General features: G+C 42.0%; 6 protein-coding genes across 14 annotated transcripts in view; 3 read left to right on the plus strand and 3 right to left on the minus strand.

The window, feature by feature from the left end:
• The window catches only part of csrp3 (cysteine and glycine-rich protein 3 (cardiac LIM protein)), a 7,422-nt gene extending 5,746 nt beyond the window's left edge, over positions 1-1,676 (plus strand). The window contains exon 6 of the mRNA XM_021585754.2: positions 1,502-1,676. Coding sequence (XP_021441429.1) covers positions 1,502-1,575 — 74 coding nt within the window. The 3' untranslated portion in view covers positions 1,576-1,676. The remainder of the gene's footprint in view (positions 1-1,501) is intronic.
• Positions 1,677-7,366: 5,690 nt separating this feature from the next.
• LOC110506292 (palmitoyltransferase ZDHHC13) lies at positions 7,367-37,678 on the minus strand. 5 transcript variants are annotated; one of them, XM_036963785.1, is made up of 18 exons: positions 37,243-37,522; positions 35,569-35,655; positions 29,404-29,624; positions 18,261-18,383; positions 17,773-17,850; positions 16,830-16,974; positions 16,609-16,673; positions 16,276-16,438; positions 15,887-16,012; positions 15,451-15,584; positions 12,816-12,916; positions 12,094-12,218; positions 11,860-11,922; positions 11,566-11,659; positions 11,188-11,271; positions 10,924-11,081; positions 10,275-10,372; positions 7,367-9,979 (listed from the first exon to the last, which is right to left on the minus strand). In XM_036963785.1, the coding sequence occupies exons 3-18, from the start codon at positions 29,538-29,540 to the stop codon at positions 9,844-9,846; spliced, it is 1,830 nt and encodes a 609-aa protein (XP_036819680.1). In that variant the 5' UTR covers positions 29,541-29,624; positions 35,569-35,655; positions 37,243-37,522; the 3' UTR covers positions 7,367-9,843. The 5 variants fall into 5 exon arrangements, 4 of the variants coding, with proteins under 4 accessions (XP_036819680.1, XP_036819681.1, XP_036819678.1 ...); XM_036963786.1 differs by lacking the exons at positions 35,569-35,655; positions 37,243-37,522 and adding an exon at positions 37,549-37,678; XM_036963783.1 differs by lacking the exons at positions 35,569-35,655; positions 37,243-37,522 and adding an exon at positions 37,529-37,659.
• Positions 37,679-53,353: 15,675 nt separating this feature from the next.
• On the plus strand, positions 53,354-164,236 carry LOC110506293 (tetraspanin-4). Of its 4 annotated transcripts, none has more exons than XM_021585758.2 (8): positions 53,354-53,633; positions 77,324-77,403; positions 125,454-125,645; positions 138,179-138,253; positions 151,543-151,644; positions 157,746-157,877; positions 159,923-160,006; positions 163,523-164,236. In XM_021585758.2, exons 2-8 carry the CDS (start codon positions 77,341-77,343, stop codon positions 163,589-163,591), a joined length of 717 nt encoding a protein of 238 aa, XP_021441433.1. In that variant the 5' UTR covers positions 53,354-53,633; positions 77,324-77,340; the 3' UTR covers positions 163,592-164,236. The 4 variants fall into 4 exon arrangements, with proteins under 4 accessions (XP_021441433.1, XP_021441434.1, XP_036819638.1 ...); XM_021585759.2 differs by lacking the exon at positions 53,354-53,633 and adding an exon at positions 55,624-55,770; XM_036963743.1 differs by lacking the exon at positions 53,354-53,633 and adding an exon at positions 74,833-75,018.
• Positions 164,237-178,875: 14,639 nt separating this feature from the next.
• LOC110506294 (DNA damage-binding protein 1) lies at positions 178,876-208,605 on the minus strand. 2 transcript variants are annotated; one of them, XM_021585760.2, is made up of 26 exons: positions 208,431-208,605; positions 207,343-207,491; positions 206,939-207,055; positions 206,561-206,782; positions 206,140-206,254; positions 205,801-205,898; positions 205,461-205,619; positions 204,918-205,001; positions 201,339-201,558; positions 197,331-197,406; positions 194,040-194,148; positions 192,523-192,701; positions 188,687-188,847; positions 187,678-187,785; positions 186,811-187,018; positions 186,425-186,520; positions 186,131-186,242; positions 185,454-185,577; positions 185,101-185,265; positions 184,494-184,588; positions 183,675-183,845; positions 183,187-183,296; positions 182,307-182,476; positions 181,361-181,463; positions 179,559-179,682; positions 178,876-179,343 (listed from the first exon to the last, which is right to left on the minus strand). In XM_021585760.2, exons 1-26 carry the CDS (start codon positions 208,489-208,491, stop codon positions 179,260-179,262), a joined length of 3,420 nt encoding a protein of 1,139 aa, XP_021441435.1. In that variant the 5' UTR covers positions 208,492-208,605; the 3' UTR covers positions 178,876-179,259. The 2 variants fall into 2 exon arrangements, with proteins under 2 accessions (XP_021441435.1, XP_036819304.1); XM_036963409.1 differs by lacking the exon at positions 208,431-208,605 and adding an exon at positions 208,014-208,033.
• Positions 208,606-209,883: 1,278 nt separating this feature from the next.
• Positions 209,884-219,905, minus strand: LOC110506295 (transmembrane protein 138). The gene is made up of 5 exons (XM_021585761.2): positions 219,749-219,905; positions 212,517-213,188; positions 212,108-212,279; positions 211,204-211,279; positions 209,884-210,818 (listed from the first exon to the last, which is right to left on the minus strand). Exons 2-5 carry the CDS (start codon positions 212,708-212,710, stop codon positions 210,700-210,702), a joined length of 561 nt encoding a protein of 186 aa, XP_021441436.1. The 5' UTR covers positions 212,711-213,188; positions 219,749-219,905; the 3' UTR covers positions 209,884-210,699.
• A 5,436-nt stretch (positions 219,906-225,341) lies between these two features.
• Positions 225,342-278,039, plus strand: LOC110506086 (CD151 antigen). The gene is made up of 8 exons (XM_036963963.1): positions 225,342-225,555; positions 235,307-235,403; positions 248,441-248,632; positions 270,707-270,781; positions 271,939-272,043; positions 272,481-272,639; positions 274,069-274,155; positions 276,010-278,039. Exons 2-8 carry the CDS (start codon positions 235,308-235,310, stop codon positions 276,067-276,069), a joined length of 774 nt encoding a protein of 257 aa, XP_036819858.1. The 5' UTR covers positions 225,342-225,555; position 235,307; the 3' UTR covers positions 276,070-278,039.
• Positions 278,040-288,358: the final 10,319 nt, after the last annotated feature.

Below are 288,358 nucleotides of genomic sequence, written 5' to 3' on the forward strand. Positions count from 1 at the left end.
ACCTACCAACCAGTAAGAATTCCGGCTCTCACAGACCTGTTAGTTTTTCTTTAAGAAGCCCTCCTGTTCTCCACTCATTATCGTTATTAACTGCACCTGTTTGAACTTGTTACCTGTATAAAAGACACCTGTCCATATACTCAATCAAACAGACTCCAACCTCTCCACAATGGCCAAGACCAGAGAGCTGTGTAAGGACCATCAGGGGTAAACTTGTAGACCTGCATAAGGCTGGGATGGGCTACAGGACAATAGGCAAGCAGCTTGGTGAGAAGGCAACAACTGTTGGCGCAATTATTAGAAAATGGAAGAAGTTCAAGATGACGGTCAATCACCCTCGGTCTGGGGCTCCATGCAAGATCTCACCTCGTGGGGTATCAATGATCATGAGGAAGGTGAGGGATCAGCCCAGAACTACACGGCAGGACCTGGTCAATGACCTGAAGAGAGCTGGGCCTACAGTCTCAAAGAAAACCATTAGTAACACCCTACGCCGTCATGGATTATAATCCTGCAGCGCACGCAAGGTCCCCCTGCTCAAGCCAGCGCATGTCCAGGCCCGTCTGAAGTTTGCCAATGACCATCTGGATGATCCAGAGGAGGAATGGGAGAAGGTCATGTAGTCTGATGAGACACAAATAGAGCTTTTTGGTCTAAACTCCACTCGCCGTGTTTGGAGGAAGAAGGATGAGTACAACCCCAAGAAAACCATCCCAACCGTGAAGCATGGAGGTGGAGACATCACTCTTTGGGGATGCTTTTTTGCAAAGGGGACGGGATGACTACACCGTATTGAGGCGAGGATGGATGGGGCCATGTATTGCGAGATCTTGGCCAACAACCTCCTTCCCTCAGTAAGAGCATTGAAGATGGGTCGTGGCTGGGTCCGAAACATACAGCCAGGGCAACTAAGGAGTGGCTCCGTTAGAAGCATCTCAAGATCCTGGAGTGGCCTAGCCAGTCTCCAGACCTGAACCCAATAGAACATCTATGGAGGGAGCTGAAAGTCCTGGTCAAGAACTACAGGAAACGTATGATCTCTGTAATTGCAAACAAAGGTTTCTGTACCAAATATTAAGTTCTGCTTTTCTGATGTATCAAATACTTATGTCATGCAATAAAATGCAAATGAATTACTTAAAAATCATACAGTGATTTTCTGGATTTTTGTTTTAGATTCTGTCTCTCACAGTTTAAGTGTACCTATGATAGAAATTACAGACCTCTACATGCTTTGTAAGTAGGAAAACCTGCAAAATCGGCAGTGTATCAAATACTTGTTCTCCCCACTCTATTTAGAGTTTTATCTAAAAAATTAAAACTTTAAATGTTTCACTATCTTAATTTTTATGAAATTCACTGAGGATGATGGTCCTCCCCTTCCTACTCCGAGGAGCCTCCATTGCTAGAAACTCAGTGACTCTCAGTCACCAGGAGCTCAGTATTGTATCTTTCGGTGTTTCATTATTTCTTAGTTGGTTTCTTCCCTCTGTCTTCGCAGTTTGCTACGCCAAGAACTTCGGGCCGAAAGGAAAAGGGCTGGGGAACATGGGAATGGTGGAAGATGGAGAATGAATTCCTTGTAATAGTTTGTGTGTGTTAGTTTTCTTTTCTTCAAATATAGAGCATTTTGAGCACTTATTGAAAATGTGTGTTAATAAAACATTTCACAATTAGCTTGTATACCACATTTCTTAACTTCTTTCTCTTGCCTTACAATTATATAAAAACACTTGACAATAGTAACCACATCACAGCATTTATCAACACAAACGATTGAGAGAGAAATGATGTCTATCTAGCTTGTATCAACTGCACCTCCCTTTCTTGTGTTCAAGGCAATGGATGAAACAGCACTGCTTCATTTGCATAAAAAGGACATTGTTGATCTAAGTGTCATCATATCAAAGTGAGCTGTATGCCAAATAACCTGGACCACCACACAGACCTGGGTACAATAGACGGTCGACCTATGGATGGTGTATAGGATGGGTAGACCTCAAATGACACGAATCAATTATAACCAGATGCTCTTCAAAATATATTGAAACTGACACACAATAGAATATAAGCACACCTCAAAAGAAATAGGAGGCTTCGAAGCAAAAACATTAAGCGTCAAACAAAAGCCAACAAAATATTTAGCTAAAAACATCGCTCCGCATTAAAAACAAATGAGCATGAAAACAAAAACAAAAGAGGGAAGGAAAACATAATTAAGTCATATTTCTATTCTGTGTTAATGTGCTGCCTGGCGAAGACAGCTACACTAACATGCTTCCAGCTGTTTTTTAAATTCATTATTAATAGGATTTCATCTGCGCTCATAAATACGCCCGTGTCATTTAAATTAACAAGGCAACGCTAATTACCAAACACATTTGCGTTAATCTATCCAAACGACTATGTCTTGGTGCCCAAGCGCCAGCTTTTTGTAATTACAAGTACTTAAGCTGCAGGAGGCTGATGAGGGTGTGTGTACATGGATTTAAAAAAAAAATGTTTTTACCTGTAATTTATTTTTTGTTGTTGTGTTTATTATGGAACTCCATTAGCTACTCTACTCTTCCTGGGTCCAGGCAAAATTAAGGCAGTTATACATATTTTAAAAACATTACAATCATTACAGAAGTCACAGCATATTAAGTGTGTGACCTCGAGCCCACACGCCACTACCACATATCTACAATGCAGAAATCCATGTGTGTGTGTATAGATGTGTATTTTGCGTATGTTATCATGTGTGTGTATGCATGTGTCTGTGCCTTTGTTTGTGTTACTTCACAGTCCCCGCTGTTCCATAAGGTGTATTTTTACCTGCTTTGAAAATCTGATTCTAGTGCTTGCATCAGTTACCTGATGTGGAATAGAGTTCCATGTAGTTATGGCCCTATGTCGTACTGTGCGCCTCCCATAATCTGTTCTGAACTTGGGGACTGTGAAGAGACTTCTGGTGGCATGTCTTGTTGGGCATGCAAAGGTGTCCGAGCTGTGTGCTAGTATTTTAAAACAGACAGCTCTTACAAAAACAAGTAATGATGAAGTCAATCTCTCTGCCATGAGATTGACATGCATGTCATTAATGTTAGCTCTCTGTGTACTTTTAAGGGCCAGCAGTGCTGCCCTGTTCTGAGCCAACTGCAATTTTCCGAAGTCCCTCTTTGTGGCACCTGACCACACGAATGAACAGTAGCCCAGGTGCGAAGAAAACCAGGGCCTGTAGGACCTGTCTTGTTTATAGTGTTGTTAAGAAGGCAGAGTAGCGCTTTATTATGGACAGACTTCTCGCCATCTTAGCTACTGTTGTTTCAATATGTTTTGACCATGACAGTTTACAGTCCAGCATTACTCTAAACAGTTAGGTCACCTCAACTTGCTCAATTTCCACATGATTAATTAGGAGATGTGCAGTTGAAGCCGGAAGTTTACATACACCTTAGCCAAATACATTTAAACTCAGTTTAACAATTACTGCCATTTAATCAGAGTAAAAAATGTATGTCTTAGGTCAGTTAGGATCACCACTTTATTTTAAGAATGTGAAATGTCAGAATAATAGTAGAGAGAATGATTTATTTCAGCTTTTATTTCTTTCATCACATTCCCAGTGGGTGAGAAGTTTCCATACACTCAATTAGTATTTGGTAGCATTGCCTTGACATTTTTTAACTTGGGTCAAACGTTTCAGGTAGCCTTCCACAAGCTTCCCACAATAAGTTGGGTGAATTTTGGCCCATTCCTTCTGACAGAGCTGTTGTAACTGAGTCAGGTTTGTAGGCCTCTTTGCTCGCACATGCTTTTTCAGGTCTGCCCACAAATTTTCTATGGGTTTGAGGTCAGGCCGTTGTGATGGCCACTCCAGTGCCTTGACTTTGTTGTCCTTAATTATGCCATTTTGCCACAACTTTGGAAGTATGCTTGGGGTCATTGTCCATTTGGAAGACCCATTTGCGACCACGCTTTAACTTCCTGACTGACGTCTTGAGATGTTGCTTCAAATATCCAGATAATTTTCAATTCCTCATGACGCCATCTATTTTGTGAAGTGCACCAGTCCCTCCTGCAGCAAAGCACCCCCACAACATGATGCTGCCACCCCCGTGCTTCACGGTTGGGATGGTGTTCTTCGGATATAGATACTTTTGTACCTGTTTCCTCCAACATCTTCACAAGGTCTTTTGCTGTTGTTCTGCGATTGATTTGCACTTTCGCACCAAAGTACGTTCATCTCTAGGAGTCAGAACGCGTCTCCTTCCTGAGCGGTATGACGGCTGCGTGGTCCTATAGTGTTTATACTTGCGTACTATTGTTTGTACAGATGAACGTGGTACCTTCATGTGTTTGGAAATTGCTCCCAAGGATGAACCAGACTTGTGGAGGTCTACAATTTGTTCTTGGCTGATTTCTTTTGATTTTCCCATGATGTCAAGCAAAGAGGCACTGAGTTTGAAGGTAGGCCTTGAAGTACATCCACAGGTACACCTCCAATTGACTCAAATGATGTCAATTAGCCTATCAGAAGCTTTTAAAGTCATGACATAATTTTCTGCAATTACCCAAGCTGTTTAAAGGCACAGTCAACTTAGTGTATGCAAACTTCTGACCCACTGGAATTGTGATACAGTGAATTATAAATCAAATCAAATCAAATTTTATTTGTCACATACACATGGTTAGCAGATGTTAATGCGAGTGTAGCGAAATGCTTGTGCTTCTAGTTCCGACAATGCAGTAATAACCAACAAGTAATCTAACTAACAATTCCAAAACTACTGTCTTGTACACAGTGTGAGGGGATAAAGAATATGTACATAAGGATATATGAATGAGTGATGGTACAGAGCAGCATAGGCAGATACAGTAGATGGTATTGAGTACAGTATATACATATGAGATGAGTATGTAAACAAAGTGGCATAGTTAAAGTGGCTAGTGATACATGTATTACATAAGGATACAGTCGATGATATAGAGTACAGTATATACGTATGCATATGAGATGAATAATGTAGGGTAAGTAACATTATATAAGGTAGCATTGTTTAAAGTGGCTAGTGATATATTTACATAATTTCCCATCAATTTCCATTATTAAAGTGGCTGGAGTTGAGTCAGTGTCAGTGTGTTGGCAGCAGCCACTCAATGTTAGTGGTGGCTGTTTAACAGTCTGATGGCCTTGAGATAGAAGCTGTTTTTCAGTCTCTCGGTCCCAGCTTTGATGCACCTGTACTGACCTCGCCTTCTGGATGATAGCGGGGTGAACAGGCAGTGGCTCGGGTGGTTGATGTCCTTGATGATCTTTATGGCCTTCCTGTGACATCGGGTGGTGTAGGTGTCCTGGAGGGTAGGTAGTTTGCCCCCGGTGATGCGTTGTGCAGACCTCACCACCCTCTGGAGAGCCTTACGGTTGAGGGCGGAGCAGTTGCCGTACCAGGCGGTGATACAGCCCGCCAGGATGCTCTCGATTGTGCATCTGTAGAAGTTTGTGAGTGCTTTTGGTGACAAGCCGAATTTCTTCAGCCTCCTGAGTTTGAAGAGGCGCTGCTGCGCCTTCTTCACAATGCTGTCTGTGTGAGTGGACCAATTCAGTTTGTCTGTGATGTGTACGCCGAGGAACTTAAAACTTGCTACCCTCTCCACTACTGTTCCATCGATGTGGATAGGGGGGTGTTCCCTCTGCTGTATAAGTGAAATAAACAATTGTTGGGAAAATGACTTGTGTCATGCACAAAGTTGATGTCCTAACCGATTTACCAAAATTATAGTTTGTCAACAAGAAATTTGTGGAGTTTTAATTGCTCCAACCTAAGTGCATGTAAACTTCTGACTTCAACTGTAGTTGAGGTTTAGTGAATGATTTGTCCCAAATACAATGCTTTTCATTTTGGAAATATTTAGTACTGACTTATTCCTTGTTACCCATTTCAAAACTAACTGCAGCTCTTTGTTAAGTGTTGTAGTCATTTCAGTATACTGTAGTAGTTCACGTGTGGCCTTACTCAAAGCATGTCATTAGTAAAGATTTTTTTTTAAATCAAGGGTCCTAAACAGCTACCCTCGGGAATTCCTGCTTCTGCCTGGATTATGTTTGAGAGGATTGCATTAAAGAACACCCTCTGTGTTCTGTTAGAAAAGTAGCTCTTTATCCACATTATAACAGGGGGTGCAAAGCCATAACACACACGTTTTTCCAGCAGCTGACTGATCGATAACGTCAAAAGATGCACTGAAGTCTAACAAGACAGCCCCACAATCATTTTATCATCAATTTCTCTCAGCTAATCATCAGTCATTTGTGTAAGTGCTGTGCTTGTTGACTGTCCTTCCCTATTAGCGTGCCGAAAGTCTGCTGTCAATTTGTTTACTGTAAAATAGCATTGTATCTGGTCAAAAACCATTTTTTCCAGAATTTTACTAAGAGTTGGTAACAGACTGATTGGTCGGCTATTTGAGCCAGTAAAGGGGGTTTTACTATTATTGGGTAGCGGAATGACTTTAGCTTCCCTCCAGGCCTGAGGGCACACACTTTCTAGTAGGTTTAAATTAAAGATGTGGCAAATAGCAGTGGCAATATCGTCTGCTATTATACTCAATCATTTTCCATCCAGATTGTCAGACTGGACAACAATTTTTTCACCTCTTCCACACTGACTTTACAGAATTAAAAAGTACAATTCTTATCTTTCCTAATTTGGTCTGATACACTTGGATGTGTAGCGTCAGTGTTTGTTGCTGGCATGTCATCCCTAAGTTTGCTTATCTTGCCAATGAAAAAAAATAATTCAAGTAGCTGGCTCACTGATATTGCCATCTGATTCAATGAGTGATGGAGCCGAGTTGGCTTTTTACCCAAAATGTCATTTAAGGTGCACCAAAGTGTTTTACTATCATTCTTTATATCACTTCTATTTGTTTCATAGTATAGTTTATTTTTTATTTAGCTTACTCACAATTTCTTAATTTGCAGTAATTTTGCCAATCAGTTGGGCTGCCAGACTTAATTGCCATACCTTTTGCCTCATCCCTCAACCATACAATTTTTCAATTCCTCATCAATCCAAGGGGATTTAACAGTCATTTTCTTAATGGGGGCTTACTAGTAACTGGAATAATTCATTTCATAAATGTGTCAAGTGCAGCGTCTGGTTGCGCCTCATTACACACCACAAGACCAGCAAATATTCTTTAAATCAACAACATATGAACCACTGCAAAACTTCTTGTATGACCTCTTATACACTATAAAGAAATTATGTCTTGAATGGTGTCTTTCTTTGGCTTCAATTAAAAGAGGTCTCGGTATGCCTCATTTGTTTCATTAAAATGTCTCCAGTGGTCTGGATAAAAAAGTCAATTGGGAGCCTGATTTAGGACAGGATTACCCCCAATATGAATACCAACTTATCAATTATAACAAAAGGTAAACAAGAGGATCATTAGGTTTACCATGTCTTCACTGGGCTATGCAAGATCGATTGAAACATGAAGATGCCAATCTCTCCCGAAACAGTCGTGAGCTTTGATTTATGTACCCACAGAGTATCTAAACTCAAAAGGCTTTGACACCATCGTAAATTTTTTTTAAAAATAAAATAAAATAACTTGCGTAGCTTTGTTGGAACATCCAGTGCAGTGAGTTACAATGGCACATTACTTCACATGGTAATGCAGAAAACAAAAACAACAAAAAGCAACATAGCTTGGATGCTTAATGTCACTGCAAAAAAAAAATGAAGTGTCCAGTGTCATTAAAGTCACACCCTGTAAGATGCGCATACCATCAGTGTGGCTTCAAACACAAATGAAAACAATGAATCAAATGCATACCGGAACATTTTCACAAGAAAATATCACTTGATTTCTAGCTGTGGGAACGATATTCCATGAGAACACAACTTGTCTCAGCATGACTTGTGGGAACGATATTCCATGAGAACACAACTTGTCTCAGCATGACTTGTGGGAACGATATTCCATGAGAACACAACTTGTCTCAGCATGACTTGTGGGAACGATATTCCATGAGAACACAACTTGTCTCAGCATGACTTGTGGGAACGATATTCCATGAGAACACAACTTGTCTCAGCATGACTTGTGGGAACGATATTCCATGAGAACACAACTTGTCTCAGCATGACTTGTGGGAACGATATTCCATGAGAACACAACTTGTCTCAGCATGACTTGTGGGAACGATATTCCATGAGAACACAACTTGTCTCAGCATGACTTGTGGGAACGATATTCCATGAGAACACAACTTGTCTCAGCATGACTTGTGGGAACGATATTCCATGAGAACACAACTTGTCTCAGCATGACTTGTGGGAACGATATTCCATGAGAACACAACTTGTCTCAGCATGACTTGTGGGAACGATATTCCATGAGAACACAACTTGTCTCAGCATGACTTGTGGGAACGATATTCCATGAGAACACAACTTGTCTCAGCATGACTTGTGGGAACGATATTCCATGAGAACACAACTTGTCTCAGCATGACTTGTGGGAACGATATTCCATGAGAACACAACTTGTCTCAGCATGACTTGTGGGAACGATATTCCATGAGAACACAACTTGTCTCAGCATGACTTGTGGGAACGATATTCCATGAGAACACAACTTGTCTCAGCATGACTTGTGGGAACGATATTCCATGAGAACACAACTTGTCTCAGCATGACTTGTGGGAACGATATTCCATGAGAACACAACTTGTCTCAGCATGACTTGTGGGAACGATATTCCATGAGAACACAACTTGTCTCAGCATGACTTGTGGGAACGATATTCCATGAGAACACAACTTGTCTCAGCATGACTTGGCGCTATACATTAGTTTACACAATGCTCCTAAAATAACAAAAAACATCTAATGGAGGAATAGGTATTTGGTTTTGGTTACGATAACACAAGACAGTTGGTCATTAATCGAAATGACTGGAAATCTCAGACTGTTGCTTTAAGGCTGAGAGAGAAGAGCATAGTGGATAGGATCGTGGATTGTTGAGTTATGGGAGATATGAGTCCTGATTCCTTGCCTTCTCCCAATAGTGAGCACTAGTTCGCCCTTAAATGGATGTAAAAACACTCCATTTGTGTAACAACTGCCAACAGTCCACCATATTTCTTCCACCTGTCCATTCCTTCTAAATCCACGAGGGGGAGTGAACGAGCGCACACTTATGGGAGAGGGAATCGGAAACGGCTATGTACTTGGGTGCGTGTCCACTGTCAAGAGAGCGGCTGGATAGAAAATCAGCATATTTAGAGGTACAGTACTACAAGACCAGTATTAGAACAAACTGCTCTAGAGAATGCACTGTATGCTCCAATAAAAATAGTTCAGTGACTGACAAACCAATGTGAGGCTTTGCTTAAACTGTCTACAGTGTCAGTCCTTTAAATCTAAAAACACTCACTTACAGCCTCTTGCAAACACTATAAAAACAGACACATTCAAAATATTAATTAAAAAAAACAGTCTTTATAAAAAAAAACCACATTGATCAAAATACAACTATTTATATTAAAAAGAAAACAATGACTAACTTAATATACAATTTAAGCCATAAAGGCGAATTCAACTTGGCACAAATGATCCATTTCAGATTTCAATTTTTTCCCCTCATTAATATATACCAGCGTAAGACAGCAGTAGTCTGTAGCAAAAGAAAACACATAAAATAAACTTCCTCCATGCTATTTCCCTTTATAGTGGTGTTTCTTCACAGGCAGTCCAAAATATATAAAATATATATATATTTTTAAATAAGCTTCATCCGTTTGGTCCAGAACGATAGTGGATCCAGGTCCTAGCTGCCCCCTGTGGGGTCAGACGATGTCGGGCTGGCCGAACATGTGGTCTCGGCCGGGTGGGTACTGCTGGGTCCAGTCGACCATGGCGGGCTTGAACAGCCCACAGCAACGCAGCTGGAAGAACGACACAAGGTTCCGCACCACACCCAAACTATGGAGGGAGAGAGAGAAATGAGAGTAACGGAGAAAGAGAGAAGCACTGGCCCACAATAGTAAATAGGTGGGAGGACATTTGTCTGTTTATTGCTTTTAGTCACCAAGTAAACGGAATCGGCAGGCTAGCCTATCTTGTCTCAAGGTCCACAATGGAAATAAGTCCCAGACTTTGTGTGTTATCCTCGATGATTTTACTCGCACGTATGGCTTTTTCAAGTTTTACGTGTGCTTGTTATTTCTTTTTATTTTTTTAAACGGTGAAATTAATAAACTAGAAGAGGACAACTTACTTGTAAGGGTTCTGTCTGAGAGAGATGGATTGTGGGAGTTTCCTCTGTCGAAGCACCAGGTTTGCCATCTCAGCGTTTGTCAGGCCGTAGAACGCAATCTGTTCAGACACACACATTCTAACTAAAACAGAAACGACACTATGCCTCCAAATGGTCACATTGGCTTACGAGTCACTGTCATTAAAAAAAAAGTATGATAAAACAACGATAACTAATGCCTCCGTTGAATATTTCCTCAAAAAGACAACAGAAATAGCAGCTCTCCTCCCAGCCCGGCATCATTAAGGCAGTGAGCAGCATGGGGGACTGCCCCGGGGAAGACACTGCAGCAAGACGCCGTCAACACAGAAGACAACACATCAATCATGAATAACACAAGCAGCGTTTGATTCGGAGCAAATCAAAAGAAAGACACAGCGAAAACGTTGGCAGCGCGAGCAAAACGAGGAAATCAAATAGGGTTTATAGCTCGAGTGCACGTAGTAATAAATGCGGTAGTTCTTTCAGCGCGTTTCAAGAAGTTATTCAAATACAACATGCCTACAGTTGTAGACGTGACGGTAGCATTGTAGCGTCATATAGCTACCACACACACACACACACACACACACACACACACACACACACACACACACACACACACAGTTACCTGGTAGAGCTGTATGACCAGTAGTATGGAAGCCCAGGAGGTATGGAAGAAAGCTAGACAGAAGACACCCAGTACCCAGGAAGAACAGCCCACCAGGGCAGAGATGGCACCCCACACACCCTCCTCTTGGTAGTGCAGCGGGCAGTGCTTTGACCAGTCTGGCAACACACACGAGAATGTCAGGCAGGAAGACAAGTGCATGCGTTAAGAATGTACACAAATAAAGTGCATTTGTCTATGTGATTAATTGAGGCAGTCACTCACACACGAGACATCCGTAGAACATCCACGCTCCCATCAGGCAGAGATAGAGGAGGAAGAGAACAAAGAAGTGGTGATTCCTGGCACCTGAAGAAAGTAAGAATGGGTGGGAGAAAGAGAAGACCCAAAACTTTTGTCATTAAAACGCAAAACTCTGGCGCTGACAAAGCGGCAAATGCCGCCTGTGTATTTGTGTCGGCTAAACTTAGACGAATACTGTGTTTCCAAGTGTTCAAATACTAGTCGACTGCCACGACAACGATTGCGTTCCACTACGCAACCCCTATTAGTACGTATTGAGGTTTCGTGTAGATTATCCTACAAACTGTATGTATAATTTAGGGTAGACAGAAAGATATACGCTCTGTTGGTTTTAGTCACCGATGCAGCCATTGATCCAGATGGAGTGATGGTCCTGTTTCGCCACGCAGGCGTCACAGGAGAAGCAGTGACTGGCCCTCATAGGCTTCTTCATCTGCATAACCGAAACAAACAACAACAAAACATCAACCAATCAGCATTTCTTCATATCACCACATTTCCTAACACGTGAAAGCTTGAGCAAAACATATTTGTTAATTGGGAGGTCATGAGTATCCCTCTATCTCGCGAATAGCGATGGTTGAGTAAACGCGTTGGAATGGAACTGGCCTACTTGTGGTCCTTGTGGCTTACCATACAGGAAGTGCAGAAGATACTGGGGTCCAAGCAGCCCGCCTCTGCCAGCAACACCACATTCTGGAGGCGACACAGAAGACCAACACGATCCATCACATCCATGTCATTGAAGTAGATTGGCAGCCATGTCACATGCCAACGACCCTTCCAGCCAGACCAGGGTAAATGTTGACCTGTCCATAATGGTTTTCAGTGATAGAACAACGCCTCTCCCGATGTCCTGCTCCTTACCATCTTTTTCTCTTCCTCAGTTGCCTTGACGATGCCGGGGTCAGTCCGACAGGAGCGGAGGTAGTAGTAGAGCAGAGCTGTGGCGTTGACAGTAAACAACACCTGTACCGTGGCACTGGGACCATGTAGGGAGACGGGTTGAGGACATAACATCGCACCACATACAGTAGGTGTAATCCAATCCTACCCTGGAAGTCATGTTCTACCTGATAATTCAATTGCACCCACCTAGTGTCCCAGGACTAAATAGGTCCCTGATTGGAGGGGAAGAATGAGAATAAATAAATAAATTGACTGTGGTCCAGATTAGAATTGTATGGGTATGAAACATTAACTACTTTAACACCTAAACCATGATACTGGACTGAGATGGACGTGGTACAAGAGCGCGGTGCAGCGGTAGTGCTGCAGCCTCATGGGTAGAAAATACCACCCGAACCCTATACTTTCGCGCTGTCTACCCTGCACCCGCCATCTGATAAAATACACAAGGAGGAAGGAGCTCCGGTTCTCCTTCAAACATTTTTTTTTACAAAAAAAGAAATGGACTTGGTTAGGCTGGACTAGAATGATCTGGACTGAACTAGATTAGGACAGTCAATGACAGGGGAGCTTTTTAGTGTTGATTCAGCACAGTGTTACATGCTGGGTAAGTACAGAATGTAGAGTGCTGCGCTGGGTTGGAGTGTGAGTGACAGTAGAGGCCCTGTGTTAAAGGATATCAGGCAGGAAGCACAGGCACCAGGTGACCAGCATCCAGAAGACTGATGCCATAAGAGTTGTAGCAGGAACCATCGACTGCAGGGCCGGACTCGCCAACTGCCTGTAAGTGTACACACACACACACCACACTTATTATTGTACACGTTATAATATTGTTTCAACTGTTTGCCCGAGTGGCGCAGCGGTCTAATTCACTGCATCTCAGTGCAAGAGTTGTCACTACAGTCCCTGGTTCGAATCCAGGCTGTGAAAATAAGAGAGCCGCACACTCTAGGAGCTCAGATGAAAAACTTTAATTACCAACTTTTCGACAGCCAAGCTGTCTTCATCAGGGTGTAATCACAAACACTGCGGGATGACTCGTTTATATAGCGTCAAAAAGACACAGGTGTCTGTAATCATGGCCAAGAGTGGCCTAATATCATTGGTTAATAATCAAATATTAAAATGTCATACAAAGAACAGCATACAAACAACAAATGGATAGCATACGATCATAGATTAATTTGACTACCCAAGCTTACAAACAATTACAATGGCAAAGTCACAATAATCACAAGAATGGCTTCAGATCAAAGTCTATGTTGAGACCGAAGGGCGCAAGGGTCTTTAAATTAAAGATCCAGGCAGCCTCTTGTTTTAACAATAAATTATCAAGGTCACCCCCTCTCCTAGGGAGGGTGACATGTTCGATGCCAATGTAACGCAGAGACGAAATCGAGTGGCCTGCCTACAAGAAGTGGGCCGCAACTGGATAAGTAAAGTTTTTACACCTAATGGTGCTACGATGCTCTGAGATACGTACTTTTAATTCACACTTTGTTTTACCTACATCATTTTTATCACAAGGACAAGTTATAAGATAAATAACTGCCTTAGTGGAGCACGTAATAACACCTTTGATTGGGATCGATTTCCCTGTTTGTGGGTGTTTGAAAGATCTACATTTATAAGTACCATTGCATTGAGCACAGCCATTACATTTGTAATTTCCATCAGTAGGGGCGCAAATAGACGTTGTTCAGGAATATCTTGGGGTGGTAAATCAGAGTTTACCAATTGGTCTCTGAGATTTCTGCCCCGCGAGAATACGACCAAGGGAAGGTCCGAAAACACATTACCGAGACTGTCATCAGATTTTAGGATGTGCCAATGTTTGTGAACGATTCCCTTAATTTGTTCAGAGCACTTTGAATAGCGGGTAGTTAGAACACAAGAATGTGTCTTTTTGTGAGACTGACCTTGAAAAAGGTCATGTTTTGTTTTGAATTTTCTCAATGGCAGTATTAATATGATCATTCTTGTAGCCCCTCTCCTTGAACTTTCTTTGCGTCTCAGCCATATTTCTGTCGAAATCTGATTGTTTTTTGCAAATTCTTTTGATTAGACAGAATTGGCTGTAGGGCAAACTATTTTTCAAGGGAAGTGGGTGACAACTATCAGCCCTCAAACTGTTACGATCAGTAGGCTTCCTGTAAAGATCAGTGTATAGAACATTATCTTCACACAAGATCAGAATATCAAGGAAACTGATTTGACATGTATCAGATTGCATAGTAAATCTCTAATGCTCAGAACAGGAGTTAAGAAAAACATGGAACGCCTGGAGCTGTTTTGCATCACCCCTCCATAGAACAAAAATATCATCAATATACCGTTTCCTTGATAATTTATTGTTAAAACGAGAGGCTGCCTGGATCTTTAATTTAAAGACCCTTGCGCCATTCGGTCTCAACGTAGACTTTGATCTGAAGCCATTCTTGTGATTATTGTGACTTTGCCATTGTAATTGTTTGTAAACTTGGGTAGTCAAATTAATCTATGATCGTATGCTATCCATTTGTTGTTTGTATGCTGTTCTTTGTATGACATTTTAATATTTGATTATTAACCAATGATATTAGGCCACTCTTGGCCATGATTACAGACACCTGTGTCTTTTGACACTATATAAACGAGTCATCCCGCAGTGTTTGTGATTATACCCTGATGAAGACAGCTTGGCTGTCGAAACGTTGGTAATTACATTTTTGCATCTGAGCTCCTAGAGTGTGCGGCTCTCTTTTATTTTCAAGTTTTCTACTCCGCTAGCCAGCACCTCGCCTAAATAGGTGTGCGTTTCTTTTTCTTCTAGATCGAATCCAGGCTGTATCACATCCGGCCGTGATTGGGAATCCCATAGGGCGGCGCACAATTGGCCAGTGTCGTCCGGGTTTAGCCGGGGTACGCCAAATAAGAATTTTTTCTTAACTGACTGTTACATTCAAAATTAAAATTTACAAAAAATATCAGTCTTGTATGAAAAATGAGTTTCCCCATAAGTGCTCCTAGAGAGTACATCTACTTAATGAGCAGTCACGTCAGCAAACAACTGCCCAGGGAGATTTGACAGAACCAAGCACGGACAGTATGACTAAAAGCAGGCTACTAGAGTCTGTACGTGAGCGCCATCTTGCGGAGGTCCCTAGTAATACCAACAGAGCTCTAGACATGGGGTGCACTGCGGATCTCTCAATGCATCTCAGTTAACTAGCAATTGAAGAACACTCATAACAGTTGATCAACCCTAACCACTGTGATGCCGCGTGGTCTTGTCTACTGGATTGACCACGGGCGGCCAACGTGCATTCTCACCGTTGAGCCAGGTTGACCACAGCCATCACACAGGCCAGCAGAAACCCTTTCAGCAGCCAGGATTCTGAGCTCAAGTCGGCTATCGCTCCCACACTGCCCAGCACAGCAACGCAGAACATAAACTGAAGACACACCTAGAGAGAGACAAGAGCAGAGAGAGAGAGAGAAGTAAATCACTTAAATAATCTTTACTGAAGAGAAATACAAAATATTAATTTCAACCACAATGTGAAGAAAACTGCAGCGTTGGCATCCGTTTTAAGCCAAGGTTAATTATTGTTCTCCCTCATGCTGTCGCACACCCCTCACGATACTGGAAATATGGGTCACAGATCTCTCATAGGCAATTGTTGAGTATATGAAAGTGTAGTGCCCCACACCCTGTGTGTGTTGAAGTAAGGTAGGCAGAGGAAAAGTGTGTGTGTGGTGTCCATACCCTGTACCGGTTAACTAGGCGCAGGCAGCGGGATTTGGAGCGTATCCTCTCCTGCTTGACGTGGTTGAGCATGTGGACGAGCAGGGGGCTGTGCACCTGGTGGGCCAGGTCTATGGGAGTGTGACCCTGAGGAGACAAACACAACAGTCACAGCATCACACTCACAATCCTTAGTGAACCTCACACACTATAGTCCATTGTATTCACGATAGAAAATAAATATGCACATGTTCATCTTTCTAATACGCCAACACGTGTATCTCAGAGACTTCTATGTTAGTAACATCCCGAGTATGATGCAAGCATCAATTTAGTCTATGCTTTTATAATCCCCCCCAGGAGCTCACATTTCTGATAGGATTAATTAGTGTGTGTATGGGAGATCTCACGTTGGCGTTCTCGGCATCCACGCTAGCCCCGGCCTCCAGCAGGATGTGGGCGGCGTCTACGTTTCCCGCCAGCACGGCACAGTGCAGCGGAGAGTTCCTGTCCACTTTGTCCACCGCACTCACCGACGCATTGCACTTCATCAGGAAGTTAGTGGGCTCGGGCCTGCATTCAATGATTGGTTTATTGACTTCAGATCTCCCCGCCCCTAACCATGACCTTTCTTAGTAGTACCTTACCAAAAAAAGCCTAATAGGCCAGTTATTGAGGACATATGTCATTGTAAGCATACATGGAAAAGAAACAAATAATCATTGGGTTGCAGGGAAACGTACCCAATGATTTTCTGTGCTGCCAACATCAGGGGTGTCTGCCCATTTGAGTCAGGAAGGTCAACTTCCTACAACAGCAAAAAATAATAAAATAAAAAAGGGCCCTGTTAGACTGAAGAGGGTGAATAAAGGAGAAAGGATGAGAGAGCACAAGAATAAAAAAAGAGAAGGAGAGTGTGTGGCTGAGAGAGGAAAAAGAGCGAGCAAGAGAGAAAGAGTCTCACTTGTCCCTTGGCCATGAGGTAGGCTGCTATGGGCATGTGTTGGAAGAGGATTGCCAGATGCAGGCTGCGGTAGCCCTCCCCGTCGGCCACAGATGGGTCGGCTCCGTACCGCAGCAGCTGGATCACCATGGAGAGGTGGCCTTGCCTGTCCACAGACAACCATACATTAAGTCACCAAGCCAAATATTGGCACCCTTACTTCTTCAATGGAGCTGAATGTTCTGCTTTTTTTCTTCTTTTCAAAAGTGGTTGAATTACTATTTTAACCCTGTAAGCACCTACAACTTACCACAATGAGATAAATAGAGCACCACGGTACGAGTCACAATACCCATAAAACCTTGCAGTCGACCATTCATTTTCCCATAGGGGTATTAGAAACACTTAAAATAAGGGCCGAGTTTCGTGTAGGCTCACCCTGGCGTGAAGTTTTGATAACCGTGTAAATCTCTCTAGGACGAGGTGACTTATCGATACATTCCGCCTGTATTTACCCCCCAAAATGAAATGCTGATTGGCTACTAATGGGGTTATCAAAACGTCACGCCGGGGTAAGCCTACACGAAACACAGCCCTTATATTAAGCGCTTCTAAAGTCCCATATGGGGAAAAATGAATGGTGGGAAAAACTAATTGGAACAATTTCCCTGTTTAGCTCTATTACACAGTAAATGAGATCACTTGCCTCCGACCAAATTAATTTGAAAAATTTAGTCCAGGCCATTTTTGACTTAAGTGAAAAATCATATTTTCTGTTTATTTTCTTGGTCGTATGCAGTTGTAAATCAAACAAATACACTTGTGAACGTCACAAGTTTTCTATTTAAACTTATCCGAGAAGAAATAGTAAATCATATAAGGGTGCCAATATATTTGACCGAAACTGTAAATGGTAGATAGAGAGCGAGAGAGGGGTGACCTTGCCTACCAACAAAGCAATTACCTTATGGCCCAATGCAAGGGTGTGGAGTTCAGGTCACCACCTAGTTGGTCTATGACGGCCCCTTTGGATATATAATACCTATGAAAGAGTATTGAAAGGACATCTTAAAAATACACCTACCAATGTCTTAGCACAGGAATATTCACGCTTAGCATGGGCTCCTCTTTGGGAATGACGTAGGATTTTTGTTTGTAAGGAAAAAAGTCAACATTCAAAATCTAAAACTACAGTCCTAACCAAATAAAATAGTATTGGTCACTTACAACAGTTAGAATACAGTATAGACATATTAGATGAGTAATGCAAGATATGTAAACATGATTAAAAAGTGACTAGTGCTCCATTTATTAAAGTGGCCAATGATTTCAAGTCTGTATGCCTGTAGGCAGCAGCCTCTCTGTGCTAGTGATGGATATTTAACAGTCTGATGGCCTTGAGATAGAAGCTGTGCTGCACAACCAGACACGTGTTTGATGTAGAGCCCTTACTTGACCACCTCTGCGTGGTTGTTGATGGCTGCCCAGTGTAGGAGGGAGACATTCTCCTTGTCAGGCTGCCTCACATTGTAACCAGCCTCCATCAGTTCCTTACATCGGTCCAGAATACCAAACCTAGAATCCAAGCACGGGGGTAAAAGATATTGAAAATCGATTTACTCGCAGAAAGAAAACATCTTTCTGTCCATCTCTGGAAGGTGCACTGGAATATAAACATGAATCAAAAGGAGAACCTTTTGAACAATAAACAAGGTTACCATTTTTCCAACTTGACACTAGGGGTCACTATCTAGTCCTGGTCATAAATTGATGCCATGGCTTTTCTGCATTTGGTCAGAAAAGTTATGCTTGTTATTATCATGCATGACTACAATTACATGGTCTGGTTGGAGAACAGAGATGTTGAGTTTGAGAGAGAAGTTGCTGGAGAGATTTGGTTGGTAGAGCATGGCGCTTCCAACGCCAGGGTTGTGGGTTCGATTCCCATGGGGGACCAGTATGACAATGTATGCACTCACTACTGTAAGTACACCAGAAAAATGTAGCTGTTTTATTCTGATTTAGCTGAGAATTACATTGATAAGGCATACATCTATCCCTTTTTCCTGTGCCATCCAAATGTTGTTAGCTAGCTGTCCAGGTAAATTGACTAAAGTAGGTCGTTTGTTATCAAACCAGAAACTCGTGGCTCGCTAGTAGTTTACAACGGCCCGCAACATGGCTTATAAAATGTGCGCCAATTCGCGTAGAAAGGGAAGATGGTACAGTAGCTCTGGAAATATAGAACACGTTTGAGTGGTTTGGGCTAGGAAAAAAAACAACAGTTTTAAGTTATGTAAAAGCGCAAGCATGACTGTCACGGTGCTCCGTTTTTCCTCTTTGGCCGTGGAATTTAGAGACTGCGTGACAGCGAAGTCAGACTGGCCCGTTTTTTAGTTTGCCTGTAAGAACAAAGTATCCACTTCGCACAACCGCTCCAATAATTAAGCAACTGGAACAGAAACCCCATCACTCTGCACACCGCAGCATGTAATCACGGCTAAATAACATTTTAAAACTGATGGAGGCGCGCAGAAACAACGGACGGAGAGAAGCAGCTGAGTAGCCAGTGTGGTTAGGGATGAAGCTGGCTTGCTCACAGCTGTCACACGTTATATATGATGGAGAACTCATTCTGAATGACATCACGCTCTGAACTCTGTTTGATATTCTATTTGTAGGACACATAAGGTTGCATTCTGTGCCCAGGTCATTCAGTTTTGATACGAGAAACACACCATAATTTGTTGTTATCAAGGAGATTCGATTAAGCCGACCCGGGTAGGCGTAGTTCGCACCGAGTGAAAAGTGATTGCATTCGTTTTGGAACTGGGCTACCTGCCATGAGCCGGGTGCCCTGTTCGACGGCAAAGTCGGCTTAAAACAAAAGTGATGTAGGTTAAGCACTAGCATTCTGTGTTGTCACATGCAAAAGTGATTGCTTTTGATAAAAACACCATCTGCCTTCCCAATAAAAACTAAACTAAACAAAAAGATAAACTCAACATGTAAAGTCCCATGTTTCAGACGCAGAAATAAAAGATTGCAGAAATGTTCCATACGCACAATTAACTTCAGGCACAACTGTGTTTACATCCCCGTTAGTGAGCATTTCTCCTTTGCCGAGATAATTCAGTCACCTGACAAGTGTGGCATATCAAGAAGCTGATTAAACAGCATGATGATTACATGACTGCTACTAAAATGTGCAGTTTTGTCAAACAAAGTTGAGGGAGCGTGCAATTGGCATGCTGACTGCAGGAATGTCCACCAGAGCTGTTGCCAGAGAATTGAATGTTAATTTCTCTACCATAAGCCACCCCCAACAACATTTTAGAGAATTTGGTATGAGCTACGGACCACATTTTTTGATGGCAATTTGAATGCACAAAGATACTGTGACGAGATCCTGAGGCCCATTGTCGTGCCATTCACCTCATGTTTCAGCATGATAATGCACGACCCCATGCCGGAAGGATCTGTACATAATTCCTGGAAGCTGAAAATGTCCCAGTTCTTCCATGGCCCGGATTCTCAGACATGTCACCCATTGAGCATGTTTGGGATGCTCTGGATTGACGTGTACGACAGCGTGAACCAGTTGGCGCCAATATCCAGCAACTTCACAGCCATTGAAGAGTGGGACAACATTCCACAGGCCACAATCAACAGCCTGATCAACTCTATGCGAAGGAGATGTCGGCTCTTTCGACTTATTTTGTTAACTTGAGTCAGTAATACCCATAGCACGCAGGACCCTTTACCGATGAACTGAAAACGAGAAAGAGTCGCTCTCGTTGACCATAGCGAGCTTATTAGAGCGGTCATTTGTGACAGACTTATAAAACGTCCCTTAAAACAACGTTTGTTGATTGTTAGTTATACAATTATTTCTTGATACCTTTCAAACGAGATCTAGTTGTGGGCGCAAACGGACTAGATTGTGAACGACTCTTCACGGAATGCATTACTTGACAGCCATGAGGGTGATAAGTAGCCTGACGACTCCAGCCCAACTCAATTTCTATTTTTTTTTAAAAATATATATAATATATTAATAATATATATATATATATATATATATTATATATAAAGCTAGCTATCTATATTTTATAGGCTCCTCACTAGGAGTCTGAGTCGCATTGGCAAAGAATGACGCTCAACGCTAAAATCAATGTCATCTATGTATATTTTTTTGCTAGCTAGCAAGCAAGCTAGCGTTTTAAGTTTGTCTCACATGCCGAATATGAAGCAGTGTTGATAAAATGACACTTCGCGGCCAACGGAGTTTGACACGCAACTACAATTTGCATTGAATTGTGGGTCATATCAACCCCGCAAATGATTAAATTACATTTTATTGGTCACGTGACCCAATTCAGGAAACTAGGCGTATGTCGCAAGTCACGACTTCACAGGAGCGCTGTTTGAACGTGCATTTTTTTTGTGCCAGAAATGCCTTTTAGAACATGTAAACTTTTGTGCCTTAATACCAAACTGTTGGCCATCTGTAAATACAAATAAAGTTGTTAAATTACAAGCCTAGTTGGTTTAGCCAAAGAAAAAGTAAGGAACCTTCCCGCTAGCCATGAGAAAATGAGTGGGCTGGACATGCTGAGAGAGGAGTTTCAGATTGGTCTTTGGTGTATCATCAGCTTCACCTCAGGCTGGAACTTTACTTCCTGATCCCAGTCCACACCAAGTTTGCCCCCGACTGGTGCGTTGGCCTAATCAAGCAGCGCTTCAGAAAGACTGGAGTGAACACTGTCAGATTGCTGGTGTTGTGAAGGAGAGCACTGTGACAGGGGTCAACATCCCACAGCTGATTGGACTGGAGGATGGTACGGTGCTGTCGGAAAGCTATGGCTGGCAACAACACCTAATTCCGTACTTCAGGCAGCTGCCACAGATCAAGCAGTACCAGCACATCAGGTGAATATCATTTTCATTGCAATAACAAATGAATATAAAATATACAAACAGAATATGAATTTAAATATTGGTACGTTATTCTTCTTACCTAAACTTGGGAGGTGAATTGATGTTGTGCAGGGTAGTAAATATCTTCAGATTTTTTTTATTTTATTCCCTGTTTTACAGCTTCGTGGCTCTGGGGCCTATTGTTGACATACTGCAACAATCTCATGTGACCGTATCAAGTGTCCCCCACATAAATATATGGTGCATGTATCTGTTTATGTATAGTACATGTGCACCTCACTCCAGGTTTCAACTCAGGTTGCATGGCCTTATCACATTGTATACTGTTACACACTTATGTATGGAATACTAAGTATGCTAATGCACTGTTGTGAAGGCATTTGGGCAGTGGTGTAAAGTACTTAGGTAGTACTTGAAAGTATTTTTTCTGAAGTATTTGTGTGCGGTATCTGTACTTTACTATTTATATTTTTGGCAAATTTACTTCACTACATTCCAAAAGAAAGTAATGTACTTTCTACTCCATACATTGTCCCGGACACCCAAAAGTACTCGTTACATTTTGACAGGAAAATTGTCCAATTCACACACATCAAGAGAACATCCCTGGTCATCCCTACTGCATCTGATCTGGCAGACCCACTAAACACAAATGCTTTGTTTGTAAATTATGTCTGAGTGCTGGAGTGTGCCCCAGTCTATCCGTCAATAAATAAAAAAAGACTAAATTGTGCCGTCTGGTTTAATATAAGGAATTTGACAATTTAGTACTTTTTCCCACCACTGGATGTGGCTGGGGGTTGTAGCATTTATTTCACATGACCCATTAATTTTAGACAAGTGTGTCTGGGTAAGCACCATCTAATATTTTTATCTGGACACTTTGTTTTCCTGGAATTTTCCCCTTATTGTAGGCTACTACTACTTTTAGTCTTAATCTTTACTACACTACTCACTGTTTAGCACATGACCTTCACATGTGAATCCTTAAAGAGATGGGTGGGGCTGTCTTAAGAGGGTGTGAACAATGCTTAAATGGTGTAGACAAAGGAGAACTCTCCAGTAGCTACGAAAACATTCCAAGGCCCTTTTCTCAAAAGTGAGTTTACAAGTTTATCAACTTTCAAATCAGAATTACTTCCCCATTGTTCCTAAAAAAATGCAGTGTGATACCATTTTGTAGCTGAGTCTCTACTTTTATCCAATGTAAAAAAAAAAAAAAAATTTTGCTACATAAGACCGATTTGAGCCGGTCAGTCACATATTTGATCAAAGTTGTTCACTCGCTAAATCGAGGGGGCAATGTTTGTAAATTGGACCACCACTTAAGATGGCAATCAAACTGCTTCTGGTTTAGACAGGGATTCCCCAGAGGGAAAGTGGCTAGCAAGAGGGCTGAGGGGGTAACGAAGGCAGACGGGGTAAAAATAACGGGATTAGACCAAAGACCCACAAATGATTTGTTCTCGAGTTCGAGTTAGTTGAGCAGAGGCTGTGCATATTTTGGTTCTACAAAGCTGTGTCCATCATAACATTCAATAATCAATTAATTGCAGTCATTCTTGCACCATGCAATCAATTATCAGTTCTAAACCAGTGGCGGCTCCTCAGAAGAAGGGGAGAACCATCTTCCTCAGCGAATTTCTTAAATATATATATATTTTAGATTAAACTATAAATATATTCACATCACCAAATAATTTATTAAAACACTTTTGCAATTAAGGGCTACAGTAGCCTCAACAGCACTCTGTAGGGTGGTACCATGGGGAGAGAGCAAGCTATATTTCATAGTATTTTTCCCCCTCACTTTCATTTACTTAGCTAGCGAATGCAGCCAGCTAGTTTAGCCTACTCAAACAGTTGAGATTTAGATCATTTAAAAGCTTACAAACAAGATTGTCAAACTATTTTACAATTTCTTAAATTAGACATTTACCTCAATGTCAGTTGTAGTATCCAAAAATGTGTGAACTTCTATTCGCATATGACCATTTAAAAGTTGACATTCAACATGCACCGTAATTGTGGTAGTAATTAGAAGTTAAAATGTCAATAATAAAAAAAAAAGTGTACCAGCTAAATTTCAGTGGTCTGCTAAATCCTATTTAAATAGGCAGGTTTCCATTGACACAGGTTTATGTGGCAAAGAAAAGCATCGCGACATGTGTAATGGAAACAGCAGATAGACTACACAATGCATTTGAAAAATATTCAGACCAAGACTTTTTCCACATTACAGCCTTATTCCAAAATGGATTAAATACAAATCCTCATGTGGGTAGATGAAGAAAAAAAAAATTAAATCAATTTTAGAATAAGGCTATAAGGTAATATAACAAAATGTGGAAAAAGTCAAGTGGTCTGAATACTTCCCGAAGTTCCACTCAACATTTAATTCTAAATGCCTACTGCTGCTAAATCCATTTTTCCAACTATAAAAATAATGTTTCTTTGCAGGACAAGTATTGTGCTGACTTTCAAGAATGCCTGTATTGCTTCGGGTTGCTTTTTTGGTTGTCTGGGAATTTTCACCATCCAATTATTTCAGAGTGCAAAGTTTCACCATGGCATGGAGCATTGTGATACGCTAGTAGATGAGAATTATTTGAATGTCAAATATTAGTAAATTATTGCATTTTGCGAGCTAACAGACAAGAAACAGATACAGTGCCTTCAGAAAGTATTCATACCCCTTGACTTAGTCCACATTGTTGTGATTTCAAATTTGATTTTTTTTTTTTCACCCATCTACACACAATACCCCAAAGTGCAAACATGTTTAGTCACACCCGACTCAATACTTTGTAGAAACACCTTTAGCAGCGATTACAGCTGTGAGTATTTCCGGGTAAGTCGAAGAGCTTTTCTCACCTGGATTGTGAAACTTTTCCCCTATATTCTTCTCAAAATTCTGTCAAATTGGTTGTTGATCATTGCTAGACAACCATTTTCAGGTCTTGCCATAGATTTAAGTCAAATGAACTCGGTCACTCAGGAACATTCACGGTCTTCTTTGTAAGTAGGCAACTGCAGCATAGATTTGGCCTTTTAGGTTATGGTCCTGCTGAAAGGTCAATTCATCTCCCAGTGTCTGGTGGAAAGCAGACTGAACCAGGTTTTCCTCTAGGATTTTGCCTGTGCTTAGCGCCATACCATTTCATCCTGAAAAACTTCAGTCCTTAACTATTACAAGCATACCCATAATATGATGCAGCCACTACTATGCTTAAAAATATGGAGAGTGGTACTCAGTAATGTGTTGTATTGGATTTGGCCCAAACATGTATTTTATTTAGGACAAAAAGTTAATTGCTTTGCTACATGTTTTGCAGTATTACTTTAGTGCCCTGTTGCAAACAGGATGCATGTTTTGGAATATTTGTATTCTGTATAGGCTCTCTTCTTTTTACTCTGTCAATTAGGTTAGTATTGTGGAGTAACTACAATCTTGTTGATCCATCCTCATTTCTATCACAGCCATTAAGCGCTGTAACTGTTTTAAAGTCACAATTGGCCTCATGGTGAAATCTCAGAGTGGTTTCCATCCACTCCCGAAACCGAGTTAGGAAGTACACCTGTATCTTCGTAGTGACTGGGTGTATTGATACACCATCCAAAGTGTAATTAATAACTTAACCATGCTCAAAGGGATATTCAATGTCTGCTTTTTATTTATAGGTTACCTTCTTTGCGAGGCATTGGAAAACCTCCCTGGTCTTTATGGTTGAATCAGTGTTTCAATTTCACTGCACAACTGAGGGACCTTACAGACAATTGTATGTGTGTGGTACAGAGATGAGGTAGTCATTCATGATAAACCCTATTATTGCACACAGAGCGAGCCTATGGAACTTACGAGTCCTGTTCAATGACTACAGCTCAGTTTAACACCATGGTGCCCTCAAAGCTCATCACTTAACTAAGGAACCTGGGACTAATTGCCTCCCAACTGGATCCTGGACTTCCTAATGGGCCGACCCCCAGGTGGTAAGGGTAAGCAACAACACATCTGCCACGCTGATCCTTAACACGGGGGCCCCCTCAGGGGTGCGTTCTTAGTCCCCTCCTGTACTCCCTGTTCACCCACGACTGCGTGGCCAAGCACGATTCCAACACCATCATTAAGTTTGCCGACGACAACAGTGGTAGGCCTGATCACCAACAATGATGAGACAGCCTATAGGGAGGTCAGAGACCTGGCAGTGTGGTGCAAGGACAACAACCTCTATCTCAACGTGACCAAGACAAAAGGAGCTGATTGTGAACTACAGGAAAAGGAGGGCTGAACAGGCCCCCATTAACATCAATGGGGCTGTAGTGGAGCAGGTCGAGAGCTTAAAAGTTCCTTGGTGTCCATATCATCAAAAAATGATCACGGTCCAAACACACCAAGAGTAGTAAAGAGGGCACAGCAACACCTATTCCCCCTCAGGAGACTGAAAAGACTTGGTATGGGTCCTCAGATCCTCAAACGGTTTTGCAGCTAGACCATCAAGAGCATGCTGACTGGTTGCATCGCCGCCTGGTATAGCAACTGCTCTGCATCCGACTGCAAGGCGCTACAGAGGGTAGTGGGTACAGCCCATTACGTCGCTGGGGCCAAGCTTCCTGCCATCCAGGACCTCTACACTAGGCAGCATCAGAGGAAGAACCAAAAAATTGTCAGACTCCAGCCACCCTAGACAGACTGTTCGCTCTGCTACCGCACGGCAAGCGGTACCGGAGCGCCAAGTCTAGGTCCAAAATGCTCCTTAACAGCTTCTACCCTCAAGCCATAAAACAGCTGAATAGTTCATTAAATGGCTACCTAGACTATTTGCATTTACACCCCCCACCCCACTACTCACAGCAGTTTATTATCTATGCAGTCACTTTACTCCCTACCTACACATACAACCTCAATTACTTTGACTGTGTACCGGTACCCCCTGTATATAGCCTCATTAAATGTTAGCGTTGTTTTTTTTTTTATTACTTTATTTAGTAAATATTTTCTTAACTTTTATTTTTCTTACAACTACATTTTTGTAAGCATTTCACAGTAAAGTCTACACCCGTTGTATTCGGCACATGTGACAAAACATTTGATTTGTTAAGCACATTTTTTTTTTTACTCCTGCGCTTATGTAGGCTTGCCATAACAAAGGGGTTGAATACTGAATTAAGACATTTCAGCTTTCCATTTGTTATTAATTTACACAATTATAAAAAGACAATACCACTGGCATTATGGGGTATTGTGTGTAGGCCAGTGACAAAACATCTCAATGTAATTCATTTTAAAATTCAGGATGTAACCCCAAAAAATGTTTTTAAAAAGTCAAGGGGTATGAATACTTTCTGAAGGCACTGTAGACGGGAGGGCATGCAGGCTGTCGCTAATTTATTAACGCGTAATTTGCCTAAATGAGTCATGGAAACACTTCAACCACTCCATTTTATTCAACATTGTAGGTTTTTGCTAAATAGTATTTTTTTTTGTAGGTTGTAAGAAATTACGGTCAACTGTTTTAATCAACACAGTCAATTTCCTGCTAGGGTGCATTTCCATTCATCACATCTATGCGAGCTTTCTAAATGTCAACAAAAAAAAAATGTGCACTGCACAAGTTAATGGAAACCGCTAATGATTGAAATGACACCCACCCTGTATTCAAGAGCATGCGTCTCAACCGATGGCGGGCACAACACACAAACCACAGATGAGGTGTTTATACATGTTCACACATTTTTATATAATTTATCTTAAGGTTAATGGCACAATTGTTCATTTTTTGGGTCATTTATTTTAAAATAATGACAGCCCTGTTTGTAGACTTTTAAATTATAATCAGACTATATTTTCCAGTGATGAAGACATGGATGTCTCATGGTATGGTGGGGTATGCAAAATGGGTCAACTTTGAGCACCTTGATCTCCTGAATGTTTTGGCCTTCAGGGCTAAAAAAGTCACTTTATGACCACTTCTACCACGGACAAACATGTCTGATAAGTTATGTTTTAAATTAAAAACAACAAAAAGGTATGCTGTAAAAAAATGATTGAATTAAAAATGGATTTACCCCATAGTTAATCTCGCGCTTCCTCCAATGCATATACAGTGCCTTGCGAAAGTATTCGGCCCCCTTGAACTTTGCGACCTTTTGCCATATCCATAAAAAGTGTCGTTTAAAGTTTGCCACAAGCCACCTGGGAGACACACCAAACATGTGGAAGAAGGTGCTCTGGTCAGATGAAACCAAAATTGAACTTTTTGGCAACAATGCAAAACGTTATGTTTGGCGTAAAAGCAACACAGCTGAACACACCATCCCCACTGTCAAACATGGTGGTGGCAGCATCATGGTTTGGGCCTGCTTTTCTTCAGCAGGGACAGGGAAGATGGTTAAAATTGATGGGAGGATGGATGGAGCCAAATACAGGACCATTCTGGAAGAAAACCTGATGGAGTCTGCAAAAGACCTGAGACTGGGACGGAGATTTGTCTTCCAACAAGACAATGATCCAAAACATAAAGCAAAATCTACAATGGAATGGTTCAAAAATAAACATATCCAGGTGTTAGAATGGCCAAGTCAAAGTCCAGACCTGAATCCAATCGAGAATCTGTGGAAAGAACTGAAAACTGCTGTTCACAAATGCTCTCCATCCAACCTCACTGAGCTCGAGCTGTTTTGCAAGGAGGAATGGGGAAAAAAATCAGTCTCTCGATGTGCAAAACTGATAGAGACATACCCCAAGCGACTTACAGCTGTAATCGCAGCAAAAGGTGGCGCTACAAAGTATTAACTTAAGGGGGCTGAATAATTTTGCACGCCCAATTTTTCAGTTTTTGATTTGTTAAAAAAGTTTGAAATATCCAATAAATGTCATTCCACTTCATGATTGTGTCCCACTTGTTGTTGATTCTTCACAAAAAAATACAGTTTTATATCTTTATGTTTGAAGCCTGAAATGTGGCAAAAGGTTGCAAAGTTCAAGGGGGCCGAATACTTTCGCAAGGCACTGTAAGTGTTCTGTGGATTATTACACAGATGTGAAGTAAACTGAGGAAAAATTCAATTAGCTGAGGCAAGCGGGTGGTAATGTTAGTTTGCCAACTTAAATGCTAACGTAGTTAGCTAGCTAAAGTCAGCTAGATAGCTAATATCAGGTAGCTAACGTTAATAACTTTTGTGTGTAATTTGCGCTATTGAAACATACATAACTCTAATGCATAATTTCGAATACAGGTTGCATTCCAAAATTCCCGGTAAGGAAACACGTTTGTTGTGTGGAGTGCGTGATGACAACCACCAGAGAAGGTAGTGATCACACAGGGAGAAGATCGGTTTGTGCGCGCCACCCCACCGCCCAAATTTTACGGAGCCACACGATTCACGTGGATGAATATCGCTGGAAGAGTGACGTGTTCACATCCCTGAAAGCTATTCAGTCCTCAGAATTGCCATTTAGCCTGAAGGCAAAGTAGTAAGCATAACAATCTGATCCCTACTGCTTTATGGATCTCCAGAGGGGGATTTCAAATGAAAATCTATTACCCATAAAGTGCACTAATTCTGACCTGAGGTATGGAGCTGGGAGCACAACAATTGTAATGTGTGGCCATTAATAGGGCTTTGTATGAGACACAACAGAGGTGAATCTTACTGTGTTGCCTTGACAATGTCCCAGCTGCTGCTGTCATCCATATGCGAACGTTTCTTGGGCTGCTGAGTGGGGTCTATCATCTGGCCAGCTCTTGGGCCAAACTGGCCATGGAAAGCAGGCATGAATCCGTGTGCCATCCTACTGCCGTGATCCCCGAATCCATGCACCGCAGGCACATGCGAGTGACCCCCGTGGCCATGGCAACTGTCATGGTTGTGACACTGTAAAAAAACACAAAGAGAGAATGGGCACATTATCAACTATGGATGGGAATTCTCAATTCTGGTGAGTTGCAAATAGATGGTATGCAGTGATTGACATTAAGGGTTGGCCTACTGCCTGGGGAAATTGAACTGAGCAGTCACGTAAATTGAGCCTGCTCTGAGGTTGACCCATTGGGCAGGTGATAAAACGACAAAATCGTGAAAACATCCAAACTGCCTAGAATTCCAGTAGCCTGATCTTTCGGGTTCCTCCCTATTGCTTACGTGAAAGACAGACAATTTATGGCATTAAGGCAATACCATGGTAACCAAATTACAGTGAGACTCAAAAAATGTATGCCAAACAAACATTGAAATCTCAGAATACACTCCGAATTAAGATTCAACGATGTTTGCAGAATGAAATCGGGCGTCAGCTGTGACATGACACATTAACTTTGAAAATAAAATCTATTTTGGTTATTTAACTACAGTAAGTGAAGTGGATTTACACTTCGTAACGGAATTGCGGTAACAGAATTTAATCATGGGTCCCTGATCTGTACTCCACAGAAATGCTTAATTATGTCACTCTTCATGGTAATGTATCCTAAATGCCATATCTTCCTTTGCATATGTGGGTATTATTCTACACACTAGCAATTAAAAAATGTTTTTATTTATTTAACTAGGCAAGTCAGTTAAGAACAAATTCTTATTTACAATGGCAATTATTTTAATGAGCTTTGCCCCCAAACAAGACCAAATAGGTTGGTCTGGACAAATCTGAACTAATCATAGACATCTATTTTTCACAAGTTTGGACATCAAAGTATAGCACAGTTTAGCTCAACATAGTACAGAGTTCAGTACAGTACATGAATGTACTCCACTACTGTGCTGTCCAAACTTGTGAACCCAACTGTGGTTTGACTACTAATCTCATTGTGGCAAATTCAATTGCAGTAATTCTGTTACCGATTTGGTAGCAGAATTTAGTTTGAAAAACACTTAATTCATAAACAAATTATAAATCAGTAAAAACACTAATTGATAGGTATACTTTGTTACTTCTGCAAAATGTCGTTATCCTCTCTCATGAGGGAGAGAAATAAAGAACCATCTTAAAAGATACAATAAGTGGGTTTTTGGTTAATAGAATCTCAAGGCACAAGGCAATGTTTCTTAAACTTACACAAGGCAAATAATTTGATCAAAACGAAATATAAGTGTTGATATTTGTTGCCAGGGGTCTTTTCTTCAACATTATTATGGTGTATTTCTAATACCTTCAGACTTTTTCTGGTAGATGTTTTCTAAAAAAATACCCCTTTTCCAGCTGTTTGACCAGCTCATTCCACACTTTTAGGATGGAAAATGGTAGAAACCTGTATATATGCCTTAATTTCGCAAACATACAGACTTAGCTTTCATTTGACATGCTACTATGAACTTCACATGTTGGTCTCATGGGTCCTTTTACATGGAAATGACCATTTATGGCAATCGGGCAAGTTGAGCTCGCTTGATTTTTTTTATATTTTTTTACTGAGAACCAAAATAAAATTATTCCGTTTGATTTTTCTGATTCCTCCCGTGTGAGTGCACTGGTGAAAGGCAGGCATTATGACACAGTGTAAATAGCTCATTTAGATTTTCAGGGCAAGTGATAATCTTCAGGCAACCAAAACATTTTTTTTAATTTTTTTTTTTTTTAAATACTCCTGACATGCCCGGTGGCATAAAGCCTTTCAGACTTTAATGTCAATCCCTGGTATGCACAATGTACCATCCTCCAAGTCACCAAACCAAGGGTTACTGATCTCTTAGTAGCTACAATACCAAGCCAATATACTAACATGGGTTATTAACCAAACTGGGCTTTGAACCTAACATCACTGATGAATTGGTCATCATTCAAGACATGTTTCTAACGAGACCTCTTGGCATAATGGAATACTGTACAAACTACCCAAAAAATTGGTGCAATATCTATAAAATAAGGCACAAACACAAACAAATATCCTCAGTTACTGTACGGAGTTGGACCACAAACAGCAGTGTGGACTCGAGTCGGATGACTTGGACTCGAGTCACAAATTTGCTGACTTGAGAGTCGACGTGATATAAAGTAACTGGAGACTCGACTTGAACTTGGAGCCTCAAGACTCGACTTGAGACTGATGACTTGATTATCTGGCCAAGTTTTGTAACAGTCTCTCCATGGATTGGCTAGTGAAACTCATACAGCTCTCTGATAGGAGCAGCAAACACGCTCAGGTCGGGTGAGCTAGCGCATGGGTTCTCAAATTGGGGAGGTTTTGGGGAGTTGCGAGTGGGAAAAAATACTTATTTTAATAGGCTACATAAAGCCTACCATCTGTATTTTTGTATACACACACACACGTATGTGGGCACCCCTTCAAATTAGTGGATTTGGCTATTTCAGACACACCCGTTGCTGACAGGTGTAAAAAAATTGAGCACACAGCCATGCAATCTCCATAGACAAACATTGGCAGCAGAATGGTCTTACTGAAGAGCTCAGTGACTTTCAGCGTGGCACTGTCATAGGATGCCACCTTTCCAACAAGTCAGTTCGTCAAATGTCTGCCCTGCTAGAACTGCCCCGGGCCAACTGTAAATGCTGTTATTGTGAAGTGGAAACGTCTAGGAGCAACAACGGCTCAGCCGCGAAGTGGTAGGCCACAAGCTCACAGAACGGGACCAACGAGTGCTGAAGCGCGTAAAAATCGTTGTCCTTGGTTGCAACACTACTACATAGTTCCAAACTGCTTCTGGAAGCAACATCAGCACAATAACTGTTTGTCGGGAGCTTCATGAAACGGGTTCCATTGCCGAGCAGCCGAACACAAGCCTAAGATCACCATGTGCAATGCCAAGCCTTGGCTGGAATGGTGTAAAGCTCGCCTCCATTGGACTCTGGAGCAGTGGAAACGTGTTCTATGAAATGATGAATCACACTTGACCCCCTAAGGAAAAAAAATGAAAGAGAATATACAATTCGAGGGGGATAGAAAGCAGTTGCTTCACAAGCCTTAAAATACATGATCTAAGTGATTGATAGTTGGTATTCAGCAGTCATAAAAGCATTCCATATTACCTCTGAAGAACTACTAAAATTGTGATTTTGTTAGACAGCAGCTCTATAGAGATGAGATGACTTGGAATGAAATAAATGTTTTAAAACAAGTATTTTAAAGTAATGTGAATAAGTGATAAGCAGTAATAGACAGTCACTACCATCATGAGACTTATTCATTGTATTATTCTGTGTCGTTAATACATTCAACTCACAATGCATTTCATGGCAAAAAATTATCGAAAACCGTGATTATTTTTTAATAACAAACAGAAACTGACCTGACCTCAAAGCACTAATACGCAGGTATACTCCGTAGGCACACTTTTTTTGGTAGGCATTGCGTATACTCACTTCTTAATACCCACAATGCGTATCTAAGTAGGCTAGTGTAGTGGAAGTAAACACCATATCAATTAATAAGGCTGATGGAACATATCAGAATATGTAGCTTAAAATGTTGAAAAAGTATTATTTCTTCGTAAGAGCAGGAACGCGCACACGGTAAGACATGACTGATAATGTGAAGTAAAAACATCCAGGTTTCAAACAATTAAGGAACAGGAAAAATATAGCAATGCTATTGATAGGCCTAACGGTCTTCTGGTAGATGGAGAGGCTATCCCAAAACCCTTCAATTAAATGTTAATAAACTCAGCAAAAAAATAAACGTCCTCTGTCAACTGCGTTCATTTTCCGCAAACTGAACATGAGTAAATATTTGTATGAACATAACAAGATTCAACAACTGAGACGTCACTGAACAAGTTCAGTGACTAACATAAATGGAATGTGTCCCTGAACAAAGGGGGGGGGGGTCAAAATCAAAAGTAACATTGAGTATCTGGCGTGGCCACCAGCTGCATTAAGTACTGCAGTGCATCTCCTCCTCATTGACTGCACAAATTCTTGCTGTGAGATGTTACCCCACTCTTCCCGGACATTTCTGGGGGGGAATGGCCCTAGCGCTCACCCTCCGATCCAACAGGTCTCAGACATGCTCAATAGGATTGAGATTCAGGCTCGTTGCTGGACATGGCAGAACAATGACATTCCTGTCTTGCAGGAAATCACGCACAGAACGAGCAGCATGACTGGTGGCATTGTCATGCTGGAGGGTCATGTCAGGATGAGCCTGCAGGAAGGGTACCACATGAGGGAGGACGATGTCTTCCCAGTAATGCACAGCGTTGAGATAGCCTGCAATGACAACAAGTTCAGGCTGAGGATGCTGTGACACACCACCCCAGACCATGATGGACCCTCCACCTCCAAATTGATTTTGCTCCAGAGTACAGGCCTTGGTGTAATGCCCATTCCTTTGACGATTAAACGCGAATCCGACCATCACCCCTGGTGAGACAAAACCATGACTCGTCCCAACGACGGTGGGTTTGTGCCCATAGGTGACGTTGTTGCCGGTGATGTCTGGTGAGGACCTGCCTTACAACAGGCCTACAAGCCCTCAGTCCAGCCTCTCTCAGCCTATTGCGGACAGTCTGAGCACTGATGGAGTGATTGTGCATTTCTGGTGTAACTCGGGGAGTTGTTGTTGCCATCCTGTACCTGTCCCGCAGGTGTGATGTTCGGATGTACCGATCCTGTGCAGGTGTTGTTACTCGTGGTCTGCCCCTGCGAGGACGATCAACTGTTCGTCCTGTCTCCCTGTAGCGCTGTCTTAGGCGTCTCTCAAATTGGACATTGCAATTTATTGCCCTGGCCATATCTGCAGTTCTCATGCCTCCTTGCAGCATGCCTAAGGAACATTCACACAGATGAGCAGGGATCCTGGGAATCTTTCTTTTGGGGTTTTTCCAGAGTCAGGAGAAAGGCCTCTTTAGTGTCACTAGTTTCCTTAACTGTGACCATAATTGCCTACCGTCTGATAACTGTTAGTGTCTTAACGACTGTTCCACAGGTGCATGTTCATTAATTGTTTATGGTTCATTGAACAAGCATGGGAAACTGTTAAAACCCTTTACAATGAAGATCTGTGAAGTTATTTGGATTTTTACAAATGATCTTTGAAAGTCAGGGTCCTGAAAATAGGACATTTCTTTTTTTGCTGAGTTTAGCTACAAAATTAGCCCATGCCTACCTTGCTGAATGATATCATGATTATTTGCATCAATCCAGTGGCCATTTGTTTTGCAACCTCCCTCTCATGTGTGCTACAGACACACTTAACCAAACAGTGCTAGGTGCCTGCACAGTTGAATTAAAGGGTAACTACACTCAAAAATACATTTCTTAGATTTTTTTCCAGACCTCAAAAGTGTTCTCCTGATGTGGTTTAAACATTGTTGTGGATTTAGAACATTCCGTTTAGTTATTTTGCTATTAAAAGAGTGTGACTGAATTTTGGGGTGAATAATCTGAAACCTGTGAATTTCAGTCTCATTTATCTATTTTAATAATAAGAGAAAGTGTTGAGTATACCCACTTTTCCAGGCATCACTAAACCACTGGCTCTAACATTGCACTGCCTTCAATATCATGGGATGAAGAAGTAACATAATCTGACATATTAATTGCAGTATTTGTGAGGAAGAAAAGGCCTCCCCAGTTGGCAATGAGCATTCCACAGGCAGGCAGCCTTCCAAAGTGATAGAGTGTGGTGCAGACAGACCATGCTTTCCTTCCGATCCTGCAATCTTCACTGCATACAGGTAGATGGGCCGTATGATTCTGCTTGCTCTGGACTCCAGAGAAGCGACATGGTATCCCTACTTGATATTGAATACTAACAATGACTGGATCGGGTGCCCAATTGTAGGGAGAGGATTACCGTAAATACATATTCAGCTCCAAAAATAGTTTGGTAATCAAAAATATAAATGGTTTACTTTGCAAACTCACCAGCAATGAGGCATCAAGCAGAGTATGTGAGTAGAGTTAAGCGGTCGGAAATCCCACTTAAAACTCCATTCCAACCGCTTGTAACATCTGCTCCATTCGTTTAAAAAAAAAATAATTAAATCACCATTTAACCAACACCCATCTATTTTTGTGACTACCTGGACCTACCATTTGGTTTTGAAGTATTAAAACCAGGCCATATGATTTTAATAAAAATGATTTTAACAAACATGAAAAGGTGACTAAGAAGCACTCATAATTTTAAACAGGCTACATGTCGTATTAAACAGCATATAAACACTAAATAGGTCAGGAGCCAGACCGGTAGCCAGAGAAGGAAGGAATATGAATTATTGAGGCTATATTTTTTTTGCCTATTTAAATTACTTCAAGGCTATAGCCTACAAATAAATACATTGTGAAGCATTTGCGAGTGCGACACACAAGGCTGGCAGGAACATTAAGCGCTCAGCATTTAACCATTTTGTTGTATGAAATGGTGCATACAGACTGACTTTGTTTATAATTACATAAAAATTAAACCTAAAATGATTAGGCTCAGCCAACAGTGACTTTGATTTCACTTTTAGAAACATGAGTTTGGACAGTCTGTAGATTCAGGCTCATGTGATGGTGCATGGAGAGCAGGCCAGCAGCGGAGAAAACCCTCTCACTGTTTGCAGAGCCACTGGGGATGGTGATGTGAGCGCTCCAGCTTTAGGGAAACTTGCTCTGCGCTCCAGTCAAATTGGGCTCACATACTCTGGCATCAAGCAATAATTACTAGCATTGGCCTAATGGTCTTTTGGTACGTCATTTAAAAAATAAAAATAAACTTATGAAACGTGCATTTGAAATGTCTTGGAAATTATTATTTTTTTAATCATTCTTACATAATCAAAATATGTTGTAGACAACATAATGAACAGGTCTGTGTGGTAGTTTGAAATAAATATAGTGCTGTTTCCCCTTGATTTTAGATATATATTTAAAAAAAACTTGACTGGACTCTACTCTCTCTAACAATACACGATTTGGCCTTGACTCGACCTGTTCTTCCTGGGACACGGACCTAGTGACTCGAACAATAGTGACTTGATCCCACCAGTTATCAAACCTAGCTAAACTAGTTACTGCAGCTTTGTTAGGAAGTCAGCTAACTAATACAGTTTCACAGTTCTACGACACACATATCCAGATATTAAAACAAATAAAATAATTAACTAGGCAAGTCAATTAAGAACATATTTGTATTTATAATGACGGCCTTCACCGGCAAAACCCGGACGACGCTGGGCCAATTGTGCGCCGCCCTATGGGACTCCCAATCACCGCCGAATGTGATACAGCTACCAAACCAACCTCGCTAGCTATACTAACGCCAGATGCATAGACTATGACAGTTGTCTGAAACGTCGTCGGTAATCTGACATTGCATGCCTACTGATCAGTGCCAGTTTAGTTATTTTAACGTTATTAGCAAGCTAACGTTAGCTCGCCTTGGCGTGCATGACTGCTGCCTCTTCTCAATGGCATTTCCACCAAACTTGCTGCCAGTTCAGGAAGCAGCTAACTATCAGTAGCTACACATGCTGGCTATTTCAGCAACGCTCTGAATATAAAACAATGATTCCCTTCCTCTTCAATCAAGAATCACTGTAAAGTTCAACTTACGCCAGTATCTCCCTTCCAATCCATTGTACAGCCAGAACTGTGACGAGAGGACAACGAAAACGTTTTATTTTGCTGGCGAACTTTCTTCCCCTTCGACCACAATTTCCTGTATATATTGGCCACAGTATACGTCCCGCCTACAATCCCTCAGTTTTATTTTATTCATCGGACTATAGACCCCTTTCTGTGTTTGCAAACATTGCGGCACAAGGGCGATGCGCGCAAATTGGTGGCAGAACAAGGGGAGTTATTAGAGAAAGCCAGCAAAAGAAAAGGCTATATTTACATCCCAGACGCGACACATACATCTCCCGACGTCCGCCTGACAGCGGTAGATCGTCCGCAGGATGGCTGCTGTGATTGTGGTCGAATGCAAATCGAAATGCATTGCGCGCTGCACAGGCCCACGGCCGCTCAGCATCACAGAGTCGGCCGTAAGATCGCGTAGACATCGAAATTGGGAAGAGTGTCTCAATGCATAATTCCTCACCTGCGGGGGGACAAGTTTCCCATATTTTAGGCATAGCCTACCCATGGACAGTCATAACATTTTCGGGTCATGGTTGTCAATCATTTTATCAGAAAATATGTATAAATATATGCATAAAAGCGCAGGTGTCCATTCGGCAAATCATAAACCAAGTGGCCACACATCTGCGCTGTGTAGAAGACGAGAAATCCAAAGAGATGAGTTGGCAATCACTCAATCATCCATCCACATTGCGTCTCATAACAGTGCTTAAACACTTTGGTGAAGTCCAGGGGTTCTCAAACTGGATTCTCAAACGAAAGACCACAGTCGACATCCACCAGTTGCACATTTTACTCATATACTTTTAAAAATTATCATGCAAATCTTAAAATTAATAAAATATGCTGTGATGCCAAAATGCTTAAAATAAATCGAACAAATCGATAAACGAGTAGGCTACATTCAGACACGAAATATTATGTTGTTCTCTATAATCTATAGGGGGATTGGGGTATAGGTCTACATGAGGGGATTTGATAGATGAAGAAATGTAATCAATAAATGGATAGATCTGGACTAGGATTAATGGAGCAATTTTACGAAATAGGCTTGAATTACAAACTGACCCAATATAGCATGCATGCAGCCACCACTTCAAATTGTCCAGTCATATAATTCCAATAAAATACATTAATGAAATAATTGAGTGTTATCTACAGGTAAATAGAAGACTATGAGAAAAATAGCAGTACAGCCATGATCAAAACTAGTGCGAGAGACTAACGACGTGACAAGGATCATAGCAGATCATAGCAAGCACCTGGTTTGCCAGTATTCATCTCTTTGAATTTCTCATCTTCTACACAACGCAGATATATATATGGCCACACATCTGCGCTGTGTAGAAGATGAGAAATCCAAAGAGATGAATACTGGCAAACCAGGTGCTTGCTATGATCTGCTATGATCCTTGTCACGTCGTTAGTCTCTCGCATTAGTCTCTCGCACTATATATGTATATTTATATTTATGTATTTATTTATAGCTGCAAATTAATTTAACGTTAGTTTGCTAGCTAGCTACCGTTAGCTATCGCACAGATTAGATTAAAATGCAATTACGTTGTAATTGTAACGTTAATTTAAGGACGTTAACTAGCTACTGTGGCTATCTAAAACTTTGGACTGGAGAACACTCACTCATTCATTGCTAGTTGCTTGAATTTTACTCACCATGCAGGTCCGACCGTATGACAAGCTCATATTTTGTAGTCGTTCATTCCATTGAATAGGTCATTTACATCTGCTTGGAAACCCCAAACAGATGAGACGACGAGTCTCCTGCTCACACAACATTATCCATCTGTGCAACAAGGGAAACATTACTGATGAGCCATATTATGTTTCTACCCTATTATCCGTATAGTAGACTATTTTTGATCAGGGCCCATAGGTTGCTGGTCTAAAGTAGTTTACTATGTAGGGAATAGGGTACCATTTGGGATGTAACCTCTATTCATGTAGTCTTCTGATGTAAGTGGTAGTAGCACACATGCAGAAGGGGTATTCAAAACTAGCCCTGCCTGCCACTCCATGGACTTTCACTGTGTCCTCTATATCATACCATTTCATGCTTTCCTTTAAACTAAAATCATTCAACCTCTGGCAGGATATATGCTTGCTTCCAATAAGTATTTTTTTCTATATGTATTCATGTGTCTCTCTCTCTTCTCTCCATTCCTTCAAGAAGCGACCAACATCCCTCTGACTCCAACCGTTGGTCATCCAGACCTGTTCCTGAGGGTATGTGGTGATGCGCGTGTGCCCACACACACCTCACCTGGCCGTCCATAGATCTGGAAACCATTTAACCTAATCTTCTCTGCTGTTTTGATCCCATATCTACCATGTTGCAACAGCGTGAACCCCTACACATCCACAGATACTTCAGAATTTCCTAATGGTTGTCAATATCGTCTTCAGGCTGAGAGACGACGGACGGGCAAGAGACGATGGATGTGTCGTGTCCGAGAGGTCATCTATATATAGGTGTATGCCAAATGCAAGGCATGGGATATTCAAGGAAATACTCTTGATGGACAAATTCTGAGTAGACCAGGTGTGCATTCAGTACAACTGAATAGTGTAGAGAGTTTATTTCAACGGCCACTGCACAACCACAGGACGATTGTGTATGGCGTGCTGAACATTTTTTTGCGATTTCGAATGACCACACCCATATTAATCAGGCCACACGTCGCCACACCCATCAAATGGGAGAAAAGCCAACCTCAAAAGCCTTTTTTTTGGAAATGTGTCTCCGTTACCGCATGGCCAAGTCTGTTTCAGAAGTTTGGACAGCACAGAAGTACACAAAGTAGAGTATAAAACAGTACAATATAGTTCTGTACAGTAGAACTTAGTACAGTGGCACACACTTAAGTAGAGCACAGTATCATTTACTGTATTCAACTGTACTATAGTTCACTACTGTATTAAACCTACTGTACTGAACTCTACTTTACTGTACCAAATTGTATTGTACAGTCCTGTACTGTACTGTGCCAAACTATACTGCACTGTGCTCTACTGTGCTGTACCATGTGGCAAACTTGTGATTGTGACTTCTGATTATCTGTGATTGGTCCGGTCCAGACCAAACAAAATATGTTGTTTGGGGGCAGGGCTCAATAGAATAATAGCCAGTGTGGAGAATAACCGTAAAAGCCTTGGTTTCATGCATGTTGTTAACATTAGAAGCCTCCTCCCAAAGTTTGTTTTATTCACTGCTTTAGCACACTCTGCCAACCCTGATGTCCTAGTCGTGTCTGAATCCTGACTTAGGAAGGCCACCAAAACCCCTGAAATTTCCATCCCTAACTATAAAATTTTCTGACAAGATAGAACTGCCGAAGGGGGTGGAGTTGCAATCTACTGCAGAGATAGCCAGCAGAGTTCTGTCTTACTATTCAGGTCTGTGCCCAAACAATTTGAACTTCTACTTTTAAAAATCCACCTTCCCAGAAACAAGTCTCTCACCATTGCTGCTTTCTATAGACCACCTTCTGCCCCCAACTGTGCCCTGGACACCATATGTAAATTGATTGCCCCCCATCTATCTTCAGAGCTCGTGCTGTTAGGTGACCTAAACTGGGACATGCTTAACACCCCGGCCATCCTACAATCTAAGCTTGATGTCCTCAATCTCACACAAATTATCAATGAACCTACCAGGTACAACCCCAAAACCGTAAACCCAGGTACCCTCATAGATATCATCCTAACCAACCTGCCCCCCCCCAAAAAACTGCTGTCTTCAACCATGATCTCAGCAATCACTGCCTCATTGCTTGCGTCCGTAATGGGTCTGTGGTCAAACGACCACCCGTCATCACTGTCAAACGCTCCCTAAAACACTTCAGTGAGCAGGCCTTTCTAATCGACCTGGCCCGGGTATCCTGGAAGGATATTGACCTCATTGTGTCAGTAGAAAATGCTTGGTTATTCTTTAAAAGTGCTTGCCTCACAATCTTAAATAAGCATGCCCCATTAAAAATAAATAAATTGAACCAGGAACAGATATAGCCCGTGGTTCACTCCAGACCTGACTGCCCTTGACCAGCACAAAAACATCCTGTGGCATACTGCATTGAATAGCCCACGCAATATCCAACTTTTCAGGGAAGTTAGGAACCAATATACTCAGGCAGTTAGGAAAGCAAAGGCTAGCTTTTTCAAACAGAAATTTGCATCCTGTAGCACAAACTCCAAAAAGTTCTGGGACACTGTAAAGTCCATGGAGAATAAGAGCACCTCCTCCCAGCTGCCTACTGCACTGAGACTAGGAACCATTGTCACCACCGATAAATCCATGATAATTGAGAATTTCAATAAGCATTTTTCTACATGCTTTCCACCTGGCCACCCCTACCCTGGTCAACAGCCCTGCACCCCTCACTTCAACTTGCCCAAGCCTCCCCATTTCCAGATGGCTGATGTTCTGAAAGAGCTGCAAAATCTGGACCCCTACAAATCAGCCGGGCTAGACAATCTGGACCCTCTCTTTCTAAAATTATCAGCCGAAATGGTTGCAACCACTATTACTAGCCTGTTCAAGCTCTCTTTCGTATCGTCTGAGATCCCCAAAGATTGAAAAGCTGCCGCTGTCACCCGCCTCTTCAAAGGGGGAGACACTCTAGACCCAAACTGTTACAGACCTACAGTTGAAGTCAGAAGTTTACATACACCCTAGCCAAATACATTTAAACTTCATTTTCACAATTCCTGACATTTAATCCTAGTAAATATTCCCTGTTTTAGGTCAGTTAGTATCACCACTTTATTTTAAGAATGTGAAATGTCAGAATAATAGTAGAGAGAATGATTTAATTCAGCTTTTGTTTCTTTCATCACATTCCCAGTGTGTGGGAAGTTTACATACACTCAATTAGTATTTGGTAGCATTGCCTTTAAATTGTTTAACTTGGGTCAAACGTTTCGGGTAGCCTTCCACAAGCATCCCACAATAAGTTGAGTGAATTTTGGCCCATTCCTCCTGACAGAGCTTGTGTAACTGAGTCAGGTGTGTAGGTCTCCTTGCTCGCACATGCTTTTTCAGGTCTGCCCACAAATTTTCTATGGGATTGAGGTGAGGACTTTGTGATGGGCACTCCAATACCTTGACTTTGTTGTCCTTAAGCCATTTTGCCACAATTTTGGAAGTATGCTTGGGGTAATTGTCCATTTGGAAGACCCATTTGCGACCAAGCTTTAACTTCCTGACTGATGTCTTGAAAGGTTGCTTCAAAATATCTACATCATTTTCAATTCCTCATGATGGCATCTATTTTGTGAAGTGCACCAGTCCCTCCTGCAGCAAAGCACCCCCACAACATGATGCTGCCACCCCAGTGCTTCACGGTTGGAATGGTGTTCTTCGGTTTATAAGCCTCCCCCTTTTTCCTCCAAACATAACAGTGGTCATTATGGCCAAACAGTTATATTTTTGTTTCATCAGACCAGAAGTTATTTCTCCAAAAAGTACAATCTCTGTCCCCATATGCAGTTGAAACCGTAGTCTGGCTTTTTTATGGCGGTTTTGGAGCCGTGGCTTCTTCCTTGCTGAATGGCCTTTCAGGTTATGTCGATATAGGACTCGTTTAACTGTGGATATAGATACTTTTGTATCTGTTTCCTCCAGCCTCTTCACAAGGTCCTTTGCTGTTTTTCTGGGATTGATTTACACTTTTCGCACACAAAGTACGTTCATCTCTAGGAGACAGTACGCGTCTCCTTCCTGAGCGGTATGACTGCTGCGTGGTCCCATATATTCATACTTGCGTACTATTGTTTGTACAAATGAACGTGGTACCTTCAGGCATTTGGACATTGCTCCCAAGGATGAACCAGACTTATGGAGGTCTACAATTGTTTTCTGAGGTCTTGGCAGATTTCTTTTGATTTTCCCATGATGTCAATCAAAGAGGCACTGAGTTTGAAGGTAGGCCTTGAAATACATCCACAGGTACACCTCCAATTGACTAAAATTATGTCAATTAGCGTATCAGAAGCTTCTAAAGCCATGACATAATTTTCCAAGCTGTTGAAAGGCACAGTCAACTTAGTGTATGTAAACCTCTGACCCACTGGAATTGTGATAAAGTGAATTATAAGGGAAATAATCTGTCTGTAAACAATTATTGAAAAAATGACTTGTCATGCACAAAGTAGATGTCCTAACCGACTTGCCAAAACTATAGTTTGTTAACAAGAAATTTGTGGAGGGGTTGAAAAACGAGTTTAATGACTCTAACCTAAGTGTACGTAAACTTCCGACTTCAAATGTATTTGGAGATAGGTTCCAAGACCAGCTCCTCCCCAGAGTCACTGCTGCTACAAGACTACTGTGGAGCAGTCAGGTATTTATCATCGCTCGGTTTCAAGTTTATTCACACACAGGGTTACTCCGTTACACATGGAACAACTTCACATGGATCCACAACCACAAGCAGTACTCTCCAGGGTCCATGCAGGTTGTCATCCATGGCCATTGGCAATCTGGTCCCTGACATGAAAGCAAAGCTGCATTGTGCCACATTCAAGTTAAGGTGGAGACTTAAATTCCTGACTTTTCCTGCATGTCTTCTTTAGGGAATAGACAAAGGACAGCCCTAGCAACATTTTACTTTATGTTTCTTTGATTTAGCATTGTTTTAATATATGTATTATGATATACACTGACAAATAGCTTATGACTGTAACTGCTAAAAAATGTCCAATCTAGAGTATCATGGGTCATGGGCTGCATACATGGAGTGTGTCTGAAAGTGGGCGTGTCAACAAAAGTGGGAGTATCAGCAGAAGTGGGTGTATGGAAAGTGAATCAGCTAATTGGGCAGATTTGTTGCCACTCAAGACAGTTTTGCGTGTCTGGGCTTCACTATGTGTAGATCGTTGACAACTGTAGCATTTTAGCTAAGCCTTAACTCTTTTCCAAACCTTAATAACCTAATTTTCCTAACCTGCCATGTTAATTATCCAAACCTGCTACGCATTTTAGCTAAGCCTAATCATTTTCCTAACCTTAACCTCATTCTCCTAACCTGCCACGTTCATTTTTCCAACCTGCCATGTTAATTCTCCTAGCCTGCTACATTTTTCTTTGGGATTTGGTTGGCGGATAGCATCCAATTTTTAGGTGCATACACCGCCACCTACTGTACTGGTGTGTGAGGCCATTCACGGCCTAACTACATGAAATTCTTTGATACAGTAATACAAAATTGTGAAAAATTCAAATTGCCCTGCTAACTATTAGACCTCTCAAAAAAAATATCACAAAATAATACAACACCCAATTCCACTATTTATTTCAATCTAGTCCTACTCCAGACCAACGGTCTGAGAGAACATAACACTACCACTCAACACCCCCTGTAGCTGTTATGCAGTAAATCTTTGCAATCTCAAGTACTTCTCTGCAGCTGCCACCGCTACCACTATTTTCTGTGACTTTCCATCCATTCCTGCAGTACAATTGACAACCATGGCTATACACACTAAAAAAGGTCCACCTTACTAAAGAACATATTCTTCCCATCACTCTCTCCTGCCTACTCACACGAATACTCTCAGGATCCATCACCCTGTACCCATCTTACTCTAACACTTTCTCACTGCTTTGGCATACAACACTTTCTGTACTACTCTGACCATGGAAACCTCAATTGGCCTTTCTCTCACCGGACACCTCCAATCTAACACACACCCCCACAACTAACACACAACTTTCTCCACAGATACCACACATTCCATCGTCTCATGCCCTCCTGCACACTTTTCACATTTAGGCATCTCCCTCCTACACATTGCTGCAACATACCCATACACTTGAAACCTAAAACCATAGTATTTTCTGAACAAAAGCTCTCACGGGATAACTAACATTTCCTACCTTGACCTTATCTGGCATATAAACTCAGCATGACAGATAATGCCTTTTCCGTTTCCCCACAATCTCCACCGGCTCTACGTCTCACCAAACGGCAGGTGTCACAGACACCGGGAATCTTCAGTTTCAACTGCTCCTCCTCAAAACTTAATGCCGACCCCGTTGTAAACACCTCTCATGCCTTGTTCCAGAGAGCTAAGCAAGTCACAATTCTTGTCCCTAATCTCGTAATCAGGAGCACCCGCTCCCTCTGAGTGGAGGAAACACAGTAAATCATCATGAGTCTACTCCGAGTTACCTTCACCAACTCAACAGTTCCCAACCTCTCCTCCACCCAGCCTGACACCACATATGGGCTCCCGAGTGGCGCAGTGGTCTAAGACACTGCATCTCATTGCAAGAGGTGTCACTACAGTCCCTGGTGTGAATCCAGGCTGTATCACATCCGGCCGTGATTGGGAGTCCCATAGGGGGGTACACAATCGGCCCAGCGTCGTCCAGGTTTGGCCGGGGTAGGCCGTCATTGTAAATAAGAATTTGTTCTTAACTGACTTGCCTAGTTAAATAAAGATTTTTAAAAAATATGTATCAGCCAAAATGCAAGGATCTATTCTCTCTACAAATCTTACTCCCACTGGGACTGAATCATCCTTATCATCCTCGGGATGAGGCCCGAACTCGGCGGTCCTCACCGCAGGTACTTCATCCTCACTCTCGCCAGGTTCCATCTCTGAAGTACTTGGGCGTGTATCCCTCTTTTTGCACTCAATGCCAAACTTCCTCAACATACTGCTTCCCTCTACACTCAACGTCTTCTCAGCAGTCATCACTGCAACTGCCACAGTTAATTCATCCTCACTCTCGTCACGTTAAACTTCCTCCTCAAAGTCTTCCACAAGCACTTAATCTTCCATTCACTCAAAACATATTCCACTTTTCTCCTTCTTTTCTTGTCCACCGTCTTCTCCTTTACCAGATCTCCCAGAAGGCTCGTGCAATCCCCTACTCCATATTTATACATAAAATGTTCCACTTTCTTCCTTTTTTTCTTGTTCACCATTTGCAGCATGTCCCAACCTGAGCAAACTCTTCTTCTTCAGCTGCTATCTTAGTTCTCTTAGCCTGCTATATAAACATTAAGCTGACCCCCGCTGCACCCTATGGTCAGTCTAAGCAACAATGGAACGCTGATGTTACACCCATCGCTGTTGCTCCACCCACTGATGTTACACCATTGCTGTTAATCTCCCCTTTTGCAACGCCCACTTTCAGACACACTCAAGGCACGGATAAAACAATGAGCCAGATATTTCACGGGATGTATAAATGTGAAACATCCTGTTGGCATTTCCACTCACTGCTAAATATGGTGATGAGAGGAAGCCCAGGGGCCGGCAAGTGGGAGAAGATGGAGAGAGATGGATTTTGGCCTACATTCTGCACATTTTCTCATCGATGAAACATTTGATCTCCATACAGTTTTCTGTTTCCTAAATTCTAATCTGAATGACTTTAAAATGTTTCGATATGCACTGTTGGACTCAGTTAACCAGTTACCCACCTGGAAGATGGGGTATTTTGCCGTAGGACCAAATTTTTTTCAAATTCCCAACTGTCGTATGGAAGGCTACTCTTTTGGTCAGTTGTTATAGGCCTAACGTTACACTTGGAACCAACTGTATTTACACCACTAACGTTATTTATAATATTATATAACTTACTTCCTCAGAATCTCCTCATTTTCATTGTTGTTGTAAAAAGGGCTTTATAAAATCAATTTGATTCATAGGATTAAGGAGATAGGCCTGGTCAGCTACTTGGAAATGACTAGGTCTAGCCTAACTTACTTCATTTAAGTGACTCTGGCTGTCACCCAGATAGATAGTTTAGTTGGTGTGAGATGGATGTAGATATAATGCCAGAGGAGGAGGAGGTGGAGATATCCCCAGTTATCATTTGGTCTGACACTTTGATGCAGGTTATTCATATGCTGAAAATTGGTACGACACAACAAAACAAAGCCTTATTTGTGGTCTGTTAGAAGATACAAAATCAAGTGATAGGGAGATTAAAACGAATTCAACAACTGTTGGTGCTCAACTTCAAACAGCTGTAAACGTCAGGGATGCAAACTAGTCACCTTTTGGCGACCTACGTGATTCGTGTAGATCCGATGAGAAAAGTTTTTTTGAGGGGGGCTTTGGATCACTATTGGCTGTAAGAGAACGAGTGATGCCGGTTTGGAGCAATACTGGCTGTATCCAAGGCTCAGCCAATCGTTCACATAACAACAGAATGCAGCATGTGACTGAAGAGAGAAGAGACAACCGATTTGCTACAGTAGTTACAGCAACATCGCATGCTCTTGAAAGACAGCAGAGTGGAAAGGCAGTTTTCCAGTTACAGCTGCGTGTCCCCAGAACAATAGTGAAGATGTAAGAGAGAAGCCTGGCCACGGAGATGAGGGTGAGAAGGTGATGAAGCGTACTTCATGAGCTGTAACCGAAAAACAACAGGCATTTAGAAAGTTTGAGGTGAGGGAGAAAGTAGCATTTTTAAGAAAAACATGTCACAAATTAAGAATTTTAAAAGTAAGTGTTTATAATACCTCTTGTGGCTAAACAATGCAAGAAAAAAGAAGCTACTCCACCTGCAAGATCGTCAAAAAGATTGGATTCGAAAAGGATACAAGAGTGTTACTGTAATTTAATTATGCCAATGTGCTTTCATCAATTGAAAGCCCTTAATCTATTTTATGAGAATTTCTAAGATTTCTTGTTTGCATAAAATAGATGCAGACCAGTCTTTCAATAATAGGTAATAGAATTAATTCTCGGAGCGCGCTCCCACTTAATCACGTGCAGCAGTTTATATACAGATCATGACGTCATTTCATTGCTTTAACAGAATCCCCTCCTCTCGACCGGGACAAAGTAAGGTGAAAAGTTCATTCTAACTTACTAACACACTCCCAGACAACTTTTGACCCCTCAACATTATCGATCACCACTGAACTGACAGTTTTAATTAACAGAAAACCTAGGAATGCACTCACTGCCTTATCTAAAAACCCCAGAGCTAACTTTCTGTAGGGTCAACCATAGGCTAACGACCTCATCTGTTTTCACAATCCACAACCTATTCGTTTTATTCCTAGTTGGAATGGTGTTCATTAACTTTTTATTACTCCTTGTCCGAGTATAAGTTTACTTAGTTGCAATTCTATTTAAAATGGGGATATTGTTTATTCATTTATCCATAATAAATCCAACAAAGAGGCAAATGATACAGAGGAGAAGATGGTTAGCAAGATCGGTTTGAAATATCTGGTCGTTGATGCAGGAACTGTATGGTCTCTGCATGCTGAAGAGACCACCTCTATCGAAACAGATGAAACAGCCAGGATAATGGACCCACTGACTTCTCCTTAAAGGTATTGGGACCGGTTCTGAAAAGAGATTTGAACAAATCCTCGCTGAATACAGATCAGACATCCTACCACTGATAGTTGAGAAACATGTTGCCTTTAGTTCCACTGAAAAGACAATGATGTCCCTTGTGAGTCAGCATTTCTGTGGCTTACATTTGATTGATGGCTTAGTTCACCAGGAAAAGAACGACTCTTGTAATTTGGGAGAATATGATTTTAGGAGATAAAGAAGTAGGAGTCCATAGCTCCCCTAACATTGGGACAACAGAGATGGATTTTTTCCCCCTCACTTTTTTGTATGACCATTGAATTTCCTACTTGAACAATCAACATAAATAGAAACAAGATGGAGAGCAAGGCTCGGAAAGTTGTCAACTTTCTTTTCCACTGTCAAAATGAGAGAATCACGCTTTATTTACATTTGTTATGCATTTTTTCATATTCATATTTTGGTCATCCATTTTTGAGAGCTTGTTTTATCTCTATATTTTTGTTGGAGATAGAGATGTTTTCATTAGGACAAATGCACACTGGACTGCAGTGCTTTTCTATCTGCTGCAGCATGCAACCTTGCACATTACTGTAGACTTCAGGAAGAACATGCTTTAATTTGCAAAAGGTGAGTGAGCTTCATTCACTTTGAAAACGATTCACTGTTATTTTTAGCTATTTTGTTAATTCAGGTTTCATTAAACATTTTTACCATGACTATGCATTCTGTCTTTCTGCAGGCTGAGTTCCAGGTTTGTGAATTCCACCATGAGAAATTCTTATTGAGGTTGAACCAGTGACTGTGAGTACTGTATTAGAGGTCTTCTCAGATCCAGAAATTGAAATCGGAACCGAATTGGATCTGTGAAATTCCCATCCCGACACAGGGCAGGGCGCACATTTTTTTGTGTGAAAATCAAAACCCCATCCGATTCAGGTCCGAGGTGGACCAGATCCGACTCAAAATATATCCGTGATGAGGGAGAATTGGATCCAAATCGGGTCAGGTCTGTATCGGGTATACCCATAGGTATCCGAAAGAAAAAAATGAAAAAAATGCAGCGCTTTATTGCAGCGCAACCCAGCAGAATTGTTTAGACTTACCAGGCAGTGAACATTAATGTTTCACATGCATTTTCTGTTGTAGGCTAAACTCTAAAAGTCTAAAATAATGCAGCTTTAATATTTTCATAAATGACATCCCTAATTTAAAATGTCAACACAATTTCTAGTGAAGGGGTGTGTGGCGAAGACGCACTAGTAGGCTGCCTCTCTCTAGAATGTGCTCTCTGTCTCCCTCTAAGAGGCTGACTACACCGCTCGCGAGTGTTGTAAAATAAATGTAGAAATCTATATTATTCAATTGTTGCACCCACAGCGCTCGCGCGCGCCAACGAGCGTCTGCGTTGCCAAGCGTTAAAATAGAAGTCAGTTCTATTTGTGACGCAGATCGCGCTGCAAGTCCTGCCTCTCCCATCTCCTCATCTCCGAAAGTCTCAACTTCACAGGAGAGTACATTTTTTACATTTTTTATAAAAATGTGTTTTTGGGCAGAAATGCCTTCTGGGACATGTGAACTTTCATGTGTCTTAATAACAAACTTGTATGCCATATGAATAAAATGGTTCAATTACGAGCCTTGTTGGTTAAGCCACAGAACAAGAGGCAACCTTCCCACTATCCATGATTGGCTGAGATAATGAGTGGGCTGGACATGCCGAGAGAGAAGTTTTTTGCCTGGTGTGAGACAGCTGATGTGTTGTGCACTGAAGTCCACAAGGAAAGTGAAAACACATAGATAGTTGTGAGAAGGAATTACATATACAACAAGGAAAGTGATTATGCTGTTTTTATCTGGTTGCTATGAAAATTAACTGTGTTTGCGTGTGATCAGGGATGTATTCATTCTACCGATTATGTTGAAAAACATTTCTTAAACGGAAGCAAATCCATAGATGCCAAGGGAAGCCAGGCTTCCACCCAAAATTGACCAATAAAATTGTTTAAATATTTATATTTAAAAAATGTATCGTTCGTCTCTCTGTGTCTCATAATTTTTCTTCAATTTGCAAGAGGCTGAATGCATCTCACAGGAGAAAACCTATAAGTGAGCGAAACAGCGCCCTCTGTCTCTACGTGTAGGCCATGTATCTGATGCTGTCTGGTCCAACGAGTACGACATTGTTGCCGCCGGTAACATTGAAGGCAAGAGAAGCCGGCAAGCATCTGGCGTCCCTTGACAAGAAAAGTATAAAATTAGCCAATCAGCTTTGAGCTAAACTAAGCGAGCGCAATTGTGAATGGTCCTGGAGCACAAAACAAAGTGACAAGTGAAGCCAGTTGGAATCCTATCAAATCCCATTGAGAACATACGTAAATTTACAGAAAAACTTGAATTGTTGCATCTCGTTGTGTTTTTGTCCTCCGAGGGCTAGATAGCCAGCTAGCTAAAAATGTCATTTTCCAAAATTAGCCATGGATGGAAATAGGGATTTGAACTTGTGGTTGTACTTAATTCTCCATACTAGCCAATGATTATAATTCCGATTCTGATCCAACCATTAATTCATACATTGCTGTGCCCCTGGCCTGAGTGGATGGAAGTTCAATATGTAGCTAGATGTAGAAGGCTAGTGTTAACGAGCTAACTAGCTAACATTTTAGCCCGGTAGCCTGTCACTGTGTGACAGTGGTAGGACGTTTCGTCAACATTAAAGAGAGGAGGATGGCATTGGCTTTTCTGTACAAGTAGGGTGAGTCAACATGTTTTCTACTTGCGTGAACGTGCATAATACACACACACACACAAACACACACACACACACACACACACACACACACACACACACACACACAGAAATCAGAACCATGGACAGCAACATCATATTTAGCTTACGTTGATTGGACTAAATTGTTTTTGGTATCTTTAAGTTGTCACTGTATTCGACTAAGCGTAGGTGATTTATTTGATGATGTTGAAATGGTGCTGGAATAGTGGAGGCAGCTCCTGTTTTCTTTGCGACTTGCTGTAACTCTCTGTGGTTCAAAATCAATAGTTGTTTAGTGGTCCGAAAATGTCAAACACATGAACTTGCTTGACCATGCTGTAGGTCATGTACCCGTCCGTTACTGTACGTGCAATATGCTTTGTGGATTTCACTGGAAAGAGGTTGCTATCTGGTTTTGTGATAAAACGAAGTTGTGGTATAAGAATTTATTCTGCCACTGTGTCTTCAAATTGTCTCTGCTTTAGGCCTATAATATATATCACGGTCGCAAGGCATATGAACTAACAGGTTATAGAGCAAACAACACAATTATCACAACACATAGGTTGTAATATGGGGGGCTTGACATCCCCAGTGATTTTACCCACGCACCTCTACTGCCAATAGAATCTCTCATTTATGACTGTTGGACTAATGATTGCACCCTAAATCAGCTAGATGCAGGCAAGAGTGTGCAAGGCGGTATTTAATGTGTCACTGTCTGTCACTTTGATTACTCAAAATTCTTTCAACCTGTCTACCTACGCTGTAAACTTTCATTCATGGGCTAGGTTGTAGCAACCTCATGATGGGTACAGGGAAAATGTAGTAGACTAAACCTATCAATGTTACACTGAGCTGTGCAAATGAACGACAGTTATCCAATATGCTGTGATAGAAATAAGGCCATGCTCGTAAAAAAAATAAAATAAATCATCCTCCCTCATTTTAAACGGCACCAACCACCACTGAGGTGCTTTGCATTGTGGACAATGTAATGGGTGGAGTAAAAGGCCAGCAACACTCCGCGTTATTATTGAAACGAAACCATATATAGATTCTACAAACCCTACTGAGTATTCCCCACCCCACTTTTTTACATCGGCACAAAGAATAGTTTTTCATGTACAGTGCTATATTTGTACCATATACTGTCCAGGCACCTCATTTGACCACAGTAAAAGCCCAGCAACACTTCCTATGACCTAGTTTTTTTTGTTCAAACTCATCTGATTTGTATTCTAGGGACTCTAGTGAGTAGACTGGACCTGAGTTTTATAGACACAGAATCTATTGTTTTTCCTGTACAGTGCAATTTGTTTGTGCAATACAACAAATATACAGTAAGACTTTTCATAAACATGACATTTCAAAATCGCATCCTTTAACAACAGCACCAGTAAATAAACGAGAATCATACAACGCAAATAATGATTATTAAAAAAAATATGAATTGCAGATTTTTTTTTACCAGTAGGCTTTTAGTATGCCATGATCACACCTACAGTGTTATTGCACAAAATGCTACACAACATCATCTTGATATGTGCAACAAAAGTTCAACATTCACCTTCTGCTACCATTTCTGTGTTCACATACAGTTTGACACATATGTTCGATAAATCCAACGTATGCACCACAGAGAACGCATTGCAACTGCCTCTGCAAAGCAATGATGCAAGGCAAACGCAGAGTTCCATCAGAAATTAATTTATTTCTGGTGTATCCAAAATATTAAACCCTGTCGGTGTGATCGAGGGGTACGGGTGTGTTCATACAGGAACCAATGTGGTGCACTTAGGTGTGGCGTTAATGCAGGAACCAATGGGATGCTATAGCATACACATAGTGTTTACAGCGTACTTTTATTTTGGAGGCTAAATTTGAAAACCGGAAGTATTAATGGTGATCCAGCTAGTGTTGCTACCATGACGTCAATCAACACTTCCTGGAACGGAGTCTAGAGTAAAACAGAGTAAAACAGGGAAACAGAAATGGTGTTACCGCCACCTTCTGTACTGGAGAAGGAGCGCAATGTAAACTGATTGAAATATAGCCTATCACCATTGCGGAGTTCCAGAAACGTGTTCGCCCAACGGGAATTCAAATGTGTAGGCTACTATTTCTACAGTACTGATATATTTTAAAGCGGTTCTAGTTTTACAACGGGAACCTCACGCACAAGAGAGACAACTAGAGAGAGGGAGAGAGAGAGACTGAAAGTTAGGCTACTCACCGAGTATCCTACAGGGAGGACCATTATTGACGAGAAAAGATAGAGGTAAGCCTACATTTCCCTGGCAATATTGCTATTTTCAGCCAATTCCCAGATTACAGACCTAGCTAACATACTAATTGATGCTAATGTGCTGGGCAAACTATGTTAATTTTATATTTTCTGACACACACACACAGATAATAACTATTTATTATTATGACTGCAACTTTAATACTTTTTGGGAAGTGTTTTGGATACATGGTCATGGCAACAAGCAATTTCTTATCACCATGGCAACATCTTCAAAAACCACACCAATATCCCTTAGGAGAGTTAGCATTATAGTGGTATCTTTCCTTCACATAGGCTACTTAGGGCTACTAATTTACTAAATCAATATTTATCCAATCCCATAGCAACCACGTGATGATTCAAATTTATCTCAGGTTTTGTTTTTTTCAAATCAAAATCAAATCACATGTTATTAGTCACATGTGCTGTATACAACAAGTGTAGACCTTACAGTAAAATGCTTACTTACAAGCCCTTAACCAACAGTGCAGTTTTAAGAAAATATTTAGCAAAAAAAAAAAAAGCACAATAATGAGAGTATAATATACAGTGGGTAGCTGTGGAGTGAGGAACAATAATGGGTGTCAGTGAGAAACTTTCCCCTGGTTCAGGATAAAATACAGAAATAAACTTTCCCTAGAGAAAGTTTACATTTCAACATTTCAGAATTCCAAGTATTCCTGGAGCTGTCACCTCCCTTGTATTGGCTTTCCTTCTTTTGGAAGAGGAACATTGAGCCCCACTGACTGCCCAACTCATACCCACAGATAAAGCCAGACTGATCAGCCCTACAGTACAATTTCATCATAGGATAAGAATACTTTATGTGGTCTTACAGGCTGGTATAGGAACTTTGGATTTTTTTCTATTACAAATGTGTTAACTTCAATTCTCTACAGTGTATTCGGAAAGTATTCAGAACCCTTGACTTTTTCCACATCTTGTTACGTTACAGCCTTATTCTAATATATATATATATATATATATATATATATATATTTAAAAAAAAAAAAAAATGTCCTCATCAATCTACCCACTGTACCCCATAATGACAAAGTGAAAACAGATTTCTAGAAACGTTTTCAAATGTATATAATTTTTTAAAATTTTAAATACCTTATTTACATAAGTATTCAGACCATTTGCTATGAGACTCTAAATTGAGGTCAGGTGCATCCTGTTTCCATTAATCATCCTTGAGATGTTCCTACAACTTGATTGGAGTCCACCTGTGGTAAATTCAATTGATTGGACATGATTTGGAAAGACACACACCTGTCTATATAAGGTCCCACAGTCGACAGTGCATGTCAGAGCAAAAACCAAGCCATGAGGTCGAAGGAATTGTCCATAGAGCTCTGAGACAGGATTTTGTCAATGCACAAATCTGGGGAAGGGTACCAAAACATTTCTGCAGCATTGAAGGTCCCGAAGAACACAGTGGCCTCCATCATTTTTAAATGGAAGAAGTTTGGAACCACCAAGACGCGTTCTAGAGTTGGCCATCTGTCAAACTGAGCAATCGGGGGAGAAGGGCCTTGGTCAGGGAGGTGACCAAGAACTCGATGGTCACTCTGACAGAGCTCCAGAGTTCCTCTGTGGAGATGGGAGAACCTTCCAGTAGAACAACCATCTCTGCAGCACTCCACCAATCAGGCCTTTATGTTGACCAGACTGAAGCCACTCCTCAGTAAAAGGCACATGACAGCCCGCTTGGAATGCCAAGCGTCACGTTTGGAGGAAACCTGGCACCATCCCTACGGTGAAGCGTAGAGGTGGCAGCATCATGCTGTGGGGATGTTTTTCAGCTGCAGGGACTGAGAGACTAGACAGAATTGAGGGAAAGATGAACGGAGCAAAGTACAGAAAGATCCATGATGAAAACCTGCTCCAGAGTGCTCAGGATTTCAGACTGGGGTGAAGGTTCACCTTCCAACAGGACAATGACCCTAAGCACACAGCCAACACACCGCTTCACGGCAGGTCTCTGAGTGGGCAAGCCAGGACTGAAACCCGATTGAACATCTCTGGAGTGACCTGAAATAGCTGTGCAGCGACACTCCCCATCCAACCTGACAGAGCTTGAGACGATCTGCAGAGAAGAATGGGAAATATTCCCCACATACAGGTGTGGCAAGCTTGTATCAATTATACCCTAGAATACGGTAATCATTGCCAACGAAGTACAAAAATGTCTAAAAACAGTTTTTTTTGGTTTGTCATTATAGGGTATTGTGTGTAGATTGATGAGGGGGGAAAAAACAATTTAATCAATTTTAGAATAAGTCGGTAATGTAACAAAATATCAAGGGGTCTGAATACTTTCCGAATGCACTGTGTGTTTTGACCAACCAACTGAGGACCATCAAAGTGACTTGTCATTCAAATCAATGGAACTCTTGTTGTTGATGTTGTATATTGCAGCAAAATGCTTAAGAACGTCGAGCTTGGTAAACGTAGTGAGGGCACAGACACCGCCTCCTCCATATGCACTCCCACGCTTCAACAGGCCAACGCGGGTGAACTGATGAACTCTGACTTCTCAGTTGGCTGTAGCCCACTGTTTACATTGACTTGCACGAGCCGAGAGCAAATGGAACAGGCATACCCCAAAGTTTTGGCCTTTTCTATTTAGCCATGTTTTTTTTCTCCTGTTGTGTTCCCTAACAAGGCCTGAACTGAAAATCAGTTTTTAACAGGAACGATAAAAAAAAGGGGAGGGGGGGGGGGTGGAGAAAGTAGAGGGAGTGTTTACGTTATGCTCCTGCAGCTGGTGTTGTTTTTGTCCTTGAGAGTTTTGTGGGCGACTTGTAGCTCTTGGTGTGCCAACATTCGGGTCGGGATAATTATCACAAACACTGGCTCCACTGAGGGTGAACATGCCAACCCAACTCTGTATAGTAGGAGTGTGTATGTGTGTAAAAGAGAGGGAGAAAGAGGTCATAATAAATAATACATGTTTTGTATCATCAGTTGCACACGAGGTCCAACCGAAACTTGGCTTGTGCTTTTAACCCAACCCCTCTGAATTGGAGATGTGCGGGGGGGCTTTTTGTTGTGGGGGGTTAACTGCCTTGCTCAAGAGTAGAACGACAGATGTTTCACCTCGGGATTTGAACCAGCAACCTTTTGGTTACAGGCCCAAAACTCTAACCACTAGGCTAAAGTGTGTGTGCGTGTGTGCCTGTGTGCGTGCGTGCGTGCGTGTGTGTGTGTGTTCCTGGACAATGCACAGAGAAGTCCTTTTAAGTGGAAGGAAAAATGTGTACATACAGGTGCTAGTACTAGACAGGCACTGTACTGCATACACACACTTCACAAAATGTACCATTGTGCCTCTTGTCAGGTTGGTTGTGAGATCAGATGCCGATGTGATCAAGGCCATGCTGGACCTATTTTGAAGTGTCTTTTGTTTGTTTCCTATTGTGTGGGAGAGTGCTGACGTTAAGTGGAGTGTAAAACCAAATGCCTCAACCACACACTCTTCCTCCCTCTCAGTCTCACCAACACACCCTTTACACAACAATAATCATTTGGGCAACAATGACAGCATCTGTCTCTTGCTCAGTCTCTCTTCTTTCACGCTCTCTCTCTCGTTTTCAATTATATTTATTTTTTATTTCAGTGAGACTACATTGATTTACTCTTTACTGCATTTCAAACGCTGTTGTCCAGAATGTCACGAATTAATGTTTTTTTGCCAAACATTCTGTGGGAAGTTCCCTCAAAAGGAGTACACTTTGCAATAGAAGGCTCATTAATATTTTGATGGTTTACATGGGGCTATTTAGACAGGGTATCAAGAGTTTATCTTGATACCCCGTAATCTGGCATAGTAGTGAGATTGAGTTCTTGTAAAGATGGTGGCTTCATTCAGTCCACAACTCAATACTCCGATGGTAAAACTCTGTCACACATGAATGTGTAATCAGCTAACTGAGGAGCTTTCTTGTAGATCTGATTGGTTTGATCAGGTGGTGTTGTGTATTCCTGGTGCATACTGTGATAATGCTCTTATGCTATATTGTATAGCGCCTTTTTAATGAGCAAAAAAACTCTTTACTGTGTGACATTAAGTATTATAACACTACAAAAAATGCTTAACACGCTGTTGTGAATTTGGGGGATAGAGCCAGGAGCTGGACTTGAACCAGGGACCTCATGCATGTCAACACAATCCACAAGCACTTTGTTGAAGAGCCTGCTCTTGATAGTCAGCAGGCCGCAGAGTGCTAGATTTAGCGACATGGTTGCTGCATTATCTATCTATTTATTGCAAATAAGTCCTTTTTAAAGACTCATTTTCCACTCCCCTTTTCACCTCATCCTCCCCACTGCTCTCCTCCAGTTTGCAAGTATTATAAATACAGCTGAAGTGTCACAGTGCAGCTAATATGACACTTCCTCATTGAACAAATATCCATTCCAGTTCAGGGTGTTTGATGTAATGATATCCTCAATTAGCTCCCAGTGTCTGTCGCACGTCATTCGCATTTAAGCATATTATACTGAACAAAAATATAAAAAACAACATGCAACAATTTCAAAGATTTTACTGAGTTACATTTCAATTGAAATAAATTCATTAGGCCCTAATCTATAGATTTCACATGACTGGGCAGGGGTGCAGCCATGGGTGGGCCTGGGAGGGAATAGGCCCAACCACTTGGTAGCCAGGCCCAGCCAATCAGAATTTGTTTTTTGTAGAAGCACCATTTAGGCGATTACAGCTTTTTTAAAATATTTTTTATTTATTTATTTATTTTCTCCCCAATTTCGTGGTATCCAATTGTTTAGTAGCTACTATCTTGTATCATCGCTACAACTCCAATACGGGCTCGGGAAAAAAAAGTTGAAAGTCATGCGTCCTCCGATACACAACCCAACCTAGCCGCACTGCTTCTTAACACAGTGCGCATCCAACCCGGAAGCCAGCCACACCAATGTGTCGGAGGAAACACCGTGCACCTGGCAACCTTGGTTAGCGTGCACTGCGCCCGGCCCGCCACAGGAGTCGCTGGTGCGCGATGAGTCAAGAATATCCCTACCGGCCAAGCCCTCCCTAACCCGGACGACGCTGGGCCAATTGTGCGTCGCACCAGGGACATCCCGGTCGCGGTCGGTTGCAACAGAGCCTGGATGCGAACCCAGAGTCTCTGCGCCACCCGGGAGGCCAGGCGATTACAGCTTTGAGTCATTATGGGAATGTCTGTATCAGACTTGCACATCTAGATTGGGGGATTTTCTCCCATATTTCCATGCAGATTTTCTTAAGATCTGTTAAATTAAGTGGGGAGCTGCGGTGAACAGCAATCTTCAAGTCTTTCCACAGATTTTCAATGGGTTTCAAGTCTGGGCTTTGGCTGGTCCAATCAAGGATTTCACATTCTTGTTTTGAAGTCATTCCAGCATTGCTTTGGCTGTATACTTGGGGTCATTGTCCTGTTGGAACACAAATCTTTGCCCCAATCTAAGGTCGTTTGCACTCTGAAGCAGGTTATTATCAATAATTTGCCTGTATTTGGCACCATTCATTGTTCCCTCTATCCTTACCAGTCTCACAGTCCCTGCCGCTGAAAAGCATCCCCATAGCATGATGCTGCCACCACCATGCTTCACGGTAGGGACGCTGTTAGACGGGTTTTCTCCAGACAGAGCACTTTGCATTCAGGCCAAAGAGTTACATTTTTGTCTTATCAGACCACAGATTATTTTGCCTTATGCTCTCAGAGGATTTCACTGGCCTTTTTGAAAACTCCAGGTATGCTGTCATGTGCCTTTTTCTCAGGAGTGGCTTCCGTATGGCCACTCTCCCATAAAGCCCAGATTGGTGAAGTGCTGTAGAGACTGTTCTCTGTCTGGCAGATTCTCCATCTCAGCCAAGGAACTCTGTTGTTCTGGCAGAGTGACCATTAGGTTCTTGGTCACCTCCCTGACCAAGGTCCTTCTTGCCTGGTTGGTCAGTTTGGTTGGATGGCCAGCTCTAGTCAGAGTCTGGGTAGAACCATACTTTTTAAATTTCCCAATGATGGAGACCCCTGTGCTCTTGGAAACGTTCAACACTATACATTGTTTTATACCCTTCCCCAGATATATGTCTCATCTCAGAGATCTACGGACAGTTCCTTGAACTTCGTGGTATAGTTTCTGCTCTGACATGCTCTGTCAACTGTGGGACCCTATAGACAGGTGTTTCTTACTAAATCATGTCCAAACAATTGAATTGGCCACAAGTGGACTCCTATCAAGATGTAGTGACATCTCAAGGATGATCAAAGGAAATTGGATGCACCTGAGCTCAATTTGGAGTGCCATAGCGAAGGGGTGTGAATACTTATGTAAATGAGATACAGTATGTGCTGTCTGTCATCTGGTGCTGAATTCCAAATGGCCCAGGCGCACAAGGAAGACACAACGGACAATTCCCAAGGATCAGTCAGCCCTTCCCCCCTCTAAGGGGCCAAAATATATATCTCTCTCTACAGTATCCAGAGGACCGATTTTAATGTGATATAATAATTCTACAGCAGCCATGTCTGGTATCTATCTAAACTTGTCCTCTGAGGATAACCTTTATGCCGTCCTATATGGATGTAGGATCTCTATGGTAACTTGTATCTGTACCCGGTGGAACTCTAAATGACTCTATACAAAGGGATTTTATTGTCTTCTCGGGAATTCTGACTTATTTACGTTGGTCTCATCCCGCCACACAAGCCTTTATATGCTGTGACACCCTGTGGAGATTGTGCCTGGGTGTTCAGGTTACTGTATACTTGGTATTGTTTGATTGGCCTTCAGATGTTATACATCGTTTGACCTTTAGATGTTACCAATGGAATTAAACACCTTTGTTCGGTCTCTTATACTATATCTAGTCCACGGAGGAAGGTTGTATGATCAATTCTAATTACCTAGGCCTCTGGCCTAGTGGGCATCTCTTTGTTCATGCTTTGTCTTGTCAGTTAACCTTAGGATATACAGTGCATTTGATAAGTATTCAGACCCCTTGACTTTTTCCACATGTTGTTACGTTACAGCCTTATTCTAAAATCGATTAATTAAAAAAAAAAACTCATCGATCTACACACTGTAATGACAAAGCGAAAACAGGTTTTTATCCATTTTTTCAAATTTATAAAAAATAAATACCTTATTTACATAAGCATTCAGACCTTTTGCTATTAGACTCAAAATTGAGCTCAGGTGCATCTATTTCTGTTGATCATCCTTAAGATGTTTCTACAACATGATTGGAGTCCACCTGTGGTAAATTCAATTGATTGGACATGATTTAGAAAGGCACACACATATGGTCCCACAATTGACACCTCAGGGAGGTGACCAAGAACCCGATGGTCACTTTGACAGAACTCCAGAGTTCCTCTGTGCAGATGGGAGAACCTTCCAGAAGGACAACCACCTCTGCAGCACTCCACCAATCATGCCTTTATGGTAGAATGGCCAGACGGAAGCCACTCCTCAGTAAACGGCACATGACAGCCATTAATTTTTGCAAAGTTAAAATACTTGCTTTGATATTCGTTTCTCATGACCATTCCTTGATCTTAGCCAGCTAAATGCATAATACTTAATTGCACACGGTTTTTCTAGAATGTTACATTTGGTCAGCTATTCAGTTTAATAGACTTTGTTGACATACACATTACATAGTCTTATCATTTAAAATGTTTTATTAGACCTTTATTTAACTGGGCAAGTCAGTTAAGAACAAATACTTATTGACAATGACGGCCTAGGAATAGTGGGTTAACTGCCTTGTTCAGAGGCAAAACGTCTTTTTTTTTTTTACCTTGTCAGCTCGTAGGTCGCATGTGAGGTATACAGTGCCTTCAGAAAGTATTCACACCCCTAGACTTATTCCACGTTGTTGTTTTACAGCCTCAATACAAAATTAATCAAATAGCTTTTTTTCCTCATCTATCTATACACAGAATCCCATTAATGACAATGTGAAAACATGTTTTTAGACATTATTTGCAAATGTATTGAAAGTGAAATACAGCATATGCCAATTACCAGACACTTTTATCCAAAGTGACTTATAGACTTAATGTCTACATTTTCATATGGGTGGCCTCAGTGGGAATCAAACCGACGATCACAACTCAGCCAGTGCCGCGCTTTTCCGTCTGAGCCACACCGGACTCTATGTAGGGTACATGCAGATCACCCATGGCGGGTGAATGCGTGTTTCATCTTGCGAAGAGTTGCTCGATGGTGATTTGCTGTCTTCATTGAGGCAAATAGAGATCCATGGTTGGAACAAGGAAGTACACTAAACGCAACAAATCAAATCAACCAAATGGAAACTTCTGTAAATGTGTTTGCGTCTATTAGTTTCACCCCTAACAAGGTCCTCCATTATATCATTAGCATGCATGGTCCCCCACACCACAGTCCACAGTGACTCGCTCCCTCATTGAGAAGTTCACAAGGTGCTGTTTTACTTGCTCAGCTCGGGGTTTAGTTGCCATGGCAACAAATCTGTTGGAAATCGGGAAGAGTGTGTTGATGCTGAAGCTGAAAGCTGGAGCTTTCTTTCGAAAATACGTTCTGGGTAAAGTTTGCGACACGGTTCACACAGCCATAGATTTTCCTAGATCAAGTATTCCCTCTGTTTTTGAAAAAATAGTGAGCCTGATCAGAGTCCCAGGGCAAAGTCTCTCTCTCCTACTCGGACTCTCTCTCTATCTACCTCTTACTCTCAGTACCTCTCCTGCTCTCTGTCTACCTCTTACTCTCAGTACCTCTCCTGCTCTCTCTGTCTACCTCTTACTCTCAGTACCTCTCCTGCTCTCTCTCTCTCTCTCCTTCTCAGTACCTCTCTCTCTCCTTCTCAGTACCTCTCTCTCCCTCTCTCTCTCTCTCTCCTCAGTACCTCTCTCTCCCTCTCTCTCTCTCTCTCTCCTTCTCAGTACCGCTCTCCCTCTCTCTCTCCTTCGCAGTACCTCTCTCTCCTTCGCAGTACCTCTCTCTCCTTCGCAGTGTCTGTCTGTCTGTCTGTCTGTCTGTCTGTCTGTCTTCGTTCGTTCTCAATTGTTTTCTGAACATTTAATAGATTAGCCTGATTCGATATTGTTAATCTGCAGTAGTTGACTGACTCTCATTGTTTTTTGTGCAGTTGAATTATTCTTCCTGGTGTCTTTGGAGAGAGTGAAGATGCAATTAGGGATAATGACATGCCGGCTGTCAAGCGTTCCTATGCTTGGAGAAGGAGGCAGGGGACGTTATTTATGAAACAGACACGTATATTTTGTGCTCACTCTGGCATTGTTTACTTCCTGGGTGACAGTGGTGTTATGGCTACTTTGATTTAAAAGCTGAATGAGGCCACAAAGGACTTACTGCATCAGCAGGTTTGACACTGTCGGGATATAGTGTAACGTTTCTGTGAGCGTGCAGGGTTTAAATTGACCACCAGTGGGAAAGATAGTCAAACAGAAGTGTGTCTCACCTCATCTAAACATTGTCAAGAAACATCATGGTAGTGTGTGTGAATGAACTAGTCTGAGGGATTGTGTGTTTGGTAGTTATTTAGTGTTTGGCCCTTTTTATCATTACATCAACTACTGGAGTTGGTTCCCTCGTCCCACAATTACCCTCTGTCGATCTCATTCCCCAAAACATAAATAGGTGTTCTACTCTACACTCCCCCTCTTTTCTCACCTCCTTTCATTTCCATATGTGCTCCAGTTTTCTTTCCTGCTATTTCTTTTCACCAGTCACCAGAACATTAGCATAAGTCAGATAGATATGCAGAAAAACGGGGGAAAAAAATAGACCGACCTGAGACAAATAAGCCAATTGGGATGTATTACGTATTATGACTATCAACATTCTGTTGTAGCAAATTGTCTGCCGATTAAATAAGTTGTCCATCCTCCCCACTTCTCCCAGCCACCACTGTTGTGTAGGCCTACTGTTTGACATCTTTGGTTTGGAGTCATGTTGGACAGCTATGTCCTGGGAAATGTTCTTGTTACTTACAACCTCATGCTTATCACATTAGCCTACGTTAGCTCAACTGTGGTTTTAAGTAACAAGAACATTTCCCAGGACATAGACATATCTGATATGGGCAGAAAGCTTAAATTCTTGTTAATCTAACTGCACTGTCCAATTTACAGTATCTATTGCAGTGAAATAATACCATGCTATTGTTTGAGGAGAGTGCACAGTTATGAACTTGAAAATGTATTAATAAACCAATTAGGCACATTTGGGCAGTCTTGATACAACATTTTGAACATAAATGCAATGGTTCATTGGATCAGTCTTAAACTGTGCACATACACTGCTGCCATCTAGTTGCCAAAATCTAAATTGCGCCTAACCTGAAATGACATTTTGGCCTTTCTCTTGCATTTCAAGGATGATAGACAAAAAAACAACAAAAAAACATGTTTTTTTTCCTTTGTAAACTCAGCAAAAAAAGAAATGTCCTCTCCCTGTCAACTGCATTTCTTTTCAGCAAACTTAATATGTGTAAATATTTGTATGAACATAACAAGATTCAACAACTGAGACATAAACTGAACAAGTTCCAAAGGCATGTGACTAACAGAAATTGAATAATGTGTCCCTGAACAAAGGGGGGTCAAAATCAAAAGTAACAGTCAGTATCTGGTGTGGCCACCAGCTGCATTATGTCCTGCAGTGCATCTCCTCCTCATGGACTGTACCAGATTTTCCAGTTCTTGCTGTGAGATGTTACCCCACTCTTCCACCAAGGCACCTGCAAGTTCCCGGACATTTCTGGGGGGGAATGGCCCTAGCCCTCACCCTCCAGTCCAACAGGTCCCAGACGTTCTCAATGGGATTGAGATCCGGGCTCTTCGCTGGCCATGGCAGAAGAATGACATTCCTGTCTTGCAGGAAATCACACACAGAACGAGCAGTATGGCTGGTGGCATTGTCATGCTGGAGGGTCATGTCAGGATGAGCCTGCAGGAAGGGTACCACATGAGGGAGGAGGATGTCTTCCCTGTTACGCACAGCATTGAGATTGTCTGCAATGACAACAAGCTCAGTCCTATGATGCTGTGACACAATGCCTCAGACCATGACGGACCCTCCACCTCCATATCGATCCCGCTCCAGAGTACAGGCCTCGGTGTAACGCTCATTCCTTCGACGATAAACGCGAATCTGACCATTACCCCTGGTGAGACAAATCCGCGACTCGTCAGCGAAGAGCACTTTTTGCCAGCCCTGTCTCGTCCAGTGATGGTGGGTTTCTGCCCATAGGCGACGTTGCCGGTGATGTCTGGTGAGGACCTGCCTTACAACAGGCCTACAAGCCCTCAGTCCAGCCTTTCTCAGCCTATTGCGGACAGTCTGAGCACTGATGAAGGGATTGTGCGTTCCTGGTGTAATTCGGGCAGTTGTTGTTGCCATCCTGTATCTGTCCCGCAGGTGTGATGTTCGGATGTACCGATCCTGTGCAGGTGTTGTTACACGTGGCCTGCCACTGCGAGGACGATCAGTTGTCCATCTTGTCTCCCTGTAGCGCTGTCTTACACGGAACCCAAACCGACTGCGCATGTGCGCCATCGTGCATAAATGGATTTTGTCCCCCCACACCAAACGCGTTCACGTCACGCAGGTTAAAATATCAAAACAAACTCTGAACCAATTACATTCATTTGGGAACAGGTCGAAAAGCATTTAACATTTTTTGGCAAATTAGCTAGCTAGCTTGCACTTGCTAGCTAATTTGTCCTATTTAGCTAGCTTGCTGTTGCTAGCTAATTTGTCCTGAGATATACACATTGAGTTGTTATTTTACCTGAAATGCACACTTTGACAATTAATCCACACATAAAACAGTTAACTGAATCATTTCTAGGCATCTCTCCTCCTTCCAGGCTTTTTCTTCTCTGGACTTTATATTGCGATTGGCAACTTTCATAAATTAGGTGCATCACCGCCACAGACCTCGTTCGTCTTTCAGTCACCCACGTGGGTATAACCAATGAGGAAATGGCACGTGGGTACCGGCTCCTATAAACCAATGAGGAGATGAGAGAGGCAGGACTTGCAGCATGATTTGCGTCACAAACAGAACTGACTTCCATTTGAACCTTTGGCAACGCAGACGCTCGTTGGCGCGCGCGAGCCGTGTGGGGGCAATAATTGAATAATATATATTTCTACATTTATTTTTCACCGCTCGCGTCGCTGTAGTCAGGGTATTAGGTGTCTCACAGTATGGACATTGCACTTTATTGCCCTGGCCACATCTGCCTCCTTGCAGCATGCCTAAGGCATGTTCAAGCAGATGAGCAGGGACCCTGGGAATCTTTCTTTTGGTGTTTTTCAGAATCAGTAGAAAGGACACTAAAGAGGCCTACGTTTTCATAACTGTGACCTTAATTGCCTACCGTCTGTAAGCTGTTAGTGTCTTAACGACCTTTCCTCAGGTGCATGTTCATTCATAGTTTGTGGTTAATTGAACAAGCATGGGAAACAGTGTTAAAACCCTTTACAATGAAGATCTGTGAAGTTATTTGGATTTTTTACGAATTATCTTTGAAAGACAGGGTCCTGAAAAGGGGACGTTTATTTTTTTGCTGAGTTGATCTTTTACCAGATCTAATGTGTTATATTCTCCTACATTAATGTCACATTTCCACAAACTTCAAAGTGTTTCCTTTCAAATGGTATCAAGAATATGCATATCCTTGCTTCAGGTTCTGAGCAATAGGGTTTTTTAACGCAACTCAGGCTGTGAAGATATGAGTTATCTCACAAGCTATAGACCTGCCGTGCAAAGAGGGAAGATCAATGTTGGACTCACCACTTTTTTTTGTATTATTTCAAACTGAATCGTACTCTTTTATATCACATAAAAATGTATACCATTTAGCAGATGCTTTTATCCAAAGCGACGTACGTGCATCATTTTTTTTTTACGGGTAAAGACAACATGACTGAAATGGTACTATATGTTTATTGGAAAAGATGTGTGGAGGAGTGGCCCACAATCTGTTGGAGTGCTTATCTCTCTATATTACTGTTCTTTCTATTTGATTGTTTTCCTATTGTTTATTATTATTATTATTAGTATTATTACGGTTCTGTGTGAGTCTACTAATTAGCATCCTCTTTCTCCATGCAAACAGTCCTCCACTAACTCCACCAACAGTAATTATGATTTTGATAATTATGTTCTCACAGGCTTTTGTCCCTGAAAGAATTCGTAAGAATATACCGCCACTGTTAACTAGTCTCAATTTCTTTGCTACTTAACAACTTCAGTGTTTCAATTAACATTTTAGGACATTAACTAAACATCCAACCCACTTGGCACAGACGTCAGTTCAACGTCTAGTTTTGATTTACATTTGGTTCGACGGGAAATTCAATGGGAAATTAACAAAAAAAATCACCATGTCATTGGATTTAGGTTAAAAGTTACATATTTTGTTTGTTTTTTAAATCCCTTATGTTGATTACTTTTTTTCAAAGATTGAACATCATCACATTAACTTTTCTTTTTTTGGGGGGGGGGACACACACTTTAATTCAACCTGTTTTTTTGCCCAGTGGGAAGTGTATTTGATTGTCTTCTGTGAGTAACTTTTTTCGGACTCCTTTGAGTTAGTCTATTTTGCTATATATTTTTTTGAAGCGAGCTAAATTGCAAACACTCGCTAACTGAAGTGAACATAATTAGGGCTGGATTCTATCAGACCAGTACTGCGAAACAAACATGGTGTGTTTCGACCAGTCACTCTGTTAGGAAATGTGGGGGAGCATATGCAGAGGACTATAATATAATTCATTCATTTCAAACATGAATTACTTACCAGCCGGTGTTTCAACTAGTAAACACGATCGTCCGGGTTACGGCACCGGAACTCTGTTATGTTCCCACAGCGGGGGTGTGAACTGCAGCAATAGAATGTCTAATTATATTTCTACGATTATTAATTCTATATGGTGAGAACCTCTGAGGAACTCTGCATTTCCCACTAACAGTTTTAACTCAATGTCTCTAAGATTGCACTGATTATGATTAGGCCAGCTTTACCACAGTTGAGCTACCCCTGCAGTGAGAGTTTGATTGAATTCTACACTCTTAGAAAAAGAAAGGAACTATCGACAACCTGAAGGGTGCTTTGGTTGTCCCAATAGAACCCTTTGAAGAACCCTTTTTGGCTCCAGGTAGAACCCTTTTCACAGAGGAACCAAGAGAAGCAAAAAGGGTTCTCCTATATTCTGAGAGTGTAGCCCTATGCCATTGGCCATGTTGTTTGGCCTTAGCTCACCAGCAACACTGTCTGCACCAGGAAAGGCCTGCTAAGCTGGTAGCTACCGTAATCAAACAACAGCATATTGGTTCTCATTCTTTATACTGCCAGGTTAAGTGGATGATTATATACCCTTGGGAACCGGGAATCCATTACACGTGAATGCAAGACAGATATGAGGCAGTAATGTGTTTGTATCTGCTGAACTATCTAGTGCAATCTAACGTGGAGAGGGTAATGAGGAATGATCCTTGGGAAGGAAATGGCTTTGGTTATAATCAAAGACGAAGTAACGCACAGTACACACACACACACACCTGACCTGACATGTGCCCCCAATACTCTCTGTCTTAATCTGCATTTACCACTCTCTTTTACCATTGTCACTTTCCCACTTTCCTTGCTTTCCCTCTTAATCAAGTTCTCTGGTTGTCGCCAACACCTGTCAGAGAAAGCTAGTGACGAGATTACTCATACTGCGATTTCAGTCCCTTCACCGTTATGCACCTGCTATACTGTGTTAACGCCATGATGTAAGTGAGCCCAGTGGCTTGTGTAGGTGTGTGTGGGGCTGTATGCATGCTTAGATGTGTGCCAGGTGCGTTCTGAATGGGCTTTCTGCATTTGTGTAAGATCCCTTTCATACCAAGATGTTTTTTTCTGCCAACTTTACCATACCGCCAACTTTTCCTTATATCTGAAGGGTATTGCCGGTATCAAAGCTGAAACTTTTATTTCGACCTAACAACCTAGTAATCATTTCAGTAAACTTCTGCTTAAGGCGTCCGAATACTTCCCATCTGAAATACACACACACACACACACAGTGGGGCAAAAAAAGTATTTAGTCAGCCACTAATTGTGCAAGTTCTCCCACTTAAAAAGATGAGAGGCCTGTAATTTTCATCATAGGTACACTTCAACCATGACAGACAAAATGAGGGGAAAAAAAATCCAGAAAATCACATTGTAGGATTTTTTATGAATTTATTTGCAAATTATGGTGGAAAATAAGTATTTGGTCAATAACAAAAGTTTATCTCAATACTTTGTCATTGCCAACAAAGGGTATAATAACAGAGGTCAAACGTTTTCTGTAATTCTTCACAAGGTTTTTACACACTGTTGCTGGTATTTTGGCCCATTCCTCCATGCAGATCTCCTCTAGAGCAGTGATGTTTTGGGGCTGTTGCTGGGCAACACGGACTTTCACCTCCCTCCAAAGATTTTCTATGGGGTTGAGATCTGGAGACTGGCTAGGCCACTCCAGGACCTTGAAATGTTTCTTACGAAGCTACTGCTTCGTTGCCCGGTCGGTGTGTTTGGGATCATTGTCATGCTGAAAGACCCAGCCATAGTTTCATCTTCAATGCCCTTGCTGATGGAATGAGGTTTTCACTCAAAATCTCATGATACATGGCCCCATTCATTCTTTCCTTTACACGGATTAGTCGTCCTGGTCCCTTTGCAGAAAAACAGCCCCAAAGCATGATGTTTCCACCCCCATACTTCACAGTTGGTATGGTGTTCTTTGGATGCAACTCAGCATTCTTTGTCCTCCAAACACAACAAGTTGAGTTTTTATCAAAAAGTTATATTTTGATTTCATCTGACCATATGACATTCTCCCAATCTTCTTCTGGATCATCCAAATGCTCTCTAGCAAACTTCAGACGGGCCTGGACATGTACTGGCTTAAGCAGGGGACACGTCTGGCACTGCAGGATTTGAGTCCCTGGCGGCGTAGTGTGTTACTGATGGTAGGCTTTGTTACTTTGGTCCCAGCTCTCTGCAGGTCATTCACTAGGTCCCCCCCCATGTGGTTCTGGGATTTTTGCTCACCGTTCTTGTGATCATTTTGACCCCACGGGGTGAGATCTTGCGTGGAGCCCCAGATCGAGGGAGATTATCAGTGGTCTTGTATGTCTTCCATTTCCTAATAATTGCTCCCACAGTTGATTTCTTCAAACCAAGCTGCTTACCTATTGCAGATTCAGTCTTCCCAGCCTGGTGCAGGTCTACAATTTAGTTTCTGGTGTCCTTTGACAGCTCTTTGGTCTTGGCCATAGTGGAGTTTGGAGTGTGACTGTTTGAGGTTGTGGACAGGTGTCTTTTATACTGATAACAAGTTCAAACAGGTGCCATTAATACAGGTAACGAGTGGAGGACAGAGGAGCCTCTTAAAGAAGAAGTTACAGGTTTGTGAGAGCCAGAAATCTTGCTTGTTTGTAGGTGACCAAATACTTATTTTCCACCAAAATTTGCAAATAAATTCATAAAAAATCATACAATGTCATTTTCTGGATTTTATTTATTCTCATTTTGTCTGTCATAGTTGAAGTGTACCTATGATGAAAATTACAGGCCTCTCTCATCTTTTTAAGTGGGAGAACTTGCACAATTGGTGGCTGACTAAATACTTTTTTGCCCCACTGTATATGTATATTGACTGTGATCGAGGCAGGTGTGCCTTGTCTGTTTTAATGAATAAAATAATTACAACTATTGATTTCATTCATTTGAATGTAACATAATTCAATTCAAAATATACCATGCGATTGTTTTAAAAAATACATTTTTATAATGTTTCTTAGCACCCACCTTAACAAGTGAATAATGGATTTACTTTTGATAATGTATATTCAATGGATTTATTCAAATAAACGCCCACCCACATCTGCGCACCACTACTACCACTTGTCACAGGCATGCCCACGGGAGGCATAAAGGCATATGCCGGGGAGAATGCGGTAAAAATGGGCCTGTTTGTAAGGGGGTCATATAAACATTGGCCAATTTTTTTTTATAGGCAAAATAACATAAATCCTATGTAAAAGCAGTATAAGTGTGCGTGTGTGTGTGTGCGTGCGTGTGTGTGTGTGGGGGAGGGATCTATGAGCGTGTGTATGTGTGATAGATGGATGATGTGCTACAATCCTTACACCCTGTCCTCAAAGGGGATTTTCTCCCCTAATCTCATCTAATTCCTCTTGAGATAATGGCTGCAGGATTAGACTTGCGATGAGTCAACACCTCCCCTAACCCCAGTTTTGTGTCCCTGTGTCAGTCTCACATACATCCTCTACTGTCACGCTCTGAACTTAGTTATTTTGTTGTCTTTGTTTTAGTATGGTTAGGGTGGGTTTCCTATGTTCTTTTTGCTATGATTTGGGATTTCTGTGTTTGGCCTGGTATGGTTCTCAATCAGAGGCAGCTGTCTATCGTTGTCCCTGATTGAGAACCATACTTAGGTAGCCTGGTTTCACTTTTGAGTTGTGGGTGATTATTTTCCGTGTCAGTGTTTGTTCCACACGGAACTGTTTCGGTTTTGTTATTTCACGTTGTCCTTCATTGTTTTGTTCAGTGTTCATTATTCTTATTAAACAATATGGACACTTACCAGGCTGCTTATTGGTCCTCCGATCCTTCCTACTACTCCTCTTCGTCAGAATCGTTACATCTACCCCTTCTCAACACCCATTCATTACAAACTCACTCATTCCCAGTAATGTTCGTAATCTGCATGTGCGGATGCACAAAGAAAGCATTCCTCGACTCTGCATAGAAATTGAGCGGGGAAGATTATTCTCCTATAACAGGGAAATAAATCTGATGTCGGTGAATATGGATTAGGCTCATAACATCACTGAGAGATCTGACAGATATGCATACATCCTGATTGTGGCGGATGAAGAGGTTTTCACAGGGGCTGTTAGAAGGTGTGACGAGATCAGCATCAGGCTGGCACCTTTTGACACTGTCCCCGGGCTGGGAAGTGTGATGGATGGATGGATGGCAGGTGCCCTCTCACATATCACTATAGTTTATTTAGGGCCGAGACCGATGTTCTGTTTTGATGTTTGTTTCACTATTAGCTGTAATTAAGATGAGATAATAGACAATGTGCTCACTTACAAATTATTCTTAAAAACAAAGTTGGGTGCTGGATCCACATTTGTTAAATCCATTTAGTGCCGTGCATGGTTTCCTGCAGTGTGGGTTTGATTGAATACCACCCGGTGTTGATATACAGTTGAAGTCGGAAGTTCACATACACTTAGGTTGGAGTCATTAACTCGTTTTTCAACAACTCCACAAATTTCTCGGTAATTTTCCCAACAATTGTTCGCAGACAGATTATTTCACTTCTAATTCACTGTATGACAATTCCAGTGGGTCAGAAGTTTACATACACTAAGTTGACTGTGCATTTAAACAGCTTGGAAAATTCCAGAAAATTATGTCATGGTTTTAGAAGCTTCTGAAAGGCTAATTGACAATATTTGAGTCAATTGGAGGTGTACCTGTGGATGTATTTCAAGGCCTACCTTCAAACTCAGTGCCTCTTTGCTTGACATCATGGGAAAATCAAAATAAATCAGGCAAGACCTCAGAAAAAAATTGTAGACCTCCACAAGTCTGGTTCATCCTTGGGAGCAATTTCCAAACGCCTGAAGGTACCACGTTCATCTGTACAAACAATAGTACGCAAGTATAAACACCAAGGGACCACGCAGCCGTCATACCGCTCAGGAAGGAGACACATTCTGTCTCTTTGGTGTGAAAAGTACAAATCAATCCCAGAACAACAGCAAAGGACCTTGTGAAGATGCTGGAGGAAACAGGTACAAAAGTATCTATATCCACAGTAAAACGAGTCCTATAATCGACATAACCTGAAAGGCCGCTCAGCAAGGAAGAAGCCACTGCTCCAAAACCACCATAAAAAAGCCAGACTATGGTTTGCAACCTCACATGGAGACTAAGATCGTACTTTGTGGAGAAATGTCATCTGGTCTGATGAAACGAAGATATAACTGTTTGGCCATAATGACCATCATTATGTTTGGAGGAAAAAGGGGGAGGCTTGCAAGCCGAAGAATACCATCCCAACCTTGAAGCACGGGGGTGGCAGCATCATGTTGTGGGGGTGCTTTGCTGCAGGAGGGACTGGTGCACTTCACAAAATAGATGGCGTCATGAGGCAGGAAGATGATGTGGATATATTGAAGCAACATCTCAAGACATCATTCAGGAAGTTAAAGCTTGGTCGCAAATGGGTCTTCCAAATGGATAATGACCCCAAGCATATTTCCGAAGTTGTGACAAAATGGCTTAAGGACAACAAAGTCAAGGTATTGGAGTGGCCATCACAATGACCTGATCTCAATCCTATAGAACATTTGTGGGCAGAACTGAAAAAGTGTGTGTGAGCAAGGAGGCCTACAAACCTGACTCCGTTACACCAGCTCTGTCAGGAGGAATGGGCCAAAATTCACCCAACTTATTGTGGGAAGCTTGTGGAAGGCTACCCGCAACGTTTGACCCAAGTTAAACAATTTAAAGGCAATGCTACCAAATACTAATTGAGTGTATGTAAACTTCTGACCAACTGGGAATGTAATGAAAGAAATAAAAGCTGAAATAAATCACTCTCTACTATTATTCTGACATTTCACATTCTTAAAATAAAGTGGTGATCCTAACTGACCTAAGACAGGGAATTTGTACTAGGATTAAATGTGAAAAACTGAGTTTAAATGTATTTGGCGAAGGTGTATGTAAACTTGCGACTTCAACTGTAAGTGTGGAACTGTGTTTAGATACGCACTGCCCAGTATGACTGCAAATCAAATACAAATCAGTTCCATGGAGGCTGTGTGTGTGGAGGCTTTGTGGTAGATTTGATGAATTATTAAAGTTCAATTTCCTTTGTCGTTTCACACTAAGAGAGGTAATCTACCTTTGCTCTTCAGAGGGGAACAAATATAGATGTCAACCGTTGTTTTTCTCTTGGTTTCTTTTACAGTGTTTGGTATCTGGTAATTGTACTGATCTCCGCTGTGTGGAAAGTCAATTTTCCCCTGCCTCCTTCCACAATAAAACCCTTGGATCTTCATCCAATTAACATTTTCCACTACATGAGACTCACCATATATTTTTGTGCAGCTGAAAAACAGAGGCAATAGAAAGATAATATGTAGTAAAATAAATGAATCTTTGATGGAAAATGTGGACATTTTAAGGACATCTTTTGGCCAGCTTGAAGGAATGAACTACATAGTCATATTTTATTTATTTAAATCCTCCAACCAACCTGTACTCCAGTCACGATCCACCACTGGGTCTCCGACCCACAGTTCGGGACCATTCATCTACATCCTATTGAGACCATTGACTTGGCCTCAGCATGAAAGTATTGATGTCACTCTACAACCATTAATTCACTTCACAAAATAATAATGTCACGTCCCAGCGGTATAGATTACTCTTCTTTTAAGTGTCCTCGTCTAGGACGTAGGGGGTCTGCTAATCTATGGTGACTACATTACAACGTAGCCTCACAGTCTTCTCCCCTACTTTAAGACTATTGTATTTCCTGGTCCTTTAGTCTGTTTTATTGAAAGTGGCTTCTAACAGTGTAGTGCATTTAACCACCTGCTGAGCCTCAGAGTTTCACTGTAAACTGTCAACGCGCCAACTGACCGACCAAGCCACATGTATAATAGCCTGGTACTCATTCATTCTCTGTGGGTCTGAAATAAAGCCAAGCCTACAATAGCAAGCGTATAGAGGTAGAACATGAATGTGTCTGTATGTGTATAGTATTTACATTAAATTATCCATATTGTCTGAATATGTTTTATGTGTTTTACCCAAATGTACAAAAGAGGTCAGTTTTCCCCTTCTCACCTGGACCAGCCTCCACTGCTATGTTAGTTTATCATTACATTGTCATAATGGCTTGGTTTTGTATTTGAGATGGGGCTACCAGGCATGGTTCTCTACGCCTGCAGAGGGGAGCTTATGCTGTAAACCTGTTGGACTGATACGCATATCTACAGGGAACTGTGCTACATTCCAGGACGTTTATGCCTTCCTTATTTTGTATGTTCAGCAATACGTGAGGATTTATGGAAAATCATTTTTGATAGGTATATTACACAGTATAGGAATGCTATGTTTTAGATGATCCACACAATTACTGAACATCAATAGCAAGCAATTATAGGCTTATCCGTAACTCGCCGCCTTGCAGTCTAACATGTGCGTCTAAGAACAAACGGAAAGTTCAATATTCTGCTACTGGCATGTTGGTGAGTAAAAACAAGTTCAATCATAATGGGCCTTTTTGTTATTAAAAACAAAGCCTTCGTCACAATTCATTGTTTTGACCCAGATGGTCGTCGGAGTTGTGGAGCGTGTTGTTGTTTTGTCTGATCGTCTGTCAGGTGCAGCAGTGTGAGGCAGTGCGTTTCCCATCTATATTAATGCTTTTGCACGTCTAGGGAGAGTTGCTTGCAGCATGGGATTCTAGCTGCACTGTGTGGGTATGTTTGGTCCTGTCGGGGGATAGAGGTTGAAAACACGACTGTAGTCAAGCGTATATAGAGTGCAGGTTTGAGTGAGAGAAGCACCGTGGAATGTGGAGTGAGATGGAGAGAAAGAGAGAGAGGGAGCACTAGCTTCTTGCTGGTATGTTATTAACCAAGGAGCAGGTCCTCTTTTGTGTGGGGTTAAGGCTCACGTGTTTGTGTGTGTCAGAGAGAGAGAGAGAGAGAACGAGAGAGAGATAGAGAGGGAGGATGGGATGCAGGAAGCGGATTGGCTCAGCTCTGTAGTAGGGTGTGGCTATAGGCTGTGAATGACTGCTCCAACCCATCTCACTGTCAGGATTTGGGGACAGTTATCAAGGAGTAGAAGGGGAGCGCTGAAATAGTGTGAGTGAATGCGAGACAGTAAGCGAGAGAGGGAGAGAGAGAGAGAGGTAGGGAGAGAGAAAGAGAGAGAGAGAGAGAGAGCTTTAGGCAGGCTGGACGGTTGCTATGACACTGCAGTCTTTTTTTTCCCTCCAAGGAATGTGTCTCTCTTCTTCTTCTTCTGGCCATGACCCTGGCGGATACTTTACTCTCGTTACCCACCCATAGAGAAAGAGGAGAAAACAAACAAACAGGCGCACAGAAGGGAGGGAGAAAAGAGGAGGAGAGGGAACCCTGCCCTAATACAACGCACTACTGGCTGGACTGTGGAAATTAAGGAAATGTGTCTACATCAGAACGGATAGACAGAAAGGGAGGGAGGCCGAGGTGAAGAAGGAGAGAGGCAGTGAGACAAGTAGCAAGTAGACCTGCAAAACAGCAGCTGCGGGAAGGGGGGACAGAGGAAAAGCAGAGAGGGGGAGTTAGAGAGGAGGAAAAAGAACGAACAGGAAAACCAGACAAGGAAAGTGGTAGAGCGCTCACCTAATGGAAACCAAAGAATGCTCTCCTCATTTCTCGTGCATCTTTCCCTTCACTCATCCCCACACATTCACCCTCAGTGTTGTCTCTTGGTCTGCACATCTTCTCTCTTTTGAACTTTTCTGCATGTGAGGGAAAGTGAAGCCAAGACAATGGGCACTGGTGAACATTCAGAATCAATTCCAACTGGATGGAGTACTAGCGTGCATTCTTAATGAAGAAGTGGTTCTGGTATAAAAGAGACTGATTGGCTGAAACACTGTCGTTGTCAACAGTAGCTGTTTTCTCTGCCTGAGCGCACCTGATCCGGAATTTCTAATGTTACCAGGTGTGACATATCACTCAGCCGACTGACCAGATTAGAGCAGTTCGAGTAGTGCCAAGCGCTCCTGCGATTATGTGCGTCCGATTGATCTAAGATTAGCAGGAATTGGAAAAACGAAAGCTTATTTTTCAAGTGATAGACAGTAGAGTACAGTACAGTAGTTGTGGGATTCAGGAAAGGAACATAATAACGAACAGGTGTTGTAAGATTAAGCAAAGGGAAACCGGAATATACAGGTGTTGTAAGATTAAGCAACGTAAGAAATTTGAGGTGATGTGTTTTAATCTTAGCTGGTCTATCACTGCAGGGGCACAGTTGGACTACATGCCTGATCGTGCTTCAGTTTCTGTGGTGAAAACACTGTAGGCTGGTTAGCTTAGAAACTATTGGGAACAGTTGCTGTTCCACATTACTGTCACCACAATTCTGAACATTTGTCCCCTGAGGACACGTTGTTTGGACTTTGTGTCTCTGTTCAGGTCTTAAGTGACTTTTTTTTGTGTGGGCTCTCAAAGACCACTTGAAGCTCTTGAAGGAAGGGGTTGAATTAAAACTTCAGCTGTCGCTAGCGTCTCACCTCCAGTTCGTCCATGAGGCGCTCGAGCACGGACGAGACGCCGTACCGGCGCAGTCCCTCACTGGACAGCAAGCCCGAGACGCCGCCCTTCACCTCGGGCTTCCACAGCTACAGTGGCGAGTACGAGTATAAACGTCCGCCCTTTGCGTTTGGCTTCCACACGGCGCCTGGGCCGCAGTCGGCTAAAGGCCGCTACAACACCTCGCAGGGGAAGAAGTATGTGGTGTTTTACCTGGACCTCTCCTTCATCTTCCTCCTAGAGCTGCGGCGCTGCAGGATGGCTGAGGGCTGCATGAGGGGCCTGCGTTACGGCATGGTCTTCTTCAACCTCCTCTTCTGGGTGAGTCCAGCTTTTTGGTATTTGGAGTGTGTGTGTGGTGGGGGTGTTTTTCAATGTGGCAAGTCTTGGTAAGTCCAGTGTGTGTGTGTGTATGCGTGTGTTTCTGTCTGACTGTGTCTGTCTGTCTGTATAGGTGTTATATGAGCGATTGTGTGGGTGTGCTTCATTAAATTTTGTTTTTGTATTTCTATGTGGGTATATTTCTGCCTGTTTGTGTTCAGAAAATGCATGCGGAAACCTGTTTGTATCGCAACTATCACTTTATTGACATAGTCACTCTCTAATTCGTTATCCCATCCATCTTACTCTTTTGCAAAAGTGGCTGCTGTGAACTCGGTCCGTCTACGACACGATCCTATCTTTTTACACTCGGGGGCTCTTGACTGTCTGTGTCTGTTTGACCGTGTCAGTCTCACGACGATAACGTCCGTCCCCTCACTCCTTTTTGACGCCTGCACAGCTCTCAAATGTGACCATTATGCTTCAAATGTACTGCTCTTTCTCTTCTTTAGCATTCTCTCTCTCTACTCGCCCTTCATGACTTTCCTTTATCCTTTTCTCTGCATGCCCTGGGAATTTGGGTCTCTACAACGTGCTGATTCTATGGTCCCCTTTGACTAAAACTGGCAGAGCTCTTCAACTGGAAATTGTTGGCCTTTGAAAGTCTGGAGCTAAATGACAGGGATGTTTGTTGTATTCTCTGTATATCCTCGTCCCCCCCGAACCCACACCAACACACAGCTTAAAAGGGGAAGTTCACCGGGAAAAAACATTCTAACACTTGCCTGGTCCTTTGTCAGTGCCCAGACTGTTTTTAGGCCCATTCCTTGAGTATTTAGATGTAGGTAATAAGCTGATTCTACCCCTCCTTCCCCATAGAAATCTCATGCAACGTCAAAGTCCATCATAAACACCTCCCAAAACACACTGCTCTGGCCGCTTTATTCATGAATTATGTTATTTTCGTATTGAAATCCAAGAAGTGGATTCATGCGAGTCGGGACCTAGGTCGGCGTGGCTGGAGGATGTAAAGCAATCCATTTTCTCTTCTCACTCCCTCACAGTATTTCCTGCCCTCGTCAAATTTGATTAGAGTAAAGAATGTCAGATTCGAGAACCAAGAGGAAATTGAAGACCTGCCTTATTTTCAGAATGGTACTGTAGTACCATATCGGTTTGAGCCGGAGTATACTGAGGCTGAGTTGTTCCGTTTGCGGGCTGACCGAGAGAAAAGAGAGAAACAAGTGGGACACAATCATGAAGTGGAACGACATTTATTGGATATTTCAAACCTTTTTAACAAATCAAAAACTGAAAAATTGGGCGTGCAAAATTATTCAGCCCCTTTACTTCAAGTGCAGCAAACTCTCTCCAGAAGTTCAGTGAGGATCTCTGAATGATCCAATGTTGACCTAAATGACTAATGATGATAAATACAATCCACCTGTGTGTAATTAAGTCTCCGTATAAATGCACCTGCACTGTGATAGTCTCAGAGGTCCGTTAAAAGCGCAGAGAGCATCATGAAGAACAAAGAACACACCAGGCAGGTCTGAGATACTGTTGTGAAGAAGTTTAAAGCCGAATTTGGATACAAAAAGATTTCCCAAGCTTTAAACATCCCAAGGAGCACTGTGCAAGCGATAATATTGAAATGGAAGGAGTATCAGACCCCTGCAAATCTACCAAGACCTGGCCGTCCCTCTAAACTTTCAGCTCATACAAGGAGAAGACTGATCAGAGATGCAGCCAAGAGGCCCATGATCACTCTGGCTGAACTGCAGAGATCTACAGCTGAGGTGGGAGACTCTGTCCATAGGACAACATATTGCACAAATCTGGCCTTTATGGAAGAGTGGCAAGAAGAAAGCCATTTCTTAAAGATATACATAAAAGGTGTCGTTTAAAGTTTGCCACAAGCCACCTGGGAGACACACCAAACATGTGGAAGAAGGTGCTCTGGTCAGATGAAACCAAAATTGAACTTTTTGGCAACAATGCAAAACGTTATGTTTGGCGTAAAAGCAACACAGCTGAACACACCATCCCCACTGTCAAACATGGTGGTGGCAGCATCATGGTTTGGGCCTGCTTCTCTTCAGCAGGGACAGGGAAGATGGTTAAAATTGATGGGAAGATGGATGGAGCCAAATACAGGACCATTCTGGAAGAAAACCTGATGGAGTCTGCAAAAGACCTGAGACTGGGACGGAGATTTGTCTTCCAACAAGACAATGATCCAAAACATAAAGCAAAATCTACAATGGAATGGTTCAAAAATAAACATATCCAGGTGTTAGAATGGCCAAGTCAAAGTCCAGACCTGAATCCAATCGAGAATCTGTGGAAAGAACTGAAAACTGCTGTTCACAAATGCTCTCCATCCAACCTCACTGAGCTCGAGCTGTTTTGCAAGGAGGAATGGGAAAAAATTTCAGTCTCTCGATGTGCAAAACTGATAGAGACATACCCCAAGCGACTTACAGCTGTAATCACAACAAAAGGTGGCGCTACAAAGTATTAACTTAAGGGGGCTGAATAATTTTGCACGCCCAATTTTTCAGTTTTTGATTTGTTAAAAAAGTTTGAAATATCCAATAAATGTTGTTCCACTTCATGATTGTGTCCCACTTGTTGTTGATTCTTCACAAAAAAATACAGTTTTATATCTTTATGTTTGAAGCCTGAAATGTGGCAAAAGGTTGCAAAGTTCAAGGGGGCCGAATACTTTCGCAAGGCACTGTATATTGCACTCTAAGATGAAAATAAATAGCTTTATTTTCGAGTATCCTGCCTACACCCCATAATGTAACTGCCTACTGTACTCCCCTTCAAGTTTGTCTGACAATGACGACATGCTGGCTAGGTAAACAGTGTCTACAACGAGTGGATGTGCGCTATAGAAAAATAATGTATGGGACACGCACTTCAGAATCTGGGTCTACATAAACATGAATGTATATTACGAAACAGTGTAATAAGTATAAAGATAATAGTGGTAGTAGAGGAGAACATGTTGCTTGCGATTGCCAGTCTAGCTTTTATACAGTGGGGCAAAAAAGTATTTAGTCAGCCACCAATTGTGCAAGTTCTCCCACTTAAAAATATGAGAGAGGCCTGTAATTTTCATCATAGGTACACTTCAACTATGACAGACAAAATAAGAAAACAAAATCCAGAAGGATTTTAGGATTTTTTATGAATTTATTTGCAAATTATGGTGGAAAATAAGTATTTGGTCACCTACAAACAAGCAAGATTTCTGGCTCTCACAGACCTGTAACTTCTTCTTTAAGAGGCTCCTCTGTTCTCCACTCGTTACCTGTATTAATGGCACCTGTTTGAACTTGTTATCAGTATAAAAGACACCTGTCCACAACCTCAAACAGTCACACTCCAAACTCCACTATGGCCAAGACCAAAGAGCTGTCAAAGGACACCAGAAACAAAATTATAGACCTGCACCAGGCTGGGAAGACTGGAATCAACTGTGGGAGCAATTATTAGGAAATGGAAGACATACAAGACCACTGATAATCTCCCGCGATCTGGGGCTCCACGCAAGATCTCACCCCGTGGGGTCAAAATGATCACAAGAATGGTGAGCAAAAATCCCAGAACCACACGGGGGGACCTAGTGAATGACCTGCAGAGAGCTGGGACCAAAGTAACAAAGCCTACCATCAGTAACACACTACGCCGCCAGGGACTCAAATCCTGCAGTGCCAGACGTGTCCCCCTGCTTAAGCCAGTACATGTCCAGGCCCGTCTGAAGTTTGCTAGAGAGCATTTGGATGATCCAGAAGAAGATTGGGAGAATGTCATATGGTCAGATTAAACCAAAATATAACTTTTTGGTAAAAACTGGAGGACAAAGATTCTTTGGAGGACAAAGAATGCTGAGTTGCATCCAAAGAACACCATACCAACTGTGAAGTATGGGGGTGGAAACATCATGCTTTGGGGCTGTTTTTCTGCAAAGGGACCAGGACGACTGATCCGTGTAAAGGAAAGAATGAATGGGGCCATGTATCATGAGCTTTTGAGTGAAAACCTCCTTCCATCAGCAAGGGCATTGAAGATGAAACTATGGCTGGGTCTTTCAGCATGACAATGATCCCAAACACACCGCCCGGGCAACGAAGGAGTGGCTTCATTAGAATCATTTCAAGGTCCTGGAGTGGCCTAGCCAATCTCCAGATCTCAACCCCATAGAAAATCTTTGGAGGGAGTTGAAAGTCCGTGTTGCCCAGCAACAGCCCCAAAACATCACTGCTCTAGAGGAGATCTGCATGGAGGAATGGGCCAAAATACCAGCAACAGTGTGTGAAAACCTTGTGAAGACTTACAGAAAACGTTTGACCTCTGTCATTGCCAACAAAGGGTATATAACAAAGTATTGAGATAAACTTGTGTTATTGACCAAATACTTATTTTCCACCATCATTTGCAAATAAATTCATTAAAAATCCTACAATGTGATTTGCTGGATACCAATAACATCCTAACTAGCCTGTAAACCCACAAACAAAAGGAAGACAAACAGCCTCACACTTGACCACTAACACCCTTTGAGCAGTGAGTTGGCTATACATTCTTCAAGTATACAAGACCAAGAGAGCCATCAATAGCATTGTGGCAGGTAGCCTTTCGGTTAGAGTTTTGGGCCAGTAACCGAAAGGTTGCTGGTTCGAATCCCAGAGCCGAGAAGATGAAAAATCTGTCTGTGCCCATGAGTATTGCTCTTAATCTTAACTGCTCCTGTTAGTCGCTCTGGATAAGAACGTCTGCTAAATTATGTAAATGTAAATATATCGTGCCATCATCAATACGGCTAATTATCCCTCGGCCTGTAATATTTTATGTTTTCTAGGCCTTAGGCCCATTTATTTTCTGAAATTCACTGAAGAGGATGGTCCTCCCTAGAGGAACCTCCACTGCTGCCTATCCATGTGGTAGGCCCACCATTTTGTTAAACAGGCTTGTTTGCATTGGCTTTTTTTTGTCCAGATTCCTGAGACTAATCAATTTTACTTTTTAAGCTATGATCAACTTGTCAAACTTGAAACCACTTATAATGACAATGGGATGAAACTCCTGGACAACAGTTGTGATTGTCTATTCTATACTGGCCATTTTACTTTGACCTGTCCTGTTTTTAGGACATGTTGTTTGTTAACATGACAGCACATTTTTTTATTTGATTGCGTGCCATTTAGATTAGGCTATTTGATCGGAGAAGCATGATGTTAGAAGTGTCCGTCTCATTACATTGTCATACATTTTATCTCCAGCCTCTAAGCTACAGAAAAGGCCACATACTCTTTCTACCATATCCTATATCTGCTACATGATTTATCATAGATATTATTTTTGACGGAACGTTGGTGGAGAGCCGCAGCGATGAGAGGAGTGCTGGGAATGGAGAAGCAAAATGTTTTGCGCCCCCTGCCTTTGACCAAGTGGGCAGTGCTTATCACAAGGCAGCATCAGCGCTCACCCAAAAAGTCCATTTGCCACTGGTTGAGAGAAATTGTCATTGTTTTTAGGAAAAATGATGTGAGGTTTTATGTGTTGTTGGAGGTGCGTCTTGGTCAGTTTAGCTCAGAAAACGCCGCCCTCGTCAATCTGCAGCCATGTGCAGATTGACAGGATAGGCAGTAGGACAGGATAACATAACGCTAAGGATTGGGTAGAGAAGAGTGTCTGAACTGAAGACGTTCAACTTTACAACCCGGTTGGTCCAGCAGGCTGTCAAGTGGCGGGAAGATTAACAGGTCATATACAAAGACCCATACTTCAAAGTTGACACACCAAACCTACCTCCCAACATCGCCCCGGTTGAAAAACCAGCCAAGGAGGAGCTGGTGGTAAAAACCGTTCAGCCTAACTTTAGCTAGCCTAATGATGGCAGTGTAATATTGTGGAACGCCATCAGTAACGTCATGCAATCATTGGAAAATTCCAGAAAATGATGTCATGGCTTTAGAAGCTTCTGAAAGGCTAATTGACATCATTTGAGTCAATTGGAGGTGTACCTGTGGATGTATTTCAAGGCCTACCTTCAAACTCAGTGCCTCTTTGCTTGACATCATGGGAAAATCAAAAGAAATCAAGACCTCAGAAAAAAAATTGTAGACCTCCACAAGTCTGGTTCATCCTTGGGAGCAATTTCCAAACGCCTGAAGTTACCACATTCATCTGTACAAACAATAGTACGCAAGTAAAAATACCAAGGGACCACACAGACATCATACCGCTCAGGAAGGAGACGCATTCTGTCTCCAAGATATGAACGTACTTTGGTGCAAAAAGTGCAAATCAATCCCAGAACAACAGCAAAGGACCTTGTGAAGATGCTGGAGGAAACAGTTACCAAGTATCTATATCCACAGTAAAATGAGTCCTATATCGATATAACCTGAAGGGACGCTCAGCAAGGAAGAAGCCACTGCTCCAAAACCACCATAAAAAGCCAGACTATGGTTTGCAACTGGACATGGGGACAAATATCGTACTTTTTGGAGAAATGTCTTCTGGTCTGATGATTCAAAATATAACTGTTTGGCCGTTATGTTTGGAGGAAACAGGGGGAGGCTTGCAAGCCGAAGAACACCATCCCAATCGTGAAGCACGGGAGTGGCAGAACCATGTTGTGGGGGTGCTTTGCTGCAGGAGGGACTGGTGCACTTCACAAAATAGATGGCATCATGAGGCAGGAAGATGATGTGGATATATTGAAGCAACATCTCAAGACATCAGTCAGGAAGTTAAAGCTTGGTCGCAAATGGGTCTTTCAAATGAACAATGACCCCAAGCATACTTCCAAAGTTGTGGCAAAATGGCGTAAGGACAACAAAGTCAAGGTATTGGAGTGCCCATCACAAAGTCCTGACCTCAATCCTATAGAAAATTTGTGGGCAGAACTGAAAAATTGTGTGTGAGCAAGGAGGCCTACACACCTGACTCAGTTACACCAGCCCTGTCAGGAGAAATGGGCATAAAATTACCCAACGTATTGTGGGAAGCTTGTGGAAGGCTACCTGAAACGTTTGACCCAAGTTAAACAATTTAAAGGCAATGCTACCAAATTCTAATTGAGTGTATGTAAACTTCTGACCCACTGGGAATGTGATGAAAGAAATAAAATCTGAAAGAAATCATTCTCTCTACTATTATTCTGTCATTTCACATTCTTAAAATAAAGTGGTGATCCTAACTGACCTAAGACATGGGAATTTTTACTAGGATTAAATGTCAGGAATTGTGAAATACTGAGTTTAAATTGATTTGGCTAAGGAGTATGTGAACTTCTGACTTCAACTGTATTTGGCAGTCTTATGGCTTGGGGGCAGAAGCTGTTTAGGGTCCTGTTGGTTCCAGACTTGGTACATCAGTACTGCTTGCTGTGCGTGATGCAATAATTTCCATGGTAATGTGAAATGTTCATTCAAATGATGCTAACTGATGTGGCTCATGCAAAGGAATGTATTTTCTGTCATTTCAGTTGAGTTGATTAAACAACCCACAGCACAGATTGATGGGTGCACTTCCTGCTTTTCCTTACCGCACGGCTCCTATGGGTACGTTTGCAATAGCCTGCAGTCCACCCATTATGACATCGTTGTCTTGAATGGGATCACCCGTTCTATTCAATGAGGGGATTAGATTAATCTGGCCCGGGCGCGTAGAATTCTGTGGGAAGATCTCAATTGCATACTCGTCTCTTTGTTTGGCAATTCAATGCGAGACACCAGTCATTGTTTATGTAATATTAAATACATCATTTTTTATGCATTTTAGTTCATTTCGGGAAATTCAGCATTTTGATATAAAAATACAGAAATCTAAATACTCAAACAATGGAACTAGAGACTGTCTGAGGTACTGACAAACAGCAAGGCAAGTGTTTTATAAAGGGCCCGTAAGTGTTTTGTGGTGAACTTCACCTTTAACGCCTGGCTGTTTGTTTATTACAACTGTCAACACTATAAACACACTTTCACAGACAAAAAGCATGCTTATTACCGGCAGACAGAAACTCAAACACACACACACGCACACATGCTTTCTCTCGCTCTCTCTCATATAAACACACACTGCACCTAATACATTCTTATGAAACATATTTTCCTCATACACAGACAATAAAAAAGGTCACAGCCAAGGTTATTATAGTTTGGGGTTTTTGTGTTCGTTTTTATTTCTACTAGTTTTAAGAGTTTTAGTTGAAATTCAGTTTAGTTTCAATTAGTCTTTTTCATAATTTCCATTAAGTAACATTTTTATAAAAACAAATGTATATTTCAATGTTATATTATTTAGTTTTTGTGTTAGGGACAGAAAGTAACCTATGCCTGTGAGGCTTTTGGGATGGATTTTGGGAGGATTTTGGGACATCACTTCTTGCCACTGTGGGGAAGTAATACATGAAGTGATGGGTCAGGTCATAGGTTAGGTTAAGATTTAAAGGTTTTATTAGAATTTTATTTAACCTGTTTACTGACTTGCCTTTCAGAGCCACTTTACTAGTTTCTATTTCGTTTTATAAAAACAAATGTATATTTCGAGTCATAAGTACAAAATCTTATTTACAATGACATCCTACTAGGGAACAGTGGGTTAACTGCCTTGTTCAGGGGCAGAACTACAGATTTGAACCTTGTCAGCTCGGTGATTCAATCCAGCAACCTTTCGGTTACTGGCCCGACGCTCTAACCACAAGGCTACCTGTCGCCCTAAAGGTAGACTCATGTAATGTAATGTATGAAGTTAACAGTGGTAGTGGTTCAATTTACCGCAACATCCAGGAGCGTTGAAGCGCGACTCTAAACTTCTCAGCTGTTTTGGTCCCGTAGCTACCACGTTGTAGCAGAATAAAGCGCACCCGATACTCTGTGTGACATCAACCCGACTGGGCACAAACTGGTTGAGTCAATGTTGTTTTAGCGTAATTTGTCAACGTATTGTGATGTGGAATCTATGCTGTAAAATACAATCAATGTAATTTCCACTATAAGAAAAAAACTATAGGCAGGGCAGCACCTACTACTGGAGAGTTTAACTATCTAACTATCTATCGACCGGTCACCAACCGGTCGATCACGACGGGTCAATCTCAAAGGCTTTCCTAGTTGATCACCAAACATTTCTGTAAAACAAACAGTCTTGCATTCCAATTGTTTTATATACGTTTTGCGCTGTTCGTGGTAGGTGCACTTGATTCAACAGCCCTAGCACCGGGAAGGCAAAGTGTTCCCAATTTGAACCATTTCATGTGTCTGAAAGTAGAACTCTGCCTACCCGGCAGACCCAGAGAGCAAATCAAGTGTACCTATAGGCCTACCACTGGCCAATCAGATAACTGTGCAGACACAAGCTTTCTTTAGCCATAGACTGCAAAAAGAAACCTCAAACGCACAGCAAAGTTGATACTGTAAGATTTCAAAACTTTTAAAACCATGACTAGAGAGTAAAAAGCGTCTGTTTTATGTGTAAGTTCATGTTTAAGTTGTTATCCAGCACTGTCAACACTTTGTTCAGCGTTTTTATAAGCCGTAAAATGCACATTCTCCCTACTTCGACACGCTACAACCAGCACTTCAGTGGCAGTGAATGAGTATAGCATGGTGTTAGCACAACTTTATGACCTTTGATCACATGAGTTTTGCTCATGCAGTCGACATGAGGTGCAAGTCGGACAATTGTCTTACCCACGATGCAACACACTTTTAAAGGCGGTCACCAACTTGAACGCACCCAAACTCAATGTGACCCACCAGATTCAGAAGCTTGAAAACCCCACTAAACCCATTAGGTTATTGTCCCCCCCCAAAACTAAACTGAACTCATGGTGATTTTCATTTATTTTTGGAATCAAAGATAGTTTTTCAAACAGGATTGTTAATTATTTTATTTCAGTGTACTAAATTGTTTTTTCATGATTTGTTTTAGTTTACTATTGTAAAAATATTTAAAGATAATTCACAACACATAGGACTAGAGGTCAATCGGGAATTAACAATCAATGGAAATAGTTGTTTTTAAGTTGTACATCTGTTTTAGAATCGGTGTAGGAGTTTCAGTCCTGGACTCATAGCTAGTTTTCATTGGTTCGAATGGTCTATACATTGACCTTGACGCAGGATACTTGTTATTTGGCCATTGGCCCAATTTTACTGCAAGGAATTCCAATTGGTCAACCACAGGCTAGGGTTGGGGGTTATAAATTGCATAATGTCGATTTGTTCTGTGGAGAATCACTGTGGACAGGGACAAATGAACATCTACAGTGCCTTGCGAAAGTATTCGGCCCCCTTGAACTTTGCGATCTTTTGCCACATTTCAGGCTTCAAACATAAAGATATAAAACTGTATTTTTTTTGTGAAGAATCAACAACAAGTGGGACACAATCATGAAGTGGAACGACATTTATTGGATATTTCAAACTTTTTTAACAAATCAAAAACTGAAAAATTGGGCGTGCAAAATTATTCAGCCCCCTTCAGTTAATACTTTGTAGCGCCACCTTTTGCTGCGATTACAGCTGTAAGTCGCTTGGGGTATGTCTCTATCAGTTTTGCACATCGAGAGACTGACATTTTTTCCCATTCCTCCTTGCAAAACAGCTCGAGCTCAGTGAGGTTGGATGGAGAGCATTTGTGAACAGCAGTTTTCAGTTCTTTCCACAGATTCTCGATTGGATTCAGGTCTGGACTTTGACTTGGCCATTCTAACACCTGGATATGTTTATTTTTGAACCATTCCATTGTAGATTTTGCTTTATGTTTTGGATCATTGTCTTGTTGGAAGACAAATCTCCATCCCAGTCTCAGGTCTTTTGCAGACTCAGGCATCAGGTTTTCTTCCAGAATGGTCCTGTATTTGGCTCCATCCATCTTCCCATCAATTTTAACCATCTTCCCTGTCCCTGCTGAAGAAAAGCAGGCCCAAACCATGATGCTGCCACCACCATGTTTGACAGTGGGGATGGTGTGTTCAGCTGTGTTGCTTTTATGCCAAACATAACGTTTTGCATTGTTGCCAAAAAGTTCAATTTTGGTTTCATCTGACCAGAGCACCTTCTTCCACATGTTTGGTGTGTCTCCCAGGTGGCTTGTGGCAAACTTTAAACGACACTTTTTATGGATATCTTTAAGAATTGGCTTTCTTCTTGCCACTCTTCCATAAAGGCCAGATTTGTGCAATATACGACTGATTGTTGTCCTATGGACAGAGTCTCCCACCTCAGCTGTAGATCTCTGCAGTTCATCCAGAGTGATCATGGGCCTCTTGGCTGCATCTCTGATCAGTCTTCTCCTTCGCCAAAAAGTTCAATTTTGGTTTCATCTGACCAGAGCACCTTCTTCCAACAACACTTTTTATGGATATCTTTAAGAAATGGCTTTCTTCTTGCCACTCTTCCATAAAGGCCAGATTTGTGCAATATACGACTGATTGTTGTCCTATGGACAGAGTCTCCCACCTCAGCTGTAGATCTCTGCAGTTCATCCAGAGTGATCATGGGCCTCTTGGCTGCATCTCTGATCAGTCTTCTCCTTGTATGAGCTGAAAGTTTAGAGGGACGGCCAGGTCTTGGTAGATTTGCAGTGGTCTGATACTCCTTCCATTTCAATATTATCGCTTGCACAGTGCTCCTTGGGATGTTTAAAGCTTGGGAAATCTTTTTGTATCCAAATCCGGCTTTAAACTTCTTCACAACAGTATCTCGGACCTGCCTGGTGTGTTCCTTGTTCTTCATGATGCTCTCTGCGCTTTTAACGGACCTCTGAGACTATCACAGTGCAGGTGCATTTATACGGAGACTTGATTACACACAGGTGGATTGTATTTATCATCATTAGTCATTTAGGTCAACATTGGATCATTCAGAGATCCTCACTGAACTTCTGGAGAGAGTTTGCTGCACTGAAAGTAAAGGGGCTGAATAATTTTGCACGCCCAATTTTTCAGTTTTGATTTGTTAAAAAAGTTTGAAATATCCAATAAATGTCGTTCCACTTCATGATTGTGTCCCACTTGTTGTTGATTCTTCACACAAAAAATACAGTTTTATATCTTTATGTTTGAAGCCTGAAATGTGGCAAAAGGTTGCAAAGTTCAAGGGGGCCGAATACTTTCGCAAGGCACTGTACTTCCCAGCATAACATCAGTGATTTGTTCTCTTTGAATAAACCTATATTTCTCCCCCTGATTTGCTTTGGGGTCTGTGTTATTGAAGAAAAACATCAACTGATAACACTTGGTACCATGACCCGGATTAATTGGTCGTGACCAACAACAAGGAACAACTCATCAGCTGTGTGTTGACCCTGGGTGAAAGAGAGAGGGATGAGCGTAACCCACCATGGGAGTCAAGTCTTAATCTCCTGATTGATGACATATCATATTCCTGGGTGAGTCTAGACCCATGTCATTTAAAAGAACCAAAGCAGATTAAAATGAGTGCATGCAATGAGTGATACGTATCTGTGATGTATAGGGGTTTGAGTCCTCTAATTAAAAGTTTGAGTCCTTTTATTAAAGGTTAGCCCTTTTCTCTATTGAAGGTTTGAGTGCTTTTGTTAAAGTTAAATAAGCCATAATTGATTAAGGGTGTGAAACCTTCCTGTTGCATAGAAGTGAGTTGCTATTTGAGTAGCAATTTTTACATGTGTGGGAAATGTAAGCCTTGTGAGCTTTTGAAGTGAACACAAGTTTTTATGGTTAACCAGGCCCTGCAGAAACAATTAGTGTTCTAGAAGATAAGAGGTTAGAGTCCTCAAGGGGTTGTATGTATGTAATATATATATATGAGGTTAAATAAATATATAAGATATATATTATACAACTTTTGAAGTTAATGTAATGCCATTTTTAAGTGAGAAAACCACTCTGGAGAAGGACGGAACGGCTGATACGGATGTGAATATAAAAGAGATTTTGAATTCACTGTCTAGTGATATAAAGAACCATTTCAAAGTAGAGGAGAGTAGGCACGAGAGAATAAATTGATATTCTGTCATTGTTGACAAAGATGGAATATGTCTGATATACAAAAAGCTTGGGGAAAAATACAGAGAATGTCTAACTCATTGACATTGCAGAGAGATATAGAGAGTTTGAGGGTTCTTGGTGAACAGATAAAAACCTTAAAAGGAGAAATTCAACTATTGTAGGAGGAGACACGGGTGAAAAAGTAAGACTTGACCCCCACCTGGGGGCTCTCTGTTCCCTCCATCTATTCCTCGCACTGAATTGCGCAAGGCAGATCAGGTTTCAAGCATCTGGTCAGCACTACCTGGCTTGGAGTCAACAGATTCTGACAGCGGTGACGAAACAATGTCTTAGGCCAACCAGAACACAGGCTGTAAAAAGGTACTAAAGACAAACCTCCAGTGACAGTAATCACACACAAATCAGCATCTCCAAAACAGTTGGATGAATGGTCAAAGACTGAAGCATCCACGAGACGTGGGTATGAAGACGTGGGACCATTTGAAGCAATATAAAACACTCTACAATCGATATCCTTATGGTGGGTTACAGTTATTAGGCTTTGTTTTGAGTAACCCTGAACATGGCGTACTTGAAGAAAAGGTTTATAGAGCAGAGGTGGTTAGACACAGTGGGTTACCTGACATGGAAGATGGAGATGCACTCAATCCCTCCAAAAATGGGGCAGTCACCCATCAGTTGATGCAATCCATACACGATGATTTGCGGAAAACAAATTGTTTCCACAACTACTGACTGGGAGAGACAAAACTATGGCAACTTCATTTACAGGCGGTCACGACTGGACAGGGACATAAATCAACATGATAAACAAGCTGTCATCAGAGTTGTGCAGGTTCCACGTGAAACCGACATTATTCGCTCAGCGGAAGAGAAACCCGGTGTATGTCATTATTGCGGGATTTCTGGTCACTGGCAACGAGATTGTTGGGAAAGGAAACCTGTCCTTATGAGGAATGGCCAGGAGAAGCAGAGGGAAAATCAGAAACAGAACAACAGCCCCAACGACACAATGCTAATGCAGAAATATAAGAAGCTCTTTCCGGCTCAGCAGCAGAGTTTGCTGGATGCCATGGAAGTAAACTAACAGACCCCCTCTTATATCCTATCTCAGATGGTGTACATATGAAATCGGATGGAATATATGTGAACATTATGGTTAACAACTTTTATGTTTGTTGTTGTAGATATGAGTGCCCATATCTTATGGAAAACATACAGTGCCTTGCGAAAGTATTCGGCCCCCTTGAACTTTGCGACCTTTTGCCACATTTCAGGCTTCAAACATAAAGATATAAAACTGTATTTTTTTGTGAAGAATCAACAACAAGTGGGACACAATCATGAAGTGGAACGACATTTATTGGATATTTCAAACTTTTTTAACAAATCAAAAACTGAAAAATTGGGCGTGCAAAATTATTCAGCCCCTTTACTTTCAGTGCAGCAAACTCTCTCCAGAAGTTCAGTGAGGATCTCTGAATGATCCAATGTTGACCTAAATGACTAATGATGATAAATACAATCCACCTGTGTTTAATCAAGTCTCCGTATAAATGCACCTGCACTGTGATAGTCTCAGAGGTCCGTTAAAAGCGCAGAGAGCATCATGAAGAACAAGGAACACACCAGGCAGGTCCGAGATACTGTTGTGAAGAAGTTTAAAGCCGGATTTGGATACAAAAAGACTTCCCAAGCTTTAAACATCCCAAGGAGCACTGTGCAAGCGATAATATTGAAATGGAAGGAGTATCAGACCACTGCAAATCTACCAAGACCTGGCCGTCCCTCTAAACTTTCAGCTCATACAAGGAGAAGACTGATCAGAGATGCAGCCAAGAGGCCCATGATCACTCTGGATGAACTGCAGAGATCTACAGCTGAGGTGGGAGACTCTGTCCATAGGACAACAATCAGTCGTATATTGCACAAATCTGGCCTTTATGGAAGAGTGGCAAGAAGAAAGCCATTTCTTAAAGATATCCATAAAAAGTGTTGTTTTAAAGTTTGCCACAAGCCACCTGTGAGACAGATATGAAACAGACCAAACCATTATACATTTCTATTGGTCCAATGAAGAATAATGCAGGGGTGTGGATAGGCTCCTTTGAACAACCTATTTTAGGCCTTAATGTTATAATGCAACTTGACTCTACACTGAACATCTCTGAAGGAAAGGTGATGTGGCAAATTAGACAACTGCAGGGCTCTACAGTTCAGAACCATCCTATTTGGACTGCGAAGAAAAACGAGTGTGGAACATTGGATATGGAACCAGTGTGCTTGACAGGTGTTGTCCCACCTTGCACAAAACAATATCCCATTAGCAAGGAAGCTATGGGCGCTACTAAAGTAGTGATTAAAGATCTATGGGACAGGGGTATAGTTGAAAAGACACATTCTGCCTCTAATAGCCCAGTATGGCCAGTGAAAATGAAGCCATCTCCTAGCTCACTCCACTGTTGGCTGACACCTCAACCATTGTTTTCCTCATTATCACCTGCTCACTCTGGGTTCTCAGTTATTGATATGGCTAATGGGTTCTGGTTGGTACTCTTACATCCAGAGGTCCGTCCATGGCTTGCCTTTTCTGTGGCTGGTCAACAGTATCAGTGGACTAGGACTCCTATGGGCCTTAATAATAGTCAGTTGATTTACCATCAGGCATTGCGGAGACATCTCCAAGATCTCCCTCAGATGTCATACAATATGTTGATATATTGTTGGCATCAGAAGATGAGGAAACGCATGTTAAAATCACTGTTAGACCACTTGCATGCCAAAGGCCATAAAGCTGGCCCTAAGAAGGCCCAACTCATGCAATCACAGGTTATCTACCTTGGTCAACTGGTCTCACAGGGAAAGAGAGAGATGACACAAAGTTGTACGGCTGCCATACAAGCTGCCAAGGAGCCCACTACTATTAAAGAACTTCGCTCCTTCATGGGAATGTGCAACTATAACAGATGCTGGGTGGACACCTTCGCCAAAAATTGCACAACCCCTTAATGACCTCCTCAAGGGAGGCCCTGATTCAAAAGACTCTGTAGCCTTCAAGGAAGAACAGCAAAAGGTTTTTGGCAAGTTTAAACTAGCTCTGTCATCAGTGCCGGTTGTAGGCATTCCGGACTCAGGCCAACCGTTCACCCTCTTTGTTCCTGAAAAAGATGGCCACATGACCTCAGTGCTGACACAAGACCACAGTGATTGTCAGAATCCTGTAGGCTAGTATTCGAAGAAGCTGGATGTTGTGTGTTTGGGAAGGGGTCTCAGAGCTATGCAGGCTACTTGCGTCACTGTGTCGATGGTGGCATCGCTTGTTCTCCACCACCATCTTACTATCAAGTGTCCACATGCTGTTCATACTCTTTTGACAATGAATCGAGCTGCACAGGTCACAGCTGCTCGTTGGAACAAACGGTCAATTGTGTTGGAGTCTCCTAACATCCTCATCCAACGTGGCACACCATGTAATCCAGCTCCACTGATGCTTCCTCCAGATGCCACATTACATTGAACACGACTGAGTCGGTTTTGGATCAGCTCTCTGACGGGTTTATTAAGAATCTTCCGTTGGAAAACCCTGAGTTGATCTTATACACAGACTGTTCAAGCGTTGTGGAGGTGGGTGTGAAGAAACTAGGCTGGGCAACGGACAATGGGATAGTGACAGGCACATTAGCTGCAGGAACATCAACACAGGTGGCGGAACTGGTGGCTTTGACAGAAGCACGCAAAACAGGCGGAAGGAAAAAACAGCTAATATCTACACAGACTCAAAGTATGCTTTCAGGAGTTACCCATGATGGTAAAACAAATATGTAACAGGCACACTAGGTCCAAAATGGGAAGGTCCTCCAAGTTTTGCTCATAACGAGGGTTGGCATATTAGGGAAATCTGTGAAATATCAATTTCTCTTGAAACGCGGATATGTTACTTTCACTTTTTTGTTTCCTTTGTTACAGATGATGAGAATCTACTGTTTGAATGCTGAAGCAATGTCCCTTAACCCAGGGACTGTACTTAAAACGATACAAGATCACTGGTGAAGTGTTCATTGGAGACATCCTCATCAACCAGTGGAACAGAAGAAGAATTCCTCACTACCGGCAGACTGTCAGAATATAATTTCTAATAGTTATCTATGTGGGACTGATACCAGTTTGGAAGAGCTGGTCACTTTTAAAGGACTATGTGAATGATTACCTTGACAATAGGACGATTGAATGTTATTGTCTCGCAGACAAGTGAAAGATGTTTGAAATTATTTTCCTTGTGAGTTTTCTCCTAAGACAGGATGTGGGTGGTGTTTCCAATTCTAACACAGAGATGCATCAGCAGGATGAGGGACACTCGGGCGTCAGTACGTTTCGAGCTCTTTCTCTACACTATGCCGCAAGTAAACATGTGGTACATGTGCTGAATGCTGTACTTACATTCCTGATAATTCTGAGGAAATAACTGACCTAATCCAAAAGATCAGGACTGAGGTCGCTAAACATCATTACAATACAGATGATCTAGGCTTTAGTCGTGGTTGTCTTCCACATTCGGCACATGGGGAAGTTTTTTGGTGAGCATGATACTTCCAATAGCGGGACTTGTGTTTATTTTTCTTACCCTCATCCAGGTTATCAAGTGTGCTATTGCCCGATGTTTGTCTGCTTAAAATCCAACGGTTACGTGACAGGGGATACCATAAGATTCATCAACCGTCTGCGTTATTGAAGAATAAAATCAACTGCTACCATTATAATAACATCCTTGGTTACAGCGAGGATTTTTGTCCTTTTGATGTTGAAAGCATGTTTAAAAGGGGATTGTGTCAGGTGTGTGTCAAAGAGGGAGTGTATAAGAGAGACTTTGTGTGTGTGTGTGGCCTTTCTGGCACTAAGACACTCCACTCAAATTGAAATCCAATAAGCGTTCACTTACTCCGGGGCTAAATTCAGTTATCCTTATGTTAATCTTCCCCATTACCTTAACTGACTGAAATAAGCTTAATACATTCTCATTCTACCCTGGACTATTAGCGTCTTCTGAACTGCAGCGAGGCACAAGGGGTATATCAGTCCTTCCCAGACAAGCTGTAGAAAAGACAGGGAAAAAAGCGACCAGCCCCCAAATGTTGCCAAAATGACTTCACAGAAGAATTACAATAACAGTGGGCCTCCCAAAATACGCCAGGATGCACGGCGCTAATCATATAGCTTTCGGCAGCCTCAGCGCACTTGAGCCACAAAGGGCGCACACACACACACACACACACACGCACACACGTACAATTTGACTGTTTAGGTTTACTTTCAATGTTAATTACTACCAACAACAAAAAAAAAATTCACCGCACAGCTGGATGGAATTTAGCTAACGTTAACAGATAGTTAGGTAGCTGATAGCATGGATATTAGAAAGCACAACGGCAGCATCGGATCAAAGCGGCGAGGAGAAGGAGAAGCCTGCCACAGAGACCAAGGCCGCTGAGCCGACGCTAATCACCTAGGCCAAGACCGCTGAGCCGACGCTAATCACCTAGGCCAAGGCCGTCAAGCCCAGCAGCAAAGGCACCTGCACAACCGTCTTGCAGCCTGGTGACACAGGAGGTAACCAACCCAAGGAGGGGCCTGCAAATCTCCAAGATACCCAAACCACCTGTACTGTGGGAAAAAACTGGCATTTTGTAACGCGTGGTTTAAAGGCAGAGAGTGGCTGGAATATTCCTGCAAGGAAATACAAGCACACGGACACCCCCGCTCCAAGCAAATGGCAAAGAATAGTGAGCAGTAGTCTGAAAGAATATGTGGTCGAAAACAACAATGGGCCAGCAAGAAGAGGATAATGAGAGGGAGTGCAAAAGACTGTTTTTCAGCACTCTGGATGCTGTACTGGGAGAAATGTCAGCGAGATTTAACAAACGAAACAGCCAACTTGTTGAGGCCCTGTGTGCCTTGCACCCAGAGAATGAATCCTTTATGGATGTGGAAAAGGTGAGACCACTGCTGGACTTCATCTCTGGAGATTTTGTGGCAATTGAGTTTACTGTCGCACGCCAGTTTCTACAGACTGAAATAGCCCAATCTGGAGAATAAAATTGGACTAACATTATGCAGAGCATTTTGGATAGATACCCTGGGCCTCTAACAGCTATGCTTACTATGATGATGGCATTGAAGCTGGGATTAACATTTGGAGCATCCACAGCAATTTGCGAGCTCTTTTTCAACGTTGAAAAAATGTATTCAGTGAGCACAGACGGAGCATGTTGCACAGGAGGAAAGCACATGCTGATTCAACTGGCATTTTGAGAGGGATCTTGCAGGCAAATTCCCTGGGGAGTGGAACGAGAGATTTCTGAGGAGGTTGAACACAGCACCAAGGAGGCTGCAAATATTTTGAATCTGGGTAAGAACAGGCAGAACAGACAGAACTAGCTTTTGGAAAAGTGTGGCAAATGTCGGAGGCGTAGACGTGATTTTCTTTATTGGCAGGTCTACTGCTTGGTTTCTGTGACGTGATAGGATTGGAAATGTTTGGTTTGTAATATAACGGGGTTGTTTTTAATGTTTGTATATAGTAGAAGAGGTGCTCTGCATTACATTGATGAGGGTAGGCAGACCTTGACCAATGGTTGAGTAACAATGTAGCCATAGTGTTGCTATAAACAACTCGTTGCTATAGAATACACATTTCTCTTATCATACGCAGCATAGTACGGCACTCTTGTGGGAAGACAGCTTGGTACTTGTGTCCAAGCTCCATTGTACTGATAAATTGTGGTAGTGCATTGTACATTATTGTTTGCTTTCTGCGATTGGAAATACATTGTATTGGCATGTGGAAGTGTTATTGCTGCAATTAGCAACTGTTTTGCATTGCATTGATGGGTATCGTGCGCGTAGCGTTGTCGTAACTTGCCGTCTCTCGAGACGGTTATGCATTTTTGTATGTTTGTGAAGCGGTGCAGTGTCCTGTATTCTTGTGACTAGACAGCCGTGCGTGGCTGCAAATACATTGTACTCTCGATTATTATCCATCCTGTGTTACCCAAATGGAGAGGAAGACAGAAAGAGAAAATGAGTATGGGAAAACGAAAAAAGAGAGGGATTGAAGTTCCTAGTACTCAAAAGTTTTTTTGTTTTTTTTGCCTGTGTTATGTAGGTCAGAACCCAGCAGTCTACAGGATCCATAGGCTCCCAATTCCTGAAGTTCTGTAGTTCTTAGCTCCACTCTGTCTTCCTTGATTTAGTCAGATCAATGGGAATTTCCCTGCCTTGTGAGCTGAGTTTCCCCTGGCCTCCTCCAGACCATCGATCATATTCAGTAGGAACATACAGTAACTTGCATTGTAGCTCAGGCTTATAGACCGCAGTTTGCTGCTTTGGTGGAGGTTGGTATGTGTGATGTATGCATCTGCAGCTGTATGTGTTTTAAGCCAGTCTCATGAGAAGTAAGACGAGACATCTCCTGGGTTGCATTTGTAAAGTGGAAATGTAAAAAATGTATAGCGATTGAGTGCATGTTGCAACTGTGGCTGATTTGACATTTTCATGTATCACTTATGCTATTGGCAAACCTGGTCTTCCTGTCCCTAGTCTACTTATACATTTGTTAACATGCACACTCACATGGTATACCAGGTGTGGTTCCCTAGCGCATGAGAACTGTAAATAACAGGGTATTTGCACATTCTACATCACATTAAATGCTAGATTGTTTACAGCAGACAATAATGTCTTTGACTCGTGCTGCCGCATCACAATATAGTTGATCGTATGGTCTTGGATACTGCACTACCACTCGACAACTCTGGCTGGTACCAGAATCTGGTTTTTGCACAGATCAGAGTACCAAATGTTACTACACAGAAAAAAAAAATACGCAACATGCAACAATTTATACGATTTTACTGAATTACCGTTCATATAAGGAAATCAGTCAAATAAAATAAATTATTCCCTAATCTATGGATTTCACATGACTGGGAACACAGATATGCATCTCTTGGTCACAGATGCCTTTATCTCCTTCACATAGAGTTGATCAGGCTGTTGATTGTGAGCTGTGGAATGTTGTCCCACTCCTTTTCAATTGCTGTGCGAAGTTGCTGGATATCAAATCAATTCAAATATTATTGGTCACATACACACGGTTAGCAGATGTTATTGCGAGTGTAGCAAAATGCTTGTTATTGGCGGGAACTGGAACACGCTGTGGTACAATGTCGATCCAGAGCATCCCAAACATGCTGAATGGGTGACATGTCTAGTGAGTATGCAGGCCATGAAATAACTGGGACATTTTCAGCTTCCAGGAATTGTGTAAAGATCCTTGCGACACGGCATTATGGTGAAACATGAGGTGATGGCAGTAGATAAAGGGCCCGACAATGGCCTCAGGATCTGGTCACGCTATCTCTGTGGATTAAAATTGCCACTGATAAAATGCAATTGTGTTCATTGTCCATAGCTTATGCCTGCCCATACCATAACCCCACCGCCACCATAGGGCGTTCACAACGTTGACAGAAGCAAACCGCTCACCCACACAACACCAAACACGCTGTCTGCCATCTGCCCGGTACGGTTGAAACTGGGATTCAGCCATGAAGAGCACACTTCTTCAGCGTGCCTGCGGCCATCGAAGGTGAGCATTTGGCCACTGAAGTCGGTTCATGATGCCAAACTGTAGTCAGGTCAAGACTCTGGTGAGGACGACGAGCACGCAGATGAGCTTTCACAGTTTTTTCAGAAATTCTTCTGTTGTGCAAACACAGTTTCATCAGCTGTCCGGGTGGCTGGTCGTATAGACAATCCCACAGGTGAAGAAGCCGGATGTAGAGGTCCTGGGCTGGCGTGGTTACATGTGGTCTGCGGTTGTGAGGTTGGTTGGACATACTGCCAAATTTTCTAAAATGCCATTGGTAGAGAAATTAACATTAAATTCTCTGGCAACAGCTCTGGTGGACATTCCTGCAGTCAGCATGCCAATTTCATGCTCCCTCAATTTGAGACATTTGTGGCATTGTGTTGTGACAAATCTGCACATTTTCAAAATGATTTTTATTATTCCTAGCACAAGGTGCACCTGTGTAATGATCATGCTGTTTAATCAGCTTCTTGATGTACCACACCTGTCAGGTGGATGGATTAGCTTGGCAACGGAGAAATGGTCACTAACAGGGATGTTAAAACATTTGTGTACAACATTTAAGAGAAATAAGCTTATTGTGCATATTGACAATTTCTGGGATCTTTTATTTCAGCTCATGTAAAGTGTTGGTTCCATGTTTCACGTTGCGTTTTATATTTTTGTTCAGTATAGATCTGAATCAGGTGGGATATGTATATGCCGTACGGTACAACTCGCTAACAGAAACTAGTCCTTCGGATTGATTGCCTTAGTTTGTCAGGCAACATTATGTCAAACCTCATGTTTCCTCCTGTTGACTTAGAACAGTGACCTGGGTCCCAAAAGGATGCACATTTGTTTCCCCCCCCCCCCTAGCGTTACACACCTGATCCCACTCATCAACTCCTCATCAAACCACTGATTGTACTGCACCATATGAATCTCTGGATGTCCAAACGAACAAGCCATGGAGTGAAAGTTAATTTGAAGAGAAATTAGACACCTGTTCCAACACACTCGTTCATCTTTGGACACGTAAAGGCAGACTCGTTTTACGTTGACATTTCTCACCCCATGTCGCTTTCCATTACCGCCGGTAGAGAAATTGTGTCTCGAACTCTTGCAATTTTTTTATTTTTTAGATCAATTGTTTTATTATATGTTCAAGCAATAGGCAGAATAAACATAATTGGACAAATATCAATTGGCTTGTCAGCGAACGTCCAACACGTGCTCACATCATAATCCATAATGCGGTATATTCATAGTACATGCACAGACCTACCACTCTTGGTGAGCAAGGGGGTTTACTCCACCCAAAATCTGTCTACGTTAAGCAAATCATTAATTATTAAGCAAGTGAGGAGTTTTTCTACGGGAGGCAATGAGAGCGTGTCGAATTTAGTCATGATAAAAATGAATTGCTCTTTTGATACACAAGGCTTATTTGATATAATAGAAATGTATTCATTAAGTTGTTACGGATGTACTGCGTATACAAAACATTTGGAACACCTTCCTAATATTGAGTCGCACCCCCCTTTTGCCATCAGAACAGCCTCAATTTGTCAGGGCATGCTGGCCCATGTTGAATCCAGTGCTTCCCACAGTTGTGTCAAGTTGGCTGGATGTCCTTTGGGTGGTGGAGCATTCTTGACACACACGGGAAACTGCTGAGTGTGAAAAATCCAGCATCGTTCCAGTTAACCCTCTGAATGGAACAAACACAATCCATGTCTCAATTGTCTCAAGGCTTAGAAATCCTTATTTAACCCGTCTCCTCCCCCTTTATCTACAATGATTTGAAGTGGATTTATCTAGTGACATCAATAAGGGATCATAGCTTTCACCTGGTCAGTCTATGTCATGGAAAGAGCGGGTGTTCTTAATGTTTTGTATACTCAGTGTAACATCCCGGGCCACTTTGAGAAAAAACATTTTATATCGGAGTTGTCGCTATTGAAATTTGTGACTGTCTACACTCTTAGGAAAAAAAGTTGTTATCTCTAACCTAAGAGTGTATGCATATTCTTGAGGCTAGCATCTCACTCTCCGTTGAATACAGGCATTTGACATCAACACCCCTCATCGAATATTCAAACAGGTATTCAAATAATGAGATGTATCCACTAATCCAAAGAGAGGAATAGGTGGGAGCTTGAGAGCATGGCGTTCGGCTCTGTCGCCATTGTTAGGGAGCAGACACAAGCAATAATACCAACAATAATACGGTATATTCATAGTACATGCACAGACCTACCATGCACAGACCTACCATGCACAGACCTACCATGCACAGACCTACCATGCACAGACCTACCACTCTTGGTTTGTCTCCCATTCTAAATACATCTGGACTCTGGAAGTTGTGGTTTAGGGCTTATTCAGTGGGACTGGTTTCAATGTTTCACATAGAAAGGTAAATGGATAGAGTGGATGCAAATCTCCATTCTACACAACAGAGAATCATGGCTGGTCTAGACAATACATCTCTATCTGATCTTTCTATAACCTTCCACTCTGCTGAATAAGTACTATGGTTTGATTTGCTAATGTTAATCACACATTTACAGCCTGAGAAAGGTTCTTTGTCACCGGCGGTTTCTGAACAAACCTTCACCGTTGTCAAGAAAATACCTCAACCATAATTGAATTATGCGAACGACATTCACCTCATGATTACATCCATCCAGCACCTGCCACGGTTGAGCTAGTCTCGTATCGCTCCAGAATCACAGTGCTTTGGAGTCATAATGGAGTGAATAGGCAAAACTGGGATGCAGTGCCTAACTTTGTACTTTTTAAGGCCCTATGGACAGAACATTTTCTTATATAATGATTGCCCAGCAAGAATGATTACCCCCCCCCAAAAATGGAATATATTTCTTGAAGGAACTCAGTCCGGCTTTCAACTTACTCTTGAAAGTTGTAATAGTAGAAATTGTTGTAGTGCATCATCAGTTTTCCTCTTGTCACGGCAGTCACCTTAGAGAGCTATTTCTTTGCCCATAGATTTTGTTGTAATGTTTGAGTCACTCAAATATCACATCAATAAACATTGGACATGGCAAAATGTATAGAATTGCGAGACAATTAGCTTTTAAACTGCAACATTTTCTCTGTAACCCCATGACAAAATGTGTATAATTGCAGGAAACCTACAAAAAGTGTATCTCCGCCAACAAGAGGAGTGTGAACAGTTTGTGTCATGAACAGTGCTTGTGCCCATATAAATAGTTGTGGCGTGCAGGGTGGTGCGGGATGTTCCCCAATGCTAGAAGGGGAGCCTGAGTGGAAAAAGTTTGGGAACCCCAAACTTAATGGGTAGTCGTTTAGAATGCACTGTGGTTTGTAGATCGGCTAGTCTGCCAAGTGTCTTGCTCAGGCATACCCTCTCGAACACGTTTGATTACCTTACTGGGTTTAACAGATGCCAACCAGGTGATGACATATGTTGTGCATGAGGCAAAGACTGCTAGTGGTTTGGTTGTAGGGTAGAGCATATATTTGAGCAGCTTAGAGTTGTCAGAGCGTAGTGAAGAATCAGGCTTCTAATCAAGCAGGGAGTAGGATCGTCTGCTGAGCTTTGGAACATACTGTACAGTACCAGTTAATAGTTAAGGGGTTTTCTTTATTTTTACTATTTTCTACATTGTAGAATAATAATGAAGACATCAAAACTATGAAATAACACATGGAATCATGTAGTAACCAAAAAAGTGTTAAACAAATCAAAATATACTTTAGATTCTTCAAAGTAGCCATCTTTTGCCTTGATGACAGCTTTGCACACTCTTGGCATTATCTTAACCAGCTTCACTTGGAATGCATTTCCAACAGTCTTGAAGGAGTTCCCACATATGCTGAACACTTGTTGCCTGCTTTTCCTTCACTCTGTGGTCCAACTCATTCCAAACCATCTCAATTGGGTTGAGTTTGGGTGATTGTGGAGGCCAGGTCATCTGATGCAGCTCTCCATCACTCTCCTTCTTGGTCAAATAGCCCTTACATAGCCTGGAGGTGTGTTTTGAGTCATTGTCCTGTTGAAAAACAAATGATGGCCCCACTAAGCGCAAACCAGATAGGATGGCGTATCGCTGCATAATGCTGTGGTAGCCATGCTGGTTAAGTGGGCCTTGGATTCTAAGTGTCACCAGCAAAGCACCATCACACCTCCTCCTCCATGCTTCACGGTGGGAACCACACATACCGAGATCATCCGTTTACCTACTCTGCATCTCATAAAGACACAGCAGTTGGAACCAAAAATCTCAAATTTGGACTCATCAGTCCAAATAACAGATTTCCACCAGTCTGTGTTTCTTGGCCCAAGCAAGTCTTTTCTTATTATTGGTCTCCTTTAGTAGTGGTTTCTTTGCAGCAATTCAACCATGAAGGCCTGATTCACGCAGTCTCCTCTGAACAGTTGATGTTGAGATGTGTCTGTTATTTGAACTCTGTGAAGCATTTATTTGGGCTGCAATTTCAAAGGCTGGAAAATCTAATGAACTTATCCTCTGGAGCAGCGGTAACTCTGGGTCTTCCTTTCCTGTGGCGCTCCTCATGAGAGCCAGTTTCATTATAGCGGTTGATGGTTTTTGCGACTGCACTTGAAGAAACTTTCAAAGTTCTTGAAATGTTCTGGATTGACTGACCTTTATGTCTTCAAGTAACAATGGACTGTTATTTCTCTTTTCTTATTTGAGCTGTACTTGCCATAATATGGACTTTTGTCTTTTAACAAATAGGGCTATCTTCTGTATACCATCCCTACTTTGTCACAACACAACTGATTGGCTCCAATGCATTAAGAAGGAAAGAAATTCCACAAATGAACCTTTAACCATGCACACCTGTTAACTTCTTAGGGCTGCAATCCCGTTAACGGGATTAATATGACAACAGCCAGTGAAAGTGCAGAGCGCCAAATTCAAACAGAAATCTCATAATTAAAATTCCTCAAACCTACATGTATCTTATACCATTTTAAAGGTAATCTTGTTGTTAATCCCACCAAAGTGTCCGATTTCAAATAGGCTTTACAGCGAAAGCACCACAAACTATTATGTTAGGTCACCGCCAAATCACAGAAAAATTCAGCCATTTTTCCAGCCAAAGAGAGGAGTCACAAAAAGCACAAAGAGATAAAATGAATCACTAACCTTTGATGATCTTCATCAGATGACACTCATAAGACTTCATGTTACACAATACATATGTTTTGTTCGATAAAGTGCATATTTTGATAAAATCTCAGTATACATTGGCACGTTATGTTCAGTAGTTCCAAAAACATTAGGTGATATTGCAGAGAGCCACATAATTTTACAGAAATACTCATTATAAATGTTGATGAAAATACAATTGTTAGACATGGAAATACAGTGCCTTGCGAAAGTATTCGGCCCCCTTGAACTTTGCGACCTTTTGCCACATTTCAGGCTTCAAACATAAAGATATAAAACTGTATTTTTTTGTGAAGAATCAACAACAAGTGGGACACAATCATGAAGTGGACTGACATTTATTGGATATTTCAAACTTTTTTAACAAAATCAAAAACTGAAAAATTGGGCGTGCAAAATTATTCAGCCCCTTTACTTTCAGTGCAGCAAACTCTCTCCAGAAGTTCAGTGAGGATCTCTGAATGATCCAATGTTGACCTAAATGACTAATGATGATAAATACAATCCACCTGTGTGTAATCAAGTCTCCGTATAAATGCACCTGCACTGTGATAGTCTCAGAGGTTCGTTAAAAGCGCAGAGAGCATCATGAAGAACAAGGAACACACCAGGCAGGTCCGAGATACTGTTGTGAAGAAGTTTAAAGCTGGATTTGGATACAAAAAGATTTCCCAAGCTTTAAACATCCCAAGGAGCACCGTGCAAGCGATAATATTGAAATGGAAGGAGTATCAGACCACTGCAAATCTACCAAGACCTGGCCGTCCATCTAAACTTTCAGCTCATACAAGGAGAAGACTGATCAGAGATGCAGCCAAGAGGCCCATGATCACTCTGGATGAACTGCAGAGATCTACAGCTGAGGTGGGAGACTCTGTCCATAGGACAACAATCAGTCGTATATTGCACAAATCTGGCCTTTATGGAAGAGTGGCAAGAAGAAAGCCAATTCTTAAAGATATCCATAAAAAGTGTCGTTTAAAGTTTGCCACAAGCCACCTGGGAGACACACCAAACATGTGGAAGAAGGTGCTCTGGTCAGATGAAACCAAAATTGAACTTTTTGGCAACAATGCAAAACGTTATGTTTGGCATAAAAGCAACACAGCTGAACACACCATCCCCACTGTCAAACATGGTGGTGGCAGCATCATGGTTTGGGCCTGCTTTTCTTCAGCAGGGACAGGGAAGATGGTTAAAATTGATGGGAAGATGGATGGAGCCAAATACAGGACCATTCTGGAAGAAAACCTGATGGAGTCTGCAAAAGACCTGAGACTGGGATGGAGATTTGTCTTCCAACAAGACAATGATCCAAAACATAAAGCAAAATCTACAATGGAATGGTTCAAAAATAAACATATCCAGGTGTTAGAATGGCCAAGTCAAAGTCCAGACCTGAATCCAATCGAGAATCTGTGGAAAGAACTGAAAACTGCTGTTCACAAATGCTCTCCATCCAACCTCACTGAGCTCGAGCTGTTTTGCAAGGAGGAATGGGAAAAAATTTCAGTCTCTCGATGTGCAAAACTGATAGAGACATACCCCAAGCGACAGCTGTAATCGCAGCAAAAGGTGGCGCTACAAAGTATTAACTTAAGGGGGCTGAATAATTTTGCACGCCCAATTTTTCAGTTTTTGATTTGTTAAAAACGTTTGAAATATCCAATAAATGTCGTTCCACTTCATGATTGTGTCCCACTTGTTGTTGATTCTTCACAAAAAAATACAGTTTTATATCTTTATGTTTGAAGCCTGAAATGTGGCAAAAGGTCGCAAAGTCCAAGGGGGCCGAATACTTTCGCAAGGCACTGTATACATACACTTCTCCTTAATGCAACCGCTGTGTCAGATTTCAAAAAAGCTTTACGGAAAAAGCAAACCATGCAATAATCTGAGAACGGCGCTCAGAAAACAGAGATATCCGCCATGTTGGAGTCAACAGAAATCAGAAATAACATTAGAAATATTCACTTACCTTTGATGATCTTCATCAGAATGCACTCCCAGGAATCCCAGTTCCACATTAAATGTTTGATTTGTTCGATAATGTCCATCATTTATGTCCAAAGACCTACTTTTCTTAGCACGTTTGGTAAACAAATCCAAAGTCATGAAGCGCTTTCCCTAGTTGCAGACGAAATATCAAAAAGTTCCGTTACAGTCCGTAGAAACGTCAAACGATCTATAAAATCAATCTTTAGGAGGATTTTAACATAAAACTTAAATAATATTCCAACCGGAGAATTCCTTTGTCTTCAAAAATGCAAAGGAACGGGAGATACCTCATGTGAAATGCGCATGACCAGCGCGTTACTGCTGGCAGACCTCTGACCCATTTGGTCCCATTTCACAGCAGAATCCTCAAACAAGTTTCTAAAGACGGTTGACATCTAGTGGAAGCCTTAGGAAGTGTAACATAACCAATATCCCACTGTGTATGCAGTAGGGGCTGGGTTGAAAATCGACCAACCTCAGATTTCCCACTTCCTGTTCGGGTTTCTTCTCAGGTTTTTGAGCCATATGAGTTCTGTTATACTCACAGACATCATTCAAACAGTTTTAGAAACTTCCGAGTGTTTTCTATCCAATACGAATAATAATAATATGCATATATTAGCAACTGGGACTGAGGAGCAGGCAGTTTACTCTGGGCACCTCTGGGCACCTTTTCATCCAAGCTACTCAATACTGCCCCTGCAGCCATAAGAAGTTAATTGAAATGCATTCCAGGTGATTACCTCATGAAGCTGGTTGAGAGAATGCCAAGAGTGTGCAAAGGTTTCATCAGGGCAAAGGGTGGATACTTAATATTGTTACGTTCGTCGATGGAAGGATCGGACCAAGGTGCAGTGTGGTAGGCGAACATTTAAATTTATTAAATGAACACCAAAAAAAAACGAAACGTAACGTAACATCGAGTAGGGCTCAACAGCACAGTACCAAAAACAAGATCCCACAAACTACAGGTGGAAAAATGCTGCTTAAAGTATGATCTCCAATCAGAGACAACGATAGACAGCTGCCTCTGATTGGGAACCATACCCGGCCAACAAAGAAATAGATAACATAGATTGTCCACCCTAGTGACAAATATATTTAGATTTGTTTAACACTTTTTTTGGTTACTACATGATGTGTTATTTCATAGTTTTGATGTCTTCACTATTATTCTACAATGTAGAAAATAGTTACAATTATGAAAAACTCTTGAATGAGTAGGTGTGTCCAGACTTTGACTGGTACTGTAGATATTTGTGTATCTTGCTAGCCTTTTCCCCTCTTGCTTTATTTTGTATCTCGCTTTCTCAAAACTCGCGTGCACACACACACACACACACACACTGGCAGAAGACATGGACCCTAATCCCCTGCCAGGCTATAAAAATAGAGGGTTTATTAACACAGATAAAAATTCATCTTCTTATCGACAAAGGAAATTGAGAGAGAGAGTGTTTCCGGAAAGAAATAAGAGGGGCAGGGAGAGGGGAAAACAGAAAGAGAGAGGAAAGCTGGAGCGGAGGGAGAGGGGAAGCAAGTAGGCATTAAAGTTTTATCCCAAGCAGGGGGAAAATGATAAAGAAAGAGCAGGGGATCAGGGATGTAGTTGGGAAGTGACTCAGCGTGGAGTGGGCTCTCAGCTCTGCGATTCTCCTGCCCTTGAGAGAGACAAAGCATGGTTTTTGTCCCTAATGCCCTTGTTCAGTAATTGAGCCAGCCTGGTTCTGCAGAGCAGAAGTCCACAGAAAGCTGCCTTACTTCCTGAGCAGTAAACACTGAGACGGACAGCCCAGCTCGTGGGAGAAAGGTGCCTCATATTAGAAAGACAAACACTAAGCACACAGTGGCATAAATAGGACGACCCAAGCTATATAACGATAATGCATTAGGTTCAGCAGGGAGTCCTAATGGCATCGATATAGAAAGAGCAAATCTGTAAACACTGCGGGGCCAGTGAGCGGAATACCAGGCCGACTGCCTCGGGAAGAAGGCAAAGAAGAGGGTGGAGACGAGGGACGAGAGAAGGATGTAGGGATGCATATCGGTGGGTCGAGGGAACAGGTGGAGTAACAGCAGGAGGCGTAGGGGGAGGGGAACATTATGGAAAGGGTCAGGCCAACTGATTCATAAACCACCTTGATGATCATGTAAGGACCGGAATGAGCTTGTTAATGGAAAATGAGCTCCATGCTGTAATAAATAGAAGCAGACTCAATATGGATACAGATTTCTGTAGCAGTTCACACCAGTCCATCCTAATAGCCGAAGGCCTGTGTTATTCACAATTAGTTGATGCGTCTATTGATCAGTATATCTAGTAGCGCAGGTATGAAATAATAGACAAGTATTTTGGTCTGATTTATTATTTATTAAAACCCATGTTATATTGATACAATTATACACTTAATAATATGACCTTGCTGGCTGTCACATAGGGAAGGTTTCTAATATTTAATGGTCCCCTCCTAAGTTATGCACGGTATCTTTTTTGCTCATTGGGAAGCCTCCCTTTCCTCCCGAGATCTGTCTGTTTCTGCTGACATGGATGGGGCTCTGTCTGGCCTTTACAGTAATGTGCTTCAATGTCGGAGATAAAGAAACGCGCTTTTCAAGGAGACTGGTCGATTTGAATCATGACACATTCTTTTGAGATCCTATGATTTTCAGGATGCTTTAGTCACATTACTGAAAATACACCTCCTTTGTGGTTATCACAATGAAACGGTCAAGTGTCGCCTCTTTTCCAAAATCAATATTTTGGTGGAGGAACATAAGAGGAGAATACAACTGAGTCTGCACCGGAGCGAGATAATTACAGGGGTCAGCCACAATGCAGCAGCTTTGGAGCGATGGACGGTGGACGTTTACACCTCGGCCAAATACATTTAAACTCAGTTTTTCACAGTTCCTGACATTTAATCCTAGTAAAAAATTCCCTGTCTTAGGTCCGTTAGGATCACCACTTTATTGTAAGAATGTAAAATGCCAAGAATAATAGTGGAGAGAGTGATGTATTTCAGCTTTTATTTATTTTATCACATTGCCAGTGGGTCAGAAGTTTCATCGTTTTCTTGAATTGTCCAAGCTGTTTAAAGGCACAGTCAACTTAGTGTGTGCAAACGTCTGACCCACTGGAATTGTGATACAGTGATTTATAAGTGAAATAATCTGTCTGTAAACAATTGTTGGAAAAAATTACTTGTGTCTCATGCACAAAGTAGATGTCCTAACCAACTTGCCAAAACTATAGTTTGTTAACAAGAAATTTGTGGAGTGGTTGAAAAATGAGTTTCAGCCTAAGTGCATGTAAACATCCGACTTCAACTGTACATGTCCATTGGGGTGGAGGCAGAGTAAAGACAGTTGACGGGGTGGGGTGGAATGACCATTGGGGGAGCAACAGCATGACCACTGAGTGAAATGAAACAAACAAAAAAGTAATAATATGCATATTAACAACTGCAACAGTGATGAATGTCATTGGAAATTTGTGGAGTGGTTGAAAAAACTAGTTTTAATGACTCCAAACTAAGTGTATGTAAACTTCCGACTTCAACTGCAGGTGTTAGCCTAAGTCATTTAGGTGTTGAGTGCCTAATGGCAGTAGGCGGTAGGCTTTCTAAGATTCAGATTCTGATATTTGTAGTCTTTTGCTTTTTCCCAACCCCAGTCCGGGCTAGAAAGACACCCATGTGTTGGTTGGAATCACAGGGTCAGCAACAGTGCAGTGCCACATAAGCAATTTAGGTGTTAAGTGCCTTGCCTAAGGGCAACAGATGTACTGTACATGGTAACAGCAACCATCAGCTTGCCACTTCATGTCTCATTCCCACTGTTGCCAGGCCTGACATTCAACTGGCAACCCTCTGACTCTGGTTCATATGTCTAACCTCTAGCCTAGGCCTTGTTTGTGTGTGTTTTTAAATAGAGAATAAATACAGGATAATTCAATCTTGAAAGGCCACACCATCTACCAATGTAGAGTAGTCACTAGTGGCTTCCTTTTCTCTCTTCAAAATATTTGCTAGCGAGTCGCTGGCATACACTAGCAGAGAGGATACTGCCAAGTATATTCCCTCAGCCTTGACTGCCAGTCAAATGACGTGTACCCGAAGCATGCGTGGACCAACTGTCAAGTGTCTTCATGGACATTTTCAACTTCTCCCTGACCGAGTCTGTAATACCTACATGTTTCAAGCAGACCACCATAGTCCCTGTGCCCAAGGAAGCGAAGGTAACCTGCCTAAATGATTACCGCCCCGTGGCACTCACGTCGGTAGCCATGAAGTGCTTTGAAAGGCTGGTCATGGCTCACATCAACAGCATCCTCCCGGACACCCTAGACCCACTCCAATTTGCGTACCGCCACAACAGATCCACAGATGACGCAATCTCAGTCGCACTCCACACTGCCCTTTCTCACCTGGACAAAAGGAACACCTATGTGAGAATGCTGTTCATTGACTACAGCTCACCCATTCAACACCATAGCTCATGACTAAGCTAAGGACTCTGGGACTAAACACCTCCCACTGCAACTGGCAACAGCTTGGCATCTGATCGTCAGCCGCTACAGAGGGTAATGCGAACGGCCCAGTACATCACGGGGGCCAAGCTTCCTGCCATCCAGGACCTATATAATAGGTGGTGTCAGAGGAAAGCCCATAAAATAGTCAGAGACTCCAGTCACCCAAGTTATAGGCTGTTCTATTGGCTACCGCACGGCAAGCCTTACCGGAGCGCCAATTCTAGGACCAAAAGTCCCCTCAACAGCTTCTACCCACAAGCCATAAGACTGCTGAACAATTCATAAAATCACCACCGGACAATTTACATTGATCCCCTCCCCTCCCTTTTGTACACTGCTGCTACTCGCTGTTTGTTTGTTGCCTATGCATAGTCACTTCACCAACACCTACATGTACAGATTACCTCAACTAGCCCGTACCCCTGCACACTGACTCGGTGCTGATGCCACCCTGTATATAGCCTCGCTATTCTTATTGTGTTACTTTTTATTATTACTTTTTATTTTAGTCTACATGGTAAATCTTTTCTTCTTCTTGAACTGCACTCTTTGATTTGATTTGAAATGAACTGGGCTCTTCTGCGGCTAGCCAGCTAGTTGATGCAGGGTGGCATCAGCACCGAGTCAGTGTGCAGGGGTACGGGCTAGTTGAGGTAATCTGCACATGTAGCACATGTAGCTGGTGATAGGACTGTTAATTATGTATGGCTTATGTATTTTCTAAATGCTTAGCAAAGTAAGCAGGCCAATGGCGTGGCAACTGATTGTAAGTCAGACTCCAGCAGCCCACGTCCCCTCCCTAAGCAGTCTCTACTCACCCACGGGGTAGCCAATGACGCGTCATTGTGACGGCCTTAAGCTGTGACCCGTGACAATGTGGATTGTTTTGTGCTGTTTTAGATCAGCTCATAAATGATGCTAGCTAAGCCAACCACCTGCCATTCCCCTTTAATAATGACTAGGTATTCTATCATGATAGCCCTAGTGTAGCTCTTATGATGGTGGCTATAAGTGAAGTGTTATTTTACCATGGTTATTTTAAGTGAAGACAGTACTATTGAGACATCAGTCATTACAGTTCCGCCAAGAGCCACGTGCCGCTCCTGTGTATGATCAGGTCACATCTTCCGATGCACTTGTTATGTTCCTTAGCAGATACAAAGTTGTTTGACAAAGGGGAATTACAACCCCTCCTTTGCCATTTTGCTCCCACCTCATTCCGTTTGACGCTGAACCCTGTTGAAATGTTCGACACTAACTAACTTTCCCACTAGCCTGAAACCCCTTCTATAGTAATCCTCAAATGTGCTCTTCCCATGCCACTGTCTTCAGAGCAGCATTGGCTGGTTGAGATGCCCCTGCTACTTTTATAAGCTATTCACCCAGGGTAGATTTGCCATTTGGAGAGAAGAAAAAAAATGTGTGAACGTGGGATGATTAAGGCTGCAGTGGGAAATATGGACTACCATAGGGTGGACGAGAGAAAGGAAGGGAGGGAGGGGGAGAGAGGGAGGAATGGAGAGAAAGAGAGAGAGGGGAACAGGAGGAGGAAGGAAGGACAAGGGAATTGTGTCCAGTCTCACTCAAATTGAGTGTTAACACACACACACACTCCGAGATTGAACTAGGGAAGTCTGCACGCACGAAAACAGACACACACACACAGTGAGGTGTCGTGGTCGGGGGTGTTTGATTGCTAGCTTATGAGTTGGAACACATTTTGATAAATGATTTTCTTAGGCGCAGAGATTTAGTGCCTCCATGGAAGGGGCCCTTGGGGGAGTGCATCCGTTAACTGTAAAACGTAGGGAAATTGACCCATTTCAGGATAAGTCACCAGCCTAATGAAACTCCAATGTGTGCTCTTCAGATTCGCTGAGTCCATTTTTCCTCCCATCTTAACTCGCTCTCTAGCTTCCTCGAGTTGAGCCTATTCTTTTCTTCCCCTGTTCCTTCTGTGTTGCACCTGCTCTCTCTTAATCTTCTTCCTTCCTCCTTCCCTTCCTCTCACAGATTTGTTATGCTGCTACCGCCAGGCTATTGTATAGTTCTCACGGGTCACTGTTTGCTTCTATGTCTCTTTTGCTCTCGCTCGCGCTCTTCTTCCTCCCTCCATTATTAATGTGTTATGCAACTGCCATTCTGCAGTACACTTCTCGTTGCCAGTGGCGTGTATTCATTGATGCCAAGGGAAGCCAGGTTCCCACAAAACATTTACCAAGAAAAAAAAACAACATACAATTACTTGATTTAGTCTTTGTGTTTTCATCATTTTCCTTTGAGTTTGGGTCCCTGTGCATCCCCCCAAAAAAGTGTCAAGGGAAACCAGTTTGGATTTTGGCTTCACACCAATTACATCACATCAAAAGCAAAAAGTCATTTGAATTGTTGCATATCATTGTGTTGTTGTCCTCCAGTGGATAGCTAGCTAACTAAAATTGTCCCTTTCCTAAATTAGCCATAGATGGAGATAAGAGATTTGGACTTGTGGTTTTACTTAATTCTCCGTACTGGCCAATGATTATAATGGAGATTCTGATCCAACCATTAAGTCATACATTGCTGTGCCCCCTGGCCTGAGAGGATGGAAGTTCAATATGTAGCTAGATGTAGGCTACCATGGACAGCAACATCATATTTAGCTTACGTTGATTGGACTAAATCGTTTTTGGTATCTTTTAGTTGTCACTGTATTAGACTAAGCAGAGGTGATTTGATGATGTTTCAGTTGAAATGGTGCTGGAATAGTGGAGGCAGCTCCTGTTTCCTTTGCGACTTGCGGTAACTCTCAGTGGTTCAAAATCAGTAGTTGTTTTGTAGTCCAAAAATGTTGGAAACATGAACTTGCTTGACCATTCTGTAGGTCATGCATCTGTTTGTTACGTGCAATATGCTTTGTGGACTTCACCAGACAGATATTTCTCTCCGGTTTTGGGATGAAACCAAGGTGTGGTTGAATTTATTCAGCCAGTGTCTTCTTTCAATCTCGGCCTTAGGTCTATATACAGTGGTGAAAGTAGAATACATGTCTTCCCGGTGCGATTACATATACTGTAGAACCCCTATTCATTCAATAGGTTCTCTGTGGGCCTAGTCATAAAGGTTTGTCATTAAAACGTTTAAAATATATATTGTATCATATAAACACAAACAGTCATGATATTTTCATCTGACTGTCAATCACTTCAAAGGGCTCCTTTACTAGGCGGCACGCGCACGTTCATCCACTCGCAACATATTCCCAGTCTCCAAACAGTGATGAATGGATAGAGACATCTGTTACACAAAAACACCACAAAGGTGTCGTCATTAGGCCAGAATGTATGCGTTCACTGCTGTCTGCGCGCGTCTCGGTGTCGACTCATCTCTGCCTTTTCCTGTGTTCTCCACGAACCACATCACATTTTAGAGCGTTGGCCATACCACCCGTTTTGAAGTCCATTCGCTCATTTTTCATGCCTCTGACAATGCGGTGATGATAAAAAAAAAAAGAGGCGTAAAAGCCGACAGTTTAATTGGCATTTTGTTTTAGTTGTTGTGATAGGCTCGTGTTTTTTCTTTTGCCGGGACGCCGTACTGGACCGCCTTACCTTCACCCCTGCCTACATCACGATGGCAAGGCATATGAACTCGCAGGTAATGGGGCAAACAACACAATTATTGTAATATGGCTTTTTTTTCCCCCTTCCTAGCTTTCCCAATGATTTCCCCACGCCCCGCTACTGCTTCATTGGTCATAGTTATAACTAACAGCCTGACGTGTCCAATGGGAGCAAATGAATCATAGCGGGCAGAGCAAAGCATGAGGTAGCAAAAGCGCATTGGTATTTGCATTGTTTCCGTTAGGGAATGCCTCCTCTGTGGAGTTGCGCATGTGCCATAACGACATGTACCCTGTCACTCCTTCTAAACAATGCAATTCTTTGAAACTTTGGCAACGGGTAAAGTCTACAAAACTTCATCCACTCTGTTTGTAACAGATTCTCGTTTTGGAAACAGAAAACTGTATCGAGTTCAAAATGTTTTATCGATGAGGAAATTTGCAGAATGTCGGACAAAAAATCCGTCTTGCTCCATCATCTCCCACTTCCAGCTACGGGTTCCTCTCACCGCCATATTTGGTAGTGAGTGGAAACGGCAACCAGATGATTCACATTTACACATTCGGGGAAATGTCTGACTCATTGTTCTATCTGTGCTGTTGCTTCTTTCTTTCTTTCTTCCCCTGCTGTTTGATCTCATACACTCATTGTTGGCTCAACCCTGAGAAAATCTCATCCCCCGTCATGTCACTAATGTGTGTCATCCATGATGCCTTTATCTCTCAGGCACACAGAGAGTACGTCTGAGTCCGGGCCATATGGAACCCTTATCGAAGAGGATGAAAGAAATCTGGAAAGAAAAGAGTGTCACATTTGTGTTTGAAATTTGATTGGCAAGTACAGTAAATAGCTTCTGATGTTACTTTTTTTAAAGGTTGTGTGGTAGACTTTTTGTAGACATTCTTACCAGGCGGTGTCAGAGGAAGGCCCTAAAAATTGTCAAAAACCCCAGACACCCTAGTCATAGACTGTTCTCTCTGCTACGGCAATGGCAAGCTGTACCGGAGCGCCAAGTCTAGGTCCAAAAGGCTTCTTAACAGCTTCTACCCCCAAGCCATAAGACTCTTGAACAGCTGGTCAAAGGGCTATCCAGACCCCTCTTCTACGCTGGTGCTACTCTCTGTTTATTATCTATGCATAGCCACTTTAACTCTACCTACATGTACATATTACCTCAATTATCCCGACTAACCGGTGCCTCCGCACATTGGATCTCTACCAGTACCCCTTGTATATAGCATCACTATTGTTATTTTACTGCTACTTTTATTTTCTATTTTTCCTTATCTTTTTTTTCCTTAACACTTTTTTTTTTCTTAACTTTTTAAAGCATTGTTGGTTAAGTGCTTGTAAGTGAGCATTTCACTGTAAGATCTACACCTTTTGTATTCGGCGCATGTGACAAGTACATTTTGATTTGATTTGACATCAGGAATGCCCACCAGATCTGTTGCCAGATAATTGAATGTTAATTTCTCTACCATAAGCCGCCTCCAACGTCGTTTTAGAGCATTTGGGAGTACGTCCAACCGGCCTCACAACTGCAGACCACCTGTAACCACGCAGCCTAGGACCTCCACATCCGTCTTCTTCTGAGACCAGCCGCCAGTACAGCTGATAAAACTGTGGGTTTGCACAACCAATGATTCTGACAGTTTGTGCAGCAATTCTGTCTCTGGGAAGCTCACCTGCGTGCTCGTTGTCCTGCGTGCTCGTTGTTCTCACCGGGGTCTTGACCGGACTGCAGTTTGGCGTCGTAACCGACTTCCGTGTGCAAATGCAAAACCTTCGAATGCACAGAAATACCGTGACGAGATCCTGAGGCCCATTGTCGTGCCATTCACCCGCCACAATGACCTCATGTTACAGCATGATAATGCACGGCCCCCATGTCGCAAGGATCTGTACGCAATTCCTGGAAGCTGAAAATGTTCCAGGCCTGCCTACTCACCAGACATGTGTACGACAGCATGTTCCAGTTCCTGCCATTATCCAGCAACTTCACACAGCCATTGAAGTGGAGGGGGTCAACATTCCACAGGCCACAATCAACAGCCGGATCAACTCTATGTGAAGGAGATGTGTCGCGCCGCATGGGGCAAATGGTCCTACCTTTTTGTTGTTGTTGGTATCTATGACCAACAAAGGCATAACTATATACCCAGTCATGTGAAATCCATAGATTAGGGCCTAATTAATTTATTTAAATGGACTGGTTTCCTCATATGAGCTGTAACTCATTGCAACATTGCAACATTGAAATTGTTGCATTTGGCATTTATATTCTTGTTCAGTGTATTTCCAATGGTTTACGAGCTAGCTTAAACACAATGTTAGCAAAATTATCCTAGCATATTAATGCCAGAGACCCGGGCCTTTGCTGAGTGACATGAACAGAGTTGATTGCTGTTAAGGGGGAGTGTGACAAGGTCTGACGAACTTGGCAGCTACCACAACAAATCACTGTTCTCTCCAAGCAGAGTCGATAGAATGAGCCTAGACTCTGGGGTACCTGTGTGTGAGCCTTGTGGGTGTGAGTGTGTGCTTTTGCCGTGTGTACAGTACATGCTATTGTGTGTGTGTGAGCCGTGATTGTGCATGTGTGAGCCATGTGTGTTTGTGTATGGTACCTGCTATTGGAACAAGGGGATAGGAGTAGGAAGTAGAGGAGGAACAAGGGAGAATCCCCTAGAGATGAGAGCATTATTGATTACCATTTGCGTGCTTCTTTCTTTCTCAACCCTCCCCTCCCCTCTCTCTTTCCTCCTTTCCCTCCCTCGCTCTCTTTCTTTCCCTTCCCATCTCTCTCTCCATCTTTCTTCCTCTCAATCTCTATTTCATCCTCGCTCCCTCTTTCTAACAGCCACAGTTTATTTATAGGGTTTTGCAGGGGCTGTGTTATTTTGTTTGGTGCCGTGCTCCAAAAGAGACAATCGTACCCCGCCTTCTGTAAACCATGCTTGTTGGAGCTCTTCCCATCTGCCGAGATCACAGCATCAGTGTGAAGAGATGAGCTTTCTTCTCTAATAGGCCTACAACCTACAACTGCATCAACTCAAGAAGCTGTGGAACTCGGTGGAATTTCATCAGAGGCTTGACACATATTATGCACCACCGCTGTGTACTTGTGTTCACAGAACCTGAAATGGTCTAACCACATGTACACCATAGTGAAGAAGGCATGACACCGACTCTTCAACCTCAGGATGATGAAGAAATGTGGCCTGTCCCCTAGGGCCCTCACAGTGTTCTACAGGAGCTCCATCTAGGGCATACTATCGGGCTGCACCGGAGCCTGATGCGGCAACTCCACCGCCGCGGACCGCAAGGCTCTTCACAGGGTGATACGTGCAGCACCATTGGGTGCACAGTGCTTGCCCTACAGGACACCTACATCACCAGGTTTCACAGGAAGGCCAAGAAGATCATCAAGGACCCCAGCCACCTAAGCCATGACCTGTTCTCCCAGCTTCAATCACTCAGACGCACACAGTACAAGAGCATCAAAACTGAAAGACTGGCCAATAGTTTATCACATCCGGCTGTGATTGGGAGTTCCATAGGGCGGCGCACAGTTGGCCCAGCGTCGTCCGGGTTTGGCCAGGATAGGCCGTCATTGCAAATAAGAATTTGTTCTTCATTGACTTGCCTAGTTAAAGGTTACATTACATTTCATAAAATTCAAACCTCAGACCATCAGGCTGCTGAATAGTCATCTACCCTCCCCCTGCTACTCCCCCCCCATGTACATCCCCCACTATTCCCCCCAATGGACATCCCCCCCCCACACACACCCTCAATTCTCACTTACAACAACAGAAAAAGACCTTGTGAAGATGCTAGAGGAAACCGGTACAAAAGTATCTACAGTGGGGCAAAAAAATATTTAGTCAGCCACCAATTGTGCAAGTTCTCCCACTTAAAAAGATGAGAGAAGCCTGTAATTTTCATCATAGGTACGTACACTTCAACTATGACAGACAAAATGAGAAAACAAATCCAGAAATCACATTGTAGGGTTTTTTATGAATTTATTTGCAAATAATGGTGGAAAATAAGTTTGATGAAACAAAAATATAACTATTTGGCCTTAATGACCATCATTATGTTTGGAGGAAACAAGGGGAAGCTTGCAAGCCGAAGAACACCATCCCAACCGTGAAGCACATTATCATGTTGTGGGGGTGCTTTGCTGAAGGAGAGCCTGGTGCACTTCACAAAATAGATGGCGTCATGAGGGAGGAAAATTGTGGATATGTTGAAGCAAGACATCAGTTAGGAAGTTAAAGCTTGATAACAAATGGATCTTCCAAATGGACAATGGCCCCAAGCATACTTCCAAAGTTGTGGCAACATGGCTTAAGGACAACAAGGTCAAGGTATTGGAGTGGCCAACACAAAGCTCTGACTTCAACCCTATAGAACATTTGTGGGCAGAACTGAAAAAGTGTGTGCGAGCAAGGAGGCCTACAAACCTGACTCAGTTACACCAGCTCTGTCAGGGGGGAATAAATGATTCCCTCTACTATTATTCTGACATTTCACATTCTTAAAATAAAGTGGTGATCTAACTGACCTAAGACTAGGTTTAAATGACAGGAATTGTGAAAAACTGAGTTTAAATGTATTTGATTAAGGTGTATGTAAACTTCTGACTTCAATTGTATTTGGTCATCACTGCCACAGTTACTATTAAGTATATAGTGCTATTTCTATTGTTGTGTATGACCATTTTCATTATTTTATTTCACTAGTCCTGCATGTTGGAGCTCGAAGCCTAAGCTTTTCTCTGTCTGCTGCAATCACACCTGCCACCTTGTGACTATTAAACACTCTCAATCAGTTTCAAACCCCCACTTGGCTATACTTCTGAAAAAGCTATGGTCTCAAGATGCAATGCATCCTCCTCCTCCTGGATTGTGTTCTTGTTAAAGACAAGCGTTTAGATTTAGATTGAATTGGGCCCTCAGTCTTGAACGAACCGCCGACCTGAGTGATAAATTGCATTTTTACGTTCGACCAAGGTCTCAGAACGCTCTACATTGTATGTGAGGTGAATGACCTCCTCCACCGCCAATGTGTAGCCCCCACTGGAATATGGTAATGAGGAGGCTAGCTACCAGCTGAGAGCTCTCTATTCAACATGAAGGGGAAACATTATAGTACTGGGGATGAGAGCATCTTAATATTCAAGACCCTTTAGCTTTTCAAGACAGTACTAGGGGGATGTAAGCAAGCTCACTAGCACTACCAGGAGGTGTTCAAGAGCTCCACTGGCTCTCAGGCTGTGTTTTCATCAGATGATCTCCTGTGTGCCTCCATTTTTTATTTTTTTTGGGGGGGGGGGGGGGGGGTATTAATATTATAGAGTATTATTTTTATGAACCTTGGCTCTACTCTACAGGGAGATTACTGTATATTGCTTTGCATCGGCTGCAGAGTCCATATAGTCATTGTTTTTTGTTTAAAACATTAAAATGCTGAGAGCTTTACTGGCTTTGCTTTCTTCTGGCATAAATTACCACCACACTTTTACATTTTTTATGACGACACCAAATCACATCCTGAAACACGTGCTCCTTTGGTGCTTTCTTACATTGCTTGAGAATAGGAGTGTCTCAATTCCAATATCTGAGACCTGGATTTAAATGGCAGATTTACCCACTAGCACAACAAACCATAGATGCAGACTTGAAAGCATTTTCCCTTTATCTATTCTAACTCCCACATATACAAGCAGATTGTGGGAGATGTCACAGAGCGGAGGGCAACATTTGACAGATAATACAGCATTACTGTGGGGACTCCTGGATAGAGATCTATAACACAACATCTGGAGGATAGAGATGATGTTATGATTACTGATATGTAAGAAGATACAAATCAGTAGCCTGGTCCCAGATCCGATTGTGCGGTCTTGCCAACTTCTATGGTGATTGTCATATCATTGTCAGATTTAGGAAGAGGCTAAAAAAACAGTTTGTTTGGCCCAAGTTTTAGCTATAGACACCAGAAGGCCTCGGAGCGAGTCAGCTCCCTCTTCCAACCCACTTAACAAAGAATGAACAATCTGCTCACTCACTCACTAATCATTTTGGTGTTGGTGTTGAACCAACTCACTGCTGGTGAGAGATTCAATAGGATGAGTCCCTTACTGATTTGATAAATTTGTCCAATTAATCACCGGTAATTATGCAGAAGTTCTCCATAATTACATTTGCAATATTTTCCATGCCGAATAAACAATTAGTTTTAATACACATCTAAATCCGATTATAAGTGTACTGGGTTTATGTTGAAGTTCCAGGACTGCTGAGATGTAGCCTATAGCCTTTAAGTATGGTGAATTGTTCTTAGCTGCTGACAAGAAACGACTTCCGGTGATCAACAACTTTGACGTTTCATCAAGTTCAGATTGAACCTGATGATGCGGGATGCAACCTGTCCAGAATTGAATAGTCAATAAAAACCTTGATGTCATCTCGCAAGGAGGCCTACAAACCTGACTCAGTTACACCAGCTCTGTCAGGGCTTGTTGAAGGCTACCTGAAACATTTTACCCAAGTTAAACAATGTAAAGGCAATGCTACAAAATACTGATTGTGTGTATGTAAACTTCTGACCCACTGGGAATGTGATGAAAGAAATAAAAACTATTATTCTGACATTTCACATTCTTACAATAAAGTGGTGATCCTAACTGACCTAAGACAGGGAATTTTTACTTGGATTAAATGTCAGGAATTGTGAAAAACGGAGTTTAAATGTTTTTGACTAAGGTGTATGTAAACTTCCGACTTCAACTGTATCTCCCTCACTAACTTGAAGCGTCAGCTGTCAGAACAGCTTACCGATCGCTGCAGCTGTACACAGCCCATCTGTAAATAGTCCATCCAACTACCTACTTCTTCCCCATATTTGTTTTTCTGCTCTTTTGCACACCAGTATTTCTACTTGCACATCCTCATCTGCACATATATCACTCCAGTGTAAATTGCTAAATTGTAATTACTTCGCCACTATTGGCCTATTTATTGCCTTACCTCCTTACTTCATTTGCACTCACTGATTTTTCTATTGTGTTATTGATTGTATGTTTACCTTTCCCATCTGTACCTCTGTGTTGTTTTTGTCGCACTGCTTTGCTTTATTTTGGCCAGGTCGCAGTTGTTAATGAGAACTTGTTCTCAACTAGCCTACCTGGTTAAATAAAGATGACATTTAAAAAAATGTTTTAGGGAAGACCCAGATGCAAACAAAAGTGTATTACTAGAACAGGGGGCAGGCAAAATGACAGGGCAAGCAAAACGACAGGTCAAGGGCAGGCAGAGGTCAGTAATCGAGTGTGGTGTGTCAAGGTACAGGATGGCAGGTAGAATGGTCAAAAACAGGAACTATAGAAAAGACAGGAGGCAGCGGAAAACCACTGGTAGACTTAACAAACAAAACAAACTGGCAACAGACAAACAGAGAACACAGGTATAAATACATTGGGGATAATGAGGGGAGATGGGAGACACCTGGTGGGGGGTGGAGACAAGCACAAAGGCAGGTGAAACAGATCAGGGTGTGACAATTTCTACACCACTAAGACATAGACTGGCAGATTATATTCCAGGCAATAAAATAACCAGTTGAAAGTAATTTTGTGTTGTGTTCATGATGCCATGCCCTTATCAAAACTTGAGTTGGCACAGCTCATCTGCTGGCTAAAATATGTCATAATGAAGGTTTCATCATTATACTTTCTGTCAAGCATGTGCTTTTCAATTTAAAAGATGGTAGGCTACATTGACATTGTTTGGAAATAGATATAGAACTGCCATCGTTTACTTTTGATAGTTACTTTTTTGTTGCTTTTTCCCATTTTACCACAAGGACATCAGACATCATAACACTGTCGTCAGCAGACCAATTTAACAAAAGTAAGTGCTCAAGTATAACCAACACACTGTATTATACTCATCTATTGAAAGGGACGGCAGTCTGGCTTCACAATGAATAGACTAGAGCCTTGGAGAGTTTTCTTTTTCTCAGCAAATAAACTCTTAAAAGGATTACGGCACTGAGGTTGCATCGCAAATGGCACCCTGTTCCCTATGTAGTGCACTACTTTTGACCTGGTCACATAGAGCACTGGTCAAAAGTAGTGCACTATATAGGGAATAGGGTGCCATTTGGGATACAAGACGTGTCTCACATAGAACACCATGGATTCATGAACCATGAAAAGAGGGAAGTGTAGTCTCAAGGAGGGCAGACGGGAGTTCTTCGAAGACTCCCGAGATAAGGAAATTATCAACCCTGTGGCGCTGACTGGCGTTCTGATCTGTACATCTCTCTAGTCTCTCCGTCACAGTTCAGGGTTAGAGGGCAGCCCACATACTGTAGATGTCAGTATGAGGCCCTCTCAGCAAAAGCATGTTATGGAGATGTTGTACTAACTGAGGCACAGAACATGCGATATTTTAAGTAGATTAATTAGGGACGATTTTAAGTTTTTTTTTTTCATAACAATCGGTAATCTGCATTTTTGGACACCGATTGTGGCCAATTTCTTTTTACATTTTAATATTATTTTTAAAAAATCTATTTTTAACTAGGCAAGTCAGTTAAGAACAGATTCTTATTTTCAATGACGGCCTAGGAATGGTGGGTTCGGGGGCAGAACGACAGATTTTTACCTTGTCAGCTCGGCGATTCAATCTTACAACCGTCCGGTTACTAGTCCAACGCTCTAACCACCTGCCTTACATTGCACTCCATGAGGAGCCTGTGTGGCAGACTGACTACCTGTTACGCGAGTGCAGCAAGAAGCCAAGGTAAATTGCTAGCTAGCATTAAACTTATCTCATAAAAAAACAATCAACCTTAACACAATCACTTCATTAACTACACATGGTTGATGATATTACTTGTTTATCTAGCGTGTCCTGCATTGCATATAATCGATGCGGTGCCTGTTAATTTCTCATTGAATCACAGCCTACTTCTCCAAACGGGTGATGATTTAACAAGCGTATTTGTGAAACTAGCACTATCGTTGCACCAATGTGTACCTAACCATAAACATCAATGCCTTTCTTTAAAATCAATACACAAGTATATATTTTTAAACCTGCATATTTAGTTAATATTGCCTGCTAACATGACTTTCTTTTAACTGGGGAAATTGTGTCACTTCTCTTGCGTTCCGTGCAAGCAGTCAGGGTATAGGCAGCAGTTTGGGCCACCTGGCTCGTTGTGAACTGTGTGAAGACCATTTCTTCCTAACAAAGACCGTAATTCATTTGCCAGAATTGTACATAATTATGACATAACATTGAAGGTTGTACAATGTAACAGCAATATTTATTTCCATATTTCACAAAGAATAAATGTTTTGTTTTCGAAATGATAGTTTCCGGGTTTGACCATATTAATGACCTAAGGCTCGTATTTCTGTGTGTTATTATGTTATAATTAAGTCTATGATTTGATATTTGATAGAGCAGTCTGACTGAGCGGTGGTAGGCAGCAGCAGGCTCGTAAGCATTCATTCAAACAGCACTTTCGTGGATTTGCCTGCAGCTCTTCGCAATGTATGACTTCAAGCCTATCAACTCCCGAGATTAGGCTGGTGTAACTGATGTGAAATGGCTAGCTAGTTAGCGGGGTGCGCGCTAATAGCGTTTCAAACGTCACTCGCTCTGAGACCTTGAAGTAGTTGCTCTGCAAGGGCCGTGGCTTTTATGGCGCGATGGGTAATGATGCTTCGAGGGTGGCTGTTTTCGATGTGTTCCTGGTTTCAGCCCAGGTAGGGGCGAGGAGAGGGACGGAAGCTATACTGTTACACTGGCAATACTAAAGTGCCTATAAGAACATCCACTAGTCAAAGGTATATGAAGTACAAATGGTATAGAGATAAATAATCCTATAATTCCTATAATAACTACAACCTAAAACTTCTTACCTTGGAATATTGAAGACTCATGTTAAAAGGAACCACCAGCTTTCATATGTTCTCATGTTCTGAGCAAGGAACTTAAACGTTAGCTTTTTTACATGGCACATACTGCACTTTTACTTTCTTCTCCGACACTTTGTTTTTGTATTATTTAAACCAAATTGAACATGTTTCATTATTTATTTGAGGCTAAATTGATTTTATTGATGTATTATATTAAGTTAAAATAAAAGTGTTCATTCAGTATTGTTGTAATTGTCATTATTACAAATAATAAATAAATTGGCCGATTAATCGGTATCAGCTTTTTTTGGTCGTCCAATAATCGGTATCAGTGTTGAAAAATCGTAATCGGTTGACCTCTAATTTTAAGTATGACATTGTATCGACTGAGGCACAGAGCATGTGGTATGTACGTATATAAAGCGCTATGTGTCAATAAAATAGGGCATTGGAGCATGTATCATATCTGTTTTACCTTGTCATTGTTATTTCATGTACATTACTGCAGTACCCTTGTCTGTCTGTCTGTCTCTGTGTCTATCAATTTCCTTGTCCTCTCTCTCTCTCTCTCTCTCTCTCTCTCTCTCTCTCTCTCTCTCTCTCTCTCTCTCTCTCTCTCTCTCATTCCCTTCTGACTTCTCTCTCAGGGGTATGATGATAGGCTTGTATGAGGAGAGACAGCAGTATAATCATCCTCTAATTTCTAGCTGTTCTAGTATTCTGATCATGGTGGAGGGTGATGGATGACTTGCACCAACCTGTCTAAGTGATTGGAGCGGCAGTACACCGTGCTTCAGAGCAGTTTTATTCATGACCTGCCCTACTTTGACCTCGAGCTGATTTAAAACCGATCTGGTGTGGTTGTACAGTTGGGATAGAAGTTAGGGAGAAAAACAATAATCACATATTTAACCACGCAAATCGAGTCTCCCTGTCTTGGTTGAGCATGCCGGGCAATGCATTTCCTGGCATCACCTTGGGATTCGTGTGTGTTGTGTTGTGTGTAAATGTATATGTGTGCACCAAATAATCCCAAAGTATTTTATGTTGTGTGTTTTTTTTTATATGCTACTCACTTTTTCTATTTTGTCTTTCCTTCTTCTTTTGTCTATCTCTATCTCATTCTTTCTCTGACAGTTGGGGGGTTGTGGAATACTGGGCGTGGGGGTATGGCTGTCAGTGACCCAGGGCAACTTTGCCACACTCTCCTCATCCCTCCCATCCCTCTCAGCAGCCAATCTACTCATTGTGGTAGGGACCATCATCATGGTGATTGGTTGCCTCGGCTGTGTCGGAGCTGTCAAAGAAAGTCGTCCGCTGTTGCTGAGCGTGAGTATCTGCCACTCTTGATGACAAAAATACCCTTGATAATTAGTATATAAACATTCACATTTCTGCTGTAAGCATCATGTTATATTCACACTTTTACAATTTAGCAGATGCTTTTATCCAAAGCAACATACAAATGTCAACCTCAACAGACAGTGACACATTGTGTATATTTGTCAAGTCTCAGGAGAAGACCCAGATTCAGACAGTTTTAAAGTAACAAAGTTGTATTACAAAAACAGGGGGCCAGGCAAATGACAGGTCAAGAGCAGGCAGAGGTCAGTAGTCCAGAGCAGAGTCCGAAAAGTACAGAACGGCAGGCAGGCTCAGTGTCAGTAATCCAGGGTGGTGTCACAAGGTACAGAACAACAGGCAGGGTCAGGGCAGGCAGAATGGTCAAAAACCGGGAAAGTTAGAAAACAGGAACTAGAAAAAGACAGGAGCGTGGGAAAAACGTGTGACGAAATTGCAACAGACAGAGAACACAGGTATAAATACACTGTGGATAATGAGGGGAGATACCTGGTGGGGAGTGGAGACGAGCACACAGACGGGTGAAACAGATCAGGGTATGACGACATTCAGTATATGCGGCCGTGCGGGAATCAAACCCACAACCAGCACCATGCTTCAACCCAGTCATTGGAACCACACATTCATAACTCCAAACTCCATCTTCCCATTTAAAAACACTATTTCAAGTCAAAATTGTCTCTGGTTGATAAGAACAAGTCTCACATCGTATAACAAACCATATCATTTTATTTACTTCAAACAACTGTCTGTTAATTTAGCCTTTAAACCTAGGTTTTAAATAAAGTTTATGACACCAGCGCAGCAGGTGGGTCAATTACTGGCCCCATGGGACCGACCATCAAACGTATCGCAGAGCAAAAGCCCATCATTAGTATCAGCCTTGACATTCTTCCAGAACGCCTAGCCGGTTGAACCACTGTGTCGATGTGATTGGAAGACGAAAAGGCTTTTTCGCAGCGACTGACGAATCATCTTGAGCCTTCACATCGATTTCAAAAGAGACAGCTCTAACCCTCTGCTTTCATTACAAAAACAATTAGGGGCTTCCCGAGTGGCGCAGTGGTCTAAGGCACTACATCGCAATGCTAGCTGTGCCACTAGAGATTCTGGGTTCGAGTCCAGGCTCGTCCGCGACCGGGAGACCAATGGGGCAGCGCACAATTGACCCAGTGTCATCAGGATTAGGGGAGGGTTTGGCCGGCAGGGATGTCCTTGTTCCATCGAGCACTAGTGACTCCTGTGGCGGACCGGGTGCAGTGCACGCTGAGTCGGTAGCCAGGTGCACAGTGTGTCCTCCGACACGTTGGTGCAACTTCCGGGTTAAGTGGGCATTGTGTCAAGAAGCAGTGCAGTTTGGCTTGGGTTGGGTTGTATTTCGGAGGCTCTCGACCTTCGACTCTTCCTGATCCGTACGGGAGTTGCAGCGATGAGACAAGACTGTAACTACCAATTGTATACCATGAAATTGGGGAGAAAACAGGGTAAAAAAACAATTAGAGATTTGATAACTGAACTGATCATTGAGGGGAAAATAGATCAAGATTTGACAGTGCTAATTGCTGTGGTGTTTCGTGCCTGATATGTGTTGAAATTCTAAGTAATAAGGTTGAGTGGTAATTTGTAACATGGCAATAACTTACAACAAAAACGTCTTGTACTTGTATTAGTACTTGTATTAGTGAGGTTATGTTTTTTCATGTTTTATTCTATTATCTCCATGAGATTCATTGGAGAATACAAAGCATTTTTCCAATAGCCACACTAGCATATCACAAAAATATGTCATAATGAAGGTTTCATCATTATACTTTCTGTCAAGCATGTGCTTTTCAATTTAAAAGATGGTAGGCTACATTGACATTGTTTGGAAAAATATATAGAACTGCCATCGTTTACTTTTGATAGTTACTTTTTTTGCTGCTTTTGTTAGTTTTCATTTTACCACAAGGACATCAGACATAGCATAACACACATCAGCAGACCAATTTAACAAAAGTAAGTGCTCAAGTATAACCAACACACTTTATTATACTCATCTATTGAAAGGTGACGGCAGCCTGGCCTCACAATGAATAGACTAGAGCCTTGGAGAGTTTTATTTTTCTCAGCAAATAAACTCTTGAAAGGATTACGACACTGAGGCTGCATTGCAAATTGCACCCTGTTCCCTAAATCAAATCAAATGTTATTTGTCACATACACATGGTTAGCAGATGTTAATGCAAGTGTAACGAAATGCTTGTGCTTCTAGTTCCAACCGTGCAGTAATATCTAACAAGTAATCTAACATTTTCACAACAACTACCTTATACACACAAGTGTAAAGGAATGAATAAGAATATGTACATAAAAAGATATGGATGAGCGATGGCTGAACGGCATAGGCAAGATGCAGTAGATGGTATAGAGTACAGTATATACATATGAGAGGAGTAATGTAGGGTATGTAAACATTATATAAAGTGCCATTGTTTAAAGTGGCTGGTGATACATTTATTACATCCAATTTTTTATTATTAAAGTGGCTAGAGATGAGTCAGTATTTTGGTCAGCAGCCACACAGTGTTAGTGATGGCTATTTAACAGTCTGATGACCTTGAGATAGAAGCTGTTTTTCAGTCTCTTGGGCCCCGCTTTGATGCACCTGTACTGACCTCGCCTTCTGGATGATAGCGGAGTGAACAGGCAGTGGCTCAGGTGGTTGTTATCCTTGATGATCTTTTTGGCCTTCCTGTGACATCGGGTGGTGTAGGTGTCCTGGAGGGCAGGTAGTTTGCCCCCGGTGATGTGTTGTGCAGACCTCATTACCCTCTGGAGAGCCTTATGGTTGTGGGCGGAGCAGTTGCCGTACCAGGTGGTGATACAGCCCGACAGGATGCTCTCGATTGTGCACCTGTAAAAGTTTGTGAGTGTTTTTGGTGACAAGCCAAATTTCTTCAGCCTCCTGAGGTTGAAGAGGCGCTGCTGCGCCTTCTTCACCACGCTGTCTGTGTGGGTAGACCATTTCAGTTTGTCCGTGATGTGTATGCTGAGGAACTTAAAACTTTCCACCTTCTCCACTACTGTCCCATCGATGTGGATAGGGGGCTGCTCCCTCTGCTGTTTCCTGAAGTCCACGATCATCTCCTTTGTTTTGTTCACATTGAGTGTGAGGATAACTTGATGATTGAGTTGGAGGCGTGCATGGCCACGCAGTCATGGGTGAACAGGGAGTACAGGAGAGGGCTGGGAGCGCACCCTTGTGGGGCCCCAGTGTTGAGGATCAGCGGGGTGGAGATGTTGTTTCCTAACCTCACCACCTAGGGGCGGCCCGTCAGGAAGTCCAGGACCCAGTCGCACAGGGTGGGGTTGAGACCCAGGGTCTTGAGCTTAATGACGAGTTTGGAGGGTACTATGGTGTTAAATGCTGAGCTGGAGTCGATGAACAGCATTCTTACATAGGTATTCCTCTTGTCCAGATGGGTTAGGGCAGTGTGCAGTGTGATTGCGATTGCGTCGTCTGTAGACCTATTTGGGCGGTAAGCAAATTGGAGTGGGTCTAGGGTGTCGGGTAGGGTGGAGGTGATATGGTCCTTGACTAGTCTCTCAAAGCACTTCATGATGATGGAAGTGAGTGCTACGGGGCGATAGTAATTTAGCTCAGTTACATTTCTTGAGAACAGGAACAATGGTGGCCCCCTTGAAGCATGTGGGCACAGCACACTGGGATAAGGACTGATTGAATATGTCCGTAAATACACCAGCCAGCTGGTCTGCGCATGCTCTGAGGACGCGGCTAGGGATGCCGTCTGGGCCGGCAGTCTTGCGAGGGTTAACACGTTTAAATGTTTTACTGACGTTGGCTGCAGTGAAGGAGAGCCCACAGGCTTTGGTAGAGGGCCGTGTCGGTGGCACTGTATTGACCTCAAAGCGAGCAAAGAAGTTGTTTAGTCTGCCTGGGAGCAAGACATCGTGGTCTGCGACGGGGCTGTTTTTCTTTTTGTGGTCCGTGATTGACTGTAGACCCTGCCACATACCTCTCGTGTCTGAGCCGTTGAATTGCGATTCTACTTTTTCTCTATATTGACGCATAGCTTGTTTGATTGCCTTGCGGAGGGAATAGCTACACTGTTTGTATTCGGTCATGTTTCCGGTCGCCTTGCCCGGATTAAAAGCAGTGGTTCGCGCTTTCAGTTTTGCGCAAATGCTGCCATCAATCCATGGTTTCTGGTTGGGGAAGGTTTTAATAGACGCTGTGGGTACAACATCACCGATGCACTAGCTAATAAACTCGCACACCAAATCAGCATATTCATCAATGTTATTGTCCGACGCTATATGGAACATATCCCAGTCCACGTGGTCGAAGCAATCTTGAAGCTTGGAAATCCGATTGGTCGGACCAGCGTTCAACAGACCTGAGCACGGGCGTTTCCTGTTTTAGTTTCGGTCTATAGGCTTGGAGCAACAAAATGGAGTCATGGTCAAATCTTCCGAAAGGAGGGCGGGGGAGGGCTTTGTATGCATCGCAGAAGTTAGAATAACAATGATCCAGTGTTTTGCCAGCCCGGGTCGCGCATTCAATATGCTGATAAAATTTAGGGAGCCTTGTTTTCAGATTAACGTTGTTAAACTCCCCAGCTACAATAAATGTAGCCTCAGGATATGTGGTTTCCAGTTTCCATAGAGCCCAATGAAGTTATTTCAGGGCCATTGATGTGTCTGCTTTGGGGGGATATACACGACTGTGATTATGATTGACGTGAATTCTCTTGGTAGATAATGCGGTCGGCATTATATTGTAAGGAATTCTAGGTCAGGTGAACAAAAGGACTTGAGTTCCTGTATGATGTTGTTATGTTCACACCACGTCTCGTTAATCATAAGGCATACACCCCCACCCTTCTTCTTACCAGAGAGATGTTTGTTTCTGTCGGATCGATGCATGAAGAAACCAGGTGGCTGTACCAACTCTGATAACGTATCCCGAGTGAGCCATGTTGCTGTGTACCAAAGAATGTTACAATCTCTGATGTCTCTCTGGATGGCAACACCTGCTCATATTTTATCTACCTTGTTGTCAAGAGACTGGACATTGGCAAGTAGTATGCTCGGGAGCGGTGCGCGATGTGCCTGTCTACAGAGCCTGACCAGAAGACCACTCTGTCTGCCCCTTCTGCGACGCCGTTGTTTTGGGTCGCTGGCTGGGATCCAATCCATTGTCCTGGGTGGTGGACCAAACAGAAGATCCGGTTCGGGAAAGTCGTATTCCTGGTCGTAATGGTAGTGAGTTGACGTTGCTCTTATATCCAATAGTTCCTCCCGGCTGTATGTAATAAAACCTAAGATTTCCAGGGGTAACAATGTAAAAAATAACACATAAAAAAACGAAATACTGCATAGTTTCCTAGGAACGCGAAGCGAGGCGGCCATCTCTGTCGGTGCCTGACATGAATGTTTTATCTACAGTGGGGCAAAAAGGTATTTAGTCAGCCACCAATTGTGCAAGTTCTCCCACTTAAAATGATGAGAGAGGCCTGAAATTTTCATCATAGGTACACTTCAACTATGACAGACAAAATGAGGAAATAAATCCAGAAAATCACATTCTAGGATTTTTTATGAATTTATTTGCAAATTATGGTGGAAAATAAGTATTTGGTCAATAACAACAGTTTATCTCAATACTTTGTTATATACCCTTTGTTGGCAATGACAGAGGTCAAACGTTTTCTGTAAGTCTTCACAAGGTTTTCACACACTGTTGCTGGTATTTTGGCCCATTCCTCCATGCAGATCTCCTCTAGAGCAGTGATGTTTTGGGGCTGTTGCTGGGCAACACGGACTTTCAACTCCCTCCAAAGATTTTCTATGGGGTTGAGATCTGGAGACTGGTTAGGCCACTCCAGGAACTTGAAATGCTTCTTACGAAGCCACTCCTTCGTTGCCCGGGCAGTGTGTTTGGGATCATTGTCATGCTGAAAGACCCAGCCATGCTTCATCTTCAATGCCCTTGCTGATGGAAGGAGGTTTTCACTCAAATCTCACGATACATGGCCCCATTCATTCTTTCCTTTACACGGATCAGTCGTCCTGGTCCCTTTGCAGAAAAACATCCCCAAAGCATGATGTTTCCACCCCCATGCTTCACAGTAGGTATGGTGTTCTTTGGATGCAACTCAGCATTCTTTGTCCTCCAAACACGACGAGTTGAATTTTTACCAAAACGTTATATTTTGGTTTCATCTGACCATATGACATTCTCCCAGTCTTCTTCTGGATCATCCAAATGATCTCTATCTCTAGCAAATTTCAGACGGGCCTGGACATGTACTGGCTTAAGCAGGGGGACACGTCTGGCACTGCATGATTTGAGTCGCTGGCGGCGTAGTGTGTTACTGATAGTAGGCTTTGTTAATTTGGTCCCAGCTCTCTGCAGGTCATTCACTAGGCCCCCCCGTGTGGTTCTGGGATTTTTGCTCACCGTTCTTGTGATCATTTTGACCCCACGGGGTGAGATCTTGCGTGGAGCCCCAGATCGAGGGAGGTTATCAGTGGTCTTGTATGTCTTCCATTTCCTAATAATTGCTCCCACAGTTGATTTCTTCAAACCAAGCTGCTTACCTATTGCAGATTCAGTCTTCCCAGCCTGGTGCAGGTCTACAATTTAGTTTCTGGTGTCCTTTGACAGCTCTTTGGTCTTGGCCATAGTGGAGTTTGGAGTGTGACTGTTTGAGGTTGTGGACAGGTGTCTTTTATACTGATAACAAGTTCAAACAGGTGCCATTAATACAGGTAACGAGTGGAGGACAGAGGAGCCTCTTAAAGAAGAAGTTACAGGCCTGTGAGAGCCAGAAATCTTGCTTGTTTGCAGGTGACCAAATACTTATTTTCCACCATAATTTGCAAATAAATTCATTAAAAATTCTACAATGTGATTTTCTGGATATTTTTCTCTCATTTTGTCTGTCATAGTTGAAGTGTACCTATGATAAATTACAGGCCTCTCTCATATTTTTAAGTGGGAGAACTTGCACAATTGGTGGCTGACTAAATACTTTTTTGCCCCACTGTATGTAGTGCACTACGTTTGACCTGGTCACATAGCACTCAAGACAACTGGGAATTCGGAAAAAAAACAGGGTCAAATCATGATGATGTCAGTGATCTTCAGGTCGGAGCTCTAGAAAGAAACCCGAGTTCCCGATTTGCAATTCCGAGATGACCGTTCAAAGCTTATTTTCCCCGTCTGAGTTTTTTTTCCCAGTTTCCAGTTGTCTTGAACTCACTGAAATCTGATTTCCCAGTTCTGAGTTTCCAGTTGTTTTCAGCGCGACAACAAACATGCTGGATTGACACAATGGCCAATTTTTTATGTTTATCCTTTTAAGCCTGGAAAAGAGACTTGGGACCACACACACACTTCACTGAATAGCTGGCTAGTGATTGCTTTGCAATGCTTGCAGTTAGCCACCGATTACTTTCAAACCACACATTGCTGAATTTGTGATTTCCAACTTGTTGTGTGATGTTTATGGCCGATGAGCACCGATACGTTTTATCTATAATTTATTTTCATTAAAAAGGATTTGCAAGTAGATTGTCGACTTAATTCATGATGACTGCTAGCTTGCAACTTAAGATTTCGAAAGTATGACGTTGACATGATCAGTGCAATCAAAGCTGCTATAGATAAAACGTAATTTGACCTGTGGCCAATGACCTTGAGCCTTCTTGGATGTGCACTTCTAATGTAACTATGGCAGCATCCAAGGGGCTTGAATTTTCGAGCTCTACCCTTAGATTGGATGGTGACGTAGTGTCCCCATGAGTAACATAACACTGAGCCAATCACGGTGCAACTAGAGAACATTACCAACCCCTATGCTCCGTATTTTCCGCTGGCTACCCCACCACCACAGAAAGCACTGAGCTAGGCTGAAACACATGCATTTTGGAGCTGCTTTACTCAAGAAAGCACAAAAAAAAGACCATGTTTGTATGCGACTTTATGAACTAAATGTATTTTTAATTTTTTACATTGTTTGCAAACTGATATGTGACACGTATTAATGCCAAAATAGCATGCAAAACAGGCTAGAAAGGTGGGGCTCAAAACAGGCTCTGCCCCACCTGCCCTGAATGATGTGTCACCACTGAGCCTTGCCCTTGTGCACACATTTCAAGTGGTTTGCTTGTATGCATGCATACAGCATGCATATGCATGCTCTGAAGTGGTCTTGTAGGGACAAATTTCAGATCCGATAATACATTTCAGTCCATTTGAACCAGGTCGCTCTAAACTGCGTTCCATTATGGTTAACCTGCAACCAGGGCTCTAAATGACATTTTTCATTGGTAGCACCAGAATATTAGATTTCTTTAATTCATTGAGATACAGCCTATAAGAATTCTAGCTACTTTAAGCACGTTGTTCCCTAGAAAGAAGAAACTATCCACTGGGCACACTGGTTGAATCAACATTGTTTCCACGTCATTGCAATGAAATGACGTGGAATAGATGTTGAATTGAGGTCTGTGCCCAGTGGGTAATATGTGACACTGTAAAGGCATTTGTTTATTATAAAAGCTCAAATTTTTATACGAATACCTGTCATTGATATTACAAAGTTGTTTGTGGAATAATCGGTTTCTGCGTTGTGTAAAAGCACTGTTTTCCTATTGAGATGCATTACATTGAAAATTGTGCACTGTCTCTTTAAAAACGTCAGGTTGGTGACGAAGACATGCAAGAGATCTGTAATTTATTCATTGCTATGACCTTTTCCTTTCTGTCTGTGGCCCCAAATGTTTGGAGATACTGGTCATGTTACCAGGTTGTTAGCTAGCTAGCTAGCCAATGAGATGAAATGACTGAACAAAGTGTAAATGACGCGCGAGTAGTTTTAGTAATGCCCAAGACATGGCTAAGGAATGTAAAATGTGGTCTCTGCGATCCATTATAGGTAGATAAAAATATTGTGCCGGGAATATGGGTCGGACCTTTTGACCTAGTTGGGCTATAAGCAAGCCGTTTTCGCTGTAGTAATGGTGCAACCACGACGCTATCGAATCTGCACTCACCTTATTATTACAACAATTGTTATCTGGGAGATTTTTTCCTAGGGGCACAGTGCTCCCAAAATAAAACAGAAAAATATTTTGTTGCATATGGAAACAAATTGGTCGCACTTTAGAGCCCTGCCTCCAGCTAAAAACAACTCACTGCATTAAGTCACAGTCCAGGAGTTAAATCTCCACTAAATCTCTATGGGTGTAAAATGACACGTGCAAGACTGGCCCGAGATCAAAGGTGATGAGCTGGAGGTTGGCTTTTAGTTAGTGCACCAAGGCCAGATTCCGGCCCAATCTTTAAAAACATCACCACATTGCTTTCGCCTAGCCAGTCCTTTCAGATCAGTGGCTACAGAACAAATCAAAAAGGGGCTGCCATTTGAGAGTAATTTGGGAGCTAGCACAGTTGTAACCTCCCCGCCACCCCAAGTTAGTTCGTTACCGGTCCGACGCAGCTGAATTCCTCAAGGTATTGATTTGGGAGGCACCGTCTAACAGTGGCACGCCTTCAGTTTCTCCCTTGTCCGTCTATCAACAAAGAGCCTCGGTAGCTTTCATGCTGAATGGGAATCACAGAGAGTCGATAAACCCCCTCCCCCGAGATCAATGGCAGACCAGCAGTTTGATTATAGTTCTCCTCATCGCTCTCCCTGACAAGGCATTGATCTCCACTAAACTGGGATATCAGCAAAGCCTGACGAGGGGAGAAACAAGTCATAACATAAATAACAGGGCTGGTTTGGCTACTGTAGTGGGGGGCTTCCCTCACAGCCATGTACATGTGCGCGCACAGTACCAGTCAAAAGTTGACACAGCTACTCATTCCAGGGTTTTTATTTATTTTGACTATTTTCTGTAGACTAATAGTGAAAACAACAAAACTATGAAATAACACATATGGAATCATGTAGTAACCAAAAAAGTGTTAAACAAGTGAAAATATATGAGATTCTTCAAAGTATCCACCCTTTGCCTTGATGACAGCTCTGCACACTCTTGGCATTCTCTCAATCAGCTAGGCTACCTGCCACTCCATTTTCCTTTCCCTCTATGACCCCTTCAGCCTTGTGTTTTTAAAATGATCGTTTTCCCACACGATTGCATAACGGTAATGCAGCATTTCCACAACTCTGTCCCGGGGTCCCTAGTACTACACGGCTGATTGAAATAATCAAAGCTTGATGATTAGTTGATTATTTGAATCAGCTGTGTAGCGCTAGGACAACAAACAAGACGGGGTCCCGAGGACTGAGTTTGGGAGACACTGAAGTAATGCATTAATAAAGCCGGCACACGCAGCCGGTGTGTCTGGAAACAAAGGACAAGCTCATAGAACAGCTTCTTCCTGGTTGAGTCGAGGAGAGAGCAGAGGCAAGGTCTTCACTAAGTCAGCCATTTTTTATATTATAGAGTTGTTGTTTTTTTTTATCCTCCCTGCTTTGGTCTCCCATTCAAACAAGCTCTGCCGAGCAGTCCTTGAAGGCGACGTCCTCCCAAACCTGACGAGGACTGTGAGAACCACTCTAACTAGCTTTTCACACTTAGAAAGGCCTGAAAATGACGCTTTAGCAGTTAGAAAAGACAAATGCACCATACACCACGACTGCAGTAAACCAAAGTATTGTCTTCACAGACTTGTGCGCTGTCACACTCGTTTAGAGATGGATTGGACCAAGGTGCAATGTGGTACAAGTACATCTTTCTTTATTTTAAATGACACCGAAAAACAACAAAATACAAAACGAACGTAAAGTTACATGCAGTGCAGAAAGCAACTTCACACAAACAAGATCCCACAAACTAAAGGTGGAAAAAAGGCTGCCTAAGTATGATCCCCAATCAGAGACAACGATAGACAGCCGCCTCTGATTGGGAACCATACCCCGCCAACAAAGAAATAGAAAAACTAGAATGCCCACCCAAATCACACCCTGACCTAACCAAATAGAGAAATACAAAGTCTCTCTAAGGTCAGGGCGTGACAGTCGCACTCGTAAACTCACACTTTCACTCCCTTGACATTCGAAAACTCGCTGTCATTCCATCACCCTCCCATGTTCTCTCCTTTCCTCTCCGTTTGAGATTAGTCAAGTATTTTTCTGCGAGAGGGACGGAACGATTGCTTTGCGGGGGTAGGATGTATCGGGTGGTAACCTTTTCGAGCGCTCGCGTGAGGCCTGTAGGGGGGAAACAGTTTCTGAGTAATACATCTAATCTAGCAAACGATCAAGAAGGTAGGGTTTGTTGATTTAAAATATGTGAGCATTTCCAAATATGAAAGGCATACAGGTTAGGTTATATATCACGTAAAATATTGGGACAGGACATTTTTTGTTTGTGTTTTGGTTCTGTACTCCAGCACTTTAGATTTGAGATAATCAATGACTATGAGATTAAAGTGCAGACTGGCATCTTTAATTTGAAAGTATTTTCATCCGTACCGAGTGAACCGTTTAGAAATTAAAGCGCTTTTTGCACATAGTCCCTTCATTTTAGGGGACCAAAAGTAATGACAAATTCACTTGTGTATTTAAAGTAGTAAAAAGTGAAGTATTTAGTCCCATATTCATAGCACGCAATGACTACGTCGAGCTTGTGACTCTACAAATTTGTTGGATGCATTTGCTGTTTCGGTTGTGATTTAGATTATTTTGTGCCCAATAGAAATGAATGGTAAATAATGTGTTGTTTCATTTTGGAGTCACATTTGTTGTAAATAAGAATAGAACGTGTTTCTAAACACCTCTACATGAGTGTGGATGCTAACATGATTACGGACAATCCTAAGTGAATAATGATGAGTGGGAAAGTTGCAGATGCACAAATATACACCCAAGACATGTTAACCTCTCACCATTACAATAACAGGGGAAGTTAGCATTATTCGGGGGAGTCACATGATGTAGTCTTTGCGTATTTACTTCAAGTACACATAAGTGAATTTGTCCCAATACTTTTGGTCCCCTAAAATGGGGGTACTATGTACAAAATGTGCTCTAATTTCTAAACGGTTCAACCGATATGGATGACAATTCCCTCAAATTAAAGCGAACAGTCTGCACTTTAACCTCATAGTCTTTGGATCAATTGAAAGTGCTGGGGTACAGAGCCAAAACAATAATACATGTGTCACTGTCCCAATACATTTGTATCACGGCCCAACCTGTCTCTCTGAGTATTACTGTCCCACTCCTCTCCTTCTCTGTCAGTCATAAATAAATACATATATATTTATATATACATATATATTTATATACAGTATATATATATATATATATAAGGCGGAATGATCCAAAGGGGTTGGATCTCCCATGTATCTTCAACTCACTATTCCTGACACTTTTGTCTCTCCCGCTCTTTGTTTCTCAAGTTAAAGTTCTAATGCACTCTCTCTCCATCTCTCTCTCCTCTCTCTCTCTCTCTCCCTCTCTCTCTCTCCACAGTTCTTCATCCTCCTCCTTCTGATCTTCTTCTTGGAGATTCTGTCCATCACGCTCTTCTTTGTTTACCAAGACCAGGTAAGGCGACGTCTCGCTCTTATTTCTTTTACTGTGGTCGATTCCGGTACAGTTTTTAAGTATCACAGAATAATAACATAATATATATTGATTTAAACTAATCCAATATGCTTTTTTCCCCCCTGTACAATAAGCAAGTCTGATTGAAAGGCAGAGGAGCAATGGCTTTTCAACATAAATCAATCTCTACACATCAGAGCATTTCCGACTTGGGAAGGTATTAATAATGCATTTCGCGCACACACACACATCCTGCTCCTACATACGCACGCATACGCTGGCACGCACAGACACAGTAATACAATTCACGGCATTCCAAATTCAATCCGTCTAAAGAAGCGTTGCTCCAATGACGGGACACCCTCCAATTTATCGACCACGCCACTCCATTATGCATGACTTGTGGCGTCCTCGCTACCCCGGGGGCCAGGACAAAGGCCGTTGGTGTCTAAAGTCTCTTTCTGTACCTTTTTAGTAAATAATGATCCTATCCTTTTGATATTTTTCTCCACCCTCTTTATTTCCTTTGAGTGTATTACATTTTCCCCCACTCTCGTACTGTGTATAGCCTTTTATCTGTGGTTATGTAATAAAACCCATACAGGCTCTGTTAAATCGGAATCCTCCGCCCCACAGCCATTATAATCCTTTGGTTTGTCTCACTCGCTGTGTAATTCTAGAAGAGTTCCTGGATTGGTAGCATCTTCCTGGGCTCTCAGCCACTACATCCCATCCGTTATGAATGTTAACTTACGTCCGTCCCCACCCTAGTCCCTATGTCTAGCATTCCCCTGTTTCCCTATCCTCCATTCCGTGTCTGAATGATTTTGTTTCAGTTCTTAACTGTTCTACACAAAGCAGTGCAACGAGAAACTGAGTAAACGAGCGGAGCACTGTAAGAGTCAGGCGTACTGTAGATGTACTGTAGGACTTGTTAGGAAGGAAGACAAAGGGGGAATGGTCCTCTAGTGGCTATTTTAAATGGACTCTACGTTGTTCTTGAATAGCAGGGAGTCATTCCACATGTACATAAGAGCTATATGTTAATGTTATTGTTGTGAAGGCTATTTTTTTTTAAAGTGTTTTCCATTCCGAGTACTGGAAGGGAGATGTGTGTGTGCTGGCTTTTATGGCAGCCCAGCACTAACACACATGATTAAGCACGGTCTTGGTGATCAGATGAGTTGGTAAGTGACGTTAACGGTTATGTCAACTTGCGTTATAGCCAAATGTATCAGTTCCCACTGCAAATCTGTTACATTAAAACAGCGTACAGTATGTTGTTGCCTTTTTCAGAAATATTCAACCTACCAGCAACATTGATTCAACATGATTGAGAAGGTACGAAATAACGAGGAAACTCTGCCCAGAGAGCTGATTCCCTGATCCCTCATCAGTATTCTGTTGCCGGGTCTCATCCCCACAACTCTGCTGCTCCACTGATGGCCTGGAACACTCCCAGCTGTCTCATCACCACATCACCCCGTGGCACCTAATGCCAGCCTACAGCTGCCAACCTTGCCATCTTTGACTGACTTCAATCCCTGTAACTCCAGGCAGTCATGCCAGTACCACCTAGTCCAGTGTTTCCCAATCGAATTGTTTGTTCCCAATTGTTTTTGCCCTAGCATTACACACCTGATTCAAATAATCAACTTATCATCAAGCTTTTTTGATTATTTATTTGTTTATTTTTTTATTTTATTTATTTTTTACCCCTTTTTCTCCCCAATTTCGTGGTATCCAATTGTTGTAGTAGCTACTATCTTGTCTCATTGCTACAACTCCCGTACGGGAGAGACGAAGGTTGAATGTCATGCGTCCTCCGATACACAACCCAACCAGCCGTACTGCTTCTTAACACAGCGCTCATCCAACCCGGAAGCCAGCCGCACCAATGTGTCGGAGGCCCACCTGGCAACCTTGGCTAGCGCGCACTGCGCCCGGCCCGCCACAGGAGTCGCTGGTGCGCGATGAGACAAGGAGATCCCTACCGACCAATCCCTCCCTAACCCGGACGACACTAGGCCAATTGTGCGTCGCCCCACGGACCTCCCGGTCGCGGCCGGTTACGACTGAGCCTGGGCGCGAACCCAGGGACTCTGATGGCACAGCTGGCGCTGCAGTACAGCGCCCTTAACCACTGCGCCACCCGGGAGGCCCCTTTTGATTATTTTAATCAGGTGTGTAGTGCTAGCTTTGGGGAAAAAACGAAAATGTGCTCCCCTCAGGGGTCCCCAAGACCAGGATCGAGAAACGCTAACCTAGTCTCATCACCAGCTAGTCACATAACCACCTAATCAAATAGGGTCACTAAAAAACAGTTACGGCAGCCAGGCAGGGTTTCCTTTCCAACTAGGAAACCCTGTCAGTCAAACCAATTAAGTTACTGTAGGAAAAGGGTGATCCGTCCGGTGTCCATAAACACGTCTGTTTCTCAAACTAGACACTAGTTCAAGATGGCGGCAGGGCAGCTTTGCCGAGCGTGTTGTGTCACACTGTTTGTTTGTTTGTTTCAAGTGTTACAAGTTTTTAATTACTTAGCACAACCATTATAGGCTGCATTAAACAACAGGCAGAATCTCAAATCCTACAGGATCAAAGCAATTAAGGCGTTAAATTGACATCTGCTGTTTTCTACATGAGGAGATAAAGCCGGTGTGGTGCCCTCCCTGAAAGCCGAGAGAGGATACATCTGTGCTGTGACTGATGGTCTCGACATGTTGAGCCGACTAGCCTTGGACACTCCTCGACGGTCAGGTTTTTATCGGTGTTTCGACATTCTACCGGAGTCTCCTGGGCTTCCTAGCCCAGTATACCCCTGCCGGGTGGACTAGCAACCAGTGATTAGCTGGTCTACTGGGCCCGCTCTGCCTCACTGTGCGGTAGCCTACTGCTAGGTGATTGGGTGCATTGACCAGACCCACACACTGGGCAAAATCCCCTGTCAGTACATTCCTGCAGCGGTTGTTGAACGCGCTGACCGCTCTAACTAAGGCAACAACGCTCAAAAACAAATCTCATCTCCCTAACCCAGAGATACCTCTAAACCCTACTTTGACTGATAGTATAGCAGCTTTTATCTTTCAGAGGGATCAGATTGTGTTACCATTTGACTCTTACTGTGACAGGCACATAAAACCTTCTCATCTACAGGGTTTGGTCTGGCTAGAAACTGTTTGCTGTATCAGATGACTGTAGTTTGGATTATTTTAAATCATCTGAGTGCAGAGAGATTTTAGGAAGAAACAAATTGAGGTGTTTTATTATTCTTCTGCTTTTGGTGTCAGGAAACATTCACCCAAACCCAGGCCCATTGGCTATGGATCAGGAAACATTCACCCAAACCCAGGCCCATTGGCTATGGATCAGGAAACATTCACCCAAACCCAGGCCCATTGGCTATGGATCAGGAAACATTCACCCAAACCCAGGCCCATTGGCTATGGATCAGGAAACATTCACCCAAACCCAGGCCCATTGGCTATGGATCAGGAAACATTCACCCAAACCCAGGCCCATTGGCTATGGATCAGGAAACATTCACCCAAACCCAGGCCCATTGGCTATTGATCAGGAAACATTCACCCAAACCCAGGCCCATTGGCTATGGATCAGGAAACATTCACCCAAACCCAGGCCCATTGGCTATTGATCAGGAAACATTCACCCAAACCCAGGCCCATTGGCTATGGATCAGGAAACATTCACCCAAACCCAGGCCCATTGGCTATGGATCAGGAAACATTCACCCAAACCCAAGCCCATTGGCTATGGATCAGGAAACATTCACCCAAACCCAGGACCATTGGCTATGGATCAGGAAACATTCACCCAAACCCAGGCCCATTGGCTATGGATCAGGAAACATTCACCCAAACCCAGGACCATTGGCTATGGATGAACTTCCCACTCCAAATGATTTTAAAACTAGATCAGGGTTGGGACTGATGCATATTAATGTGAGGAGTTTGATGCTGAAATTGGACATGATAAAAGTCTGGGTTCACACTGCTGACCCAGATGTCTTAGTACTGTCCGAGACCCGGTTTCAGAAATCTGTTCTAAATCAGTCTATAGGCTTGGATGGTTCTAATGTTTAGCGATGTGACCGACAAAGTAATTGGGGGGGGGGGGGGGGTTTAGCCATCTATATTAATGCCATATGTGGTTCTTGAACTAAGGTCTTTATCTAAACCAAAACAGTTTGAGTTTTTAGCATTGAAGCTGCAGTTATCGAAAGCTGTGAACTTAGATTTGATAGGGTGTTATAGACCTCCATCTGCAAAAGTGGATTCTCTGGCTGAACTGATCCGTGGTTGGGGGGGGTGAAATGGTCCTTATGGGCGATTTTAAGTTGGGATTGGTTATCTCCAAACTCTGAGGCCATAAGAGGACTGTGCAATACATTTCATTTTACTCAAATGATGAATGAGGTTACAAGACTCAATCCCAAAGACATCTCTAAGTCAACACGTATTGATGTTATTCTAACAAACAATCTGCATAAATAATCGGCCGTTGGGATTTTCGCTAATGATTTTAAGTGATCATTGTGCAGTTGCTTGCATTAAAGACACCAAAATCCCCAAAGTGCCCTCTCTTTTCATATTCAAACAACATTTTAGGCAGTTCTGTAAGCATGCTTTCCTGCATGAACTTTATGCATATACAACTGGGACAGGATTGCACTTATTCCAGATATCGAAGAGGCATTCTCCTATTTTCATTCTATGTTTTCTACTATCTGTGATAAATATGCCCCTCTCAAAAAGTACCGGGCAAGGGATAGACAATCCCTGGTTTACAGAGTTATCTGATTTGATCCAAAAACAAAATACACAGTGGGCCAAAGCCAGGAAGGGTAATTCCCAGACTGAATGACAGTTATTCAGGGCACTGAGAAATAAGTGCACCTTGTTAATATGGAAATGCAAATCTAGCTTTTATTATGAATATACCAAGGAACAACCTCAATAACCCGACAAAATTATGGAAAACCATTAAATCCATGAATGTTAACACAAACTCCTCTGGACTTCTGCTGAAATTGACCTCAAATTCAATGGATGAGACTAACAAGAATGAACTGCTTGACATGTTTAATGAGCATTTTGCTAAAGCTGGGCATTTATTTGGTAATGAACTCCTTCCGAACATCTCAAATGAGGTTGTGAATGAAACTGCCGCATGCCGGCCGGTCTACGGTTCATTTATTTCATTTTACAGAGATTGAGCTTTCAGGAGTTGTAAAGGAACTCAAATCTAATGATATTAAGAAAGCAGCTGGCCCAGATGAATTAAACCCATCTTTTCTAAAAAACAATAAAATGGTGCAGAGATCATTGCTGCCCCTCTCACTCATATATTACATCTTTAATTGGTGAGTAATACCATTCCAAGAGTCTGGAAAGCAGCCTATGTCACGCCTTCACAGAAAGGTGTATATCCGTCCCAGTTGGAGAACTATCAGTCTAAACTGTCTGCGCTGGCAAAAGTTTTGGAAAACTTGGTGACCTCACAGTTCAAAGACTTTCTTTATAATAACTCAGTTTATCTCAATTCCAGACGGGATTTAGAGCCGAGCATAGTACAATTACTGCTGTAAGTAAGATTGTAGGTGAAGGAGAATCACTGTTTCACTTTTTGACTTATCGAAGGCCTTCGACACTGTTGACCATGCCGTGCTGTTGTATAGACTAAAAAAGGTTGGTTTAAGTGTTGATGCATTGGATTGGTTCCAAAACTACTTTTCTGACAGAACACAGTGTGTAACTCAGGAGGGTATGAAATCTTCGAAGACTTACAAAAGGAGTTCCCCAGGGCTCAATTTTTTAGGTCTGATCCTTTTTACACTGTATATAAATGATTTAGGGAAGACTGTTGACTCTGCAAATCTCCATCTTTATGCTGATGACACAATTATTTATTCTAGCGCGTGTAATATTGAGAAGGCTGTTCAGGACTTACAGTTGGCCTTTGATGTTATTCAAAGGCAACTTTTCAAATTGAAACTTTTGCTTAATGAAAGGAAAACAAAGATTATGGTTCTCTCTTCCCTGAAATTAAACAGATGGAGTCACGTGCAGATTTTAACTATAAAACATCTTTATCTTTGGATTTGATTACACGAAAAGTTGAATATTAAACAGCACATTGATACCTTGACCAAGAAACTGAAGTTGAAATTTGGTTTCTATTACGGGAACAAATCTTGCTTTTCAATGTTAGTCAGAAAATATCTTGTTCAAAGCACTTCAAAAAAAAAACCATATGTGCTGGATTATGGGGATATTGTCTATATGCAGGCCTCAGCAAGTACCTTAAACTCTGGACACAGTGTATCATGATGCTTTAAGATCTATTGCAAATGCTAGATCCCTCACCCATCACTGTGATTTGTATGCTATGGTGAAAGGGACCTCTCACTCCACCAGGAGGCTAAAGCACTGGTACACTTGTGTACAAAGCATTGATGGGACAACTCCCTTTGTATCTCTTGTTCTTTACTGGCCAGATCAGTCTTTCAATATAGTCTTCGTTCACAGTCGCTGCTGACTTTGTCTGTTCCTAAGTCTAGAACCGAGATGGGGAAGAAAAAAGAAAAAAAATCCCATAATGCCTTCATCCTGGAACATGCTTCAGAAGATCTAAAAGTTAGGGGAGTTAGTGTCTTTGCCTGTTTTTAAGACTCTGATCGACAACTGCAGTTGTTTCTGATCTTCAGTTGTATCTTTAACTTGTGACACTGTCTTTTGTGTGCATTCTGTATTTTTCTGTCATGTTTTATGGACTCGCTGCTATTTCCCTGTTTTGCTTTCTTGCCAGGTCACCCTTGCAAAATAGGTTTTTAACCTCAATGGGTTTTACCTGGTTAAATAAAGGTTAAATACATAAAAAAAAAAAAAAATAGGACAGACTTACTTCAATGGAAGTTGTCAGTCATTTTCAGTTAGTTTACACATTATAAAATAAATGAATTATACATCCAATTGCTCAATTCACTGAGACACCTGTCAATATTATTCTCATATTTTTTACAATATGATTAATTAATTAATATTTGTAAAAGCTTAAATGATGACAACATCAGAATGTGACTTAAATGAAAGACAGTGATGTTTTCTTCAATGTCACTGTTTCTTTCAAGAACTGACGTTGGCATAACTCAGTTTGTTGTATTTAATCTTAGCATGAATCATATTTCTTAGATAAACAAGGTGCACATTTTACCTCAGCAACATGGGACTTCTGAGGTTCAATGTAGCAATTTGAAATTGAGTCATGTAACCCACTGCCTGAATGAATTTCAAGCATGGAAAAGTTTCATTTCACGCTGAGAGAAATGTTTCATTGGTAAAACGCACCACTAATCATATTGATTTACCCATTAAATGAATGGAAACATGAAATGACTCATTAATTGGACTACCCACAAAACATGTCAAATGTTCTGCTCTTTATGTGAAAAGGAGGAACCCATTGGTGAAATCCTGTAGTGGTGTTGACAGTTAAAAACAACAACACCTGGGTTCAAATGGAATTTGTTTTGTTTCAAAAGCTTTAGCTGGACTTCTGGCAGGATTAACTGGCAGGCAGGCTCAACCAAACACGCAAAGTACAAAAACTAGCCTATTTGAACCCACGTCTGGGAAAAGTATCTGTTGATTCGAACTTCATAGGCACAATTGTTTTTTATTTTACTAGGCAAGTCAGTTAAGAACAAATTCTTATTTACAATGACGGCCTACACCGGCCAAACCTGGACAACGCTGAGCCAATTGTGCACCGCCCTACGAGACTCCCAATCACGGCCTGTTGTGATACAGCCTGGATTCGAACCAGGGTGTCTGTAGTGACGCCTCTAGCACTGAGATGCAGTGCCCTAGACCGCTGCACCACACGGGAGCCCCATAAGCCAGAAGGAGAGTCGTGTACAAACCGTCGGGTAGGAAAACAGTCTAATTCAATATTGCAATCAGGTTGAGATAAAACCATAATACAAGAACTAGAAAGGAGCAAAGCAGCATTGAGGAAAATAGGCTGTGGATAACAAAACGTGAACAGCTTCTGTCAATGTTTTCCTATGAATACATATGAATACATTTGAATGAACATACGGAATTAAGGGGAATGACTCCAGAGAGAATAGAATCCAAAAAAAGGCCCCATTTTGACACTATTCACCCCTTGCAGGGAGCTATCACAGACGAGCATAGATAAGCAGTTTGCCATTTTGGGACGATGCACAGAGCCTTTCCCGTCTCTTCATATTTCCTGATTCCTTGTCCAATAAACATGTCTTAAGTACAGTGCATTCGGAAAGTATTCAGACCCCTAGACTTTTTCCACATTTTGTTACATTTGAGCCTTATTCTAAAATGTATTAAATAGACATCCCCCCCCCCCCCCCCCCCCATCAATCTACCCACAATACCCCATAATGACAAAGAGAAAACAGGTTTAGAAATGTTAGCTCATTTATTAAAATAAAAACAGAAATAACTTACTAAGTATTCAAACCCTTTGCTATGAGACTCGAAATTGAGCTCAGGGGCATCCTGTTTCCATTGATCATCCTTGAGATGTTTCGACAACTTGATTGAAGTCCACCTAAGGTAAATGCAATTGATTGGACATGATTTGGAAAGGCACACACCTGTCTAGAAAGGTCCCACAGTTGACAGTGCATGTCAGAGTAAAAACCAAGCCATGAGTTCAAAGGAATTGTCCGGAGAGCTCCGAGACAGAATTGTGTCGAGGCACAGATCTGGGGAAGTGAACCAAAATATTTCTGCAGCATTGAAGGTCCCCAAGAACACAGTGGCCTCCATTCTTTAAAAAAAAAAAATTACCCCCTTTTTCATGGTATCCAATTGTTTTAGTAGCTACTATCTTGTCTCATCGAGAGACAAAGGTTGAAAGTCATGCGTCCTCCGATACACAACCCAACCAAGCCGCACTGCTTCTTAACGCAGCGCGCATCCAACCCAGAAGCCAGCCGCACCAATGTGTCGGAGGAAACACCGTGCACCTGGCAACCTTGGTTAGCGTGCACTGCGCCCGGCCCGCCACAGGAGTCGCTGGTGCGCGATGAGTCAAGGATATCCCTACCGGCTGAGCCCTCCCTAACCCGGACGGCGCTGGGCCGGACGAAACTGAGCAATCAGGGGAGAAGGGCCTTGGTCAGGGAGGTGACCAAGAACCCGATGGCCACTCTGACAGAGCTCCAGAGTTTCTCTTTGGAGATGGGAGAACCTTCCAGAAAGACAGCTATCTCTGCAGCACTCCACTAATCAGGCGTTTATGGTAGTGGCCAGACGTAAGCCACTCCTCAGCAAACAGCACACGACAGCTCTTTAGGTGCCAAAAGGCACCTAAAGGGCTCTCAGACCATGAGAAACAAAATGATCTGGTCTGATGAAACCAAGATTGAACTCATGGGCCTGAATGCCAAGCGTCACGTCTGGAGGAAACCTGGCACCATCCATACGGTGAAGCATGGTGCAGCAGGTAGCCTAGTGGTTAGAGTGTTGGACTAGTAACTGAAAGGTTGCAAGATCAAATCCCCGAGCTGACAAGGTAAAAATCTGTTGTTAACGGTTAACCCACTGTTCCTAGGACGTCATTGAAAATAAGAATCTGTTCTTAACTGACTTGCATAGTAAAATAAATAAATAAATGGTGGTGGCAGCATCATGCTGTGGGGATGTTTTTCAGCTGCAGTGACTGAGAGAATAGTCAGGATAAAGGGAAATATTAACGGAGCAAAGTACAGAGATCCTTGTTGAAAACCTGCTCAGGGCCTCAGACTGGGGCGAAGGTTCACCTTCCAACAGGACAATGACCCTAAGCACACAGCCAAGATAACGCAGGAGTGGCTTCGGGACAAGTCTCTGAATGTCCTTGAGTGGCCCAGCCAGAACATCTCTGGAGAGACCTGAAAATAGCTGTGCAGCGATGCTCCCCATCCAACCTGACAGAGCTTGAGAGGATCTGCAGAGAAGAATGGTAGAAACTCCCCAAATACAAGTGTGCCAGGCTTGTAGCGTCATACCCAAGACGACTCCAGACTGTAATTCCCCGAGGTAATTCTTACCAAAGGGGCTTCAACAAAGTACTGAGCTCTGTCAGGGTATGAATACTTTTTATTCATACCCTTTTTATATTATTTTTAAGTTTTTTTTTCTGACAACCTGTTTTTTCTTTACGGGGTATTGTGTGTAGATTGAGAAGTGGGACAAAACAATTGAATCAATTTTAGAAAATGGCTGTAACGTAACAAAATATGAAAAAAGTCAAGGGGTGTGAATATTTTCTGAATATAATGTCTGAAATAAAACTTTGTTTTCTCCTCTCCCCTCACTGCACTGACTGGAAAAGCTTTGCCAGTTGCTGAAAAATGATTCAAAATCCTTCCTTGAATCTCTAATCTTATATGGCAGGTTTAGCTGTCTTGTGGTGACCCGGCATATTATGAGTCAGTGTGTTCCAAGGCAATACACAGAGGATATGCTCATGTCTCTCCCCCTACTGTATTTAAAGCCCCCTTTCCTTTCAATTATCTCTCACTTTCTATGTTTCTTCCTGACTTGAGAGAAAATGTATATGTTTGTCTGTAGTGCTGGTTTCACTGGAAAGATACTTCTTTCACAAGTTCTCTCCTTCTGTTGACCTGATGCCATGAATGACGTCATTTGAGCGTTTTTTCTTTTTATTGAAATGGAATTTACCCCGCCTACGACAATGCGTTTTCTACCCACATAATGTAAACTTTGTTTATGTTTAATTTCAGGTCGCAGCTGCAAAAGCAGTGAATTATGGTCTTCCGTATTGTTTTGGGGGATTTTTTGTGTACCTTATCTTATGCTGCCTCTGCTATTAAAACTTCTTATGGCTGAGATCCCGCTAACGGGATTGATATGACAACAGCCAGTGATAGTGCAGGGCGCCAAATTCAAATAACAGAAATATCATAATTAAAATTCCTCAAAACATACAAGTATTTTACACCATTTTAAAAGATCCACTTCTTGTTAATCCCACCACAGTGTCCGATTTCAAATAGGCTTTACAGCGAAAGCACCACAAACGATTGTTAGGTGAGTGCCTATTCACAGAAAAACACAGCCATTTTTCCAGCCAAAGAGAGGAGTCACAAAAAGCACAAATAGTGAGAAATTAATCACTAACCTTTGATGATCTTCATCAGATGACACTCATAGGACTTCATGTTACACAATACATGTATGTTTTGTTCGATAAAGTTCATATTTATATAAAACAATCTCAGTATAAATTGGCGTGTTATGTTCAGTAGTTCCAAAAACATCCAGTGATTTTGCAGAGAGCCACATCAATTTACAGAAATACTCATCATAAATGTTGATGAAAATACAAGTATTACACATGGAACTTTAGGTAAACTTCTCCTTAATGCAACCGCTGTGTCAGATTTCAAAAAAGCTTTATCGAAAAAGCAAACCATGCAATAATCTGAGTACGGCGCTCAGAGACCAAAACAAGCCAAACAGATATCCGCCATGTTGTGTAGTCAACAGAAGTCAGAAATAGCGTTATAAATATTAACTTACCTTTGATGATCTTCATCAGAATGCACTCCCAGGAATCACACAATAAATGTTTGATTTGTTCGATAAAGTTCATAATTTATGTCCAAATGCCTCCTTTATGTTAGCACGTTCAGCCCAGTAATCCAAATTCATGACACGCAAGCAGATGAGCAGACGAAAAGTCAAAAAGTTCCATTACAGTCCGTAGAAACATGTCAAACGATGCATAGAATCAATCTTTAGGATGTTTTTAACATAAATCTTCAATAATGTTCCAACCGGAGAATTCCTTTGTCTGTAGAAATGCAATGGAACAGAGCTCGCTCTCACGTGAACGAGCGTCACCAGCTCGTGGCTCTCTGGCAGACCTCTGACTCATTCCCCTCTCATTCGCCCCCATGTCACAGTACAAGCCTCAAACAAGGTTCTAAAGACTGTTGACATCTAGTGGAAGCCTTAGGAAGTGCAATATGACCAATTTCCCACTGTATCCCACTGTTCCAACCAGATTTCCCACTTCCTGGTGGATTTTTTCTCAGGTTTTTGCCTGCCATATGAGTTCTGTTATACTCAGACATCATTCAAACAGTTTTAGAAACTTCAGAGTGTTATCTATCCAAATATACTAATAATATGCATATCTTAGCTTCTGGGCCTGAGTAGCAGGCCATTTACTCCGGGCACCTTATTCATCCAAGCTACTCAATACTGCCCCCCAGCCATAAGAAGTTAATTTATTTCCTGCTCTCTCTCCCATTCTCTCTCCCTCTTTTCTCTCTATCCCATTATCTTGCTCTCTCTGCGCTTCACCTATGCTCTCTCTCTCTCCTTCTAAGTAATTGATGCCTCCCTCCTTACCTTGCCTGGTGTAGTCAAGGAGGCGACGGCAGTCCCAAGGTCAACATTGATACCGAGCTAACAGTGAAACAGCAGTTCACACTCCCTACTAATGAGAGTCTATTAGGCTCAGCTTGAAAAGTCAAACTTTGAGTAGAAGTTTAAAAAAATATCAGATTTCACCAGACATATTTGATCATGCATTTTTTTAAAGTTACAGCAGTGTCATCAGAGGCATGATTGGAAGTCTGAGACAGTATCTGCTCAGGGCCATATTCTGACTTGAGATAGCACTAAACTCAAATTTGTCTCCCATTAACGTCAATTAATGACACAAAAGTCAGAGTTAAGTTGCTCCTGTTATTTTCAGAAAGGGAATACAAGACAAGTACAAAGCTAAACTAATGACATTGTTTTTTAGTAACTTCCCCTGAAGGCCTTACCCATGCTCTTTGATCCTTTGTGTTACCTTTGTGTTTTACATTGTACCAGTATATTATATTGCTCAGAAAAATATCAGGTGTAGAGTCTATTACTCATGCTACATTGTGGCTGTGTTGAAACGGATGTAAACAGATGTGATTTAGTCGAGTGGGAAAACCCCTTTGACAGTGGGTTGAACAGACCACTGAGGGTATCAGCCTGTAGCCCTCTACACAAACATGCCAAAAGACTACATTACTCTCCTGGCACAGTTTTTGAGAGAGCAATGGCGATCAATCAGATTGATATCTTGTTTGTTGACTGTCTGAATGTGTAAATAAGGTTAAGTCATGTGTTTCGGAGACAGAGCCAGAATTTGTGTGTGTGTGTGTGTGTTTTGCATGAGTAAGAAGGTTTATGTCTTCACCTTGATGTCTTTGTGTGTCTTGTATCCAGATTGATCACTATGCCCAGAGGGATTTGAAGAGGGGACTCCAGCTCTTTGGCACCGAGGGCAACGTGGGCTTGACCAACGCTTGGATGATCGTACAAACGGATGTAAGTCCTTAAGCAGAGTGTTTGTGTGTGTGTGTATGTACACAAGATGGCACCGATAGAGATGCAGTTTTGTTTCTAGTCCTTAGGAAACTGTACAGTATTTCGTTTTTTAAATGTATTATTTTCATACATTGTTAGCACAGAAAACTCTCAGCTTTCACGCTTCAAGATTGCTTCAATCACGTAGACTGGAATATGTTCCGGGTAGCCTCAGAAAATAACATTGACGTACATGCGGACTCAGTGAGCAAGTTTATAAGGAAGTGGATAGGAGATGAAAGCACGTACCACCGCATTTAATCATGGCAAGGTGACTGGAAACATGGCCGAATACAAACAATGTAGTTATTCCCTCAGGAAGGCAATCAAAACAAGCAAAGTATCAGTATAGAGACAAAGTGGAGTCACAATTCAATGGCTCAAACACGAGACGTATGTGGCAGGGTCTACAGACAATCACGTATTACAAAAAGGATACCAGCCCCATCGCGGATATCGACGTCTTGCTTACAGACAAATTAAACAACTTCTTTGGGCGCTTTGAGTGTATTACAGTGCCACCAACGCGGCCCGCTACCAAAGACCTTGGGCTCTCCTCCTCCGTGGCCGACGTGAAAAAAACATTTAAACGTGTTAACCCTTGCAGGGCTGCCGGCCCAGACGGCATCCCTTGCCGCGTCCTAAATGCATGCACAGACATATTAAATCAATCCCTGTCTGCTGTCCCTACATGCTTAAAGATGGCCACCATTGTTCCTGTTCCCAAGAAAGCGAAGGTAACTGAACTAAATGACCATCATGAAGTGCTTTGAGACTAGTTAAGGATCATATCACCTCCACCCTACCTGTCACCCTAGACCCACTCCAATTTGCTTAACGCCCCAATAGGTCCACAGACGATGAAATCACCATCACACTGCACACTGCACTAACCCATCTGGACAAGAGGAATACCTATGTACGGATGCTGTTCATTGACTACCGTTTAGCATTCAACACCATAGTACATGCCAAACTCATCCTTTAAGCTTGAGACCCTGGGCCTCAACCCCGTCCTGTGCAATTGGGTCCTGGACTTCCTGACGGGCTGCCCCCAGGTGGTGAAGGTAGGAAACAACATCTCCACTCCGCTGATCCTTAACACTGGGGCCCCACAAGGGTACGTTCTCAGCCCTCCTGTACTCCCTGTTCACCCACAACTACGTGGCCATGCACAACTCCAACTCAATAATCAAGTTGCAGACGACACAACAGTAGTGGGCTTGATTACCAACAACGACGAGGTGAGGTCCATCGGACTGTGGTGTCTGGAAAATAACCTCTCACTCAATGTCAGCAAAACAAAAGAGATGTTTGTGGACTTCAGGAAACAGCAAAGGGACCCTATCCACATCGATGGGACGGCAGTGGAAATTTTAAGTTTCTCGTGTACATATCACCAAGAAACTGAAATGGTCTACGCACACAGATAGTGTGGTGAAGGCGCAACAGCGCCTCTTCAACCTCAGGAGGCGGAAAAAATGTGGCTTGTTACTGAAAACCCTCACTAACTTTTACAGGTGCACAATAGAGAGCATCCTGTTGAGCTGCATCAACGCCTGGTATGGCAAAAGCACCACCCACAACCGCAGGGTTCTCCAGAGGGTGGTGCGATCTGCACAACGCATCACCGGGGGCAAACTACCTGCCCTCCAGGACACCTACAACACCCGACGTCACTGGAAGGCCAAAAAGACAATCAAGGACAATAACCACCCGAGCCACTGTCTGTTCACCCCACTTCCATCCAGAAGGTGAGGTCAGTACAGGTGCATCAAAGCTGGGACAGAGAGATTGAAAAACAGCTTCTATCTCAAGGCTATCATATTGTTAAACAGCCACCACAAGCACAGCGGCGGCTGCCTACCTACAGACTTGAAATCATTGGTCAGTTAAATAATGCCACTTGAAGAATGTTTACATATCTCTCCTTACTCATCTTATATGTACAGTTGAAGTCGGAAGTTTACATACACTTAGGTTGGAGTCATTAAAACTCGTTTTTCAACCACTCCACAAATTTCTTGTTAACAAACTATAGTTTTGGCAAGTCGGTTAGGACATCTACTTTGTGCATGACGTAAGTCATTTTTCCAACAATTGTTTACAGACAGATTATTTCACTTATAATTCACTGTATCACAAGTTTACATACACTAAATTGACTGTGCCTTTAAACAGCTTGGAAAACACCATGGGACCACGCGCCGTCATACCGCTCAGGAAAGAGACGCGTTCTGCCTCCTAGAGATGAACGTACTTTGGTGCGAAAAGTGCAAATCAATCCCAGGACAACAGCAAAGGACCTTGTGAAGATGCTGGAGGATACAGGCACATAATTATATACAGTGCATTGCGAAAGTATTCGACCTTTTGCCACATTTCAGGCTTCAAACATAAAGATATAAAACTGTATTTTGCGCCACCTTTTGCTGCGATTACAGCTGTAAGTCGCTTTATGGTATGTCTCTATCAGTTTTGCACATCGAGAGACTGACATTTTTTCCCATTCCTCCTTGCAAAACAGCTCGAGCTCAGTGAGGTTGGATGGAGAGCATTTGTGAACAGCAGTTTTCAGTTCTTTCCACAGATTCTCAATTGGATTCAGGTCTGGACTTTGACTTGGCCATTCTAACACCTGGATATGTTTATTTTTGAACCATTCCATTGTAGATTTTGCTTTATGTTTTGGATCATTGTCTTGTTGGAAGACAAATCTCCGTCCCAGTCTCAGGTCTTTTGCAGACTCCATCAGGTTTTCTTCCAGAATGGTCCTGTATTTGGCTCCATCCATCTTCCCATCAATTTTAACCATATTCCCTGTCCCTGCTGAAGAAAAGCAGGCCCAAACCATGATGCTGCCACCACCATGTTTGACAGTGGGGATGGTGTGTTCAGGGTGATGAGCTGTGTTGCTTTTACGCCAAACATAACGTTTTGCATTGTTGCCAAAAAGTTCAATTTTGATTTCATCTGACCAGAGCACCTTCTTCCACATGTTTGGTGTGTCTCCCAGGTGGCTTGTGGCAAACTTTAAACAACACTTTTTATGGATATCTTTAAGAAATGTCTTTCTTCTTGCCACTCTTCCATAAAGGCCAGATTTGTGCAATATACAACTGATTGTTGTCCTATGGACAGAGTCTCCCACCTCAGCTGTAGATCTCTGCAGTTCATCCAGAGTGATCATGGGCCTCTTGGCTGCATCTCTGATCAGTCTTCTCCTTGTATGAGCTGAAAGTTTAGAGGGACGGCCAGGTCTTGGTAGATTTGCAGTGGTCTGATACTCCTTCCATTTCAATATTATCGCTTGCACAGTGCTCCTTGGGATGTTTAAAGCTTGGGAAATCTTTTTGTATCCAAATCCGGCTTTAAACTTCTTCACAACAGTATATCGGACCTGCCTGGTGTGTTCCTTGTTCTTCATGATGCTCTCTGCGCTTTTAACGGACCTCTGAGACTATCACAGTGCAGGTGCATTTATACGGAGACTTGATTACACACAGGTGGATTGTATTTATCATCATTAGTCATTTAGGTCAACATTGGATCATTCAGAGATCCTCACTGAACTTCTGGAGAGTTTGCTGCACTGAAAGTAAAGGGGCTGAATAATTTTGCACGCCCAATTTTTCAGTTTTTGATTTGTTAAAAAAGTTTGAAATATCCAATAAATGTCGTTCCACTTCATGATTGTGTCCCACTTGTTGTTGATTCTTCACAAAAAAATACAGTTTTATATCTTTATGTTTGAAGCCTGAAATGTGGCAAAAGGGGCCGAATACTTTCACAAGGCCCTGTATATCCACAGTCCTATATCGACATAAGCTGAAAGGCCACTCAGCAAGGAACCACTGCTCCAAAACCACCATAAAAAAGCCAGACTACAGTTTGCAACTGCACATGGGGACAAAGATCATACATTTTGGAGAAATGTCTGATGAAACAAAATATAACTGTTTGGCCATAATGACCATAGTTATGTTTGGAGGAAAAAGGGGGAGACTTGCAAGCCGAAGAACATCATCCCAATCGTGAAGCACGGGGGTGGCAGCATCATGTTGTGGGGGTGCTTTGCTGCAGGAGGGACTGGTGCTCTTCACCAAATAGATGGCATCATGAGGTAGAAAAATGATGTGAATATATTAAAGCAACATCATTCAGGAAGTTAAAGCTTGGTCGCAAATGGGTCTTCCAAATGGACAATGGCCCCAGGCATACTTCCAAAGTTGTGGAAAATGGCTTAAGGACAACAAAGTTAAGGTATTGGAGTGGCCATCACAAAGCTCTGACCTCAATCCTATATAACATTTGTGGGCGGAACTGAAAAACCGTGTGCGAGCAAGGAGGCTTACAAACCTGACTCAGTTACATCAGCTCTGTCAGGAGGAATGGGCCAAAATTCACCCAACTTATTGTGGGAAGCTTGTGGAAGGCTACCCAAAACGTTTGACCCAAGTTAAACAATTTAAAGGCAATTCTACCAAATACTAATTGAGTGTATGTAAATGTCTGACCCACTGGGAATGTGATGAAAGAAATAAAAGCTGAAATAAATCACTCTACTATTATTCTGACATTTTACATTCTTAAAATAAAGTGGTGATCCTAACTGGCCTAAGACAGGGAATTTTTACTAGGATTAAATGTCAGGAATTGTGAAAAACTGAGTTTAAATGTATTTTTCTAAGGTGTATGTACATTTCCGACTTCAACTGTATATGCTGTATACTGTATCCTTCACTATTTATTCTTTACTATCTATTGCATCTTAACCGCTCTGTCACTGCTCATCCATATATTTTGTACTTATATATTCCCATTCCTTTACTAGATTGTGTGTATTAGGTTTTGTGGAATTTGTTAGATATTAGGTTTTGTTGTGGAATTGTTCAATATTACTTGTTAGATACTGCTCTTCTGTCGGATCTAGAAGCATAGGCATTTCGTTACACTCGCAATAACATCTGCTAACCATGTGTATGTGACCAATAAAATGTTATTTTATTTGAATAATAACCATAGTTATGTTTGGAGGAAAAAGGGGGAGACTTGCAAGCCGAAGAATGTCAAATGTAAGTCAGCTTGTCCTGCTTAGACTGCCCCATGGTGGTCAACAGTAGAACATTACAGTCTTAAATTAGTCTGGTCCTAGATCGGTTTATGACACTGAATGACAATGGCCATAGGAGTTAGCAAGACAGCACAATCAGATCTGGGGCCAGGCTAGTGTTAAAACCGTTCAAGCTTGGAGAAATACAGTACTGCAGGCTAATTACATTATCATATGTACCACTTCATAGGGACAAGGGATTATACAATCAAACCTGATTCTAACCAATAAGAACAGCCTTCGATTCTTTAAATAGGCTGTCAATCAGTAAGAGGAATGCAAATTGGACTGCACGGCTCCCCGAAGAACAACACTGTTTGTTTCCACACTGACTTTGATGTGCTCGGCTTTGTATTATTCATGACCAAAAATCCAATGCTCAAATCATGGGCAAAGGAAAGTAGGAAACACAAGGTGAGGAAAGTTTATAGAGGAAAGGTTGAACAAAAGGAGCTAATAAAAATGCTGCTGGTGAAAGCTGCCGATAGACTTCAAAAGATACACGATATCAGACTTTGGGCTGTTTATCACAGAAGGGGCCACTTTTACATTACAGAGTCCAGTTTGATTGTTTGTAGTGTGCATTAGTTGTGTGTGTGAGTGTGAGTGAGAGAGACCATGTGTTCAACGTGAAATTCTAGATTGAGTCAAATGTCAAAACCGCAGCAAGAAACGTTCTCATTCCATAAAACCAAGCTGACCCTCTCCACACCCCACTGAATACATTACCACACTGCACAATGTTAATCTAGTTCCAATTCAGTAATGGCCCATTTGGAGTGATGCGGGAGAACTATCTAAAAAATAAAAAAGATGTGACATATGTTTAACATGTCAGTGCCTGAGAACGATCTCCGTTTATGAATCATGCAGAATGGTTTTAGTGTGTAGCATGTTCGGTTTTCCTCTCTGTTCTGTCATTGACATGCAGTGTCCTTGTGTGGTGTAGTTCCGCTGCTGTGGCGTGACCAACCATACGGACTGGTTTGATGTGTACAACGCCAGCCGTGTGCCCGACTCCTGCTGTCTGGAGTACAGCGACAACTGTGGCCTCGAGAACCCAGGGACCTGGTGGACTGCGGTAAGATGCACAGGATAAAAACATGCACGAACAAACACATATGCACACACACACTCTGTCTCTCTGAAATTAATACACACGCGCATGCACACTAGTTCGTTCCCAAATGTTATTCTGTAGTTTTTGGTGCCCAAATGTTTAGAAAAAATTGTCTAAAAGCCTCCCTTGTGACCAACCAGCTAAGCAAAACATTATACTTCGAAAAATCTCAGACAATCCACACAGTCCAGAGGTTTTGTTAAAACCCTACCCACGCTTTGGGAAACACTGCTGTGCTGAGGAGAACTACCTGTTCTCATATTCCTTATGCCTGGGGTAAAAGGCATATTCAAATGTAAGGGGTATTTAATCCCTAAAAGTGTGTGGGGGGGTCTTTGCTGCACAAGTAATAGCACACTTTTAAATGGCAAAACAGACAGTCAAAAATGTATCATAAAGAATAAGGTTTACATCTAGGAGAAAGCTCAGGAATAATTGCATATTTTTTGGGGGGACACATTTAACCCCTTTTTTTGGGGGCACAAAACTACTTCCATACATTCATTCATTTTTTAAACTGGTCCCGGGTTACCTTTAGACTAGTCCCGTGACACTTGTGGGAGTCGTATGGGGGGAAAAAACGGAGAACACCATAGTGGGGTCATAGACCGATTCTCAGGATGCTTCCTGGTCTGACAAACTGAGTAGTATTTCCACAGATATATCTCTAGACAGATTTTGATGTGGATTTGTTTATGTTAATCAACTCTGCGTCTGCGTTGCCACGGGCTAAAATAGAAATCCGTTCTATTTCTGAAGCAGATTGCGCTGCAAGTCCTGCCTCTCCCATCTCCTTATTGGTTTGTAGAAGCAGGTACCCACGTGCCGTCTCCTCATTGGTTATACCCACGTGGGTGACTGAAAGACGAACAAGGTCGGTGGCGGTGATGCACCTAATTTATGAAAGTTGCCAATCGCAATATAAAGTCAAGAGAAGAAAAAGCCTGGAAGGAAGAGAGAACTAGAAACGATTCGGTTGACCGTTTTATGTGTGAATTAATTGTCGGAGTAGAGGACCTTGTGCATTTCAGGTAAAATAACAACTCAACGTTTATATCCCAGGACAAATTAGCAAGCAACAGCAAACTAGCTAAATAGGACAAATTAGCTAGCAAGTGCCCAAATGAACATAATTGGTTCAGAGTTTGTTCTGATATTTTAACCTGCGTGTCGTGATTGCGTTTGGTGTGGGGGGATAAAATACATTTATGTACAATGGTGCATGCGTGCAGCCGGTTTGGGTTCCCTTGTAAGGCGTAAATTATTTCTGCTGTGTACCATGCCAGGCTCATGCACTCTGTGCCAGTCCCATCACTGTCTGCCATTGACTATGCCACTATCTTGAATTATTACAACAACCACTTTGAGGATATATAAACTATTCAAAATTTTTTTTACATTAGGACTTGTAGTTGTCTAGTGGTCCATCATCCTTTTCACTGTGTTACACGTAATGAATGTTGGAAAGGGAGAGTCGGAGAAAGTTTGGTTGACGTCGCCTATGTGTATATCCCGTTCGTGTTGGCCATGAAAAATTCAGCTCACTCACTTGTTTAAATGTTGTCCCAGCACAGAGTGATGGTATCTGCAAGTCACTCCCATCCTTCCGTCCATCGCACTAGATAGGGATGTTATCCCAGGGAACAACAGAGCAGAGTTGGGCGAAATGTGGAAGGCAAGGGACCCACTTAGCTAACATGACAAGGAGATGATTTTCAGAGGAAAAGGCGTGTGTGGGATGCGACACTGTGCTGGCCAGTGTATAAAAGAGTCTGTGGGCCAATACTCTTGTAAGTCTACCAAGACTAGCACCAGATGGAGTGAATGAGGAAACACATTAAAATGTTAGTTTTTGTTTTCTCTAACCTTTCGAGTAAAATCACTTTTTTCTATGGCTGTTCTATTGGCTGAAATGGAATTGATCCCAACCCTGCTGTAGGCTACACTTCGGGGTTTTGTATAATGTGCTTTCAAATATTTGTTTCCATTCTTGTGTGTCTCCACAGCCATGCTACGAACGGGTGAAGGATTGGCTACAAGAGAATCTGGTGGCCCTGTGGATCTTTGCTCTGTGTACGGCACTCACACAGGTACAGACACTGGTGACACCATTGTACGGTTTACAAGCATTTCACTACACCCCCATTAACATCTGCTAAACACGTGTACATTTTATAGAGAGATGTCTATTGACAGGGAACCACAGCATCTTAGCTTGGCACCAGAAGATCGGCATTTTGCTTTTCCGACTTTGACCATTGGTTGTCATTGCTATACACAGACCCCATTCCAAATATCTGCGCATCTGAACGTTTTACGGTAGCTTGCATTGGGGTCAGACAATGGCATGACGACAAAAGTCAGAGGAGTTGGTTAAAAGCACATATTGTATAGATCTGGAACCAGGCTAATATCACTAACAATTGATAAGAAATTAGATGATTTGAAAGTAAGCCACTATTGTTAACTATTACAGTGAATTCCAATTCATGAGGTTGTACCTTTTTATTCTCAATGGAGACTGGCCGTATCTGAATACCCATACTAGCTTATTATGTACTTAAACTGCATGCTGTGTACTCATCGTCGCATAGTAAAAAGTATACAGTATGCCGCGACCGCAACGTAGTGGTGGATCCTGACTGACTGGCTGAGTATTGAACTTCCATCCTCTCAGGCCAGGGGGCACAGCAATGTATGACTTAATGGTTGGATCAGAATCCCCATTATAATCATTGGCCAGTACAGAGAATTAGGTAAAACCACAAGTCCAAATCCCTATTTCCATCTATGGCTAATTTAGGAAAGGGACAATTTTAGTTAGCTAGCTATCCACTGGAGGACAACACAATGATATGCAACAATTCAAGTTTTTCTGTCAATGACGCAAGTTCTCAATGGGATTTGATAGCAGTGATGCCAAGGTGGCTTCCTTTGACACTTTTTTTGGGGGGGGGGGCTTACCTTCGCATTCATGAATACAAGCCACTGAATTAACCAGCCTGATAATTTCCAATTTGATTAATTTCTCTACACTACATAGGCCTACTCAGGCTGGTTTTTGGCAGACTATCACATTTGACCTATACCGTAGCCCATATAGCCATTCTATCCTATTTCAAAGGGACTGAAGACTGAAACAAATAATTTGGTCCCATTTCAACATATTTCTTAGTGAAACCAAAGTGCTGTATCGTATACATTAGCCTAGTACACACACCAAAACTTTTCAAATCAAAAGGCTATTGCACAGAAAAACGCGGACAGATGGGCGCATCGCAAATTCAGAACCGCTGGACAGCAACATAATGAACTAAAGCACTGATCATTGGGAAGGAGTTAAGGCTTGATCCATACATTAAATAATGAAACAGGTAGCCTACAAAACCTAAACAATCCATATGTTCAAAACAAAAAGCCTGATTAACATGACATCAATAACGCAGCCACATCCTGAGCCCGACACACTCAGAAATCAACATGTTTCAGTATTTAGTTTAAAAGCTCTGACGAAGGCCCAGAGAACAAGAAACACTTTATGAGAAAACAGAAATCCATGTTGGGTAAAAAACAATTTTTTAAAAGTTTTTAAATGATGTAGCCTACGATGCAATATTCGTGAACACCACCGCAGTAGCTTCGCTATCGGCATCTTCCAAATTAAGTAGCATAGTTTTGTTGTTTGGTTACTTGACGAGAACTTGGGCTCGTCACTCACAGCGCCCCTCTTCCAATGCATTGTGGGAAAGTGTGCATCGAATTCTACTAGATGATGAGCTGAAATTAGTATAAACATCCTAGATTTTCTTAAATGTACACTACCTACTCCTTCCAGGGTTTTTCTTTATTTTTACTATTTTTGACATTGTAGAATAATAGTGAAGACAATAAATCACAGACAGTGTCACCAACAAAGCACCCCCACACCATCACACCTCCTATGAAACAACACATATGGAATCATGTAGTAACCAAAAAAGTGTTAAACAAATCAAAATATTTTATATTTAAGATTCTTCAAATATCCACCCTTTGCCTTGACAGCTTTGCACACTTGGCATTCTCTCAACCAGCTTCACCTGGAATGCTTTTCCAACAGTCTTGAAGGAGTTCCAACACATGCTGAGCAGTAGTTGGCTGCTTCTACTTCACTTAATTGGGTTGAGGTCAGGTGATTGTGGAGGCCAGGTCATCTGATGCAGCTCTCCATCACTCTCATTATTGGTAAAATAGCCCTTACACAGCCTGGAGGTGTGTTGGAAAACAAATGATAGTCCCACCAAGTGCAAACCAGCACAAACCAGCTGTATTGCTGCAGAATGCTGTGGTAGCCATGCTGGTTAAGTGTGCCTTGAATTCTAAATAAATCACAGACAGTGTCACCAACAAAGCACCCCCACACCATCACACCTCCTTAATGCTTCCCAGTGGGAAATATACATGCCGAGATCATCCGTTCATCCACACCGCGTCTCACAAAGACATGGCAGTTGGAACCAAAAATGTAATGTTCATTGCTTGTGTTTCTTGGCCCAAGCAAGTCTCTTGTTATTATTGGTGTCCTTTAGTAGTGGTTTCTTTGCAGCAATTCGACCATGAAGGCCTGATTTACAGTCTCCTCTGAACAGTTGATGTTGAGGTGCCTGCTACTTGAGCTCTGAAGCATTTATTTTGGCTGCAATTTCTGAAGCTGGTAACTAATGAACTTATCCTCTGTAGCAGAGGTAACTCTGGGTCTTCCATTCCTGTGGCGGTCCTCATGAGAGGCAGTTTCATCATAGCACTTGATGGTTTTTGCGACTGCACTCGAAGAAACCTTCAAAGTTCTTGAAATGTTCCATATTGACTGACCTTCATGTCTTAAAGTAATGATGGACTGTTGTTCCTCTTTGCTTATTTGAGCTGTTCTTGCCATAATATGGACTTAGTCTTTTAACAAATAGGGCTATCTTCTGTATACGACCCCTACCATGTCACAACATAACTGATTGGCTCAAACGCATTAATTGGCTCAAACGCACAAATTAACTTAACAAGACACACCTGTTAATTGAAATGCATTCCAGGTGACTACCTCATGAAGCTGGTTGAGAAAATGCCAAGAGTGTGCAAAGCTGTCATCAAAGCAAAGGGTGGCTATTTGAAAAACCTTAAATATAAAATATATTTTGATTTGTTGAACACTTTTCCGATTACTACATGATTCCATATGTGTTATTTCATAGTTCTGATGTCTTCACTATTATTCTACAATGTAGAAAATAGTACAAATAAAGAAAAACCCTTGAACGAGTAGGTGTTCTAAAACTTTTGACCAGTAGTGTATATACTATAAAACTTTCTATTTCCGCATACTGAGAATGCGTCTGTTCATTTATGTAGCAAATCCCCATAGCTGATTATCAGCTGTTGTCAAAGCCAAAATGAGTATGACATCCGGGCATTTAAAGTAAACTAGATTTCCTGCTATAAAATGTAAAAACATTTGCGTACTCAAACGGCCTACTATTTAGGACGCAAGTACGGGTATTTGGACACGGGCCACTTTATTGATGATGTAGTTGTCTCACACTGATTTTGGTTGTGTATGTCATCCCTTTGTGTAGATTCTGGGTTTGGTGTTCTCTATGACGATGTTCTGCCATGCAGTCAAAGTGGAGACCTTCTACGCCTAGCTTTGCCCCCAAAGGACCCTGGGAATGAGGGCGGCACACACACCCCTCCCACAGACCCTGTCCCTCTACTCTTTCTCAGCGACACCCTCGCAGACCAATCCTCATGTCACATCTTCACAACAACCTGTACTGTTAAACAGCCACAATGCCATATCGGGAGCCGGTGGATGGTTTTTGCTCAATTAAATGTTATTCGCTCATTTTGTGCTCAACGTGTACATGTAATATGTAGAAATACGCATAGAGATGTAATCCTTTTTTTTTTTTTAAAGATGTTTTAAATTATTTTGAATCACTCTATAATCTAAGTGTTTTGAAACGAGAGGAGAGCTAAGGAATGCAGGTCGGGAGTGCATTTAGTTAAACAGGCCATGCAAGTACGAAAGTGCATGGCTCTTATAGTGGTGTTTACTGAATGTTTGGCTTGTCCAAATCGACTTATCCTTGAGGTTTTTTTTCTTCCACCATCAAGAAATACAGTAAATTAGAATCCATTGTAACAGTGAATTCATAATAACTTATTTCATGAACTAGTTAATCTGGAGGGATTTATTACATATAAAGGAATATAAGTATAGCAACTTCAATACTAAGAATGTCTGGATGTTCACAAAACCCATTAAATTAGACAATGGTCCCAAGGCCCATCTCGAGTGTTGCACAGAACAAAACCAACGAGTCATCCTAGGTACTAAAATGTCTCGATCTCGCTGTCACAGACTCTGTCAAGATCCTCGTCAACGTCTCCCTGCTGTGGCCTAGGGGCATTTCTTTTTCACAGTTCTCATCAATGTTATTACTTTCACATTGACCCTAACTTCTGTGTGACCCCATGAATAACCATTCCTTTTTTCCCCATGTCTACAGTCATTTAGCTATTTCTAGCTTGGTAGATCAGTCTTCCATACCAAATGCATGAGAACATCAGAAAACTCCAAAAACAACGTATGATTAGAAATGTGTTTGTGGTCACAACCGGCCGTGATCGGGACAATTGGCCTAGCGTCTCAACGTCAACAGTGAAGAGGCAACTCCGGGATGCTGGCCTTCTAGGCAGAGTTCCTCTGTCCCGTGTCTGTGTTAATCTTTTCTTTTTATTGGCCAGTCTGAGATATGGCTTTTTCTTTGCAACTCTGCCTAGAAAGCCAGCATCCCGGAGTCGCCTCTTCACTGTTGACGTTGAGACTGGTGTTTTGCGGGTACCATTTAATGAAGCTGCCAGTTGAGGACTTGTGAGGCGTCTTTCTCAAACTAGACACTCTAATGTACTTGTCCTCTTGCTCAGTTGTGCACCGGGGCCTCCCACTGCTCTTTCTATTCTGGTTACAGACAAGTTTGTGTTGTTCTGTGAAGGGAGTAGTACACAGCGTTATACCAGATCTTCAGTTTCTTGTCAATTTCTAGCATGGAATAGCCTTCATTTCTCAGAACAAGAACAGACTGAGTTTCAGAAGAAAGTCTTTGTTTCTGGCCATTTTGAGCCTGTACCCACATGCTGACACTCCAGATACTTAACTAGTCTTAAGAAGACCAGTTTCATTGCTTCTTTAACAACAGTGTTCAGCTGTGCTAATATAATTACAAAAGGGTTTTCTAATGACCAATTAGCCTGTTAGCTAATCCAAGTTTAGCATTTTAAATGTGGCATTGGATGCTGATAATGGGCCTCTGTACGTAGATATTCCATTAAAAGTCAGCCGTTTCCAGCTACAATACAACATTAACAATGTCTACACTGCATTTCTGATCAATTTGATGTTAAGGGACCAAATGTTTTGCTTTTCTTTCAAAAACAAGGACATTTCTAAGTTTTATATATATATATATATATATATATAAAAATCTCACACACACACACACACACAAACAAAACAAGTATATGGGGGATTGGAAATGATGCAGACAATTACATTGATGGAAGCTACAATATTAAACCTGATCTACCCCCCCCCCAAAAAAAAACTACAACAAAAAATGGGAAAACCTCCTACGTCTTCAGATGCTACAGTTAAATACTAGCCAGTGGAAGGTAACAGGTCTATTTCCTGTCCACCTCAACATTTTTGACTGGACAGGCGTGCACGCACACACACACGCATGCATGCACACACACGTAGGGGAGAAAATATTAGAGTTAGAATATTTTTTTTAGCAACATACATATCTCTACATTTCCAGGGGTTAACTATAACAATGTCTTCAATGGTAAAAATTAATAGACAAATTAATATAGCCTATTTTATATTAGCATTCAAAAGTATGAATTATAATTTTTTCCCCCTCATTTTTCTAAGGTATTATTTATACATAATTTTGCAGAATGAAATTAGGTGCACCATCTCATGTTAAGGTGTCCAAATAAAATAAACAAAAAACAATACTTTGTAACAATAATAGTAAGGCAACTTAACGTAATTTAAAACCTAAATAGCATAAAAATGTTATGTACAACTACTAACAGGCCTAAAACAAATAAAAAAATACTGCTAAACTACTAATAAAATGAATAAACTTAAGTACCTATAATATATAGCCTACATGCAAACATATTTATAAATATCTTATCTAGGGTGTAGTAAGTTATAACACGCTTTGGTGATTACATTTCACTTCCTTAAGTTAAACTATATTTTCGTTCAAATTAAACAAAAAAACTAAAAGTGAGTTACAATTCAATTAAATCTGTCAATTAAAATAAATTCATTAGGCACTAATCTATGGATTCCACGACTGGGTATACAGATATGCATCTGTTGGTCAAAGATACTGTACCTTAAAAAAAAGGTGGATCCGAAAACCAGTCAGTATCTGTGACCACAATTTGCCTCATTCAGCGCAACGTCTCCTTTGCATAGTGTTGATCAGGCTGTTGATTGTGACCTGTGGAATGTTGTCCCACTCCTCTTCAATGGCAAAGTTGCTGGATATTGGCAGGAACTGGAACACGCTGTCATACATGGCAATCCAGAGCATCCCAAACATGCTCAATGGGTGACATGTCTGGTGAGTATGCAGGCCATGGAAGAACTGGGAAATGTTCAGCTTCTAGGAATTGTGTACAGGTCCTTGCGATGTGGTGCCGTGCATTATGCTGAAACATGAGGTGATGGCGGCGGATGAATGGCACGACTATGGGCCTCAGGATCTCATCACAGTATCTCTGTGCATTAAAATTGCCATTGCTCATGAAATCAACACTTTACATTTTGCTTTTATATTTTTGTTCAGTATACACTGCATGACCACCAAACTGCAGCACGCTTAAACCTCCCCCAGTCACTACAGGCACCCTAAAGGTTATACTAAAATGTTTCACATATCAAAAGGGCTGTATGTTATTTCCTTTGAACAAATGTCCACACATGCTTTTCTCCCCCCTACTCTCGCCACCTTTTGGAGACCTCCGCTATTGCGCCTCGAGTTCATCATAGACCTACTTTCTGCAAACCTCTCCCTCCACTCAGCGGATCCATAATTCATTCCCATGTTCGCTTGCGTTCTCCTTTCCCGCACTTGACCAATAAAACATACACGTGCGCTCGCGGTCATTCTCTTTCACCTCTCCACTCCCTCGTTTTTGCGTCTCTGAAGCCGCTGACAGTTAATGAAACATTAAAGACGGAGAGCTGACTCGGAGTGCAAACACGACAATGGTTGAACTGGAGATATTTCACAGATATTTCACAGTCTACGAAGATGTGTCTGTACGAAGATGATTGGCCTGGGAGTACATCCGTGGTATTGTCCTGGAGACTGAGGTCATCTAGTAGAGTTGCTTTCTCAATTGTTTTGTCATTATTCGTTAATTACAACTACTTAATTTGTAAAAATGTAGTATAGCCCTAAACTACACAGCTCTGTTCCTGCTGCATGCAGATTTCCATCATTGATTTTTATAGGGACTGATTTCCACATTGGAAACAGTGGTGCACACTCTCCGGCCAATCACAATACAGTACCAATTAAGTACCAGATAGAAACTAAAGTCAGGTGCACGTTCAGCAGGACTCACAATTTTGGAAGATAGACATATGTTATCTAGGACAAACATGCCTCTGACACGACGAGGAATCATGTCGGCTCTATTCGTGGCATTTCTATCGACAACGTTTGGCAACTGAACGTGGTGCAGCCCTTGTTGGACTTAAGGGCCTGAGTTCTGCACCCCTGCTATAGAATAATGACATTTCCAAATTAAGGCTTTAACCGGCAGATTATCTTATTGTCAAAATGTATATATTGCCATGGCTGAATTTCTGTAGTTTAATGCTTCCCTTGTCTCCCCCTTCTGGCTCTTGGGATAAAATCCAGAGTGTGGTTTCAAAATGTATATGGCAAGGTAAGCGAAATCAAATTAACAAACTTACAAAGAGGGAAATACATAGGAGGACTATCCATACCAAACGTTCAATTGTATTTCCAGGCACTAGCATTTTGTCCCATCCTAAATGTGTTTCGACATGATTCTTCTGCCCCCCACTGGCTTGAGTATGGAGAGAAATATGATGTCTCTCCTATTGCAATGGATATATCCCTAAAACAATGTTAACCTACATTTTGGTCCTATTATTGCTCACACAATTTCTATTTGGCACAAAATAGCAAAACAATGTAACTGGGAAACGAAATGGCATGCCCATATTCAATAATGCTTTGCAATGTGGAAGGCAGCCTTTTGCACCCCCCCCCCCCCCCCCCCCCCCCCCATTTATCTGGGCTTCCAAAAGGACTGATCACTATTATATATATATATATTTATATTTTTTAAGTTTGGAAAGCTCATATTCTGAGCTAGCCATTAAAAAAGTATGATCCACAGATTAAGTGAATCCAAACAACTCTTTAACTGGAACAGAATATGGAGAAATATGACCTTGGCATCCCGTAATCCGAACCGTTAACCTTATACATTTTAAGTTAGTTCATATCCTGTATTTAACACCAAGCAAACGTTTTAGGATGAAAATGGCCCCAACACCCAACTGTTCACTGTGTCCCCTAAATCAGTTAGCCAGACTCCTTCATATGATGTGATTGTGCCATGAAGTTAAATGCTTGTGGGAAAAAGCTCCCAAATTCATTTCAAAGTGCATGAATGTAAATATTCAATGCGTTGCATCTACTGTGTTACTTAAGATGATAGCTCCTTGAATCTCTCGATCAGAGACGATGATCAGAGATCATTACTACTGGCAGGCAGCGCTGACACAAAAAAAGATGTTGGCTCTTAGATCAAGGAACTAGTTAAGGAACAATTTAGACCTGGACAAATATACTTGACTCTGTAAAGAATAATCTCAGCTAAAGCCCAATACATTCAAATAAACAATCTACACTGACGCAAAATATACACGCAAAATATAAACGCAACATAAAGTGTTGGTCCCATGTTTCATGAGCTGAAATAAAAAATCCCAGAAATGTTCCATACTTACAAAAACTTTATTTCTTTCATAATTTTGTGCACAAATGTGTTAGCATCCCTGTTAGTGAAGATTTCTCCTTCACCAAATAATCTTGACAGGTGTGGCATATCAAGACGCTGATTAAACAGCATGAGCATTACACAGGTGCACCTTGTGCTGGGGACAATAAAAGGCCACTTTAAAATGTGCAGTTTTGTCACACAATACAATGCCACAGATGTCTCACCTTTTGAGGGAGCCATGCAATTTGCATGCTGACTGCAGGAATGTCCAACAGAGCTTTTTCCAGTGAATGAAATGTTCATTTCTCTACCATAAGCAGCCTCCAATGTTGTTTTACAGAATTTGGCTGTACGTCCAACCTGCCTCACAACCGCAGAACACCTCCACATCCGGCTTCTTCACCCGCGGGATCGTCTCGGGGGGGGAGGGGGGGGGGCTTAGCCATAGATTAATGCCTAATTCATTTATTTAAATTTACTGATTTCCTTCTAAGAACTGTAACTCAGTAAAATCTTTGAAATTGCTTCATGTTTCCGTTTCTTTTCACTTTCACCCAACACATACAGTGCCTTCTGAAAGTATTCATACCACTTGACTTATTCCACATTTTGCTGTCACAGCCTGAAATCAAAATAGATTTCTCTACCATCTACACACAATACCACAGAATGACAAATTGAAAATGTGTTTTGACATTTTTGAAAATTTATTGAAAATGAAATACAGAAATTTCTAATTTACATAAGTATTCACACCACTGAGTCAATACATGTTAGTCACCTTTAGCAGCGATCACACCTGTCTTTCTGGATATGTCTCTTAAGAGATTTTCACACCTGTACTGTACAAAATGTGCACATTATTTTTAAAATTCTTTAAGCTCTGACAAGTTGGTAATCGTCATTGCTAGACAGACATTTTTAAGTCTTTCCGTAGATTTTTAAATCGATTTCAATCCAAACTGTATCTAGGCCACTAAGGAACATTCAAGGTTGTCTTGGTAAGCAACTCCAGTATATACTTGGCCTTGTTATTGTCCTGCTGAAAGATGAATTTGTCTCCTAGTGTCTGTTGGAAAGCAGACTGAACCAGATTTTCCTCTATGATTTTGCCTGTGCTTAGCACTATTTTCTTCATTTGTATCAACAACAACAAAAAACTCCCTAGTCTTTGTCAATGTCAAGCATATCCATAACATGATGCAGCCACCACCATGCTTTAAAATATGAAGAGTGGTGCTCAGTGATGTGTTGTGTTGGCTTTGCCCCCATTTCTTTGTACTTTAGTGCCTTGTTGCATGTTTTGGAATATTTGTATTCTTTCAATTATCTTAGTATTGTTGTTGATCCATGCTCAGTTTTCTCCTATCACAGCCATTAAACTCTGTAACTGTTTTAAAGTCACCATTGGCCTCATGGTGAAATCCCTGAGTGGTTTCCTTCCTCTCCGGCAACTGAGTCAATAAGGACGCCTGTATCTTTGTAGTCCCCCATATTATTGTTTGTATGTATCAGTCAAACGTTTGGACACACCTACTACAGCATGTAGTAACCAAAAAGGTGTTAAACAAATCAAAATATGCTTTATATTTGAGATTCTTCAAAGTACTCACCCTTTGCCTTGATGACAGCTTTGCACATGTGTTATTTCATAGTGTTGATGTCATCACTATTATTCTACAATGTAGAAAATAGTACAAATAAAACATTGAATGAGTAGGTGCGTCCAAACTTTGGACTGTTACTGTATATAGTGACTGAAGAATGTATTTACACCCCTTTTACTAATAAGTCAAGGGCTATGAACACTTTCTGAAGGCACTGTATACATTGTTTTAATTTCTTTGCTTTCAGGCCCACAGGAAAGGGGTGTTATGGGGAGGATTTTCTCTGGTTGCCTGGATAGGGTTACAGGAGGGAGGATCTATGTACCTTTAAATATTATTGCCCGTCTGTGATCTGAAAAATAATCATAATAATAATATAATAATCAAAAGCTGTTAACAACAAAAAATAGTTTTTCACCTAGGAGAACATAGGGACTTTAGGTTTAATAAAACTATACCGACAGTTGATGTGCCAGCTTGTGAGGATTAAAATAGCCCACAGAATGCTGCTATTTTAACACATACAGTTGAAGTCGGAAGTTTTACATTCACCTTAGCCACATACATTAAAACTCAGTTATTCACATTTCCTGACATTTCATTCTAGTAAAAATTCCCTGTCTTAGTTCAGTTAGGATCACCACTTTATTTTGAGAATGTGAAATGTCAGAATAATAGGAGAGAATGATATATTTCAGGTTTTATTTCTTTCATCACATTCACAGTGGGTCAGAAGTTTACATACACTCAATTAATATTTGGTAGCATTTCCTTTAAATTGTTTAACTTTGGTCAAACGTTTCGAGTAGCCTTCCACAAACTTCCCACAATAAGTTGGGTGAATTTTGGCCCATTCCTCCTGACAGAGCTGGTGTAACCGAGTCAGGTTTGTAGGCATCCTTGCTCGCACACGCCTTTTCAGTTCTGCCCAAAAATGTTCTATAGGATTGAGGTCAAGGCTTTGCGATGGCCACTCCAATACCTTGACTTTGTTGTCCTTAAGCCATTTTGCCCCAACTTTGGAAGTATGCTTGGGGTCAATGTCCATTTGGAAGACCCATTTGCGACCAATCTTAAACTTCCTAACTGATGTCTTGAGATGTTCCTTGAATATATCCACATAATTTTCCTACCTCATGATGCCATCTATTTTGTGAAGTGCACCAGTCCCTCCTGCAGCAAAGCACCCCCACAACATGATGCTGCCACCCCCGTATTTGCACTTTTCGCACCAAAGTATGTTCATCTCTAGGAGACAGAACGCGTCTCCTTCCTGAGTGGTATGACGGCTGCGTGGTCCCATGGTGTTAATACTTGCGTACTATTGTTTGTACAGATGAACGTGGGACCTTCAGGCATTTGGAATTTGCTCCCAAGGATGAACCAGACTTGTTGAGGTCTGCATTTTTCTTTTCTGAGGTCTTGGCTGATTTCTTTTGATTTTCCCATGATGTCAAGCAAAGAGGCACTGAGTTTAAAGGTAGGCCTTGATATACATCCACAAGAACACCTCCAATTGACTCAAATATTGTCAATTAGCCTATCAGAAGCTTCTAATGCCATGACATCATTTTCTGGAATTTTCCAAGCTGTTTAACAGCACAGTCAACTTAGTGTATGTAAACTTCTGACCCACTGGAATTGTGACAGTGAATTATAAGTGAAATAATCTGTCTGTAAACAATTGTTGGAAAAATTACTTGTGTCATGCACAAAGTAGATGTCCTAACCGACTTGCCAAAAATATAGTTTGTTAACAAGAAATTTGTGGAGTGGTTGAAAAACGAGTTTTAATGACTCCAACCTAAGTCTATGTAATCTTCCGACTTCAACTGTAGCTGCTGAAACCCATCTGTGGTCACATCTACAAAGACATTTGGGGTGGTGAGTGTTAATATCTCAGTGTATTACATAGAACAGTAGTTAGTGAGTGCATTTAATTGTGCTTCAAAGTTATCAAGGTTGCATTTTTATTTTATTTATTTTTCATTTAACTAGGCAAGCCAGTTAATTGAAGACGGGTCTATCTGTTTTCAGTACAGGACAACAACAAACTAACGCTACTTTTCTAGTCTTGCCCAACTCTCAACAGTGTTACACTGTTTCAAGATGGCCGTACTTCTTCATTTCACAAAGGAATAACCTCAACCATTTTCCAAAGACTGGTGACATCCAGTGGAAGCGGTAGGAACGCCAAACAAGTGCCTTAGAAATCTAGTTCCCCAATGAAAGCTCAAATCTGAATGGTTAGTCCTCAGGGTTTTGCCTGCTACATAAGTTCTGTTATACTTACAAACATGATTCAAACAGTTTCAGAAACGTCAGTGTTTTCTATCCAAATCTACTAATAATATGCATATCTTATATTCTTGGCATGAGTAGCAGGAAGTTGAAATTGGGCACGCTATTTATCCAAAAGTGAAAATGCTGCCCCCTATCCCAAAGAGGATAATTATTAAAGGGATAGTGAGGGAGGAATGGATGGATAGATGGAGGAACTGATTTGAACCTTTTGTGTAGCCAGATAAGTCTGTGTAGGTTAAGAACAAATTCTTATTTACAATGGCGGCCTACCGAAAGACCAAAGGCCTCCAGCCGGGACGGGGGCTGGGATAAAAAAAATATTTATATCTAAGACAAAACATACATCACAACAAGAGAGACAACGCAACACTACATAAGGAGAGACCAAAGCCAACAACATAGCAAGGCAGCAACACATGACAACACAACATGACAGCTGCATAACATGGTAGCAGCACAAAACATGGTACAAACTAGAGGTCGACCGATTAATTGGAATGGCCGATTTCAAGTTTTGATAACAATCGGTAATCGGCATTTATGGACACCGATCATGGCCGATTACATTGTACTCCACGAGGAGACTGCGTGGCAGGCTGACTACCTGTGATGCGAGTGTAGCAAGGAGCCAAGGTAAGGTGCTAACTAGCATTAAACGTATCTTATAAAAAAACAATCAATCTTAACATAATCACTAGTTAACTACACATGGTTGATGATATTACTAGTTTAACTAGCTTGTCCTGCGTTGCATATAATCAATGTGGTGGCTGTTAATTTATCACTGAATCACAGCCTACGTCACCAAATGGGTGATTTAACAAGCGCATTCGCGAAAAAAGCACTGTCGTTGCACCAATGTGTACCTAACTATAAACATCAACGCCTTCTTTAAAATCAATACACATAAGTATATTTTTAAACCTGCATATTTAGTTCAAATAAACTAATGTTAGCAGGCAATATTAAACTAGGGAAATTGTGTCACTTCTCTTGCGTTCATTGCACGCAGAGTCAGGGTATATGCAACAGTTTGGGCCACCTGGCTCGATGTGAACTAATTTGCCAGAATTCTATGTAATTATGACATAACATTGGAGGTTGTGCAATGTAACAGGAATATTTAGACTTATGGATGTCATCCGTTTGATAAAATACGGAATGGTTCCGTATTTCACTGAAATAATATTTAGTTTTATTTTCGAAATGATAGTTTCCGGGTTTGACCATATTAATGACCTAAGGCTCGTATTTGTGCGTTATTATGTTATAATTAAGTCTATGATTTTATATTTGATAGAGCAGTCTGACTGAGCGGTGGTAGGCAGCAGCAGGCTCGTAAGCATCCATTCCAACAGCACTTTTGTGCATTTGCCAGCAGCTCTTTGCAATGTATGACTTCAAGCCTATCAACTCCCGAGATTAGGCTGGTGTAACCGATGTGAAATGGCTAGGTAGTTCGATGGGTAACAATGCTTTGAGGGTGGCTGTTGTCAATGTGTTCCTGGTTCGAGCCCAGGTAGGGGCGAGGAGAGGGACGGAAGCTATACTGTTACACTGGCAATACTAAAGTGCCTATAAGAACATCCAATAGTCAAAGGTATATGAAATACAAACGGTATAGAGAGAAATAGTCCTATAATTCCCTCAACCTAAAACTTCTTACCTGGGAATATTGAAGAATCACGTTAAAAGGAACCACCAGCTTTCATATGTTCCTAATGTTCTGAGCGTTAGCTTTCTTACATGGCACATATTGCACTTTTACTTTCTTCTCCAACACTTTGTTTTTGCATTATTTAAACCAAATTGAACATGTTTCATGATTTATTTGAGGCTAAATTGATTTGATTGATGTATTATATTAAGTTAAAATAAAAGTGTTGTAATTGTCATTATTACAAATAAATAAATAAATACACATTTTATCGTCCGATTAATCGGTATCGGCTTTTTTTCGTCATCTAATAATCGGAAATCAGTTTCGGCGTTGAAAAATCATAATCCGGCGACCTCTAGTACAAACATCATTGGGCACAGACAACAGCACAAAGGACAAGAAGGTAGAGACAACAATACATCACGCAAAGCAGCCACAACTGTCAGTAAGAGTGTCCATGATTTTGAGTCTTTGAATGAAGAGATTGAGATAAAACTGTCCAGTTTGGGAGTTTGTTACAGCTCGTTCCAGTCGCTAGCTGCAGCGAACTGAAAAGATGAGCGACCCAGGGATGTGTGTGCTTTGGGGACCGAATCAGGGTTAGTTTGGTAGCTGGGATGAAAGAGGAGCGATTACGATAAAGGAAACCAAGTCTAGATTTAACTTGAGCCTGTAGCTTTGATATGTGCTGAGAGAAGGACAGTGCACCGTCTAGCCATACTCCCAAGCACTTGTATGAGGTGACGACATCAAGCTCTAAACCCACAGAGGTAGTACCTTTGGGGAGAGGGGCATTCTTCTTACCAAACCACATTACCTTTGTTTTGGAGGTGTTAAGGGCAGAGAAAGGTTGTTGGACATTAAGAAATCTTTGTTTTAGAGCGTTTAACACAAAATCCAGTGTCATGTCTTTGGCTATGCCGGATTAAGTGATATGACATGCTATTCTATAAAATAATTTATCCGTAATTAATATCACCTGATTGAGCTAATCATGTAAATGTAATTAACTAGAGAGTCGGGGCACCACAAAATAATATTTATAGAGCTGTTATCTTCCGAATAAACTCTTAAAGACCTAGTAATATTTTACATCAATAGCTGTCAATATTAATTGTCATCTTAATTTTGTCTCATCTGAAAGTTGTAAATTCTTGGTTATCTTCACGAACCCTGGCTAACAAGTTGAATCAGCAATAGAAAATTGGGTTTAATTATTTATTTACTAAATACCTAACTAATCACACAGAATTACACATACAAATAATTAATCATAACTTGATTACAAATTACATCATAAAGGAAAAAGTCCCTAGCGTGCAGAACAGGTATGACAGCTTGTTACACAAAAGAAAAGGGGCTGGGTTTAAGTGAAAGAGCGGGAAGACTGAGTAACAAAGGAAGAAGCTGTGCTATCGTAAATACAGTATCTTATGCATTCTAAATTACCGCCCATTTGGAAAAGGAAAATGCAATAAATATTTATACGTTGTAGTAATGTCGTTGTGTGATAGACGGGATACTCTGTCTGTTCCTTCCTAACCCTCGTTTGCAGCTGCTTTTGCTAACTCAACGGCTAGGAGGTATCACTTCTGTAGTGAATAAGAGTTCAAAGTTCATACTATTCGCAATCAAAGCTCACGCTGATGTTGGCTTCGTTCTGTAGTTATTATCTGAACCATTCTGACATCGGACCGTCGTCCTCACATCCTCGGAACAGGAGGTTACATTTTCGTCAAGGCTTTATATAGTGGAGCGAGAAGGGTGTGTCTGAAAAGTTTTATAACCCATGACTCTTCACAGGGGCGGGCCAATTCTCACATTTTAGAAGCTAAAATCCCATTTTATCCCATCACGAATAATTTCAATTTCAAACATTTAAATTGAACAACAATTCCATGTGAATCCGATAACTCTGATGTGTAGACTTTCCACTGTAGAGTTTGTCATCTTCTCATTGATGAGAATGTCTGGTCGGATTACCAGAATATAGTTCATTTCCCCCCACCTTTTGATGTTCCCAGAATCTCTATGTTAACCAAGGGGTTTGCAAATGTAACATCAGTAGGGTAGAGAGAGGAAAAAGGGGGGAAGAGGTATTTATGACTGTCATAAACCTACCTTCAGGCCAACTTCATGACACCGGGAAGAGGCCAGCTGAGTATAAGACTGTATCATCTGCATATAAATGGATATTCCATCCACTTTTTGTTTTTATGGTTATGTGGAATAACTATCAGACCCTAAAACTCAGCCTGACTATAAGGACAAGCTTATTCCATCAGTAATCCTCCCTCATGCCACCAAATGTAATATTTAAAGCAATTGACAAAGCAGGCCGTCACTGAATATTTTATGTGGCTATTCACAAAACATCCAAGCTAATTATGACAATGACTTGTAGTCAAATTTGATATTTGCTGTATGTACCTCGACCCTCAGAACAGTACATGTAATATTCACAAACATTTTTTATTTAACTAGGCAAGTCAGTTAAGAACAAATTCTTATTTACAATGACAGTCTAGGAAGAGTGGGTAGAACGACAGATTTTTACCTTGTCAGCTCAGGGATTCGATCTAGCAACCTTTCGGTTACTGGCACAACGCTCAAACCATTAGGCTACCTGCCGACCCAAAACATTAACCCTTAGTCATCTACTGGAAGCTGAACAACACAACACAGTCCCAATTAACGTAGAGTTAATTTCTTAAAACTGAAGATCGCAACTCAGCTCACATTGTTGAATATAAGGCCATATTTACAGTGCATTCTGAAAGTATTAAGACCCCTTGACTTTTTCCACATTTTGTTGTTACGGCCTTACTGTAAAAAAAAAAAGTATTATCAATCTTCACACGATACCCCATAATGACAAAGAAAACATGTTTATTAGAGGTCAACAGATTTGGTCAACAGATTTGTCACCTAGTCGTTTCGGGGGATTCGAACATTTCAGCTACTGACCCAACGCTCTTAACCATTAGGCTACCTGCCACCCGATATGGATGAAAATACCCTCAAATTAAAGATGAGTCTGCACTTTAACCTCATAGTCACTATCATTTCAAAGCCAAAGGGCTGCAATACCTCAATCAAAATTGATAAATTCCCATCGCTTTCATTGGATGATAGACACAACAAGGCTAGGATCACCCACTCAGCTGCTGTAACGCATGTTCGCCATCAATACAAAGCACTGACAGACAAGGGAGAACCTGCCTAGAGAGAAAATAAATGAGGCATGCTGTTAAATTTAACAACGAGGTTTGGTCCTGGCGGAGGATGTTACTGACGTTCTGGTGTACAGTTGACGTCGGCAGATAATGCCTCTCTGAGGTTTCTTAAGAGCCCGTGTAACTACATATACACTTCAGCACCTCTGTTCAGATACAGTGGACATGTGGTCCAGTTTCCTCTCGTGTCGGCAGTAGTGCTTCTCTGTTCTAGGGCATCAGTTGGTTGCGGGCAGTCTGGCACCACCATCTTAGTAGATGTAATTCCGTCAAGGGTCTAGCTTACATCAGGGACCGTATGTAATATCAAGCGTCGGAGTGCTGATTTAGGATCCGTTTTTCCTTTTAGACTACATCAAAAATAGATGAGCCGAAATGCTAAATGAATACGGGCCCAGTGCTATTCAATTCCAGCCTTCTCCCCGGCAGTTAATTAATCATTGGATTGACCAGAGTTACAACCTGGTAGCACAGAAACGCTGTAGATAACTGTCATGTAATAATTATAGCTAAGTACTTATCTCAAAGCCCAAGCATAGCTCATTCTGGTTCCTTTGGAATTCTGAGGTCTCTGCACACTGTCACAATATGCACCATGACTAACTACAAATACTCTTGACTTAGATTTATTAGCATTCACCCCTTTCTTATGCCATACGTGTCCCCATAGTCAAAATAGAGTTAAGAGAATAATTCCTCTACAGGAGACAATGCAACAACAAAAAAGTTCATAGTGCATTGTAGTAGTAATTTATCACAAAGGACCATTACTGCACTCAGTGACATCGTTTAAGTCACGCAGTGATACATTTGTCATTTAGCAGATGCTCTAATCCAGAGCTATTTACAGTAGTGAGTGCATACATATTCAATAAAAGAATGTCACGGTTGGTTGGCATGTGCGCTTCTATAAATTGCTTTTGAAATTATACTGTGGTGTAGGACTCTGGACATACTTTCTTTGAAACCGACTTAAGTTAATGCTCAGAAGTGAAAATTAAATGAATATCGTCAGTCTGTGGAAAGATTGGAGACCTGAACTCAAGAGGTACACAGTACTAAAGCAACCTTTATTAAAAGAAACATGGAGAAACGTCAATGACAAAATAGCGAAGGTATCGTTATCCTACTTTAGTGGATCCCTGTCAAATCCATGAGTCATCTTTCCTCGTCCTCGCACTGCAGTGATTTGCCCCCCTCCCCCCATACCCTTTCTAACCAGTCCATTTGCCTGTCATCGTTATGGTCGACAGACCATTTTTGTTTATCGAAGTATTGATGTGGGATCGGATTTAAAAAACATTGTCAATTAATTTGAAGTCCGGAGGACGGTCATGCAAACACCTTTTTATTTATTTATAAGTATTTACAGAGCCCTAGTCACCCCTCCACCCGACTCCCCTCCATAATGGCCGGAGTCTGAGTGGGAGGGGCTAGTGGATTCTTGTCAGCTCCTCCACAATCTTTATGACCTCGTCCACGGTGGCCTCGCGCTTCATTCCGCTGCCGTCGTCAATCTGCAATGCAGAAGAGGGTGTTGTCAGCTCACTGTCCCAGTAGTTTGCATTAATCCGCACAGCTATGGGACACGTGCATCTAAGTGGTACCTTTATCAAGCGTTATTGCAGTCCAAGAAGTGTGAGAGAACTTGTGTGTGTGTGTGTGTGTGTGTGTGTTTGACAGAGTGTGAACGAGTGTGTGTTTCTGTGTGAGAGTGTATGCGTGTCCGTACCTGTAGCGTGCTGATCACCTCTTGCATCTTGGCGCGGCCCAGGTCCAGGAAGCTCTCGATGAGGTCCCCGTCGATGAAGCCCGTGGCCTGCTCAGTCTTACGCTCCGTATGGAAGGACCTCCAGGTGCCAGAGTCAAGGAAGACAAATAACACACACACACACCCCTACAGCAAAGCCAGTCCTCTTACCAAGAACTCTGTCCTTTTGAGTACCAGAACCTGCATTTTTGGGGGTTTGAGTACTCATAGAATGTTCACTCTAAAATATGAGCACCTGGTACTGAATAATTTAAATGAGTAGCAGCCCCTGAAATGAGAACTGGCACCTTTTTCAAAGGAAAGTACAGTGCAAGTGATTTTAGACCACTATAAGAGTCTCTCAAACGTGTGATTCTTAGGGCTGGCACAATTAGTGTATGACTGTGAAACTGACGGTTATGGATGAAGACTGTCTTGAAAATAAAACGACAGCCGGGAATTTGTGCGGTTGAGTCCGTTTCTAACATGATGAAACTTTGTTGCTCCTTCCTGAAACAAGCGTTGTAGCAAACAAGTCTTTGGTTGCCTAGGCAACAGCTCCTCCCTGCAGCAGCACATAAATTGTGAACGGAAGTCAATAGAAGGGGATTGGAAGCTCTAACCCTTGCAATTTGACTGGTAAAATGATGGGTACACGCAATGGCTGCCTGGTATTCTTTTCTGTAAGCTTTCAGTGAGCTTACAGCACCGGGTATTCCCAGGCGGTCTCCCATCCAAGTACAATCCGGGCCTGAACCTGCTTAGCTACTGAGATCAGGTGTGTTCGGGGTGGTATTGTTTTTTACTCTATTTTCTCTCCTCTTCGTTGGCTCATCGCTGCAACTCCTAAATGAGCCCGGGAGAGGCGAAGGTTGAGTCATGCATCTTCCAAAACATGACCTGTACTTATCACACAAACCTGAAGTCAGCTGCACCAATGTTTTGGGGAACACCGTTTGACTGACAACTGAAGTCGGCTTGCAGGTGCCCGGCCCTGCCACAAGGAGTCACTCGAGCGCGATGAGCCAAGGAAGGCCCTCCGGCAAAACCTTCCCCTACCCCAGTCAGCTCTGAGCCAATTGCACACTGTCCTATAGGGCTCCCGGTCACGGGATCGAACCGAAGGCTGCAATTCAGTGCTTTTGACCGCTGCGCCACTCACTGGTATTGTGATGCAATAATTTCCATGGTAATGAAGAATGTTGATTTAAATTATGTTAACTGATGTGGCTCATGGAATAGAATGTCGTTTTTGTAATGTCAGTTCAGTTGAGTTTAAATCAACAAATCACAGCACATATTGATGGCTACACTTCCTGCTTTGCGCCTCGCAATGGCCACCCATTATGCGATCATAGACTTGAATTGGGACGCCCGTTCTATTCATTCTATTTTTATGGCAGCACATGCAGTCAGGAGCGAAGGAGTGCCTATTTGAATGGTTATTACAGTGACAGCAGTCATTTGGCCGGCCAATTACCGTGATCCAAAATCCCAAGGCCGTCAACCCTATTGTTACTTCCCCGTATCACCTACACACGGCTACTTGTCAACTTCAGGCCATCGCTTCATTCACGCATGACACGGTAAAACACGGGGCCTTGTCATGCATTCATTTACGGGCTTAGGCATGTTATGACAACCATTACCATTCTGACAGCACACGTCGAGGTCGGTGGTACCAAGTTTTGCCACCCATGACAGTGGTGCTCACCGGTTCTGAAAAGGCACTTTCAGTGTGATTACATAGGGGCAGGTCCACACACACCAGAAGGAAAGGATATAAGCTGTGCTCGATCTTGCCCACGCTCTTGATGACCTTGTTGAGTCGGTTCTGCAGGTCCAGCAGCAGGCTGTACCAGCCCTCAGACAGAGAGGTCACAAGACCTAGAGACATAAGACAGGTGGCTTGTCATTTATGGGAGAAAATAAAAAAGAGGAACCGAAATAGATATGTGCAGATCTGTACGCTCGTGGTGCTCGCCACTCATACCTAGTGAAGGAGAAAAGATGGAAGATGAGAGGGAATTTGAGAGTGGGTTGTCTGACTGAGGGAAGGTGACATTTTATGCCGCTACAATTTGTGCCTACTGAATATGTTGTTGGCCACAAACACAAATGCCTTGTGCAGCTTTTTGCGGGGGGGGAATAGTCATTGCAGAACTTCGGTGAACACTCCAATCATCATTCCCCTTTCTTTATGACCACAGCTATGAAAGAAATTGAGAAAGTAAATTGACTTTGATTTTGGAAGTCACATGGAAATGACTGGCAGATGCGTCGTCTCCACTACCCCCCCCACCTCTCATCCTGAAGATGGGTGCTTATGTAGTTGAGGAAAATCTGTACAGCGTCGCTGTAACTGTACATAGCCTAAAAAATATCATTAAAAGACACGGGGGAATTCGGGACCTTGAAATTGGCATCAGTACAGTCGGCACCAGAAAAACAACATTTTGAAACCCAAGTGCTGCTACAGCAACATGTCCAATAAGAACACAGATCTCTCTTGCGGTCTCAAACTGTTTTGTGCTAATACATACTCTACGACCCTGGGGTGTATTCATTACGGCAAACTAACAAACCATAGCTAAATGTTTTGCAATGGGAAAAAAAAGTGTTTCTTATTGTACAAATACAGGTTAGGCCCTCCCGGTTTCATCCAATTTGCTTTCATTTTTGTTTCTAGTGAATACAGCCCTGGCATGTGGCACTGGGGGGGGGCATTACCGATCATGCCGTTGACGGTGCCGAAGAGCACGGAGCCCTGCGTGGGGGTGGAGCTCTCGCCCAAGTTCTGCAGCACCAGTGACCCATGGGAGAAGACGTTGACAAACTCCCCCAGGTGGAACACGCCAACCTCCTGCAGGTGTTGTCGCTCCTCGTCTGTCGTGGCCGCGCTGCCAAGGGAGAGAGAGGGGGAAAGAGCTCAACTTCTATTTTGGTCCTAATTATTTCATGCTTTGGCAATGTGTACCCATTCACTTCATTCTAAAAAAAAGCTACATTTCAGAGAGAGAGTCAAAAATATATTTTTAAAAAGTGCTAATTATTGTACCCATTTATCTACACATTTCTGCTTTGGCAATGGGTACCCCTTTATTTCGTACCAATAAAGTAGCATTGAATTTATTATGATTGAGAGAAAGTGATGCGAGAAAGAGATAGAGCGACTGATACAGAGGCAGGCAGAACAATATAAAAATGGGGAAAAGCAACAGCAGCAGATGTAGAGGAGTGGCAATGAGTAAGAAACAAACGAGCGCTTGAGGGAAGAGGTAGTAAGAAATAAGATGGTGACAAACAGAATTATGACCACCAAAAGCAAAACAGCACAGGAGGAAGAACGAGGGAGAGAAGACAGAAACGGTGGCAGCAACAAACACGTGAGAGAAAGACAAAAGGTCAATGGAATTCAGTGAACATGGATGATTAACTTGAGGGCTTATGGATGATGGCGGTGAGAGTGTGAGGACGTCTAGGCCCGGGCTCCATCTCAATTAGTCTTTCTGCGATTCTACCGCATACTACTTATTTGCCTCCTTAACCGTATTAGAGGTCTCTTCCTTCGGAGGCGAGAGGATTCCAGAAAGAGGTCAAGACACCGCACCTGTCTTTTTGACACACAAAGAGGTTGAAGGCATTCTCCGCCCCCAGGAAGTTGTCATCGTCCAGGATCTCCACAGCACTCATCCAGTTGGGATTGAAGTCACGGGCGATCTGAGAAGAGTGACAGGTGAAAAGCAGGCTTATCACCAGTGCCTCAATTCAATTACATTCAATACACTTTATTCACCCAAGAGGTGCAATTATTGACAACAAACAAATGGTTCCAACTCATCACTCAAGTTCTTATTCATTGCAAGTGTTTGGTGTTGAATCCTCCTTGATAAAGCCCATGAGAAATGAGGGCGACAAAATAAAAGCATTCAAATCTATATTTTGGAGAATGCTGTATCCAAGGGGGGAAAAACAGTTTTTGAGCAAAACCAAACAAATCGCCATTTAGACCTTGAAGTGTGGCGTTGAGCACATCCACCATCCTCTTAAGGAAAAAGGGTGGACACCGGCAGGGCCTCTCTTAGTATCGTTCCTTACCTCCTCAAAGTTGCCCTCCATGGGTTTATAGGCCAGCAGCAGCACAGACCTCATCAGGTCTCCCACCAGGATGAAGTCACCTTTGGTCTTTAGGTAGAGTGCCATGATGTTGTTGTAGTGGTTACACTCGGTCCTCAGCTCCTTCTCAGCGGTCCACTCGTACAGACGCACCTGGGGGGGCGTGTGCACATTGACGATGCGTTGATATTGACATGCACAATTGTCGAGGAGCAGAGTCCGGACGCTGCAGTGTAGTTTCGGAGTAACAAGGACTCGAAAGCACAGAGGTTGTTTTTGTAGGAGACATGCATATCATACAACTACAAGAAATACACCCTTCAATGTTCCTTTAGATTCCAACGTTCCACTGAAAAGAAAACTACTGGATAGACATAAATTATCCCTAACACCCTTTCACAGTATGGTTGTGGGCCCCATAACTAGTTTCACCGCAGCAGCCATTACGGGTCAGTACGGGTCATTGTAGAGGAAGCACTGAATTTGACAAGGCAGCAACACCAAGGTGTTTTCAACTCAGGATTGAGAAATAAAACTGAAACCGCGGAATGTCTCCTTTAATTTTCTTTGTTTTATTTTTATTTTTTATTGCCAAGTACCATGGGGCGAATCCTAACTTTCACTTAAATCAAATATTCACTTAGTGATGCATTAATGGCAACGAGAGACATCGTGAAAGTTTTAATTTAAGTGGAGGTAAACATTTCCCCCTCCATGCGAGTGTCTACAACTGTAGCCTGTGAAATAGGAGCTGGCCTTGAAAAACATCTACTGTCAAACCATCAAAAGTGAAATGCTCACTGTGCTGTTGATGCTGGCCAGCAGTTTGCCATTGAACTCCACCATGGAGTAGACGGCTCCCTTCACCTCCTTCTCTGCAACCGTCTGCAGCTTACCTACACACAAGAAGAAGAAATAACAGTCTGGGTCAGAGCCGGTGCTGCAGTAGCCTGGAATCCAAACGGATACGTTTTGTTTAACCATTTGTTTCACTGTGAAAGAAAGGTGAAACTGAGCATAATGGTTTGGATTCCAGGCAATTATTTTAAACAAATGGAGAAAAGTAGCACATCAGTTTGGTTTTCAGGCTCGTGTTATAGCTCTCTGATACAGTATTTTCACAGCATCTGTTCACTCGGAGTCATTCATCTTCGTGACTGAGATGATTATCGATAGGAAGGTGCCATCAGGCACTATCAAGGGAGGAAGAGGCATGGAACGAGTGAGGAAAAAGGTGAGAGGGAATGAGTGAGAAAAAGACGAGGGGAAGAAAAAGACTGTGGAAGAAAGTGAGAGAGAGCGCGAGCAAAAAAAGATGAGGGGGGTGAGAAAGAATTACAAGGGAAGAATGATGGGAACGAGAGAGCGAGAACAATGAGGATGGAAGAAAGAAGAAGTCAGCCCTCACCGTCAGTGTAGTGGAAGACGATGATGCGGCCTTGCTTGGGCTCCGCCTCCTCTGGGTAGACCATTGCTGTGCCAACGATAAAGTAGACCGAGAGGTCCCTGCCCAGGCGGCAGGACACCATGCTGAGGGCGTACTCACTCTGGAGGAACTGGTGGGCGTGGAGCACTGGGAGGACGAACACACGTGTGAAAATCACGCATTTGAGGACAAATCACCACAAAAAAAGTGAGAATTTGGTGTGCTCCTCCAAGAGTACAATCACCAGCTTATCAATCACCAGCACAATCACCATTAACTCACTTGAAAATGTTTTCTTTAGTCAAGAAGTTTTAAGGGGGGGGGGGGGGTCTTACCTTCGAAGGTGTGTTGGTCGACCACCAGGAGGCTGTGCACCTCCACCTCCTCCCCGAAGGAGGTCTCGTGTGGGGAGGTGCTGCTGGGGAACAGCTTACTGGAGCTCACGCTGCTAGACAGAGCCTGGGGGAGAGGTTGGGAGAGAGGGAGGGAGAAAGTGGGAAAATATGAAAACCCAGACTATGCACACCCACAAGGCCAGGGGAAAAAGGGAGTAGGTTCTTCCTCATCTACAAGTTTTTCTTGTAAATAATGATTTCTCTCTCTTTTCTTGTTTTTTGTGCAATAAACCTAGACTAAACTAAGTCATCTGGACACATTGTCAGCCAAGCGATGTGCACCACTACCATTCAAGGCCCCCCCCCAGAAAAAAACATAATTGCACTAAAACTGCTAAATAAAATACAGTAACTCTCTGAAAGCTGATGCTTTAGTTCATATAGAGCGAAGTTCACAGATATTTCCGGACGGTTCTTCTACAAAACACGCAGTTGCACTTAAGTCACGATGCATCATGAAAACGCTGTTGAATAAGGGAAACGAGGCTCACAGCTCATATGAAAAAAGGTCTTAATCCGTGATCAGCACTCCTACCCTGAGAATATTTACGACTACGGGGCCCAGAACAGGAGATCCTGGCAGTGGTACACTGAAATACCAGATGGTGTGCAGCTACCTGAGTGCTAGCGCTGGGGCGCACCGCTGCCGTGGTCCCGCTGGCGTCCTGCATCTCCACGCGGCTGGACAGCACCCCGAAACACTGAGACACTTCCTGGTAACAGATCCTCCTGAGAGGGAGGGAGCGAGAATAAAGTGGAGATAGGGAGGGGGGGGAGTGCGTGAATGACAGAGAGCGAAAGACTAAAAAAGAAACAAATCAATATTTCACTCTTGATTTACTCAAGGGGTAAATCCATTGGATAGATATACTTCTACTCTAACTAGTTGTACGGGTCTTGCTCCCTCTTACCTGGGAGACTCGTAGAGGGGAACCGTGCGAATGTGGAGCTTCTGGATCTCGTCGATGGTCCCGATGGTGAGAGTGCTGTTGTTGGCCAGCGCCAGACTGCCAAAGACACAGAAGCGCAGGTTACAACCACACACCAACAACAGGTACGTTACATATTTATGTCTAGCTTTGCTATCATTCCTGTTCTTTCTTTAGAGTCGTTGAATGAGAAAAATAATCAACGCACGACTCCGTCTCCTCTCCAACACTTGCACTGGTCTGAAAACACAGGACAGATGACAGGGGGAAAAAAGGTTTCTGTTGAATTCGTCCCCACATCAGTCCAAACGGAGAAGAAGTGCTAAGGATGCCACTTTGGACTATTGAGACGAGCGGGACTGACTAACCTGTCGGGGTAGCCCTCGGAGTTGAGCGGACACATGTAGTTGACCTCCTTGAGGTTGACATTGGAGAAGACCAGCTTGTGGTTGGAGGAGTAGATGACGGTGGGCCGGTCGGAGCAGGCAAACACGTTGGAGGTGGACAGGGAGCGGAAGGTCCTCAGCACCGTGGGCTGGGTGCCCAGAGTCACCTTCTTCCGCTCGCTCAGCACGCCTGTTGGCAACACAACGGGGTCAATGCCAACAGTTTAACAATACGTTTGCAACCCTGCCAGGGGGTAAGTGCACTTTCAATTCAGTCTGTTCAGGAGATAACCGGCAATTCCAATCCAAAACCCTTTCCATTTTTAATATACACCGAGTGTCAATAACATTGGGAACATCTGCTCTTTCCATGACATACACTGACCAGGTGAATCTCTTATTGACGTCACATGTTAAATCCACTTTAATCAGCGCACATGAAAGGGGATGTGTATTTGTCCCATTCAGAGGGTGGTGTCAACATGGGCCAGCAACCCTGTGGAATGCTTGACACCTTGTGGAGTCCATGCACTGACCAATCGAGGCTGTTCTGAGGGCAAAAGCAGGTGCAACTCAATATTAGGAAGGTGTTCCTAATGTTTTGTACACTCAATTGTATTTCCAATGAAGAGTTTGACATTCTCAAGACATTTTCAGAATTCTGAAACAGAATCGAACTGCAGCTGTGAAGACAAATGAACGGGCCTACGAACAGCCTCCTATTTGACACATCTTAACCTAATTTGTTCTATCAATGAATTAGATGATGGTGCAGTTAACTGTCTGGAATCTTTATAAAAATGTTGACTCGAAAGGCAACAGAAGTAGGTGTTTCTCCAGCAGCCTGACCTGTCGTCAGGTCCAGGCCGAAGTAGAAGAGCGCTCCGTCTCCCAGGGCACACAGCAGATAGTAGCTGGCCTCGAACGTCGTCATCAGGATGGAGCGAGGGATAATTTCTGTACACACACACACACACACAGAGAATCTCGTCAAATGTGTGAAAAGCTTCAGAATAGCAGCAGAATTCCACTGTCAATTCAAAAACAACTTATTATTCATCCTCCGAGAACAAATAAGAAGGCATCGACAGCTAGGTCTCACAATAACATCTTCCACGTGGTTGTGCAACAGTGCAAAAATGGATCGAGGACGTGTGAAACCAGCAGTAGAGTGCTTTTGTCCCTTAGGATTCCCTCCCCTTTCACGGCCAAGTTACATAAGGTTTTCAATAGGAGGGGTATATAAACACATCCAAAAATAATAACAGAAGGACAAAGAGAATGTCCAATACAGTAAAGAAAAAAAGAGAGAATGTGTGGCCAATTCTTCACTGCTCCCAATCATGATATCTTTATAAAAATGTTGATATTTGAGAAGCTTTATTAAAATACCATAGTCGGGAGCAACAAAACAGAACAGTGGACATTAGGGACGGGCATTTGAAAGAATGTCTGGGTTCGAGTACTCTGGAAAATAAATGTTGCATACTGGCATGTTAGCGTGAAATGGGGCAGCAATCACAGTTGCTCCAATTACTGGTTGTTCTGATACTCAACTGAAAACTAAACTAATATTTTCAATGACAGAATCCAAACAACAAACACATCTTAGCATTAGAAATGTTGTCAGTGCTTATGAATTGAACCTGCTAAATAATTACATTTATTAAAATGTTGTCAATTAATAGTTACCAAATACAAAATCTGGAACCGAGTACTAGTACCCATCCCCAGTGGGAAATGGGCTTTTTCTCAAAGTTACACAGACTTACCTGGCTACACAATAGGTTAAAATCAGTTCCTCCATCTATCCATCCCTCACTATCCCTTTAAGTACACAGTTGAATCTCCATCTCACCTCCTCCGAGCATCTCCTTGTGCAGGGCGGTGAAGCAGGGCAGCTTGAGGACCCGGGCCGATATGTCCGTCCACAGGCCCACGGCGCAGAGGGGCGACTCTCCGCCCTCCCCCAGGGGAGTGATGTCTAGGCAGGCCACCTCATGCTCCATCTCCACCGTGCTGAGGGGGGACAGAGAGAAGGGATTGGATTCATTTTTCTATTCAATTAGTTCAAACAACAACAAAAATGACTATAGCTAATATTTATATTTTTGACTCCAAATACAAAATAACTTAGACACACAAAAACAACGACTACATCTCACCTGGCCAGACATTATACACCTTAAATTGTACCACTTAGTTTTCCTTCCGTCTCCCATGCGATTTCAATAATAAATCATTGGATTTTTCCATAGTGTTAATGACGGCGGATTGATTTAAACGTTTTTTCAAGATGAGTGATGAAGAGAATAGTCCATTGGGTATCTCACTACATCCTCATATGGGATAGGATTTATGAAGTGCTTTTATAGGTGCTCAAAGCACTTTAATCTTGTGTAGCTGAGTTTGACTTCATTGGATATTTGTTTTGCCCCAGTGTGTTGGTACAGCCCTCTCTCAAAAAGGAACGGCTTTTGCTACAGCTCAGCATTAACAGTGATTGCTGGACCAGACCACATTGGTAGAGCCTTCCTTGGCCAGCAGGGTAAGACTGTCCTCAGGCATGGTGATGGCCTGTAGAGCTGACTCCATCTGGGTTCAAAGTGGTGTGTGTGTGTGTGTGTGTGTGTGTGTGTGTACATACAGAGCATTCGGGAAAGTAATCAGACCACTTCAATTTTTCTACATTTTGCTACGTTACAGCCTTATTCTAAAATGAATCAAATAAATATCAATCTACAAACAATACCCCATAATGACAAAGCAAAAACAGGTTTTTAGAAATGTTGGCAAAAAAAAATAAAGGAAATATCATAAATATTCAGACCCTTTACTCAGTACTTTGTTGAAGCACCTTCGGCTGCAATTACAGCCTCGAGTCCGCTTAGGTATAACACTACAAGCTTGGCAAACTTGTATTTGGGGAGTTTCTCCCATTCTTCTCTGCAGTTCCCTTCAAGTTCTGTCAAGTTGGATCGGGAGTGTCGCTGTAGAGCTATTTTCAGGTCTCTCTAGAGATGTTCGATTTGGTTCATGTCCAGGCTCTGGCTAAGCCACTCAAGGACATTCAGAGACATGTCCTGAAGCAACTCCTGTGTTGTCTTGGCTGTAAGCTTAGGGTCATTGTTCTGTTGGAAGGTGAACCTTCACCCCAGCCTGAGGTACTGAGCGCTCTGGAGCAGGTTTCTCATCAATGATCTCCCTGTACTTTACTCCATTCATCTTTGCCTCGATACTGACTAGTCACCCAGTCCCTGCCGCTGAAAAACATCCCCACAGCATAATGCTGCCACCACCAACATGATTCACCGTAGGGATGGTATTGACCAGGTGATGAGCGGTGCCTGGTTTCCTCCAGATGTGACACTTGGTATTCAGGCCAAAGAGTTCAATCTTGGTTTCAAAGAGTAGAGAATCTTGTTTCTCGTGGTCAGTCGTTTAGGTGCATTTTGGCTCTAACTCTAAGCGGGCTTTCATGTGCCTTTTACTGAGGAGTGGGTTCCATCTGGCCAGTCTACCATAAAGACCTGATTGGTGGAGTGTTGCAGAGATGGTTGTCCTTCTGGAAGGTTCTCCCATATCCACAGAGGAACTCTGGAGCTCTGCCAGAGTGACCATCGGGTTCTTGCTCACCTCCCTGACCTTCTCCACCCATTGCTTAGTTTGGCCTGGCGGCCAGCTCTAGGAAGAGACTTGGTGGTTTCAAACTTCTTCCATTTAAGAATGATGGAAACCACTGTGTTCTTGTGGACCTTCAATGCAGCAGAATGTTTTTGCTACCCTTCCCCAGGTCTGTGCCTCGACACAATACTGTCTCGGAGATCTACAGACAATTCCTTTGACCTCATGGCTTGATTTTTGATCTGACATGCACTGTCAACTGTGGAACCTTATATAAACAGGTGTGTGGCTTTCCAAATCATGTCCAATCAATTGCATTTACCACAGGTGGACAACAATCAAGTTGTAAAAACATCTCAAGGATGATCAATGTTAACAGGATGGACCTGACCTCAATTTAGAGTCTCATAGCAAAGGGTCTGAATACTTCTGTAAATAAGCTTTTTTTTTTTTTTTATTCTAAAAAACAGTTTTTTCGCTTTGTCATTATGGGGTAGTGTGTCGATTGATGAGGAAAAACATTTATTTAATACAGTTTAAATATATTTTAAATTGTATTTCCAGGCACTAGCATTTCGTCTGGCTGAGTATGGAGAGAAATATGATGTCTCCTATTGCACTGGAAGTGGAGGTCTTAACTGACATATCCCTTAAACAATGTTAAACTACGCTTTATTATTGCTCACACAATTTCTCTTTAGCAGAAACTTGAAAAACAATGTAACTGGTAATCGAAATGGCATGCTCATAGTCAATAATGCCTTGCGATTTGGAGGGCAGCATTTTGCACCCCCCCCCCCCCCCCCCATGTTTCACATGTGGAATCCGTACCCTTGCAGATATACGGATAGCAATGGTTTGAGAACATTCAAAGGTTTGTAAGACAACACATTACCAGGTAACCCCCCCCACATATTTTAAACTTTAGTCAGCTATGTTGGCCTATGGAGTCCCTTGGGAAACCCAACTACTGGCCTATCCAATTATGGAATATATAAATAATTGAACTAGGCTCCCGAAAGGACCGATCACTATAATATATGTTTTAAAAAACTTTTGGAAAGCTCATATGCTGAGCTAGCCAATAAAAAAAAGTATGATCCACAGATAAGTGATTCTGAACAACTCTTTAACTGGAACAGAATATGGAGAAATACGACCTTGGCATCCCGTAATACAAACCATTCATATTTTTTTTTAAAGTTTGTTCCCTGACCGTATTTAACACCAAGGAAAAGTTTTAGGATGAAAATGGTCCCAACTCCCAACTGTTCACTGTGTCCCCTAAATCAGGGATACAGACTCCTTCATATGATGTGAGAGTGGGCGGCAGTTAAACGCTTCTGGGACAAAGTTACAAAATTCATTTCAATTGAGTGAATGTAAATATTCAATCTGCTGTGCTACTTAAGATGAAAGCTCCTTGAATCCTTGAATAACCTAAAACCCAAGGCCAGCTCTACACTGGAGTTGATTACCAAGAACACTGTGAATGTTCCTGAGTGGCCAAGTTACAGTTTGGACTTAAATCTACTTGAAAATCTATGACAAGACCTGAACATTTTTGTCGAGCAATGATCAACAACCAATCTGACAGAGCTTGAAGAATTTAGAAAATAATAAACGGACAGATGTTGCTCAATCCAGGTGTGGAAAGCTAGAGATTTACCCAGAAAGACTCACAGCCGTAATCACTGCCAAAGGTGCTTCTACAAACTATCGACTCAGGGTTGTGAATGACTTTTACTTACTTATATTTCATTTTCAATACATTTGTAAAATAATTATACAGAAATGTTTTACTGTCATTATAGGGGTATTGTGTGTCGATCAATTTACACACACACACACACACACACACACACTACCCCATTAATTTAAATGATTTTGAATTCAGGCTGTAATAAAATGTAGAGTAAGTCAAAGGGTATGAATACTTTCTGAAGGCACTGTCATTTCTTCTGTTGATTCACACGTATTTACAATTCAGTTGGTATGGGGCTTACCAAGTCTCTGGTGCTGCTTAACAACACTGTCAATAAAGTCTGAATGGATTTGAGTTGTGTGTACCTGATCTGTTTGAGTTCCCCAGAGAGGATCTGGAGATAGTAGAGGGCGCGGCCCACAGCCAGCACCACCTGGGAGGAGTTACATGCGGCCAAGCTGATGTTCCGGCCCTGCGGCTCCTTCCACTCAGACACCAGGGCCTTGCTGTCCTGCATTACCAGACGCACACCACCTGACGTGATCTGAATGACACACACACACACACACACGTACATAAATATATCAGCACCTTTGTACGATTCACTATTTGAAAACTTTGTTCACACGTGTATTTGTTTGATTTACAACAGCACATAAAAAATAGATAATTAGATTATTCAAAGTAAAAAAATGGTGTGGATTAAATTATTCAAAATTCTAATTAATTTGGTTTATGGCAAGTGATTCTTGTTTATGTGTAATTTCTCACTTGTGGTAAGTGTCAGGTGCCTCTTGGGTAAAAAAAAAATAGCCATTCAATCAGTTTTGCAGAGAAAACAGAAGATTCTGCCCCAAAGAAAAATTGCAAGGGTGCCCTTGCATTTGTGTGTGTGCGTGTCTGTGGCAGATGCACATGATGGAGCAGTGACTGTCTGATGAAGAACGGGCTGTCTTACCGTAGTGAGCTAAGTTATAGGCCTTCATCATGGGCTGGATAGAAGCAGTCTGCAGTACTAGATAACAATTGCTGAATTTGCCTCAAAATAATAGAACAATAAATAATATTGTTTGTCCCATCTCTCATAAATCTGTGATTGAGAATAGCCTATTCCTAGGCTGAGGCAATCGACTTTCATTCTTGTTATTTTTGAACGCCACAACTTTAGGACATCTTGTTTCGAATATTTGGGAGATAAGCTACTGTTCGTAACGATCAAATCTTTTACGATAGGCCTAGTAGGAGGATAGGTTATTGGCCATTTGGTTTTCAACCTCTCGTGGAGGAATTTTCCCGGCCAGCATGGAGCCCAAATCCAGATGTGCAAAGCTGATAGACATACCCGAGACGACTCAAAGCTTTAAATGCCACCAAAGGTGCTTCTACAAAGTAATGACTCAGGAGTGTGAATACTTATGTAAATTAAGATATTTCTGTAATTCATTTTCAATGAATTAGACCCAGAAATGTAAAACATGTTTTCACTTGTCCTTATGGGGTATTGTGTGTAGCTGGGTGAGAAAAACAATCAATTTAATCAAATTTGAATTCAGGCTGTAACAACATAATATGGAATAAGTCCTGGGGTATAAATATTTTCTAGGCACTGTATTGCGAATCAATACTGCGATTGTATTTCATTTCGATGTTCCAAACATATTGCTCCACCATACGTCTGCCTCAGAGGGATAAGAGAGCAATGAGAAAAGTTTTGATCAGTCATGGAAATAGGAGTTTGTGCAGGTACAGCCAATTAGCGAAAAAATTATATTACGAGTCAAAATTATACCATATATTGTCAAAAATAGTACCCCAATATGTAGCTAGCAATTTTTTTGCCCTCATAATTAGTGTGCGTGTGTGTGTGTGTGTGTGTATAAACCTGGATGAGTTGCTGGTGGGCCACGTTGCCACAGTAGAAGGTCTGCAGGTTGTCCACAAAGCCAGGCAGCTCAGTCTCCTCCACCTCCTCCCCGTTTAGCATCAGCACCCTGAGGACACACAAACACAGAACAACTTATTATATACTGAACCAAAATATAAAAAAGTGTTGGTACCATGTTTCATGAGGTGAAATAAAAGATCCCAGAAATGTTCCATATGCACAAAAAGTTTATTTCTCTCAAATTTTGTGCACAAATTTGGATTGTCCACCAGAGCTATTGCCAGAGAATTTAACGTTAATTTATCTACCATAAGCCGCCTCCAATGTCATTTTAGAGAATTTGGTAGTACGTTCAACCGACCTCACAACTGCAGACTACGTGTGACCACGTCAGCCCAGAACCTCTATATCCGGCTTCGTCACCTGCGGGATGGTCTGAGACGAGCTACCCAGACAGCTGATGGGTTTGCACAACAGAATAATTTCTGCAGACTGTCAGAAACGGTCTCAGGGAAGTTAATCTGCGTGTCCATCGTCCTCACCACGGTCTTGACTGCAGTTCGGTGTCGTAACGGACTTCAGTGGGCAATGCTCACAGTCGATGGCCACTGGCACGCTGGAGAAGTGTGCTCTTCACCGATTAATCACGGTTCAACTGTACCGGGCAGACCGCGTGTATGGCGTCATGTGGTTGAGCGGTTTGCGGATGTCAACTTTGTGAACTGAGTGCCCCATGGTGGCAGTGGGGTTATGACATGGGCAGGCATAAGCTACAGACAATGAACACAATTGCATTTAATCAATGGCAATTTGAATGCACAGAGATACTCTGACGAGATCCTGAGGGTCATTGTCCTGCCATTAACTTTTTTTTGTCACCTGTCCTTTGGACAAGTAGGACATATTTTTTACTTGTCCGAAAGCTGAAGTCACTTGACCCAACAACGGTCCGTAACACCATCGGCCAAAGGGGTGACTGAAAATGAGTGAAGTACAAAAGATGAAGCTCGTAGATGGAGCGAGTGTCACAGTCAAAGTGCCTGGCTAGCTGTGCAGTCCTGTGCTGGGTTTTAAATCATCGTGGGCTGTAGAGCAACTCTGCTGTCCTCAGAACTTGATAATTATAAACTAACTCACATTTGTACCCCATCCTCCTCTCTTATTAGGCCTAGACTACTTATATGTGCTGTTGTAGATTGCACATTGCTAGAATAACACGGAAATCGGCATCGGCCAACTATGCATTTCTTTCATTAGCATTCCTCAGCTGTTGCCTAAGTTTCCTTTTGACTCCTCATTTGATTTCTCCATCGTGTTATTGTCTGCTCAATTTCACTTCTTGTGGCCTAAAATATTTGTCACTCAAAATAAATATGAGAATAGTATAGACTCCAAATTTCATAATAATTCACATTTAAAAGCTGCAAACTTTAGGACATTAAACACTTTTAGAATAATTCAGAAAATACTACTCATAACTTTAATTTGTCTTAATTGCTTTATGATATTTCAGTTAGTAGGATTAGGCTTTTGTTCATGTCACATCTATATTATTATCTTGCTTTGTGTAAATATAACATTAATTAAAATGGGGTATAGCAAATAGGAATATAGGCAATTTACTCAGAATGCCGAGCACGCACTGTCCTGTGGCAGTGCCGCCGCCTGATCCGATTATGGTCAGAGTAATTGTTTGATGTTGTGATTTTTTAAAACTGAAATCTACATTCTGGTTGTCCGACTATTTATTTGATTTACCACGGACAAGCGGACAAAGCTTAATGTCGAGCCCTGCATTCAACCGCTGCCATCACCTCATGTTTCAGCGTGATAATGCACGGCCTCATGTCGCAAGGATCGGTAAACCATTTCTGGAAGCTGAATATGGTCTGCACAACTCACCAGATATGTCACCCATTGAACATGTTTGGGATGCCCTGGATTGACGTGTATGCCAGCGTTTTCCAGTTCCTGCTAACATCCATCAGCTTTGCATAGCCATTGAAGAGGAGTGGGACAACATTCCATAAGCCATAATCAACAGCCTGATCAACTCCATGCAAAGGAGATGTGTCGCACTGCATGAGGCAAATGGTGGTCACACCAGATCCGGATGGATTTTCTGATCTACATTGCTACTTTTTATTTGTTAAAGGCATCTGTGTTCCCAGTCATGTGAAATCGATAGATTTGGGCCTAATTCATTCATTTCAACTGACTGATTGTTGAATGAACGGTAACTCTTTGAAATTGTTGCATGATGCATTTATATTGTTATTCAGTGGAAATAAGCAATTTACATTGTAAAAATGGCTGGCTCACTCAATATGATTATTTGGCTTTTCTAACCAATAAGGATGCTTGGACGCAATGCAGGGCTCCGCCCTAGACACCTCATGTTAGAAAGTGTTTACATGCCGTTGCAAGAAAGAGGAAGTGCTGAGCAACTGTTCACATGCTGTTTCCTAACTAAGTGTTGTGTGCGTCCATTGCAATAAGAGTGGTTTTGTTATTATTATTGTCACAAGTGTGTTTATTGAGTGCAACTAGCATTTTCATTAGTATTAGCAATGTTAATATTATATGCATACTACCGCTGCAATATGTTTATATCTGCAATATATTTAGCCTTGTGTTACTTGTGTATTAGCCGGTACCATTCTACAGATTCTAGAAGTTTCCAGCTCTTTCTGTGCCCCAGCACATGCGCAGTATTGAATTCATTCATATGTTTATATTATGCCACAGTTTGCTCATCTGCTTATTGTTATATTGCATAGGTATTTTAGTATCTTCTAATTGTATTGTTTCCCCTTTTAGAATCGTCTGTGTTTGTGTGGTGGTGACAAAGTGTTCCGTATGGGCCCCAACATGTTCTGACCAGACAGCACTATAGTGCGAAGATCTTAGTGAATCAGTTTAAGTGTAATAGTAAGTGAGGACATTCACAGTCGACCGCTCAGACAAGATCCAGCTGCCCGATTTTTCATGGTCCTTGTCGTCGCCGGATTTAGCGACCAACAGCTTCTTCATGCAATTTTGATCATTTCAACCTTGGTAAACTTCTTTGTTATAATTGGTATAAAAATAAATCCATCCATGTCAATGTCTGACGCTCGAAATTAAATACATGTTTTGTCTGTCTATTCTCCCTTTTGTTATAATAGGTGTCAAATCAACAACAAGATCATATAAACAAGATATGTTGGCATTAGGCTAGGCTTCACCAGATTGGACAGGGAGTGATTGCATTGTGGCCAACACGAGCAGAACCACTGGTCGTCTCACCTTGTCTGGCCGACGAAAGACAGGACCAGCATGTCGTCTGTCTCCCTCCCAGCCTCTGAGCGAAGGGGCCACAAACCTGGGAGGACAACAAAATAAATATGGAGGAAAATAAATGTCAAGTGTTGCACTGAACTAGAATACAAACAGCATTCTATTATCTAGGTGGTGTTTCATTAGGGCAAACAACAGAAAATGTTTCAAAGTATTTTGCAACAGAAAACAAGAATGAGTTTCTTATTTGGACTACTATTGGATTAAGTCCAGGTAGTCCCTCCCGGTTTTAGTCGGTTTTCTTCCATTTAGGTGCCAAGTAAACAGGAACCTGAACTAGAAAGGAGTCAACGCTGTAGCTTAATTGATAGTTTCTTAAGGGTTTTGTTCTCTATCTGGGCCTCATTGATTGCCCAAGTAAACGATTTGCGTCTCATAATCGTGTTCACGAGTAAGAGGACGATAAAATAAAAAAAACTACGGCAATCAAAAATGGCAAAGATTAGACAGATGCAAACAATATGGAGAAAATCCCACTGAGGCCCCATTTCCATTGGCACTTTGAAGTCTACCCAGGTTGGGGTGGCCTTGGTGGGTTAGCTCAAATTGCATTTTCACTGCCTGCAGAAATGAGAAATGTCATGTTGCCAGGTAGCCAATATGTGATTGCAGCTGGCTTCGCTAATGTTGCTAGCTAGCAAGACATTAAAGAATTTAATTCAGCCTCACCATGCTGTAACTCACATTATCCCATACGCCTGACAGTGCCAGCCAGACTCAGAGCCATGTATTTAGCTTGCTGATGTTAGCTAAACGGTTAGTGTCTTCTCTAGCATAACAGGCTAGCCTCTTAGACGTAATGGGAAAATGTAGATTTCTGCATAAATCGACATACCCAAAAGTAACTGCTATTCATGTGTAACTACATGATTCTGACGAGCCAAATCGTGGTGTATTTGGAAAAAAGACAGCTGGGAGATTGAGGAAATTATCAGAAGATAGGAATTATAGTTCAGAATATACAAGATCAAGCACAAACACACAAAAAAATGTAATTGTTTTTTTATTTTGAAACAAATCTTTCATTGACAAGCTATAAGTGTTTTGATGCCCAGACCTGGAAAAACAACACATGGCTTCCAAAACATTTGAACAATATCAGAAGGAAATGGGATTGATAGACCTAACAACTAGAAATGGCCAGATATCTTAGTAAGTGGTGTCAGGTGTGGTCATAGGACATTTCCAAGTGTCCATAAACCTCTCCAAAGTGGCATATGTCTGTAAATTAGATAATTCCAGTGCTATTACATATTTGCAATCCCTAAATGCTATTTGTGAAGTATAAAACCACAATTGCTACTGTATCAACCTCACTCAAACATTGTGGTGGTGTTATTGGGTATCAAGGGTACAAGTGTCCGAATGTGGTAATTTGACTTTTTTTGGCACACTGGATGTTCCTAAAAGTGATTGTTCACTATAAAAAACTACATTTTTAGAACAGAAACCTCTCTCAAACATTGTGGTGGTGTCAAGGGACATACAGAGGATATCCAAGTGTTCATCATATTTTTCATAAACAAAGATAGTCACTCGGACATTCGATGTTGCCATTAGGTCAAACATCATCAGATACCATTCGCAATAGGCTAGAATTGTTCCTACCAACCTAAGGATGAATGTCATAACCCCCAAGTAGCTAAGGCTCAAACACAGACCAAATCGAAGCTTATCTTGTAAGACGTTTGCCTTTTGGTGAAAATGTTGTGTAAAATAAACATTTTGTCTCTCGGGGCTGGTGATCAATAACGGTAGGTCACAGGCAGACAAATAAGACATCCTCGTGATCTGTGGAGTCCCAGCCTTCGGTGTGAATCAACACGTTTCGTGTCTATTTCGTTAATGCTTCACAACGCTAACCGGTGTCATGACGTTGGCCTGGGGGATAGGTTTATGACAGATTTATGACAGTCATAAATACCTCTTCCCCCCTTTTTCCTCTCTACCCTACTGATGTTACATTTGCAAAACCCTTGGTTAACATAGAGATTCTGGGAACATCAGAAGGTGGGATGTGATGGGATGAAATGTGATTTTAGCTTCTAAAATGTGATATTTGGGTTTTCATAAGATAGGGCTGCTCAATCAGTGCCCCGCCCCTGTGAAGGGACATGGACTATAAAACTTTTCAAACACGCCCTCCTCTCCCTTCCTATATAAAGCCTTGACGACAATGTAACCTCCTGTTCCGAGGACAACGGTCCGATGTCAGAATGGTTCAGATAATAACTACAGAACGAAGCCAACATCAGCGTGAGCTTTGGTTGCGAATGGTATGAACTTTGAACTCTTATTCACTACAGAAGTGATACCTCCTAGCCGTTGAGTTAGCAACAGCCGCTGCAAACGAGGGTTAGGAAGAAAAAGACAGGGTATCTCGTCTACCACACAACGACGTTACTACAACGTATTCAATAAACCAGCAGAGACATTCTTCAAAGGACAAAGGACTCGGTTGGGCAACACGGCCTTCCATCTACCACCAACCTACTGAAGCTCAGAGTAAATATTTATTGCATTTTCCTTTTCCAAATGGGAGGTAATTTAGAATGCATAAGATACTGTATTTACGATAGCACAGCTTCGCCCTTTGTTCCTCAGTCTTCCCCTTCTTTCACTCAAACCCAGCCCCTTTTATTTTGTGTAGCCAGCTGTCATATCTGTTCCGCCCACTAGGGACGTTTTCCTTTATGAAGTAATTTGTAATCAAGTTATGATTTAAATATGTGTGTGTGTGTAATTCTGTGTGATTAGTTAGGAATTTGGTAAATAAATAATTAAACCCAATTTTGTATTGCTGATTCAACTTGTTAGCCAGGGTTCGTGCAGATAACTAAGAATTTACAACTTTCAGATGAGACTGAATTAAGATGACGATTAATATTGACGTAAAATATTACTAGGTCTTTAAGAGTTTATTCGGAAGATAACAGCTCTATAAATATTATTTTGTGGTGCCCGACTCTAGTACATGATTAGCTCAATCAGGTAATATTAATTGAGAAATTATTTTATAGAATAGCATGTCATATCACTTAATCTGGCATAGCCAAAGACACGACACCGGATTGTAGGTAGCAACCATCTTGAAATGAGGTCATCGGCTCAGCCTGCCCTTACACATTCGTATGTTCATATAAGTCACACCAAAGACTTTAAGGCCCAGATCAATAGCCAAGATACTCAGCTTCCACAGACACCCTGCTTTTGCAGATAGGGGCTACCTTCTAATACCAGACTGAATGACATATAAAAAATATAATAAGGTCCCCAAATATATGGGATTTACATATAAGAGGCTAGCTATCTAGCTTAATTCCTACCTTAACAATGGCATTGGCTATTAGCTAACCAAGCAAGACAGACGACAGGTTTGATATGATGTAGCTAACGAACATTAAATATGGCCTGGTCAGCTAAAATTCCTGCTAGCTCATGTTAACTCATTTCAACTGATTTGCAAGCTAATACTTTAGGTAGCTGGAATTCTAGGGCCGACTGTTCTCATAAAAGTGTATTGTGTCATTCAAAAATGAATCAAGGATCCAGCTATGGTGGTAACTCGGTCTGACAACTGCATGTCCATGTGCTAGCTAACAGCAACAAGCCCAGACAAGCTAGCTAAATGTTGTGTCAGCTTCAGGCAGTGATCAGCTTGGTGGTTGTATAGTAAAGGCGTCACCAGCCCGGATTCTAATTGAGCTGGCACCAGTTGTGAAACTGGGCTGCGCTGGCCTGGGATTCCCTCTACCCTGTTTGAATTTGAGAATTCCATTCAAGCCAACTCGAATTTAGCCCTAATGTATCAGAGGTAGAGGCACTTCCATATATTGCTTATACCAATTCAACTCCTTAAGATCTTCAACTGTCCAGGGGTATAGGGGCTAAGGGTTCATTGGGTATTTGTCCAGAGAGAGAAGCGTCCCCAGAGGGCCCAGAAGCCCTCATACTGACCTTTGATCCCTGGCAAGTCAATGCTGGCGTGCTCGTGGATCCCGATACCATTCCGGATGATCCTGAGGGAGCCCTCCTTGAACGCTCCAGAGCAGGTGACCAGCTGGCCCTGTCCCTGTCTCTCCAGGTCCACCACACACATGTCCACGATGGGCCCCAGGTTGGTGAAGGTCTCCATCACCGCCACGTACGACCCTGAGTCGTTACTGTCCACATTGAGCTGGAGGGGAATAATAATTTCCATTACAAGCCATAACAACAATATGACAACTCCAGATAAACAACATGTGGACTTTGACCATACTTATTTTTCTTTGAAACAAAAAGGGGATGATGTCCACCACTCAGTACAGAAAAAAAATAGTGAGGCTTGCTTATCCTTTCATATACTCTTGAATTTCAAAACAGGTTTGATCTGTACCTTTCGATTACTGAGTGATGGCCATTTTTATTTTTTTCACCTTTATTGAACCAGGTAGGCTATTTGAGAACAAGTTCTCCTTTACAACTGCGACTTGGCCAAGATAAAGCGCAACAAAAACAACAGAGTTACACATGGGATAAACAAACTTACTGTCAATAACGGAAAAGCTGACCACGACTCCATTTTGTTGCTCCCTGCCTACAGACAGAAACTAAAACAAGAAGCTCCCACGCTGAGGTCTGTTCAACGCTGGTCCGACCCATCTGATTCCACACTCCAAGACTGCTTCCATCACATGGACTGGGATATGTTTCGTATTGCGTCAAACAACATTGACGAATACGCTGATTCGGTGAGCGAGTTCATTAGAACGTGCGTTGAAGATGTCGTTCCCATAGCAACGATTAAAACATTCCCAAACCAGAAACCGTGGATTGATGGCAGCATTCGCGTGAAACTGAAAGCGTGAACCACTGCTTTTAATCAGGGCAAGGTGACCGGAAACATGGCCGAATACAAACAGTGTAGCTATTCCCGACGCAAGGCAATCAAACAAGCTAAGCGTCAATAGAGACAAAGTAGAATCACAATTCAACGGCTCAGACACAAGAGGTATGTGCCAGAGTCTACAGTCAATCACGGATTACAAAAAGAAAACCAGCCCAGTCACGGACCAGGATGCCTTGCTCCCAGGCAGACTAAATAACTTTTTTGCCCGCTTTGAGGACAATACAGTGCCACTGACACGGCCCGCAACCAAAACATGCGGACTCTCCTTCACTGCACCCGAGGTGAGTAAAACATTTAAACGTGTTAACCCTCGCAAGGCTGCAGGCCCAGACGGCATCCCCAGCCGCGCCCTCAGAGCATGCGCAGACCAGCTGGCTGGTGTGTTTACGGACATATTCAATCAATCCCTATCCCAGTTTGCTGCTCCCACATGCTTCAAGAGGGCCACCATTGTTCCTGTTCCCAAGAAAGCTAAGGTAACTGAGCTAAACGACTATCGCCCCGTAGCACTCACTTCCGTCATCATGAAGTGCTTTGAGAGACTAGTCAAGGACGATATCACCTCCACCCTACCTGACACCCTAGACCCACTCCAATTTGCTTACCGCCCAAATAGGTCCACAGACGATGCAATCTCAACCACACTGCCCTAACCCATCTGGACAAGAGGAATACCTATGTGAGAATGCTGTTCATCGACTACAGCTCAGCATTTAACACCATAGTACCCTCCAAACTCGTCATCAAGCTCGAGACCCTGGGTCTCGACCCCGCCCTGTGCAACTGGGTACTGGACTTCCTGACGGGCCGCCCCCAGGTGGTGAGGGTAGGTAACAACATCTCCACCCCGCTGATCCTCAACACTGGGGCCCGACAAGGGTGCGTTCTGAGCCCTCTCCTGTACTCCCTGTTCACCCACGACTGCGTGGCCACGCACGCCTCCAACTCAATCATCAACGACACAATAGTGGTAGGCTTGATTACCAACAACGACGAGACGGCCTACAGGGAGGAGGTGAGGGCCCTCGGAGTGTGGTGTCAGGAAAATAACCTCACACTCAACGTCAACAAAACTAAGGAGATGATTGTGGACTTCAGGAAACAGCAGAGGGAACACCCCCCTATTCACATCGATGGAACAGTAGTGGAGAGGGTAGTAAGTTTTAAGTTCCTCGGCGTACACATCACAGACAAACTGAATTGGTCCACCCACACAGACAGCATCGTGAAGAAGGCGCAGCAGCGCCTCTTCAACCTCAGGAGGCTGAAGAAATTCGGCTTGTCACCAAAAGCACTCACAAACTTCTACAGATGCACAATTGAGAGCATCCTGTCGGGCTGTATCACCGCCTGGTACGGCAACTGCTCCGCCCACAACCGTAAGGCTCTCCAGAGGGTAGTGAGGTCCGCACAACGCATCACCGGGGGCAAACTACCTGCCCTCCAGGACACCTACACCACCCGATGTCACAGGAAGGCCATAAAGATCATCAAGGACAACAACCACCCGAGCCACTGCCTGTTCACCCCCCTATCATCCAAAAGGCGAGGTCAGTACAGGTGCATCAAAGCTGGGACCGAGAGACTGAAAAACAGCTTCTATCTCAAGGCCATCACACTGTTAAACAGCCACCACTAACATTGAGTGGCTGCTGCCAACACACTGACTCAACTCCAGCCACTTTAATAATGGGAATTTATGTAAAATATCACTAGCCACTTTAAACAATGCTACTTAATATAATGTTTAAATACCCTACATTATTCATCTCATATGTCTACGTATATACTGTACTCTATATCATCTTTATGTAATACATGTATCCCTAGCCACTTTAAACTATGCCACTTTGTTTACATACACATCTCATATGTATATGCTGTGCTCAATACCATCTACTGCATCTTGCAGTAGGAAGCCGATTCTAGATTTCATTTTGGATTGGAGATGCTTAATGTGAGTCTGGAAGGAGCGTTTACAGTCTAGCGTACACGTAGGTATTTATAGTTGTCCACATATTCTAAGTCAGAACCATCCAGAGTAGTGATGCTAGTCAGGTGGGCAGGTGCGGGCAGCAATCGGTTGAAGAGCATGCATTTAGTTTTACTAGCATTTAAGCGCAGTTTGAGGCCACAGAAGGAGTTTTGTATGGCATTGAAGCTCCTGTGGAGGTTTGTTAACACAGTGTCCAAAGAAGGGCCAGATGTATACAGAATGGTGTCGACTGCGTAAAGTTGGATCAAAGAATCATCCGCAGCAAGAGCGACCTCATTGATAAATACAGAGAAGTGTCGGCCCGAGAATTGAACCCTGTGGCACCCCCATAGAGACAGCGAGAGGTCTGGACAACAGGCCCTCTGATTTGACACACTGTGTGTCAAATCGCCTGGTGAGCCAGGCGATGCAGTTATTTGCGAAACCAGGGCTGTTGAGTCTGCCCATAAGAATGCGGTGATTGACAGAGTCAAGCCTTGGCCAGGTCGATGAAGACGGCTGCACAGTACTGTCTTTTATCGATGGCGGTTATGATATCGTTTAGGAACTTGAGTGTGGCTGAGGTGCACCCGTGACCAGCTCAGAATATAACAGTTTGGGTCTAGAGTGTCCCACCCTTTGAAGAAGTTTCCTATATGACCAGCCTTACCTTGACCAACTGGGAGTCACCCAGTCTGGAACCCACAAACACCACACCGTTGTCCAGGTAGGTCAAGCACTCCGCAATGGACGTCTGCAAGGGAGGGAGGGATGCACACAGACATTACTTGAGCCCATCTCATAAGTCAGCAACTTACCCGGTGCCCGGTGTATACTTTTTGTTTTTACAATACACACTCAAGGATAAGTCTGCCATTGAGACTCAATTGTGTAATGTAGAGGTTGAATGTCAAACAGGAAAGAAGCAGAGGAAATGGAGAGAGTTCAAGAGAGACATCATTGAAAGCAAGATATGAGACGACAGAGCCAGATAAAAAAGAACAAGAGATCATAGGGAAACAGAAAAGCAAGAGAGACATCAGAAAGAGCTAGAGAGAAGGCTTTACATGGAGAGAAGGACAGATAAAAAGAACAAAAGACATAGACGTTGAGAAGAAATGAGACAGACCACAAAAAAAAAGAGAAAACAACCAGAAACACAGAGCAAGGGAGACAGATCACGAGAAAGAGACAGAAGGCCTACAACACGTACCTCTCCAAGCAGCTCGACGCGGAGGTCCTTGAGCACCACGGCCCCGTCCATCAGCTCCTCCTTCTCCAGCAGCAGCATAAACAGGCGGCCCTCCATGTCCCCCAGCAGGTAGCGCGAGCCGTTGGGGTCCACGCGGTTGTGACAGACAATGGTGCTTTGCTGTTGGGGAAAAGGGAACAGAGGTGGTGGATGAGGGGAGTTTCCCTCTGATCTACGTAAAGTGCTTTGAACATCTGGAGAAGTGACGTACTCCATATCCAATTCATCCTTGCTATGAAGGTGCATGATGTTGGAAAAGAGTTGAAAGTCTCTGCATTGTTTTGATTTAGGTTGACCTTACCTTGATGGTGGGAGGTGCGATGGCCAAGTATTTATCCCCGTTGTGGTAGGTGATGGATTCTTGTCCAATGATTATAGCCCCCCCAAATGGTTCTGGGACTAAAATCAATAGACAAATACATGAACAACCAAGTCAATCAACGAACAAGGGAGTCACATTCAAATACGCTCAAAGAGGAAGAAGTAGAAGAGGACCCTCGGGCGCTGCAGTTCCAGTGGAAGTGATCTTTAAACACTCATCTAAGAGTTTCGAACATCAGAACACAGTCAATCACATGAGGATTGGATGACAGCCCTGATGACCATTGTCGAAACCTGCCTGGACATTCTCTTTCCTCACCTGGGATAACCATAGAAGCCTCCGCCTCCACGTTCTCCTGTTTCCACGGCCCCTTGTTGAACTCCTTCTCCCTCAACGACACCTCGTAGGTCTTTACATGCCGTCCTTGAGGGTCCTCCAGCACAAACACACAGATACAATCAGACTGACACTCGCAGATATTTCTGCTAACTAAAGCACACATTTCCCCCATTCACCAGACATGCACTACTGTCTCATAGACACATCCCCTCTGACTCCCCAATGTTCTCTCACCAGCATGAAATTCCTACTCGTGCATTTTTTTCCAACTCCTCCCCAACCACCCCCTAAACAAACACCCATATAAATGCATACACACAACCGCTCCAACATTGTACCCCTTTCATCCACCACTTCCTACCTGTGCCTCGCCCACCCTATTTTCCTTCCCCCCCTCTACCTGATAGATGAAGCAGACTGTGGGCGCCTGACAGCCGTACAGGAAGTGGACGTCGATGACCTGCAGCTCCTCCAGGCGGATGTTGAAGGCCTTGAGTTCTCGGTTCTCCCGGTCCAACGGGATCACCTTGAATAGGCCGTCGTACAGCCGCAGGCCGATCATGCGGCACTCAGGGTCAACAATGCCGATGATGCCCGTCTCCGAGGGACGCCCAATGCGGTCCTACGCAAAAATAAATAAGTCGGTCAAGTTAAGAGGAGTCTCACGGCATCCTATTGTTTCAATCTGCAGAGTATTCCTGTTGTAGTTTTGCAGAACATACTTTGATTTCCAACAGCTCAAAGACACTAGCTATGCTCGTATTTATTTTTCTCCTACCTGCACGTTGCCGTGGGCGCGGGTGATGATGTCGATGCTCTCCCCGTTCTGTTTGTACTCCAGGATGCAGGCGTTGTATTTGGCAGTGAGAATGAACAGCAGGTCCTTGCTTTCGCCCTGCAGTCAAAACAGACAAAAAGGTTCCTCTCCATTGAAGCCCGTGAAAACATATGTCCATGTTCACGTTCGGCATCAGGAGAAGTTTACAACTTGTATTGCAGTTACAGAAAGAAACCAGGGTCTTGTTCAGAAGGGCACACCGTAGTGGAACCTTCTGCAGCGCAAAACATAATTTGGTGTTCTTATTGAACAAGTTCAGGTAGTACCTCCCTGTTTCAAAATGTTTTCTCTCTATTGAAATGACTAACATGCACACACAAACATACAGGTAGTAGTAGACTCACCTTTGGCCTGAAGAGCTCCATGACGGCGATCTTGCCGTACATGCCCACCTCTTTGACAGGCCGGAGCCCTTCCGCTGTGACCACATAGATCTCCAGGCGTGTGTTTTTAGCTATGAGCAGATTCAGGTCCTCCGCAGAGGTGAAGTGGCCTGGAGGAGAGAGGGTGGTCTGGTCAGTTGGACTAACTTTTTCTAATAGTGAAATGAGTAGTTCTTAGGAGTGCTTTCCATATGACTAGCAGATCTCGTTCCTGTATTTTGAAAAGGCACATTTTTGGAGTTCAAGTATTTGTTTTTCTATCTACTAGGAATAAACCTGGAATGCTTTTCTAGCTAGGCAGACCATTTCTACTCACAAAATATGCACTAAGTTGCACTGCATTGATAGCGTGATTTATTGAATTAATAATATGGGATTTGTTCGTGTCATAATGCCTTAAATTAAGTTTTGTTTTTAATCACACGTGATTTTAACCTAGAAAGTAATACATTGAATAGTTAGCTAGCTATCACCAATATATTGGCAATCAAAATAAATGCAGGGTAACGTTAGCTAGCTAGTTAAGTAAATCTCCCTACATCCCCAACTATGCAGTGTCCCCGATTGTATAATTTGCCAATGTATTGTGTAGGTGGACATATTGACTGGCACTGCAGTGGCTTGTCTGTTACCTGTGTAATTTAGCAACACTGAAGTTCCAAACCTGTTTTAAGATTCTTGGCAAACTGATAAACAAGAAGATAATTGCAAACCAATTGACTGACGTTAGATAGCAAACAAACAACTGAAGACAGCTAGCGCTGGCTTCAAAACATCCCGCCTGCGCAGGAGCACCCACTGACTCGTGCTATTTTGTGCTCACTTGAATGACAATTAATAACTAGCCATACGATATTAGTCGACCACATGTCCCGTGGATGGTTATTCAAAACGGCTATTTAATGGACTTGATAGACTTGCTGGCAATATCAAAGGGAGCCTGGCCTGCAAGTGCCTGTAGCTTGGCTTCAGCTTAACGTTGTAGTGGATGAGGTTGCCACGATATGCTGGTGCGCGAAGCTAACAAGAAACAAGAACAACACGTTTACCGGTGATGCAGGCATTGACTGCCGTCGGTTTCTGCGCTGTTACCACGTAATTATACGACATGGCGTTCCAGGACAGAATAAGAAACACCAGCGAAATTGTATCAGTCCTTCTCAAGTGTTGAAACCATGGATATTAAAATGATGATAAAAAAAAAATTATAAAGCGGAAGTGGATTGCTAAAAGCTCTAGATCGATATTTACTTTCACAGCGCCCCATGTGGCTCGGATGTCGAATTTTGTCGTTGGTGCGTTCATTTGTATAATACGGTGTGCACTGTCCATCTGCATTGGACAGAAGATGAGGGCTCCACCCCGCTGTAATATGACGTTTTTTCACATCGGTCTTTAAATGGTCAACCTCAGCAGCAGAGAGCCAAGTGACTGAGGAGGACTAGAGATCTTTCCGTGTTGCTCACGGTTGATCAAGCAAAATGCCCCTGTAAGAGACACTTAATCTGCTTACTGTATCAATCCAAATCGATAATGGTCAAAGTGGCAGGCATTCTAGTACGATGTGTGTGCACATACGTAGTTAGGTTAACATAGGACTGATACCAGAGATGGTAGAGGAAGGGAGACAACTCCCTCAAATTTTTTTCGGGCACGGGCCACTCCGGTCTACTTATTGTTCCCGCCCCACGGATGAGGTGCCAGAATCTCCCTGGCAATTTTTTTCTAGTCAGGGTGTATGGGGAGAGCGGGGAGATGACAATAAGTAGACCAGAGCCAATGGTCTCACACTGGAAAAAGCATACTCACGTGAGAGAGGGAACACCCACTTACACAGAAAGGAACCTTGACCATTTTTTCCAATGGTAACCTGCCTGAGTAAGACATCTTGGTTTATCCACCATCTTTGCTGACACCTTCATAAACACATGGCCTGAGGTGACATCAATGCCGTCAAAAACACTGGCCTGTGGACTGTAGGCTAAAGACTAAATCCCTGATTAATCCCAGTTATAAGAATAGAGCCCTGTCTGTGGCTCCTTGAAAGCAAGCATGCGTACTGTGTATTGGTGTGTATTTTTACTGTAGAGCACTATTTATGGGGTGGGTTAGGAGAGATGTGGTGATAAATTGACTGACAACATCCAGTTCTACCTTCAGTAGTTTATAGACTGACATAGGTCTTTAGTCCCCTATTCTGAGACATATTGTATCTACACAGCATACATTCTGTTCACCCAAATTGTTTTTGGAGATTTTCCATGCATGTGACTGTAACAGTTTGTCTGTTTCCATCTGTTTAATCCAGTGGGTTTACATCAATGCAATGACTGCATAGGGTCATATGAAAAAGGTAAGCTCAGTCACAATGCTGAGAGCTTGTGACGTAAATTGATGTGTCACATAAATGTGTGCTTATGCTGAGCGCATGTGTGTGCATGCACGTGATATAGGATTAACATTGGAAGTATTTACTGAAAGGAATACTGAGCACAGACACGGTTTATCAGTGTATGTACTGTCTGGGTTTTGTTTAATACATTAGTACAAAAAGCAGGGGAAAAAGTAAGCATTTTAAAACACATAAAACATTATTGTTTTTTCTTTTCCAGTCATCTTCACAAGAAAATCTGGCACACAAACTCACAAATCATCCCACATAAAAAAACAACAACACATAATGATTACATTGATAGATAAACGACACAGACAAACCCAGTTTCAAAGTGTGAAAAAAAATACAACTTGTGTCACATCAAACTATGAGTTCCCACATGTTAGCATCAAAGTCATCATGGTACAACGTTCTGTCCATTAATCAAGGCCGGGGCGGCAGGGTAGCCTAGTGGTTAGAGCGTTGGACTAGTAACTGGAAGGTTGCAAGTTCAAACCCCCGAGCTGACAAGGTCGTTCTGTCGTTCTGCCCCTGAACCAGGCAGTTAACCCACTGTTCCTAGGCCATCATTGAAAATAAGAATTTGTTCTTAACTGACTTGCCTAGTTAAATAAAGGTAAAATAAAAAAAATAAAAAGGCCCTAAACCAGTTTGCCTGTACATCTGGCTTGCTCTGCAAAGTGGCTTGCCGTATCCAAGCAGAATCTAATTTTTGACCCTCCTTGTTAAGTTGACCCATGTCTGATAGAGCACAGAGGTCTTCCCTCTGGTTTCCCCCCTCCACATAAGCTCAGGCCTGTGCACTGTAGCATCCATTTCAGCTCTGCACATACTGTAGCAGTGTCTCTCTGTGTCCGCGGGACGGGGAGGGCATTATTTTGGACCTGTCCATGCCAGTTTCATGTCCACACACTGCTCTTTGCTCACTGGCGGGCCCTGGCATTGGCAAAGGCGTCTCTGAGCCAAGGTGAGTCTTCATAGAGCCGAGGGTCACCCAGGTACTCTGTGGTGCGCTTGTAGAAGTAGTAGTACAACACGGACGCTGCACATAAACACACATCACACGCCAATGAAATACTGACGTAATTTGGTTTTGAAACAGAAAAGACAACAACAAACAATAAATCCTCTTAACCAATTAGGAGATGAAGGGAATGGAAATCAGACCCATATGGCCCTCAAGGGTCAACCTGGTACCTATCTACGATGCTACACAAATAAGCAGTGTGAGAGCTGGGTGTGCGTGTGTTTGTGCATGTGTGTATGACAGATGTAGTACTACACGCCTTCAATAAGTATTTACCTGTTGTAGCACTGATCTCCACCTTATTTGATTCAATGAAGGCACCCAAGATGGATTGGGTTTCAGGCCTAAAAGGTTTCCTAAAATGTGTTTCAGTAAGCGTGTGATGAAAAGACAGCCTCACCTATTCTTTGGAAGACAAAAAGCACTTGGAGACCATCAGTCCACACATAGCGGTTTGATTTTAGCCAGCGTAGATTCTGCAGAGATAGACACAACCCAATACACCACACAGTTTGAGGGATAGCATTCTTTCACTAAAGGACTCTAGGTCAAGGACTCTAGTCAACTGAGCCACGGACTATTCACTCTGTTACCGCCTGGCAAGCGGTATCGGAGCATCGGGTCTCAGAACAACAGGCTTTGAGACAGCTACTACCACCAGGCCATCAGACTGCTGAACAGCTAATCCTAGCTGTCTGCCTGCACAGACCTGCACCGTAGAGACGATTTGAACCTCAGAGATGATCCGCACTTTAGAGATTATTTGCACTGACTACCCACACATCCATCCCTTACACAAAAACGTACACACACACACACACACACACTTGACGTTTGTACATTTGTGTCATTTAGCAGACGCTCTTATCCAGAGGGACTTACAGTTAGTGATGGTGGGACAATCACATATCTCAGTCATATCTCAATCATAGTAAATACATTTTTCCTCAAAGTAGCTAATCACAAAGTCGGTGCTAGTTGGGGTGGGGGGAAGAAAGTCAAGTGCGAGTGGAACACACACAGTCGACGCTGCTGTTCTATTAAATACTATTTATTCCACTGCTAGACCAAGTCCCTCACTGCCCACTTTATATTTGTAAATGCAGTGTAAATACATTATTACTATGCATATTATCTCTCTTACTTGTTATTTTTGACTTGACTCTTTTTGATGTTGATATTGACTAATGTGCTGCATTGTCGAGGGAGCTAACACACAATCATTTCGCTGCACCTTTCATACCTGCTGTAAACTGTGTATGTGACAAATAAACGTTTGATTTGTATTGACACACACAGCGTACCATGATCCAGGAGTGAAGGGAGATGCTGAGGGTCAGGTAGAGGGCGGAGAGCAGCAGCAGGGCCCTGAAGCGCTCCAGCAGCAAGGACACCAGGCCCACCTGGAACACGTAGGTGTTGAACAGCATCAGCAGAATGATGATCAGGTTAAACAGGATGGCTATGTCCTGGATACTGAGAGAGAGAGAGAGAGGAGCTTCCATTTAGTTAGTCACGTTAAACGAATGAAGACACACAAATGAACACACGCACACACTGTGCTGAGGATCCAGAGTTGAGAAACACTGCTTTTTTAATTGTGTCAATCCCCTTTCTCTCCCACCCTTTCTACCTCTTAATTGAAGAAGCTTTGAATAATGAATTTACATCAGAGTCCTCCCCCTGGCTCTCCCATCCTTCCCCGCGTCTTACATGAAGAGCACCAGCTGGACGACGGGCGCGGCCCTCAGCAGCTCGCTGAAGGAGTTGACAAACAGGTCAAAGGTCAACAAGCTCAGCTGGATCAGCAGCACCAGGGAGTAGTTGTTGGTCTGTAGCATCTCCGGGCCGAAGGCTGGGCGCCCGGGCTGTGTGTGGCTCCGAGCAGGATCCAAGGTGGCGCACATTCACACACACATGCAGACAGGGAAACATACACACTAACTATACAGACACAGGTGCACACATGCAGAAGTGCCAGCTGCCAGCTGCCGGCTTGAGCTTCTGCACGGCAGCTTGATGTGTCCAATATATCTGTTTATGTAGAGCAGATGGCGGTGCAGTGCGCTTGTTTTTCCTAATTAAGGACTATTCCACTGACTGAGGAGCTCGGAGGCCTGCTATCGGCCAGAGACATTGGAAGAGCTCTCTGAAAATGCTATTGTTAGCTATCAGCATGTTGAAAGTGGAGAGGGTCCTCTTTCCAGCCCAAAAGAATAGTTCCAGCCCACAGTAAAATCGTTGTAGCACACAGTTCCTTATGGCATGGTGTTAGCTTTGAGAACCTACAGGCAAAGGCGACAGTCGCTTTCCAATAGGGTATTCTACCCGCATCATCTTTCTACTGGCTGTAAATCCATTCCACAGCTATATTCAACAGAGACTCTGTAGTAGAGAAAAACAGAGTGAGCAGAGAGTAAACAATATACAGTGGTAAAAAAATAATAATAATCAGTAATACCTTAAACTGCAGAATCAAATGATCCAGGTAGAGTTTTTAAAATGTATATATATATATATAAAGAGAATGGAAATCTATCCTCCTGACCAGATGTTTTTTTGTGGAAATAGTGTGAGAGGAAGACAAGTGAGTGTAGTCAGCTCAGCCAACCCCATTGAGACCGTGTCTGTGCCTCGACCTAGCTCGGGCAAACCTAAACATGGCGGTGTTTGCTTTAGCAATCTCACTGGAATAAAGACCTCCTTCATTCCTGCCATTATTGAAAGAGATTGTGATACCTCACATCTCAAAATAGGGCTACTTAATGTTAGATCCCTCACTTCCAAGGAAGTTAAGGTCAGAGTACAAAAATTAGTTAATCACCTCACTGAGGAACTTAATTTAACCTTTCACAATACCCTAGATGCAGTTGCACCCCTAAAAATAAAAACATTTTTCATAAGAAACTAGCCTCCTGGTATACAGACAATACCCGAGCTCTGACGCAAGCTTCCAGAAAATTGGAACGGAAATGGCTCTACACCAAACTGGAAGTCTTCGACTAGCTTGGAAAGACAGTACTGTGCAGTATCGAAGTGCCCTCACTACTGCTCGATCATCCTATTTTTCCAACTTAATTGATGAAAATAAGAACAATCCAAAATGTATTTTTGATACTGTCGCAAAGCTAACTAAAAAGCAGCCTTCCCCAAGAGAGGGTGGCTTTCACTTCAGCAGTGATAAATTCATGAACAACTTTGAGAAAAAGGATCATAATCATTAGAAAGCAAATTGTCTTTAAATCTGCTTATTCCTCCAAAGCTCAGATGTCCTGAGTCTGCACAACTGTGCCAGGACCTAGGATCAAGGGAGACACTCAAGTTTTTTAGTACTATAACTCAACACATTGCTGAAAACAATCATAGCCTATAAACCTTCAAGTTGCATACTGGACCCTACTCCAACTAAACTACTGAAAGAGTTGCTTCCTGTGCTTGGCTCTCCTATGTTGAACATATTAAACGTCTCTCTATCGACCGGATGTGTACCAAACTCACTAAAAGTGGCAGTAATAAAGCCTCTTGAAAAAGCCAAACCTTGACCCAAAAAATATAAAAAACTAAATTGGCCTATATCGAATCTCCCATTCCTCTCAAAATCTTTAGAAAAAGCTGTTGCACAGCAACTCACTGCCTTCCTCAAGACAAACAATGCATACGAAACGGTTCAGTCTGGTTTTAGACCCCATCATAGCACTGAGACTGCACTTGTGAAGGTGGTAAATTACCTTTTAATGGCGTCAGACCGAGGCTCTGCATCGGTCCTCGTGCTCCTAGACCTTAGTGCTGCTTTTGATAACATCGCTCACCACATTCTTTTGGAGAGATTGGAAACCCAAATTGGTCTACACGGACAAGTTCTGGCCTGGTTTAGACCTTATCTGTCGGAAAGATATCAGTTTGTCTCTGTGGATGGTTTGTCCCTCTGACTGTAAATGTTGGTGTTCCTCAAGGCTCTATTTTAGGACCACTATTGTTTTCATTATATATGCTACCTGTCCCAGACCTCCTTTCAACTCTCTAAAAACAGCAGGAGCGGTAGAGATACTCTGAATGATCGGCTATGAAAAGCCAACTGACATTTACTCCTGAGGTGCTGACCTGTTGCACCCTCGACAATCACTGTGATTATTATTATTTGACCTTGCTGGTCATCTATGAACATTTGAACATCTTGGCCATGTTCCGTTATAGTCTCCACCTGGCACAGCCAGAAGGACTGGCCACCCCTCATAGCCTGGTTCCTCTCTAGGTTTCTTCCTAGGTTCTGGCCTTTCTATGGAGTTTTTCCTAGCCACCATGCTTCTACATCTGCATTGCTTGCTGTTTGGGGTTTTAGGCTGGGTTTCTGTACAGCACTTTGTGACATCAGCTGATGTAAGAAGGGCTTTATAAATACATTTGATTGATGAGAGGGATTAATAGTCTTGGTTGATCCAACTTTGTTTCAACATATTGTAGTGTTACACAAGGTCACTGGAGGGCAAAGACTGTTACATAGACAGGCAGGCAGGCAGGAAGGCAAGCAGGCAAATGACAGGTGTACCCACTGAGTGGAAAAATCTTCCCTGTATGAACTATTCCCCTTCTTACTGTCACTACCTGGCGCTTAGGTCTGTTTCTCAAACACATGTACACACACACGCACACAAAGGGTTACTCAAAATACTTGATAAGACTATGTTCAGTGGCAGATTGAGGTAGAGGCGACATGGACAGCCGCCCAGGGCGGCATCTTGCCTGGGGCTGCACGGAGCACCCGCACCAAGAAATTTGGAATAGTGACATTTGCACGATCAGTTTTCTATCGCTTATTTGCACTTCACGTCAAGGATATCATGTCACTGTGTGGGACTGTGGGTCAATTAACCTTGTTGGAGTGGGCGCCCTGATTCTAGTTTGTGAGCTAGGCAGGCTACTGCCTGGGAAGGTCTCCCACTCAGAAGTACGAGATGGGGAGGGATAGGTTGACCTCAGGTCTCCCCACTGGAAGGTAGGAGGAGCGGGTAATCTATCAAATAGCGCACCTCTAACTTTGTACAGTACTAATACAAATTAGTAAAATCAGTCACATTAAGAAATGCTACCAAATAAACCAGGTTCTCTTCTTTATAAATGTGTTATTCTATTTTGTGTATTTGTGTGGTTTGGGATTTGTGCAATTTAGTTTTATTTGTGTGTTTTTGTTAGCAATAGGGTAATAGTGTAATAATTCAATTTGCTTTTTTATTTGTATTTATATGCTATGCTTTCTATTTGTCTTTGTTACTTCTTTTTGATATGTATGAGTCTTATTTTTGTATATATTTTTATATTTATATAGTTTTAAATGTTATGATTTTTTATTTGTGTTGTTCCAAATGTCTGAATAAAAATTACAGGTAGTGCAGAATGGTACTGAAGGGGGGGTTCGCCCAGGAAGCCATACAGGCTAGAACCGCCACTGACTATGTTGCATGAACCTCCAGGACAGTATCATTGAGTGCTCCAATCATACGCATCTTAAATCAGTCTGTTTTTAATTTCCCAAAATATTAATACCCTAAACTGGTCTAAATGTGACATGACATGTGTGGATGTAGAGCTATAAGGCCGTGTCTAGACTGCAGCTTTAGTATTCTGATCAGAGCGCTCTGATCACGGAATTCCCTTTTCCCGCACTATTTTCAAATGCCAGTATGCATTCTACAAATGGTGGAATAAGCTAAATATGATAATAACACAACAACTGATGGCACTAGCTAACTACCGTAGCCAAATAGCCAACTAACCTCTGTAGCTAGCTGGCAAGCTAGCAATTCTAAAGGGATCGCAACAGGTTAGCATAACTCTAGCCAAACAAAACCTTTTTTTTCTTCTAAATATTCGCTAGCATTTATGAGGCCAGCAAACAGATTCCTCACAAGCTAGGAACGTTTTTCCCAGAGAATAGTTGGCTACAGTAGTTAGCAGTACCTATCAGTTGTTGTGTTATTATTAGATTTTGCCTATTCCACCGATGACGTCGCCCACTGTATGCACTTTCGATAGCCTGATTGCATCCAGACTGTGGAGAAATCCGCACACATTGCATCCCAGACCAACTCCTGAAGTGGTCAGCCAGATCTGAACACAATCAGACCACAAAGCGACTTTCAGACCTGTCTTTTCAATGCAATCTTCGTATTCTAATAGCAGATGTCGCATGCAAGTGTCAAGTGTAAACAAAAGAGATACATGGCAAATACTTTATGTTGACGATTTGGCCCTAAATAGTCCATGGCTGACAAGATACAAATAACAAGAACTGGCATTATATTTGGGTCTAAATGATGCTGTATTTCCGTAGCTGTGTACAATACTTTAGGTGTGCCTCATTTGGCTTTCCAGGCACAATAGCAACCATGGGATAGTTCTAAAAGTGCAAACCCTCACCATCCGACACTGAAACCAGGTGAGCTAAACCAAGTGCACCTAAAGTAACTGAAAAAAAACAACAAATACAATAGACCCATGTCTGACTGGCTGTCTAAACTAAGATTAATCTTAACAGGGTTGGTTTAGGCACTGCATACTTTAACTTAATTAGTTAAAGTAAACTGGCCCATCTCAACACAATTAACAAGACCTGAGCTTTTGCACCTTGTAAAAGTCACTTGTCTGGTCTGAGTGGCACATTGGCAATCTCACTGCCGCTGTCACCCGCTGGGTGTGTTTCACACAGGTGAACGGATTGTGACTGTGTGTTATGCTGCCCAATGCCATGCTCACAGAATTTATTTATAGCTTTTCATGAAACTGTCCCTTATTCTTTTCAGACAATTGCTTTCATTTTGTGGTGTAATTCTCATTTCTGGATAAGGCTTAAAATACAGGATAACATTTTGCTATATCACATGATTGCGCAAAACACAGGGCCCGAGTCATATCATTCTTGGCCCGTCAAAAGCTTTGTTGACACAGGCAGCCCAATTCTGATCTTTTTCCCAATTAGTGGCAAAATATCCAATCTGATGGGACAAAAGACCAATTAAGTAGCACAAGATCGGAATTAGACTACCTGTGTAAACAAAGCCTAATTGGTCTTTTGACCAATCACATCAGATCTTTTCAAATCAGATCTTTTTCGGAGCTGATCTGATTGGTCAAAAGACCAATTAGTGAATAAAATATCAGAATTGGGCTGCTTGTATAAACGCAGAGATGTCTGCTTGTTGAGTAGACAGGCAGCGTCCACTGTCTCCTTCTCATACTGATACAATCAAACAATTATGGAGTGTTGGTGCAACTGCAGCTTGTGACAAAGCCATGTAGAGCGCTATAGTCCTTACACTTGCTGGGATGGCATCCTGTGAGGCTGGCTCACTGTCCCAACAAACCTCCTAATGACTCCACGTGGACTTTAATGACCTGAGTCGCAATCGACATATTTATAGCCTCACACTGTGGCAGGTGTGAGGTGGATTAGAACTAGTTTCACACATTGAAGACTCTAGGCCAAGCCTTGCTGGTCCGATGCGCAAACTGTTGCTGTAGTTGTAACTTAGTAAACTTACTCACAGAAGCACTTGAACAGTGGCATTGCCTAAATCTCAATAAACTGTGCCCAATAATAACAATAATAGGCTACACTTTGTATCATCATTATAATTTTATACATACGGAAAGTTGACGCCATAAGACAAAGATTGTAATTACATATTTGATGTATTGATTGAATTTATTTCCCCTTCGGATTGGAAGATGAATAGCAACTCTCATTCAAACAACCAAACACTTGACTGTGTAAATAGGGAGCCAAAAGCTACTGGTTACAAGCCAAAAAACACGCCATCTAGCCAAGCCAAGTAAGGTTTACTATTGTCATTGTGCTGTTAAACTATGTCGATGTATACTGAACAAAAACATAAATGCGACATGCAACAATTTCAAAGATTTTACTGAGTAACAGTTCATTTAAGGAAATTGAAATAAATAAGTTAGGCCCTAATCTATGGATTTCACATGACTGGGTAGGGGTACAGCCATGGGTGCGCCTTGGAGGGCATAGGCCCACCTACTTGGCAGCCATGACCACAGACTGGGGATCAAGGCCCAGGCAATCAGAATGAGTTTATCCCCACAAAAGGGCTCTATTACAGACAGAAATACTCCTCAGCACTCCAAAACCTCGCCCTCCTGAGACAATCCCGCAGGTGAAGAAGCCAGATGTGGAGGTCCTGGGCTGGCGTGGTTACACGTGGTCTGCGGTTGTGAGGCCGGTTGGAAGGTACTGCCAAATTCTCTAAAATGACGGAGGCGGCTTATGGTAGAGAAATTAACATTAAATTCCCTGGCAACAGCTCTGGTAGACATTCCTGTAGTCAGCATGTCAATTGCACACTTCCACAACCCCACCATCTGTGGGATTGTGTTGTGTGACAAAACTGACCATTAAAAGTGACCTTTTATTGTCCCCAGCACAAGGTGCACATGTTGATGTGCACATTCTTGATGTGTACATTCTTGATATGACACACCTATCAGGTGAATGGAGGATCTTGGCAAAGGAGAAATGCTCACTAACAGGGATGTAATCAAATTTGTGCACGACATTTTAGAGAAATAAGAGTTTTGTTCATATGGAAAATGTCTGGGATTTTTTATTTCAACTCATGAAACATGGAAACACTTTACATGTTGCATTTATATTTTTGTTCAGTTTAGTATATTTGAGTTAGTTAGGCCTACAACCTTATATTGACCTTGTACCTGATAATGATGTTGTCAAATTTTGCTTTTCGGCTTCTGCCGTGTTTTCAAAGCCTTAGCAACAAAAAGATTGTGAGGGCTAGGTAGTTAATCTCCTTAAGAAGCAACCTGACAGCTTGTTGTCTACAGGAAATGGTGAGCAGTAGTGTCAAGTTTAAGATATTCTTAAAAGCACCATATTGAAATTAAAACACATGATAAAATGAAGCTAGTACCTGAAATGTCCCTTTTTGAGATGTTGAAGATTTCTCTACGTGGCTTCTACCCACACGTTAATTCTCTCCAAATTACGCAAGCTCTCCCGACCATCCACAACACAGCAGTGCACAAACCATTGGCACAGACGCAACCTGCGCGTCTCCCTTGGTGATAGGTTTTTGCCGCGCTACATCCATAATAGATGGGCGTTAATTTTTGTACTATGGAACAAACCTCTGCAGCCTTTTTCTATTGCAAACATATTGCGCTCCAAATGTAATAGGCAAACAGCCTAGGCCCTACTTCAACGATATTTTTGTATAGCAACAGGAACAAATGGGCTGTTATCATTTAATAGATCAAACTTAAAGTAAGATAAATAAAAGGGTATCTTCATGGGGTTTTCAAATGTGATGAAGGTCTGTTTGCAAATATCTTAAACCTAATATCCTTACATTTCAGATGATGCTGACAGTAGCTTTGCAATAATAGCCGGCCCTATATACAATATTACGGTAATGCATAACATGAAACCGACCCAAAGGTAAACCATTGCCATCTAGTGGTAATACAACGTTTAGACTTGACGATTAGTAGGCTGTGTACGTACAGTGCATTTAGAGTTCAAACATTGTTGCACATAGGCAATACGTTACCCCTTTTCAAGTCAGTCTAATTTTACAATGAAACAATCAGTCAATCTGTCTCCTTTGAAATGAAATGAACATAGAGCATAATGATATGATATGGGATGTCAGCCTAAAAAGAAAGAATGTGCACAAAGTCAGTACCAATATTTATGAAGATGCCATCACACTCAGTTCCAACTGTTGGCTCCCATACTCGCTTGTATCATTTTCTTTATACGGTTAGGCACATATGCTTTTTCAATTGATATAAATGTATTTTGTGTTTGCCTGCTTACTTTTAGTATATCATTTATTTGTTTTATTTAACTAGGCAAGTCAGTTATAAACAAATTCTTAATTTCAATGGCGGCCTAGGAACTTTGGGTTAACTGCCTTGTTCAGGGGCAGAACGACAGACCTAAAATTCAGTACCCTGCTCATCAATCTACACACAATACCCCCATAATAACAGAGAAAAATCTGGTTTAGAAATTTTAGAAATTGTATCAAAAATAAGAAACAGGATAATGAAAGTTCACAGAAATAACAAGTAAAGGTAGCACTATCAATTAGTCATAGTGTTTTTATGGATATCAATTAGTGATTAAAACTCAAACCAAATCGGTAATCGAATTTCTGACAAATCTGTAAGGGAATATCTGCTATTGGCTACAATGGGAAATCATAGTAGTCACAAACCACAGTTGGATTCACAAGTTTGGACAGCACAGTACAGTAAAATACTGCAATGTAGAGTTCAGTAAAGAAAAGTAGAGTGAATTTCAGTACAATAGAGTAGAGTTCAGTACAGTACACAGCAGAGCACACTGGAGTTGAGTACACTATAATGTACTGTGTTGTACGGAACTCTACTCTACTGTTCTGTACTGTACTAATCAAATCAAAATGTATTTGTCACATGCGCTGAGTACAACGGGTGTAGACTTATCCGTGAAATACGTTCTTACTAACCTTGCCCAATGATGCAGACTTAAAAAATAATAATGAAAAGAAAAATTGCGCTACAGTGAACAAACATATAAATGCAAGATGTAAAGTGTTGGTCCTATGTTTCATGAGCTGAAATAATAGATCCCAGAAATGTTCCATACACACAAAACGCGCATTTCTCCTTTGCCAAGATAATCCATCCACCTGACAGCTGTGGCATATCAAGAAGCTGATTAAACAGCATGACCATTACACAGGTGCACCTTGTGCTGGGGACAATAAAAGGCCACTCTAAAAAGTGCCGTCACACAAAACAATGCCACAGAAGTGTGCTCTTCTTGGATGAATCCCGGTTTCAACTGTACTGGGGGTTGTGTGGGCGATTGGTTTGCTGATGTCAACGTTGTGAGCAGAGTGCCCCATGGTGGCGGTGGGATTATGGTATGGGCAGGCATAAGCTAAGGACATCGAACACAATTGCATTTTATCGATGGCAATTTGAATGCACAGAGATACCGTGATGAGATCCTGAGGCCCATTGTCATGCCATTCATCCGCCATCATCACCTCATAATAATAATAATAATAAGTACATGTTGCAAGGAAATGTACACAATTCCTGGAAGCTGAAAATATCCCAGTTCTTCTATGGCCTGCATACTTACCAGACATGTCAGCCATTGAGCATACTTGGAATGCTCTGGATCGACGTGTACCACAGCGTGTTCCAGTTCCCGCCAATATCCAGCAACTTCGCACAGCCATTGAAGAGGAGAGGGACAACATTCCACAGGCCACAATCAACAGCCTGATCAACTCTATGTGAAGGAGAGGTGTCGTGCTGCATGAGGCAAATGGTGGGCACACCAGACACGGACTGGTTTTCTGATCCATGCCCCATATATATTTTTTTTAAAGGTATTTGTGAACAACAGATGCATATCTGTATTACTAGTACTGTGAAATCCATAGATTAGGGCCTGGTGAGTTTATTTAATTTGACTGAGTTCCTTATATGATCTGTAACTCAGTAAAATCTTTGATATTGTTGCATGTCGCTTTTATATTTTTGTTAAGTGTATATACAGGGAGTACCAGTACCAGATCAATGTATGAGGGGTATGAGGTATTTGAGGTTTGGCTATTCAGCAGTCTTATGGCTTGGGGGCAGAAGCTGTCTCGGAGCATCTTGGTCCGTGAGCCGATGCTATGGTACTGTTTGCTGGACGGTAGCAGAGTGAACAGTATATGGCTGGCTGGCTAGCGTCTTCGGCAATTTTTTGGACCTTCCTCTGACACCGGCTAATACAGAGGTCCTGGATGGCAGGGAGCTCGGCCGCAGTGATGTACTGGGCTGTCTGCATCCCCCTCTGTAGCTCTTTGCGTGCTCCCACCTCTTTCTCCTGTAGTCCACGATCAGCTGCTTGGTCTTACTGACATTGAGAGGTTGCTGTCATGGCATCCCACTGCCAAGTCTCTGACCTCATCCCTGTAGGCTCTCATCGCTGTCGGTGGTCAGGCCTACCACTGTCGTGTCGTCAGCAAACTTGATGATGGTGTTGGAGTCGTGCGTGGCAATGCAGTCGTGGGTAAACAGGGAGTACAGGAGGGGACTGAGCACACACCCTTGAGGGGCCCCCGTGTTGAGGGTCTGGGTGGCGGATGTGCTGGTGCCTATCTTCACCACCTGGTCCATGCAGTCAGGAAGTCCAGTATCCAGTTACAGAGGGAGGTATTCAGTCACATGTTCCCCAGGTTGGTGATGAGCTTGGAGGGGACTATGGTGTTGAACACTGAGCTGAAGTCTATGAACAGCATTCTCACATAGTTATTTCCCCTCTTGTCCAGGTGGGAGAGAGCAGTGTGAAGTGCAATTGAGATTGCGTCATCTGGGGATCTATTGGGATGGTATGCGAATTGGTGTGGGTCCAGGATGTCTGGGTTGACGGTGTTATGACCAGCCTTTCAAAGCACTTCATAATAATAGATGTGAGTGCTACAGGGTGATAGTCATTTAGGCAGGTTACCTTGGAGTTCTTAGGAACAGGGACAATGGTGGTCAGCTTGAAACATGCTGGAATTAGGGGAGATTGGGGAGATTGGTCTGCACATGCTTTTGTAACAGCATTGCTTCCGTCCCTCTTCCGCGGCCCTTGTAGAGCAAGAGGAACAACTACTTTAAGGCCTCAGAGCGAATGACATCACCGATTGAAACGCTATTAGTTTATTGTGTAACCGATGTGAACTGGCTAGCTAGTTAGCGGTGGTGCGCGCTAATAGCGTTTCAATCGGTGACGTCACTTGCTCTGAGACCTTGAAGTAGTGGTTCTCTTGCTCTGCAAGGGCCGCGGCTTTTGTGGAGCAATGGGTAACAATTCTTCGTGGGTCTCAGAGCGAGTGACGTCACCGATTGAAACGCTATTAGCGAACACCACCGCTAACTAGCTAGCCATTTCACATCGGTTACACTTTGAAAACGCACCCTGGTATTCCGTTTGCCACGGCGGCCTTGCAAGTGTTAACCGGTTTGAAAGATGTACTCACATTGGTCATGGAGAGTGAGATCAAACAGTCATCCGGAACGCAGTGACTTTCACGCAACACTCAGTGTTGTATTCTTTGTATCGAGCATAAAAGGCATTTAGTTCATTTGAGAATTGTGCATCACTGGGCATCTCACGGCCAGGTTTCTCTTTGTAATCCATTATAGTCTGCAAGCTCTGCCACATACAACGACCATCGGAGCCAGTGTAATAGAATTCCACGTTCCTCCAATATTTGTCCTTTTGCATGTTTGATGTCGGAGATCGTAGCTTCACTGTATGCCTCCAAGTCCGTGTCCTGTTTCTTGTAAGCGGTAGCCCTGCGCGGATATTGCCTGTATTCCATGGTTTTTGGTTCATCGGACCACTTCTGTATTGAGCGCATCACTGATTTTTCCTAATTGAGCTTTTGTTTGTAAACAGGAAGCAGGAGAATATAATCATGGTCAGATTTGCTGAAGGGAGGAGGAGAAAGGGCCTTATAAGCGTTTCTGTGGGTACAATGAAAGTGTTCTAGAGTTTTAGTGCCCCTAATGGTGCAGGAGACTTGTTGGTAAAAGTGAGGTAGAATGGATTTGACTCCCTGCATTAAAGTCTCCGCCCACCAGAAACACTGCTTCTGGGTGAGCGGTTTCTTGTTTGTTTACGGCCCCATGCAGTTCGTTGAGTGCCAAAGTGGTGTTGGCTTGTGGAGGGATGTATACAGCCGTGATGAATATGGATGACAACTCTCTTGGTAGATTAAAGGGTCTGCAGCTTACCATGAGGTATTCTATATCAGGTGAGCAAAAGGTTGTGATTTCCTTCAAGATTTGTTTATGAAGAGACACACTGTACTCTACTTTGCTGTTCTTGGATGTCCAAACTTGTGAAACATAGATGTCTATGATTGGTTCAGACTTGGTCCGAACCAGACCAACCAAATTTGGTCTTGTTTGGGGACAGAGCTCATTAAAATAATAGCCAGTGTGTAGAATAATACCCAAACATGCAAAGGAGGATATTGCATATTTTTACATTTGTGTACCTATTTAGGATACATCACCATTAAGAGAATGACATTCATATTCATAACTATTAATTTATGTGTAGTATAAATCAGGGACCCATTATGAAATTCAGTTACCTCAATTATGTGACTTGATGAAAATCCAGTTCACTTACTATATAGTTCAATAACCAAAACATTTTTTTTTCAAAGTCAATGTGTCATGTCATAGCCAGCGGACACCCCATTCTTTCTGCAGACATCCTTGTATCTTAATTCAGAGCAGATATTTAATAGTTTTCAGGAAAAAACGGGAACACACAGAATAGAGCGCACAGCTCTTCCAGTAAATATTAACATTTACAGTGAACATTATTAAAAGTAGAGCTTGTGCATAGAGTTATGGTTTGTTCAACTTTGAAATCAATGTTTATTTTTTGTTTGGCAATACGTTTAAAAAATCCGTTCCCCGTTCGCAAAGCAGCAACAGAATTGCCTCAGGGCTTGAAAAAAAAAAGCAAGGTGATTGGGGTGGAGTCGACACGACCTACTGTGCAGTCACAGACTCCAGTGGACTAGCTACTCACAAGTTTAGCATTTTGCGCTTTGGTTTGGACAATTGAAGGAATCCCTGAAAATATATAGTTTTAAACGTCACTATCTATTATTTTGGATACATCAACGCCTTGCTACTTGTAACAACACAGCCGCAGGTAGGTACGGAGCAGCAGCTTCAAGCTTGTTACTTTGTAAAACATTAACATGTTCGACAGCCACAATGTTGCAATTCACAGAAAAGTTTAATTTAAACGTCCCGTTTTGGATTATAATGCAGCCTATTTATTGATTATTTTAGTGATACCAAGCAGGGTTTAAATATCAATTTGAACGTATTACTGCGGGAAAGTGATTGTTGTCTAGCTAACTTTAGCATGTAGGCTAGGTTAGTTCACAGGAACACAGTAATTATATATTTTTTGTGAATCGAGTTACGCAGTCAGTGATTACGTACGCCAAATATTCTTCAGAACAGGGATCATCAACTAAATCTCCCCCTGCCCGACTTGCTTGTTAGTGGAGATTTCCGCTCTTCACTCCGTTGTCAGTTTAGCCTACATTTCACTGATCTTCGTAGCAGAAAGCATGTTGTGTGTGTCCTTCAAGGCAGCTGTCAATGATTACGTTAACCTGCGTTTAATTGTTTTTATTTTTATGGCGGTTTGATCACGGGGGAGGCACTAGTAATGTCTGCAGTTTTCGTTTTGGCTATTTGTTTCAAGTGTATTAGTCTATAAATAAATTTCTTTGCAAAATTCGTCATCTCCCCCATGTCTTATTCGACTAGTAGTTGTTCTGAAATGTTTATTGCTTGCCTACATTTTACTCCCTCTATGGGCGGAGCATATAAGAATGCAAGAAGCCCGAACAGATATATTTGACTAAAACATTTCGTTATTTCAAACCTTGGCTCACATTTTGTATGGTCACATACAGTGCCATGCAAAAGTATACACACCCTTTGGAATTCTTTTCATTTTAATGTGTTACAAAGTGGGATTAAAATGTATATTATTGTCTTTTTTTTTTGTCAACAATCTACACAACACTAATGTCAAAGTGTAAGATTTTTTTTGTTTCTTGGGGGGGGTAAATACACAATTCATAACTAAAATCTAGTCGTTGTGTAAGTATTCGGCCCCTTTGTTTAGACATTTAAATGAGTTCAGGAGTACAATGTGGCTTAACAAATACAGTTGAATCCCACTTTGTAAAACAATAAAATGAGAAGAAATCCAAAGGGTCTGAAGACTGGTAATACTTTGGAATAGATAAATAAAATCACCCGCTGTCCGCCAGTGGTGGAACCCTGCTTGAGAACATGGTTTATTACCCAACCTATTTTCTTTTGTTCTTTGTCATGTAGCCTATTTTGTATGACAGTTGCATGCAATTCAAAGGCTATAATTGTAATTTATGGCGTTTCAATGAGGTGCTTCATTTGAATTTCCTACAACCCCCATCAAAATAATTATGTTTGAAATTGTTAACAAACTATTGTACACTGTAATAAGTATCAAATTGTATTTGTCACATGTGCCGAATACAACAGGTACACCTTATAGTGTAATGCTTACTGACAAATTCTTAACCAACAATGCAGTTTTAAGAAAAATACATAAAATAAATAAAAGTAACAAATAATTAAAGAGCAGCAGTAAAATAACAACAATAGCGAGGCTATATACAGGGGGTACTGGTGCGGGGGCACCAGTTAGTTGAGGTAATATGTACATGTAGGTAGAGTTATTAAAGTGACTGCATAAACAGAGTAGCAGCAGAGTAAAAGAGGGGGGGGGGGGATGCAAATAGTCTGGGTAGACATTTGATTAGTTGTTCAGTAGTCTTATCGACTGGGGGAGTAGAAGCTGTTTAGAAGCCTCTTAGACCTAGACTTGGCACTCCGGTACCTCTTGCCATGCGGTAGCAGAGAGAACAGTCTATGACTAGGGTGGCTGGAGTCTTTGACAATTTTTAGGGCCTTCCTCTGACACCGCCTGGTATAGAGGTCCTGGATGGCAGAAAGCTTGGCCCCGGTGATCTACTGTGCCGTACGCACTACCCCCTGTAGTGCCTTGCATTTTTTTAAATAATTATTTATTACAAAAACACCAAGGAAGGGGTAACATTAAAGTATTACATAAAGGTCAAAACACTATCAAACATGTGCAACAGAGCCATCCTTATGTGTGCACCCTCATCCTTATGTGTGAGGGTGCGTGTGCATGATAGTGATATAAAATAAATGTCATAGTTTCCTCTTCCATGATCACAATCTTGTGAAGCCCGAACCCTCCAAAATCCCCCCACAGTTCCCCAAAAGTTCTCCCTCAACCATTCGAGACACCTACCACAGCACCCCCCCCCCCTCCCAGAAAAAAAACTAATTCATTCCATTCCCCACCCCCAAGAACCCCCCAATGCACCAACAACCAAGAGAATGAACTGAAGAGAAATAGGAAAAGACAGAAGAAAACAGCAAACAACAATGCAAAAAATAATACATTTAAAACAAAGGACATCAAGGACAACTGAAATCATAACATATAAAGTAGGCATTGCTGTTTGTGTGCATGTCTGGCACTATTACATGTGTATATGCATGTGTACAAACACCTGTACGGCATCAGCCTCAGGCAAACCGGCATTAGTTGTAAAAACACTGCCACTTAGTATCATTCAAATGTACTTTTATTATGTTGTATTTTGACTTTTTTCCCCCTTCATCATTCTCTCTCTCACACAGCAACTCCACTCCCACTTGTCTCCAATTCCACATCCCAACCCTCAGCTTTCCTCAGCCCATCCCATCTATCTCTGCTGGCCACCCACTTCGTGTTTCTACGCAACACATACCATTCAACTATGCTATGATGTTTAACGTACAATTTGAATCTATCTAATCGAATAGAATCTACAGATTGCGTGTTGAAGATAAATACTTTTACTAAGAGTTAGTATATTAGTAATTGACTGACCCGGTCTCTCCAGATCTCCTAACAGTACTATTTCTAGGGTCAATTTTAGATCAATGCTATTTTCAGCCATACCTGAGACCAGAAACAGGCTACCTGAAGGCAATACCAAAATAAAAGGTTTATTGATTTTGTATCCTCACAACAAAATCTACAGAGCTTCAATGATTTTATGCTCCAAATATTCAACATTTTGTTGGTGAAAAGAATTCTCTATAATAATTTTAGCTGAAAAGCACAAAGTCTTGAATGTTACGTTGTTTTATATATCAACTCATACACCCTATACCATGGAATCGGTACATCAAAAATCTCTTCCCAACTATTTTGTAATCTGTATGGCACAGTTGTCAATATCCTGGTCCTCAAATGAAACTGGTATACTTTCCTATTTATGCACATTTTATTCCTCTGCCAGTTTTGATCCTTTATATTGGGCAGACAGACCAGTTCCCTACCTCCTCCATTTTTGGGGCAATGCTGTAATCAATTGGTTGTACTCTTAGATTGAGCAGACCTTACTGTACAATTTTGATAACTCCATGAAGGCCATAACTCTACCATTACAATTTACAATATCATTTAAGAACAAAATACCCTTTTCAAACATCTTTCCCATAAATACAGCTTTTTGAGTTCAGCCATAATATTTGCTCTATCTTTTCAGGGGGATGAAATTGAAATTGTAGCCAGCTCTGCAATGCTTGTTTGAAAAAGACAGATACTTAGAAAAAAGTATAATTTTCAGTTAATCGAAAATGAGATCTGCACAAAGTCAAAAAGGTCATTTTTAAACAATGGATGAGCTTTTCTTATTAATCTACTTGAGAACCATTTAGGGTTCAAATAAAACTTTTGAATGAGTGAAGCTTTTAGAGAGATGTTTAGTGCTTTTATATTTAATAATTGCAACCCACCCAATTCATATTCATTATATAGATAGGCAAATTTTATTTTGTCTGGTTTAGCTTCCCAGATAAAGCGAAATATTTTTTGCTCATATGATTTGAAAAACAAATCATCAGGAGTAGGCAGCGCCATAAGTGAGTAAACTGAGATATGACTAAGGAGTTAATCAGGGCAATTTTTCCATAAATAGACAGGTATTTACCTCCATGGTTGCAGGATCTTGTCTATTCTTCAAGTTTTCTATTGAAATTCATTGTGGAGTGTTTTGTGATATGAATACCGAGTATGTCTACTTCACCATCAGCCCATTTTCTAGGTAAGCTGCAAGGTAATGTAAAATGTGTATTTTTTTAAGGATCCAATACGTAATATTGTACACTTATCATAATTAGGTTTTAGTCCAGAGAGTACAGAAAAGTTATCTTTAATGAGACATTGCAGGGATCAAGCTTGCGGACTTAACATAAAACCCTGAGTCAGTGGCATACATGGACACCTTTTGTTTTTAAGCCTTGGATTTCTAATCCTCTAATGTTGTCATTGGATCTGATTTTTAATTGCTAGCATTTCGATGGCCATAACGAATAGATATGGTGACAGCGGACACCCTTGTTTAACACCTCTTGACAATCCCAAATCTCTGAGAAGTAGCCGTTATTTACTATTTTACACCTGGGGTTGCTATACATTATTTTTACCCATTTTATAAGAGAATTACTGAAATTGAAAAAATTCAGGCATTTATAAATAAAATCCAGGCTTACTTTATCAAATGCCTTTTCAAAATCTGCTATAAATACCAATCATCTCCTTTGTTTTGATCACCTTGAGGGAGAGGTTGTTGTCCTGGCACCACATGGCCAGGTCTCTGACCTCCCTATAGGCTGTCTCGTCGTTGTCATTGATGTTGTTGTGTCATCGGCAAACTTAATGATGGTGTTGGAGTCGTGCCTGGCCGTGCATTCATGAGTGAACTGGGAGTACAGGAGGGGACTGAGCACACACCCCTGTGGGGCTCCTGTGTTGAGGATCAGTGTGGCGGATGCGTTGTTACCTAACCTTACCACGTGGGAGCGGCCCGTCAGGAAGTCCAGGATCCATGGCAAAGGGAGGTGTTTAGTCCCAGGGTCCTTGGCTTAGTGATGAGCTTTGAGGACACTATGGTGTTGAATGCTGAGCTGTAGCCAATGAATAGTATTCTCACATAGGTGTTCCTTTTGTCCAGGTGTGAAAGGGCAGTGTGGAGTGCAATAGAGATTGCATCATCTGTGTATCTGTTGGGGCGATATGCAAATTGGAGTGGGTCTCGGGTTTCTGGGATAATGTTGTTGTGAGCCATTACCAGCCTTTCAAAGCACTAGCTACAGACGTGAGTGCTAAGGGTTGGTAGTCATTTAGGCATGTTACCTTAGTCCCTGTGCCCAAGACACTATGGTGGTCTGCTTCAAACATGTTGGTATTACGGACTCAGACAGGGAGAGGTTGAAAATGTCACTGAAGACACTTGCCAGTTGGTCAGTGCATGATAATCCATATGGCCCTGCGGCCTTGTGAATGTTGCTCGCTGTTCTGATTTCTAGAAGCTCTTTTCGGTCATAAGACACGTTGGCAGAAACATTATGTACAAAATAAGTCACATATAACACAAAAAAACATGCACAATTGGTTATGGGATTGTAAAACGTCAGTCATCTCCTTCAGCGCCATTTCTTAATATGCAAGTTGTTTGCAAAATACCCCAAAAACTATATATGAATTATTTGAATGTCTTTTATTTATCATTAATCTAATTAATAATAGTTTGACTAAGCACGTATAGGCCTATAGCCAATATAAAATAAAATAAAATAAAATAATAAAAAAAATAAAAAATAAAATAAAATATAAAAGTATGCGAATGTGAAGGAACATGGTTTTCTTTTGTCAAGTCCTAAACATGTCTGGAACTGGAAGGGTTCAATGCCTTCAAATACTTGAATGATCCGTCATGCACAGGAGAGAAGTCGGTGATTACTCATAAGTTGTGAGCCTATTTCACACAGGTGTGGTGTGTCTGGGGGTATTTCTGCTTGTCAGCGGTCTTGTATTGAGCGGTAGGCGACTCAATTAAGATTTGAAAGAAAAAGGGGGATTTCAGTGTTCAGTGTTCAAAATTTGAACATTCATGTACGTTCTCAGTGTTTTGAACCCTGTGTATTGAAAGAGCCTTTAGATTTTTGTATATCTCAGATTTTGAATTTTAAGTTGGACCTCTAGTGCATTGTCCTTCTCCTGTATACATTCATTTTCTTTACTCAGCTGTACCATTTATGTACATAATACAAGAATGAGTTCCTGTCAAAGGTTTGTTTGAATTTAATCAACAGGGACACACTAAAGGGGTCCACCCTAACAGATGGTCAACAGACACAGGGCAGGTTCAGTCAACTGACCCCCACACAAATACAGGCCTACACACACTGTAAAACCACGAATGCTTGATGACGTAATCTACATTGTCTGCTAATGCCAAATGTAAGCATGGTGTGCTTACTTAATAAGTTGCTGGATATGGAGTTCTCTATATTAGATGCCAGAAAAGTTATTCCACCAGAAATAGCTTTGGCTACTGTATGTTTAACATTTTGGTTTTGGAGACACACAAGTGTGATAGGGATGTTAATGTCAGCAAGTCCTATTCATGCCCGCATCCTTTTTGTGGGCCATGTGTGACTATTTTTTAAAAACGTTTATGTATTCTTTGGTGACCATGCCCTCCTTTTCCCTGTGGATATAAACTCTGTATGATCTCACTGGTTTTATGCTCCTCAACCCACCTGAAAGGGCATCCACAGACACAAATTAACTCAATGACTAAGCGTGTAACTCATTGGGGTGTTGACTATATATGTTCAGACCAACTTTTGATCTCATATATAGAGAGACAATGTTATAGATATGACCTTTTATCAAATAAATCCAAATCAATTATTGGTCACATGAATTAAGTATGCACTCTCACAGTAAAAGACGGTAATGGTCAGATCATGCAGCATGAGAACGCATGATGCTGCTGTGCTCAGTGTTATAGTGAATATAAGCCCATTCAAACAGCTCAGTACAGCACAATGCAAATGCGTCTTCATTCCACAGCTGTTGTTTGCTTTGTAACCTCTTCCCTATGCTGGCCGGCAGTAGCCTATTACATTAGGCTCTGAGAAGGCTGTCTTGCATTTGTGTGTGTGTGCGCACGAGTGGTGTAGAGAAGGCAGTGAAATTACAGTAGAGAAGGCTCTTATATTTGTATTACAGAAAGCTTAGACTAGTACACTCTGGTGCGGCCTGTGTGTGTGGGAGAGACAGAGAGAGACAGACGGAGGAGGGGGAGAGGGCAGGTCTAGACTTGACCGATGAGTTAAAGGTGCTGTATGGCCTTTGCATGCCTCCGGAGGCTCCGCAATTGCGTCACACCCTCCATACGGAGCCTCAAACCACGTTTTTTGTTTAACTTGGGTCAAATGTTTCAGGTAGCTTTTCACAAACTTCCCACAATAAGTTGGGTGAATTTTGTCCCATTCCTCCTGATAGAGCTGGTGTAACGGAGTCAGGCTTGTAGGCCTCGCACATGATTTTTCAGTTCTGCCCACAAATTTTCTATGGGCTTGAGGTCAGGGCTTTGTGATGGCCACTCCAATACCTTGACTTTGTTGTCCTTAAGCCATTTTGCTAGAACTTTGGAAGTATGCTTGGGGTCATTGTCCATTTGGACGACCCATTTGCAACCAAGCTTTAACTTCCAAATTGATGTCTTGTGGATATATTGAAGCGACATCCCATCATTTTCCAGCTTCATGACGCCATCTATTTTGTGATGTGCACCAGTCCCTCCTGCAGCAAAGCACCCCCACAACATGATGCTGCCACCCCTGTTCTTCACAGTTGGGATGGTGTTTGGCTTGCAAGCCTCCCTTTTTCTCTCCAAATATAACGATGGTCATTATGGCCAAACAGTTCTATTTTTTTTCATCAGATCAGATGACATTTCCCCAAAAAGTACGATCTTGTGTAGTTGCAAACCGTAGTCTGTCTTTTTTAATGGCGGTTTTGGAGCAGTGGCTTCTTCCCTGCTGAGCGGCCTTTCAGGTTATGTCGATATAGGACTCGTTTTTCTGTGGATATAGATACCTTTGTACCTGTTTCCTCCAGCATCTTCACAAGGTCCTTTGCTGTTGTTCTGGGATTGATTTGCACTTTACGCACCAATGCACGTTCATCTCTAGGAGACAGAACACGTCTTCTTCCTGAGCGGTATGACGGCTGCGTGGTCCCATGGTGTTTATACTTGCGTACTATTGTTTGTACAGATGAACGTGGTACCTTCAGGCGTTTGGAAATTGCTGAAATTGAATTTAGGCAATTACTGAACTGATCAATTGGCTCAGTTGGGAACAGAACCCGGTTTCAACCGGTCCCAAGATTAAAGTGATCACAACTGCAGCTGTTGGATCACTTCAGAGTTCGTATCTACACCATAATCAAGATGCTGGATGGACTGCAGCTATGCCTGACACAAAGATCTATCGCGGACACGAAAATTATGTTATTGCGCATGGATACAATGCACCTCATTTTGGCCAGATAGTCTGCTGACTTACTTCCCTAAAGTGACTCCGACTCGACTACTATTCCCCTATTACTTTACTTCAGAGATCGGAAACCACTAGCCTAGCTACTAGTTACTTTGTTTACTTCCTGTTGTCTTGGTTTCCTTTCTTGAAGTCCAATAGTAAGACGCTCCTTCGTCCCGCCTCTTCTAATCATCAATCTTAGAACCACGAAGCAGCATATCAATGGATTACAGGTAATATGGAAGATCTTTGCGCTAGAACGAAGTATGTCTTTTATTTTTGACATTTTACATTTGTACAAATTTATTTTGCAGTTCAATGCAGAGACACCAGTGGTTGTTTATGTTACGATAAATAGACGTTGTTTGTCACGCATTTTTAAAAATACAGAAACCTAAAAACTGTCTGGGGTAGCGTTACTGACAAATGTCCAGTGTTTATAAAGGGCCCAGAAGTGTGTTTGGGGCAACTTACCCTTTAAGCCCAGTTGCATTGAAACATTGGGAGAGTGTGTTGATATCCCTAATATTTTAATGAACACAAGCATAAATGTATTTTTGTTAAGATTTAAGTATGCATCTAGCCATCTGCCAAGATTAGGAACAATTAGAAACTTATAGAAAATTCTGTACTCCATGACGTTTGGAGTGGACAGGTAGTAGTTGATGCAGAGAGAGAAGAATTAGATCAGGGTTCAGGGATAGAAGACCGACAAGTGGTGGAGAAAAATGCAAACAAACGAGGGACAAGATACAACAGTTCAGAGGGAGATTTGAAACTTTCTTCAGATAGGCTTTAGGGAAGTCAAGTTGAACTAATTAACTAAAATAGCAGTGCAGCAAATGTGAATGAGCTCTCAGTTAATTCATAGAAATGTGTGTGTGTGTGTGTGTTATGGTCTTTGTGTATGGCTTCTTAAATAAAGTCACAACTTCCCATGAAAAATGTATATTTAATAATAATTAGGGCAGTATGTTAAAAATATTTTAAGACATAAATCAAAAAGTTCACTTTTGAGCTATTAATAATATTTTTTACATTGAATAAATCTTATTTAACATGTTTTATTTCATAGTATAAACATACTCCATATTTTAGAGCACACTATAAGGAGTATAATGACACCAAGATGTTGTTCCTACCATGTATGGCTCGCGGATCATATACAAGCCTCCTTTAAGGCCCTATGTCAAAAAAATAGATTTTCTCAATAATGGTTTGTGATACGAATGTAAAAAGCATGTTAAACATCCTTACTCCAATAAAGTTTTTATTTGAGAATTGCCTGAACGATCTGTGATAGCAAAAAATAGGATTACTCTGTGTCTGGGGAAACTGGCCCCAAAAAAAACAACAACAGATTCAAGGTTAACTGTTTGAACATTTTCAAATCCACCTCTCTCTTTCTCCTGCAGCATGGGGGCACCACCAACAGCGTACGACGAGAAGAAGGAAACATGTGGGACCGTCTGTCTGAAGTACCTCCTATTCACATTCAACTTCCTTTTCTGGGTGAGTCTGTCTGTGTGCCTGCATGTGACTTTCATGCTGGGGAACATATTTCCGGTGTGTTGGTCTGTGGACAACACCACCAGGCATTCCATCCCACGTTCACTATCACACAACTGTGCTACCCAGCCCACTAGACTGAACAGCTAGTCAGCCACGCTGGGGGAATCCACCAGGGAAATCTCAAATTCTACTACAATTACGATTCTGTTCCTTTACAATGTTGTCAGTGTCAAGATAACATTATGTCGGGGTGATATTTAAGTTAGCAGCAGCTACTGTATTTCCTCTGTGAAATCTTATTTAATATATCTAATGCAGTGCCTTCAGACAGTATTCACACTCCTTGACCCCCCCCCCCCCCCCCCCCCCCACATTGAATATCCCTTTGAGCATGTTGAAGTTATTAATTACTGTTTGGATGGTGTATCAGTTCACCCAGTCACTAGATAGATACAGGCGTCCTTCCTAACTCAGTTGTCAGAGAGGAAGGAAACCACTCAGGGATTTCACCATGAGGCCAATGGTGACTTTTAAAACAGTTACTGCGTTTTAATGGCTTTTAGGTTCTAATTAAACAGAGTAAAAAATCTCACGGACAACTATGAAAAGCTCAGACCAAGTTTATTTACACAAGTGCTGGTATTTAACCCTTTCTCCTCTGCTGAGTCTCCTTACACATCTGAACAGCAATACACCTCTGTTGCTTGACAGAACTCCCTCACTTCATCTGACCTGACCTCTGCCCAAGTTCCGCACTACTCCCCAACTCACAGCTGTCCTGTTGACTTGTACCAGTCTGTTGCCATTCTCCTTCCCATAGGATCCCTGATGTCTAACAATAACATATTCTGACAGAACCCATCACCGTGATAGGAGAAAACTGAGCATAGATCAACAACATTGTTGTTGGGCGGCAGGGTAGCCTAGTGGTTAGAGCGTTGGACTAGTAACCGGAAGGTTGTGAGTTCAAACCCCCGAGCTGACAAGGTACAAATCTGTCGTTCTGCCCCTGAACAGGCAGTTAACCCACTGTTCCCAGGCCGTCATTGAAAATAAGAATTTGTTCTTAACTGACTTGCCTGGTTAAATAAAGGTAAAATAAAAAAAATAAAAAAAATTGTAGTTACTCCACAATACCATCCTAAACGACAGCTTGAAAAGAAGTAAGCCTGTACATAATAACATGCATCCCATTTGCGAGGCACTGAAGTAAAACTGCAAAAAATGTTTGCTAAGAAATGAAACTTTGTCCTGAATACAAAGCGTTATGTTTGGCGCAAATTCCACACAACACATCACTGAGGACCACCCTTAATGTTTTCAAGCAGGGTGTTGGCTGCTTCATGTTATGTTCATGCTTGTCATCGGCAAGGACAAGGGAGTTTTTGGGGGGATAAAGAGAAACGGAATAGAGCTAAACACAGGAAAAATTCTTAAGGAAACCTGGTTGTCTCCTAGCCAACAGATAATGGGAGACAAATTCACCTTTCAGCAGGACTTTAACCACAAGGCCAAATATACACTGGAGTTGCTTACCAAGACAGCATTGAATGTTCCGGAATGGCCTAGTTACAGTTTTGATTTAAATCTACTTGAAAATATATGGTGGGAACCACAAATGTGGAGATCATCCATTCACCTACTCTGCTTCTCACAAAGACATGGCGGTTGGAACCAAAAATCTAAAATCTCAAGATCACTCGTGTTTCTTGGCGTAAGCAAGTCTCTTCTTCTTATTGGTGTCCTTTAGTAGTGGTTTCTTTTGCAGCAATTTGACCATGAAGGCCTGATTCGCTCAGTCTCTTCTGAACAGTTGTTGAGATGTGTCTGTTACTTGAACTCTGCAGCAGAGGTAACTCTGGGTCTTCCTTTCCTGTGGCGGTCCTCATGAGAGAAAGTTTCATCATAGAGCTTGATGGTTTTTGCGACTGCACTTCAAGAAACCTTGACATTTTCTGCGTTGACTGACCTTTGTGTCTTAAAGTAATGATGGACTGTCATTTGTCTTTGCCATATGGACTAGGTCTTTTACCAAATAGGGTCTCAAACAGCAAGTAAACAAAGTCTGTTTTTACATCCATTGAGAATGACCATAGTTCCTCAATGTAGCCTATTTGAACCATCTTTCCAGCTCTCTCCTTTTCGATAACCACTCAGCATGAAAGCGGAAAGAAATGTTATGCTCTAAACAGTTGGAAACCTCATAAAATAGGCCTAGCTGACTACTTCTTATCCCTTGCGCAAATAGTCTACTGCTGTGTCTTTCTGTCTGGAACTCACTGGCGCAGGAAACTCTCTCTGAGGGCCCAGAATATTTTGTACTATGTTTCAAGTTCCTTGAAGACAGGCCATGCGTAGCCAATGTGATTTATAGGATATGTTATTTTATCAGGATATCATCTACCTGCAGGCTGCAATGTTTTTATTTGTTGTCTTTATGTAGGCTATTTTTACATATGGGCAATTTGCTCCCGAGTGGCGTAGCGGTCTTAGGCACTGTATCTCAGTGCTCGAGGCGTCACTACAGAACCTAGTTCGATCCCGGGCTGTATCACAACCGGCCGTGATCGGGAGTCCCATAGGGTGGCACAATTGGCCCAGCGTCGTCCAGGTTAGGGGAGGGTTTGGCTGGGATAGGCCGTCATTGTAAAATAAGAATTTGTTCTTAATTTTTGGATAAAAAAACGTTCCCGTTTTAAACAAGATATATTTTGTCACGAAAAGATGCTCGACTATGCATATAATTGACAGCTTTGGAAAGAAAACACTGACGTTTCCAAAACTGCAAAGATAGTGTCTGTGAGTGCCACAGAACTGATGCTACAGGCGAAACCAAGATGAAATTTCAAGCAGGAAGTGCCCCAGATTTTGAAGGCGCTGTGTTTCAATGAGTCCTTATATGGCTGTGAATGGGTCACGAATGAGCTTAGACTTTCTGTCGTTTCCCCATAGTGTCGACAGCATTGTGACGTATTTGTAGGCATATCATTGGAAGATTGATCATTTTACACTACATATACCAGGTGGTCGCTTGGTGTCCTCCGTCGCAATTATTGCATCATCTCCAGCTGTGTGTATTTTTCTGTTTGCTTCCGAGGAGAAACCCAACTGCCACAATTGATTTATCATCGAATAGATATGTGAAAACACCTTGAGGATTGATTCTAAACAACGTTTGCCATGTTTCTGTCGATATTATGGAGTTAATTTGGAAAAAAGTTCAGTTTCAGGTTTTTTTCTTAGCCAAACGTGATGAACAAAACAGAGTGATTTCTCCTACACAAATCATCTTTTTGGAAAAACTGAACATTTGCTATCTAACTGAGTCTCCTCATTGAAAACATCTGAAGTTCTTCAAAGGTAAATGATTTTATTTGAATGCTTTTCTTGTTTTTGTGAAAATGTTGCCTGCTGAATGCTAGGCTTAATGCTATCAATACTCTTACACAAATGCTTGTGTAGCTATGGTTGAAAAGCATGTTTTGAAAATCTGAGATGACAGTGTTGTTAACAAAAGGCTAAGCTTGTGAGCCAATATTTATTTCATTTCATTTGCGATTTTCATGAATAGTTAACGTTGCGTTATGGTAATGAGCTTGAGGCTATGATTACGCTCCCGGATACGGGATTGCTCGACGCAAGAAGCCTAGTTAAATAAAGTTTAAAAATTTTTTTTTACAAGATTTGAATCGTTTTCATTTAGATAGGATTTTGAATAACCACATGAAATTGATTTTGCGATATGAAGACTTTATTATGAAATAAATGAAAGTGTTCCACGAAAATGTGCATATGAAAATGGGGCGGCAGGTCTCCTTGGGCCAGTAACCGAAAGGTTGCTGGGTTGAATCCCCAAGCTGACAAGGTAAAAATCTGTCATTCTGCCCCTGAACAAGGCAGTTAACCCATTGTTCCCCGTTAGGCCGTCATTGTAAATAAGAATGACTTGCCTTGTTAAATAAAGGTCAATAAATAAATAAAAAAATCTGAACTTGCACTCCGATAAGTAGAAATTGTACGAGAACTTGGCACTCGAAATTGAAAAGTTGCGGACTGCTGGTGTAGCCTATTACCGGCAACTTCACGAGCTTAAAGGCAGAATATGGAAGGGCAGTGGGAGGAGGGGGGTCGGGAACAGTCTTGCAGTGTACAGTACATAAACATCAGCAGGACTGACTGCGTGTGTGTTTGTGTATGTTTCACAGACTGAATGTCATTGACATCGAGTGTATTGCCACCCATCTCCTCTGCTCCCTTAGTGCATGCATGACCCTGCCTTACAAGGAGATCAGTATCTGTGTAAGTGATTGAGTTGGCACGGGGACACGTTTTTTGGCGCAGTGCTGCAACATCTGCTGACAGTACAAGTGTATATGTATTATACAGTCGATTTAAACGCTTGTCATAATATTCAAACTGTGGACGGTGATGTATTTTCTAAGTTGATATAGGCCTACACTTCTAGAGGAAATTATTATGTTGCGTTTTAAAGAATACACACCAAACACTGGCATCTTAATTAACACTCATGGGAACTATTCCACAGTTTTTAATACTACACAAGAATTAATGGCTATAAGGTGTGAAGCTGGCAGTGGTTCATTTGTTTGCCACTGTACGTGGTGTGCTGTAACAAGCTATCTGCTTTGGTTTTCGGGATGATCGATCTATGTCAAGGGAGGAGCTGGTTTTTGCATATTGTTTATAGGGTTCATCCCATTTAGTGGCTGGTTTATTGTTTGGTCAATAGGCTGAGATTTTTTTTAGTTAAGCAGTAGTGGACTGTTCCATTGTGAAGGCCATGGGGATGGTACTGTGTACATCAGTCTGAGACATGTATATGGTTATATTACATAAGAACAATGGTGCAATACTATACAAATAATTTTTTTAAAATAACAAATGCACTTTCTCCCGCAATGGATAGTGGTCGCTGTTGAATTGGTGCCTTTTCCTAGACCATGTTGCTACAGTGGCAATAAAAAGTATGTGAACCCCTTTGAATTACCTGGATTTCTGCAATCATTGGACATCAAATTTGATCTGATCTTCACAACAATAGACCAACATAGTGTGCTTAAACTAATAACACACAAATTGTTGTATTTTTCTTGTCTATATTGACTACATCATTTAAACATACACAGTGGTTGGAAAAAGTATGTGAACCCCTAGGCTAATGACCAAAAGCTCATTGGAGTCAGGTGTCAGCTAACCTGGAGTCCAATCAATGAGATGAGATTGGAGATGTAGGTTAGAGCTGCCTTACCCTATAAAAAACACTCACAAAATTTGAATTTGCCATTCAGAAGAGGCATTGCCTGATATGAACCATGCCTCAAACTGAAGAGATCTCAGAAGACCTAAGATTAAGAATTGTTGCCTTGCATAAAGCTGGAATGGGTTACAAAAGTCTCTCTAAAAGCCTTGATGTTCATCAGTCCATGGTAAGTCAAATTGTCTATAAATGGAGAAAGTTCAGCACTGTTGCTACTCTCCCTAGGAGTGGCTGTCCTGCAAAGATGACTTCAAGAGCACAGCTCAGAATGCTCAATGAGGTTAAGAAGAATCCTAGTGTCAGCTGAAGGCTTACAGAAATCTCTGGAACAGGCTAACAACTCTGTTGATGAGTTTTCGATACGTAAAACACTAAACAAGAATGGTTTTCATGGGAGGACACCACGGAAGAAGCCACTGCTGTCCAAAAAAAACATTGCTGCACATCTGAAGTTTGCAAAAGTGCACCTGGATGTTCCACAGCGCTACTGGCAAAATATTCTGTGGACAGATGAATCTACAGTTCAGTTGTATGGAAGGAACACACAACACCATGTGTGGAGAAAAAACGGTACGCACACCAACATCAAAACCTCATCCCAACTGTAAAGTCTGGAGGAGGGAGCATCATGGATTTGGGGCTGCTTTGCTGCCTCGGGCCTGGACAGCCGGAAAAATGAATTTCCAAGTGTATCAAGACATTTTGCAAGAGAATGTTAGGCTATCTGTCCGCCAAAATGAAGCTCAACAGACATTGGGTGATGTAACAGGACAATGACCCAAAACACAAGTAAATCAACAACGCAATGGCTTCAACAGAAGAAAATACGCCTTCTGGAGTGGCCCAGTCAAAGTCCTGACCTCAACCCGATTGAGATGCTGTGGCACGTCCTCGAGAGCAGTTCACACCAGACATCCCAAGAATATTGCTGAACTGAAACAGTATTGTAAAGAGGAATGGTCCAAAATTCCTCCTGACCGTTATGCAGGTCTGAGCCACAACTACAGAAAACATTTCTTTGAGGTTATTTCTGCCAAAGGAGGGTCAACCGGTTATTAAATCCAAGGGTACACATACTTTTCCCACCCTGCACTGTGAGTGTTTACATGATGTGTAGAATAAAGACATGAAAAGGTGTAATTGTTTGTGTGTTATTAGTTTAAGCAGACTGTGTTTGTCTATTATTGTGACTTAGATGAAGATCAGATCAAATGTATGCAGAAGTCCAGGTATTTCCAAAGGGTTGGCATACTTTTTCTTGCCACTGTAACTCTGGGTCTTCCTTTCCTGTGGCGGTCCTCATGAGAGCAAGTTTAATTATAGCGTTTGATGATTTTTGTGCATGAACCCTGGAATACATTTTCGAAGTTCTTGATATTTCTGCATTGACTGACCTTCATGTCTTAAAGTAATGATGGACTGTCGTTTCCCTTTGCTTATTTGAGATGTTTTTGCCATAATATGGACTTGGGTCTTTTACCAAATAGGGCCATCTTCTGTATACGACCCCTACCTTGTCACAACACAACTGATTGGCTCAAATGCATTAAGGAAATAAATTCCACAAATTAACTTTTAAGAAGGCACAGCTGTTAATTGAAATGCATTACAGGTGACTCCTCATGAAGCTGGTTGAGAGAATGCCAAGGCATTTGAATAGTCTCAAATGTAAAGTATATTTTGATTTAACAGTTTTGCTTACTACATGATTCCATATGTGTTATTTCACACTTTTGATGTCTTCACTATTATTCTACAATGTAGAAAATGGTAAAAATTAAGAAAAACCCTGGTGTCCAAACTTTTGACAAGAACTATATATTGTTGTGAAAATTCATGTATACTGAGAGACGCTTGGACAATTATTCAAACACAGTAGTCGCTGGTGCGCGATGAGACAAGGACATCCCTACCGACCAAGCCCTCCCTAACCTGGACGACGCTAGGCCAATTGTGCGTCGCCCCACGGACGTCCCGGTCGTGGCCGGTTACGACAGAGCCTGGGCGCGAACCCAGAGTCTCTGATGGCACAGCTGGCACTGCAGTACAGCGCCCTTAACCACTGCGCCACCCGGGAGGCCTGGATTTGCATTTATCGTCGAAGGAATGAGAGTTACACCGAGGCCTGTATTCTGGAGCGGGATCAATTTGGAGGTGGAGGGTCCATCATGGTCTGGGGTGGTATGTCACAGCATCATCATTAATGCAGCTGGTGGCCACACCAGATACTGACTGTTACTTTTGATTTTGTCCCCGCCCCCTTTGTTAAGGGACACATTATTACCTTTCTGTTAGTCACATGTCTGTGTAACGTATTCAGTCTGTCTGTGGAACTAGTTCAGTTTATGTCTGTTGTTGAATCTTATGTTCAAACAAATATTTACACATGTTAAGCTTCCTGAAAATTAACGCAGTTGACAGTGAGAGGACGTTTCTTTTTTTGCTGAATTTAGTTATTACCATACTAACAACTTACTCAAATCAATTAGTCAGTTTTAAAAGTCATTCATTTTCCAAATCATAATCAAAACACAATTATCCAATGCACATTTTTAGGATGACATTTGCTCAGTGATTCACATTGAGTGGTAGAACCGAAGTTAAAACCCTCAATTTAACACACATCCATGCTGACAGAATGTACATTTATATTAACATACAATATATTAATCTTAGAATTCTACTATTTAACTTTCTCATCACGACTATAATTACAGATCAGTATCTCAATGTTTTCTTAGTCTAAATTTCTATAACTTTAGCAGTGTGTAGACTTCCAAAATCAACCTGATACCCCCTAAATAACAATTTTGGACAAGTCTAAATCAATTACAGGCACAGTTGACCAACCCCCACTTTCCCCGGGCACTCAGTCTTCTGGCGTCTCTTCATTGTCTTCTTCAGATAGCTTCACAGTTCAAAAGTGGATGGACCATGGTGATAATGTCCCAATTTCAATGTCTCACCTGAGCTGTCACCACCTTCACTACCCATTTATGTCTTGTCCATTTGCCAACCAGTATACCAGCGACAAGATACGTTTTGGAACGGATCTCTCTCCATGCTCACTCCACGTGGACTACTGTCGCACTCCTGGGAGAAAAGAGCGAGAGAGAAGGCAGTTGATGGCTTCGACTGCATGCTGTGTACAGGTTGCTGGCTTGGACTCGGGTCTCTCGATAGAAGTGGTGCAGGACGTGGATGTATTGAACACCATTTCCTCAGCCGATTAGAGAGTTTTTTTTGAGGTCCACACGGTTTGGTCAAATTGTCCCTTCCATGCATACCATCTGTAGTTACCTTCGCCATAATCTCGAAAGAGGACAGATCAGAACAACAATTTTAGTTTAGGCATTTCCGTTTCAAGAAATCCAAACAAATGATTTACTGTATGACAAATTATTACTACTACCAATTTTCTCCGTGCAAATTTCTAAGACCAATGTCAAAGAAAATAACAACACTGTTGAATTTTCCTTCTCAAATGGGCTTATACTCCCCTATCACACTGTCGACCTAAGAGCGGAGTCAGGGGGTCAGGGAGTTAGAGGCCTAATCCTTAGGGAGAAATCCTGATCATCCAGCAGCTGCAATCTGGTGAGATTGTTTGTCTAAACAAAACAAACAAACAATACACTCCTTCATATATCACTCGATACACTTCTATATTTCACTCGAGGTGTCAACTTCAATCCAAAAACCTTGAAGGACTGGTAATTCCCCCATTTTGACACATGAATCACAACGTGTGCCCCTTTTAGATGCCTCAGCTGTAATATGTGAAAAACCCACTAAAACCAAATGAAATGGACCCCTCACAATAAGGCAGATATGGCATTAAAAACAATAACAAATATTCATAATATAGGGTAAAACCCCAAATTTGCCAGGCCTTATTAAATGTGGGAGCTACCTTAACATGCATACTGTAGTGGACTACCATCAATCCTGGAAGAAATAATCCTACTCAAAACACATCAGATAATGGTGTTCTATTAAGTGGAATAGACATCTAAAGTAAACAATCGGAGATACCCTTTCCGGTAATCTTATCATTGCCCCGAAAAAAAAATAAAAACTGTATGGGCTATTTTATTTAAATGTATTACCCGGACAGAGAAAATCCCATAAGCGTTTATAGTTGAATTGGTTCGGGTACAGAGTCCATGTATAACGTAGTAAATCTTAGGTACTCACATGAACCATTCCATGTGCGTTTTCAATGACTCTCCATCGCCATACTCCCAGTGGAACCCAAAAAAAATTGCATATACTCCAGAATGTTATGAAGAGTGATGATCGCATTTCAGCCCTGCCACGAAAGGACCAGCTGACATGACTGTGATTCTCTCATTAACACAGGTGTGAGTGTTGACGAGGACCGGGCTGGAGATCACGCTGATCGAGTTCGAATAACAGACTGGAAGCTTCAAAGGAGGGTTGTGCTTGGAATCATTGTTCTTCCTCTGTCAACCATGGTTACCTGCAAGGAAACACGTGCTGTCATCATTGCTTTGCACAAAAAGGGCTTCACAGGCAAGGATATTGTTGCCAGTAAGATTGCACCTAAATCAACCATTTATCGGCTCATCAAGAACTTCAAGGAGAGCAGTTCAATTGTTGCGAAGAAGGCTTCAGGGCGCCCAAGAAAGTCCAGCAAGCGCCAGGACCGTCTCCTAAAGTTGATTCAGCTGCGGGATCGGGGCACCACCAGTACAGCGCTTGTTCAGGAATGGCAGCAGGCAGGTGTGAGTGCATCTGCACGCACAGTGAGACTTCTGGAGGATGGCCTGGTGACAAGAAGGGCAGCAAAGAAGCCACATCTCTCCAGGAGAAACATCAGGGACAGACTGATATCCTGCAAAAGTTACAGGGATTGGACTGCTGAGGACTGGGGTAAAGTCATTTTCTCTGATGAATCCCCTTTCCGATTGTTTATGGCATCCGGTAAAAAGCTTGTCTGGAGAAGACAAGGTGAGCGCTTACCATCAGTCCTGTGTCATGCCAACAGTAAAGCATCCTGAGACCATTCATGTGTGGGGTTGCTTCTCAGCCAAGGGAGTGGGCTCACTCACAATTTTGCCTAAGAACACAGCCATGAATAAAGAATGGTACCAGCACATCCTCCGAGAGCAACTTCTCCCAACCATCCAGGAACAGTTTGGTGATGAACAATTTCTTTTCCAGCATGATCGAACACCTTGCCATAAGGCAAAAGTGATAACTAAGTGGCTCGGGGAACAAAACATATATATTTTGGGTCCATGGTCAGGAAACTCCCCAGACCTTAATTCCATTGAGAACTTGTGGTCAATTCTCAAGAGGCGGGTAGACAAACAAATACCCACAAATTCTGACAAACTCCAAGCATTGATTATGTAAGAATGGGCTGCCATCAGTCAGGATGTGGCCCAGAAGTTAATTAACAGCATGCCAGAGCAGATTGCAGACGTCTTGAAAAAGAAGGGTCAACACTGCAAATATTGACTCCTTTGCATCAACTTCATGTAATTGTCAAGAAAAGCCTTTAACACTGATGAAAAAAATAAGCAAACACATTTGGTGTTCGCCAGAAGACATGTGGGAGACTCCCCAAACATATGGAAGAAGGTACTCTGATTAGATGAGATTATAATTGGGCTTTTTGACCATCAAGGAAAATGCTATGTCTGGCGCAAACCCAACACCTCTCATCACCCTGAGATCCCCATGCTGCCACCACCATGCTGTGGGGATGTTTTTCATCGGCAGGGACTGGGAAACTAGTCAGAATGGAATGAATGATTGATGGCTCTAAATACAGTGAAATTCTTGAGTGAAACCTGTTTCTGTCTTCCAGAGATTTGAGACTGGGACGGAGGTTCACCTTCCAGCAGGACAATGACCCTAAGAATACTTCTAAAGCAACATTTTGATTTGTTTAAGGGGAAACATTTAAATGTCTTGGAATGGCCTTGTCAAAGCCCAGACCTCAATCCAATTGAGAATCTGTGGTATGACTTAAATATTGATGTACACCAGCATGTTGGTAGGCATGTTCTGTAAATCAAATGATACAAACCCCCCAAAAAGTCCAGGTTGTAAGTCACAAAATAGGAAAAATTCCAAAGGGGGGTGACTACTTTCACAAGCCACTGTAACTCTGATTTAGGTGTTTACATGTCCTTATAATTCAAAAGATTGCTCAGAAAAGCAGGTTTTAATCAGCATATGCTTACTTCGATCATGACCTTATGTGATAAGCAGAGTAGTCTACATGACTAATGCCATAATCAGTTTAATATCAAATGATTAGTGGGCATGTAAACATTTTAGTATTTGAAACTCAAAACATTAGTTTCTCAACTCCTTTTTCTATAATCCCACAGGCTCTTAATCATTCTCTATTCCTTATATTCCAATGCATCCGACATCATGCAATGCCCACCATGGTATTGGCCAGCTGCTATTTGAGGACTTCTCTGGTTTATAATTTAGAATCTTATTGCAGAGCCCATTGTACAACAGTTTTTAGAGAATATTTTATTGCAAGGTATGCTATATGTGTAGGCTATGTCATATGTATTGGCTAATATGCAAATTTAGCTGTCGTTTTTTTTTTTTTAAACCTCCATGCTAGCATACAGTGCATTCGGAATGTATTCCGACCCGTTTTTCCACTTTTTATGTTAAAGGCTTATTCTAAAATGTATTAAATTGTTTTTTTCCCCTCATCAATCTACATACAATACCCCATAATGACTAAGCAAAAACAGGATTTTAGATCTTTCAGCAAATGTATTTCTGGAGAGCACTTCTTTGTCAACAACCATTCACCATCGTTCACACCCTCTAAAGCCTTAGTCCCACCCATCTCTTTTTAAGGATTCACATCTGGCCGACCTAACCACAGCAGTCGAGCACCCAAGCTAACTAGCTAATGTTGGATAGTTTGCTAACTACTTCCAGACACAAATGAGAGAACAGCTCACTCTGACCATTTTACTCACCCTAGCAGAGCTGGTTAGGCTGTTTTTATGTTTTCCAGATCATTGGTGACTAACTGTGCTGCTGGCAACAATTTAATTACGTTTTTTTTGCCAACGTTTACTGACACTGGCCATATTCAATGGATGTTAAGCGTTCGTAAATTCGTCAGTTATTCTGCGCTCTGGCACACAGAGAGTGTTCTGAAATCTGAGTAGATAGCCAGAGCGAATTTACCAGCCACGTCGATCGGCAGTTGTCGCAGTGACATCATGAACATTCTATTTGTATTAAAATGGTTACTTGCATAGTGGAGTCTTTTTGTTTAGACATGAACCATAATCCCAACTCATAACGTTACTACCCTGCATGAATCTGCAGGTAACTAACCAACCAGGTTCAATGTTAGCTAGCTAACATTAGGCTATAACTAGCAATACAAATGGCTCTGTGATATGAATAATATAACTACACAGATCATACACGCAACTTTAGCTAGCTAGGTAATAGTACACTTTAACTTGAAATTAAAACGACTATCTTAACTGTATACATGGATGGACACTTCTCCCGCTCTGTCACGGATGCCATGGTTGCCCTTAGTTTGAAGATATAATCCGGAGACAGGTGTTTTATACAGAACAGTCTTCTGTGTGTTCTCTTTTCGACACCGTCTGCATATTTGCAATCAAACGCCAGAATTTTGATTTGCACTGATTTCATAACTCAGTCCTCCAGAAAGTGGAGAGCAACACTTATGCAGTTCTACAATGTGATATCTTTGTCCTCCCAGCTGGCAGGGGGCGTGGTGATGGCGGTGGGCATCTGGACGCTGGTGGAGAAGAGCGACTACATCAGCCTGCTCTCCTCCGTGACCTACGCTGCCTCCGCCTACATCCTTATCCTAGCCGGGGCCATCGTCATGGTGACTGGAGTGCTGGGCTGCTGCGCCACCTTCAAGGAGCAGAGGAGGCTGCTGAGAGTGGTGAGTGGTCACCCTCAATTATGCAGACATTTGCATGCGCACACACACACACACACACACACACACGTGTGACACAAGTGGAAATTCTGTCCCAACCGGGACGCAAACTTCCAATCCTCCACACCGTAAGACATATAAAAGTTTATTTGCGGCATGCACAGGATACAACCGGTGTAAAATTCTTACCTTGAGAGCTCTTTCCCAACAATGTAGTGATAAGAATGATATAGATAATAATCGAGAATATAATAAACACGTAAGAAACTCAAAGAAACATAAGAATGCAAGTATATACATGTCAGAGCCAGTACCTTATTCAATGTACAGGGAGACTGGGGTGGTTGAGGTAGGTTTATACATAAAAGTGACTGGTAGTAGGATATACATACAGTGGGGCAAAAAAGTATTTAGTCAGCCACCAATTGTGCAAGTTCTCCCACTTAAAGATGAGAGAGGCCTGTAATTTTCATCATAGGTACACTTCAACTATGACAGACAAAATGAGAAAAAAAATCCTGAAAATCACATTGTAGGATTTTTTATGAATTTAGTTGCAAATTATGGTGGAAAATAAGTATTTGGTCATCTACAAACAAGCAAGATTTCTGGCTCTCACAGACCTGTAACTTCTTCTTTAAGAGGCTCCTCTGTCCTCCACTCGTTACCTGTATTAATGGCACCTGTTTGAACTTGTTATCAGTATAAAAGACACCTGTCCACAACCTCAAACAGTCACACTCCAAACTCCACTATGGCCAAGACCAAAGAGCTGTCAAAGGACACCAGAAACAAAATTGTAGACCTGCACCAGGCTGGGAAGACTGAATCTGCAATAGGTAAGCAGCTTGGTTTGAAGAAATCAACTGTGGGAGCAATTATTAGGAAATGGAAGACATACAAGATCACTGATAATCTCCCTCAATCGGGGGCTCCACGCAAGATCTCACCCCGTGGGGTCAAAATGATCGCAAGAACGGTGAGCAAAAATCCCAGAACCACACGGGGGGACCTAGTGAATGACCTGCAGAGAGCTGGGACCAAAGTAACAAAGCCTACCATCAGTAACACACTACGCCGCCAGGGACTCAAATCCTGCAGTGCCAGACGTGCCAGTACATGTCCAGGCCCGCCTGAAGTTTGCTAGAGAGCATTTGGATGATCCAGAAGAAGATTGGGAGAATGTCATATGGTCAGATGAAACCAAAATATAACTTTTTGGTAAAAACTCAACTCGTTGTGTTTGGAGGACAAAGAATGCTGAGTTGCATCCAAAGAACACCATACCTACTGTGAAGCATGGGGGTGGAAACATCATGCTTTGGGGCTGTTTTTCTGCAAAGGGACCAGGATGACTGATCCGCGTAAAGGAAAGAATGAATGGGGCCATGTATCGTGAGATTTTGAGTGAAAACCTCCTTCCATCAGCAAGGGCATTGAAAATGAAGTGTGGCTGGGTCTTTCAGCATGACAATGATCCCAAACACACCGCCCGGGCAACGAAGGAGTGGCTTCGTAAGAAGCATTTCAAGGTCCTGGAGTGGCCTAGCCAGTCTCTAGATCTCAACCCCATAGAAAGTCTGTGTTGCCCAGCAACAGCTCCAAAACATGGAGGAATGGGCCAAAATACCAGCAACCGTGTGTGAAAACCTTGAAGACTTACAGAAAACGTTTGACCTCTGTCATTGCCAACAAAGGGTATATAACAAAGTATTGAGAAACTTTTGTTATTGACCAAATACTTATTTTCCACCATAATTTGCAAATAAATTCATTAAAAATCCTAAAATGTGATTTTCTGGATTTTTTTTCTCGTTTTGTCTGTCATAGTTGAAGTGTACGTATGATGAAAATTACAGGCCTCTCTCTTCTTTTTAAGTGGGAGAACTTGCACAATTGGTGGCTGACTAAATACTTTTTTGCCCCACTGTATGTTATAATTTTATTGTTTACTATTTTATATAATTTTTCTTTCCTGCTACTGAAGAATGCTCTTTGTTGAAACACACACAGCACAACATCTACTCTTGCATTGGGCATGGTTGGTGAGCTTAGTCTAAGTACTGTGGGGGTGCATCAACCACACACACATTACAAGAGACATACCATACTTAATATATCCTCCGACACATTAACTGCTGGAAAACACACACACACACACACACACACACACACACACAACCCTTTTTATTGTATTATTGTGTTTGTATTTCTCTCTCACACACACACACCCCAACCTTTTTTTTTATTATTATTCCACACACACCTTTTTTATTTGATTATCTAAATTGAAAAATAAGATTCTGTAGGTTTTTTTTGGGGGCGGGGGGGGTTTCTCACACACACACACATTTGGATTGTCCTGTTATATATTTGCTTGTGTATTATTTTCCTATGTACTTTACTCTAACCAAATAATATATAGATATACAGTGCCTTCGGAAAGTATTCAAACCCCTTGACTTTTTCCACATTTTGTTACGTTACCGCCTTATTCTAAAATGGATTAAATAAATACAAATCTACAGCAATCTACACACAACACCCCATAATGACAGAGAACAGGTTAAGAGTTTTTTGGCAAATGAATTAAAAATTACATAAATATTCAGACCGTTTGCTTTGAGACTCGAAATTGAGCTCAGGTGCATCCTGTTCCCATTGATCATCGTTGAGATGTTTCTACAACTTGATTGGAGTCCACCTGCGGTAAATTCAGTTGATTGGACATGATTTGGAAGGCACACACCTGTCTATATAAGGTCCAACCGTTGACAGTGCATGTCAGAGCAAAACCCAAGCCATTGAGGTCGAATTAATTGTCCGTAGAGCTCCGAGACAGGATTGTGTCAAGGCACAGATCTGGGGAAGTGTACCAAAACATTTCTGCAGCATTGAAGGTCCCTAAGAACACAGTGGCCTCCATCATTCTTAAATGGAAAACGTTTGGAACCACCTAGACTCTTCCTAGATCTGGCCAAACTGAGCAATTGGGGGAGAAGGGCCTTGGTCAGGGAGGTGACCAAGAACCCAATGGTCACTCTCACAGACCTGTGGAGATGCGACAACCATCTCTGCAGCACTCCACCAATCAGGCGTTTTATGGTAGAATGGCCAGACGGAAGCCACTCCTCTGTAAAAGCCACATGACAGCCCACTAGAAGTTTGCCAAATGGCACTTAAAGACTCTGACCATGAGAAACAAGATTCTCTGGTCGGATGAAACCAAGATTGAACTCTTTGGCCCGAATGCCAAGTGTCCCTTCTGGTGTAAACATGGCACCATCCCTACGGTGAATCATGGTGGTGGCAGTATCATGCTTTGGGGATGTTTTTCAGCGGCAGGGACTGGGAGACTAGTCAGGATTGAGGGAAAGATGAACGGCGCAAAGTACAGCGAGATCCCGGAGCAAAGTACAGAGAGATCCTTGATGAAAACCTGCTCCAGAGCACTCAGGACCTCAGACTAGGTCAAAGGTTCACCTTCCACCAGGACAACAACTCTAAGTACACACAAGACAATGCCAGCGTGGCTTTGGGACAGGTCTCTGACTGTCCTTGAGTGTCCCAGCCAGAGCTCGGACTTGAACCCGATCTAACATCTCTGAAGAGACATGAAAATAGCTGTGCAATGACGCCCCCCCCCCCCCCCCCCCCCCCATCCAACCTGACAGAGCTGCAGGGAAGATTGTGAGAAACTCCCCAAATACTGGTGTGCAAAGCTTGTAACATCATATCCAAGAAGACTTGAGGCTTTAATCGCTGCCAAAGGTGTTTCAACAAAATATGGAGTAAACGGGAGTAAAGGGTCTTCATACTTTCAGTACCAGTAAAAAGTTGACACACTTACTCATTCAATGATTATTTATTTGTACTAATTTCTTCATTGTAAAATAGTAGTGAAGACATCAAAACTATTAAATAACACACATGGAATCAAGTAGTAACCAAGAAAGTGTTAAACAAGTCAAAAAAATATTTTAGATTCTTCAAAGTAGCCACCCTTTGCCTTGCTGACGGCTTTGCACACTCTTGGCATATTCTCTCCATTAACTTCAGCTGGAATGCTTTTCCAACAGTCTTGACGTTCCCACATATGCTGAGCACTTGTTGGCTGCTTTTCCTTCACTCGGCAGTCCAACTAATCACAAACAATCCTAATTGGGTTTAGGTTGGGTGATTGTGGAGGCCAGGTCATCTGATACAGCACTCCATCACTATCCTTCTTGGTCAAATAGCCCTTACACAGCCTGGAGGTGTGTTGGGTCATTGTCCTGTTGAAAAACAAATGGTGCTTTGCTGCGCTTAGTGGAACCATCACACCACCTCCATGCTTCACGATGGGAACCACACATTCGGAAATCATCCGTTCACCTACTCTGCGTCTCACAAAGACACAGCGGTTGGAATAGAAAATCTCATGTTTGGACTCATCAGACCAAAGGACAGATTTCCACCAGTCTAATATCCATTTCTCGTGTTTCTTGGCTCAAGCAAGTCTCTTCTTCTTATTGGTGTCCTTTAGTAGTGGTTTCTTAGCAGCAATTCGACCATGAAGGCCTGATTCACTCAGTCTCTGAACAGTTCATGTTGAGATGTGTCTGTTACTTGATCTCTGAAGCATTTATTTGGGCTGCAATTTCTGAGGCTGGTAACTCTAACATGTCCTCTTGTGATGACCCTCCCACTCTGTCTGTCGTATTCTTTCTCTTTGTTCTTGTTTTCCTTATTAGGATGTCGGTGGGCGACCCTCCCGGCTCCGCCCACCAACATCCTAATAAGGGAAACGAGCAAAGAGAAAGAATACGACAGACAGAGTGGGAGGGTCGTCACACTCTGCAGCAGAGGTAACTCTGGGTTTTCCTTTCCTGTGGCGGTCCTCATGAGAGCATGTTTCGTCATAGCACTTGATGGTTTTTGTGACTGCACTTGAAGAAACTTTCAAAGTTTTGAAATCTTCCGTATTGACTGACCATGTCTTAAAGTAATGTTGGACTGTTGTTTCTCTTTGCTTATTTGAGCTGTTCTTGCCATAATATGGACTTGGTATTTTACCAAGTAGGGCTATCTTCTGTATACCACCTCTACCTTGTCACATCACAGTTGATTGGCTCAAACGCGTTGAGGGATGAAATTCCACAAATTGACTTTAACGAGGCACGCATGTTAATTGAAATGGATTCCAAGTGAAGCTGGTTGAGAAAATGCCAAGAGAGTGCAAAACTGTCATCAAGGCAAAGGGTGGCTAATACTTCTTCTAGAATAATTTCTTGGAGATTATAGATACTCAGTGTCCTTCAGGCTATAGGGAAACTCTACTTCATCATTAAAACATGAAAACATCAAACAGGGCACGGACTCTGGAGGAATTATCATATGGTGAAACAGGACCTTTCACGGAGCCAAATACAAAAGGGTAACACCCACAACAAAGGAACAATCCTTAGTGACAATTATTTATATATAGCTGTGGTGTATGCTTCTCCCTGATGATATTCGCCAGAAAGAGACCAACCAGTTTTGAAGCGGAGGGAAATGTGCTTTTGTATGGGGATTTTAATTAATGCTAGACCAGGTTCTGAACCTGAATGTGTAGACCCTGAGGGTAATAGACATGCTGAATATTCGGACATTCCTCCTTATACCCGATTCCCATCCCTAGTAATAGAAATAGCCCTGACCAGGTAGTGAACAACAATGGAAAGGCGTTAGTGCATCTATTTATTGAGATCTTTGTCAAATAGAAAACATCACCTGCTACAAGATGGAGACGTTCGGCAACAATATTGTGACACATCGAAAGAATACAAACAAAACCTAAGATGTAAGAAACTGAAGATATTTTGAGAACACTCTGAAAGAGGTTTGAAGACTAGGTTTGAAGATTGATGCAAACCAGTTCTGGGATAAATGGAATGGTGTAAATGGAACATAGAGAAACGACCTAGCCATTTCAAAATGGCAACATTTGGGAAGATCATTTTGAAAGTCTCTATGGAATAATTCCATCAGAAGACTTTACTTTAAACCAAAAAAGTCTGCAAGAAAAACTCAGCTCATTAGAACACACAATTAAAAAACAACCAGAACCAAAGTGATGACCTCCTATTTGACAAATTTGAAAAATGTAACAAAAACACAGAATAAACTAAATTGCTCAAAAGAGAATACAAATTGGAAGAATATCTCTACTCTGTCAGAGATACAAAATAATGTCAACAGTGAAGAGGCGACTCCGGGATTCTGGCCTTCTGATCAACTTGATGTTATTTTAATGGACAAAAAATGTGCTTTTCTTTCAAAAACAAGGACATTTCTAAGTGACCCCAAACTTTTGAACTGTTGTGTTTATACTGTATTCTACACCATCTATTGCATCTTAGCCTATGCCTAGAGAGAGCTCGCAGAAGGAGAGCACAGAAGGAGAGAGAGCTTGCAGAAGGAGAGCACAAGGAGAGCAGGAGAGCACAGGAGAGTGAGAGCTCGCAGAAGGAGAGCACAGGAGAGGGAGAGCTCGCAGAAGGAGAGAGAGCTTGCAGAAGGAGAGCACAAGGAGAGCAGGAGAGCACAGGAGAGTGAGAGCTCGCAGAAGGAGAGCACAGAAGGAGAGAGCTTGCAGAAGGAGAGCACAAGGAGAGCAGGAGAGCACAGGAGAGTGAGAGCTCGCACAAGGAGAGCACAGGAGAGCGAGAGCTCGCAGAAGGAGAGAGAGCTTGCAGAAGGAGAGCACAAGGAGAGCAGGAGAGCACAGGAGAGTGAGAGCTCGCAGAAGGAGAGCACAGGAGAGTGAGAGCTCGCAGAAGGAGATCACAGAAGGAGAGAGAGCGAGAGAGCAGAAGGAGAGCGCAGAAGGAGCTCAAGCTCATAGGTGAGCACAAAAGGAGAGAGCTCGCAGAAGGAGAGCGCAGGAGAAGAGAGAGCGAGAGCACAGAAGGAGAGCATGTAAGGAGAGAGCTCGCAGAAGGAGAGAGAGGGGTTTGGTATGAGCACTGTCCATTGTTCTGGGGCAGAATTGAAAGGGAGGTGGCACAGAGAGTGGAGGGAACCTGTTTCCCTTCCAAACAGACACAATTTATACCACGGCTGAGTCATAAAACCCCAGAGGCAATGAGTGGAAAACTGACTGCACACTCACTGACCAGAGCCCTACAAGGCTGTCATAGACGCAGCTGAACTGTGGTGGAAGCTGAGCCAAACTTAAAGGGGTAGTGCACCCAAATGACATTTGTTTTTCTTTTCCTCATCTTTTGAAGTAATTCAATATGAATGACTGTAATTTACTATAACACTTTCATTACTTAGCCTGTGGTGGCCATGGCTAACATTCACATTGATTACTCTAAAGTAATAGTTGGTAAGGTGCCCTTGTCTCAGAAGAAGAAGAATACCCTGTAGACTTTTTTTCTTCTTTATTTAAACATGGTGTAAATTATGTCTACACCAATGCCTGCTGACAACATGTTGCCAAGTAATTTTCATTCGGTGAGGAACATAACTAGTGTTATGACGTTATCCTGTTGGGGGAGGTTTATGACCCCCATAAATACCTTTCCCCCTTCTCTCCACTCTACATAATGGTTTCTTGAAAATCTCTTTGTTAACATAGAGAGAGTATGGTGACATCAAAAGGTTAGGGAAAGGTACAATATTTCTGTAATCCAACCAGTTGAAAGTGTCCTTGGTACTTAAAAAATATGATGTCCGATCAGTTGGTGTCTTGGACATATCTGATGATAGGACGACATAAATTGTATCTTGGAAAGTCTACACATTCTAGTTATCAGATTCACATGGAATTATTTTGCAATTTAAATGTTTAAATATGAAACTATTTGTGAAAAGATTAAATGTATTTTTAGATTCTAAATGAGCGAATTGTTTTCATAAAGTAAACTATGCTCACTCAGTGGCCATGCCCAAGTGAACAGACATTGATTGAGAACTATGAAGCATGCTCTTCTCTCCCCCGATACAAAAGCTGTTGATGGGAATCAAACCTTAGTTACCGACGACGTGAGGACTGGTGTCCCATACGTTTAAAAGGGCTAATTTCATTGTGGAGATGACGATCACCATGCTGGAAGGATGAATTTTGACAAGACCAGCCGGAATACAGCACTAGCTGAGTATGGCAAAATGGTATGAACTTTGAACTCTTATTCACTAATGAAGATTTGATACATCCTAGAAGTTGAGTTATCAGCTGCAGCTGTAAATGTACATGGCCTAGGAAAAGACAGACAATCTCCTGAGAAGACAGGGTACAACGTATCCGCTAAGCCCAGACAGATACTACAAAGGACAAAGGCGATCTCCGCTGGGCAAACCAGTCTTCCATCTTCGACCCATCTATCGAAGCGCAGCTCAGTGTAAATATATATCTTGCATTTTTCTTTTCCGCATGGGCGGTTATTATAAAGCATAAGATTCTGTATTTACGTCAGCATAGCTTTTCAAGGTCCGATAGAGACCCAAACTCCTTTGTACCCCAGTCTTCCCGCTCTTTCATTCAAACCCAACACCCTTTCTTTGTGTAACCAGCCTTCATATCGGTTTCGTCCGCCAGGGACTTTTTATTTTATGACATGATTAGTAATCGATGTGTGATCCATCCTGTGTGTAAATCTGTGTGATTATTTAGGTAGTTAGTAAATAAATAATTAAGCCAATTTTTGAATTGCTGATTCAACTCGTTAGACATGGTTCGTGATGATAACCAAGAATTTTACGACGTTCAGATGAGACTGAATAAGGTGACGATAAATAATTGACTGCTATTGATATAAAAAGATCTTAGAGTGGATTCTATTTATATAAACTAATGCCACCGTGGTGCCCCAGGTTATTAACGAGTTAATTGTTGCATGGTTTAATTCAATCACGTGATCAATCAAACGTTAGGTAATCGATTTGATAAAATAGCATGTCGTATAATTGAATCAGTCAGAGACACGACACTAGGTAAACGGAGCCTGTATGTGTCGTTTTGGCATGCGATGATGACCTGCATGCAACAATGTGAGTTTAAGTGATATCTAGGTATTCACATAGGACAACTTGTTTTCCCATATCAAATTGAACATGGAATTTTGAGGAAACCAATACTAAAACCTCAATGAGTTTAGTTATTTAGTAATGATAGGATCTCTATCCAGTCCTCAGTCCTTCTGTGCATGATATTCCTTAGTGAAGGGACAAGGGAGGAGTAGTTGAAATGGCCTAATCCAGTATTTTTCATTCACTTTGGGTAAGGCTTCTCAAACTATTGTGTTATCTGCTCCTGTTCTAGATGGGCCTTTGCTGTATGTCCACTTTTGATCCCAAACATATGCTGTGGCTTTTGTGTGCAAGTGCGTGTGTTGGAATGCAGAGTGCATCCCAAGGAGTTAAGATTAGGCCGATGAATCATGCTGAAGGAATTAACTTGTCAGGAGGGAGGGGAGAGATGGTGAGGAAGGAGAAGAGGTGTGTGTGTGTGTAACTTAACCCTGGCAACGAGAGGCGAGAAGACTGCTGTCGAATCTGTGTGAACTACCTCCGATGTTTGACTCAGCAGCTATCTCGGCTTTCTGTCAAACTCCATGTATATCACAGGTGTGTGTGTGTGTGTGCGTGTTAGGGTTGGGCAATATCAGTCTTTTCCTATCATGATCATGTACCAGTAAAGCATTGTGATATACGATGCTATCGCCCCCTATTGGCCAACCTCCCCAAATTATATATTTTTAAGTATGAAAAAAACAGCTAAAATTAAAGTAGGGCCACAGTGAGGAAATCGAATGCAACTGAACGAAAGATAATGTTGTTGAAAGCCTGGGCAGAGGCTAAGTGCAGGAACATCTTTTCTAATATTGCTTTCTGGTGGATGAGTGTTAGCATGGAGCGTCTGTGTGTAAGTGTGGCGCGCTGTGATGGAGTAGTGACTGTCTGATGAGGAATGGGCTGTGTTACCGTAGTGACGTGGGCTGGATGGAAGCAATCTACCGCAGACCCATATCTGCAGTATACAGTTGAAGTCGGAAGTTTACATACACTTAGGTTGGAGTCATTAAAATTAGTTTTTCAACCACTCCACACATTTCTTGTTAACAAACTATAGTTTTGGCAAGTTGGAAAGGACATGTACTTTGTCCATGACATAAGTAATTTTTCCAACAATTGTTTACAGACAGATTATTTCACTTACAATTCACTGTCACAATTCCAGTGGGTCAGAAGTTTACATACACTAAGTTGACTGTGACTTTTAAACAGCTTGGAAAATTCCCGAAAATGATGTAATGGCTTTAGAACCTTCTGATAGGCTAATTGACATCATTTGAGTCAATTGGAGGTGTACCTGTGGATGTATTTTAAGGCCTACCTTCAAGCTCAGTGCCCATTTGCTTGACATCATGGGAAAATCAAAAGAAATCAGCCAAGACCTCAGGAAAAAAAATAGTGCAAATCAATCCCAGAACAACAGCAAAGGACCTTGTGAAGATGCTGGAGGAAACCGGTACAAAAGTATCTATATCCACAGTAAAACGAGTCCTATATCGACATAACCTGAAAGCCCGCTCCCCAAGGAAGAAGCCATTGCTCCAAAACCGCCATAAAAAAGCCAGACTACGGTTTGCAACTGCACATGGGGACAACGATCATACTTTTTGGAGAAATGTCCTCTGGTCTGATGAAACAAAAATGTAACTGTTTGGCCATAATGGCCATCGTTATGTTTGGCAGCATCTTGTTGTGGGGATGCTTTGCTGCAGGAGGGACTGGTGCACTTCACAAAATAGAGGGCATCACGAGGAAAGAAAATGATGTGGCTATATTGAAGCAACATCTCAAGACATCAGTCAGGAAGTTAAAGCTTGGTCGCAAATGGGTCTTCCAAATGGACAATGACCCCAAGCATACTTCCAAAGTTGTGGCAAAATGGCTTAAGGACAACAAAGTCAAGGTATTGGAGTGGCCATCACAAAGCCCTGACCTCAATCCTATAGAAAATGTGTGGGCAGAACTGAAAAAGCGTGTGAGAGCAAGGAAGCCTCAGTTACACCAATTCTGTCAGGAGGAACTGGACAAAATTCACCCAACTTATTGTGGGAAGCTTGTGGAAGGCTACCCGAAACGTTTGAACCAAGTCAAACAATTTAAAGGCAATGCTACCAAATACTGACTGAGTGTATGTAAACTTCTGACCCACTGGGAATGTGATGATAGAAATTATAGCTGGAATAAATTATTCTCTCTACTATTATTCTGACATTTCACATTCTTACAATAAAGTGGTGATCCTAACTGACCTAAAACAAGGGATTGTTACTAGGATTAAATGTCAGGAATTGTGAAAAACTGAGTTTAAATGTATTTGGCTGAGGTGTATGTAAACTTCCGACTACAACTGTATATATGGCTGGTCTACCGTCTTCAGAACTGAATATTTATTGCTATTTGCCTCATAAAAGAATAAAAAAATCAAATCTTGTTTTCTAAAAGAAAAGAGCCACATTTCTGGGATCTTTTATTTGAACCATGGGAACAACACTTTCCGTTGCGTTTTGTTTTTGTTCAGTGTCTGAAATGTATGGCTCACCTTTTCTTACTATTTGGCCCACTTCTTTTCAAGGCTAGAACCATTTTTTTTCTTCTAGTGGTTCTAATGCTTCTGATTTTGATGTGCATTTTGATAACATACCTTTTTTCACTTTTGAATGTACATTGTTTACTAGGTGTTGTGTAATAAATGTTGGCTGTTCTGTGACCACTCCCTCCTCAATCAGGGGTGGAAGATGCTTTGTTCAAAAGAAGACTTTGTTTCATTGTATCTTCGGCCATGCAGCTGAACCGCGCTGGAGTTTGAAAATCGTTGTTCCATTGAACATACCATACAAATAAAGGTATTTTAATGAATTATATGAAGAGTGCCTTGATTCTCCTTTCTTTTTGATGACAAATTGACCCCTTTTACCAAAGAGCACCTATCTACAAAGACCTATTATTGTGTACCATAGCAGCACTTTCCTTATTTTCTTTGACAAATAATTGAGTTTGTTCTATCATAAAGCTTTTATTGAGAATAGCCTAAGCTATAGACTTTCATTGTTATTTTATGAAAGTCACAATTTTAGGACAACTATAGGCTAGAATATTTGGGAAATACACAACTGCTCATTAAGCTTGGGCAATATCCAGATTTTCATATCGTCATACTGTCCTTCTCTCATCCCAGGATTTATGTTATTACCGGCATAGCACACAAGGGGGCTCAAATAATGCAAGAAAAGCCCATTGTGCCTCTAGTACCAGAATGCTAAAAAAATTAGCAAAAACTAATAGCGAATTCACAGACGCTGTTAGCTAAATGCTAACGAGCGTAAACAAACATAAAGACAGGCAAATCCAGCTCATAAAGTTATGCAAGCATAGCTAGTAGCTGCCGAATGTCGTGTGGACATTTTATAAATGAAATTGAAAGAGGGAGACTGCTATTACTCCAGAAAAGCTTAATCATTTGCAGCATGTGTACACGGAGCAGAGGAGAAAAGTTCGGAGGAGGAATAAAACGCTAGTTGGAAGCACAGGGAAAGAATGACAGCTGTGCAGATAATTCTTCCAGAGCTCTTTGACTTCTGGCAGAAAACCATACAGGTATATACTTCATCACCTCATGTGCACTGCACAACAGACTCCGCCATCTCCCTTTGTGCTATTTATAAACAAACACGACTGGATGTACGGTTCTGGGGAACTATGGCAAGCTTCATAATATAAAATCATGTGACATTTATTGCACAAATTAATGGAGGTATTAACTGGAGGTATTAACTTAAAGTAGCTACAAATATTCCAACTTGATGGTTTTGAAAAACTATCCCTTGGCTTTTTTCCAAATACCCCTGTATAAGGTATATACGGTATACCGCCCAAGCCAACCGTTCATAACTTTAACATGAATTAAAGCTTTTATGATAGGTTATTGGCCATTTTGTTATCAACCACACTTGGAGGGATTTTCCCAGCTCGCAACTTGATTAGATTTTACTATAGGCTATTGATATTGTTTGTTCTCTATCTCTATCACACTTAAGGACTGTACATTTATACATAAAAAAAAAAGTTTAGGCTACAGTCTAAAGCCCATGCATCCAACAGAAAGATGTTTTCTGACTGGACATTTTGCGCTTCTTTGGCGGAATTCTCCGCTCTGTCTGGCCTACATTGCTCTCTAGCATTCTGTCATATTAAAAAGGTAATAGCAAGTAGGAATAGTCAAATTACTCAGAATTTGACTATACTTGTGTGCTGCCCTGCTTTGCACTGCGAGAGGCTGTTTTTTACTGCAGGGCGCCAGCCATCGTCTGTCATATCACGATGTCGTTGCCATCAATGATGATTGACGGCCATTGTCGACGGTGACGACGTCGTGAGATGACAGGCGAGGGTTTAGCCTACGCTATCGTGATATCTCCCAACCCTAGTGTGTTTTGTGTGTGTTTCTTCAACACCTTTGTGACCGCGTCAATAGGCATTGATCAGTCTGCTTACTCAGCATTCAAGATCAGAGCCACTTTGAGAATAGACAAAGACCAACTCCACTTAACACCAAAGATCAGCGGTGAGCCAGGAGATTTGGGTCAAGGTTTTCCTCGATTTTATCGCCCCGTCTGTCTAATGCTAAAGGAACTTGGCGGTGAATGCAGACCCATGCCCTACCTCTGTGTCTGCTTAAATCAGATGGGAGATAAAACTCTAATCTAACTCTCTGACTGAAAGGAAATGGCCTCCCTTAAAGTACAAGGCATCCATACAATTTAAATGTAGTCCATTTGCAGGGCAAATGCAGAGCACACAATGAAGGACCACATACAATATTCTGCCACAGACCCCCCTAGGATCTTACCCTTTACCATCTTGGCTCTTGTGTAGATTTGTAAGGATTTGATGGGTATCAAGTGAAAATTCCACCTAGCTTGTTAGAGGGCAAGGTAGAGCTATAAACATATTGCTAGTACCTAATCAATCCTTCCAGAGCTACACACACGAGTTGATGGGATATGTTTGTATCTTACGTTAAGCACTATGGATTTAAAATGGAATTGGACTGCTACATCCTGAAATGAACAGACGAGTACTGTGCTTTTTTCTTAAACGGGACAGGGGATTTGATTAGATAAATTGTTTTATTCCCATATTAAGAGGGCAATCAGTTATTGCTACTGTGCCTTCAGAAAGTATTCACACCCCTTGACTTATTACACATTTTGTTGTTCCAAAATGGATTAAATCTAGATTAATTTTTTTTTACCCATCTGCACACAATACCATGTAATGACAATGAAACATGTTTTTAGAAATGTTTGCAAATGTATTGAAAATGAAATACAGAAATGTCTTTTGAAAAGTATTCTCACCCGTGAGTCGATACTTTGTAGAAGCACCTTTGGTAGCGATTACAGCTGTGAGTCTTTTGGGGTAAGTAGGAGTTAGGAGTCTAAAGTTTTGCACACCCGAATTGTACAATATTTGCCCATTTGTTCTTAAAGTTTCAAGCGCCATCAAATTGATTGATGATCATTGCTAGACAGACATTTTCAAGGCAATGTAATTTGAAACTGTAACTTGGCCACAATGACGTCTTGGTATTGTCCTGCTGAAAGGTGAATTTGTCTTCCAGTGTCTGTTGGAAAGCAGACTGGTCCAGGTTTTCCTCTAAGATTTTGTCTGTGCTCATAGCTCTGTTCTGTTTATTTTCAACCAAAGAAACTCTGTAGTCCTTGCCAATTACAAGCATACTCATACAAGCATACTGCAGCCACCATGCTTGAAAATATGAGTGATACTCAGTGATGTTTGATTTGCCCCAAACATAATGCCTTGTGTTCAGACAAAAACATATTTGCAACATTTTATGCATTATTGCAAACAGGATGCATGTTTTGGAATCTTTTTTATTCTGTACAGGGTTCCTTTTCACTCTGTCATTTATCTTAATATTGTGGAGTAACTACAATGTTTATCCATCCTCAGTTTTCTTATCACAACCATTAAACACTGTTTTAAAGTCACGATTGGCCTCATGGTGAAATCCCTGAACAGTTTCCTTCCTCTCCGGCAACTGAGTTAGGAAGGATGCATTTATGCACCATCTAAAACCTAATTAACTTCACTAGGCCGTGCCCTTCTTTGAGAGGCATTAAAACCTTTTTGGTCTTTGTGGTTGAATGTTATTTAAATCCACTACTCGTTTGAGGTACCTTATAGAGCATTGTTTGTGTGGGGTGCAGAGATGGGAATAGTTATTTAAAAATAATGTTAACCACTTATTGATCTTAATGTCCATGCAACTTATCTGATTCGTTAAGTGCTTATTTAGGCTTGCCAGAACAATTAATAATTTTAAAAAATTCAACATTATTCCACTTTGACATTGAGGTATTGTGTGTAGATCAGTGACACAAAATGTCAATGTTATACATTTTTAAATGCAGTCTGACAACAATGTGGAAAAAGTAAATGGGGGTGAATACTTTCTGAAGACACAGTAGAAAAATCGTTAGAAAAATATTACATGAAGAACACCCCCCCCCCCCCCCCCCCCCAACAAATTTGTAAGTCTTTGTTGTAACGACAGCCCCTCCAGGCATTGGCTAAACTAAAGAACGAACGTCAATCTGCAACTAAATAAATCAATCAATCAATCTAGATGTGAACTAGAGGTCTTCAGGGGTCCAGAAAGTTGGACCCATTCTGAGATCGAACACCACAAGGTTGGCACAACCTGAAACAGAAGATAAAGGGTCAAATCGGGGCAATGTAAAGGGGGTACGAGCAACCCCTTCCTCCGCCCTGTCATCGGAAGGTCTACCTGTCTCGTCATCTTTCAACGAGAGAATTCCTTTTCTCACTAAACCCTGACTAGCACCTAAAGCTCAGCCTTTAGGGCTTTCTCAGGGATAATGAATCCATGGACAGCTACAGCTAAAAGGTCTACTTTACGAAACCTCAAACAATCAATAGAGGGCACTTCAAAAAACTTGGATGGCTGAGGCAGCCATCTTGTACAATGCAGTCTACTAAACATACAAACTGAATAAGTCATCCAAACTCACAACCTACCATCACTAATCACAGAGAGCTCAGAGCAGCAGGGTGCGGTGGGTTTATTGGAATGATCCCGGATGAGCCCCCATTATGTTACGCCTCTGTGAAGAAGGAACGCAACACCCTGCTACAACTCAACTCCCCGTGAAGTGAAAGAGGTTTGGACTGCGAGTAAGGATGACAAAAGGCAGAATGTGGTACCGTTTACAAGGAATGTATTCCGTCACATGGTAATGTGGGGAAAGGGGCTGGACGGAACCAAAGCAAAGAAAGTAAATGTCAAATCCCCCTCTCCTACCTTACCTGCCTACAAACTACTTACCTAACGTGGCACCACCTGGTGCACTAACCAAAATACAGGGGGTGGTCCGCCCAGGTCTAACCTAGTGTGCCTAGACAGTGAAAATACTACGGGTATATGTATGCCTGCGGGCCTCTTGGCTAAGCACTCCCTAGGTGCCTTCCCCTTCCCCCCTGGGAACAAATGAAACAGAATAACACAAACAATTTCAATAACCAAAACACTGCGTCCTATTGACACACAGACATAATCAATCAGCACTCTCAATCAACCAATACACGACACACTAATCATCTCCCTATGAGAACAACCAACACAGTATATCGCCATCAGCCTCCTCTCTCAGCAATGATCTTTCTGCAATCTATATCTCTGCAATGAGTTCCCTTCTGAACAGAACACTGGCTTTTATATAGCTTCAGAAGGAATGGGTAATTGGAGACAGATGCGTCTTGACGAGGGGGCGGGGTCAGCTCACCAATTAGCCATGGAGTTGACCAATCAGCTGCTTGAGGGATTTCAGGAAGCCATTTCCTGAAATACACACATGCAAATACTCAAACTACAACACAGAAACTGGGGAATGTAACAGGGGAGTTTCTCACATTCTCTACAGATCCTCTCAAGCGCTGTCAGGTTGGGTGGGGAGCGTTGCTGCATAGCTATTTTCAGGTCTCTCCAGAGATGTTTGATCGGGTTCAAGTGCAGGTTCTGCTGGGCCACCCCAGGACATTCAGAGACTTGTCCCGAAGCCACTCCTGCATGGTCTTGGCTGTGTGCTTAGGGTTGTTGTCCTGTTGGAAGGTGAATCTTCACCACAGTCGCAGGTCCTGGGTGCTCTGGAGCAGGTTTTCATCAAGGGTCTCTCTGTACTTTGCTCCATTCATCTTTCCCTCGATCCTGACTGGTCTCCTAGTCCCTGCCACTGAAAAATATCCCCACAGCGTGATGCTGCCACCACCATGTTTCACAGTAGGGATGGCGGAAGGTTTTTTCCAGACGTCACGCTTGGCATTCAGGCCAAAGGGTTCAATCTTGGTTTCATCAGACCAGAGAATCTTGCAGGATGCCATGTGCCTTTTACTGAGGAGTGGCTTCCGTCTTGCCACTCTACCATAAAGGCCTGATTGGTGGAGTGCTGCAGAGATGGTTGTCCCATCTCCACAGAGGAACTCTAGAGCTCTGTGAGTGACCATTGGGTTCTTGGTCACCTCCCTGACCAAGGCGCTTCTCCACCGATTGCTCAGTTTGGCCGGGCGGGCAGCTCTAGGAAGAGTCTTGGTGGTTTCAAACTTCTTCCATTTAAGAATAATGTAGGCCACTGTGTTCTTGGGGACCTCCAATGCTGCAGATATTGTTTGGTACCCTTCGCCAGATCTGTGCCTCGACACAATCCTGTCTCGGAGCTCAACGGACAATTCCTTCGACCTCGTGGCTTGGTTTTTGCTCTGACATGGTGTGTGCCTTTCCAAATCATGTATAGTCAATTGAATTTACCATTGGTGGATTTCAATTTGCAAACATTTCTACGAACCTGTTTTTGCTTTGACATTATGTGGTATTGTGTGCATATTTTTTATTTTATTTTTATTTTTTATCCATTTTAGAATAAGGCTGTAACATAGCAATGTGGAAAAAGGGAAGGGGTCTGAATGTTTTCCGAATGCACTGTATATGCATAGAGGCTAATTCTAGTTTTTTATTATCTGAATATTTTATAAAGATGAACATTATATTGTTAGATTAAAGGAGTAACTCTGGTAGTTGGAGCGCTGGTTCGCACTGCCTTCATAGGCCTGCAGTAGTTCAGCCTAATAGACGTACCACACCAAACTTTCACACAAGTTTCTTGCTTTTGAGATTACCCTAATAAAATCAAATTGTTGTTTTGGGGAAAATAAGAACAGGTTATTATATTTCAGCATTAAATAAAGTTTTGCATCTCGCCATCTTTGGTTTTTCCTTTTCATTTACAGCGGGAACTTAATTTGGCCAAAGGAAATGGCTCAAGAATGAAACAAAACAATTGTTCCATATTTAAATAACTGGTTTAAACCTTCACAATAGTTTTGAACAGAGGCCTATATTGCAGCAATTAAACAAAGGCGAGTGCCTATAGGCCTACCCCACAATGACAACAATAGGCGTGTTAGAATTATATTTACAACAGGCCTACTTTTAACCTAAGTACGTAGCAAAGACAGTTCAAACTTAATTTAGCCACAAATGTTACGACAAAATACAACAAAATACTTTTTGCATATTTTAAAGAAATGCTTTAATAATGATAATTGATAGTAATAACATAGAATAATATAGAGTTAAATTGCATCAAAGCTGAATAGCGAGTTGCACACAATCCATTTGACCTCGCCAACATTCTTCTCGTCTTTGTTCATCATATTCGCATAGTCACTTTAACTATAGTCACTTTAACTATACATTCATGTACATGCTACCTCAATTAGCCTGACTAACCGGTGACCCCGCACATTGGCTACCCGGACTATCTGCATTGTGTCCCGCCAACCCCTCTTTTACTCTACTGCTACTCTCTTTTTATCATATATGCATAGCCACTTTAACCACACTTACCTGTACATACTACCTCAATTAGCACGACTAACCGGTGCCTGTATATAGCCTCGCCACTGTTATTTTTCACTCTTTTTACTGTTGTTTTTATTTCTTTACTTATCTATTGTTCACCTAATACCTATTTTTTACTTAAAAATTGCGCTGTTGTTTAGGGCCTGTAAGTAAGCATTTCACTGTAAGGTCTACTACACCTGTTCTATTTGGCGCACGTGACAAATAAACTTTGCTTTGATTGTCCACTGCAATATTAAAACTTGTCCCTTACAGAGGACAGCCCCCTTGTCTGCTTCTTTTCACTATAGTCTGTCTCCTCTAACTTTCGTTCTACTTCAGTGAGAAAGTGAAAAAGGAGTCCATCTTAACAATCAACAGTAACCTAGGCCAAGGCGCCTTTCACTCGCGTTCTCTCAATCTCTCCTCAGCAGCAGGCGCATGTGAGGTGAGCAGAAGGGAACCAGTTTAAGCTGGACATAAGCTATGCGTTTTATTGAGTTGCAATTGGCTGACACAGACGACAAGCTCGCACAGTTCTCATCACCTCACACATTAAGTTAACAAAGGACGGGTCCAGTCGGTAAATACATCTGAATTGCACATACCCGAGACCCGTGGCAACTACATCAGACCCAACTTAGGTCTGAAACAAAAGTCATCATTTAGAACCCGGACCCGCTCGGTTCCTGGGTCGGATCTTGGAATTTTATGTCTGTTTGACCCGTGAAGACCTCTTTAATATGAGCCCAAGCTAATACCAAATATGTTCGTACTTTAGCAATGATTTAACTTTTTTCAAATTACAAGTGGTCAATACATCATTAGCCATATGGGCCTATATTGCATGAAAAAGAGATTGTATAAAGAAGATGAGCAAATCCATTGTTTAGTTTTTAGTATACAGTATACAGATACACAACAATAGATCGTCGACCCTCCACCACCCACAACTCAACATCCTAGTATTTCTGACCATTTAGGAATGTTTTGCGCTAGCAGTAACATTTAGTCTTCCCGTCCTATTTATGTTGTTCAATGTGGCAATAGTTCTCCTGTCCTTGGCATAGGTTTGGCCTCTTCTAGGCTTCTTCTTGGCATCCCCTGGTCAGATGTTAGCCGGCTAGCTCAACATCTACACAGAGTGTACCAAACATTAGGAGCACCTTCCTATTATTGAGTTTACACCCCCCCCCCCCTACCTTCATAATAACATCAATGCATCAGGGAATGGACTCCAAGGTTTCTAAAGCGTTTCACATGGATTCTAGCACATATTGACTCCAATGCTTCCCACAGTTGTGTCCAGTTGGCTGGATGTCCTATGGGTGGTGGACATTTTTGATATACATGGGAAATTGTTGAGTGTGAAAAACACAGCAATGTTGCATTTCTTGACACAACCTGGTGTGCCTGGCACCTACTACCATTCCCCGCTCAAAGGAACTTGAGTCTTTTGTCTTGCCCATTCACCCTCTGGCACACATACACAATCAATGTCTCAATTGACTTTAAAAATACTTCTTTCACCTGTCTCCTCCCCTTCATCTACACTGATTGAAGCCGGTTTAACAAGTGACGTCAATAAGGGATCATGGCTTTCACCTGGATTCACCTGGTCAGTCTTTGTCATGGAAAGAGCAGGTGTTCTTAATGTTTTGTGTACTCAGTGTAGGTATGATTTATAACAAGAGAGGAATAGCTAGTAAGCTAACATTAGTGCACTAATGTTACGGTCCATCAGTTCCCGACCGAAGTAGCTATCCACTCCATCCGATCACACCCTGGTCTTTCCACAACCTTCATCAAACTACCTTTTGGATGACCAAACTTATTTTTTAGCAGATTATTGCTGTCTGAAGTGGCAGGTAGCCTATGATTAAGAGCGTTGGGCCAGTGACGAAAAGGTTGCTGGTTCGAATCTCAGAGCCGACTAGGTTATAAAATCTGTCTGTGCCATTGAGCAAGGTACTTAACCCTAATTGCTTTGCTAAATGACTAAAATGTAAATGTCTGTCTGATGTTGACAGGATAGTCCTTGGTTAAACTTTTTTTTCCGTGCTCTCAATAGCTAATGTCGTCCATGCTTGTTGGCCATGACTGTCTTGATCTGTGGTCTAAAGATATCATGTTATCTTAAAAGCATTTTATCCTCTAATCCTTGCCACTCTATTATGGCCATTTAGAGCTATTTGAATTAACAATATTGAACCTTTTTAAAGGAGATGTCTTGGGAACAAATACACGCCCATTCAGGCAAAGGAGTGTTCGCTCACACACTCCTTTGCGTAGTAACCCTGTGCACTTCCAGCCCGATAGACAGATGTTTCCCATGATTCTAACCATAGCTTGGACCCAGAGGGGTTGTGATAACTTTATGCCTTTTCATAACTGATTTTGGATCATCTCCCTACCAACTTGTTAAACTTGGCTAACCATTATCATCGAAGGGCAAACTGTCTGGGCCAGTTGTTCAGGGATGTTGGCAATGAAGATGAACTCATGGATACAATTTTTACAGTATGTGTCTGCATCCAGTGTGAAGGAAGTTGGAGTTAGTTTTGCGACCCAATGCTAACTAGCGTTAAGGCAATGACTGGAAGTCTAAGATAACAGTTAGCATGCTAGCTGTTACCATCCATTGATTTCCAGTCATTGCGCTATAAATGTTACCATTGACTTCCAGTCATTGCGCTAACGCTAGTTAGCAGTTGCGCTAACGCCAGTCAGTAACTTCAAACTGCACGCAGGGACTTAAAAATTGTATCCACGAGTTCATCTGGCTTTGGATCTTCATTGCCAAAATCCTGAAGCATCCCTTTAAGGGCGACATACTGTTTGTACAGCTCCGTTGACATTTCACCACATAATCAATACGCCACAAATTAAAACTACGATTGGCGGACATTCTTAGTCCATTTTCTCAAAATAACAAAACGACAACGGTGACCCCCACTACCACCAATCGACTGCTCTGCTAAATTTAACTCCAGCGCGTCTAAATTAGATTTGTCTGTTTTACCTGTGAAGTCCATAAACATAGGGCCAGGGGATATCCATTTCAACCTAATCCCCTACCTTTCATTGTCTCCCCACAGTACTTTGTCCTGCTGCTGTGTATCTTCCTCCTGGAGATCCTCGCCGGTGTCCTGGCCTACATCTATTACCAGCAGGTAATGAATGACTTGATTCACCACCTGATTCCACTGCCAGGAACACCTATCTATTCCCAGAGCCTGTACAGAGACAGAAGAGTGTCTCTTTGTACAAACTGAAACCCAAACAAGGGAAGGTTCACGGATAATTCCCCATTCTCTTTCTCCATCTGTTGCTTTTCTCTCTCTCTCTCTCTCTCTCTCTCGCTCTCTCTCTCTCTCTCTCTCTCTCTCTCTTCCCCCCCCCCCCCCCCCAGCCCATGCCTGCCACATCTTGTTGTAGCATTTCTGTGGTGTGATAATAGCACTAAGATGTGATTCCCACTTCTGTCCTTGTCACTGCCACACACCCCTGCTGTGTTGATGTTAGACCTGAAGGAATGTTATCCTACCAAGCTTGTTGTGTGTCATTTGAACTCTCTCTGTGTAATTGTCTGCTCATGTTCCTTTGGCCTCGTCATCTCACTGCTGCAATGTTTCCCACGCTGTCAACAGGTCAAATAGAATCCTATTATATTTCTCTCTCTTCCCCTCCCTCCCTCGTTCATTTATTCCCTTTATCTCTCCTTTTACGTTCGGACTTGGCTCTACATTCTGTGGTTGCCATAGAAACTGTGGACCAGCTAGACGTAGGCCTATGCTCTTGCCTAAGTTTTGCGCTACTGTTATAAATGAATGAAAATGTACTTCTTCTTACCTTTTATGTATATAATTTCCTCTTTCAAGAGGAGTTCCTTCTGTAATTACAGTTTTAGCTATTCTGGACCTTTTGATACAGTGGATCATTCCATTCTATTAAATCGACAATGAGATGCATTACATTCCTTCAAGTATTATTTTACTGATGGAAGATTCACAGTCATTGGTGAGCTTATGTTTGCTTCTCCCACTACCTTATTCTCAATGTGCATGCTTCCACTTAGTCCTATTCAGAAAGACAAATGTCCCTTTTTGTTCCAGCTTAGTGCTAACATACCTGATTGAAGTCATCAACAGGGTGTGTTAGAGTTAGGCTAGAACAAAAGCCTGCGCTCAAATACCGTAGTTTCCCCTTCCTCGGTATTGTATATGCTTCTGTTTCTACCGTCTGCTGGATAGCTGTGTTGTAGTCTGACCAAGGTCATGTTTACTGTGTCCGTTCTCTCATATCTCCTGTGTCCCGTCTTCCTCTGCAGCTCAATGAGGAGCTGAAACAGAACCTGCGGGAGACCATGGTGCAGAAGTACAGGCAGCCAGAGCAGGAGCACATCACCAAAGCAGTGGACAAGCTGCAGCAGGAGGTAAGAGAAGGCACCATAAGCAGACTTGAGGAGTTTGGTTGGAAGTTTTTGGGAATATTCATGCGGGAATTTGTCGATTTTTCTCCAATGTGCATTAATATTCAGCTTTTTTATGTTTACTTTCATTGAATCTACTATTATTTACACTGGCATTGATATGTGTTTTCATTATGCATGGTTGCAGTATGTTATTAGCCCTACGTGTAACCCGTCATTATGAAACCTTCTGATTTGAAAGAGAGCCCGTTGTTTTGTATAAGGATTTGGTTCCTGAACTAAGTATCATTCAGCTCCTCTTCTGAAACAACTGCAAGACAACTGGGAAAGCATGCACCACCCTGTTTGTGAAATGCCCTCTCCTCTCCTCTCCTCTCCTCTCCTCTCATCCCCTCTCCCTCTCCCTCTCCCTCTCCCTCTTCCTCTCCCTCTCCCGCCAGTTTAAGTGCTGTGGCAGCAACAGCTCGTCGGACTGGGGCGAGAGCGTGTGGATCCGCACCAACGAGGCGGATGGCAGGTTGGTGCCGGACAGCTGCTGTAAGACCCAGACGCTGGGCTGCGGCCACAGGGACCACCCATCAAACATCTACAAAGTGGAGGTGAGCGTCCGATACAGGGAGCAGCTGGTGTTGTTGAGTGTTAGAGTGCTTGCAATTCATAGTGCAAATTCTGCTTGAGTTCAGGTTTGTGTATCAAGATCATAGCTGCGGGAAGTACTTTGGGGGTTGGTGTGCTGTCATTTTTTTCGTGGGGGGGTTAAATATACCTAAGAATCAAAAGTAAAGGGAAAAGGTATAAATCATTTCATATTCCTCATATTAAGCAAACCAGACGGCACATTTTTTTAAATATTTTTTACGGATGGCCAGGGGCACACTTAACCACTTGGACAATCATTTACTAACGAAGCATTTGTGTTTAGTGAGTCCTCCAGATCAGAGGCAGTATGGATGACCAGGGATGTTCTCTTGATAAGTGTGAACTGGACCATTTTCCTGTCCTGCTAAGCATTCGAAATGTAACAAGTACTTTTGGGTGTCAGGGAAAATGTATGGAGTAAAAATTATTTTCTTTAGGAATGTAGTGGAGTAAAAGTTGTCAAAAATATTAATAGTAAAGTACAGATACCCCCAAAAAACGACTTAAGTAGTACTTTTAAGTATTTTTACTTAAGTATTTTACACCACTATGAACTGATAATACATTGCAAATGCAGCTTATTTCTATGTGAACTGAAATGGTCTATTCAGTCCTTTTTAACTTTTAGTAGATGCTCTCATCGAGAGCAACCTACAGTAGTGGGTACATAAATGTGGGATCGAACACACAATCCTAGCATTGCAAGTGCCATGCTCTACCAACTGAGCCACATCATCACAAACCACTTGATGTCTCATTGTACTCTATTTCTCTATTGTGCATTGTTCATGGCGATACAGGTACACACCGAGATGACCAGCCTATGTGAAATACAGTCATTTACTTTAAGTGGTTTGTAAGGATGGTAAATGAATACTGCATAAAACGTGGTTGTTTTCCATGTTATTTGATCCAGAAAAATATTTCATTTGACGTGGATGTTTTGTGTCTTTTGCCCATAACTTTGCACCTTTTGACGTAAATGTTTGAGGACAGGGTTTTGTTCTTTCTGGATTCCATTAGAATGACAATCACTGAGGAAAAGACAGGGCAACGACTATTACAATTCCAACTATTGAAGCCCACAAGATACTGTTCTTAATTATACAACTACCTTTTTTCTACAAAGCCCAGATGCTGAAAATAGGTTTTTGCCCGTGCTACGGAAGTCTATATCGGCCCTCTGATACTAGTAAAGGCCCAGTGCACTACTTTAGTAAAACAAAGCAATTCTACAGTACCAGTATATATTTTTTTTATTTGTTAATATATATTTTTAATTCAGATTTTTCAGGGGGTGCTGCAGCACCCTCAGCCCCCTTACTTCCCGTGGCTAACATCAAGATTGAAAGTCACCTTAAGTCACACGCAACTTTCCTCTCTCTCCAGGGGGGTTGTATCACTAAACTGGAAAACTTCATTTTGGACCACCTGAAGATCATTGGAGCGGTGGGCGTGGGCATCGCCTGTGTACAGGTGAGCAAAAATAAGCCATTTCACTGTTTGACAGCACAGAGATGACCCAAGATGGCCACCGTAAACATCAGAATCCTTGCCCTGGTCTCTGGAAATTCAGGAGTAATGGTAGAAGTGTAAAGCAACCAAAAGTCATTTTTCAGTTTCATTCTGAATTATGTGGACACTGAATCACTTAAGCGTGTATTCTTATGTGGCCTCAGGCATATATTTTGAAATGTGCTGGCACCAACTGAAACATGTATAGTTGAAGTCAGAAGTTTACATACACCTTAGCCAAATACATTTAAACTCAGTTTTTCACAATTCCTGACATTTAAATCCTAGTAAATGTTCCCTGTCTTAGGTCAGTTAGGATCACCACTTTATTTTAGGAATGTGAAATGTCAGAATAATAGTAGAGAGAATGATTTATTTCAGATTTTATTTCTTTCATCACATTCCCAGTGGGTCAGAAGTTTACATGCACTCAATTAGTATTTGGTAGCACTGCCTTTAAATTGTTTAACTTTGTGTCAAACTTTTCGGGTAGCCTTCCACAAGCCTCCAACAATAAGTTGGGTGAATTTTGGCCCATTCCTCCTGACAGAGCTGGTGTAACTGAGTCAGGTTTGTAAGCCTCCTTGCTCGCACACGCTTTTTCAGTTCTGCCCACAAATTTTCTATAGGATTGAGGTCAGGACTTTGTGATGGGCACTCCAATACCTTGACTTTGTTGTCCTTAAGCCATTTTGCCACAACTTTGGAAGTATGCTTGGGGTCATTGTCCATTTGGAAGACCCATTTGCGACCAAGCTTTAACTTCCTGACTGATGTCTTGAGATGTTGCTTCAATATATCCACATATTTTTCCGGCTTCATGATGCCATCTATTTTGTGAAGTTCACCAGTCCCTCCTGCAGCAAAGCACCCCCACAACATGATGCTGCCACCCCTGTGCTTCACAGTTAGGATGGTGTTCTTCAGCTTGCAAGCCTCCCTCTTTTTCCTCCAAACATAACGATGGTCATTATGGCCAAATAGTTCCACTTTTGTTTCATCAGACCAGGGGACATTTCTCCAAAAAAGTACGGTATTTGTCCCCATGTGCAGTTGCAAACCATAGTCTGGCTTTTTTATGCCGTTTTTGGAGCAGTGGCTTCTTCCTTGCTGAGCGGCCTGTCAGGTTATGTCGATATAGGACTTGTTTTATTGTGGATATAGATACTTTTGTACCTGTTTCCTCCAGCATCTTCACAAGGTCCTTTGCTGTTGTTCGCAACAAAGTAAGTTCATCTCTAGGAGACAGAACCCGTCTCCTTCCTGAGCGGTATGATGGCTGCTTGGTCCCATGGTGTTTATACTTGCATACTATTGTATGTAAAGATAAACGTGGTACCTTTGGGCATTCGGAAATTGCTCCCAAGGATGTACCAGACTTGTGGAGGTCTACAATTTTTTTCTGAGGTCTTGCCTGATTTATTTTGATTTTCCCATGATGTCAAGCAAAGAGGCACTGAGTTTGAAGGTAGGCCTTGAAATACATCCACAGGTACACCTCCAATTGACTCAAATTATGTCAATTAGCCTATCAGAAGCTTCTAAAGCCATGGCTTCTAAAGCCTGGAATTTTCCAGGCTGTTTAAAGGCACAGTCAGCTTAGTGAATGTAAACTTCTGACCCACTGCAATTGTGATACAGTGAATTTTAAGTGAAATAATCTGTCTGTAAACAATTGTTGTGGAGAAATGTGTGGAGTGGTTGAAAAAATGACTTTTAATGACTCCAACCTAAGTGTATGTAAACTTCCTACTTCAACTGTGTGTGTGTGTGTGTGTGTGTGTATTTGTCTCCTCTCTCTCTTCTCTCTCTCAGATTGTGGGGATGGTGTTTACTTGCTGTCTATATCGGAGTTTGAAGGCAGAGCCTTACTGAGAGTAGAACACGAAGAGAAGGAAAAGGGAGGGGTCTAGTCTTTGCCACCCAGTGTCATCATATTCCAGCGACCCGTTTAGTCATGGGGTCTACCACTGTGCCACGCAAACAGAAGATGACATGATATGATGATATGACAATGTGTGTAATTGTCAAGGATGCACTTATGATAGTGTCTCTTAATCCATTCCTTGGGGGGACCATTTTGGTTCTAGCCTAGCACTAACTCCCCTGATTCAACAAATCAAGGGCCCCCCCCCCCATAAAATGGAGAATCAGATTTATGCAAGCCGTTACATGCTATCGGATCCACAATGATCTATATTTTGGTAGTGTGCAACAACAGAGCAGTTGGTGTAACCGAGTGTGATGTAAAGATCAGTGGACCAAAATGGCCCGTGCATGAGAACAGCTTGCCTTAACATTGCAATATTCATGACTGTGGCTTAATGAGCGAGAACTGACCTCTGGGGCCGATTACCATAGCAACACGTTATTTTTCATCAAGTAGCTATTTATACATCTACACACGCCTTTCACACTGTTTCTCTCAACTTTTTAATTGTTAGTTTATTTGAATTTTTTAAAATTTCTGTTTTAACTCAAGGGATTTCTACACTTATGCCAAAGTTGTCGTCAACACTGACTTTGTGTAACATCATATCAAACTGACTACTCCTGCATGCCTTTTTCATGTATACTGAACAAATATATAAATGGAACAATTTCAAAGATTTTACTGTGTTACAGTTCATAGAAGGAAATCAGTCAATTGAAATAAATTCAACAGGCCCTAATCTATGGATTTCACTTGACTGGGCAGGGGTGCAGCCAAGGGTGGGCCTGCACCCCTTCCTGCACCACTGGAGCCAGGTCCAGCCAATAAGAATGTGTTTTTCCGCACAAAAGGGCTTTATGACAGACAGAAATACTCCACCCCTCCCCCCTCAGACGATCCCGCAGGTGAAGAAGCCAGATGTGGAGGTCCTTTGCTGGCGTGGTCTGCGGTTGTGAGGCCGGTTGGACGTACTGCCAAATTCTCTAAAACGATGTCTTATGGTAGAGAAATGAACATGTAATTATCTGGCAACAGCTCTGGTGGACATTCCTGCAGTCAGCATGACAATTGCATTCTCCCTCAAAACTGGAGACATCTGTGGCATTGCGTTGTGTGACAAAACTGCACATTTAAAAGTAGCCTTTTATTGTCCCCAGCACCTGTGTAATGATCATGCTGTTTAATCAGCTTCTTGATATGCCACACCTGTCAGGTGGATGGATTATCTTGGCAAAGGAGAAATGCTCACAAAAAGGAATTTAAACCATTTCTGGGCTCTTTTATTTCAGCTCATGAAACACGGGACCAACACTTTACATGTACATGTTTCATTTTTATATTTGTTCAGTATATATTCTGATTGTCTTTGTGTGCCTTTGAAGATACATTTTTTTATTAAGTTTTGCTTTTATTCAAACATTGAATGTTATTTTATTGTGTATTTAACAGACCAATAGGAGGATTTGTGTGCCTCAAAGACGCCACAAACGAATAAACTGCTGTATTTCTGTCGGTTTTCCTCTATACATGGAAGTATTTAGCTGAAATAAACACAATTTAACCTGTTTGACTATGTTTTCAGGTAAATTAACAAGGTGTACAGTGGGGCAAAAAAGTATTTAGTCAGCCACCAATTGTGCAAGTTCTCCCACTTAAAAAGATGAGAGAGGCCTGTAATTTTCTTGCGTGGAGCCCCAGATTGAGGGGGGTGCAGACAGGCTGAAAAGATAGCAGTGGCAGCTGAACAGATAACTCATCCAAAGAGCTTTGACTTCTCAAACATGGCGGAAAACCAACACAATATGATTCCCCCGTCACCTTATTAATTCAGCCACTTAGATAACTTAGTTTAACTTTCAGAATTCTTCATTTTTCATGCAGGAAGAAAGAATATTAAACTCATAAGAAATATCTTGCTTTGTTTTGTAAACGCAGATCTAAAATGCTTATTGTGATTTCTAACTTGAAGAAAAACTTTAGGGAAAAGTAGCTGGTTACATTCTTTCTATGATAAACAGAAATATGCAAAAAAAATCCTTCCTTTTTTTATTGTAATCTGATTTAGCCTACTTGTGTGGCTGCCAGACAAATAGCGTTGCACTTCTGTTGTCATCTGATAACTGAAGATATTTTCTCTCCAATGTTTTGCACTAATGTATTTTCTGTGAAGGAAAACTGTAGTTGCACGTCCCTGATCACTCGATTGAAGCAACAACAACAAAAAACTGGTCTGTCAATATACAACGGGACGGGACCCCTGTCAATTCACAGCTGGATTCACCTGCTCCTGCTTTCTCCAGTTGTGAAACTTACAAACAGATGTGACTGACTCAACTCTTCTGGGGAACTATGGTCAACTTCATAATGTATAATAATGTGACCAGTGAATTGAAAAACGCAATCTGCTTTATCTTCTAACATATTGCACAAGTTGATTGCAGGTATTTACTTAAAAAGTAGCTACAAATATTAAATGTAGAGGAACCTTTTTTTGATTTTTTTAAAAATAGTTACAACAGTATTGACGCTATTGGAAAAACCATACTGTGGCGATTTCCAAATACCACGGTATACCGCCCAAGCCTAGTATGCGATGATAAGTTGACTGAAAATATATTTATTCGTCTTTTTTTTAAATTAAATGTGCTGAGTTCCGGACCCCCCTTGGCATAGCAGCCTTCTTGTAGTTGAACCAGTTTACATTAACCTATAGCCCCAATATCAATAACCTAATCTAACTGCATTGTGCTTGTGAATTATGTGCCATTTAGGCCATGTCCCTCTTGTCTCCTCTGACAAGAGGAGAACTGACATGTAAGCCGACGTTGAGACGCTGTATTACAAGTTGTTGACTTTCAGGCCATGCGATTTACTTATACGACTCATAATTCATAACTGTTACTGTGGATGCGTTTACACAAGCAGCCCAATTCTGACATTTATTCCACTAATTGGTCTTTTGACCAATAAGATCAGATATTTTTCAGAGCTGATCTGGTTGGTCAAAATAGTTAGTTACAGAAAATATCAGAGTTGGGCTGCCAGTGTAAACACAGTCTGTGGGTCTCTGTAATGAACTCAGCAGCAGCTGCCCAAAAAGCAATCACTCTTTCCAAACACCAGGAGGCAGCACTTGCCAGATAATTATCTTGGAATGTACAGTATTATTCTCGAGCTTAGTCCCTTGTGACACAGTCTGATGAAAACAACTGGAAAGAGTGCATCCAAATCTTCAATATGAATTCTGTAGGTGAACAAGGATTTCCTCTGTTGAACCTACCGTAACACGCTAAAGAACATACCCCCTGCGTAATATGACAAAACCTTTTAAGTAAAGGTCAAATTACACTGCGCTAATTATTACTGTGCTAATGTCCAGAAAAAATAACAACATCCGTCCATTATAGACAATAAGCCAATTATGAATCGAGGTCTTTTGAATAGCACACATTCATGTGAACACCGCAAGGTGAGTCATTGTTTGCTAATCATGACTATAATAGTTTCTTAGAGGCAAAGCGTGTAAAGGGGGGAAAAAAATTGTTTAAAATTTTCATTGGATAAAAAGTAATGCAGCACATGGACCAATGTAGGATGCCTTCTGAGGCTGACCATCTGTAGAACCAGCCTAGACTCCGAGCCATACGAAATATCAGGGGTGCAACTTTGGTTTTAGAAGTGGGGGGGACATAACATTTTATTAAGTCTGATAAACACTCCACAAACAGCCTACCGGACCGCTCGGAGGCGTCCGCATGGTCCTAAACCATACCGTTGCCTCGTTTTGTATCACATTCTAATGATAAAGCTTTTGGGGGGACAAAAATGCAATTTCAGTGAAAGTTGCGCCCCTGCGGAATATACTATACATACAGTATTTCTGATCACCTACATAAAGCAAACGACTAGCAATCCAAAGGTTGCGTGTTTGGGTCACATTGGGGACAACTGTAGCATTTTAGCTAACCCTTTTCACCTAACCTGCTACATAAATTATACCATAATACTATACGTCACCAATGTATATGCTACTGTACGACCAGGTAAGATGTATGATACTATACCTCTAATTCGTATGATATTGTAAGACCCCTATTCAATTCATAATGTGACCTAACACACCATACTAAATGAGTGGTATTCAAATGTGGAGTTGCGACCCCTAGTTGGGTCGGGGTTGAACTGCAATGTGTTCACCCCCCCCCCCCCCCCCCCCCCACCACCAAATAAACAAATCTGTCATTTGTTTTGGGAACAAAAAATTAACAGTATGGGACAAGATAAAACATTTTAAGAAAGAATATTTGAAAAAAATGTCATTTGATTGAGTAAATGCATTTTTTGGTTTCTTTAATTTTGAATAGAGATTAGAAGGTTATTTGTTAATGTAAAAATCGAATTGTGCAGATTTTTAGGGTGTCATTAGATTTGGGGTGGGGTTGAGAGTAATTCTCAAGGTTAAAATGGGGTTCCCAAATATTCTGCCAGGAAAAATGGAATCCCTGCTGAAGTTTGGATTACACTGTACTTAATGGAGGGAAGAGATTAACATACCAAGTCCTATGAATTTCCCTGAGACCAGGTTGGTGCTCCCCATCCATGGGAGCTGCACATCGACTGATCCTGTGGCTTTCAAAATGTGTATCTGTCTGTCTCGGGGTGTTGGGGGAAAAGGAAGAAGACAATTGTCCATTGGATTCTATCTACAGTTGAAGTCGGAAGTTTGCATACACTTAGGCTGGTGTCATTAAAACTAGTTTTTCAACAACTCCACACATTTCTTGTTAACAAACTATAGTTTTGGCAAGTCGGTTAGGACATTTACTTTGTGCATGACACAAGTCATTTTTCCAACAATTGTTTACAGACAGATTATTTCACTTATAATTCACTGTATCACAATTCCAGTAGGTCAAGTTTACATACAGTAAGTTAATTGTACCTTTTAAACAGTCTGGAAATTCCAGTAAATGTCAAGGCATTAGAAGCTTCTGATAGGCTAATTGACATCATTTGAGTCAATTGGAGGTGTACCTGTGGATGTATTTCAAGGTCTACTTTCAAACTCAGTGCCTTTTTGCTTGACATCATGGGAAAATCAAAAGAAATCAGGCAAGACCTCAGAAAAACATTTGCAGACCACAAGTCTGGTTCATCCTTGAGAGCAATTTCCAAACGGCTGAAGGTCCCACGTTCATGTGTACAAACAATAGTATACAAGTATAAGCACCATGGGACCACGCAGCCGTCATACCGCTCAGGAAGGAGACACGTTCTGTCTGCTATAGATGAACGTACTTTGGTGCGAAAAGTTCAAATCAATCCCAGAACAACAGCAAAGGACCTTGTGAAGATGCTGGAGGAAACAGGTACAAAAGTATATATATCCACAGTAAAACAAGTTCTATATCAACATAACCTGAAAGGCCGCTCAGCAAGGAAGAAATCACTGCTCCAAAACCACCATAAAAAAGCCAGACTACGGTTTGCAACTGCACATGAGGACAAAGATCATACTTTTTGGAGAAATGTCCTCTGGTCTGACGAAACAAAAATAGTACTGTTTGGCCATAATGACCATCGTTATGTTTGGAGGAAAAAGAGGGAGGCTTGCAAGCCGAAGAACACCATCCCAACCGTGAAGCACGGGGGTGGCAGCATCATGTTGTGGGGGTGCTTTGCTGCAGGAGGGACTGGTGCACTTCACAAAATAGATGGCATCATGAGGCTGGAAAATAATGTGTATATATTGAAGCAACATCTCAAGACATCAGTCAGGAAGTTAAAGCTTGGTCGCAAAGGGGTCTTCCAAATGGACAATGACCCCAAGCATACTTCCAAAGTTGTGGCAAAATGGCTTAAGGACAACAAAGTCAAGGTATTGGAGTGCCCATCACAAAGCCCTGACCTCAATCCAACAGAAAATGTGTGGGTAGAACTGAAAAAGCGTGTGCGAACAAGGAGGCCTACAAACCTGACTCAGATACACCAGCTCTGTCAGGAGGAATGGGCCAAAATTCACCCAACTTATTGTGGGAAGCTTATGGAAGGCTACCCAAAATGTTTGACTCAAGTTTAACAATTTAAAGGCAATGCTACCAAATACTAATTGAGTGTATGTAAACTTCTGACCCACTGGGAATGTGATGAAAGAAATAGAAGCTGAAAAAAAATCATTCTCTCTACTATTATTCTGACATTTCCCATTCTTAAAGTAAAGTGGTGATCCTAACTGACCTAAGACAGGGAATTTTTACTAGGATGAAATGTCAGGAATTGTGAACATCTGAGTTTAAATGTACTGATTATATTGCCATTCTGCAGTTTCTCTGGATGAAAGCCCTGCTGCCAGTAGAATGCTGGTTACTTGTCCAACACTCCGAAGCCCTAAATCAAGCACCATCAGCACGCTAGAAATGCCATGCATGAAATTCGCAAATATTTCATCCGGACAGAAGCATACCTCACGGGGCAGTTGTCCAGTAATTTGCACCCACCACGCCAAACAGTGTATCTTGACCTGTAGGTCAAACGTGTTTGAAAATTATTTTTTGGTGGGGCTCTCTTTCTATACTCCTCACTTTTGACCTTTATTGGAAGGTGTTGTTGTTTCCATAGCGACAGGTGGTGAAACAAACAGTGGTCGATAACGTGCTTGTATAATTTGTCCTGGAGTTGTTGTCAGAGGTTGGTAACAGGGACGGAGACTCGGTGTCCCCGCAGGCATTCCCCCTCAGGGTAACTCACCAGCCAGGGGGAGGGGTCTTGGGTCATGGTGTGCAAGAGGGTCGACACAGAGGTGTGTGTCACCTAAGCACATCTTCCATCTTATTCAAAATTCTAAAAGAGTTGTATTTTTTGAATGTATTTTTTTTTTATACAGCTTCACGAAAAGACCGTTATGAAAAAGCTGGCCATGTGTTAATTTATTTAGGATTTACGGAGTTGAGGCCTACTGTTTAAGATACAGTACGTTTGCATAATTCAGTGGAGACTTGTGTATGTTTATCTTGTCCCCTGTAGATGGCAGCCTTCAGTCTATAAAATGGGGGGAAAAAGGATGCTCTTGTTTTGGCTGTCGAGCTGCAGACTTGAAATTGAAATTTAATTGAAATATCTAGCGTGAAGAAAATCTATTTCAACCTTAGTCGTGAAATAAATCTACATATCTGCAAGGCTCAGCCTGTCTAGCCTCATAAACTACATTCACATTGCACACATACATTCACCCAAAGAGACGTTGCCATTGCTATTAATAGACACACACACACACACAGGCCCACATACACGTGTTTATTATACAGAGACACACTATCCATCATTAAAAAGTAGAAATGTCCATACATGTTATTCAGAACATATTCTCAATGTCCTATACTTAAAAACATACCGAATGCATTCACACACATTTAAAAACTAACACATAAACACACAGACTAAAACAATCCCAGTAAGGGGTCCGCAACACAAAGTGGATGATGAACATGAGACCGGGGAAGAGGACAAGCTTCATTATCCCTGAAAGAAGATCCATCAATTATCAGTTTCCTTCCACTCTGTCTGGTCCAACTTCAGTTGACTGCCTCAACATTAGGACTACTTATTATATTTTTGGCTATTTTTACACTGTTATCAAGGGTGTTGTGAAGCGCTGACTTCACATTTTGGTGCTGATTATGTAACTTATTTACATTTCACCAATTGGAGAGTGACTGGCTCTGCTAAGTGTTCGAGTTTGAGCCATGATGGCAGCCCTCAAGCTCCCTGCAGACTAGCCAAAACACTGCTACTAAGAGGATAGGGTGACACGAGGTATTTTTGTCTAGTGTGCCCTAGCCAAATGTGGCATAACGTTTATGTCACCTATATATATGATATGTAATTACATTGTAAAATGTTATGATTTTGTGAAATATTTTGCTCATGAGTGGGGCGGTCTGGCCCTTTCTGTCCAATGAGGTAATTTACGGACAATATTTGTGTCCGTTTCAGAGTTTTTCAAGAGCACCCCCAGAGACAACACTAGTTCAGTATAGTGTGTTTAATGAAGCCTTCATTAGATGTACTTCAAGATGTTTCAAACGTGACTCACTTTTCGAATTGACATACTATTTATTTTGAGAACAATATTTCAGATGTTTATTTTTGCCCTGGGTAGCAGAGAGCTGCTGAGATCTGACTATAGTGCTTCCCTTCTCTGTGTCATTGAGGGAGAAAGCGGAGGGGAGAGCGGGAACACCGCTGGGGCAGAACCCGTCCGCTTCTATTTGTCACCGCCGACTCCAGTGGCCGGCAGTGAGACGACTTGCGTCCGCCCGCTCTGCCCGAACGGACGCTATACCAAAGATTTCTGGGAGCCCGCACCTCCACCATTGTGTTTCTGCCACACAGAACCCGGGCTGGGCTGACCTGTTGCACCATGAACCCCACAACCCTAACCCTCTCCCCCCTTTTCACACACACATGCCCACCCCCCACATGGGCATGGTACATGGGCACAAAGAAGGTGATGAGGGTAAATGAGGAAAGGAGGGAGGAGGGGGTTGGAGGTTAATGTAGTCAAGCAGGGCAGGCTGGCAAGGAGGGATGGCAGGCGGGAGGGAGGGAGGGAACTGGCCTCCCCCTTAGGCCAGTTCCTCCCCTTCCACATGAGTCACTCCCGAACACACAGGTCATCGGCTCCCTCAACATGGTAATGAATGAATTCCAAAGCATGCTGAATTAAACTGCAATCACAAGATGGGCCCGTGATGTCTCAGTCAAGCTGTCTCTTGCATTAAGGTTATATAATTGAGGCAGTGGGAGATGGAGGGCGACCCGACTGTGTGTAGGAGGCGTAGGGGAAGCCTATAGACTAGCTCGACTTCTATCCCTCGGTTTATGGTTACGCTCCGATACTAGCATGCCCATTGGAGGGTTTCAAAGAACAAGATCAGAGGAGGAGGCAGGAAGCGACATAAATGGGATATTAGTGTTGGTAATTGAATTGTTTCATTAAAGTCATTTTTTTAAGTCTGTGTTTTTTCAAGATGGTAGTGTATATATTAAATGTGTGATATTATATGTAAACAGACCATATTTTTTGAATAGAGCAGCAGATGCATTTGAAAGATGAAAGAGGGCAGTTTTCTGTTCATACATTGGAAACGTATGATTTGGAAGGAAATTCAGTACAATCAAACTCCCAAACTGTTCCATGGTCTGAATTCATTCCTATGGTAACTGGAAAGAATGGCAAGCTAGAAAAATGCTGTTGTCTTTGTGTTGCGCACAAAACTATCTAGACATACTCCAACAGCATTAGAAAACGGAGCCATAACTGTTCGTGTCACTTTCTGCTTGGAAAGCAGACAACATATAAAAACATGATATTCATTGGATAACGCCAACTCAATAGTGATGATGAGACATGTTAGACAGACCACAAACCGTTTATCACGTGCTCATGTCCCCAGCTTGGTTGCTGTGGTAGGGAGTCTGTCTGCAGTGAATGCAAGGCCCATGCCTTGTGCAGATGTGTTGTCGTTTGCACCCTTTGTAGCTTTCCTGGCTGGGGGGGGGGGATGGAAGCTGTCACTGCTCTAACTGAGTGTGTGTGCGCCCGGGCGGGTGGGCGTGCATGTGTGTGTGTGTCAGAATATAATACAGTATAATACAACTTTATTATCCAATGTGTGTGTATGTGTAGGGTGTACGAGGGGCTAGGTTAGTTTAGTGGTCCACCTTTGTAATGTGATTTTTGGACGAGATGCACAATGGAAAACACGACAACAGTTCCCCCAGATTTCATTTCACTCGGTCATGTGGCCTCCAGCACTCTACTCATGCTTGGTTCAAACTCATTTTTCTTTTCAAACAACCGCGCTGTTTCCAACACAGTCATACCCTTCTTTCGTTTTGGAGACCTATTTCAAAATGTGGGGGGGGGGGGGGGGGGGGGTGCCTGTTGTGAGTGCCTATTCTTTTTTTATTCACTCTAGTAGAGTGAGCATACTGTGATGTCAATCAGTCAACGATGAAACACACTCACGCAAAGAAAGACACACAGCATCGTATGCAGAAGGGGAATGATCTTATATTTTTTTGCTGATTTTGATATTTTCCAACTCTTCGGCATTTAAGGTACAGTATTTCATAGAGGGTCAAATCCTTACTTACTTGAAATATGCACCAATTGACATTTGACGCATTACCATATTTAAGTTTGGAGTGAGTGAGTTGATCTCAAGTTAGATTTTAGACCTCCAAGAGTGATATTGTCGAGACTGCCTCTAAATGTTAATTGTTAATGTTAATTTGAAAACAAGGTCTTCTCACATGCTATCTTACATTTTGAGTTGATTAGTTTTTGTAATAAAAAATATATACATTCCGACAATAAGTCAGATTTTTAACTTGCATTGGTTGTATTAATTTGGTACCAAATGGAAGAGGACTGAAACAGGGCTGGATTGCGTTTCAAAGCGCTTTTCCATTGCGTGCGCTTTTCCATTACATGCGCTTTTCCATTGCATGCGCTTTTACACTGAATGCGACCCTGGTGATGGAGGATCTGTTGGCCTGCTGTGTTGGTTTGTTCCAGAACAGACTCATGGAATCAGCCCCTGGCGTCTCCCTGGAGAAGCCAAATTAGATGGCTGTAATTTTGAACAAGTGGAAGAGAGCAGGCACTAATGATATCTAATGTAGGTCAGGCTGATTCATACAGGAATCAGCCTTGCAAAACAAAATCTCTCTGGCTGCCTATATGGAAACCGCCAGACATGTGAGGGCTGACTCTGACGGAGCAGCCTGACTGCCATCCTTTCGTCCGTCCCCAGCTCATTGAACTCTGCCTCCATCCATCCATCACGTAGTGTTGTGCATCCTATCTGCATTGACAGTATAACTGCCTAGGCAGACACATGACTCACGTCATTATGGTTTTATGGCTAATTCAGTGGGAGATATTTAGATGCATTAACATTGTGCTATGCCGGTGCAATACTGCAATGTGGTTGTTCATGTGTGTTTGATCAGGATTCTAACCTGGTTCTCCTGCTTGCCACAAGACTGTGTTAGCCTGCTGAGCTACAGTAGGTATGTTTTTAGGTCCCAGACAAGGTTACTCATCACCGAGTGTGGTTCCGCAACAACCCCGCTATAACTCACCCCACCTTTGACCTTCTGTTCATTTGCAAGACGTATTGTGTGATTTGTAGGTTCCGAGTAATAATTTGCATCATGATCACGATGAAAGCTCTATTTTTGACCAGACCTTTTACTAAAGGCTACTGACTCACTGAGTTTATGTATAGGGTTCAACATTGTTAATGGGCAAGTAATGTGATTAGGTTGACAATGTTGACTGGTTTAACCACAACAAACCGTGTTTTGATATGACAAAAAGGAGCAGTTGGGGATGTGCTAAATGATTTCTGGAGGCACAGGATAACTGCAGTGCAGGTTTAAATAGATCCAGATGATTGTCTATGGGGCTGCTAGATTATACAGTACTTTGGTGAAATTTGAATTCATGCCCCTTTTTTTTCTTTTCTTACACGTCATCTCTGTATTTTAGGGGCCCTTGCCCCGTCTGCAGACTATTCTATGAACACCCCTGTCAGGGTCCATCAAATCAATTTGGCGTGTAGGCATTGTTTCGTCCCCCAAAATACAGAGATGACATCGTCGTGCAAAGTACAAGGGATGACTCTGAACGCCTTTGCTTTGTGGATGACCTAGTGTTTGTACATTTGCTTTTAGGGCATAGACAGCCAGAGGTTAGTATCTGTTTGACTTTGAATGTGTTGTGGGAGTGGAAAATGACAGGCTATGATTAATAGCTTGTCATGTTGATTCTAGGGGATGTGGTGTATTTGTCAATCATGTTAAATGTTGTTTTTCTTTTTTTTGGGAATGGATGCAGATCATTCAGTGTTAATATCATTTATTTAGAATTTTGTAAATCTAGGTGAAGGGCCTCTTTTTTTGTTAAGTAAAGGAGTAGGGGGCTTTACTTACTTTTTTCTTTCTCACTCACTCACACAGGCATGCATGCCAAACGCACCCATGCACACACACACAGGCACACGCACACGCACACACACACACACACACAAACAGGTACTGTATGTGCATCTATCTCTATGACCTTTAACCTGATCCTTTCCACTGAGCTCATTTTAAGCATCCCCTCTGACACTGAGCCGACCTGCACTACTCAATATCCCTCTCAGCCTATGACCTCTA

Source organism: Oncorhynchus mykiss, chromosome 26, assembly GCF_013265735.2.
Source record: "Oncorhynchus mykiss isolate Arlee chromosome 26, USDA_OmykA_1.1, whole genome shotgun sequence".
Taxonomy (NCBI): domain Eukaryota; kingdom Metazoa; phylum Chordata; class Actinopteri; order Salmoniformes; family Salmonidae; genus Oncorhynchus; species Oncorhynchus mykiss.

What these genes read in the sequence shown, in the direction of transcription:
- LOC110506292 (XM_036963783.1), bottom strand. Translation starts at nt 37,630, where the DNA reads ATGCATTTCGATTTGCATTCGACCACAATCACAGCAGCCATCCTGCGG. An exon ending in GTGCCTGTGCTTCCTGCCTG is followed by an intron (nt 12,219 to 12,815) that starts ATATCCTTTAAC and finishes CCGTCTCCCTAC; the next exon opens with ATGGTCCCAGTGCCACGGTA. An exon ending in TGGTCATACAGCTCTACCAG is followed by an intron (nt 10,373 to 10,923) that starts GTAACTGTGTGT and finishes GTGTCTGAACAG; the next exon opens with ATTGCGTTCTACGGCCTGAC.
- LOC110506293 (XM_021585757.2), top strand. Translation starts at nt 77,077, where the DNA reads ATGAGGCGCTCGAGCACGGACGAGACGCCGTACCGGCGCAGTCCCTCA. An exon ending in TCTTTGTTTACCAAGACCAG is followed by an intron (nt 138,254 to 151,542) that starts GTAAGGCGACGT and finishes TCTTGTATCCAG; the next exon opens with ATTGATCACTATGCCCAGAG. An exon ending in CAGGGACCTGGTGGACTGCG is followed by an intron (nt 157,878 to 159,922) that starts GTAAGATGCACA and finishes GTGTCTCCACAG; the next exon opens with CCATGCTACGAACGGGTGAA.
- LOC110506294 (XM_021585760.2), bottom strand. Translation starts at nt 208,491, where the DNA reads ATGTCGTATAATTACGTGGTAACAGCGCAGAAACCGACGGCAGTCAAT. An exon ending in GCGTCGAGCTGCTTGGAGAG is followed by an intron (nt 205,002 to 205,460) that starts GTACGTGTTGTA and finishes CCTCCCTTGCAG; the next exon opens with ACGTCCATTGCGGAGTGCTT. An exon ending in CGTCTTCCACTACACTGACG is followed by an intron (nt 184,589 to 185,100) that starts GTGAGGGCTGAC and finishes TCTTGTGTGTAG; the next exon opens with GTAAGCTGCAGACGGTTGCA.
- LOC110506295 (XM_021585761.2), bottom strand. Translation starts at nt 212,710, where the DNA reads ATGTGCGCCACCTTGGATCCTGCTCGGAGCCACACACAGCCCGGGCGC. An exon ending in GTCCAGCTGGTGCTCTTCAT is followed by an intron (nt 212,280 to 212,516) that starts GTAAGACGCGGG and finishes TCTCTCTCTCAG; the next exon opens with TATCCAGGACATAGCCATCC. An exon ending in CCCTTCACTCCTGGATCATG is followed by an intron (nt 211,280 to 212,107) that starts GTACGCTGTGTG and finishes CTATCTCTGCAG; the next exon opens with AATCTACGCTGGCTAAAATC.
- LOC110506086 (XM_036963963.1), top strand. Translation starts at nt 235,308, where the DNA reads ATGGGGGCACCACCAACAGCGTACGACGAGAAGAAGGAAACATGTGGG. An exon ending in CAAACATCTACAAAGTGGAG is followed by an intron (nt 272,640 to 274,068) that starts GTGAGCGTCCGA and finishes CTCTCTCTCCAG; the next exon opens with GGGGGTTGTATCACTAAACT. An exon ending in TGGGCATCGCCTGTGTACAG is followed by an intron (nt 274,156 to 276,009) that starts GTGAGCAAAAAT and finishes TCTCTCTCTCAG; the next exon opens with ATTGTGGGGATGGTGTTTAC.